The 288358-nt window shown below is 46.6% G+C and overlaps 2 protein-coding genes across 4 annotated transcripts; one reads left to right on the top strand and one right to left on the bottom strand.

Annotated features, from left to right (window-relative positions):
- Positions 1-60122: 60122 nt before the first annotated feature.
- ESYT2 (extended synaptotagmin 2) lies at positions 60123-155045 on the bottom strand. 2 transcript variants are annotated; one of them, XM_058660746.1, is made up of 23 exons: positions 154582-155045; positions 125413-125454; positions 124466-124600; positions 121309-121385; positions 116929-117001; positions 116624-116713; positions 102629-102684; positions 96227-96347; positions 93814-93990; positions 92660-92742; positions 90754-90802; positions 89441-89530; positions 88400-88495; positions 82414-82476; positions 79108-79182; positions 77694-77780; positions 71988-72137; positions 66972-67345; positions 65589-65687; positions 62842-62973; positions 61699-61804; positions 60562-60611; positions 60123-60450 (listed from the first exon to the last, which is right to left on the bottom strand). In XM_058660746.1, the coding sequence occupies exons 1-23, from the start codon at positions 154909-154911 to the stop codon at positions 60405-60407; spliced, it is 2601 nt and encodes an 866-aa protein (XP_058516729.1). In that variant the 5' UTR covers positions 154912-155045; the 3' UTR covers positions 60123-60404. The 2 variants fall into 2 exon arrangements, with proteins under 2 accessions (XP_058516729.1, XP_004598697.3); XM_004598640.3 differs by lacking the exon at positions 82414-82476 and having other exon boundaries at positions 154582-155044.
- An 8278-nt stretch (positions 155046-163323) lies between these two features.
- On the top strand, positions 163324-239938 carry DYNC2I1 (dynein 2 intermediate chain 1). Of its 2 annotated transcripts, XM_058660743.1 has the most exons (22): positions 163324-163622; positions 176162-176215; positions 176920-177352; positions 179794-179885; positions 181790-182095; positions 201073-201150; positions 201852-202068; positions 205526-205625; positions 211628-211757; positions 212973-213084; positions 213918-214006; positions 218281-218410; positions 219549-219721; positions 221605-221767; positions 225531-225644; positions 225744-225805; positions 226550-226601; positions 229735-229795; positions 231866-231965; positions 232155-232286; positions 235910-236133; positions 239667-239938. In XM_058660743.1, exons 1-22 carry the CDS (start codon positions 163608-163610, stop codon positions 239863-239865), a joined length of 3036 nt encoding a protein of 1011 aa, XP_058516726.1. In that variant the 5' UTR covers positions 163324-163607; the 3' UTR covers positions 239866-239938. The 2 variants fall into 2 exon arrangements, with proteins under 2 accessions (XP_058516726.1, XP_058516725.1); XM_058660742.1 differs by lacking the exons at positions 163324-163622; positions 176162-176215; positions 176920-177352; positions 179794-179885; positions 181790-182095 and adding an exon at positions 192978-193036.
- Positions 239939-288358: the final 48420 nt, after the last annotated feature.

Raw genomic sequence — 288358 nt, 5'->3', positions numbered from 1 at the left:
GCTTTGGGACCCTGCACCCTCGTGGGAGACCCAGAAGAAGTTCCAGGTTCCCGGCTTTGATTCGGCACGCACTGGCCGTTGTGGCTCCGTTGGGGAGTGAATCATCAGATGGAAGATCTTCCCCTCTGTCTCTTCTCCTCTCTGTATATCTGACTTTGAAATAAAAAAAAAAATCCATGAAGCCCTCTTGGCAGCCCATCGGGGAGCTGCTCCACTTGCCAAAGAACTCCCAGAGCCTGCATCTGAGGGTGCTCTTCGAGGAATGGGGGTGGCGGTAAGGTTTCCCGGGACCTGATCTGGCAAAGCACAACCCCAGTCGGCTTGTGTAACACCAGCTCCCAGAGGGCCTCTGGGAACGCAGGCGTGGGACTCCAACTCCGAGAGGGCCTCTGGGGATGTTGATGTAGGACTCCAACTCCCAGAGGGCCTCTGGGGACGCTGACGTAGGACTCCAACTCCCAGAGGGCCTCTGGGACACGCTGACATAGGAAGCCAGAGCCCAGAGGTCCTGTGGGTATGCTGACTTAGGACTCCAGCTCCCAGAGGGCCTGTGGGTAGGTTGACGTAGGACTCCAACTCCCAGAGGGCCTCTGGGGATGTTGACGTAGGACTCCAACTCCCAGAGGGCCTCTGGGGACGCTGACGTAGGACTCCAGCTCACGGGGGGCCTCTGGGGATGTTGATGTAGGACTCCAACTCCCAGAGGGCCTCTGGGGATGTTGACGTAGGACTCCAACTCCCAGAGGGCCTCTGGGTACGTTGACGTAGGACTCCAACTCCCAGAGGGCCTCTGGGGACCCTGACGTAGGACTCCAACTCCCAGAGGGCCTCTGGGACACGCTGAGGTAGGAAGCCAGAGCCCAGAGGGCCTGTGGGCACGCTGACTTAGGACTCCAGCTCCCAGAGGGCCTGTGGGCACGCTGACGTGGCATTCCACCTCCCAGGCTTCTTTAAGTACCCTGCTAGTAAAGGCACCCTGACACTTCCTATCTCACAGGCCCGCGCTGATGCTAGGCCCCAATCTACCTCCTCCCCTCCCAGGCCTTTGGATGTGGGCTGTTCAGCATTGGAGCCCTGATCTTCCAACAACACGTGCCCCGGAATACTGTCCGGGACCCCCACACGACGCTAGGATGGCTCGGGTTGGGCTGTCTAGAGCTCAGAGGGCCTGAGCCGACCAGGGGTAGAAAGGGCAGCTTGGGACCCGGCGCCGTAGCCTAGCGGCTAAAGTCCTCAACTTGAACGCACTGGGATCCCATATGGGCACCAGTTCTAATCCCGGCGGAGGCTCCACTTCCCATCCAGCTCCCTGCTTGTGGCCTGGGAAAGCAGTCGAGGACGGCCCAAAGCTTTGGGACCCTGCACCCTCGTGGGAGACCCAGAAGAAGTTCCCGGTTCCCGGCTTTGGATCGGCACGCACCGGCCGTTGTGGCTCCGTTGGGGAGTGAATCATCAGATGGAAGATCTTCCTCTCTGTCTCTTCTCCTCTCTGTATATCTGACTTTGTAATGAAATAAATAAATCTGCTAAAAAAAAAAAAAAAAAGGGCAGCTTTGCGCGCCCTCTCGTGGCCACCAGCACTCACTGCAGGACGCTCATCCCAGGCTCTCCTGCCAAATCAAGGGAAGCAGCCCAGCTCCAGCTCAGAGAGGCATTCGCTCTCAAGGACACTCTTTTTAGAGCTTGCACACAAGACCCATGACCGGAAGCCCTACGCACGCCCTGGCGGTCTGCATTGACAGACAAAAGCAGTCTAGAGCCACAGCACAGCACACAGCACACAGCATGCTCCCTCGCAGGAGGCCGGCAGCTTTCTGTCTTTTCCTTCCTCCCTCCTGCCTTCCTCTGCCCCCTTTTCTTGGAAGCACACAGGAACAGAGAGGGAGAGACAGCAAGCTTTCTGGCATCTGCTGGCTCACTTCCCCAAGGACCACCACCAGAGACAGCTGTGGCTGGGTCAGGACAAGCCCAGGAACCAGGAGCTTCCTCCAGATCTCCCACAGGGCCACAGGGCCACAGGGGCACAAGCCCTGGCAGCATCCTTCGCTGCTCTCCCAGGAGGATCGGCAGGGAGCTGGACTGCAGGGGAAGCACCCAGGATTTGAAGCAGTACCCATATAGGCCATCCGCCTGGCAGGCTGAGGCTTGACCCACCCGGACAATACCCCGCACCAACACACCACACAACACCACACCACACCACACCACACCACACCAACCCTCGCTGGACCCTTCAGCAGCTCCTTCACCAGGCTGCTGAAGGTGCCTCTCCCTGGCTTGCACAACTTATGCCGTTGCGTGCTGTGAGAACAGCCGCTACAGACGAGGGATCCAGGCATGTTGCTACTCTACCTGTCCTGGGGAGAAGGACCTCTGTGAAAAACAGACGTCAGCTGTTGGGATGTCTTGTGGAAGGTGGCACATCAGCGGCAGCCGACAGTCCACAGCTGACCAGCAGGAGAAAGAGTCTTGAATCCAGAAGGATCCCTGGAGGAGGGTGAAGTACTCCCTGGTGAACAAGAGGGCAGCAGCATCTGGCTGGAGGCTGTGAGGCCAAATTCCTGCCTCCAAAGCACATGACAGGGATGGCTGACCCCTCAAGTGCTAGCTGGAGGTAGAAAGGGCAGCTTTGTGCACCCTGTCGTGTGCAGGCAGCACAGGCCCTGAAAGCCCTCCCTTGTGTGGGCCTTGGTGGCTCGCCGGCCATCATCAGATGTGCTGGGCAGCAGGGCTGCATGGTGCAGGGTGCTCTCTGGAGCAGCAGCTAGGGCCTGAGACATCCTATTGCAGATGGCTGCTGACCTCTGGTGCCTACTTCTCCATCCACCTGCTCCTGGCTTAGGAGCCCACATGCCCAGACACCAACCAGCTAGGCCGAGGAAGGCCGAGTAGTGTATCACATCACCCTAACCGCCACCCAACACATGCAAAAATACATGAAGCCGGGGCCCATCAGCGTTGTCTAGCGGCTGTTCGGCCTTGGAGCCCTGATCTTCCAACAACACGTGCCCCGGAATACTGTCCGGGACCCCCACACGACGCTAGGATGGCTCGGGTTGGGCTGTCTAGAGCTCAGAAGGCCTGAGCCGACCAGGGGTAGAAAGGGCAGCTTGGGGACCGGCGCCGTAGCCTAGCGGCTAAAGTCCTCGCCTTGAACGCACTGGGATCCCATATGGGCACTGGTTCTAATCCCGGCGGCGGCTCCACTTGCCATCCAGCTCCCTGCTTGTGGCCTGGGAAAGCAGTCGAGGACGGCCCAAAGCTTTGGGACCCTGCACCCTCGTGGGAGACCCAGAAGAAGTTCCAGGTTCCCGGCTTTGATTCGGCACGCACTGGCCGTTGTGGCTCCGTTGGGGAGTGAATCATCAGATGGAAGATCTTCCTCTCTGTCTCTTCTCCTCTCTGTATATCTGACTTTGAAATAAAAAAAAAAAAATCCATGAAGCCCTCTTGGCAGCCCATCGGGGAGCTGCTCCACTTGCCAAAGAACTCCCGGAGCTTGCATCTCAGGGTGCTCTTCGAGGAATGGGGGTGGCGGTAAGGTTTCCCGGGACCTGATCTGGCAAAGTACAACCCCAGTCTGCTTGTGTAACACCAGCTCCCAGAGGGCCACTGGGGACGCAGGTGTGGGACTCCAACTCCCAGAGGGCCTCTGGGTACGTTGACGTAGGACTCCAACTCCCAGAGGGCCTCTGGGGACGCAGGCGAAGGACTCCAACTCCCAGAGGGCCACTGGGACACGCTGACGTAGGAAGCCATAGCCCAGAGGGCCTGTGGGCACGCTGACTTAGGACTCCAGCTCCCAGAGGGCCTGTGGGCACGCTGACGTGGTATTCCACCTCCCAGGCTTCTTTAAGTACCCTGCTAGTAAAGGCACCCTGACACTTCCTATCTCACAGACCCGCGCTGAGGCTAGGCCCCAATCTACCTCCTCCCCTCCCAGGCCTTGGTATGAGGTCTGTTCAGCCTTGGAGCCCTGATCTTCCAACAACACGTGCCCCGGAATACTGTCCGGGACCCCCACACGACGCTAGGATGGCTCGGGTTGGGCTGTCTAGAGCTCAGAGGGCCTGAGCCGACCAGGGGTAGAAAGGGCAGCTTGGTACCCGGCGCCGTAGCCTAGCGGCTAAAGTCCTCAACTTGAACGCACTGGGATCCCATATGGGCACCAGTTCTAATCCCGGCGGCGGCTCCACTTCCCATCCAGCTCCCTGCTTGTGGCCTGGGAAAGCAGTCGAGGACGGCCCAAAGCTTTGGGACCCTGCACCCTCGTGGGAGACCCAGAAGAGGTTCCAGGTTCCCGGCTTTGGATCGGCACGCCCCGGCCGTTGTGGCTCCGTTGGGGAGTGAATCATCAGATGGAAGATCTTCCTCTCTGTCTCTTCTCCTCTCTGTATATCTGACTTTGTAATGAAATAAATAAATCTGTTAAAAAAAAAAAGGGGGGCAGCTTTGCGCGCCCTCTCGTGGCCACCAGCACTCACTGCAGGACGCTCATCCCAGGCTCTCCTGCCAAATCAAGGGAAGCAGCCCAGCTCCAGCTCAGAGAGGCATTCGCTCTCAAGGACACTCTTTTTAGAGCTTGCACACAAGACCCATGACCGGAAGCCCTACGCACGCCCTGGCGGTCTGCATTGACAGAAAAAAGCAGCCTAGAGCCACAGCACAGCACACAGCACACAGCATGCTCCCTCGCAGGAGGCCGGCAGCTTTCTGTCTTTTCCTTCCTCCCTCCTGCCTCCCTCTGCCCCCTTTTCTTGGAAGCACACAGGAACAGAGAGGGAGAGACAGCAAGCTTTCTGGCATCTGCTGGCTCACTTCCCCAAGGACCACCACCAGAGACAGCTGTGGCTGGGTCAGGACAAGCCCAGGAACCAGGAGCTTCCTCCAGATCTCCCACAGGGCCACAGGGCCACAGGGGTACCGGTGGCAAAGGGGCACAAGCCCTGGCAGCATCCTTTGCTTCTCTCCCAGGAGGATCGGCAGGGAGCTTGACTGGAGGGGAAGCACCCAGGATTCGAAGCAGTACCCATACAGGCCATCCGCCTGGCAGGCTGAGGCTTGACCCACTCGGACAATACCCCGCACCAACACACCACACAACACCACACCACACCACACCACACCACACCACACCAACCCTCGCTGGACCCTTCAGCAGCTCCTTCACCAGGCTGCTGAAGGTGCCTGTCCCCCTGGCTTGCACAACTTATGCCGTTGCGTGCTGTGAGAACAGCCGCTACAGACGAGGGATCCAGGCATGTTGCTACTCTACCTGTCCTGGGGAGAAGGACCTCTGTGAAGAACAGATGTCAGCTGTTGGGATGTCTTGTGGAAGGTGGCACATCAGCGGCAGCTGACAGTCCACAGCTGACCAGCAGGAGAAAGAGTCTTGAATCCAGAAGGATCCCTGGAGGAGGGTGAAGTACTCCCTGGTGAACAAGAGGGCAGCAGCATCTGGCTGAGGGCTGTGAGGCCAAATTCCTGCCTCCAAAGCACATGACAGGGATGGCTGACCCCTCAAGTGCTAGCTGGAGGTAGAAAGGGCAGCTTTGTGCACCCTGTCGTGTGCAGGCAGCACAGGCCCTGAAAGCCCTCCCTTGTGCGGGCCTTGGTGGCTCGCCGGCCATCATCAGATGTGCTGGGCAGCAGGGCTGCATGGTGCAGGGTGCTCTCTGGAGCAGCAGCTAGGGCCTGGGACTTCCTATTGCAGATGGCTGCTGACCTCTGGTGCCTACTTCTCCATCCACCTGCTCCTGGCTTAGGAGCCCACATGCCCAGACACCACCCAGCTAGGCCGAGGAAGGCCGAGTAGTGTATCACATCACCCTAACCGCCACCCCACACATGCAAAAATACATGGAGCCGGGGCCCATCAGCGTGGCCTAGCGGCTGTTCGGCCTTGGAGCCCTGATCTTCCAACAACACGTGCCCCGGAATACTGTCCGGGACCCCCACACGACGCTAGGATGGCTCGGGTTGGGCTGTCTAGAGCTCAGAAGGCCTGAGCTGACCAGGGGTAGAAAGGGCAGCTTGGGACCCGGCGCCGTAGCCTAGCGGCTAAAGTCCTCAACTTGAACGCACTGGGATCCCATATGGGCACCAGTTCTAATCCCGGCGGCGGCTCCACTTCCCATCCAGCTCCCTGCTTGTGGCCTGGGAAAGCAGTCGAGGACGGCCCAAAGCTTTGGGACCCTGCACCCTCGTGGGAGACCCAGAAGAGGTTCCAGGTTCCCGGCTTTGGATCGGCACGCACCGGCCGTTGTGGCTCCGTTGGGGAGTGAATCATCAGATGGAAGATCTTCCTCTCTGTCTCTCCTCCTCTCTGTATATCTGACTTTGAAATAAAAAAAAAAATCCATGAAGCCCTCTTGGCAGCCCATCGGGGAGCTGCTTCACTTGCCAAAGAACTCCCGGAGCCTGCATCTCAGGGTGCTCTTCGAGGAATGGGGGTGGCAGTAAGGTTTCCCGGGACCTGATCTGGCAAAGTACAACCCCAGTCGGCTTGTGTAACACCAGCTCCCAGAGGGCCTCTGGGGACGCAGGCGTGGGACTCCAACTCCCAGAGGGCCTCTGGGGATGTTGACATAGGACTCCAACTCCCAGAGGGCCTCTGGGGATGTTGACGTAGTACTCCAACTCCCAGAGGGCCTCTGGGGACGCTGACGTAGGACTCCAACTCCCAGAGGGCCTCTGGGACACGCTGACGTAGGAAGCCAGAGCCCAGAGGGCCTGTGGGTATGCTGACTTAGGACTCCAGCTCCCAGAGGGCCTGTGGGTACGTTGACGTAGGACTCCAACTCCCAGAGGGCCTCTGGGGATGTTGACGTAGGACTCCAACTCCCAGAGGGCCTCTGGGGACGCTGACGTAGGACTCCAGCTCACGGGGGTCCTCTGGGGATGTTGATGTAGGACTCCAAATCTCAGAGGGCCTCTGGGGATGTTGACGTAGGACTCCAACTCCCAGAGGGCCTCTGGGTACGTTAACGTAGGACTCCAACTCCCAGAGGGCCTCTGGGGATGTTGACGTAGGACTCCAACTCCCAGAGGGCCTCTGGGGGACGCTGACGTAGGACTCCAACTCCCAGAGGGCCTCTGGGACACGCTGACGTAGGAAGCCAGAGCCCAGAGGGCCTGTGGGCACGCTGACGTAGGACTCCAGCTCCCAGAGGGCCTGTGGGCACACTGACGTGGTATTCCACCTCCCAGGCTTCTTTAAGTACCCTGCTAGTAAAGGCACCCTGACACTTCCTATCTCACAGGCCCGCGCTGATGCTAGGCCCCAATCTACCTCCTCCCCTCCCAGGCCTTGGGATGTGGGCTGTTCAGCCTTGGAGCCCTGATCTTCCAACAACACGTGCCCCGGAATACTGTTCGGGACGCCCACACGACGCTAGGATGGCTCGGGTTGGGCTGTCTAGAGCTCAGAAGGCCTGAGCCGACCAGGGGTAGAAAGGGCAGCTTGGGGCCCGGCGCCGTAGCCTAGCGGCTAAAGTCCTCAACTTGAACGCACTTGGATCCCATATGGGCACCGGTTCTAATCCCGGCGGCGGCTCCACTTCCCATCCAGCTCCCTGCTTGTGGCCTGGGAAAGCAGTCAAGGACGGCCCAAAGCTTTGGGATCCTGCACCCTCGTGGGAGACCCAGAAGAAGTTCCAGGTTCCCGGCTTTGGATCGGCACGCACCGGCCGTTGCGGCTCCGTTGTGGAGTGAATCATCAGATGGAAGATCTTCCTCTCTGTCTCTTCTCCTCTCTGTATATCTGACTTTGTAATGAAATAAATAACTCTGTTAAAAAAAAAAAAAAGGGCAGCTTTGTGCGCCCTCTCGTGGCCACCAGCACTCACTGCAGGACGCTCATCCCAGGCTCTCCTGCCAAATCAAGGGAAGCAGCCCAGCTCCAGCTCAGAGAGGCATTCGCTCTCAAGGACACTCTTTTTAGAGCTTGCACACAAGACCCATGATCGGAAGCCCTACGCACGCCCTGGCGGTCTGCATTGACAGACAAAAGCAGTCTAGAGCCACAGCACAGCACACAGCACACAGCATGCTCCCTCGCAGGAGGCCGGCAGCTTTCTGTCTTTTCCTTCCTCCCTCCTGCCTCCCTCTGCCCCCTTTTCTTGGAAGCACACAGGAACAGAGAGGGAGAGACAGCAAGTTTTCTGGCATCTGCTGGCTCACTTCCCCAAGGACCACCACCAGAGACAGCTGTGGCTGGGTCAGGACAAGCCCAGCAACCAGGAGCTTCCTCCAGATCTCCCACAGGGCCACAGGGCCACAGGGGTACTGGCGGCAAAGGGGCACAAGCCCTGGCAGCATCCTTCGCTGCTCTCCCAGGAGGATCGGCAGGGAGCTTGACTGGAGGGGAAGCACCCAGAATTCAAAGCAGTACCCATACAGGCCATCCGCCTGGCAGGCTGAAGCTTGACCCACTCGGACAATGCCCCGCACCAACACACCTCACAACACCACACCACACCACACCACACCACACCACACCAACCCTCGCTGGACCCTTCAGCAGCTCCTTCACCAGGCTGCTGAAGGTGCCTGTCCCCCTGGCTTGCACAACTTATGCCGTTGCGTGCTGTGAGAGCAGCCGCTACAGACGAGGGATCCAGGCATGTTGCTACTCTACCTGTCCTGGGGAGAAGGACCTCTGTGAAGAACAGATGTCAGCTGTTGGGATGTCTTGTGGAAGGTGGCACATCAGTGGCGGCTGACAGTCCACAGCTGACCAGCAGGAGAAAGAGTCTTGAATCCAGAAGGATCCCTGGAGGAGGGTGAAGTACTCCCTGGTGAACAAGAGGGCAGCAGCATCTGGCTGGAGGCTGTGAGGCCAAATTCCTGCCTCCAAAGCACATGACAGGGATGGCTGACCCCTCAAGTGCTAGCTGGAGGTAGAAAGGGCAGCTTTGTGCACCCTGTCGTGTGCAGGCAGCACAGGACCTGGAAGCCCTCCCTTGTGCGGGCCTTGGTGGCTCGCCGGCCATCATCAGATGTGCTGGGCAGCAGGGCTGCATGGTGCAGGGTGCTCTCTGGAGCAGCAGCTAGGGCCTGGGACATCCTATTGCAGATGGCTGCTGACCTCTGGTGCCTACTTCTCCATCCACCTGCTCCTGGCTTAGGAGCCCACATTCCCAGACACCAAACAGCTAGGCCGAGGAAGGCCGAGTAGTGTATCACATCACCCTAACCGTCACCCCACACATGCAAAAATACATGAAGCCGGGGACCATCAGCGTGGCCTAGCGGCTGTTCGGCCTTGGAGCCCTGATCTTCCAACAACACGTGCCCCGGAATACTGTCCGGGACCCCCACACGACGCTAGGATGGCTCGGGTTGGGCTGTCTAGAGCTCAGAGGGCCTGAGCCGAACAGGGGTAGAAAGGGCAGCTTGGGGCCCGGCGCCGTAGCCTAGCGGCTAAAGTCCTCACCTTGAACGCACTGGGATCCTACGTAGGACTCCAACTCCCACAGGGCCTCTAGGGATGTTGATGTAGGACTCCAACTCCCAGAGGGCCTCTGGGGACGCTGACGTAGGACTCCAACTCCCAGAGGGCCTCTGGGACACGCTGAAGTAGGAAGCCAGAGCCCAGAGGGCCTGTGGGCACGCTGACTTAGGACTCCAGCTCCCAGAGGGCCTGTGGGCACGCTGACTTGGTATTCCACCTCCCAGGCTTCTTTAAGTACCCTGCTAGTAAAGGCACCCTGACACTTCCTATCTCACAGGCCTGCACTGATGCTAGGCCCCAATCTACCTCCTCCCCTCCCAGGCCTTGGTATGTGGGCTGTTAAGCATTGGAGCCCTGATCTTCCAACAACACGTGCCCCGGAATACTGTTCGGGACCCCCACACGACGCTAGGATGGCTCGGGTTGGGCTATCTAGAGCTCAGAGGGCCTGAGCCGACCAGGGGTAGAAAGGGCAGCTTGGGGCCGGCGCCGTAGCCTAGCGGCTAAAGTCCTCACCTTGAACGCACTGGGATCCCATATGGGCACCAGTTCTAATCCCGGCGGCGGCTCAACTTCCCATCCAGCTCCCTGCTTGTGGCCTGGGAAAGCAGTCGAGGACGGCCCAAAGCTTTGGGACCCTGCACCCTCGTGGGAGACCCAGGAGAGTTTCCAGGTTCCCGGCTTTGATTCGGCAAACACCGGCCGTTGCGGCTCGGTTTGGGAGTGAATCATCAGATGGAAGATCTTCCTCTCTGTCTCTCCTCCTTTCTGTATATCTGACTTTGAATAAAAAAAAAAATCCATGAAGCCCTCTTGGCAGCCCATCGGGGAGCTGCTCCACTTGCCAAAGAACTCCCGGAGCCTGCATCTCAGGGTGCTCTTCAAGGAATGGGGGTGGCAGTAAGGTTTCCCGGGACCTGATCTGGCAAAGTACAACCCCAGTCGGCTTGTGTAACACCAGCTCCCAGAGGGCCTCTGGGGACGCAGGCGTGGGACTCCAACTCCCAGAGGGCCTCTGGGTACGTTGACGTAGGACTCCAACTCCCAGAGGGCCTCTGGGGATGTTGATGTAGGACTCCAACTCCCAGAGGGCCTCTGGGGCACGCTGACGTAGGACTCCAACTCCCAGAGGGCCTCAGGGACACGCTGACGTAGGATTCCAGCTCCCAGAGGGCCTGTGGGCACACTGACGTGGTATTCCACCTCCCAGGCTTCTTTAAGTACCCTGCTAGTCAAGGCACCCTGACACTTCCTATCTCACAGGCCCGCGCTGATGCTAGGCCCCAATCTACCTCCTCCCCTCCCAGGCCTTGGTATGTGGGCTGTTCAGCCTTGGAGCCCTGATCTTCCAACAACACGTGCCCCGGAATACTGTTCGGGACCCCCACACGACGCTAGGATGGCTCGGGTTGGGCTGTCTAGAGCTCAGAGGGCCTGAGCCGACCAGGGGTAGAAAGGGAAGCTTGGGGCCCGGTGCCGTAGCCTAGCGGCTAAAGTCCTCAACTTGAATGCACTTGGATCCCATATGGGCACCGGTTCTAATCCCGGCGGCTCCACTTAGCATCCAGCTCCCTGCTTGTGGCCTGGGAAAGCAGTCGAGGATGGCCCAAAGCTTTGGGATCCTGCACCCTCGTGGGAGACCCGGAAGAGGTTCCAGGTTCCCGGCTTTGATTCGGCAAACACCGGCCGTTGCGGCTCCGTTGGGGAGTGAATCATCAGATGGAAGATCTTCCTCTCTGTCTCTCCTCCTTTCTGTATATCTGACTTTGAAATAAAAAAAAAAATCCATGAAGCCCTCTTGCCAGCCCATTGGGGAGCTGCTCCACTTGCCAAAGAACTCCCGGAGACTGCATCTCAGGGTGCTCTTCAAGGAATGGGGTGGTGGTAAGGTTTCCCGGGACCTGATCTGGCAAAGTACAACCCAAGTCGGCTTGTGTAACACCAGCTCCCAGAGGGCCTCTGGGGACGCAGGCGTGGGACTCCAACTCCCAGAGGGCCTCTGGGTACGTTGACGTAGGACTCAAATTCGCAGAGGGCCTCTGGGGATGTTGATGTAGGACTCCAACTCCCAGAGGGCCTCTGGGGACGCTGACGTAGGACTCCAACTCCCAGAGGGCCTCTGGGACACGCTGACGTAGGAAGCCAGAGCCCAGAGGGCCTGTGGGTACGCTGAGTTAGGACTCCAGCTCCCAGAGGGCCTGTGGGCACACTGACGTGGTATTCCACCTCCCAGGCTTCTTTAAGTACCCTGCTAGTCAAGGCACCCTGACACTTCCTATCTCACAGGCCCGCGCTGATGCTAGGCCCCAATCTACCTCCTCCCCTCCCAGGCCTTGGGATGTGGGCTGTTCAGCCTTGGAGCCCTGATCTTCCAACAACACGTGCCCCGGAATACTGTTCGGGACCCCCACACGACGCTAGGATGGCTCGGGTTGGGCTGTCTAGAGCTCAGAAGGCCTGAGCCGACCAGGGGTAGAAAGGGCAGCTTGGGGCCCGGCGCCGTAGCCTAGCGGCTAAAGTCCTCAACTTGAACGCACTTGGATCCCATATGGGCACCGGTTCTAATCCCGGCGGCGGCTCCACTTCCCATCCAGCTCCCTGCTTGTGGCCTGGGAAAGCAGTCAAGGACGGCCCAAAGCTTTGGGATCCTGCACCCTCGTGGGAGACCCAGAAGAAGTTCCAGGTTCCCGGCTTTGGATCGGCACGCACCGGCCGTTGCGGCTCCGTTGGGGAGTGAATCATCAGATGGAAGATCTTCCTCTCTGTCTCTTCTCCTCTCTGTATATCTGACTTTGTAATGAAATAAATAAATCTGCAAAAAAAAAAAAAAAAAAAAAAAGGGCAGCTTTGCGCGCCCTCTCGTGGCCACCAGCACTCACTGCAGGACGCTCATCCCAGGCTCTCCTGCCAAATCAAGGGAAGCAGCCCAGCTCCAGCTCAGAGAGGCATTCGCTCTCAAGGACACTCTTTTTAGAGCTTGCACACAAGACCCATGACCGGAAGCCCTACGCACGCCCTGGCGGTCTGCATTGACAGACAAAAGCAGTCTAGAGCCACAGCACAGCACACAGCACACAGCATGCTCCCTCGCAGGAGGCCGGCAGCTTTCTGTCTTTTCCTTCCTCCCTCCTGCCTCCCTCTGTCCCCTTTTCTTGGAAGCACACAGGAACAGAGAGGGAGAGACAGCAAGCTTTCTGGCATCTGCTGGCTCACTTCCCCAAGGACCACCACCAGAGACAGCTGTGGCTGGGTCAGGACAAGCCCAGGAACCAGGAGCTTCCTCCAGATCTCCCACAGGGCCACAGGGCCACAGGGGCACAAGAACTGGCAGCATCCTCCGCTGCTCTCCCAGGAGGATCGGCAGGGAGCTTGACTGGAGGGGAAGCACCCAGGATTCAAAGCAGTACCCATACAGGCCATCCGCCTGGCAGGCTGAAGCTTGACCCACTTGGACAATGCCCCGCACCAACACACCACACAACACCACACCACACCACACCAACCCTCGCTGGACCCTTCAGCAGCTCCTTCACCAGGCTGCTGAAGGTGCCTGTCCCCTTGGCTTGCACAACTTATGCCGTTGCGTGCTGTGAGAGCAGCCGCTACAGACGAGGGATCCAGGCATGTTGCTACTCTACCTGTCCTGGGGAGAAGGACCTCTGTGAAGAACAGATGTCAGCTGTTGGGATGTCTTGTGGAAGGTGGCACATCAGTGGCGGCTGACAGTCCACAGCTGACCAGCAGGAGAAAGAGTCTTGAATCCAGAAGGATCCCTGGAGGAGGGTGAAGTACTCCCTGGTGAACAAGAGGGCAGCAGCATCTGGCTGGAGGCTGTGAGGCCAAATTCCTGCCTCCAAAGCACATGACAGGGATGGCTGACCCCTCAAGTGCTAGCTGGAGGTAGAAAGGGCAGCTTTGTGCACCCTGTCGTGTGCAGGCAGCACAGGCCCTGAAAGCCCTCCCTTGTGCGGGCCTTGGTGGCTCGCCGGCCATCATCAGATGTGCTGGGCAGCAGGGCTGCATGTTGCAGGGTGCTCTCTGGAGCAGCAGCTAGGGCCTGGGACATCCTATTGCAGATGGCTGCTGACCTCTGGTGCCTACTTCTCCATCCACCTGCTCCTGGCTTAGGAGCCCACATGCCCAGACACCACCCAGCTAGGCCGAGGAAGGCCGAGTAGTGTATCACATCACCCTAACCGCCACCCCACACAATCAAAAATACATGAAGCCGGGGCCCATCAGCGTTGTCTAGCGGCTGTTCGGCATTGGAGCCCTGATCTTCCAACAACACGTGCCCCAGAATACTGTCCGGGACCCCCACACGACGCTAGGATGGCTCGGGTTGGGCTGTCTAGAGCTCAGAAGGCCTGAGCCGACCAGGGGTAGAAAGGGCAGCTTGGGACCGGCGCCGTAGCCTAGCGGCTAAAGTCCTCGCCTTGAACGCACTGGGATCCCATATGAGCACTGGTTCTAATCCCGGCGGCGGCTCCACTTCCCATCCAGCTCCCTGCTTGTGGCCTGGGAAAGCAGTCGAGGACGGCCCAAAGCTTTGGGACCCTGCACCCTCGTGGGAGACCCAGAAGAAGTTCCAGGTTCCCGGCTTTGATTCGGCACGCACCGGCCGTTGTGGCTCCGTTGGGGAGTGAATCATCAGATGGAAGATCTTCCTCTCTGTCTCTTCTCCTCTCTGTATATCTGACTTTGAAATAAAAAAAAAAAAATCCATGAAGCCCTCTTGGCAGCCCATCGGGGAGCTGCTCCACTTGCCAAAGAACTCCAGGAGCCTGCATCTCAGGGTGCTCTTCGAGGAATGGGGGTGGCGGTAAGGTTTCCCGGGACCTGATCTGGCAAAGTACAACCCCAGTCGGCTTGTGTAACACCAGCTCGCAGAGGGCCTCTGGGGACGCAGGCGTGGGACTCGAACTCCCAGAGGGCCTCTGGGGATGTTGACGTAGGACTCCAACTCCCAGAGGGCCTCTGGGGACGCTGACGTAGGACTCCAACTCCCTGAGGGCCTCTGGGACACGCTGAGGTTGGAAGCCAGTGCCCAGAGGGCCTGTGGGCACGCTGACTTAGGACTCCAGCTCCCAGAGGGCCTGTGGGCACGCTGACGTGGTATTCCACCTCCCAGGCTTCTTTAAGTACCCTGCTAGTCAAGGCACCCTGACACTTCCTATCTCACAGACCCGCGCTGATGCTAGGCCCCAATCTACCTCCTCCCCTCCCAGGCCTTGGGATGTGGGCTGTTCAGCCTTGGAGCCCTGATCTTCCAACAACACGTGCCCCGGAATACTGTTCGGGACCCCCACACGACGCTAGGATGGCTCGGGTTGGGCTGTCTAGAGCTCAGAGGGCCTGAGCCGACCAGGGGTAGAAAGGGCAGCTTGGGGCCCGGCGCCATAGCCTAGCGGCTAAAGTCCTCACCTTGAACGCATTGGGATCCCATATGGGCACCGGTTCTAATCCCGGCGGCTCCACTTCCTATCCAGTTCCCTGCTTGTGGCCTGGGAAAGCAGTCAAGGACGGCCCAAAGCTTTGGGACCCTGCACCCTCGTGGGAGACCCAGAAGAGGTTCCAGGTTCCCAGCTTTGGATCGGCATGCCCCGGCCGTTGCGGCTCGGTTGGGGAGTGAATCATCAGATGGAAGATCTTCCTCTCTGTCTCTTCTCCTCTCTGTATATCTGACTTTGTAATGAAATAAATAAATCTGCTAAAAAAAAAAAAAAAAAGGGCAGCTTTGCGCGCCCTCTCGTGGCCACCAGCACTCACTGCAGGACGCTCATCCCAGGCTCTCCTGCCAAATCAAGGGAAGCAGCCCTGCTCCAGCTCAGAGAGGCATTCGCTCTCAAGGACACTCTTTTTAGAGCTTGCACACAAGACCCATGACCGGAAGCCCTACGCACGCCCTGGCGGTCTGCATTGACAGAAAAAAGCAGTCTAGAGCCACAGCACAGCACACAGCACACAGCATGCTCCCTCGCAGGAGGCCGGCAGCTTTCTGTCTTTTCCTTCCTCCCTCCTGCCTCCCTCTGCCCCCTTTTCTTGGAAGCACACAGGAACAGAGAGGGAGAGACAGCAAGCTTTCTGGCATCTGCTGGCTCACTTCCCCAAGGACCACCACCAGAGACAGCTGTGGCTGGGTCAGGACAAGCCCAGGAACCAGGAGCTTCCTCCAGATCTCCCACAGGGCCACAGGGCCACAGGGGTAGCGGTGGCAAAGGGGCACAAGCCCTGGCAGCATCCTTCGCTACTCTCCCAGGAGGATCTGCAGGGAGCTGGACTGGAGGGGAAGCACCCAGGATTCGAAGCAGTACCCATACAGGCCATCCGCCTGGCAGGCTGAAGCTTGACCCACTCGGACAATACCCCGCACCAACACACCACACAACACCACACCACACCACACCACACCACACCACACCAACCCTCGCTGGACCCTTCAGCAGCTCCTTCACCAGGCTGCTGAAGGTGCCTGTCCCCCTGGCTTGCACAACTTATGCCGTTGCGTGCTGTGAGAGCAGCCGCTACAGACGAGGGATCCAGGCATGTTGCAACTCTACCTGTCCTGGGGAGAAGGACCTCTGTGAAGAACAGATGTCAGCTGTTGGGATGTCTTGTGGAAGGTGGCACATCAGCGGCAGCCGACGGTCCACAGCTGACCAGCAGGAGAAAGAGTCTTGAATCCAGAAGGATCCCTGGAGGAGGGTGAAGTACTCCTTGGTGAACAAGAGGGCAGCAGCATCTGGCTGGAGGCTGTGAGGCCAAATTCCTGCCTCCAAAGCACATGACAGGGATGGCTGACCCCTCAAGTGCTAGCTGGAGGTAGAAAGGGCAGCTTTGTGCACCCTGTCGTGTGCAGGCAGCACAGGCCCTGAAAGCCCTCCCTTGTGCGGGCCTTGGTGGCTCGCCGGCCATCATCAGATGTGCTGGGCAGCAGGGCTGCATGGTGCAGGGTGCTCTCTGGAGCAGCAGCTAGGGCCTGGGACATCCTATTGCAGATGGCTGCTGACCTCTGGTGCCTACTTCTCCATCCACCTGCTCCTGGCTTAGGAGCCCACATGCCCAGACACCACCCAGCTAGGCCGAGGAAGGCCGAGTAGTGTATCACATCACCCTAACCGCCACCCCACACAATCAAAAATACATGAAGCCGGGGCCCATCAGCGTGGCCTAGCGGCTGTTCGGCCTTGGAGCCCTGATCTTCCAACAACACGTGCCCCGGAATACTGTCCGGGACCCCCACACGACGCTAGGATGACTCGGGTTGGGCTATCTAGAGCTCAGAAGGCCTGAGCCGACCAGGGGTAGAAAGGGCAGCTTGGGACCCGGCGCCGTAGCCTAGCGGCTAAAGTCCTCACCTTGAACGCACTGGGATCCCATATGGGCACTGGTTCTAATCCCGGCGGCGGCTCCACTTCCCATCCAGCTCCCTGCTTGTGGCCTGGGAAAGCAGTCGAGGACGGCCCAAAGCTTTGGGACCCTGCACCCTCATGGGAGACCCAGAAGAGGTTCCAGGTTCCCGGCTTTGATTCGGCACGCCCCGGCCGTTGTGGCTCGGTTGGGGAGTGAATCATCAGATGGAAGATCTTCCTCTCTGTCTCTTCTCCTCTCTGTATATCTGACTTTGAAATAAAAAAAAAAAATCCATGAAGCCCTCTTGGCAGCCCATCGGGGAGCTGCTCCATTTGCCAAAGAACTCCCGGAGCCTGCATCTCAGGGTGCTCTTCGAGGAATGGGGGTGGCGGTAAGGTTTCCCGGGACCTGATCTGGCAAAGTACAACCCCAGTCGGCTTGTGTAACACCAGCTCCCAGAGGGCCTCTGGGGACGCAGGCGTGGGACTCCAACTCCCAGAGGGCCTCTGGGTACGTTGTCGTAGGACTCCAACTCTCAGAGGGCCTCTGGGGATGTTGACGTAGGACTCCAACTCCCAGAGGGCCTGTGGGCACGCTGACGTAGGACTCCAACTCCCAGAGTGCCTGCGGGCACGCTGACGTAGGAAGCCAGAGCCCAGAGGGCCTGTGGGCACGCTGACTTAGGACTCCAGCTCCCAGAGGGCCTGTGGGCACGCTGACGTGGTATTCCACCTCCCAGGCTTCTTTAAGTACCCTGCTAGTAAAGGCACCCTGACACTTCCTATCTCACAGGCCCGCGCTGAGGCTAGGACCCAATCTACCTCCTCCCCTCCCAGGCCTTGGGATGTGGGCTGTTCAGCATTGGAGCCCTGATCTTCCAACAACACGTGCCCCGGAATACTGTCCGGGACCCCCACACGACGCTAGGATGGCTCGGGTTGGGCTGTCTAGAGCTCAGAGGGCCTGAGCCGACCAGGGGTAGAAAGGGCAGCTTGGGACCCGGCGCCATAGCCTAGCGGCTAAAGTCCTCGCCTTGAACGCACTTGGATCCCATATGGGCACCAGTTCTAATCCCGGCGGCGGCTCCACTTCCCATCCAGCTCCCTGCTTGTGGCCTGGGAAAGCAGTCGAGGACGGCCCAAAGCTTTGGGACCCTGCACCCTCGTGGGAGACCCAGAAGAGGTTCCAGGTTCCCGGCTTTGGATCGGCACGCACCGGCCGTTGCGGCTCCGTTGGGGAGTGAATCATCAGATGGAAGATCTTCCTCTCTGTCTCTTCTCCTCTCTGTATATCTGACTTTGTAATGAAATAAATAAATCTGTTAAAAAAAAAAAAAAAGGGCAGCTTTGTGCGCCCTCTCGTGGCCACCAGCACTCACTGCAGGACGCTCATCCCAGGCTCTCCTGCCAAATCAAGGGAAGCAGCCCTGCTCCAGCTCAGAGAGGCATTCGCTCTCAAGGACACTCTTTTTAGAGCTTGCACACAAGACCCATGACCGGAAGCCCTACGCACGCCCTGGCGGTCTGCATTGACAGACAAAAGCAGTCTAGAGCCACAGCACAGCACACAGCACACAGCATGCTCCCTCGCAGGAGGCCGGCAGCTTTCTGTCTTTTCCTTCCTCCCTCCTGCCTCCCTCTGCCCCCTTTTCTTGGAAGCACACAGGAACAGAGAGGGAGAGACAGCAAGCTTTCTGGCATCTGCTGGCTCACTTCCCCAAGGACCACCACCAGAGACAGCTGTGGCTGGGTCAGGACAAGCCCAGGAACCAGGAGCTTCCTCCAGATCTCCCACAGGGCCACAGGGCCACAGGGGTAGCGGTGGCAAAGGGGCACAAGCCCTGGCAGCATCCTTCGCTGCTCTCCCAGGAGGATCTGCAGGGAGCTGGACTGGAGGGGAAGCACCCAGGATTCGAAGCAGTACCCATACAGGCCATCCGCCTGGAAGGCTGAGGCTTGACCCACTCGGACAATACCCCGCACCAACACACCACACAACACCACACCACACCACACCACACCACACCACACCACACCACACCAACCCTCGCTGGACCCTTCAGCAGCTCCTTCACCAGGCTGCTGAAGGTGCCTGTCCCCCTGGCTTGCACAACTTATGCCGTTGCGTGCTGTGAGAGCAGCCGCTACAGACGAGGGATCCAGGCATGTTGCTACTCTACCTGTCCTGGGGAGAAGGACCTCTGTGAAGAACAGATGTCAGCTGTTGGGATGTCTTGTGGAAGGTGGCACATCAGCGGCAGCCGACGGTCCACAGCTGACCAGCAGGAGAAAGAGTCTTGAATCCAGAAGGATCCCTGGAGGAGGGTGAAGTACTCCTTGGTGAACAAGAGGGCAGCAGCATCTGGCTGGAGGCTGTGAGGCCAAATTCCTGCCTCCAAAGCACATGACAGGGATGGCTGACCCCTCAAGTGCTAGCTGGAGGTAGAAAGGGCAGCTTTGTGCACCCTGTCGTGTGCAGGCAGCACAGGCCCTGAAAGCCCTCCCTTGTGCGGGCCTTGGTGGCTCGCCGGCCATCATCAGATGTGCTGGGCAGCAGGGCTGCATGGTGCAGGGTGCTCTCTGGAGCAGCAGCTAGGGCCTGGGACATCCTATTGCAGATGGCTGCTGACCTCTGGTGCCTACTTCTCCATCCACCTGCTCCTGGCTTAGGAGCCCACATGCCCAGACACCACCCAGCTAGGCCGAGGAAGGCCGAGTAGTGTATCACATCACCCTAACCGCCACCCCACACAATCAAAAATACATGAAGCCGGGGCCCATCAGCGTGGCCTAGCGGCTGTTCGGCCTTGGAGCCCTGATCTTCCAACAACACGTGCCCCGGAATACTGTCCGGGACCCCCACACGACGCTAGGATGACTCGGGTTGGGCTATCTAGAGCTCAGAAGGCCTGAGCCGACCAGGGGTAGAAAGGGCAGCTTGGGACCCGGCGCCGTAGCCTAGCGGCTAAAGTCCTCACCTTGAACGCACTGGGATCCCATATGGGCACTGGTTCTAATCCCGGCGGCGGCTCCACTTCCCATCCAGCTCCCTGCTTGTGGCCTGGGAAAGCAGTCGAGGACGGCCCAAAGCTTTGGGACCCTGCACCCTCATGGGAGACCCAGAAGAGGTTCCAGGTTCCCGGCTTTGATTCGGCACGCCCCGGCCGTTGTGGCTCGGTTGGGGAGTGAATCATCAGATGGAAGATCTTCCTCTCTGTCTCTTCTCCTCTCTGTATATCTGACTTTGAAATAAAAAAAAAAAATCCATGAAGCCCTCTTGGCAGCCCATCGGGGAGCTGCTCCATTTGCCAAAGAACTCCCGGAGCCTGCATCTCAGGGTGCTCTTCGAGGAATGGGGGTGGCGGTAAGGTTTCCCGGGACCTGATCTGGCAAAGTACAACCCCAGTCGGCTTGTGTAACACCAGCTCCCAGAGGGCCTCTGGGGACGCAGGCGTGGGACTCCAACTCCCAGAGGGCCTCTGGGTACGTTGTCGTAGGACTCCAACTCTCAGAGGGCCTCTGGGGATGTTGACGTAGGACTCCAACTCCCAGAGGGCCTGTGGGCACGCTGACGTAGGACTCCAACTCCCAGAGTGCCTGCGGGCACGCTGACGTAGGAAGCCAGAGCCCAGAGGGCCTGTGGGCACGCTGACTTAGGACTCCAGCTCCCAGAGGGCCTGTGGGCACGCTGACGTGGTATTCCACCTCCCAGGCTTCTTTAAGTACCCTGCTAGTAAAGGCACCCTGACACTTCCTATCTCACAGGCCCGCGCTGAGGCTAGGCCCCAATCTACCTCCTCCCCTCCCAGGCCTTGGGATGTGGGCTGTTCAGCATTGGAGCCCTGATCTTCCAACAACACGTGCCCCGGAATACTGTCCGGGACCCCCACACGACGCTAGGATGGCTCGGGTTGGGCTGTCTAGAGCTCAGAAGGCCTGAGCCGACCAGGGGTAGAAAGGGCAGCTTGGGACCCGGCGCCATAGCCTAGCGGCTAAAGTCCTCGCCTTGAACGCACTTGGATCCCATATGGGCACCAGTTCTAATCCCCGCGGCGGCTCCACTTCCCATCCAGCTCCCTGCTTGTGGCCTGGGAAAGCAGTCGAGGACGGCCCAAAGCTTTGGGACCCTGCACCCTCGTGGGAGACCCAGAAGAGGTTCCAGGTTCCCGGCTTTGGATCGGCACGCACCGGCCGTTGCGGCTCCGTTGTGGAGTGAATCATCAGATGGAAGATCTTCCTCTCTGTCTCTTCTCCTCTCTGTATATCTGACTTTGTAATGAAATAAATAAATCTGTTAAAAAAAAAAAAAAGGGCAGCTTTGTGCGCCCTCTCGTGGCCACCAGCACTCACTGCAGGACGCTCATCCCAGGCTCTCCTGCCAAATCAAGGGAAGCAGCCCAGCTCCAGCTCAGAGAGGCATTCGCTCTCATGGACACTCTTTTTAGAGCTTGCACACAAGACCCATGACCGGAAGCCCTACGCACGCCCTGGCGGTCTGCATTGACAGACAAAAGCAGTCTAGAGCCACAGCACAGCACACAGCACACAGCATGCTCCCTCGCAGGAGGCCGGCAGCTTTCTGTCTTTTCCTTCCTCCCTCCTGCCTTCCTCTGCCCCCTTTTCTTGGAAGCACACAGGAACAGAGAGGGAGAGACAGCAAGCTTTCTGGCATCTGCTGGCTCACTTCCCCAAGGACCACCACCAGAGACAGCTGTGGCTGGGTCAGGACAAGCCCAGGAACCAGGAGCTTCCTCCAGATCTCCCACAGGGCCACAGGGCCACAGGGGCACAAGCCCTGGCAGCATCCTTCGCTGCTCTCCCAGGAGGATCGGCAGGGAGCTGGACTGCAGGGGAAGCACCCAGGATTTGAAGCAGTACCCATATAGGCCATCCGCCTCTCAGGCTGAGGCTTGACTCACCCGGACAATACCCCGCACCAACACACCACACAACACCACACCACACCACACCACACCACACCAACCCTCGCTGGACCCTTCAGCAGCTCCTTCACCAGGCTGCTGAAGGTGCCTCTCCCTGGCTTGCACAACTTATGCCGTTGCGTGCTGTGAGAACAGCCGCTACAGACGAGGGATCCAGGCATGTTGCTACTCTACCTGTCCTGGGGAGAAGGACCTCTGTGAAAAACAGACGTCAGCTGTTGGGATGTCTTGTGGAAGGTGGCACATCAGCGGCAGCCGACAGTCCACAGCTGACCAGCAGGAGAAAGAGTCTTGAATCCAGAAGGATCCCTGGAGGAGGGTGAAGTACTCCCTGGTGAACAAGAGGGCAGCAGCATCTGGCTGGAGGCTGTGAGGCCAAATTCCTGCCTCCAAAGCACATGACAGGGATGGCTGACCCCTCAAGTGCTAGCTGGAGGTAGAAAGGGCAGCTTTGTGCACCCTGTCGTGTGCAGGCAGCACAGGCCCTGAAAGCCCTCCCTTGTGTGGGCCTTGGTGGCTCGCCGGCCATCATCAGATGTGCTGGGCAGCAGGGCTGCATGTTGCAGGGTGCTCTCTGGAGCAGCAGCTAGGGACTGAGACATCCTATTGCAGATGGCTGCTGACCTCTGGTGCCTACTTCTCCATCCACCTGCTCCTGGCTTAGGAGCCCACATGCCCAGACACCAACCAGCTAGGCCGAGGAAGGCCGAGTAGTGTATCACATCACCCTAACCGCCACCCAACACATGCAAAAATACATGAAGCCGGGGCCCATCAGCGTTGTCTAGCGGCTGTTCGGCCTTGGAGCCCTGATCTTCCAACAACACGTGCCCCGGAATACTGTCCGGGACCCCCACACGACGCTAGGATGGCTCGGGTTGGGCTGTCTAGAGCTCAGAAGGCCTGAGCCGACCAGGGGTAGAAAGGGCAGCTTGGGGACCGGCGCCGTAGCCTAGCGGCTAAAGTCCTCGCCTTGAACGCACTGGGATCCCATATGGGCACTGGTTCTAATCCCGGCGGCGGCTCCACTTGCCATCCAGCTCCCTGCTTGTGGCCTGGGAAAGCAGTCGAGGACGGCCCAAAGCTTTGGGACCCTGCACCCTCGTGGGAGACCCAGAAGAAGTTCCAGGTTCCCGGCTTTGATTCGGCACGCACTGGCCGTTGTGGCTCCGTTGGGGAGTGAATCATCAGATGGAAGATCTTCCTCTCTGTCTCTTCTCCTCTCTGTATATCTGACTTTGAAATAAAAAAAAAAAAATCCATGAAGCCCTCTTGGCAGCCCATCGGGGAGCTGCTCCACTTGCCAAAGAACTCCCGGAGCTTGCATCTCAGGGTGCTCTTCGAGGAATGGGGGTGGCGGTAAGGTTTCCCGGGACCTGATCTGGCAAAGTACAACCCCAGTCTGCTTGTGTAACACCAGCTCCCAGAGGGCCACTGGGGACGCAGGTGTGGGACTCCAACTCCCAGAGGGCCTCTGGGTACGTTGACGTAGGACTCCAACTCCCAGAGGGCCTCTGGGGACGCAGGCGAAGGACTCCAACTCCCAGAGGGCCACTGGGACACGCTGACGTAGGAAGCCAGAGCCCAGAGGGCCTGTGGGCACGCTGACTTAGGACTCCAGCTCCCAGAGGGCCTGTGGGCACGCTGACGTGGTATTCCACCTCCCAGGCTTCTTTAAGTACCCTGCTAGTAAAGGCACCCTGACACTTCCTATCTCACAGACCCGCGCTGAGGCTAGGCCCCAATCTACCTCCTCCCCTCCCAGGCCTTGGTATGAGGTCTGTTCAGCCTTGGAGCCCTGATCTTCCAACAACACGTGCCCCGGAATACTGTCCGGGACCCCCACACGACGCTAGGATGGCTCGGGTTGGGCTGTCTAGAGCTCAGAGGGCCTGAGCTGACCAGGGGTAGAAAGGGCAGCTTGGGACCCGGCGCCGTAGCCTAGCGGCTAAAGTCCTCAACTTGAACGCACTGGGATCCCATATGGGCACCAGTTCTAATCCCGGCGGAGGCTCCACTTCCCATCCAGCTCCCTGCTTGTGGCCTGGGAAAGCAGTCGAGGACGGCCCAAAGCTTTGGGATCCTGCACCCTCGTGGGAGACCCAGAAGAGGTTCCAGGTTCCCGGCTTTGGATCGGCACGCACCGGCCGTTGCGGCTCCGTTGTGGAGTGAATCATCAGATGGAAGATCTTCCTCTCTGTCTCTTCTCCTCTCTGTATATCTGACTTTGTAATGAAATAAATAAATCTGTTAAAAAAAAAAAAGGGGGGCAGCTTTGCGCGCCCTCTCGTGGCCACCAGCACTCACTGCAGGACGCTCATCCCAGGCTCTCCTGCCAAATCAAGGGAAGCAGCCCAGCTCCAGCTCAGAGAGGCATTCGCTCTCAAGGACACTCTTTTTAGAGCTTGCACACAAGACCCATGACCGGAAGCCCTACGCACGCCCTGGCGGTCTGCATTGACAGACAAAAGCAGCCTAGAGCCACAGCACAGCACACAGCACACAGCATGCTCCCTCGCAGGAGGCCGGCAGCTTTCTGTCTTTTCCTTCCTCCCTCCTGCCTCCCTCTGCCCCCTTTTCTTGGAAGCACACAGGAACAGAGAGGGAGAGACAGCAAGCTTTCTGGCATCTGCTGGCTCACTTCCCCAAGGACCACCACCAGAGACAGCTGTGGCTGGGTCAGGACAAGCCCAGGAACCAGGAGCTTCCTCCAGATCTCCCACAGGGCCACAGGGCCACAGGGGTACCGGTGGCAAAGGGGCACAAGCCCTGGCAGCATCCTTTGCTTCTCTCCCAGGAGGATCGGCAGGGAGCTTGACTGGAGGGGAAGCACCCAGGATTCGAAGCAGTACCCATACAGGCCATCCGCCTGGCAGGCTGAAGCTTGACCCACTCGGACAATACCCCGCACCAACACACCACACAACACCACACCACACCACACCACACCACACCACACCACACCAACCCTCGCTGGACCCTTCAGCAGCTCCTTCACCAGGCTGCTGAAGGTGCCTGTCCCCCTGGCTTGCACAACTTATGCCGTTGCGTGCTGTGAGAGCAGCCGCTACAGACGAGGGATCCAGGCATGTTGCTACTCTACCTGTCCTGGGGAGAAGGACCTCTGTGAAGAACAGATGTCAGCTGTTGGGATGTCTTGTGGAAGGTGGCACATCAGCGGCAGCTGACAGTCCACAGCTGACCAGCAGGAGAAAGAGTCTTGAATCCAGAAGGATCCCTGGAGGAGGGTGAAGTACTCCCTGGTGAACAAGAGGGCAGCAGCATCTGGCTGAGGGCTGTGAGGCCAAATTCCTGCCTCCAAAGCACATGACAGGGATGGCTGACCCCTCAAGTGCTAGCTGGAGGTAGAAAGGGCAGCTTTGTGCACCCTGTCGTGTGCAGGCAGCACAGGCCCTGAAAGCCCTCCCTTGTGCGGGCCTTGGTGGCTCGCCGGCCATCATCAGATGTGCTGGGCAGCAGGGCTGCATGTTGCAGGGTGCTCTCTGGAGCAGCAGCTAGGGCCTGGGACTTCCTATTGCAGATGGCTGCTGACCTCTGGTGCCTACTTCTCCATCCACCTGCTCCTGGCTTAGGAGCCCACATGCCCAGACACCACCCAGCTAGGCCGAGGAAGGCCGAGTAGTGTATCACATCACCCTAACCGCCACCCCACACATGCAAAAATACATGGAGCCGGGGCCCATCAGCGTGGCCTAGCGGCTGTTCGGCCTTGGAGCCCTGATCTTCCAACAACACGTGCCCCGGAATACTGTCCGGGACCCCCACACGACGCTAGGATGGCTCGGGTTGGGCTGTCTAGAGCTCAGAAGGCCTGAGCTGACCAGGGGTAGAAAGGGCAGCTTGGGACCCGGCGCCGTAGCCTAGCGGCTAAAGTCCTCAACTTGAACGCACTGGGATCCCATATGGGCACCAGTTCTAATCCCGGCGGCGGCTCCACTTCCCATCCAGCTCCCTGCTTGTGGCCTGGGAAAGCAGTCGAGGACGGCCCAAAGCTTTGGGACCCTGCACCCTCGTGGGAGACCCAGAAGAGGTTCCAGGTTCCCGGCTTTGGATCGGCACGCCCCGGCCGTTGCGGCGCGGTTGGGGAGTGAATCATCAGATGGAAGATCTTCCTCTCTGTCTCTCCTCCTCTCTGTATATCTGACTTTGAAATAAAAAAAAAAATCCATGAAGCCCTCTTGGCAGCCCATCGGGGAGCTGCTTCACTTGCCAAAGAACTCCCGGAGCCTGCATCTCAGGGTGCTCTTCGAGGAATGGGGGTGGCAGTAAGGTTTCCCGGGACCTGATCTGGCAAAGTACAACCCCAGTCGGCTTGTGTAACACCAGCTCCCAGAGGGCCTCTGGGGACGCAGGCGTGGGACTCCAGCTCCCAGAGGGCCTCTGGGGATGTTGACATAGGACTCCAACTCTCAGAGGGCCTCTGGGGATGTTGACGTAGTACTCCAACTCCCAGAGGGCCTCTAGGGACGCTGACGTAGGACTCCAACTCCCAGAGGGCCTCTGGGACACGCTGACGTAGGAAGCCAGAGCCCAGAGGGCCTGTGGGTATGCTGACTTAGGACTCCAGCTCCCAGAGGGCCTGTGGGTACGTTGACGTAGGACTCCAACTCCCAGAGGGCCTCTGGGGATGTTGACGTAGGACTCCAACTCCCAGAGGGCCTCTGGGGACGCTGACGTAGGACTCCAGCTCACGGGGGTCCTCTGGGGATGTTGATGTAGGACTCCAAATCTCAGAGGGCCTCTGGGGATGTTGACGTAGGACTCCAACTCCCAGAGGGCCTCTGGGTACGTTAACGTAGGACTCCAACTCCCAGAGGGCCTCTGGGGATGTTGACGTAGGACTCCAACTCCCAGAGGGCCTCTGGGGGACGCTGACGTAGGTCTCCAACTCCCAGAGGGCCTCTGGGACACGCTGAGGTAGGAAGCCAGAGCCCAGAGGGCCTGTGGGCACGCTGACGTAGGACTCCTGCTCCCAGAGGGCCTGTGGGCACGCTGACGTGGTATTCCACCTCCCAGGCTTCTTTAAGTACCCTGCTAGTAAAGGCACCCTGACACTTCCTATCTCACAGGCCCGCGCTGATGCTAGGACCCAATCTACCTCCTCCCCTCCCAGGCCTTGGGATGTGGGCTGTTCAGCCTTGGAGCCCTGATCTTCCAACAACACGTGCCCCGGAATACTGTCCGGGACCCCCACACGACGCTAGGATGGCTCGGGTTGGGCTGTCTAGAGCTCAGAGGGCCTGAGCCGACCAGGGGTAGAAAGGGCAGCTTGGGACCCGGCGCCGTAGCCTAGCGGCTAAAGTCCTTGCCTTGAACGCACTGGGATCCCATATGGGCACCGGTTCTAATCCCGGCGGCGGCTCCACTTCCCATCCAGCTCCCTGCTTGTGGCCTGGGAAAGCAGTCGAGGACGGCCCAAAGCTTTGGGATCCTGCACCCTCGTGGGAGACCCAGAAGAGGTTCCAGGTTCCCGGCTTTGATTCGGCACGCACCTGCCGTTGCGGCTCGGTTGGGGAGTGAATCATCAGATGGAAGATCTTCCTCTCTGTCTCTTCTCCTCTCTGTATATCTGACTTTGTAATGAAATAAATAAATCTGCTAAAAAAAATAAAATAAAAAAAAATAAGGGCAGCTTTGCGCGCCCTCTCGTGGCCACCAGCACTCACTGCAGGACGCTCATCCCAGGCTCTCCTGCCAAATCAAGGGAAGCAGCCCAGCTCCAGCTCAGAGAGGCATTCGCTCTCAAGGACACTCTTTTTAGAGCTTGCACACAAGACCCATGACCGGAAGCCCTACGCACGCCCTGGCGGTCTGCATTGACAGACAAAAGCAGTCTAGAGCCACAGCACAGCACACAGCACACAGCATGCTCCCTCGCAGGAGGCCGGCAGCTTTCTGTCTTTTCCTTCCTCCCTCCTGCCTTCCTCTGCCCCCTTTTCTTGGAAGCACACAGGAACAGAGAGGGAGAGACAGCAAGTTTTCTGGCATCTGCTGGCTCACTTCCCCAAGGACCACCACCAGAGACAGCTGTGGCTGGGTCAGGACAAGCCCAGCAACCAGGAGCTTCCTCCAGATCTCCCACAGGGCCACAGGGCCACAGGGGTACTGGCGGCAAAGGGGCACAAGCCCTGGCAGCATCCTCCGCTGCTCTCCCAGGAGGATCGGCAAGCAGCTGGACTGGAGGGGAAGCACCCAGGATTCGAAGCAGTACCCATACAGGCCATCCGCCTGGCAGGCTGAGGCTTGACCCACTCGGACAATACCCCGCACCAACACACCACACAACACCACACCACACCACACCACACCACACCACACCAACCCTCGCTGGACCCTTCAGCAGCTCCTTCACCAGGCTGCTGAAGGTGCCTGTCCCCCTGGCTTGCACAACTTATGCCGTTGCGTGCTGTGAGAGCAGCCGCTACAGACGAGGGATCCAGGCATGTTGCTACTCTACCTGTCCTGGGGAGAAGGACCTCTGTGAAGAACAGATGTCAGCTGTTGGGATGTCTTGTGGAAGGTGGCACATCAGCGGCGGCTGACAGTCCACAGCTGACCAGCAGGAGAAAGAGTCTTGAATCCAGAAGGATCCCTGGAGGAGGGTGAAGTACTCCCTGGTGAACAAGAGGGCAGCAGCATCTGGCTGGAGGCTGTGAGGCCAAATTCCTGCCTCCAAAGCACATGACAGGGATGGCTGACCCCTCAAGTGCTAGCTGGAGGTAGAAAGGGCAGCTTTGTGCACCCTGTCGTGTGCAGGCAGCACAGGCCCTGAAAGCCCTCCCTTGTGCGGGCCTTGGTGGCTCGCCGGCCATCATCAGATGTGCTGGGCAGCAGGGCTGCATGGTGCAGGGTGCTCTCTGGAGCAGCTATGGCCTGGGACATCCTATTGCAGATGGCTGCTGACCTCTGGTGCCTACTTCTCCATCCACCTGCTCCTGGCTTAGGAGCCCACATGCCCAGACACCACCCAGCTAGGCCGAGGAAGGCCGAGTAGTGTATCACATCACCCTAACCGCCACCCCACACATGCAAAAATACATGGAGCCGGGGCCCATCAGCGTGGCCTAGTGGCTCTTCGGCCTTGGAGCCCTGATCTTCCAACAACACGTGCCCCGGAATACTGTCCGGGACCCCCACACGACGCTAGGATGGCTCGGGTTGGGCTGTCTAGAGCTCAGAGGGCCTGAGCCGACCAGGGGTAGAAAGGGCAGCTTGGGGCCCAGCGCCGTAGCCTAGCGGCTAAAGTCCTCACCTTGAACGCACTGGGATCCCATATGGGCACCAGTTCTAATCCCGGCTGCTCCACTTCCCATCCAGCTCCCTGCTTGTGGCCTGGGAAAGCAGTCGAGGACGGCCCAAAGCTTTGGGACCCTGCACCCTCGTGGGAGACCCAGAAGAGGTTCCAGGTTCCCGGCTTTGATTCGGCACGCACCGGCCGTTGCGGCTCTGTTGGGGAGTGAATCATCAGATGGAAGATCTTCCTCTCTGTCTCTCCTCCTTTCCGTATATCTGACTTTGAAATAAAAAAAAAAATCCATGAAGCCCTCTTGGCAGCCCATCGGGGAGCTGCTCCATTTGCCAAAGAACTCCCGGAGCCTGCATCTCAGGGTGATCTTCGAGGAATGGGGTGGCGGTAAGGTTTCCCGGGACCTGATCTGGCAAAGTACAACCCCAGTCGGCTTGTGTAACACCAGCTCCCAGAGGGCCTCTGGGGACGCAGGCGTGGGACTCCAACTCCCAGAGGGCCTCTGGGTACGTTGACGTAGGACTCCAACTCCCAGAGGGCCTCTGGGGATGTTGACGTAGGACTCCAACTCCCAGAGGGCCTCTGGGGACGCTGACGTAGGACTCCAACTCCCAGAGGGCCTCTGGGGCACGCTGAGGTAGGAAGCCAGAGCCCAGAGGGCCTGTGGGCACGCTGACTTAGGACTCCAGCTCCCAGAGGGCCTGTGGGCACGCTGACGTGGTATTCCACCTCCCAGGCTTCTTTAAGTACCCTGCTAGTAAAGGCACCCTGACACTTCCTATCTCACAGGCCTGCGCTGATGCTAGGCCCCAATCTACCTCCTCCCCTCCCAGGCCTTGGGATGTGGGCTGTTCAGCATTGGAGCCCTGATCTTCCAACAACACGTGCCCCGGAATACTGTTCGGGACCCCCACACGACGCTAGGATGGCTCGGGTTGGGCTGTCTAGAGCTCAGAAGGCCTGAGCCGACCAGGGGTAGAAAGGGCAGCTTGGGGCCCGGCGCCGTAGCCTAGCGGCTAAAGTCCTCAACTTGAACGCACTGGGATCCCATATGGGCACCGGTTCTAATCCCGGCGGCTCCACTTCCCATCCAGCTCCCTGCTTGTGGCCTGGGAAAGCAGTCGAGGACGGCCCAAAGCTTTGGGATCCTGCACCCTCGTGGGAGACCCAGAAGAGGTTCCAGGTTCCCGGCTTTGGATCGGCACGCACCGGCCGTTGCGGCTCCGTTGGGGAGTGAATCATCAGATGGAAGATCTTCCTGTCTCTTCTCCTCTCTGTATATCTGACTTTGTAATGAAATAAATAAATCTGCTAAAAAAAAAAAAAAAAAAAAAAAAAAAAGGGCAGCTTTGCGCGCCCTCTCGTGGCCACCAGCACTCACTGCAGGACGCTCATCCCAGGCTCTCCTGCCAAATCAAGGGAAGCAGCCCAGCTCCAGCTCAGAGAGGCATTCGCTCTCAAGGACACTCTTTTTAGAGCTTGCACACAAGACCCATGACCGGAAGCCCTACGCACGCCCTGGTGCTCTGCATTGACAGACAAAAGCAGTCTAGAGCCACAGCACAGCACACAACACAGCACACAGCATGCTCCCTCGCAGGAGGCCGGCAGCTTTCTGTCTTTTCCTTCCTCCCTCCTGCCTCCCTCTGCCCCCTTTTCTTGGAAGCACACAGGAACAGAGAGGGAGAGACAGCAAGCTTTCTGGCATCTGCTGGCTCACTTCCCCAAGGACCACCACCAGAGACAGCTGTGGCTGGGTCAGGACAAGCCCAGGAACCAGGAGCTTCCTCCAGATCTCCCACAGGGCCACAGGGCCACAGGGGTACTGGCGGCAAAGGGGCACAAGCCCTGGCAGCATCCTCCGCTGCTCTCCCAGGAGGATCAGCAGGGAGCTGGACTGCAGGGGAAGCACCCAGGATTCGAAGCAGTACCCATACAGGCCATCCGCCTGGCAGGCTGAGGCTTGACCCACTCGGACAATACCCCGCACCAACACACCACACAACACCACACCACACCACACCACACCACACCACACCAACCCTCGCTGGACCCTTCAGCAGCTCCTTCACCAGACTGCTGAAGGTGCCTGTCCCCCTGGCTTGCACAACTTATGCCGTTGCGTGCTGTGAGAGCAGCCGCTACAGACGAGGGATCCAGGCATGTTGCTACTCTACCTGTCCTGGGGAGAAGGACCTCTGTGAAGAACAGATGTCAGCTGTTGGGATGTCTTGTGGAAGGTGGCACATCAGCGGCGGCTGACAGTCCACAGCTGACCAGCAGGAGAAAGAGTCTTGAATCCAGAAGGATCCCTGGAGGAGGGTGAAGTACTCCCTGGTGAACAAGAGGGCAGCAGCATCTGGCTGGAGGCTGTGAGGCCAAATTCCTGCCTCCAAAGCACATGACAGGGATGGCTGACCCCTCAAGTGCTAGCTGGAGGTAGAAAGGGCAGCTTTGTGCACCCTGTCGTGTGCAGGCAGCACAGGCCCTGAAAGCCCTCCCTTGTGTGGGCCTTGGTGGCTCGCCGGCCATCATCAGATGTGCTGGGCAGCAGGGCTGCATGGTGCAGGGTGCTCTCCGCAGCAGCTATGGCCTGGGACATCCTATTGCAGATGGCTGCTGACCTCTGGTGCCTACTTCTCCATCCACCTGCTCCTGGCTTAGGAGCCCACATGCCCAGACACCACCCAGCTAGGCCGAGGAAGGCCGAGTACTGTATCACATCACCCTAACCGTCACCCCACACATGCAAAAATACATGGAGCCGGGGCCCATCAGCGTGGCCTAGCGGCTGTTCAGCCTTGGAGCCCTGATCTTCCAACAACACGTGCCCCGGAATACAGTCCAGGACCCCCACACGACGCTAGGATGGCTCAGGTTGGGCTATCTAGAGCTCAAAGGGCCTGAGCCGACCAGGGGTAGAAAGGGCAGCTTGGGGCCCAGCGCCGTAGCCTAGCGGCTAAAGTCCTCACCTTGAACGCACTGGGATCCCATATGGGCACCGGTTCTAATCCCGGCGGCGGCTCCACTTCCCATCCAGCTCCCTGCTTGTGGCCTGGGAAAGCAGTCGAGGACGGCCCAAAGCTTTGGGACCCTGCACCCTCGTGGGAGACCCAGAAGAGGTTCCAGGTTCCCGGCTTTGATTCGGCACGCACCGGCCGTTGCGGCGCGGTTGGGGAGTGAATCATCAGATGGAAGATCTTCCTCTCTGTCTCTCCTCCTTTCTGTATATATGACTTTGAAATAAAAAAAAAAATCCATGAAGCCCTCTTGGCAGCCCATCGGGGAGCTGCTCCATTTGCCAAAGAACTCCCGGAGCCTGCATCTCAGAGTGCTCTTCGAGGAATGGGGGTGGTGGTAAGGTTTCCCGGGACCTGATCTGGCAAAGTACAACCCCAGTCTGCTTGTGTAACACCAGCTCCCAGAGGGCCTCTGGGGACGCAGGCGTGGGACTCCAACTCCCAGAGGGCCTCTGGGTACGCTGACGTAGGACTCCAACTCCCAGAGGGCCTCTGGGACACGCTGACGTAGGAAGCCAGAGCCCAGAGTGCCTGTGGGCACGCTGACTTAGGACTCCAGCTCCCAGAGGGCCTGTGGGCACGCTGACGTGGTATTCCACCTCCCAGGCTTCTTTAAGTACCCTGCTAGTAAAGGCACCCTGACACTTCCTATCTCACAGACCCGCGCTGATGCTAGGCCCCAATCTACCTCCTCCCCTCCCAGGCCCTGGTATGTGGGCTGTTCAGCCTTGGAGCCCTGATCTTCCAACAACACGTGCCCCGGAATACTGCCCGGGACCCCCACACGACGCTAGGATGGCTCGGGTTGGGCTGTCTAGAGCTCAGAAGGCCTGAGCCGACCAGGGGTAGAAAGGGCAGCTTGGGGCCCAGCGCCGTAGCCTAGCGGCTAAAGTCCTCAACTTGAACGCACTTGGATCCCATATGGGCACCGGTTCTAATCCCGGCGGCGGCTCCACTTCCAATCCAGCTCCCTGCTTGTGGCCTGGGAAAGCAGTCAAGGACGGCCCAAAGCTTTGGGATCCTGCACCCTCGTGGGAGACCCAGAAGAAGTTCCAGGTTCCCGGCTTTGGATCGGCACGCACCGGCCGTTGCGGCTCCGTTGGGGAGTGAATCATCAGATGGAAGATCTTCCTCTCTGTCTCTTCTCCTCTCTGTATATCTGACTTTGTAATGAAATAAATAAATCTGCTAAAAAAAAAAAAAAAAGGGCAGCTTTGCGCGCCCTCTCGTGGCCACCAGCACTCACTGCAGGACGCTCATCCCAGGCTCTCCTGCCAAATCAAGGGAAGCAGCCCAGCTCCAGCTCAGAGAGGCATTCGCTCTCAAGGACACTCTTTTTAGAGCTTGCACACAAGACCCATGACCGGAAGCCCTACGCACGCCCTGGTGGTCTGCATTGACAGACAAAAGCAGTCTAGAGCCACAGCACAGCACAGCACACAGCACACAGCATGCTCCCTCGCAGGAGGCCGGCAGCTTTCTGTCTTTTCCTTCCTCCCTCCTGCCTCCCTCTGCCCCCTTTTCTTGGAAGCACACAGGAACAGAGAGGGAGAGACAGCAAGCTTTCTGGCATCTGCTGGCTCACTTCCCCAAGGACCACCACCAGAGACAGCTGTGGCTGGGTCAGGACAAGCCCAGCAACCAGGAGCTTCCTCCAGATCTCCCACAGGGCCACAGGGCCACAGGGGTACCGGTGGCAAAGGGGCACAAGCCCTGGCAGCATCCTTCGCTGCTCTCCCAGGAGGATCGGCAGGGAGCTTGACTGGAGGGGAAGCACCCAGGATTCAAAGCAGTACCCATACAGGCCATCCGCCTGGCAGGCTGAAGCTTGACCCACTCGGACAATGCCCCGCACCAACACACCACACAACACCACACCACACCACACCACACCACACCACACCACACCACACCAACCCTCGCTGGACCCTTCAGCAGCTCCTTCACCAGGCTGCTGAAGGTGCCTGTCCCCCTGGCTTGCACAACTTATGCCGTTGCGTGCTGTGAGAGCAGCCGCTACAGACGAGGGATCCAGGCATGTTGTTACTCTACCTGTCCTGGGGAGAAGGACCTCTGTGAAGAACAGATGTCAGCTGTTGGGATGTCTTGTGGAAGGTGGCACATCAGCGGCGGCTGACAGTCCACAGCTGACCAGCAGGAGAAAGAGTCTTGAATCCAGAAGGATCCCTGGAGGAGGGTGAAGTACTCCCTGGTGAACAAGAGGGCAGCAGCATCTGGCTGGAGGCTGTGAGGCCAAATTCCTGCCTCCAAAGCACATGACAGGGATGGCTGACCCCTCAAGTGCTAGCTGGAGGTAGAAAGGGCAGCTTTGTGCACCCTGTCGTGTGCAGGCAGCACAGGCCCTGAAAGCCCTCCCTTGTGCGGGCCTTGGTGGCTCGCCGGCCATCATCAGATGTGCTGGGCAGCAGGGCTGCATGGTGCAGGGTGCTCTCTGGAGCAGCAGCTAGGGCCTGGGACATCCTATTGCAGATGGCTGCTGACCTCTGGTGCCTACTTCTCCATCCACCTGCTCCTGGCTTAGGAGCCCACATTCCCAGACACCAAACAGCTAGGCCGAGGAAGGCCGAGTAGTGTATCACATCACCCTAACCGTCACCCCACACATGCAAAAATACATGGAGCCGGGGCCCATCAGCGTGGCCTAGCGGCTGTTCGGCCTTGGAGCCCTGATCTTCCAACAACACGTGCCCCGGAATACTGTCCGGGACCCCCACACGACGCTAGGATGGCTCGGGTTGGGCTGTCTAGAGCTCAGAGGGCCTGAGCCGACCAGGGGTAGAAAGGGCAGCTTGGGGCCCGGCGCCGTAGCCTAGAGGCTAAAGTCCTCACCTTGAACGCACTGGGATCCTACGTAGGACTCCAACTCCCACAGGGCCTCTGGGGATGTTGATGTAGGACTCCAACTCCCAGAGGGCCTCTGGGGACGCTGACGTAGGACTCCAACTCCCAGAGGGCCTCTGGGACACGCTGAAGTAGGAAGCCAGAGCCCAGAGGGCCTGTGGGCACGCTGACTTAGGACTCCAGCTCCCAGAGGGCCTGTGGGCACGCTGACGTGGTATTCCACCTCCCAGGCTTCTTTCAGTACCCTGCTAGTAAAGGCACCCTGACACTTCCTATCTCACAGGCCTGCACTGATGCTAGGCCCCAATCTACCTCCTCCCCTCCCAGGCCTTTGGATGTGGGCTGTTAAGCATTGGAGCCCTGATCTTCCAACAACACGTGCCCCGGAATACTGCCCGGGACCCCCACACGACGCTAGGATGGCTCGGGTTGGGCTATCTAGAGCTCAGAGGGCCTGAGCCGACCAGGGGTAGAAAGGGCAGCTTGGGGCCCAGCGCCGTAGCCTAGCGGCTAAAGTCCTCACCTTGAACGCACTGGGATCCCATATGGGCACCGGTTCTAATCCCGGCGGCGGCTCCACTTCCCATCCAGCTCCCTGCTTGTGGCCTGGGAAAGCAGTCGAGGACGGCCCAAAGCTTTGGGACCCTGCACCCTCGTGGGAGACCCAGAAGAGGTTCCAGGTTCCCGGCTTTGATTCGGCACACACCGGCCGTTGCGGCTCCGTTGGGGAGTGAATCATCAGATGGAAGATCTTCCTCTCTGTCTCTCCTCCTTTCTGTATATCTGACTTTGAAATAAAAAAAAAAATCCATGAAGCCCTCTTGGCAGCCCATCGGGGAGCTGCTCCACTTGCCAAAGAACTCCCGGAGCCTGCATCTCAGGGTGCTCTTCGAGGAATGGGGGTGGCAGTAAGGTTTCCCGGGACCTGATCTGGCAAAGTACAACCCCAGTCGGCTTGTGTAACACCAGCTCCCAGAGGGCCTCTGTGGACGCAGGCGTGGGACTCCAACTCCCAGAGGGCCTCTGGGTACGTTGACGTAGGACTCCAACTCCCAGAGGGCCTCTGGGGATGTTGATGTAGGACTCCAACTCCCAGAGGGCCTCAGGGGACGTTGACATAGGACTCCAACGCCCAGAGGGCCTCAGGGACACGCTGACGTAGGATTCCAGCTCCCAGAGGGCCTGTGGGCACACTGACGTGGTATTCCACCTCCCAGGCTTCTTTAAGTACCCTGCTAGTCAAGGCACCCTGACACTTCCTATCTCACAGGCCCGCGCTGATGCTAGGCCCCAATCTACCTCCTCCCCTCCCAGGCCTTGGTATGTGGGCTGTTCAGCCTTGGAGCCCTGATCTTCCAACAACACGTGCCCCGGAATACTGTTCGGGACCCCCACACGATGCTAGGATGGCTCGGGTTGGGCTGTCTAGAGCTCAGAAGGCCTGAGCCAACCAGGGGTAGAAAGGGCAGCTTGGGGCCCGGCGCCGTAGCCTAGCGGCTAAAGTCCTCAACTTGAACGCACTTGGATCCCATATGGGCACCAGTTCTAATCCCGGTGGCGGCTCCACTTCCCATCCAGCTCCCTGCTTGTGGCCTGGGAAAGCAGTCAAGGACGGCCCAAAGCTTTGGGATCCTGCACCCTCGTGGGAGACCCAGAAGAAGTTCCAGGTTCCCGGCTTTGGATCGGCACGCACCGGCCGTTGCGGCTCCGTTGTGGAGTGAATCATCAGATGGAAGATCTTCCTCTCTGTCTCTTCTCCTCTCTGTATATCTGACTTTGAAATGAAATAAATAAATCTGCAAAAAAAAAAAAAAAAAAAAAAAAAAAGGGCAGCTTTGCGCGCCCTCTCGTGGCCACCAGCACTCACTGCAGGACGCTCATCCCAGGCTCTCCTGCCAAATCAAGGGAAGCAGCCCAGCTCCAGCTCAGAGAGTCATTCGCTCTCAAGGACACTCTTTTTAGAGCTTGCACACAAGACCCATGACCGGAAGCCCTACGCACGCCCTGGCGGTCTGCATTGACAGACAAAAGCAGTCTAGAGCCACAGCACAGCACACAGCACACAGCATGCTCCCTCGCAGGAGGCCGGCAGCTTTCTGTCTTTTCCTTCCTCCCTCCTGCCTCCCTCTGCCCCCTTTTCTTGGAAGCACACAGGAACAGAGAGGGAGAGACAGCAAGCTTTCTGGCATCTGCTGGCTCACTTCCCCAAGGACCACCACCAGAGACAGCTGTGGCTGGGTCAGGACAAGCCCAGCAACCAGGAGCTTCCTCCAGATCTCCCACAGGGCCACAGGGCCACAGGGGCACAAGCCCTGGCAGCATCCTCCGCTGCTCTCCCAGGAGGATCAGCAGGGAGCTGGACTGCAGCGGAAGCACCCAGGATTCGAAGCAGCACCCATAAAGGCCATCCACCTGGCAGGCTGAGGCTTGAACCACTCGGACAATACCCCGCACCAACACACCACACCACACCACACCACACCAACCCTCGCTGGACCCTTCAGCAGCTCCTTCACCAGGCTGCTGAAGGTGCCTGTCCCCCTGGCTTGCACAACTTATGCCGTTGCGTGCTGTGAGAGCGGCCGGTACAGACGAGGGATCCAGGCATGTTGCTACTCTACCTGTCCTGGGGAGAAGGACTTCTGTGAAGAACAGATGTCAGCTGTTGGGATGTCTTGTGGAAGGTGGCACATCAGCGGCTGACAGTCCACAGCTGACCAGCAGGAGAAAGAGTCTTGAATCCAGAAGGATCCCTGGAGGAGGGTGAAGTACTCCCTGGTGAACAAGGGGGCAGCAGCATCTGGCTGGAGGCTGTGAGGCCAAATTCCTGCCTCCAAAGCACATGACAGGGATGGCTGACCCCTCAAGTGCTAGCTGGAGGTAGAAAGGGCAGCTTTGTGCACCCTGTCGTGTGCAGGCAGCACAGGCCCTGAAAGCCCTCCCTTGTGTGGGCCTTGGTGGCTCGCCGGCCATCATCAGATGTGCTGGGCAGCAGGGCTGCATGGTGCAGGGTGCTCTCCGCAGCAGCTAGGGCCTGGGACTTCCTATTGCAGATGGCTGCTGACCTCTGGTGCCTACTTCTCCATCCACCTGCTCCTGGCTTAGGAGCCCACATGCCCAGACACCACCAGCTAGGCCGAGGAAGGCCGAGTAGTGTATCACATCACCCTAACCGCCACCCCACACATGCAAAAATACATGAAGCCGGGGCCCATCAGCGTGGCCTAGCGGCTGTTCGGCCTTGGAGCCCTGATCTTCCAACAACACGTGCCCCAGAATACTGTCCGGGACCCCCACACGACGCTAGGATGGCTCGGGTTGGGCTGTCTAGAGCTCAGAAGGCCTGAGCCGACCAGGGGTAGAAAGGGCAGCTTGGGGCCCGGCGCTGTAGCCTAGCGGCTAAAGTCCTCACCTTGAACGCACTGGGATCCCATATGGGCACTGGTTCTAATCCCGGCGGCTCCACTTAGCATCCAGCTCCCTGCTTGTGGCCTGGGAAAGCAGTCGAGGACGGCCCAAAGCTTTGGGATCCTGCACCCTCGTGGGAGACCCAGAAGAGGTTCCAGGTTCCCGGATTTGATTCGGCACGCACCGGCCGTTGCGGCTCCGTTGGGGAGTGAATCATCAGATGGAAGATCTTCCTCTCTGTCTCTCCTCCTTTCTGTATATCTGACTTTGAATAAAAAAAAAAAATCCATGAAGCCCTCTTGGCAGCCCATCGGGGAGCTGCTCCACTTGCCAAAGAACTCCCGGAGCCTGCATCTCAGGGTGCTCTTCGAGGAATGGGGGTGGCGGTAAGGTTTCCCGGGAACTGATCTGGCAAAGTACAACCCCAGTCGGCTTGTGTAACACCAGCTCCCAGAGGGCCTCTGGGGACGCAGGCGTGGGACTCCAACTCCCAGAGGGCCTCTGGGTACGTTGACGTAGGACTCCAACTCCCAGAGGGCCTCTGGGGATGTTGATGTAGGACTCCAACTCCCAGAGGGCCTCTGGGGACGCTGACGTAGGACTCCAACTCCCAGAGGGCCTCTGGGGTATGCTGACGTAGGAAGCCATAGCCCAGAGGGCCTGTGGGTACGCTGACGTAGGACTCCAGAGCCCAGAGGGCCTGTGGGCACACTGACGTGGTATTCCACCTCCCAGGCTTCTTTAAGTACCCTGCTAGTCAAGGCACCCTGACACTTCCTATCTCACAGGCCCGCGCTGGTGCTAGGCCCCAATCTACCTCCTCCCCTCCCAGGCCTTGGTATGTGGGCTGTTCAGCCTTGGAGCCCTGATCTTCCAACAACACGTGCCCCGGAATACTGTTCGGGACCCCCACACGACGCTAGGATGGCTCGGGTTGGGCTGTCTAGAGCTCAGAAGGCCTGAGCCGACCAGGGGTAGAAAGGGGAGCTTGGGGCCCGGCGCCGTAGCCTAGCGGCTAAAGTCCTCAACTTGAACGCACTTGGATCCCATATGGGCACCGGTTCTAATCCCGGCGGCGGCTCCACTTCCCATCCAGCTCCCTGCTTGTGGCCTGGGAAAGCAGTCAAGGACGGCCCAAAGCTTTGGGATCCTGCACCCTCGTGGGAGACCCAGAAGAAGTTCCAGGTTCCCGGCTTTGGATCGGCACGCACCGGCCGTTGCGGCTCCGTTGTGGAGTGAATCATCAGATGGAAGATCTTCCTCTCTGTCTCTTCTCCTCTCTGTATATCTGACTTTGTAATGAAATAAATAAATCTGCTAAAAAAAAAAAAAAAAAAAAAAAAAGGGCAGCTTTGCGCGCCCTCTCGTGGCCACCAGCACTCACTGCAGGATGCTCATCCCAGGCTCTCCTGCCAAATCAAGGGAAGCAGCCCAGCTCCAGCTCAGAGAGGCATTCGCTCTCAAGGACACTCTTTTTAGAGCTTGCACACAAGACCCATGACCGGAAGCCCTACGCACGCCCTGGCGGTCTGCATTGACAGACAAAAGCAGTCTAGAGCCACAGCACAGCACACAGCACACAGCATGCTCCCTCGCAGGAGGCCGGCAGCTTTCTGTCTTTTCCTTCCTCCCTCCTGCCTCCCTCTGCCCCCTTTTCTTGGAAGCACACAGGAACAGAGAGGGAGAGACAGCAAGCTTTCTGGCATCTGCTGGCTCACTTCCCCAAGGACCACCACCAGAGACAGCTGTGGCTGGGTCAGGACAAGCCCAGGAACCAGGAGCTTCCTCCAGATCTCCCACAGGGCCACAGGGCCACAGGGCACAAGCCCTGGCAGCATCCTTCGCTGCTCTCCCAGGAGGATCGGCAGGGAGCTGGACTGGAGGGAAAGCACCCAGGATTCAAAGCAGTACCAATACAGGCCATCCGCCTGGCAGGCTGAGGCTTGACCCACTCGGATAATACCCCGCACCAACACACCACACCACACCACACCACACCACACCACACCAACCCTCGCTGGACCCTTCAGCAGCTCCTTCACCAGGCTGCTGAAGGTGCCTGTCCCCCTGGCTTGCACAACTTATGCCGTTGTGTGCTGTGAGAGCAGCCGCTACAGACGAGGGATCCAGGCATGTTGCTACTCTACCTGTCCTGGGGAGAAGGACTTCTGTGAAGAACAGATGTCAGCTGTTGGGATGTCTTGTGGAAGGTGGCACATCAGCGGCGGCTGACAGTCCACAACTGACCAGCAGGAGAAAGAGTCTTGAATCCAGAAGGATCCCTGGAGGAGGGTGAAGTACTCCCTGGTGAACAAGAGGGCAGCAGCATCTGGCTGGAGGCTGTGAGGCCAAATTCCTGCCTCCAAAGCACATGACAGGGATGCTGACCCCTCAAGTGCTAGCTGGAGGTAGAAAGGGCAGCTTTGTGCACCCTGTCGTGTGCAGGCAGCACAGGCCCTGAAAGCCCTCCCTCGTGTGGGCCTTGGTGGCTCGCCGGCCATCATCAGATGTGCTGGGCAGCAGGGCTGCATGGTGCAGGGTGCTCTCCGCAGCAGCTAGGGCCTGGGACTTCCTATTGCAGATGGCTGCTGACCTCTGGTGCCTACTTCTCCATCCACCTGCTCCTGGCTTAGGAGCCCACATGCCCAGACACCACCCAGCTAGGCCGAGGAAGGCCGAGTAGTGTATCACATCACCCTAACCGCCACCCCACACATGCAAAAATACATGAAGCCGGGGCCCATCAGCGTGGCCTAGCGGCTGTTCGGCCTTGGAGCCCTGATCTTCCAACAACACGTGCCCCGGAATACTGTCCGGGACCCCCACACAACACTAGGATGGCTCGGGTTGGGCTGTCTAGAGCTCAGAAGGCCTGAGCCGACCAGGGGTAGAAAGGGCAGCTTGGGACCCGGCGCTGTAGCCTAGCGGCTAAAGTCCTCACCTTGAACGCACTGGGATCCCATATGGGCACCGGTTCTAATCCCGGCGGCTCCACTTCCCATCCAGCTCCCTGCTTGTGGCCTGGGAAAGCAGTCGAGGACGGCCCAAAGCTTTGGGACCCTGCACCCTCGTGGGAGACCCAGAAGAGGTTCCAGGTTCCCGGCTTTGGATCGGCACGCACCTGCCGTTGCGGCTCCGTTGGGGAGTGAATCATCAGATGGAAGATCTTCCTCTCTGTCTCTCCTCCTCTCTGTATATCTGACTTTGAAATAAAAAAAAAAAAAATCCATGAAGCCCTCTTGCCAGCCCATCGGGGAGCTGCTCCACTTGCCAAAGAACTCCCGGAGCCTGCATTTCAGGGTGCTCTTCGAGGAATGGGGGTGGCGGTAAGGTTTCCCGGGAACTGATCTGGCAAAGTACAACCCCAGTCGGCTTGTGTAACACCAGCTCGCAGAGGGCCTCTGGGAACGCAGGCATGAGACTCCAGCTACAAGGGGGCTTGTGAGGACGCTGACGTAGGACTCCAGCTCCCAGAGGGCCTCTGGGGACGTTGATGTAGGACTCCAACTCCCAGAGGGCCTCAGGGGACGTTGACGTAGGACTCCAACTCCCAGAGGGCCTCTGGGGATGTTGACGTAGGACTCCAACTCCCAGAGGGCCTCTGAGGATGCTGACGTAGGACTCCAACTCCCAGAGGGCCTCTGGGGACGCTGACTTAGGACTCCAGCTCCCAGAAGGCCTCTGGGGCACGCTGACGTAGAACTCCAGAGCCCAGAGGGCCTCTGGGGACGCTGAGGTAGGACTCCAGAGCCCAGAGGGCCTGTGAGCTCGCTGACTTGATATCCCACCTCCCAGGCTTCTTTAAGTACTCTGCTAGTCAAGGCACCCTGACACTTCCTATCTCACAGGCCCGCGCTGATGCTAGGCCCCAATCTACCTCCTCCCCTCCCAGGCCTTGGTATGTGGGCTGTTCAGCCTTGGAGCCCTGATCTTCCAACAACACGTGCCCCGTAATACTGTCCGGGACCCCCACACGACGCTAGGATGGCTCGGGTTGGGCTGTCTAGAGCTCAGAAGGCCTGAGCCGACCAGGGGTAGAAAGGGCAGCTTGGGGCCCGGCGCCATAGCCTAGCGGCTAAAGTCCTCAACTTGAACGCACTTGGATCCCATATGGGCACCGGTTCTAATCCCGGCGGCTCCACTTCCCATCCAGCTCCCTGCTTGTGGTCTGGGAAAGCAGTCGAGGATGGCCCAAAGCTTTGGGATCCTGCACCCTCGTGGGAGACCCAGAAGAAGTTCCAGGTTCCTGGCTTTGGATCGGCACTCACCTGCCGTTGCGGCTCCGTTGTGGAGTGAATCATCAGATGGAAGATCTTCCTCTCTGTCTCTTCTCCTCTCTGTATATCTGACTTTGTAATGAAATAAATAAATCTGCTAAAAAAAAAAAAAAAAAAAAAAAAAAAAGGGGGCAGCTTTGCGCGCCCTCTCGTGGCCACCAGCACTCACTGCAGGACGCTCATCCCAGGCTCTCCTGCCAAATCAAGGGAAGCAGCCCAGCTCCAGCTCAGAGAGGCATTCGCTCTCAAGGACACTCTTTTTAGAGCTTGCACACAAGACCCATGACCGGAAGCCCTACGCACGCCCTGGCGGTCTGCATTGACAGACAAAAGCAGTCTAGAGCCACAGCACAGCACACAGCACACAGCACACAGCATGCTCCCTCGCAGGAGGCCGGCAGCTTTCTGTCTTTTCCTTCCTCCCTCCTGCCTCCCTCTGCCCCCTTTTCTTGGAAGCACACAGGAACAGAGAGGGAGAGACAGCAAGCTTTCTGGCATCTGCTGGCTCACTTCCCCAAGGACCACCACCAGAGACAGCTGTGGCTGGGTCAGGACAAGCCCAGCAACCAGGAGCTTCCTCCAGATCTCCCACAGGGCCACAGGGCCACAGGGGTACCGGTGGCAAAGGGGCACAAGCCCTGGCAGCATCCTCCGCTGCTCTCCCAGGAGGATCGGCAGGCAGCTGGACTGGAGGGGAAGCACCCAGGATTCGAAGCAGCACCCATACAGGCCATCCGCCTGGCAGGCTGAGGCTTGACCCACTCGGACAACACTCTGCACCAACACACCACACAACACCACACCACACCACACCACACCACACCACACCAACCCTCGCTGGACCCTTCAGCAGCTCCTTCACCAGGCTGCTGACGGTGCCTGTCCCCCTGGCTTGCACAACTTATGCCATTGCGTGCTGTGAGAGCAGCTGCTACAGACGAGGGATCCAGGCATGTTGCTACTCTACCTGTCCTGGGGAGAAGGACCTCTGTGGAGAGCAGATGTCAGCTGTTGGGATGTCTTGTGGAAGGTGGCACATCAGCGGCGGCCGACGGTCCACAGCTGACCAGCAGGAGAAAGAGTCTTGAATCCAGAAGGATCCCTGGAGGAGGGTGAAGCACTCCCTGGTGAACAAGAGGGCAACAGCATCTGGCTGGAGGCTGTGAGGCCAAATTCCTGCCTCCAAAGCACATGACAGGGATGGCTGACCCCTCAAGTGCTAGCTGGAGGTAGAAAGGGCAGCTTTGTGCACCCTGTCGTGTGCAGGCAGCACAGGCCCTGAAAGCCCTCCCTTGTGCAGGCCTTGGTGGCTCCCTGGCCATCATCAGATGTGCTGGGCAGCAGGGCTGCATGGTGCAGGGTGCTCTCCGCAGCAGCTAGGGCCTGGGACTTCCTATTGCAGATGGCTGCTGACCTCTGGTGCCTACTTCTCCATCCACCTGCTCCTGGCTTAGGAGCCCACATGCCCAGACACCACCCCGCTAGGCCGAGGAAGGCCGCATAGTGTATCACCCTAACCGCCACCCCACACATGCAAAAATACATGAAGCCGGGGCCCATCAGCGTGGCCTAGCGGCTGTTCGTCCTTGCCCTGAACACCCCGGGATCCCATATGGACACCAGTTCTAATCCCGGCTGCTCAACTTCCCATCCGGCTCCCTGCCTGTGGCCTGGGAAAGCAGTGGAGGAAGGCCCAAACATTTGGGACCCTGCACCCATGTTTGGGAGATCCAGAAGAGGTTCCAAGTTCCCAGCTTTGGATCGTCACAGCACTGGCCATTGCAGATACCTGGGGATTGAATCATTGGACGGAAGATCTTCCTCTCTGTCTCTTCTCCTCTCTGTATATCTGACTTTGTAATAAAAAAAAAAAGCCCATGAAGCCCTCTATTCAGCCCCTCGGGGAGCTGCTCCACTTGCCAAAGAACGGCGGAGCCTGCATCTCAGGGTACTCTGCGAGGAATGGGGGTGGCAGTAAGGTTTCCCGGGACCTCATCTGGCAAAGTACAATCCCAGTTGGCTGGTTTGTTACACCAGCTCTCAGAGGGCCTGTCGGATGCAGGCGTGGGACTCCAACTCCCAGAGGGCCTCTGGGGATGCTGACGTAGGACTCCATCTCCCAGGGGGCCTGTGGGCACACTGACGTAGGACTCCACCCTCCAGGGTTCTTTAAGTGCCCTGCTCTTAAAGGCACCGTGACACTTCCTATCACAGAGGCTGGGGTGATACTAGGTCCCAAGTGTCCTGCTCTCCTCCTGGGCCTTGGTATGTGGGCTGTTCAGCCTTGGAGCCCTGATCTTTCTTTTTTTTTAATATATATTATTTATTATGTTTTGGACACTCTTTACATAGTTAATTAGGGTAAAAAGGTTCAGTGTAATGGGGGATATTGAGGGATAAGCCCCACCCAGTTTCCCATCCACCCCAAGTCCCAGATGTGGGGCATACTCTGAGATTCTTGCTCAAGTGTTTTTGATAGTTCACCAGTTATGAATCGTTGCCAGTCTCGCCACTCCAAGCACGATGAGGCCGTTGAAGGATCCACTGATTGACACAGTCCATCCTAAAGTCTCCATTTGCCCAGTATTTCACTGCCGACATATAGCTGAGGTGGTTGATTGACTTGTTCTGTCTTCTGTCTCTTCTTGGTTAGGGTTCTGAGCCCGGCATTTTGATTGGGGAGATCCCCAAAGAAACTTTGTCTGAGGTGTTCCCAGGCCAGATTCTTGTATGTTTTAGCAAGCATAGGGCCCGGCACAGTCCATCACCACGATCATCTGGTGGTTGCAATTGCTGGGTTGGTTCTGTTTTCAGTCCCGACTTGCACTGGAACCAATGGGTGTTGCAGTCCAGTCTGGTTCTGCCCAGCACATACTCGGCCCTCACATCAACCAGTGGGAGCTGCAGCCTAGTCAGAGCGACCCACAATAACCCCCACCAGGCCTTCCCCCTACCCTGGTTTGCCCGTATGTGCAGTGGACTAGTCCCGTCTGTCCCACAACCCCTTCTGCTCTCATACAGCTCAACTGTCCAGCCCTCATGGATGTTGTTGGGTGCCTCTCTGTCTAGCGACCCCTGCCCCCATCCTAGTTTTTATGCTCTCTAGTGGGAATGGTAACCCAAGAGAAAGGAGCCCACTGTTTGCCTCCCAGGCCACTCCCATTCCCGGATTATGCACTCTCCAGGTAGTTCTGTGGTTTAATTTGAGAGAATGAGCCCCCAGTGCCAGCTTCTGCCAGCTGATGCTGTGGCTAAGACCAAACAACCCTCACCCACTCTAATTATAGTTTGCACCAGTAGGCACAATCAGCCCAGCCTGGCTTTTCCCTGATCTAGTCCACATAGGCGCACAGGTGTTGTAGCCCTGCTTAGTCCTGTCTGTCCCCATCCCAGCCCATGCTCTCCAGTGAGAGTAGCTGTGCGGTGAGGGGACCAGCCCCTTAATCTGCCTGCTAGCTCTGCCCCCTCCCTTTCTGGTTCTCACGTGTGCTGGTTGGGTGCTGCAGTCACCTCCAGTACAGGCAAACTCACCCTGGCATTCCACATTGTGCACTGGTTTTTGTCACGACCAGACCTGGCTCGACTCACACCATTCTGGCGTTCAGATTTGCCAGTGGATGACGCAAACTGATTCAGCCTGGTCTGCCCCAGACCCATGCCAAATGTATGCCAGTGGGAAACTTTCCATGGCCTATTCTGGGCTGTTTCTTACCATGTTTCTTGCGCTTACCTGCAGGGACTGTGTCCTGCCAGAGGAGTTGCCCAGGCTCCTCCATCAGAACCCCTCCCAATGCCAGATTTTGCGCATACCAGGGGGTCCGTGGGCCAGCCCAATTCAGTTCACCTCCTGTCCCAGCAGGAACAGTGTCTTTTCTTGGCTGGCTTTCAACCCAATCAGGTTCTTGCTGTTGAATGTTTCAGCCCGGCCATGAGCCCTGATCTTTCAACAACACGTGTACCAGAATACTGTCAGGGACCCCCACCTGACGCTAGGACGGCCGGGGGTGTACGGTGGGGGGCCCCGGCGAGGGGGGGCCGGGGGTGGACCCTTGTATCGCTGTGGTATCTTTTCTTTCCTTCTTCCGGTGGGCGCTGTCACTCTGACCATTTCACAATATGGCTGTTGATGAATGTCCCATCTCTTTCATAGCTGTTGTTGAGTTTGAGCCCAGGCTGGGAAGTCCCCAGAGCTAAAGTGAGTGTTTCCCGGATTCCAGCAGTTAGCGCAGCAGTCTGACAGTGACTTTGCGACTTCTATTTCCTAGAGCTGGAGCTGGAGTCCAGCTCTGCACCTTGCGCAGGACATCCACAGGCCAGCAAGTCCCTACCCGCCCAAGGCCGGGGAAGACTTTTTTTCTTATTTTATAGAATTTTATTTTTAAAAATACATTTATTCAATGAAAATGAACAAAAACATACCCTCCTGGAGTTTATTACAACAATCTCTGAAATCAAGAGTGTTTTTTAAAGCTAATACTTGAATGCAAGAACCATAATATAAAATTAGGAAATTAACTCTGGTGACTAGAATAAAAGCAGATAAATAATCTTCTTCAAGAAAAAATATAATTGAGGGGAAAAAAACCACAGCAGAATAACATACGTAAAGCAAGAAATTTAAACCTCAGTTTAGTTTCTCATTGCCAACATGGCATTTATATCCCAGATGAGATTTCGTAATTGATCCATAATTGGTGGCAGCTGTTGATTCTTCTTGTTTTTTGTTCATTGGTTTTTGTTCATATGGTTTTGTTTTTTGTTCATTTCTCTCTTCAGTAGCAAATCGAGGGGGGCCAGCCCTATCAACATTCTTTTCTTTTTTTGGGGGGGTTCAAGATCATTTTTATTTTCAGAGCCAACAGCAGTTGGTTTAACAAAGCTGGTATAATCTGGAGGTCAACCCAACCTCCTCCCTCTCCAGGCATGCAACCAACAGAACCCAATGGAGACTGAACGGTACTACGTCTCAGTAAGTGTTAAGATGAGGCTCCCTTCCCATCCCTTCTCCCCACATGCTTTGCCCAGCAAGACTGTTTTACAGCCAAATGCAGCTCAAACCCATCACATAGCAAGCAGTCATCTCCAGCATTGCTGCCTCGCTCCCCACCCCAGAACAAGAATCAGAGGTGAAGAGGGAAGGCTGACTCTGGATAGGAAAAGCCTGGCTGTCCCCCACAGCAGCAACAAGGGCAAGAGAGGTGTCAGGAAGAGGCCTGTGTTGAAGTCAAGGCAGCCCCACTCCCTGGGAGGGAATCCTGACACTCCTACTTCTGTGGAGTTAGATAAGGGGGCAACTGGCGATGATTCACCACTGTCCCTCAAATCAAAACATGGTAAACCCAGAAAGTTTTACCTTCAAAATCCATCACGTTATCTCCTGAGAAACAATCTATGCAAGACACCTCAATACCAGCTCCCTCCCTCCCTCCCTCCAAAGGCCCAGGGCTCTCAGCACCTCTCCCTATACTTGGGTGGCCCATTCAACACTGATTCATTACTCTTTTCACTCATGACTCCAAAAATTAAAAATAAATGCTATGTAAGAGTATCAGAGTAACAAGGAGAGAGTTGGTGGGGAAGCTCCTCCCTTTCCCCCGCAGCAGGACTCTGAGACCCGCCTCCTGGGAGCTCTGGTGGTGCCAGCTCCAGAAGCGCAACCCACAGGGTCTGCTTTAAACTCTGCAAAAATGAAAGCGTAGCAGGTGCCCTTCGGAAGCACACCGTTCGCCCCCGCAAGCATGGAGCAGTGAAGTTCCAATCCGGAGACCACCCACCTTGGTAGTTCTGGGACTCTAAAGGATACTAGAGCGGAGGACGGCCCAGAGCCTTAGGACCCTGCAAAGGCCTGGGAGACCCACAAGGAGCTCCTGGCTTCAGATCAGCTCAGCTCTGGCCATTGCAGCCACTTGGGGAGTGAACCAGCGGGTGGAAGATCTTTCTCTGTCTCTCCTCTCTCTGACTTTCCAATAAAACAACAACAAAAACAACAAATAAATCTTTAATAAAATAAAAAAAATATTCACAAGCAAGCTTGAAGGGCCTCCCATTTAACCAAATGTAGGGAAATCTGAAGAGTCATGGCTGCGCTTGACTATAATATGTTGAATTAATAAAGATCGATATCTCCAGTGTGCTACTCACTAAAAAAAATAATAATAAGGAACGGCAGAAAAGTGACCATTAATAAATTTATGAAGAAATTCTTCTCTCCAGGGGGAGGTATCATCCAAAAGAGCATGGCTTAGGAAAAATAAAACAACAACAAGAGAGTGGCTAGGGGTGATGAGGGAACTGGGGCAAGGGCCCCAACGCTCTATCTGGGATTCAGGAGAGAAGATGACTGAGGAGGAGGTGGAGACGGTTCTGGCAGGCCATGAGGACAGCAGCGGCTGCATCAACTATGAGGCCTTCCTGAAGCACATCCTCAGTGTCTGAGCTCAACAGGTAGGGCCGTGCGGCACCCCGCCCCACGCCTCAGCCACCTTCCTCCCCGGCCAGTCGCCAGGCCTTGAAACTTTCGTTGCCCCCACCACATGCACAGATCCAGTGGAGGCCAGTGATGCCCTCCCTACTACCCTCGCACCCCGGCAAGAGGAAGCCCGTTTCTGCCACATGGACCTGGTCAGGCCAGGGCAGGGTCCTAGCTCAGCCCTGCCTGCGAGTCCTTGCTGCCAGGGACTGTCTGCTCCCTAACTGCCCCCAGCATTGCACATCAGCTGGCTGAAGACGAGCGTGGCATCTGTGGGTTGCGGGCCCTGCTCTGAGGGCTTTGCTGGGACCCTTGGTGTTGCTGGCTTGTGGGCGGTCTCTCTGTGTGGTGTCCCTGATGCTTGTCTAGGGCTGGGCTGCCCAGCGATGCCTCCTGGCCCTTGGCCCTGGTGTGACAGCAGGTCACAGGGCCAGGCTGCCCCAGGACGTTTCTGTCAGGTGGGCAGCTATGGGAGCCTAAACCTGGCACGAATAAACAGGGAGGCCTGTTTAAAAAAAAAAAAAAAAAGAGGTGCTAGCTTCAGACAATGCAGCACTATAATCCTTTAACAATGCAATTTGTTTACTCACTTTTCCTCAGGGCTGAACTACAGGCTAGAAAGCAAATGTTCCCTAATTAAAAACTGGTATCATTTACAGGAAAAATTGTATAATTTTGCATTAGCATTTACAAGTGTATCCTAAAACTGAATTTGCCTAAATTTGCCTCCTCCCCCCAAACCCAGCCACAAAATGGACATGAAGTAAAATCTTTCAAAATGCCTTAATTTGGAACTTCATGCAAACTAAAGACCCCAGCAGAGAGGGTCCCCTCCTCTCTCCGGGCCCCAGCAGACAGGGTCCTCTCCTCTCTCCGGACCCCAGCAGACAGGGTCCTCTCCTCTCTCTGGATCCCAGCAGACAGGGTCCTCTCCTCTCTTCGGACCCCAGCAGAGAGGGTTCTCTCCTCTCTCTGGACCCCAGCAGAGAGGGTCCCGGGTCCTCTCTGGACCCTGGCGGGGAGGGTCCTCTCTCCTCTCTCTGGGCCCCGGCGGAGAGGGTCCCGGGAAACTCTCATTCACAGGTGGTGGGAATTCAAAATGATATAGACGCTTCTGGAAGGCAATTTGACAGTTTCCTACAAACTGAAATACTGTTATCATATACTGAGGCCGTCTGTCATACTCGTTGGTATTTGCCCAAAACAATTGAGAATAAATGCTCACACAAATGTTTGTAGCAGCTTTATCCATAACTGCCCAGACTAAGTGGCAAGACGGCCTTCCTGTGACAGTGGAAAAGCAAACTGGTTCAACGGGACGTCATTCAGCTCATGAGAAATGAGCTCTGAAGTCATGCAAAGGCACGGAAGAATCTTTGTTTTGAAGATTTACCTATGTTGATTGAAAGGCAGATATACAGATATACTAAAGAGAAGGAGAGAGAGAGAGGAAGATCTTCCGTCTGATGGTACACTCCCCAAATGACTGCCACAGTCAGAGCTGAGCCTATCTGAAGCCAGGAGCCAGGAGCCTCTGCTGGGCCTCCTATGTGGGTGCAGGGTCCCAAGGCTTTGAGCCATCCTTGACTGCTTTCCCAGGCCACAAGCAGGGAGCTGGATGGGAAGCGGGGCTGCCAGGATTAGAACCGACACCCATATGGGATCTTGGTGCGGGAAAGGCAAGGATCTTAACCAGTAGGCTATTGCACCAGGCCCGACATGAAAAATCTTAAATGCATATTAACAAGTGGAAGATTGATGTGAAAGACCACATGCCTTATGATTCTATGACATTCTGGAAAGGGTAAAACTAGACACACACACACACACGCACACACACACCAGTATCTTCCAGTGGTTTTGAAGGGCAGGGGAGTACGGGTGGAGTACAGAGGACTGGGGGACTGTTACACATTGCTCTGTGTGATACTGTAATGGATATTGCGTGTGTGGGTCTAGCTGTGCAAACGCACAGACGGTACAACAGCAAGTCAACAAGAAGACAAGCTGTGGAGTCTGGGGGACTGTACTCTATCAAAGTCAGCTCACCAACTCCCACAGACGGGAAGGCCGTGCGCACAAGGAAGCAGGGCGTACAGAGTAAAATGTCTGATGGCATCCTCTCCATTGTGCTGTGAACTTCACACTGCTCACAAAGGTTTCCGTCTGCACACATGTAGACTTTGCACCCAATCAGCAAGAGGGTGTGGGGAAATTACACAATTCAGGCAGATTCTAAAAATCCACCCTAACTCACATCACAGAGAAAGGCCCAGTCCGCTGCCCTCTCTGGCCCTGCTGTTATCTTGTAGACTAATTGTGAAAAATACAGGAAAAAAATGTTCTGAAACTTTAAATTGTTCTCCTGTGCAATGCATGGATTATAGAATCCCAATGGAAACGATGGCACATTTAGATCGAAATGAAAAATGCCATTTGGTACTTTCTAAATGACAGGACGTTCAAGATATGAATGATGACATCAGAGTGCTAGAGTAGGGTAAAGCCAGAGCCTTCAATAAGTCTAGTTTTTAAGATAAAGATTGAAAATAAACATGACATTAAAGTGAAGAAGTCAGGTAAGAAGAAAAACAATAAATTTATTAAAATAGCAAGGACAGACTGCAACTACAATAAAACAGAGACTCAATTGTGGCACAGCAACTAGAGCTGCCACCTGCAGAGTCAGCATCCTGCATGAGCACTGGTTCCTGCCCCAGCTGCTCCAGCTGCTCCTGCTCTCTGCCAATGGCGTGGGAGAAACAACCGAAGATGACCCATACTTGTGGCTCTCTGCCAGCCACTTAGGTCACCTGGGTGGAGTTCCAGGCCTGACCAAGTTCCAACTGCTGTGGCCAATGCGAGAGTGAGACAGCAAAAGGGAGAATTTCCTTTTATTTCCTTCTCTCTGTAAATCTGCTTCTCACATAAATAAGTATTTTTAAAAGTTTAAGAAGTAATATAGCTGGGCCTGGCGGCGTGGCCTAGCGGCTAAAAGTCCTCGCCTTGAACGCCCCGGATCCCATATGGGCACCGGTTCTAATCCCGGCAGCTCCACTTCCCATCCAGCTCCCTGCTTGTGGCCTGGGAAAGCAGTCGAAGCGGCCCAAAGCCTTGGGACCCTGCACCCTCGTGGGAGACCCGGAAGAGGTTCCTGGTTCCCAGCATCGGATTGGCGTGCACCGGCCCGTTGCGGCTCACCTGGGGAGTGAAACATTGGATGGAAGATCTTTCTCTTTCTGTCTCCTCCTCTCTGCATATCTGGCTTTCCAATAATAATAAAATCTTTAAAAAAAATAAAAAAAGAAGTAATATAGCTACAGATACAATAAGGATACTAAATAAGTACTTGCTGGGGTCCGTGCAGTAGGTGTGGATGACACGAAGGTGTGAAGAGAACAGCTCCCCCGTTTGGCAGGGCCTGGGGGAGCTTCCAGCTGTTTGGCAGGGCCCATGGGGGCTTCCAGCTGTTTGGCAGGGCCCAGGGGAGCTTCCAGCTGTTTGGCAGGGCCCAGGGGAGCTTCCAGCTGTTTGGCAGGGCCCACGGGAGCTTCCAGCTGCTTGGCAGGGCCCAGGGGTGCTTCCAGCTGTTTGGCAGGGCCCACGGGGGCTTCCAGCTGTTTGGCAGGGCCCACGGGGGCTTCCAGCTGTTTGGCAGGGCCCAGCAGATTTCTCTCTGATTACCTTGGCGCTGTTTCACCCTCTTTTTGCATGGACACTCAAGCACCCCAAAATAATTCTATAATCTATTGAGGCATTGTTGTTTGCCCCTGTGAGACGGTTTTTGCAACCGATGTGAGCTTGAGAGTTAATGTCACTGATAATGTCTTGGTGAGTGGGCCTTTGACAATTTACACACAGGAGCACAAATAAGCCCATGCCATTTCTGGACACCTTACTGTGTGCTAACCATTGCCTCAGAATCTGGCCCAGATCTGTAACACACCTTCTGGGAAAGGGCTTGATAAATATCCTAAATATTAATGCAAGTGATGGGAGTGAGAGCTGAAACTGTTATGACAATAAATATAGTTACTGTGATCTCAAAAGCTAGTCTGTCTTTGCAATTTTTTGCAGCATAGGAAATGCAACTGTTTTAGCCGCTATTATAATTTTTAGCTAGAGGAATTAAGGATGCTTTTATTAAGGAAACATGCTTTAATAACTGTTTTATTGTTTATGGGGTTGTAGAGCCTATCGTTTTAGGGGGATTTAATATTTGAAACTTTTGTCTTGGATTTTACGTTTTTTCCCTTGTAACCTATTTTCCCATTAAATAATGGGTAAGTTGTAGAAATAGAAATGTGGTAGGAATGTAATACTGCTTAGCAGGTAATTGCATGTGCCTTGGCCTTGGAGTCCTGGCTGTTGCTCCATGACTACTACTGAAGAATGAATAATGAGTGGCTTGCTTTGAAGAATAAGATACAGTATTTTGCAGAATTATTTTTAGGGACACCTGCTTAGCCCTGAAGTGCAGACGGAATGACCAAATGTCTGTACATGTGTGACATATTCCTTAAGTTCTTGTATGTGCTTCTCATTGTCGATAAGAGGCTTTATAACAAGTTTTTAAAGTTCTTTATTCCTCATTTCCTCAATGCATTCCTCAGTTAACCCTGATGCTGGCAAAGTTTTGCTCCTTTGTAGGAGAGTCTTCAGTAATATTCATTGTGCCTCTGTCTCTTCCTTTGCTCTTGGTCATTGTACTTCTAGTTAGCAGAGTCTTCTCCTTAGGGGAGGATTCCTAAGCTGTGTCACCCACAGGTCCACAGTCGATTTTACTGATTGTGTTTGGTACCCAGTTCCTCGTCTGCAATCACTTGGGCCATTCCTTCCAGTGCAATTCAAATCTGGGCTCTTGTGTTAGGCTTTCACAAGGGTCTCCACAGCCTCATCTCTGGGTTCATCACCTTCTGCCTCCTGTGATCCCATGCTGTGACTGCACCGTTTCCTTTACAATCTTTCTCCCACTCCCGGTTTGAGATGTTCCCAGGATTCGGGAAACATCAAGTGTCCTAAATATGAGTTGTTGGTGGTGCTGATCTTGCCAGAACCTGGTGCCTGTTAGGTCTGAGGGCCACTTTCAGGATGCCAGAGACAGCACTATTTTGCCTGTGAGACCTTGTGCACTGATCTGGAAGTGAGCTCACTCCCAGCGTAGTACATGCACAGCTCTCTATTGTCCCTCCAGTACCATGGCCTTTGCCACATTGTACAAATGGCACCTGACGTGGCACTGAAGGAGTTCTGGATCTGCTGGCCATCAGATCTGGGGGCTACCCAGACCCATTTTGGGTGCAACCTGCAGGGTGCCCCATCATACTGTTCTCCCTGTAGGGCCACTGCATTGCCAGAAATGATTTTGCTCCTGACTCAGCACATGTGCAGCTTGCTGCTGTCCTTCCACTCCCACAGCCTTTGCCTCACTACACAAAATGGCACCTGAGGTGGAACTGCTGGGCGTCTGGTCTGTGAAATCCACCCTGTTCTGCACCGTCTCCTAGGGTTTGTTGCTCTGCTGCTAGTGGTTGGGTCAAAAAATCAGCAGGATTTTCACCTGCTGAGCTCCTGGCAAACTTCCCTTACCACCTGGCTGCGGGCGGAGCTCTGGCCACAACTGGAGCTCAGATCACCGCTTGTTGACCACTGTTGGGGCATCTGGTCACTGCAATACCACTCAGTTGCCTCCAGTTTTCCCGTGTCTACGGGTCTGCAGATGCCCCCTCTGCTGTTGGAGTGTCCTCCCCTATCTCCTGTAACCTGCCATCTCTGCTTCACCCTGGCCAATGATTCTGTTTTAACATGTCCTCACCCTATTCTGCCACCTTGATTTTCTCTTTCCTTTCCTTCCTTCCTTCCTCTTTTTATTTCCTTTCTTCCTTCCTTCCTTATCTCTTTCCCTCCCTCCCTTTTCTTCTTTCCTTTTCTTCCTCTTTCTTCTCTTTCTTTCTTTTCTTTTCTTTCTCTCCTTCTCTTCCTCTCTCTTATTAGAGAAACACAGCTCCAATGTTTGTTGTACAAACTATAAAACTATAATTCAATTTTGCTAAGCCCTTTCTATCATATTCTTTTTTAAAAAAGATTTATTTATTTTTATTAGAAAGGCAGATACATATAGAGAGAAGAGACAGAGAGAAAAGATGTTCCGTCTGCTGATTCACTCCCCAAGTGACTGCAATGGCCAGAGCTGAGCCGATCAGAAGCTAGGAACCAGGAGCTCTTCAGGGTCTCCCACGCGGGTGCAGGGTTCCAAGGCTTTGGGCCGTCCTCAACAGTTCTCCCAGGCCACAAGTAGAGAGCTGGATGGGAAGTGGGGTGGCCGGGATTAGAACCGGCACCCATATGGGATCTTGGCACGTTCAAGGCGAGGACTTTAGCTGCTAGGCTACTGCCTCAGGCCCTATACCATATTCTTGTCAATCAAATACCTCTTTATTATTGTCAGATTACCTGAGGCAGTGAAATAATTCCAGACCTTAGAGCTGACCCACCGGTCTGCTCAAGTTAGATCTAGCTGCTTGGATACTGTTGCCTTGTGTGTTCTTGGTGTGTATTGTGTGATTATGTGTGTTACTCATACCATGTGCTGTGCTATTCCTTGTGAGTGCTCTGTGTATCTTCCACATGCGGAGTATACTGTGTGCACTGTGTATGCGTGCTCACAGTGTATGTTGTGCCAGCATGTGGTGTGTGTTATTGTCTATGGAAGCCTGGAAGCTGACAGCAGCTGGTTGCCTGATCCAGATGAGAAGAAGATGTTGACACCAATAGCAATGCACGCCAGAGGAGGGAAACCTGAGGTGACTCTCTGTAAGTGCTGCATAACCCGCCTAGTCCAGGGGTTCCTCCAAGGCAGCTGAATGTGGAATGAGCCTGGTATGGGAAAGTGTGCTCACCAGGACATGACTATAGAGCCTGAGCACATGTATGGGTTGTTGGTGGAGGCTTCCCCTCCCAGGAGAGCTAGTGTTTGACGTCCCTTCTGGGACAAAGGACATTCTCTCTTTTCCTGCCAGGAGTGTTTCCTTCCCGCAAGCCTGGGCTCTCAGGCAGCAGAGGCTGCATGCCTTTTGTGGTGCTAAGTGCGGACGGTCTAAGCCAGGAGCCTGGAGCTTCTTCTGGGTCTCCCACATCAGTTCAGGGTTCCAAGATCTTGGGCCATCTTCCACTGCTCTCCCAGGCACATTAACAGGGAGCTGGATCAGAAGTGGAGCAGCAGGGACTTACACTAGTGTTACATAGTGCCTATATGGGACACTGGTGCTGCAGGTGGAGGCTTAATCTATTATGCCATGGCAATGGCCCCATATTTTACTGTTTACTACTATTACAGTATTACTTGTCTCGTGAGTTTTCAGTTGCCTAGCCAGATGTTCGACTAGAGATAATTGTGCTTGCATCCCATTCATACTGGAGTGCCTGGGTTTGTTTTTTCCACCTCTGCCTCTTGATTCCAGCCTCTTTGTAACGCAGATCTTGGGAAGCAGTGGTGGTAGCTAAGCAGTGGGGTTACTGGCAGTGACACAGATCAGATTCAGTTCTCAGCTGCCAGCTTCAGTCTGGCCCAGCCCCACTTATCACCAGCATTTGGCAGAAGCAACTATGATTCCCAGCTCTGTCTCTGCCTCTCATAATCACAAAGTAAAGGTAACGTGGTATCTCTGTAAGTGAGATTCCCCCTTGTTCCGTCCGGGTTTAAGAAGAGTGCAACTAAGTGAAGTATGATGAACCCAAGTCACACAGCACGAAGAGGGCTTCTGATAGAAAAGCGAGATGTAGATGGCTGTGCTGGTAAAGACATCTTTAGTTGGGAAGTGAAAGGGAGTGTAAGTTAGCCGGGCTGTGATGGGAGGAGGAGTGTGGGGAGTTTGAGGAACGCAGGGGGAAACCTATGACTGAAGTGTAACAGGAGAAGCCCATGTGGCTGGGGAGCTCCCAGGGCCTTGTGCTCAGTGTCTTTATTCTAAGAGCAATGCAAAACAGTAGACTGATGAGTTCAGATCTGTGTAGAGAATGCAAGCGGGAGAGAGGCCAGCAGGGGCTACAGGCTGAAGCTAGGAGCCGCCTGCCGGAGAGGCGGCAGCTGAAGTGGAGGTACATCCTCAGGTCCCAGTTCCAGGGTCTGGGTGTGAGGCGGCAGGAGGCAGCAGCTGCTCTCCAGGGTTCCAGCACACAGACAGACAAAGGAGCAGCAAATAACGCGATGAACACTGAGGGGCTAGGAGAATGCCTACAAGTACCCCACTCCTGAGTCCTGAGACCGCCAGCGTTTCCCCTCCACTTCTGTTCAGCGCCTTGTCAGAGCTCTGGTAACGAGCATCTCCAACATCTGGTCCACCTGCTCAGCATCAGCCTTCAGAAGAGCTGTACCCACAACAAGTCAAAGGAGCAAGGCAGAGTCATCCTTATACGGGTCACACTGAGCTGGGAACAAAGGAATAGCATCAATGACCAAGGCACAAACACAGACATTACACTGTATATACTTCCCAAATTATAGATCCCACATTATGCACTTCACTTCATAAGGCAAAGGAGAAACAAAACACAAATGAGCTAACATAAAAGTTTTATTGAATAAATACATGCACTGTCATGTAAAATTAGTTGATCAAAAAAGACATTCTATGTTTTATATATATATATGTATATATTTTTAAAAACCAACCCTCTGCTGTTCTCCATATGCAGTGGGTGATCCAGCAAGAACTGGAATAATGTAGCAACCAGAGAACAAATGCACAGCTATACACAACACAGCATTTGGCTTAGGTTCTTGAAAAAGGCCTGACTGCTTGATAAAGAATATCTGTAAAAAGAATTATGGTACAGAATATAAATAGTGGCAAAACAGCTACAAGGCTTCCTCTTCGTCTGACAGCTGGAAGCAACATCTTTGTACTTTAAGGCACAGGATGAGCAACCTACATGGACAAACTAACGGATTCACACGTCACATCCTCTCAGTGAATTCTCCTCTATTGGTTTGGTTCAAAGTAATCAGGTAAAGTTCTCTTTTGCTAGACAAATGGATTATCAAATGAACACCCAGTGTTTGAGACCAACTCAACAGTATTTCCACCATCCAAGCATATGGCCTTGACCACTCTTAACCTTCCCCATATGACACAAACACAAAACAACATCTGGGAGGGGCTTCAGTGCCTGCAGGCTTCCCTTTGCTTCCTCTGGCTAAGGAGAATGGAGGCAGTGGCCAGCAGCCCCAGACCTGTTGGTGGAAACTTGCATAGCAACTGCCTGGAACAGCTCTTCCAAGCTTACCGCATCAGGGATCTGTGCACTGTGCTGCTAAACTGGCTCCCTGCGGGCTTTGTACCTTTAACTGTATCAATTTTGCCTAATTGCCTAAGGAAAGCATTCCAGTAAGTACAAGATACACCGAATAGATAAAGTACAGGAGTGTAAAGCCCAGCTGTTTAGGATGCTGATAAAATTACTGGCATGATAAAATTCTAGTGAGTGTTTGCATTTATAGATTATGACCGAAGCCCTTAAGAGACCTTTTAAAAAAAAAAAGAAACATAAAAATTCCAATACCATGGATACCCAGTCAGATCTGACAAGTTATTACTTGTCTTTCTCATGCTACTGAAATACTTATCAGTGTCTTGTGTGCATATAGGCTTAAATGTGTGTGAATGATATTCGTAAACTTCCTCCAAGAATGAATTCTCTACACTAATTGGTAATGGTTTAGAAAGAGGTTTTGGGGTAGACTGCCATTAACCAGGAGACTGAGATTATACTGGTCTTTATGATTCCTGAAATGTGTTGTGAAGCGAGTGGCTGCATTATAAATGAACCACTGGGGTTCAACGCGTAAGCTCCAAATGAAGAGAGAATCCCGTGGAAAGGAAGCAGCATTCCGCGTAGGCACTTTGGTATGTTTGGTCAGAGGGGTGTCCCTCGGTTATTCAGCTCCTCAAAATAACTTAAGGTAACATCTTCAATTTCAACTGCAAAGCTACGTGCCCCCCAACAGACGCGTACACCGCTCAGAGAGTTCTCATGGCCAAGGGGGGCAGTTTACATTCCACAGCTTACAGTATACACCTAACAATCTTTCCTAGCCTCACCTCACATCATACTATCACCTCGCGAGAGGCTTTGGGTATCAAGTGTAAAAACACATGCTGTTAATAGTCTAAAAAGAAGGAAAAAAAGGACTTCAAGATAAAAACTGTATAACCACACCCCAATAGTCAGGTCAGTCATGGCTTCATAGGAGGAGTTCCCGGCAGGGTTATTTCACACCAAGAGCTGCACTGCTGGCACCTGGGCATGTGCCAGCAGGGTGACCTGTCCTGTATAAGCTGTCCAATAGGTGCTTCTTACAGTAGCAGGGCAGTGAGTGAGCTCTTGGTGTGTAGGGGAACATTCTGTCCACTCACCATGTTGCACTTCACCTTTAGAGCAACGAGACACAGCTCTCGTTCTGGGCTGGGAAACAATGAACAGAGCTCCTGCCTGATGCTGACACCATAGCCTAACTGCTAACGCTGGAGGGCTGTCCCCCGTTTCTGGAAAAGGATAACATGTTTATCTGTGCACAACGTCACAAATAAGTTATAATAATCAAAAATAAACTTAAGACATTTTTATGTAAGAAATATCAATTAGTACATTAAGACTTATGAACCATGACAATTTTTTGAGTATTTTACATTACTCGGTTATTAAACATTTTCCGTAGAAGCCCCTTCAACTGATTTTTCAATAATACATCTATATACTTATGAAAATGTTACTGTTTTGAACACTGTATCATCTATAATGGGCAGAAATATACTGATATTTAATAATCTTGCAGTTTTTCTACTTAAAAACACTTTAAAATCAGACACTGAGAACTTTTCGTTGCAAAGATGAAAATGATTATTTGTCACAAGAATTTAATAAGGTTTAGAAGAAAATATATATTTCCTTGATCTATTTTTTTCTGAATTCAAACCAGTATGCAGATTATAAAAAATAGAGTCTATTTACATCACATAGTACATCTCAGTAATATACAAAACAAGGCAACAATAAGCATATCCATACATCTTTTTCTGGAATACAACTGACACAGCTTTACATAACACAATTAACTACTACCCTATGGTACAACGTCAAAACTGGTGAAATAATAAAGAAAATCTAACAGACAAAATTTAATGATAATATTGGCCAAATTCACCTAAAATGCCAACAGCTCTACAAAACTATTAAGGTATGTATAACCAAATACACGAAACTATAAAAATAATGTTGGTTTGTCTGTGAGAGGGTTATGGTCTCAGCAGAAGTGGGGGATATGCCAGGAAGAACGCCTCACGTCGGACGTGGCTACGTTACCACCTGTGGTCTCACCCCATCTTCTGTGAGGTCATACCTGTGGGAGCACAGGGAGAGGGTGACAGCACAGGGTTAGGTTTGCAGAGTGACAGGGGACAGGCACGGGGTTCTCTGATACTGGCACATCAGTCTGAGGTGGGAAACTCACCACTGGGTCCAGCCTTTGGCGAGCTCTTCGGATGCCAGAGCAACCAGTACCTGTGGGTTAAAAAGAAGAAAAAAGGTGGTTTGGGAAAGGAGGAAGAAAAAAATTCCACCTTTTACCACTCTTTCCAACTGCTATTTGTTCCGTGGCTAGCACGTTTTCAACCTTTTTATCCTATGATTCACCTATACATGATGTGGTAGTTCACATCAAAAAGATCCATGACCTCCAACCAGGGGCTGGGATACTGCGCTCCCCCTGGTGGCAGGGCAGCTTCGGTGGCTAGCTTCGTCCTGCTGTGGTGGAGCCTCACCCACAAGTCACAACTCCGCTGGCCTAGCTCCGTAAGAGATCATCCTACACAAAAGGGAAATCTGAACACGGGCTAGGTCTACAAGACATTCAGAGAAGCAAAGTCAGTGGTTCCTCAGAAACAGAACAGTGGGGCTGGCTGAGAGTGCAAATGTACAGAAATGGCTTCCTTTCTGCTTTCTTTCAATGTGATATTTGAATAAAGGTGTAAAAAACTTAGAAACCAACCCTTTATTCAACTAAAAATTTGCAGCGTTAGCATGATTAGTGAGACAATAACATGACTTTGTAAAACAATGAAAGCAACTTACAATGTCTTCAGACTACATACCCACGTCGTGGTTGGACCTCTTCTCTTAGAAACAAGCATTAAGCGTATTTAGTTTCCTGTTTCCCAGTTACATAGGTGTGACCTCAAAACCTGACATTTACTCAATGTCTGATTTTTACAAAGTATTGGATATAGTTAAGGATGTTTTAAAAACTTACTTTGCTGGGGACTACCATATCCAGGTGTGGGGATACAATGCAACATGCATGCCTGCTTCCAGACGGAAGATGGATTCCCAATGAAACTGTGGACATGTGTCGACAATGGGATGCTGGACTGTCTGACATTGTCTGTACCAACAATGTCGGGGTACACTTAAATAAGAGACTGACGGAATTATGATTCCTTATGAAGGACTACATTGTGGTAGTAAAATGGGAAAAATCTGTCGGGGGGTGAGGGTTTGTGGGGGGGAATCCCAGTCTATATAAAATTGTACCACATAATTCAAAAACTCAAAATGAAAATATATTAAAGAAAAACAACCAAAAACTTACTTTGCCAAGAAGCCCTTTGTCTTTGGACAAGAAACCACCGCTGTTTTTCACGGCCACGTCCAGGGTCCTCCTCTGCACTTCAGGTAATGAGACGCTGAAATCAAAGCTGAGGGGAAAACAGAACCCATTCATCTTCTGCCGAAAGTTTTCTGGACTTTCTTGGAACTAAAAATGACATTTCTGCTCAACAGACTATTCCAAACATTATGTTGATTTTTTGTTATAAAATTGAGCGCTTCTGACTTGATCTGGCATTTCATGAAGACTCAAATGCAACTTTTCCCTACTATTTCTCAAACAGAAGGAAGGACTGGCCTCCTACAACTGTCTGGACCTCCTTGTCCAGGGTTCACCTCTATGGGGAGCAGTTGCTTCTTGAGAGCGCACGCTTGACTCTCCGCAGGAGTCACACTGTGGACTAAGTTTTCCAATCCCGGCTTCAGCCCCTATTCCTACCATCTCCACCAAGTGACAGGAGCTTCACAGAAGGGAAAAGAACTCCAAGACACTTCGTGGTTTAGAAACTTTTTTGGAAGGCAAAGAGTTAGAGACAAGATCTTCAGCTGCTAGTTCACTCCCCAAATGCTTGCAGTGGTTAGAGCAGGAGGGGCTGGAGCCGCAGCCACGAGCCTGAACCTCAATGGAGCCTGGTGACGGGAAGCCAGGTACCTGAGTCATCACCTCCTGTTGCCTAGGGTACACAACAACAAGAAGGTGCAGGCCAAAGCAGAGCTGGGATTTAAACCCAGGCACTCAATGTGAGGTGCAGCTACCCCAAAGCTGTATCTTACCTGCTGCTGAAATACCTGCTGGAAATACATCTATCTTTAGAGTCCTAATTTTAATTTCTAGCACAGTAGGCACCGAGAGCCATAACTCCCTAAGATGAAAGTTCTTCAGGAGCATCAATGATCTGATCTTTATTTAACTGCCAGCCTTCCTGTGCACAGTTTACACTTGGATTTACTGTGTTTAGCCCTTCAACATGAAGTTCAGAATGCCGACTTACCTAATGAGGCTTTTCACCTACATTTCTCAACAGCACATTGGTTTACAGCGCTCAGTCACTCAAAGCTACTGCTAGGAGCTTTCTCACTTTATTTCACTCAGGCTGCCTCTTCCGAATGGAACGAGACTTCGTACCTTTGATCAAACACCGGGTTTAATGTCTTCTTGGACACGTGTGTTTTCCTCCTCCCCGACCTCCTTTTGTCTGGTAATAGATACAGGCGGACATACGGATCAGAGCCGTCTTCAGAAAAGGCAATGAGGTTTCTGATAACACAAACCAAGATGTCAGAATTAGGAAAACGAGAGTTAGCATCTCACTGAAACCGACTTTATCAACTAAGCACCGAGAAGCAGAGAGGAGTAAGGATGAACGGTCAATGCTACACCCTGGCTTGATGGCATCTCTGAGCTCTGTTGGCGGCAACGCTGGCCTCCATTTCTTGAGTTCAAGGAAACTCTAACACTTCTATTTCTTCTCAAAAAATAACATCTGGGGTCCACGAGCATGAGGGCTCTTCAAAAAGTTTATGAGAAATGCACATTATGAAAAAAAAAACTGCACATTTCAGCATTCTTTGCACCAAAAATAACTTCTAATTTTTTTCCCACAAGCTTTTGGAATTTACTCATATTTTATAGTTTATTTAAAAGGCAGAGTTACAGATAAAGAGGGTCAGACAGAGATTGTCCATCTGCTAGTTTATTAAAAAAATGGGCACAACAGGTAGGGCTGGGCTAGGCCCATGCCAGGGCAGGGAGCTCCACCTGTTTTCCTCACGTGGGCACAGAGTCCCAAACACTTAGGTCATCTTCCGGGCTTTCCCAGGTGCATTAGTAAAAGCTGGGTCAGAAATGGGATTTGAACCAATATACAGACGGGGTGCCAACACTGCAGATGATAGCCTAACTCACTGTGTCACAACAACTGCCTCATATACTCTTTTTAAGACAGGGTAGGGCTGGTTGAGTAACGTGCTGATCTTCTGCCCGCGGCAGCCTCCTGGATAGGCACTGGCTCATGTCCTGGCTGCTCAATGTCCGATGTGGGGGCCCGGAGCAGTAGCATAATGGTTAAGGTCCTTGCCTTGCACGCCCGGGATCCCACATGGGCGCTGGTTCTAATCCCGGCAGCTCCACTTCCCATGCAGCTCCCTGCTTGTGGCCTGGGAAAGCAGTCGAGGACAGCCCAAAGCCTGGGGACCCTGCACCCGCGTGGGGGGCCCGGAAAGAAGTTCCTGGCTCCTGGCTTTGGATCGGTGCAGTACCGGCCGTAGTGGTCACTTGGGGAGTGAATCATCGGATGGAAGATCTTCTTCTCTGTCTCTCCTTCTCTCTGTACATGTACATCTGCCTTTCCAATAAAATAAATAAATCTTAAAAAAAAAATCTACTTATTAAAAAAATTTCCGACGCAGCTCCCTGATTATGGCCTGGGGAAGCAGCGAAGGACGGCCCAAGGACCTTGGGCTCCTGCACCCGTGTAGGAGACCTGGAAGAAGCTCTTGGCTCCCAGCTTCAGACAGTCCAGCATGGATACTGCGGCCATTTTGGCAGTGAGCCAGTGGACCCGTCTCTGTTTCTCCTCTCTCAGTAATTCTAGCTTCCAAGTAAAATGAATAAATCTTAACAAAACAGAAACAAAAACAAAACTAGGGCAATGTCTATCATGAACCTATAAACTTTTTTCTATCTTATGAGCTGATAAACCTATTCCTGTAAATAATTCTAAAAACCACTTCAACGAAGAGAAATCTGTTACAAGTCACACAGTCTAGACATGCAACAGTGGAACGTTATATAAGTTATGAAACTTAGAGGAATGTTACAAAGGAAGTAAAACAGTTATGAATCCACTAGAAAATATTTATGAAATAGCATTAAGAACAAAAACTATATGCTAGGATCACAGTAATGGAAAATAGAGGCTAATAGAGAAAGACTGGGCCATAGTGCAGGTTATAAAAAAATGCATGTATATACACATACGTGTCTAGGTTATACATATGGGTATATGTTTGATTGTGGAGTGGTGGAATTACATATGCTCTTCTGAAAATGGTCTTCAATGTTACTGCATTTGTTTTTCATAATCTGAACAGTTCATCCTAGATTTTTAAGCTTCTCCATTACACTGAACCCTCACCAGTCTCTTGGGAAACTTGCAAACCTTACTGCTTTCAATACTTGGAGCTAAAACCCATTTCTCCCAAATACAGAGCTCATGACAACTCACAGATACCAATCACTTGGATTTCACCTTGGTATGCATCCTTCGTGGAAGGAGGGTGTTTTTATATTCCGTGTACTCTTGAGAGAACCAAACACTTTTCTTTTTTTAATTTTTTTTAAAATTTATTTATTTATTTATTTATTTATTTTTAAAGATTTATTCATTTTATTACAGCCAGATATACACAGAAGAGGAGAGACAGAGAGGAAGATCTTCTGTCTGATGATTCACTCCCCAAGTGAGCCGCAACGGGCCGGTGCGCGCCGATCCGAAGCCGGGACCTGGAACCTCCTCCGGGTCTCCCATGCGGGTGCAGTGTCCCAATGCATTGGGCCGCCCTCAACTGCTTTCCCAGGCCACAAGCAGGGAGCTGGATGGGAAGTGGAGCTGCCGGGATTAGAACCGGTGCCCATATGGGATCCCGGGGCTTTCAAGGTGAGGACTTTAGCCACTAGGCCACGCCGCCGGGCCCCAAACACTTTTTAAACATTAGTGTCGTTCACTAGTGCCGTTTGTAATGTGGCTCACTGCTTTATTCTTTAGAACGAAGCATAAGCAGTCTGTGGTGAGCTCAGAGGGAAGTGCTTTTGTGATCTTTAATGTTCACGCTCAGCAGCAACATAACAGGGTGGTAGCCATGCTTGCTCACCTGCACGAGTGGACGACCACGATGAGCTTGTTTCTCTGTGAGCTGTGCCGGATGGTCAGCTGGATCTGTCCCAGTGGAGACTGTCCCAGGGTCGTCCCGCTGTGTGAACAGAGCACAGAGTTGCCAGCTCAAAGGTGGGGTGTTTCACTGGCCTGACGCACAGAGTGAGGGCATTTCGAGTCATTTAGATGAAAAAGAATCAGATTACCCACAAACTTCCGTATGATTAGAAATTTCTGCAGGAGCCATCAGTTGGATTCAAATTTCCCTTCAGGATTTCACATACTTATTCAGACTGACAGTTTCCTCATGAGACAGAGATGTGTGCTTGCTGCGAGCATCGCTTCTGCAGCCTTTGCTGGGCAGTGCCACGCCTGTGACCACCTGCATCTGTGTGGCCTCAGCCTGCAGGGCTGCTCCACTTCCACTCGGTGAGATCGTATTATCCCTTCCACTGACTTCTCCGTGCTCAAGGCTGAAGTACAAGATCTTGCTCAGTGTGCTCTAGGAGCATGCCAGCAAATCTTAACTCCTAAGAAAAAGTGGCTCCTTGCTGCAATTCTATTTCCCTTGAGAAACAGAGAGGGAAGACATTGATTTTTCCCCCCCAAATAAAACCAACTGGAAAGTATGAAGGAAAGAAGTGAGTGTGGATCCAAGGGGGCCTGTCGGGTGTGGACCTGCAGGCCCTGGAGTTTTGCACTTTCGCAATCATCAAGGGACAAGCGGGTTTTCACCTTTGCCTTGCTGCTCTAAGTTTCATTACTCAATGCGCGTCTGTGACAGCAAACAGGAAGAACTGTTTCAAAGGTCAGGGTTTTTCTTTGGAGAGGAAAAAGTTCAACATGGAATGCTTGTGATGGACGCTGACATTTTTTTCCCCCTCTTTTTCTGAACATGTGTATGGGTCAGGAGTTTCTGTAAAAAGTTAGCACAAACAGCCACGGAAGACAAGAGCCCGGGTAGTAGCAAGGGGTGCTGACCGAGCCTGAAACAGCAGGAGCTGTGTGGCCACAACAGAGAAGCCACACCTGCCCAAGCTTCATGCTACACGGCAACAGGCAACAGGCCAACTCTTTGTGGAGTTCCTCTTCCTGGCAGGAGGAGGAGCCACATAGTGGGTCCACAGCTTTAAGCTTCTTATCTTTCTTGCTTATGAAATCTATCACTTCCATCTTTCTGTAATCTTTAAATAATTAGATCCATAAAAGCTTTTTATTTTGAAAGTCAAAGACACAGAGAACAAAACAGCGATACAAACCTAGGTTCCTATGGTTAAGAGAGAGGTAGTTCGCACCTGCTCCCCGCAGTACGCAGCACACATGCTCCGTGTGAAAACACCACCCCTGCAGTGGGACAGGTGTGCACACCAGGAACACTTACTTTTCCAGCTGTCGCAGCCTTTGCCGCAGCTCCTGGGTGGCGATGGGGAGTGATATGTCCGAGGCTATGCTAGGGGTGGGCTCCTTCACTGAGACGTGGCTCGGGGACACCAGCAGGCTGGAGGAGCTTCTGCCCAGGTCGTGGGGGGCCCTGGGGCTGGCTTCGGGGGGCTGGGCTTTATCTTCCACGCCAGCTTTATCTGCAGCCCCAATGACTGGAGTCGAAGGAGTCGTGTTGCTGCCACCAGTGCCCGAAGACACAGACCTCTGAGATTTGATAGGCATTTTCCTCCCTTCTTTGGAAACTGAGGGTCGTTTCACTTGAGCTGAATGTTGGTAGTCAGGAGGCCTTTCTTGCTTTTCATGATGGAGCACCTACAAGCAGAGATTTAAAAAAAAATGATGCATTTATCATATTTTCATAGTTCAACACATCTACATGTGTTCATCTGCAAACACTTTAATTTGTTGAGGGGCTGGTGCTGTGGGCACAGCCGGTGAAACTGCTCCCTGGGGTGTAAGCAACTCAGACACTGTCTGAATTCTGGCTGCTCTCTCTCCATTCCAGCTCTCCGCTAATGTGCCAGGGAAAACAGCGGAGAATGGCCCAAGCTCCTCGGGCCCCTGCACCCTAATGGGAGATCTGGGAGAAGCTCCTGGCTTTGAACCAGCCCAGTTCTAGTCATTCCGGCCATCTGGGGAATGAATCCATGCATGGGCAACATCTCTCTCCACGTCTTTCTCTCCACCTTTGTCTTTCAAATTAAAAGAAGTATTAAAAATAAAAAGGTTTAAAACTTAAAAAAACTGTAGTCGATTCAATTATCCAGTTATTATAAAAATATTCTATCACAGTTAGTTAAGATAAAGTTTAAATAATCAAAGTATCACTTCTGGCAATGCATGTACCATTGCCATGCCATCCAACAGGCTCCTCCATCTGAATGCACCTCTACAATCACGGCATCATGTTCTTACTGGAAGACAGCGTTAGTCACAGCTTCTTTAACAGAAGACTAAATGCCCATTCTACATAGATACAGTTCCTGGCAGGAACCCCAGAGAGAGAAGAAAGCCCAAAGCTCCTATTTCTCAGCAAGATCACCCCCAAAGAATGAGTGTCAGTACAGAGACAGCAGCAGCCAGAGGCCACATGGGCCTAAGCAGAGACGCAGACGAAGCAGCTGTGTGGCTGCCTCGGGCTCCCCCAAGTGCCTCTGAGCACTCTCCGCTCGGAGATGATCATGACAGCCGCAAGATTTTCTGCATTTATGAAATGAAGCTGGAGCAAACATGTTTACCTTCATGGTCTCCCATGCTTTGTATTTTTACTGAAAGTCAGATTTCTGGAGAAACAGCCGCTGCTCTAAATGGCTCCCTTAAGAGATGGAGGAATCTTCTTGGAAAGGCTTTGCTGATACCAACTGCTTTGGTCAGATGCAAGGAGACTATTTCTACATGCTTGATGGACTCAACGTTTAAATTACTTTTTCAGAGGGCCAGCATTGTGGCTTGGCACAGGAAGCTGCTACTCACAGCGTGCGTGTTCCACCTGAGTGCCAGCTTGAGTCCTGGCTGTTCTATTTCCAATCCAGCTCCCTGTGAATGCACCCGGGAAACTAGCAGAAGAAAGCCTAAGTGCTTGGGACCCTGGACCCACTTAAGGAACCCAGACGAAGCTTTGGACTCCTGGAGCTGGCCTGGTGCAACCCTGTTTGTTGTAGCCATTTGTGGAGTGAACCAGTGCATAGAAGTTTTCTCTTTCTCTCTATAACTTTGACTTTAAACAAACAAACAAACAAACCTTTAAAAGTCTAAACCAAGGTATTGCAGAGGGAAGCAATGTGACACAGTTTAACTAAAAGCACATTTTTAAAGTTAGCCCTTCATTTTGGCTTGCATTTTTTAACCAGGCCCTTCATTTTGGCTTGCATTTTTTAACCAGTAAATTTTAGCATTTTCCCATATATTTGTCAGCCTTATTTTCAATATTTCTGTAGGTATTTATTTTTTTTTTTTTTTTTTTTTTTTTTTTTTTTTTTAATTATTTATTATTTAACTTCAGTAATTACATTGTATTATGTGACACAGTTACATAGATACTTGGGTTCTCCCCACCCCTCCCCAAACCCTCCCACCATGGTGGATTCCTCCACCTTATTGCATAACCACAGCTCAAGTTCAGTTGAGATTTCCCCATTGCAAGCGTATACCAAACATAGAGTCCAGCATCTTATTGTCCCGTCAAGTTCAACGGCTTCTTAGGTATACCCTCTCTGGTCTGATGACAGAGCCAGCAGAGTATCATCCCAGTCAATTGAAAGCTCCAACATACCATCAGCAAAAATTTACATCATTATGGAATTAATTGACATAGTAATGAGTAACCAATATGTTAAAAGTAAATGCGGGTTCCCAGCCACCTTCTGTGACCACCTCACCTATACTTCAATTTTAGTTTATACACAACATATAACATTCAAAACATAACATGTTATACATAACATCATATCATCTTAAATTAAGGCAAACATGTGGTATTTAACCTTTTGGGATTGGCTCATTTCCCTTAGCATTATGGTTTCCAGTTTGGCCCATTTGGCCACAAAGAACTGCATTTTGTTTTTTTTAATAGCTGAGTAGTATTCCATGGAGTAGATGAACCATAGCTTTCTTATCCAATCCTCTGTTGATGGGCATTTTGGTTGTTTCCATGTTTTTGCAATTACTGATTGTGCTGCTATGAACATAGGAGTACATGTTGGTTTCTTATAGAACAAGTGTTCTGGATATATTCCTAGGAGTGCTATTGCTGGATCATATGGTATGTTGAATTTGAGTTGTTTGAATATTCTCCATACTGATTTCCATAGAGGCTGTACCAGCCTGCAGCCCCACCAGCAGTGGAGTAGGGTTCCCTTTTCCCCGCAACCTCGCCAACAAGTGTCGTTGGTGCTTTTATTCATGTGGGCCAGTCTTACTGGCGTTAGGTGGTACCTCATTGATGTTTTAATTTGGATTTCCCTTATTGCCAGGGAACTTGAGCATTTTTTCATATGTTTATTTGCCATTTGGGTTTGTTCCTTTGTGAAGTGTCTGCCCATTTCCCGTGCCCATTTCTTGAGTGGCTTGTTTGTTTTGACATTTTGGTTGTTTTGTAGCTCTTTGTATATTCTGGATATTAGCCCTCTATCACCTATGTCGTGTGCGAAGATCTTCTCCCATTCTGTGGGTTGCCTTTTTACTTTGTTGATTGTTTCTCTAGCTGTACAGAAGCTTCTTAGTTTGATGAGGTCCCAATTGTTTATTTTGGTCTTGATTTCTACTGCATCTGGAGTCTTTTTTAGGAAGTGAGGGCCTACCCCTAAGTGTTCCAGTGTGTTTCCAACATTTTCTTCCAACAGTTTGAAGGTTTCTGGATGTAGGTTTAGATCTGTTATCCATTTAGATCTGATCTTAGTGTATGGTGAGAGATGTGGATCTATTTTTTTGTTTCTGCAGGCTATCAACCAGTTGTCCCAGCAGCATTTATTGAACAGACCTTCCCATTTGCCTGGGTTGTCGTTTGTCTTTTTGTCAAAGATTATTTGGCTGTATCTGTGTGGGTTTCCTTCTGGCGTTTCTATTCTGCTCCATTGATCTTCCTCTCTATCTTTGTGCCAGTACCACGCTGTTTTGATAACCACTGCCCTATAGTATGTCCAGAGGTCCGGAACTGTGATTCCCCCTGCTAACTTCCTGTTCTTCAGGATAGTTCTAGCTATCCGTGGTTTTTTGTGCTTCCAGATGAACCTTTGGATCATTGTTTCCAGATCTGTGAAGAATGTTTTGGGCAATTTGATTGGGATTGCGTTGAATGTATATATTGCTTTTGGCAGTATAGACATTTTAATGATATTGATTTTACCTATCCAGGAGCATGGGATATTACTCCATCTTTTGAGGTCTTGTTCAATTTCTTTTTTAAGCAGATTGTAGTTTTCTTCAAATAAGTCTTCTACATTTTTGGTTATATTTATTCCCAGATATTTCATACTTTTCTCTGTTATTTTGAATGGTATCTTGCTGGTTAAGTCTTTTTCCATCTTGGGGCTGTTCGCATACACTATGGCTGTTGATTTTTGTTCATTAATTTTGTACCCTGCCACTCTACCAAACTCTCGTACAAGTTCTAGCAGTCTCTGTATTGAGTCTCTTGGCTCTTCTACATAAAGAATCATATCATCTGCGTATAGTGAGAGCTTGACTTCTTCGTTTCCCATTTGGATTCCTCTGATTTTTTTTTCTTGTCTTATGGCCTCAGCGAGTACCTCTAGGACTATGTTGAATAGTAGTGGAGAAAGTGGACATCCCTGTCTTGTTCCAGATCTCAGTGGGAAGGGTTCCAGCTTTTCTCCATTCAGTATGATGCTGGCGTTGGGTTTTTCATATATTGCTTTAATTATGTTGTGGATTTTTCCATCTATGCCTACCTTGGTTAGGGTTTTTAGTAGGAAGTGATGTTGGATTTTGTCGAAAGCTTTTTCCGCATCTATTGATACTATCATGTGATTCTTGTTTTTCAGTTCTGTAGGTATTTATAAACAAATCGCAATCAATTTTGGACAAATAAGTATTTGTAAGTTTCCACTTGTTTTACAGTTTTATCAAATTCGCTCTCCCAAACAATCTTTGAAAAATTCCACCTTGGGGAAAAACTTTGATAATTTTTGGATCAAAAGACAAAAACACAGTTGGGCAAAGAGTGGAAAGTTTGGGGCCTACTTTAGCAACCTGGAAATACGTTCCAGGAGTCCAGTCTTTATTATCTGTCCATGTATTTTGATAACATTTGGCCACAGTTCTTACGCTTCCAAACAGAACTATTCAATTGGTCTGTGGCCCCACAGCAGCAGTCACAGTAGGCACAGATGAGCCTGTCCTGAGGTAGTACCCACCACACTGGGCACCGGACCCACAAGCTTCCCTTTGCGCAACTCACTTTCTGCCTATTTGATTGCAAAAGACTATACACTACCCGGAGGGCCATCTTCATTTTTATGGTGCTGTTTGGACCTGAATTACTGAGCTGGAAGCGCTGGTTCATGGTCATGTCCTCACTGGCGAGCAGCTGGCTGAGCGGGATCTTGAGGTTCCCCAGAGAACACTGATGCTGTTCATCTTTGACCTGCAAGACACGCACAGGAAGAACATTCGTGCTGCAAACCGAGGTTCAGAGATTCCAGGAGATGCAGGAAGGGCCACAAAATGAACTATCAAAGCAACCTGTCAAATAAAAATGCCACCCACAGTTCAGCAGTATTTATTTAAGGAGGATTTGCACAAATGATACAGTAGCATGAAATTTCCTTAGGAAGAGAGGTAACATTACAACAAAGTGTCTCTGTCACATGTCATAACAAGGTTCTAACGAACAACACGAACAACACGTGGTGAAACCCCGGCAGTGGCAGTAATGTGTAAAGTTTCTGCTGGTGACATTTCCAAGAATCCTTTTAAGCCTCCTCTACCCAAAATCTGTACAGCTGTTTTTGAAGTTCACAATACCCATTTAACTGCCTGATAATTTATTTCTCCTGAATATTAACTTTCAGTATGATTTTTGTAATAAGAACTATTGTGTTAGACTGCTGCTCAGCACAGCTTAATAACATTGAGTAAGAACCTGGAGGTGGGTCTGACGCGGTGGCCTAGCAGCTAAAGTCCTCGCCTTGAACATGCCGGTTCTAATCCCAGCAGCCCCACTTCCCATCCAGCTCCCTGCTTGTGGCCTGGGAAAGCAGTCGAGGATGGTCCAAAGCCTTGGGACCCTGCACCTGTGTGGGAGACCTAGAAGAGCTCCTGGCTCCTGGCTTTGGATTGGTGCAACTCCAGCTGTTGTGGCCACTTGGGGAGTGAGCCATCAGACGGAAGATCTTCCTCTCTGTCTCTCCTCCTCTCTATATATACCTGACTTCGCAATAAAAATAAAATAAATCTTAAATAAAAAGACCTTGGAGGTTTCACAGGGTATGTGTAAGTTAAGATGGAACAGGAAGACCTCCAGCTAGATTGCTTACGTCTTTGAAGACCATAATCACACAAAAAATTTTTAAATGAAATAGCCACGACGACGTTTAAAGAACATTAAAAGTTATTTTTAAAATTCAATATCTGTCAAATATAGGTTATTTGAAGACTAGCACAATTTAGGAAGGCCAAATCGCATAAAACAGAATGCAAAAATACAAAGTGATAGAATTAGGCAATGGATCTGGGTGTGCCGGACAGTGGCCTGGGTTCCACAAAACCCACTCTTGTCCTAGCTGTTCACGAACCTGTGTATTCACAGTCACTGAAGATGCTTGAAGCAAAGGTGGACCAGGCAAGGGAGGAACAGCCATGATTACAGTCAGTGACTGAAAGGCCCTGCTCTCAGCTCCTGTTTGACAAGTAGACACGAAAACAGGGATACAGGGGACCTGAGCAATACTGTCCATTTCCTGACTTGCTTTACTTGAAAGACACACACACACACACACACACACACACACACACACAGAGTAAACTACTTGTTTACTCAGTGGCCAGAGCTGAGCAGATCCAAAGCTAGGAACCAGGAATTTCCTTTGGATCACCTTTGTGGGTGCAGGGTCCCCAGGCTTTGGGCCGTCCTCGACTGCTTTCCCAGGCCACAAGCAGGGAGCTGGATGGGAAGCAGAACAGCCAGGACCAGAACTGAGCCCAGATGGGATGCCACTGTCACAGAGCAAGGGTGAACTGGCCACCCACTGAGCCAGCTCAGAAAGATACAATCTTCAGGGGCATGAATGCTACATATGTACATACACGTGTATGCTGAGGGAAAGAAAATAGGCTGTAAAGTCAGTGTTTGATGTAAAAGGAATCAAATTATACAGAGTGTATGCTCTGACTACTATAGAACAAAATTACAATCAGTCATAGAAAGAGCTATAAAGATTCCCAAACACTTGGAAACAAACAAACAAAAATCTTCAAAAAAAAAACCAAACAGTGTATGAACCAGAGATGTAAGAAAATAATCACCAAAAAATAATTATTAAAAAGAACGAAAACAAATGTACAAAATCTGTAAATTAAAAAGTTACAAATTAGGGGCCAGTGTTTTGCCCAGAGATGAAGTCACTGCTTGGGCCACCTGCACCCACAGCGTGCCTGATCAGAATCCTACCAATAGCTGGATGCTGCTGTGTCCCTTGGGAGGCAGCAATGACAGCTCAGATCCTTGCCTCGCTGCCCTCTCTGAGGGAGACTCTGGTTGAATTCTCAGCTCTTTTTTTTTAAAAAAAGATTTATTTATTTTTATTGGAAAGTCAGATACACAGAGAGGAGAGACAGAGAGGAAGGTCTTCTGTCCAATGGTTCACTCCCCAAGTGACCGCAACGGCTGGAGCTGAGCCAAACTGAAGCCCTGAGTCAGGAGTTCTTTCAGGTCTACCCCGCGGGTGCAGGGTCCCAAAGCCTTGGGCTGTCCTCGACTGCTTTCCCAGGCCACAGACAGGGAGCTGGATGGGAAGTGGGGCTGCTGGGATTAGAACTGGCACCCATATGGGATCCTGGCATGTCCAAGGCAAGGACTTTAGCCACTATGCTATGGTGCCGGGCCTGAATTCTGGGCTGTTGACTTTGGCCTGGCGTAGCCCTGTCTGCCTTGGACATTTTGTGAATGAACTGATCAATGGAGAAATCTCTCCACATCTGTCTTTCACAAAAAAAAAAAAAAAAAAAAAAAAAAAAAATTAAGCTCTTTTCTCCAAAACACTAAAATCATTGCTGAGGGGATTTTAAAAATATTAAAATAAATGGATATGCTTTTTCCACAGACTAGAAGATCTAACATAGCTAAGATCTTAATTCTACTCACTTAAAACCGTAGTTTCCATGAAATTCTTACCAAATCCTAATAGTTTTGCTGTAGAAATGGGCAATCTGCTAATAAAATTCCTATGGAAATGGAGACTTAAGATAACTAAAATGATTTTTAAAAATAAAGTTTGAGGGCCCGGCGGCGTGGCCTAGCGGCTAAAGTCCTCGCCTTGAAAGCCCCGGGATCCCATATGGGCGCCGGTTCTAATCCCAGCAGCTCCACTTCCCATCCAGCTCCCTGCTTGTGGCCTGGGAAAGCAGTTGAGGACGGCCCAAAGCTTTGGGACACTGCACCCGCGTGGGAGACCCGGAAGAGGTTCCTGGTTCCCGGCTTCGGATCGGCGCGTACCGGCCCGTTGCGGCTCACTTGGGGAGTGAAACATCGGATGGAAGATCTTCCTCTCTGTCTCTCCTCCTCTCTGTATATCCGGCTTTCCAATAATAATAAAATCTTTAAAAAAAAAAAAAAATAAAGTTTGAAGGCTTATTAAATTTTAGGATTTATTTATAAAGCACCAGTAATAAAGACAATATGGCACTGGCATACAGACAGACATATAGAACAATGAAACAGAAGGCTCCCTTTAAATAGACCTTCACATACGGCCAACTGAATTTCTAAAGAGATGCCAACTCATTAAGTAGGACAAAGAATAATTTTTCTTTTTCTTGTTTTTCAAAGACTAATTTTTCAACAGAAACTGTTGAACAACTGTATAGCTAGCCATATTTTTAAAGGATGTACTATGACCCTCTCCTTATACTGCAAATAAATATTAACTCAACATGGATCACAGAGCTAAATGTAATACAGAATCAAAATTTCCAGAAAAAACAGATGAGAAAATCTTGGAAGCCGTAAGTTTTCTGAATATCACTGAAATGGAATGCAGAATAGGGACTACATAGCAAAAAAATGTTAAAGTGAACTTCACCAAATTTTAAAACTTCTGTTCATGAAAATACTACTAAGAAATGTAAAACCAAGCCACAGATTGGGAGAAAGTACCTGAAAAACATGGAAAAAAGGCATCTGCTTCAAGAAAATACTAAGTACTTATAGTTGAGTTTGGAAACAATCTCACTAAGAATTGGACAAAGAAACTGAACAGCTGTTTCACCACGGCAGACAGACGACAAACACAGGAAGACATCCAACGTCAGCAGTGATGTTAGCTGAGTTACTGTGAGGTGCTGACAGCAGCTTCTCCTTATCCATAGGAGATACACTCTTTTTTATAATACACACACATTCACTTATTTATTTGAAAGGCGGAGACAGAGAGAACAAGAGTAAGAGTGAGAGAGAAAGACAAAAAAAGAAAAGAAAAGAAAAAAGAACTTTTCATTGTCTAGTTTGCCACAGCAGGTACAATCCAAGAATGCCAGTGGATGTATGGACATATAGGCTAAAATTTAATGCATAAGTTAGGCATATTAAGCAATTAATAATAAGTAAAATAGAACTATAACAATATATTGCTTAATAATAGTTATCTGAGGATGGTGTCGTCTTTCTCCTTATAATACAGAGGCATTTAAACTGCAGATGTGAAACCTTGAACCATGACATCTGTGGAGCAGGGGGACTGCCACGCCATCTACCAGCAACAGTGTTGGGGAGATGTGGACAATGTGCAACTCTCATATACTGCCATGGAGTGCAGGCGGCACGGTCATGCTGGAAAACCATTTGGCAGTTTTCAAGAAGCTGATCATGCCGAATATGGGCCAGGTTCTATTCAGCAACCAAGAACTCCAACCTGTTTTCCCTGATGGGTGGCAGACACCCAAGTATTTTGGCCATCTTCCATGGTCTTCCTAGGCACATCAGCAGGGACCAGGATAGGAAGCGGAGTGCCAGTACTCAAACTGTCATGCCAATATGGGATGCTGCCATCTTAAGCGATGGCTTAACTTGTTGTGCCACAACACAGCCTCAAACATTCAATCTTTAGGGCCTGGTGTAATGGCTGAGTGGCTAAGGTCCTCGCCTTACATGTGCCATGATCCCATATGGGTGTTAGTTCATATCCTGGCTGCTCCGCTTCCCATCCAGCTCCCTGCTTGTGGCCTGGGAAAGCAGCTGAGAACAGCCCAAAGCCTGGGGACCCTGTGCCTATGTGGGAGACCTGGAAAAAGCTACTGGCTCCTGGCTTCGGATTGGCTCAGCTCTGGCCATTGCAGCCATTTGGGTAGCAGACCAGCACATACATATACAAAGAAATTAAGAACGGGTACCACTTGGGAAACTGTAACACAGCATGTGGGTTTCAGTCCTACTCCATTCCTAATTCCATTCTTGCTAATGTGCACTCTAGCTGGTAGCAAATGACGGCTCCAGTGTGGGAGCCTGTGGCACACGTAGAAGACCTGTGCTGAGCTCCTGGCTCCTGGTGCCAGCCTGGTCTGTCCCTGGCTGCTGTGGGCATTTGGGGAGTGAACCAGTGGAAGTGAGATTTCTGTCTTGTCTCTCTGCCTTTCAAATAAATAAAAGAAAATAAAGGATAAACTATGAATGTTTACAACGGAGGTGAACTTCAGCATAATTACTGTAAAAGTGTACAGACAAAAAAAGCATATAGATTGTGATTCTACCTACAGAAGGCAATGTGATTCTATTTATATAAATTCTAGAAAAGGGAACAATAGTGTACTGTGACATGGTGGAGAGCAGGGGAGGGGTGGGTTACAGAGAGGGCATACCTTCAGGGAAGGGGACAGCATAGCCATCATGTGGAGTGTGGTACTAGGGCAACCCAGCAGTGGGGTACACAGATCACAACCCAGCAAACTGTCTACTTGAAGTAATCATAAAGCATGCAAATAAAAATACCTCGACTTCAAGGTCCTGGCGCTTGGGATTGTGAATGAAGAAAGTGAAATTTTCCTCCCACACAGGTTCGTTGGTTTTGTATCGAATCTGGAAAGTACATACCAATGTCAGTTTTCTGGTATTTTCTGTGGATAAGGACACCTACAGTGTGCTCACTCCTAGAACGTGCCTGGAAGATCAGGACGAGCTTAATAAAATTCCAAGACACACAAGACCTATTTACCGAGCGTACACTATGATAAACGTCATGGGAAGAGTTCAAACTATGGAGAGAGTTTAAAGTGTTTAGGCAGTAGGAGGAGGAAGGGGCATCCCTGTGCCTATGGAACTGCATCAGGAAAGCAAGAAAAGGGGCCAGAATATCAGGAAATTGCTAGGAAATTCCATCCCGTGTGCCTACTCACAAAGACGTCATCTGAACTCAGTTCTCCTAGCATACAACGGTGCTGCATGCAGGTTCACGCTTCTTAAACGGTCAGTAATTGTCAGTGAATAATGGTTTATAATTCACTAACTTCTGAATTGTTTCATTTTTCTATCAGGAAACTGCATTTGATTACAGTAATATCAATGCTGTTACTTTTTTTCCTTTTAAATGGTAATCGCAATCAGGATAGTATAAATGATTAAATGATACATTTCATGTAAAAACTAAATGGGAATATAAGCCAATCACTGTTACATTTTTTGTTGTTTTACTCATTAGCCACTGTTTCCTGAATACTGGTAGTGCCTCCATACACTCTTTATTCTCGGAATAACCTGCAAGGGCCATCCATATTATTTTCATCTTACAGAGGAGAACATAAGTTGGGCAGCCTTGGGCTAATTTTTTTTCTTTTTCTTTTTTTCTTTATTTTTATTATTTTAAAAACTTTTTTATCTTTTCTGATATGGTTGCATAGGCTCAGGGATCTCCCGTTCCACACTCAAACTCCCCATTCCCCTACTATTTTCTGCTATAGCATTACAATAGTACAACAGTATAACAGTACATTATAATAGTATATAATAATAATGTAACAGTATAATAGTACATTTTATATATATATATATATATATAATCCTTCAGCAACAGTCACAAGTTGATTATTTGGTTCATTCTTGCATCTACTTGTATTTGTTGAAAATTTTTTTTTTCAAATTAAAATTTTTATACAGTACTCTAAAGAAATCTAAGAATTTATTCCTGGCATCTACTGATAAAATCATACAAAAGCATATTTATTTTATCTTCTGATTCATTATTAAGTTTAAACAGCTGGTTGTTTTCCAAATGGCTGATTTAAAGAGAATTTAAAAAGATACGGGAAGCAATGGTCTCAATGCCTGCTTCTTCACACAGCCACTCAGCATCCCTGCCCCAAGACTGGCAGTGGCACAGTCATCGGAAACACCTGCGCTGGGACCTTACCTTACTCTCTTGAGCCCTGTGTCCCACTGACATTTGGACAAGAGGATTTGGGTTGCTGTTTATTTTCTTCCCTGACTATCAAAAGAAAAAAAGTAAAGGCAGAATAAATAAACACATTTCGAAGTGAGTTTTCACTAAAACTGAAATTACTGGCTTAAATTAATAGTTTTTTTTTCTATTGATTTCTGATATTTCACATACAGAGGATATCTGAAAGCAATTTAAACATACAATAATTGCTAAGCACATCCCAAGCCATAATTTTCTCTGACACAAAGTAAACATCATTTGCACACAATTTTTAAATGTTAAAGTATTTTATTTTTAAAGCAAGCCACATTGGGAAAATCAACCCTTTAAATATCTTTAATATTAACTACAGTTCTTCAGGCTCATTTTATTGATTAGAATAACAAAAATATATAAAATGCAATGAATGGAAAACAAAAAAACATGAGAAAAGAATGAATAATTCAGAAGACTTCTCTGATTGGAATAATAAAAATAACACAAAGTACCCCATACATGGTTTTACTGTCCTTTGTACAAGCATGTGTAACTATCGTATTTCAAATCTTGCTTACCAACTGCTAAATAATTCTGACTGGAAGAATAAACATCAGTTTAGAAGTTCACTAAATTAAACAAATATAAATACAATGAAAAAGCTTCAGGAATCAGACAAAGTAAGAAGCATATCTTAGCACATAGCTGATAGAAAACACAGTAAACATAAGATATGTGACATGAGGTTTATTTATAACTTAGCCCCACAAGAAGATGCAGTTAAAATATCTGTTAGTGCACATCAATCAGAAGGTCACAATTTTTTTAAGTTAAGTCATTTTAGTCAGTTTTCAACACTGCAGCGATGACAGAAATAGGTATCCAAGTGGTATGAATATTTAAAAGGAAATATGACTAGCCCAAACCTACTGCGATAATCTAGTCTCTGGTTCATCTTTTGATGTGAATGAATTCTGCAAAATGAAATAGATACTGTTAAAGGAGATCCAAGGCTGTAGACTACTGCGGCAGAGAAAACTAATTTTCTCCCTAGATCAACTTTCTTCTTCCTTGCTACTGTAATCCCTAAATTCCAGCTCAGCTTAAGTCCTCTGTAAATGATCCAGTCTCCAAACTTGTCCTGCAGGGGATCACAGACAGGCACCTGTGCTCCAGCCTGGGAGCGGGGCGTGTCTCCCTCCTTGCTCCCCGTCCCTGAGATGGGCCATGTGCCATGAGCACAGCAGAGCAATGGGCCAGAATTCTGTTATATTAGAGCAAAGCAAACTTCTGTCGTGTTTAAGATGTTTTTACTTTTAAGTCTCTGATACAAAGGTTGAACTTACTTCTTAGAATAGATACTTCATCTGCAAAAGACACCATCCATCCCTAAGGAGTTCCTGCATCACTTTCGAAATACATTTTTTAGCTTCTAATATCAATGAAAACAGCACAAAAATTACATCTGTTTTAGGGCAGTCTTCTGCAGCAAGATAGCTGTTGCTGACTGAACCAATCTATTTTGCCTACTGTTCCTTTTGGGTATACATGTACCATGATAAAAATCTAAGTTTATTCAAATATAAAAATTCTTCTAGTAAGTATAAAATAAAAACTACCAAAAAAAAACCTACCAAAAACTTAATTTGGCATTTTATAATCTTTCTTAATGGTGCTTCTTAAAATGGATGATGTGTTAGATTCCATAAAACGAAGTTAAATCACTATGTTTTCTACGAGTAGACTGTCTTTAAAATGCATCAGCACAAGCTGAAGGCATAGACAATAAAAAAAAATAAAAGAAATATGAGAAATATGAGCTTTTCAGTCAGATCATCCTTAGTTTTAACCTCCCTTTTTTTTTGCCATGTGACTACGGAGACAACACAGTTCTATTTGTAAATCTGCTCCATAAAACAGGCATGGGAGCATTTCTAGAATCTTGTGGCCAGGCTTCAATGGCTAGCACTCACATAACAGACCAATCACAATACAGAAATTATCCTAACTACATCAAATACTCTTACATTCAGTATTTTATTTAGTATGGTGAATAATCCAATGAAGAAGGTAACGCTTCCATTATAAAAAAAAAAAGACTGCGAATTAAATATCTTGCTGTAAGTTGTGCTGCTGAACCCAATCTGAGCTTGAACTCTTCCTTCTTAACCAATGGGTTGTGTTGGCCAATGACCTTCACACAGCCAAGAACTGGGAGAGGAAAGGACGCACACACAATTCCTTTCAGTGCTCCAGCAGACACAGGCAAATAAAAACTAGGAGTTAGAAGTAGTGATTCCTGGAGCCGGCACTGCGGCACAGTCGCTTTAAGAGGCCACTTGCTCGAGTCCCTGCTGTACCACCAATGACGCTGCATCAGTGCTAATACACCCAGGAAAGCAATGGCTCAAGTGTTTGGGTCCCTGTCAAGGACCAACAGACCAAGATGGAATGTGATTCCTTACTAAATCACATCTTATTTTCCTTAGTATAGAATGTAGTAAAAATTTAATAAATATTATACTAAGAAGATTTTGCCAGTTTCCTTCACTTGAAAATTATTTTCCTAGCTGATACGTGTTAAAAATCATTCCTTTTTCTTTGGGATGGAATTCTTAAATAGTTTCATTTAAAATCCTATCCCCTTTTCCAAAATGCTTAAGCCTAAAATATTCAAAGAACTTAGAGAAAGAAAAGTAAAACTTTTACATCATTAAAAGAAAAAACTTTGAGCAATTTAGTCAGAGAATGCATGCTAATGTCATGTTTTAGGGAGTGGAGCTTAGTTTTCAATATACCTCATTGAATGAAATTATAAGCTTCTTGAACGATCTATCACCCAAACCCAGCAGCACCAAAAACCATGAGGCTGTTGACTCAGCGATGATCCTAATATAACATATTGGAAGAGGTGATTTTTAAATGCATATTTACAGTTCACAAAACACATCTTTCAATCAGAATTTTAAAATAACCTAGATTTTATATCAGTTTCTATGTTACCATTTTCATAATTTCAGACCCAATTAAATGCACATATTTAAGTCACCTTAAAGATTGCTGCCTAAGGGCAACAGGTAAAAAAAAAAGCTACCATATTGGCATTGTATCAAATTTACCTTCGAAGATGACTTAAATTCTCCTACTACTAATTCTTGGGTAATAGAAGTAGGATTTCTCCTACCAGACATCCAGTTAATAGAATAGGTAGTCTGGCAATAAACTTATGAGAGTTAAAATATCATCTCTTTCAATATGTTTTTTAAAATGTTGAGATCTTAACGGAAACTGTTAGTTTACCTTTAAGGCTTTCTGAACTGTAGACTTCTTCAAGACATCGGGATCTAATTCTAATGGGTTACTCTTTCAAAGTCAGAAGAAAATGAATATACCACGGGTTAATAAAACATGCCATGAGGAGGTTATGTAAGGTTAATGATATGAAAATTCATGGGAATAACAAAAAGTCTTAAACAAAAACCACCAAGAATTACACAAACAACCATAAAAGCCATCTATTAACTTCTTCTTCCCCATCATGTTTTTCTTAGAATGAACCTTTAATCTAAACATATCTCCTTAACTTGTATAATTCATGTCCTTCTACTCGGTCTACGCCCTTGTTCCTTGGAGTTTGAAAAAATATGAGTGCAAATTCTATTGTTTACTATCTTCTACCTGAATAAATTCCTTAAAATAACAAGCATATCTAACTGTCTTATCTAAATCACGAACTAGTGGGCCATAGTTTCCCAAATTGCTCTCAAGCCAAGTCATATCTTACTTGTTTTCCTAGTGTGATGCCACAGTAGACACAGGACTGACTTCTCTATTTTGTCCCCATCCTTTAACTGGCTAGGTCATCTCACATCTTTTCTGCCTTTAAACAAAGTATTATTATTATGGGTTTTACGTCCTATTTATATACATATATTGTTCCCAGTTCGTTACTTTCTTACTCTTAGTAGGGCAAGACTGAATTGTTTAACGAGCTTCTTCTAAGACTAACATTTAAGATGATATATTTTATTATTTTAGTTGCAGTTAACTTCATTTGACAATTTGAACCCGATTTTTAATTAAAAAAAAATTAACCAGCAGGTATTACCAGGAAGAAAGAGGGCTGGCCAGCTTCTCTGTCTTCCTTGACTGGCAGACCTGGCCAGATGAGCAGACAGAATATCTGCCAGGCAGGAATTCATCCAATACCAAAGCCTTCCTTGGCCTGACTGTCCATTCAGCTTACGGGCTCTCAATACACCTGTGTCCATAGCATCTGTGGCTGCACACAGCCTGGACATGGGTAGGTGATGTTAACACACAGAGATCCTGGAAACTGGTGCCCTAAAGCGTGAGGACACTCCTCAGAGATCATCAGAAGCTGTCCTGAAGTTCCCTTTTGGATCCATAATGGCCTGCACTAAATATAGTTATTATTCTAACATGCAGAAATGAAAGTAAAAATAAGGAGACAGGCTGTGGAGTGGGGTTAGAGGGTGTGAGAGGAGGTGTGTGAGGTTATGGAAGGGTATGTAGGCCTGTGAGTGAGACAGCCTCGATCATTCAGGTGCTCCTGGCAGGTACCCTGTTGTGAGGCCTTCAGACGTTGTGAACCATGCACCCTTGGGCTACGCACAGTAAACTAAAATAGTGATAGTCACCTGCATACTTTTGAGAACCAAAATAACTGGCACAAAGCTTCACCACTGCCTCTCAGGGTCTTCACGGTGGTAGTTATTATATAACTTAGCATTATTATACTTAAAGAAGGCACTATTGTAAACACCACTCACCTCAGATATAGATAGATAGGTAGATAGATCGATTGATAGGGGATGAGATAGATAGATACATGGATGAATGGATGGATGGGGGATGAGTGGTTCAGGAATATAACCTGTGGGTCACATGGCTGAGTCCCAAGCCCGGCTCTGTTATCTATGGCCTAGGGTCCGAATATCTGTCATTTATGTTCTCTGTGTTGCTTTGCCTTTCTTCTCTGCAAATGATAATTATGTTCTTTGGATTAGAGGATTAGATCAGATGTACATGAAGAGCCCTCAGAGCCCTCCTGTTTATTGCAAAGTGATGGACAAATGCGGGGCCTCGGGTGAGCTTACCACCCTGAAGCTGGTCAGCAGGGAACAGAGAACATCCTTCCTGTTCAAGCCTGAAATCCGAGCCCAGGATTTCATCAGAGGAAGGTCACAACTCTAAGAGTCAACGTTACAAAGAAGTCATTTTCAACAGAAAGGACATTTCCATAGGTTTATGTTTCCAGATGAGGATTATTGGTGGCAATGCACTCATAAAACTGAAAAACTAAAGTTGTTTTTTATAGGGCTATTTGATGGCAGCATCTGAGCCCTCTTTTAGTAATAGTGATGGACTCAGCCCATTGGGGAAGACTGGGAAAACACTTATACAGAAAACAAATGGGTGAGAAACACTTTAAATTTATTTTATGAAACTTTTCATGTGGTGTATATATTTTAATCAGTTACAGTATATGGTTTTTATAATGCACAGGCAAAGTTATTTTTGATAGCCTAGTAATGTTACAGGTTAAATATTACAAAGCAGTTTTTAAAACCCTTATAGGGGACTAGTGTTTAGCTTGGCCATTACAAGGTTGGTTAAGACACCTGCGTCCCACATTGGAGTACCTGGGTTTGATATTTAGCTGTGGCTCCAGACTCCAACTTTCTGCTACTGCAGACCCCACAAGGCAGTGTTGATGGTTCAAAGTAACGAGGCTTCAGCCTCCCCTCGTGAGAAACTTAAATTCAGCCTCAGTCTGGCTTAGTACTGCTGGCATTAAGGAAGTAAACCAGTGGACAGGAGCTCTACGTCTGTCAAATACAGCAGTAAGTAAAATTATAAAGTTCAGATAGAAGGTCAGAATGCTTGTTTTAGCAAAAGGAGGCAGTTGTAGAATGATAAAAAGCAACTCAGAAAGTTATTGGAGATACATGGGTAAAACTTATTATATTTTAATTATTGTAAAGAATGATTATTTACTTGAAAGGCAAGGTTGGAGAGAAGGGGAGAGAGAGAGATCCTACATGGGCAAAATTTACACAGTAGTGCAATCTTATCTTTTATATTTGTAATGCACTTCTCCACTAAGACATACCAGAAGCAGAAATCAATTTTCTTAAAAAGTGATAGAAAAAGTAGAATAATGGGCCACTGGGCTCCTTTTGACTTTAAAAAAAGACCTTAAACAGCTGTGAGCTGACACTGCTCCCCTAAGGCTTCACAATTCTGATTTTCTTCATGTACAAAAGGGGACAAAATACTTTTTCTTCAAGTACTGTCCCCAGCCCCTTCTAGCTCTCCCTTTTGAAAAAGAATAAACCAACAGTGTATGTAGAAACCTTTTGGAAACTCTACAGAAATGTAGAGCCCTGCCCTGTTAGCAGATTCAAAGCACAGAGTTTCAGAATCTCATTAATCATTGAATTAAATCTGATGAGTGATTTTTCTAGAATCATGACTAAACTACCAAGGGCTTTGTATGACCCCAAAGCAAGTTTAAAAAGTTATCTATTAACAGCATCAAGAAGAGTACCAGGAATGAAAACCCCAGATAGAAAGGCATGGGGAAAGAGATGGAAGGAAACCCAAACAAGCAAATGCTTAATTACCACACCAGGAAAATACTTAGAAGAAACTGAATCATAAATGCAATACAGCTTTCTTCCCCTTAGGAGCTCTCATTCAGCCATGTAGGAGAGGGCATATTTTCATGAAAAAGACAGGAATTTCTATCTTCATATGACCATGTCCCTGGGAAACTGACAGTAGACTGAAAAGAGTACATTTTTAAGAAAGCTGAGCCTCTAACACTTTTATGTTTGATCAGGAGGAGAAAGTAGATTGATGAAAAGTTTGTGAAAGAATAAGAAATATTTACATCTCACGTTGAGATGAACCACAAGAAAATACATTTTAATCATTATGGATGCATTTCTTCCACAAAAGATTTTGTAAAATATGTTTCATGGGCCAGTAGCAATTTAGGGATCGAAGGCAACTTGCTAGGTGTGTTCATCTCATTATCAGACGTACTTATTAAAATTACAGCAGCGATACATTTTACAAAACAAAACAAAACAAAAAATAAATACATGGTAACTGGAATCATGCAACAAATTAAAAACAGCATGCCACAGCATTCCACCACTGAGCAGGTTGCATTAGAAGTGCCACACTCTGGCAGTCTCCATTAGAAACAAAAGGAATAAGAACACTGGAAGACTCACAAATAGTGCTCTATAGACTGAGGTAGTATTTTCACAAAACACTAGTCCCGAAGCTCGCCTCTCCTTTAAGTAGCCACACCCAAAGCTTCCCTCGTAGACACTCTTAGGAAAGTGGAGACAGGAGGAGAAAGCAAAGAACGGTGGATTGTGGTCAATGCGCGCGCCAGCAGCACAAATCAACAGGATTGCAAAGACAGAGGCAAAGACTCTGGCCAAGCACCCCAGAACCACTCAGCAAACGCTCCCACGTCAACCCCAATGGGGCAGCGGCTTCGCAAAGATTCTTTGCCTCTGGTGGCCATAAGCATACTCCATGCACTATGCCCCCTTCAATTACACATTTGCTTTTTTTTTTTAAAAAAATTGTTTATATGACATTATTCAAATTTCAATACAACATGATAAAATACATAGCTCTAAAGAGAGGCCTAACTCTTTCTTGCCAATTCACTGACACTAGTCTCTTGTATTCGGAAATGTACAACAGATTCATTTTGATCAGGTAGTGTAAAAGACTTTATGAGAAACATTGTGGTTAAAAGCAAAAAGTTTTACCGTACGCTAAATTCTGTAGAAAGATTAAACAATAATGAAGTAACTTTTTCCAAACTGAAGCTGTAACAGATGCAATCACAGACTTTAGACTGGAAGACTGGTCAAAAGATTAACGGGAAATACTTTAAGAGAAATGCAAGACTTTATGAGGTTAAAATCAGTCATGACTCTGTCCCTGAAAGAAAGAATACACCTTATGCAATTTATACACAATAAAGAGTACAATTATATCCTGCCAGTATGAAAAAGATGGCATTTGATTTCATAGCTTTAAATAAACATATTAACAAGCAAAGCCCATTAACCTTGCTTTTGGTTAAAGCTTGAGTAAATGCACAATTTCCATACCTTGAAAGGTGCTAAATGAAACAGAATGTATGTTTCATGAATTCCAACATACAGTGAGAATATTCTGCACGAGATATTTATAGTTAAGCTGAGAATGCAGTACTGAAAATGGTGTGGCTAAACATTTCTTTACATCTTTTTGTCCAGCTCCACCAAGTAAATATTGACAGAGGCTCTTTATTTACAAATCCCCTGAAGTGAATAAGTGAGGAAGAATTATACAATAGACAATCCTGGGAGGGAAAACCAGGGTCTCTGGGGGATGGTATTCTTAGTATTCTTTCTTTCAACAAACTGGCCATGACACAATGACACAGAGAATGACCAACTGGTGAACAAGTAGACAGGTGCTCAAACGTTATCAAACATCATAACTCTGATAGTGATGACGACATTACCTGAAACAGCAGGTGTCAAGTGTCATGCTGGAAGACAGTCCCATACCTCTCCTGACTGAATTAATAGTATTCTCCCTGGTTATAATTACTACCCATAAAACTGAATCTTCTAAGAACAAAATAATTCTGACGTAGACAGATAGAATCATATGCCTTTAAGCTGCAGCCTATCAAATGACTGACAGAAGAAAATTTGGAGGTGTCACCTTTTCTTTCCACTGTCAGAAATATTCTGGGTATCTGAAGGCTCAGCTGCCCTGCCCAGTGGCACCATCCATCACCATGTGACCAGCAGCACACACTCTGCCAGGCTACAGACAGCATCGGTCTGGGGCTTGTAATCAAAGCTTTTCTAAGATTTTATTCCCATTCCAAGATGCGATTTCTATCTTCGGGTAGCAAAGTTTTAAGCACCAGGATTTTCTTCTAACTACTAGTCATCTTCTTTCTCTATGTGCTAGAGATTTCCTCATAAAATATGCCAGGATACAGGTAATCTTGAAAACCATGAATAAACCCAGTAAGACGCATGCATGTAAAATGCACACCTGAAGCCACTAACGTTCCGCTCCCCATTGCTGCTCTCTTGTGCTGGAAGTGAAACGAAAACACAGCCAGACAAGAGCAAGTGACATTGTGGTGAATAAAGCCGTGGCCCACAAGCAAAGTCTGCAACCCAGAAATAAGCTCCCAAGCTGTTACCACAGCACGACCTACCGGAAGATTCCTTGCTGAATCCAAATACAAGATCAGCAATGCCGAAGAAAGACCATCATTGGCCTGATCTTTATCAGCTCTGATGTCTGTTAGCACCTAAAGGAAAGGAGAAAACGCCTTACCAGGCATGTTTCCACATGACTATATGCTAACGACCTGAGAATATATGCTTGGCAAAGTAAGAGAGGGAAGAAATAAACCAGCCAATACATGCAATAAAAAGAGAATACTCTGCTAGCTCTGTCTTCAGACCAGAGAGGGTATACCTAAGAAGACGTTGAACTTGACTGGACAATAAGATGCTGGACTCTATGTTTGGTGTATGCTTGCAATGGGGGAATCTCAACTGAACTTGAGCTGTGGTTATGCAACAAGGTGGAGGAATCCACCATGGTGGGAGGGTTTGGGGAGGGGTGGGAGAACCCAAGTATCTATGTAACTGTGTCACATAATACAATGTAATTAATGAAGTTAAATAATAAAAAAAAAAAGAAAAAAAAAAGAGAATTAAAACATTAAATACCCTTTAAATGACTAGACTACTTTTCTCATACAAATGAATTCAACAAAGCACTTAGGTGATATGTGGCTTTCCAAATTCCTGCACTATAGGAAGTATGCAATATAGGTGTGACTATAAACTGTATTTTAAAAATTCATCTACTTGAAGAGCAGAATGACAGATCAAATGAGAGCGCAACTGGGGAGGGAAGGAGCGAGACAGAGAGCAAGAGAGTGGGAGAGAAGGACTGAGGGAGGCAGAATCTTCCATCTGCTAGTTCACTTGCCAAAAGCTTCAACAGTCAGAGCTGGGGATAAGCCAAACGGTGGCTTAAGTCACGACTCCAAAACGTTTGACCTTGTAACATTTTTCAAACATTCATCATCATTAATTTATCCCAGAGACTGCTATAGTGAGGTATAGCAACAGAAGAAAAATTTTCTGATGGTATTTTAAAATCAAGTAGCGCCATCCGTTTAAGTAGGGTAATCTTAGTTGTGAGAAGTGCCTGGAGAGCAAGAGGAAATACCTGACAGTACCTTATCAAGGTTTGAGGCATTGGGCATTAACGTCAGCCACTCCAGTTTTAAGTGCAGCTTTCCTTTGGGCACTTCATCCAGAGTGAACCACTGAAGAGAAAATGTTTTTAAGTTCAGAAAAAGTACTTTGAAATCCAAAAGTCAAAGTAAGCACCACCTCCACGAGGTTATCAATTATGTATTAATTGTGAAGCATCAACAGTCTGAATCTTTTTTTTTTCTGTTAAGTTTTTTTTAACAGTCTGAATCTTATCACATACAGCTTTATGCCCTCTGTCTGAAGACCCATGAGGATGATGACGATGACAGCAGGGCTAGTACTTACACGGTGCTGCCCACTACAGATCACAGTGAATGCTTTAGAAATATTAACCCATGTAATCCTAGCAAAATTCTCTGAAAATAAGTACTATCAAAACCTCTATTTTACATGCAGCTGACCAGTGCTGGAGAAATCTTCCAGGTATGGATATAAATGGAATTTATAGTTCAAGGGATAATATAACACTGATCCTCAAGGTTGAGTCTCAAGCAAGTATTGGTTTTTATTTATCACCAGATACCAACTAATAAGACAGTGTACAATTGTTGTAGGTTAATAACAAAGATGGTTCCTAAATGCTCACTGATAAAAAAAAAAGACCCCATGAAGCAGGATTTTTTTTTCTGTCTAATGCTATAAACCCAGTATCCAGCACACACCATATACACAATAAACACTTTTTGAATTAATGCTTTCCTTTAAAAGCAGCAAAAGCTCAACACTGATTAGGTTAATCATGCCTCATTTCAGCATTATCTGTCAGAAGCCACCACGACTTTCTGCACTTACATACTTTTTATTCTACTACAAATATCCCTGTTCAAAGTACTGTCTTCTTGCTGCCGGTTTCTGTAGTATTTATTGACATCATTCATGTGACAAGCCTTGGTGATGGCACTGCGCTATCTGTTCTGTAACTCCACGACATCATGGAAATCTGCACGACACTGGGCCTCTTCAGCACCTCTGCCCCAACCCCTTTAGGAATCACAGCTGTCTGTGACAAAATCATTTTCATGTTTTGCATTTGTAAAAATGTCTAGCATATACAGGTACTCAGTACTTACTATCTGATATTATGACTCAATTTCTTTTCACTTTGCTATTACAAGGTCTAAAATCTTTATGCTGGTGGATCAGATTTGCTCATATGATGTTAATTAGGATTCCTCTGCTGTGTGGATGGGTGACCGTGGTGGTTCATAACTTCTCTGGCACACAGCAGGTACTCAATGCTCATGAAATAAACCAACAGTCAAAGAAAACTTACTTCATCTAAAAGGCGCTCCTTTTCAACTTCAATAAGATCAATCATAAGACTATAGAAACAACAATACAACAGCTTTAGAACATAGAAACACATTTCTTACTATTGAAATAACCTTAAGTATTTGTCTATGACCAAGTACTCCAGAAATGCAATAAACTGCGATGTAATTTAGCAACAGACGGACTGTTCTTCCAAAAGCGCCCTCCAGCTTGTAATGGAGTGTTGAGAGAAAGAAAAAGAGCAGTGTTTGTGAGGTCCAAATGTTGAGTCTGGCCCATTCAGGCTAGAGATATAAAACAAGCACAAAAATGGCCACGGCACGGTATGTAACAGGAATATTTAATTGGTCCCCAGCTCTGTCCTCAACACTATGCACTCAGCAGTTACATGAGTAGTTGAGTCTTGAGTTGTAACTCTTATAGCTTTTCTATTCCTGCTCCTGAGCTCTAGACCCGCATTAGATAAGCTCCCCAGAAGCCTCTTGCTCAGCACACTCAAGAGCAAGCAAATTCCACTTCCCTTTGAACAATCCTTCTGTATTTCTAAGAACATTAACACCCCCCAACAGAAGCCAGAAGCAACCTTCACTGACCATACTCTTACCTTTTCTTGCAGTCTCCCAACTCTACCCCTACAATCCATGTTTCAGTGTGGCCTCCCCAACTCTGTCCCTACAATCCATGTTTCAGTGGAATCTCCCCACTCTGCCCCTACAATCCATGTTTCAGTGTAGTCTCTGACTCTGCCCCTACAATCTGTGTTTCAGTGCAGTGTCCCCACTCTGCCCCTACAATCCATGTTTCAGTGTAGTCTCTGACTCTGGCCCTACAATCCATGTTTCAGTGCAGTGTCCCCACTCTGCCCCTACAATCCATGTTTCAGTGTAGTCTCTGACTCTGCCCCTACAATCCATGTTTCAGTGCAGTGTCCCCACTCTGCCCCTACAATCCATGTTTCAGCGGAGTCTCTGACTCTGCCCCTACAATCTGTGTTTCAGTGCAGTCTCCCAGACTCTGCCCCTACAATCTGTGTTTCAGTGCAGTCTCCCAGACTCTGGCCCTACAATCCATGTTTCAGTGGAGTCTCTCAATTTTGGACTATGACAACAGTACCCTAATTGGCTTGCTGGTCTTCAATCATCTCCAATAATCTAATCCACACCCTGGTTTTACTGGAATACACAGAAATCTGATCACTGTCCTGCTCTCACTTGCTCCCTGTTGTCTATTTCAGCTTTACGAACTCTGAAGTCAGGGTGCAACATCAAAACTATTTCTTGATGAGACAGACAGTACTCTCTTGGGTCATCTAACCATGCATTTTGCTTTTGCCATAATAAATTCAGTTAAATGATAACTAGGTTAAATAATACATTTTTTTAGGTAGAGCATATTATTTAAAGTTTCATCCTTTCAACTCATGTAGTCCAACTGAAGTAAGCAAATCAAAACTTCATTTTCTTGGTATGTAGGCCTAGTGTAAGCTATTGTATTCCAACAAACTGAAAATGTTAAGAACACAAGCTTTCATCATCTACAGCAAAGCTGTTCACAAGAAATCTCCACTCAGAGAGCAGATTTTACATGTAAATATTCAGCATTTTAAATAAAATGCCAAATATGAAAATAAATAAATTTTAATTTGATGAATTTTAATTAACTGAAGTAGCTATATGTGGCCAGTGGCTAATGTAATGGACAACACAGATGTAGGAATTTTTCTTCTCTTTAACATGACATTTTTGAAAAACAAAAATAGTTTAGGAAATCTGAGGCAAAACAAATGTTACATATTGAAAATACACTAAAATACACATTATATAAATATATCTAAAATTTTAAAGAATGATTATTAAAATGTAAAAAAAAGCCTATGTTTCCAAACAGCCAGGAAGAGTTCTACTTACCTTCCCAGAAAGTCATCCTTGTCTGGATCTTCATCAAAGAGCTCAATCTCTAACTCCTGTCCAGGATGTTCGTAGACTAAAGCCTGGAAAATGAATGGTTAATAGTTACTGCATTTTTACGAACAGTCACGTCCTGAGCATCACGGCAAGTGTAAATACCACATGGGCTCCTTCTCACAGTGAATCATTTTAACACAGGTAAGTTTTCCTACTGTCATACCACACATACTTTTGGTAGCCTGATTACTCTGAAATACTCTCCTCTCACACAGCAACAGTGTATTCTGTCCATTTATCTGGGATTACATCTCCAATGGGTCAAGTTCAGTCACCCTAAGATAGTGTTACAGGACGTCAACTTACAAGCCAGATTTAAGATTTGAGACAGACTAAAGTTTGTGCAATCTGTAACTCTTGTCCTGAAGTGGCCCTAATCAGGTGCCAGATTTGAAATAATCCTAAATTATTACTTACTACCATTCAGTGTAAGAAACTGAGAAGGGACAAGATTGAAAGGAACACAGAATGGGAAGCTGGTGGAGTACAAAGCGCATTCTATTCTGAAGAGTAATTCTATGAAAACATTTCAAACTTTAAAACTCGTAACTTTGATTCAGCAACTACATGTTGAAGAGCTTTACCTGGGGAAAATTTGGGTCAAGTGTAGGGAAAACGCATTCACACTGCACTTGAACAGCACTGGTTATAAAGCTGAACTGAATGGCCTAGGCCTCTCTAGATAGGTAAATGTCTCTGAGAGAAACAGTTACTAAAAGTCATGTAGAACTCTCGTCGTTGACATGAAATGCTTGCAAGGAACGACATAATTCACCTCATTTTTGTATGTGTTTATGTGTGTTAACAACCACATCCAACGTTTTATAATTAGTAAAGGCTATCCATATTATAAAATGTTTTGCCAATTATTCACTATGATAGAAATGTGCAATTAAAGTTCAAAATCCTAGGAGGTGGCATTACAAGAATATTGTAGGATAGAAAAGAAGGAATAATATTCTCTCAAAGGTGGGCAATTACACCAGAAATATTTAAATGATATCCTAAACATGCTGATGTGAACAGACTGGAATCAGACTTGAGATGCTTTGCTCCGCGCTCACTCACCATGCCAAGGACGACAAGGAACAGCTTACCTCGTATACTTCATTCCACTTTGGGCTAAGGTTCTCTTTTATGACCTTGCTTTGGAAGATTTGGTTGCCAACTCGGATAATCCCATAGGGATCTGACTTCCCCTTGACGAGTCCCTTAAGATAAGTATCTTTGCCCTGAAGATCCTGAGCTTCAATAAAATGTATCCTTAGAACTCCCTGAAAGGAGAAACAAGCATTCAGAGGATTCATCAGCACACTTCCCAAAAATGGAAGACTGTTTTGTGGGTGATCCCAGTCTATGACCTGGGGCACAGCAATAACAAAGCAGAAACCTTCTTCTCTTGTAGTGTATTCTGGCAATTCAGCAGATGAGCCAAAGCCAGGCAACAGACACTGAGAATTCACAAAAGTAGCGAAAGAAGACAGTGCCATGTTTCTGCTTCAGATGGCAGAAGTTCAGTTCTTTACAGTTATAAAGACCCCTCGGCAGAGACGCGGTAGGGCGACCACACAGACAGCTGGCCGGGGTTTCCTGGGTGGGGAGAGGTCCTGCTGCCACCCTGCGCTTGGCCCAAGGGGTCACTAGGCACAGAATCTGGCACCATCATAACAACCAACACAAAAGACGTGCAGTCACTACACCATTTCAGTTTTAGAACAATAATGCAAAATGCCAGTAATCCTGCTTGCCAGAAGAAACTGACAACACTGAAGTATTTCATAAATGCTGTTTTATCGATAAAAGAAAAACATACCCATTCAGATTACTTTCAAAGCAAACGAGGATGGTGAAATTTATCTTTTAGTATGGTAGCATTCTGACCTCACTCACTTTTTAAAGAGCTTTACAGAGATATACCTTAATCAATCAGCAAGCAAGTCATGCCCCCTGCAGATGCATACATCATAAAAAGTCGTTGCCTTTATATGTATCAAGCTTAATGAAGCAATGTCTTTCTTTGTTTTACAGATTAATTTATTTATCTGAAAGGCAGAGTTAGAAAAATGTGCACACACACACAGAGAGATTCCTCTTTCGTGTGTTGGTTCCTCCCCACACAGCTGCGATAGGCAATGTTTGGCCAAAGCCAGGAACTAAGAGCTGCACCTGTCTCTCGTGTGAGTGGCAGGGCTCAAGCACTTGTGATGCCAGCTTCCTCTGCAGGCACATGAGCAAGGGGTCTGACTGGGAGTGGAGCAGCTGGGACTGGAACCCCAGTACCCAGTGCCTTCCAAGATCCACATTAGCAGGGAATTAAACTGAAAGTGGAGGGAGCCAGTACTGTGGTGCAGTGGGTTATGTTGCTGCCTACAGGGTTGACATCCTATGGGCACTGGCTCGAGTTCCAGGTTCTCCACTTGTGATCCAGATCTCTGCAAATGGCCAGGGAAAAGCAGCAGAAGATAGCCCAGGTGCTTGGGCCCCTGAACTCATGAGACAAATCAGGATAAATCTTTTGGCATTTGGCTTCCACTTGGCTCAGCCATGGATGTTTTAGTCTTTTGGGGAGTGAAACCAGCCGATGGAAGATGTCTTTCTTTGCTGTAATTCTGCCTTTCAAATAACTAAGAAATCTTAACAATAATATATAAGAATGACTAATTGGATTTTGGTGCAGTGGTTGGGGCACCATGTGGGAAGCTCACATTCCTGGGTTTGCGTCTTGGCTACATTTCTGATTCTAGCTTCCTGCAGGCAGCAATACCATGACGGTACTATTGATTTGACTTTGGGAGTACAAAGTCCAGATCCATTATACAGATTAGGAGTCGACACTCAGGTGGCTGAGGTAACCCACTACGATCACTGCTTCCTGATCAAGAAGGAATTTCATGCTCCTGACCAGGAAATCTTCACAACCTTTGGTTAGATCAAGTGACTTGTGTGCTAGGTAGCATCTGCAATACACAGAGGAAGACACTGGGATCCAGCCATGCCAAGAGACCCATTGACAAACGTGAAGCTGCCACTACCCGTTTGGTGCTTTCCATGTGACCTAACCAACTGCTAAACAGTATTTCTTCTGCTATGTTACTCATATGAGTGACTCTCCAGTTGTATGCAAATATACAAGAGAAAATCTATACAAATCATTATTCAAGGTTCTTTTCATAATCAACTGGCACTCATTTCCGAGAGCTGTTAAATTTTAATAAAGACGAATGTAAAATGTGCTGAGATAACAAAGGCATCTGTGCTGTTCACAGCTGTCACGTGTGACTTGCAGTAACATTTGCAGAATTTACTCCCCATAAGCACCTGTCAAGAACATGACCGAGGTAGAAGAACCACCCTCAAGTTTCCGAGGCAGGCTTCAGGATCTAAGCAGGGTGGTTCAGATCGCTACATCAAGGGAACGCAGCAAGTTTAGCTGTTAGGAGAGATCCAACAGCCATTTGAAATGCCTTCAATATCTGTTCTTAATGTTAGTGGATTCTAACACAGGCTTACCTTTGGTATAGGGAACCGTAACTGAGCTATTTGAATTTCGCTGACAAGAGGAACAGTGATTCGATTGGGAAGCACCAGATAGTTTGATATGATATCCAAAATGATAGTATCTGATAAACCACTGTCAGTCGGGAAGGAAAAAGAACAAACAATCAGGCATACCAACACTTGCGGCCCCATTTCAAACAAATGCAACGTGATACAATAACCCATCCACAGGGCAGGAGTTGTCTAAATGTAATTTCTCCAATATGATAGTTAAAGCCAGCATTTCAATACTGAAGTTGATACTACTACAGTCACTACAACATAGCATTTAATTTCAGAACACAAAGTAGAATTTTAGCAACATTCCATAATTTCCTAAATAGTTTATTCTATGTAATTATCATAGATTAATACTACATAAGAAACCTTTCACTGAATTAATATTCAAACATATAAAAATAGAGAGAATATGGTAGCATTACTTAACCCAGCCCATGTTAATCTACATGTAAAAATTTTCCCTGTTGCTATACATTGGTTCCCAGTGAAATAGGATTTAGTTTGCTCTCTCTCCACACATTATCAAAGGCTTTCTTTCGGTACTAATTGTTGAACGTCTACATACTACCACATAGTAGCACAGATAAAGCTGCACAGACTAAAGGAACAAACACATTGTTCCCATATTTTCTGCCTCTTCCTGAGGTGTGAGAATGAAATAATGCCCATTTGGTAGCGCTTTGCAAAGCATGCATCAACCCAAATTTCACTGCTACAGAACACCTTTACCTGAAATGTGAATTTTAAAAGAATCTTACTTTTGCCAATATTTTTTAGCTGTTAAAATGATTCACACAGAGAATAGTACCATTGTCATCACTCAGTGACAAAGCCACATGGCAAGACAAGGTTCATATACAAGGATAGGTGATGCTTTACGTTAAGGATCTTTTAGGTTAACACGGGACAAAAATCAAAAATATAGACATCACTGCTAAGTGCCTCCAAGGAGAGTCCAGCCGGCAGGCAGGAACACTCTGTCATTAAGGAAGGCATCAGCCCGTCCTTGATAGTTCTTAATGCCAAAACTTTCCTGATTCTGTTGTTCTCCCCTGGTCATGTTTACAGAGAAAAACCTTTTGAAGCTGTGAGCCTGTCTACTTGACTGAATGTTTGGAACAATCTCCTTGCCGTTGCCATGACACAGTACTGGCCATTGCGGGAACACTCGTCTTCCTTTCCCGCTGCGTGCATCAGAACCACGGCTGTTCTTCGCCTTCACTTCCGCTTCTGTCATGGTTCTCATCCTTTCTTACGTCACCAATGATCAATCCAGAGCTCGTCACTGAAAATGATTTCATCATAAGGATGGCCACAATCTGTGTAACTCGTGTACTTCTCCTAACGTCATCCATGGCTCTCTTTTCTTTTTAATTCTTGGTAATCTTTACATAGTTGATTAGGACACAAAGGGTCAAGGGCTACAAAGTGGGTAAGACCATTGTTTCCACATTAATATATATTTTTTTCTGTATCCAGGGCAAGGTACAAGATAAAGGGAAAAGCCCCACTCAGCCACCCATCTATCCCAGGTCTTGAATGGCGCATGCTCTGAGGGCACTGCTCATGCAGTTTTGATAGTTCAACAGTTGTGAATTGCTGCCAATCTTGCTGCTCCAAGCGCGATGAAATCTCTTCAGAATCCACTGGCTGACCTAGTCTCTTCATGGTTGGGATTCTGAGATGAGCAGTTCAGTTTGAGGGATCCCCAGGGAAACTTCATCTGAGGTGATCCCAGACCTGATTCTTGTGTGTGCTTGCTAGTACAGGACCCAGCACCGTCCGCTGCCCCGATCAGCTCATGCATATGCTGGTTGTTGCAATTGCTGGGTCAGTTCTGTTTCCAGACCTGTCTTCCATGCGAACCAATGGGTGTGGCAGTGCAGCCTGATTTTGCCCAGCACACACTAGGCCTTTATGCAAATCAGTGGGAGCTATAGTCTGGTCAGGGTGACTCCAGATAACCCCCACCAGGCTTGCCCCCTACCCTGGTTTCCATGCTTGCCACTATGTACCACAGACTTGTTCAGTCTGCCCCACATCCCATCTAGCTCTCGCACATGTCAATGGGCATTGAAGCCTAGTTCAACCCAACCAACCTACTATCCAGCCCACACACATACTGACGGGTGCCTTTCTGTCTAGCCTTGACCTGCCCAGACTGTTGTTCCTTTACTCGTAAGTGATGGCAGGTTCCATGGTCACACCTAGCTCAGCCCATCACCAACCCAACTAACAAGCTAACCAGTGGGACTTGTATTTCCACAGGGTTGGGCCCACACTTCCCCCAGAGAATCTACCCCCAGATCTGGTTCTGTCACGTGTTGGTTAGTGTCCTGATCCTGCCAAGTGTGACCCATCCCCTATTCTGCTACTTAGTCAGGTACTGGTACCTAGCCTTGTCAGACAGGCCCCCAGACTTAGCTTTTGTGGACTGGTGTGTGGCAGTCAGTGATGCTTTATGCTAATAGCCTATCTCAGGATTCCCATGTGGGTTGGTGAATCAGTCTGGCCTAAATAGAACTTGTGGAATCTCCCCTCCAACCCCTAAGATTTCAGTCCCCAGGCTTGCAAGCAAGTTCCATGACCCCATCGCTAGGAATCACCCAGAATTCATCCCTCACCTACTCACACTGGCCTTATCCCTGGATGTCCCCAGGCAGCAATTACACACCCTAAAAACCCTAGAGCTTGCTACCAGGCGGCCAGCAGGTAGGACTTGGTCACCATGTGGCAGCGGTGCCCACGGGTCGAGTCCGGGGCATTGGCACTGACCGGCCCAGGAACTCTCCACAAGCAGGTTGCCACCACTGTGGATGCCTGCTGTCACCTGAACTGCCCAGGCTGACCTCTGGCTCTCTTTTCTGATCAGTGACCACAGAATGTCATTTAATAAAGCCTGGGCAAGATTTCATTATGTCAGATTCATGGTGATTATTTTTTTTCTTTTAGCATAAAGCTTTTTGTAGCTAATTGATCTGACTGATAATCTGAGAACTAGTTATCCCAATTTTAAGTATGTATAGTTTACCATGTAAAAATTGCATAAAAATGATATATAAAATTTACATAACTATATGTGAGGACACTTCAAAAGGTTCATGGAGCAGTGGGACATAAACCAGCATCCATATGGGATACCAGTGCTGCAGCAGGTGGCTTTGCCTGCTCCTCCACAACCCAGACTTTAAACTGTTTCTTTTCCTCACTTAACTGTGTACAGTTTTGCTTCAACTGGCTAAATAGCATCCATTCACAAGTGCCATTAGAATATCTATAATGTCATTCATAGGTCAATACAAAATTATCACATTCAAAACTGGCCTGCTGGGGCTGAAGCTGTGGCCCTACAGGAGTAATTCTCTACCTCCAAGAACCAGCATCCCATAGAGGTGCCCGTTTGTGTCCTGGCTGCTCCACTTTCCATCCAACTCCCTGCTTATAGCCTGGGAAGCAGTGGAGGTTGGTACAGGTTCTTGGGACCCTGTACCCACATGGGAGATCCAGAAGAAGCTTTTGGCTCCTGGCTTCAGATCAGCTCAGCTCTGGCCATTGTGGCTATTTGGCGAGTGAATCAGCAGATGGAAGATCCTTTCCTCTCTCTGTTTCTTTCTCTCTGTAAATCTGCCTTTCAAATAAGAAAATAAATCTTATTAAAAAAATTTAGCCTGCTTGACAACAGGAATCTGGACTGTCTGAAATTGTCCATACCTGCAGTGTCAGGATATACTTGGATAGCAGAATGATGGACTTATGATTGCTTATGAAGGACTATACTATTGTTAAAACTTGGGGGAAATCCATGGGGGAGAAAGAGGTTGGGGAGGGCGCAAGGGGAAATTCCACAGCCTATAGAATTGTATCATAAAATTAAAAAAATTTAAAAATTTAGCTTGCTATAAATTTATTGAGTTTCAAGTCCTGGCTCATGCTGTTGCCTTGGCTTGGACATTCCCCAGGCCTGCTCTAGGAGTACACAAGACCCAAAGGTGATCAGCAGAACTATGACTCTGTTTAGGTTGGCATACATTAGTTCACCCTGGGGAAAAAGGTTCTTGCTCAACCACAAGGGGATGCAAAGCCAAGTGGACACTCACAGGCTGCTGGAGAGGAGAGCTGGACAGAGCGCCACTGCCACACCAACACCCAACTGAAATCCCTCAGAGAACCCTCAGAGAACATTCCAGCTCAGGAGTTGACATGACTGTCCCTTTCGGACACTGGCCCAGAGTAAGCACTCAATGCCTATCGGCTGGATAAGTGACAAAACTGCCTCTGAAAAATATCACTTATTACTGTTTGAACATCATCTGAGATTGTTGGCTATGACCAAGAATCCTAGAGAATACTTAAACAAATCCTTTAAAGTTACATTTTCCCCCAAAACATCTTTTTTAAAGACAGCACTAATTTTCTATATTCAGTAAACAACAGTACCTTAAAAAGCCTTTTATTATGATTAAGCTTCAGATTATTCAAGTTCTAACTTTTCCCTTCTAATGTAACAAAATTTCCAATGGCCATTTCAGAGGCATAAACAAATACTCAGGTAATCAGCAGGAAAAAAAAAATAGTTTTAAACCAAGCTGTCATAATTTAACTCTTAGCTATTTTAGGGAAGAAAAATTCACTGAACCATATGTGACTTTAACCAATAAGTAATGCATTCCTGCAAAACTAAATTTAGGTTATAAAATTTCAAAATTTTCCATTTGGTGGTAACTAACAGGTCTGCCCAAAGCAGTTACCATCCACACCCTTTTCTTTCCTTTCCTTCCTTTTTTGGGGGGTGTTGAGTGCATGCTGTTTCCCTGTCACGGGCCTGCTTGGGTTCTTATTTACCTGCACCTCCTCTGCTCTCTGGATCTCTCACTCTGTGTAGGACGCGAGATGAGCACACGGAATTACTGCTGCATTCTTCCAAGGGCTCAGGCCTCATTCAGGACAGAATCAGTGCTGGCCTATATGCATCAGAGGGTTTTGACTATTTAGACATAGAAACTACTGCCAGCCATTTGGCCTTAATACCGGCACAATATGAGAAAGTGCTAAAGGGAATTTTAGACAATGTAATTTGGAGACTTTTCCATTTCATGATTTCAATACAATCTAGATGAAGACCTAGTTCGTTATTTGCTAACATCAGCTGATTGAGAATATGAACATGCCACAATCATGCACCTAGAGTTATTTGTGCATTATTGTTTTTTCAGGAGTGGCTGTCCATTCCTCTCTTTCTGCTTAACTGGAGGACACGGGGTGATAATTTTCTACTGGCAGGAAGTGAGACGTGGAGGGGGTACCTCCTGGAAGCCTCGCAGCAAATAGTGAGGATCAGTGTCTTCGAAGACAGGGAGGAGGGCCCTAGAGTCCAGTTACTTTGCATGCTCTTTCCTCTCGTCATGTCTCTTATTATTTTCCTGGGGGCAGGGGTTGTTGTTCTGGTTTGACACAACTGGGCCTACTTGAAGCCAACATTTCTTCTGATCTGCTGTACAGTCTAAAGTTGCCAGGGATAAGGGTCATTAGTCTTGGAAGATAAGCACAGAGACACAGTGTCCCTTCTGATGGGAAGTGGCGGGGGAGGGAGAAGACATTTCCTCCAGGCTGTACTCAGCAGAGTGAGGAATGCATTGGGTCCACCATTTGTGATATGGATGTCACTCACCTAGAACAGCTCCACCTTCCGCATAGGAGGTATGCGTCCCTCTTGGTTTCAGATGTTTATTTTAGGATATTTGTATTGCTTTGTAGACACTAAATGAAAGAAGTCCGCACAGACTTGTGGGGACAAGTTCCTCATCTCTCACACCTAGTTACTAGAGCAGTTCTACAAGCCACCAGGTCCACAATGACCTGACCCCTACTCCTTCAAGGAAGAAAGGCGAGGGTGAGCAATGGCCTGGGAAGAATATCGTAAGAATACATCTTGGAGAACATATTTACTTTCAAAGTTTTCTTTATTGTTTATGGGAAAATAATAAAAACCAAATTCAAAAATTAATTTATTGAATATTAAGAGGTCAAGAGGCCTCTACTTTTCTAATATACCAAGACTGCAAAGATGCCTTATAATTAACAAAAAGCTAATAAAGGGTTAGCAATTTAGTCTAAAGCACTCATAAACCAGTTCACTTTAGCTTAACTGGACTCAAGTAGTGTTTTAATATGTAGTTCTAAGAACAAAGTCCAAATATACTCTCTCTACTCATTTTTCATGAGAATTTATTGAGAAGGCTTAATTCTACTTGGCAAGTCACGGGTCTAAAAGGTTATCATGTTCCTTTATGGCACTAAAAACACAGATTACATCACCAACAAGCTAACTGTAAAAGGACCCCAGAAAACACTTACTTTAATCCAGGGATATCCAGAAGATTAGTCAGTCCTGTCCAGTTAATTTCTAAAAGCTGTTTTTAAGAAAAGGGCAAAATATTAAACACCCAAATTGTTTCCAGGCATCAAATCAAATGCACGCAGGTTTATTTCTAAACAAAATGAGTTCATACACAAGAGTGTTCTAATATTTTTTGCTCTACTTTGTAATATGTTGAGCACATCTTTCCTTGTTGCCACATGGAGACCTGTTCCTGCTTTTGTTTTTCTCTAGTAAAAATCATAAAATAACTTATTAACTCATGCTTATGCAGATGTAAGCTCAGAATATTTATAATTTCTCCTTTATTACAAGGACTTGTCTTTGCAAGCACACTTTTACACAAATGCAGACTAGTGACGAAAGAGCAGGGTATGTGGTTAAAGAGCTGTGTCCAGTTCTAATGCTGTTACATGGTACCCAACTACTCTTCTAACACATCATCCGATTTACCTTCCACCAAAAGTATACCCTTTCCCATATATTCACCAAAAACAGATACTGAAAACCAGTCCATCCAGCCATAAAAGAATGACACTTAATAACTGCTTTAATTTGCACTTTGTAACTACTGGAATGTGTTCTGCCCATCATTTGACATTTATATCTAGTTATCTTGAAATCATCACTGTACAGTTAGCTACAAATCTACCAACTGGAAATATGAGTACTGCTTTTCCTATTAAAACGGGCATCACAAATCATAAAATTCCTTGTGTTTTTTATTCATGTAAGAGCTGATACGTTAAATTGATCTCAATTACCAACAAAGAGCAACAAAACTGTTCAAATCCCTTTCAGAAGTACCGGCTTAAGAATAAACACACACTGTAAGCATCGGGATCCTTCAGGACATGGACACTGAGGTGGACTTAGTCAACCAACCAACAGACCCTGGAAAGATTTTCTCAGTCTTGGAGTAACGAAACCAACAACTTCTCAGAATTATCAAAATCACTCAAGTAACACTCTTAGAATACTCTTCCTCACATCAGGGTCTCTAAGGTGCAATCCAATGACCACCCCCCATCCCTGGGTGCTGATGCGGTTTGATGGCAAGCAGCCCTGTTCCCTTCCTCCCCTGTGGACACAGGAGGAGAAAAAGGGAGAATTCAGGCACGTGTCCTACTCATCTTCCTCCGTTTGGAGGCCCTCATGGGCTTGCCTCCCTCTCAACTGTGTAAACAATGTTGAAGATTAAATTTAAGCAAAATTAAAAAAGGAAAAAAAAAATCTTTAGGACGGAACCTAAAAACAGCAAAAAAATTTCAAAATCCTGAAAAAGACTAGATCTTTTAAATAACATATCATTAAATAACATATAACATAAAATAATAAGAGAAATAACATACAAATATAGAAACCAGTAAGAAAAAAAACCCAGATAATCTTAAGCTTATGTTGTAAATAACAATATGAACTATGTTTTTCTCTCCTTCCTAAAAAAAAGATGTTCTATGTTTGCTGACTAATTTTTTTTCTCACTTGTTTTTAAAGATGTATTTCAAAGACAGGGTTACAGAGAGGGGGAAGAGTGTGTGCACGCACACACACACACACACACACACACACACACACACACACACAAGAAAGCAAGAGCATATGCAACAGAGAAAGAGAGCTGGGGAGACACATGGGGCAGCCGGGAGAGAGAAAAAAATTCTTTATCCATAGTTCACTTCTTGAATGACCGCAATGGTAGGGGCTGGGCCAGGCTGAAGCCTGGAGACCGGAACTCGGTCTGGGTCTCTCGTGTGAGTGGCCAGGGACCAAGCCCTTGGGTATCTTCTACTGCTTTCCCAGGTGTATTATCAGGGAGTTGGATCAGAAGTGGAACAGCCAGGATTCGAGCCAGTGCCCATATGGGATCCTGGCACTACAGACGACAGCTTAACTTAATGTGCCACAATGCCAGTCCCGACAGTAAAATTATAGAGAAAAACACTGAGTGAAAAACTGGATATTCTGAAGTATCTGGCTGAACATGCATTTTACATCATATGGATAAAGTGACAAACATTGAATTTTCAAGGCCCACTGTCCTTTCTCTTTCCTCTTACATCACTAGGCCTTAAAAAGGATCAGATACTCCTAGCCCAATAAACTACTCTGACCTTATAAATATACCTGTATATCAGGAATCTTTCATAACTAAGGAAGCACTGTAACAGAATTTGATAACTTAGTACTGAAGAGTCTTCTTTTTTTCCCCTTATAAACATTCACTTTTTTATCAGAGAGAGACGCTACCATTCACAGGTTCACTCCCCAGATGCCCACAGTGCCTGGGACTGGGCTAGGAGGAAGGCGGGAGCCGGGAATTGAACCCAGGTCTCCCTAATGATCTGAGTCGCCGCAGCTGCCTCTGAAGGTTTACACTGCAGAAAGCTGGGAGCAGGAGCTGGTGCTGGAGGTGGGGCCAAGGTGCTCCAGGGTCGACTGCAGTGCTTCACTTGCTAGGCTGACCCCTGAAGCGTCTTTCTCTCGACCACAAATGTACTTCAGGAGCTAAGAATGTGTTGGAGACACAGCATGGAAGTTCTGAGTGTCACATGATTTAAAATGCAAGCACCCTGTGTGGTATTATTATCAACAGGCCCCTAAGTTCCGCCATCTGCAGGTGTGTGAGATGGAAGAGCCATACAAACTCCAATAGAGGGATACTCTGCTAAGGAAGGAAACAGGGATGCTTCCCAGCAAAGTTATGTGAAGCCACCATAGCTAAGAGAATAAAAAGGGGAGAGAAATGTAAAGACACGACTCAATGAAGTATATAAATATATACTTTCAGTCTAGGTACACTACTTTTCACTTGTTGAATATTTTAGTTAGTAGCATATTAGGTCTGAGATTACAGATTATAGGTCTGTGAGATTATGTTTCTGCAAAAATTTAAAAAAAGAAGTAAGGCAGGGGATTTGAGGGCACAGGTAGGGAGGGAACTATGGCTATCTTTTTAAAACTGTATGTATAAAATACATACAATTTATTCTTTTATGTTATTAATAAAAGGGTTTCGCTAAAAAGATTTATCTATTTTATTGAAAAGGCAGATCAGATTTACAGAGAGAAGGAGAGACAGAGAGAAAGATCTCCCATTCGCTGGTTCACTCCCCAAATGGCTGCAACAGCCAGAACCAAGCAATTCTGAAACCAGGAGCCAGGAGCCTCTCCTGGGTCTCTCATGTGGGTGCAAGGTCCCAAGGCTTTGGGCCATCCTCTAGTGCTTGCACAGGCCACAGCAGGGAGCTGGATGGTAAGTGAAACACCCTGGACACAAATTAGAGCCCACAAGGGATCCCAGCACTTGTAAAGTGAGGATTGAGCTATTGAATCGTTGCACCGGGCCCAATAAAAATGTCTTTAAAGCATCTTATTCATATTGTATGTCACTGTCTTGCTACCTTAAACATCCTTAAGGTAGTCTTAATTTAACAAACAGCAACAACTATTTATTTGGAAGCAGATCATCTGAAGGAGAGGGAATCAGAGGGGGAGAGAAAGGAAGCCAGAGATGGAGCCAGGAACTCCATCTGGGTCTCTCACGGGATGGCAGGTGCCTAGGGACTTGGGCCACCGCTGGCTTATTCCCAAGTCCATCAGCAAGCAGCTGCATCAGAAGCGAAGCAGGCGGGACTCAAACTGGCCAGCATCCCAAGCAGAGGCTGAACCCAATGAACTACACACCAGCAGCTCATCTTTATACCTTGAAGGCAGAACTAACTGTTTCATCGTGGAAGTCCTTAGAAATAGAACTAGCAATTCTTTTAATAGCATTTGTAAATGCAGCCATCTTTCAGAGACAGCATAATGCAGAAGATTTGAAACTTGTGATAGAATGAGATTTTACTATGGTTCCAAGCAGCTAGGAGGTATTTTTGGACTTGTTAAAATACTTGGTGAGACAAGGGCTGACTTTAGAAAAGTCAGTGCAAAGCTAATTATAGTTTGTGTTTTTGGATCTCTTAAAATACTATATGAAACAGGGACTGGCTTTAGTTGAGGAGCTTTAACTGCCCAATGAACTGAACCACAAATAAAAATTCAAAAAACCTTTGAGGAGTCACAGGTTATCAAACAAAAACATGTATGAAGGGAAAGAAGAAAAACCAAAGCATCTTTTCTCAGTGCTAGTTTCTAAAACTCAACAGCTCCATCTATTTTTCCATACAGTAATCTGAAAGTCATTCCCATGACCAGTGCTGACATCCTGCTTGTTCGACCAAAATTATAACTCCGCATGAGAGGAAGGTCTCTAACGACACAGACTAACAGCTCTTTCTCCGGATGCAACACTGTTTCTCATTTAGTCAGGGATCGGCAGGGAGTATCAGACACAACCACAGCTCAGGGAAGAGAATGATCTTTTCAACTGATCTTTTTCAACAATAATTATTCATTTATTTTCACTTTGTTTAAAAGGCAGAGAGATGGAAGGAGAGAGTGCAGGGACAGGAACATCTTCCATTATCTGGTTCACTTTCCAAACACCTGCTGTGGCAGGGGCCACGTTAGGCTGAAACCAAGACTCCAAAAACTACTGGCGTCTCCCATTTGGGAGAAACCCAAGCATTTGAGCCATGATTTCCTGTCTCCCAGGGCGCTCTTTAGTGTAGGAAGTTGAATTGGAAACTGAGCTGGGACTGGAACCAATGCACTTGGATGTGCCATGTGGCTACCACAAGCAGTGTCTTATCCGCTGTGCACAAAGTCTGCCTCAGAAACCTATTTCCTCATATTGTATGCAAAAGCACTCCATGTGAGATAGCACTATGGTGTGGTGGGTAACGCTGCTGCCTGTGGCACCAGCATCCCACATGGGTGCCACATCAAGTGCTTGCTGTTTCACTTGCAAGCCAGTTTCCTGCTAACGTGCCTGAAAAAGCTGCAGAAGATGGTCACTACACACCTACATGAGAGCCTGGGAAGAAGTGCCTGGCTCTTGACTTCAGATGGCCCAGCCTCAGCTGTTGCAGCCTTTTGGAAAGCAAACCAGCGATGGGAGACCCTACCCTTACCCTGAGCCACCCTCCCCTGACCTGTACCTCTGCTTTTTAAATGAATGAATGAATGTGAAAAAAATCTTTTTAAAGAAGAAGTTGGCTCTTTCTTGATCCAGTGCCTTGTCATGCCTGCTTCCGTTGCTCTGGCCACCCCAGGACAGGGATCCCCTGAGCATGGTCCCTGTGTGTCTGTACTCCTCACCCTCTGTCTACTGCTAAGGTAGGACAATGAAGATAGCAACGCTATTTCTGGTTTGTGTGCTGTCGGGAGTTCCAGGGAAGGCGAGGCCTAGCAGTCATGGAATGTGGGCAGAGAAGCCGGGAAAGGTGAATGTCTGCAGCTTTGTAAGTGTGTCCTGGCTATTCATTGCATGTCTCTTAGGATAACTTCTATTGTTGGGAAAGCTGGGATATAGGTCTTCAGCCTAATGCATGAACTTGAGGGAAATGACCATTTATTCGTCTTTGGGTTACGACTGATTGGACTGCCATATGGACTTGTGATTTGCTATTGTCTAGTGGGCTCTGTTATCACCAAGCTTGGTTAATAAAGACTCCTTAATTTAAAAAAAAAGAAGTTAAAACTATTTTTTAAAGTGCTACACAGAGGTCATATCATAAAGCGTCAAGTGGCTGGCCTGAAGAATTTAAACACCTGATATGATACTGACATCGAATACTTTTTCTAGAACTTTAAACATGAGAAAAACTACTCAAAGCTGCCAAGTAGAATCTCCACAAATGGGCAGTAACAGTGCTGCTTGCTTTCTCTCCTCCCTCCTTCCTTCCCCTTGTCTTCCTCTTCCTCCTGTCCTTCTTTCCTTCCCTCTTCCCTTTCTCCCTCCCTTCCTCCATTGCTCCTCCTTTTTTGTATTGCAGAGGTAGAGATCAAGTGGAGAGGGGCTCCTGAGAGAGAGTAGGGTTGGCACTGAAACCTCTGTTTTATCCTTCAAGTGCCCCGAAGAGCAGGGGTTGGGTCAGGAAGCTGGGAACTCACTCTTGGTCTCTCACACAGACGACAGGGATCCAACTATGGAGCCATTATCACCACTGCACACTCATTATCCCAGCATGTGCAATAGCAGGGCGGTGGAATCAAGAGAAAGCCAGGATGTGAACCCAGGCAGTCCAGTACAGGACACAGGTGTCTCAAGCAACATGTCAATCACCAGGTCAAATGCCTGTTCCTTAAAGTCTACAGAAATGGTAGCAAACAACTGGCTTAAGAAGCAGGTATTCAAATTGAGGGCAAGTCAAAGATTGAGAACCTAACAGAAGTGATCTTATATACAACTTCTTGAATTTCACAGCTAGATAACAGGACAGAAGGAAGTTCTCACCTTCCCACTCCAACCCACAAGGGAAGAAACTGCAGTCTTTCAAAGGTGGCTTTGCTTTGAGCCATTCACCCTCTCCGCTGTCTCTGCCTCATCCCCTCCCTGACTTCTCCCTCACTATTAGGTCTTGCTCGGTGGAGGGAGCAGCAGACGGCTCACCCACATTTGCTTCTAAGCCTTCGGATGATACCTGTTTACAGGTACACAGGACAGGGACTTCAGGGTCTCCAGCAGGGCAACCCTCTGCTCTAGGAGATCTACACAGAAGCACTGAATGCTAAGCTCACTGGTTTCTACCACAAAATGGCAATAGGGAACTTAGCCCCTATTATCACGATGATCTAAATACCCACTTCCTTAATACCCATTTCTTTTTATTTTAAATACTTTTTAAAAATTCATAAGTCAGAGCTATACAGAGAGAAAGAGAGAGAGAGAGAATCTTCCAGATAATGGCTCACTTCCCAAACGGCCACACTGGCCAGGGCTGAGACAGGCCGAAGTCAGGAGTCAGGAACTTCATCTAAGTCTCCCATGTGGGTATAGGGTTTCAAACACTTGTATTATCTTCCACTGCTTTACCAAGCCACTGGCAGAGAGCAGGATCAGAAATGGAATAGCCAGGACCTGAACTAGCACCTACATGGGATGCCAGCCTGAAGGTAGCAGCTTTACTTACTATGCCACAACGCAGGCCCCATAAACAATTATTTCCAATTGCTAGAGAAATCCATTAAAATATAAATTAAAATGTTTCTAAGTTGTAAAAATACAAATTGAGATTTTAAAAAATTATTTAATAATTATATTTATTTGAAAGGTAGAGAGACAGAAATGGGGAGACAGGGTTGGGGAAAAGAAAAAGTGGAAAGAGAAGGGACAGGCACAATGGCTAATTTTCTACCTCTAAGTGCAGCATCCCATACAGGTGCACGTTCGAGTCCCGGATGCTCCACTTGACATCCAGCTCCTTGCCTGTAGCCTGGGAAAGCAGTGGAGGATGGCTCAAGTTCTTGGGACCATGCATCTATGTGGAAGATCTGAAAGAAGCTCGTGGCTCCTGACTTCAGATGGGCTAAGTTTTAGCTGTTGCAGCCACTTGGGGAGTGAGTCAGCAGATGTAGGATCTTTGCCACTCCTTATCTCTGTAAATCTTTTTATCTGATGAAAATCAATCAATCTTTTTTAAAAGGGGAAGCAGGGGATGGAAGGAGAGCGAACTAGTGACTGATTTTCCATCCAGGGGTTCACGCTGCAGAGGCCCACAGCAACTAGGGCTGGGCTAGGCTGAAAGCAGAACAAGCAGCTCATGTTACCCATGTGAGCAGGACAGACCTAAGCACTTGAGACAACACCTGTTGCTTCTTAGTGTATGTATTAGCAGGAAGCCGCATTAGAAGCACTACCAAAACTTTAACCCAGGGGCTCAGCTAGACAGCGTCTTAAAAATTGAGTCAAATGACCAATTCCATCTATGAGCTTTTTAAAGAATGAATTTCAGTACTAGAAATATTCCTACCAATGGTCCCATTTTAAAAACACTATTTCTGAGCCTTGTTGTCCTCACTAGTAACACAGGACAGCAGGACTGCCAGGATTAAGTGAGAGAAAATGTGTGAAGATAGGGTCTGGCTCCAAGATAGGTTGTCACTTGGGGTGTGAGGAAACCAGTAAGGTTGCAACCATCGTCTTGGGCTCGTCTCCTTGGAAATGCCTAAGAGCAATCAAGACCTTCCCAAGCATCACAAAGAAACGTATTTATCCTTTTATTTTTGAAGCAGCTTTATGTCCATATTAATCTCCAGTAAAGAACTTTCTAGAATGAAAGAACAACTGACCAACAGCAGATATTACTTCTGAAAACAACGTGAGAACCATTTCAGAAAAACAGCTTCACCAGTTTGCCTCATTAAAAATTACAAAAAGAGTGTTAACCATCAGCTATGGAATATCGGAAGTCTAAAGCAGGGCAGTTTTAGTCCAGTGAATTATAATGCCATCAGGTGACAGAAGGCACACCCACACAAGCCTTGCTGGAAATGCTGCTGGAAGACATCACCGGGACATCACCAGCACATCACCAGCACATCACTGGGACATCACCAGGACATCACCAGCACATCACCAGGACATCACCAGCACATCACCGGGACATCCCCGGGACATCACCAGGACATCACCAGCACATCACCAGCACATCACCGGGACATCCCCGGGACATCACCAGCACGTCACCAGCACATCACCAGCACATCACCAGGACATCACCAGGACATCACCAGGACATCCCCGGGACATCACCAGGACATCACCAGCACATCACCAGCACATCACCGGGACATCCCCGGGACATCACCAGCACATCACCAGCACGTCACCAGCACATCACCAGCACATCACCAGGACATCCCCGGGACATCCCCGGGACATTACTGGGACATCACCAGCACATCACCAGCACATCACCAGCACATCACCAGGACATCACCGGGACATCACCGGGACATCACCAGCACATAACCAGCACATAACCAGCACATCACCAGGACATCACCGGGACATCCCCGGGACATCACCGGCACATCACCAGCACATCACCAGGACACCACCAGCACATCACCAGCACATCACCAGGACATCACCAGCACATCACCAGCACATCACCAGGAGGTAGGGGCAGGGAGTGTGAGAGGACAAGGCTCAGAGGGGTTGGAAACGGAGAGACTGAGTATCAGGAGGAAGGTCCTGAGTGAGGGCATCGTGCTGCAGGTGCTGAAGGGGTACAGGGCATTCTCCTGGCACAGACTGAGGAGGGCTGGGCAGCAGAAAGAGGCCAAATGCAGACAGATGCAGGGAGAAAGAACAGGCATGTGACAGAACCACTGTGAGAGAGAACGAGTGGGAGAAAAGGAACATGTGAGTGAGTGAGTGTGGGAGAATGCAAGGGCAAGTATACGTCAGAGTGAGAGGTTTCAAAGTTCAGCCCCAAATGCAAAAAAAGTTAAAAGCCTAATGTAAATCAATAGTCTCATTTTGATGAAAAGCTGGTTAAATAAAATACAGAGCTATAACCCCCCAAACTCCCGCCCCCCAAAAAAGGCTCAGTCTCCAAAGTCTGCACACAGACCTCAGAGAAGCCACCAGGAGGGCCCTAATAAAGGCAGTGCCCAAGGAAGCCCCTTAGGAAAAGCAACTAAAATTAGTATGCTCCCTTGTGCCCTAGGATAATGGGAACCACAATCTCTGGATGACTAACATCTCTATTTCAGGATACTGAAGAGTAAGAGGAACACGTATTTCCAAAGCACAGGAAGTCATCTCTGAGCTGCTGTGACTCTCCCATAAGAAACAGAATGTGTAACATGGCCCGTGATTGCATTCGTGAAATGCATGGAGACATCTTTCTTCTCCCTACAGATCCATAGCACATCATTTGACAGATGTAGTTAAAACATGGAACAGTTCAATTAGAGCAATTTGGTACTTGAGTACTTACTATATGCCAGCCATTACAAGTGTGCTAAGTGTTGTAATTCAGGATAACAATCCCTATTCAGAAGTATGCTCAAAATACAAACCCTGGATCTCACTCTTCGCTGGGACCCTTTATTTAGATTTGGGTTGCTATTAAGGGTCAAGGTTATAAAATCCCAGGGCATGGAAAACTGGAAGGAGCGTCCCTCTAGATCACATGGGACGGCTAAGACCCAAGGGCAGCCTGAATTCCTTCCCATGAGGCAGCCTGCAGGAGGGAGGGGAAGGCACATTGAGCTCTTAGAGGAGTCTCCCACAGAGGGCAGCGAGACGACTCCAGGAGACACACCTCTAAGGTTGCACGTCTAAGGCACAGGCGACAATCACCATGATGAGGCAATTTCCCGGGAACATCCAATGGCAAATACCAATTAACTCTTCGTTCGTATCACACTTATCCCAGCTTTTCTCCTTTATTCATCTTTAGTGTAAGGCTCATACTACAATGCTAACTCGCAGGAAAAAAATCTCAATTTCTTAAAAACCTGAAAACTTGGGGGGGGTCAGCATTTTGGCATCAAGGATGAAACTGCCATCTATGAAGCCATTAACCCTACATAGATATTGGTTCAATTCCTGGCTGCTACACTTCCAATTCACCTCCCTGCAAATGGCCTGAGAAATGCAATGGAAAGATGGTTCAAGTGCTTAAGTTCTTGCCACCTATGTGGGAGACCTGACGGGGTCCCTGACTCCTGGTTTGGGCTTGGCACTGCCCTGGGCATTGTGGCCACTTGGGGAGCAAATCAGCAGATGGGAAGATCCTTATCTTTCTGTACGTCTCTCTGTAACACTGACTTTCAGATAAGTAAACATATCTTCTCAAAAAAGGATCTTGGGACTTAAGGCCCAGCACAATGGCTCGGTGGCTGAGTCCTCGCCTTGCAGGCACCAGAATCCCATTGGGTGCTGGTCTGTGTCCTGGCTCTTCCACTTCCCATCCAGCTCCCTGCTTGAGGCCTGGGAAAGCAGTGCAGGACAGCTCAAAGTCTTGGGACCCTACCCACACATTGGAGACTTAGAGGAGACTCTTGACTTCTGGTTTTGGATCAGTTCAGCTCTGGCCGTTGTGGCTACATGGGGAGTGAATCAGCAGACTGGGGATCTTTTTGTCTCTCCTCTCTGTAACTCAGATTTCCATTTAAGTAAATATAACTAAAACAAAATGAAACCAACAAACAAAAAAACGACTCAAGATTTAACAACGATGTACCAGGTATTATACTGTTCATCCTCACTGACATTTAACTGTATGCGGTGCTACTCATTCTCATGTTAGAAGAGAAAAACTGTACTTTGAGAACTAAGTTACTCAAAACTTACAGTAAGAAGAGAAAAAATCAAGGGTAGAAAGGCAGGATACACCTAAAGTATCACTCAGCCATCCCACATACTGTCCCTTCTACACTCAATCACAGCAGGAATTTTTAGTATTTTTCCCCCAAAAAGTATCACATTATGGAAACTAAACAAAGAACAGGTCTAAAAATGGGGCAAGAGCTTCACACATGTGTCCAGCATGTTTCATAAGCATCTAGTTCTGCTAAAATCAAACACAAAAGCAAAATCTTTCTACATTTTATTTTTCACCAGAAAAATTACTTGGCAACTAGCAGTCACATTCTCATATTTTCCCATTGAAAGTAACTAAAAAAAAAATTTCCTCTCTCTGAAGTATATGGCTTAGTGACTTGACTTACCATATTAGGAAATCAAGGATTCTGAATTTCTTAGCTTTATTCTTTTCTGAGTACTGAACTTTCCCATGGGCATTAATATTATAACGTTATTCTAAAGGTAATTTATCTGGGAAGAGCTTAAATTAAATAAGAGTATTAATGCTGGGCAGCATCGGTCCCAGGAAGAAAATGAATGAAAAAATAATTAGAGTCTTACTAAGTCCTGAGGAATATTTGCTTACTTACTCATTTTTTATTATGACTACTTTTCATGATATGGTTCCACAGGCTCAGGGATTCCCCGCTCCACCGCCTGTCTTCCCCCATCACTGTTTGCCCCCATACTATTACAGCAGCATGGTCCTTCAGCAACAGTCACAAGTCCAACGTTCTGTTGTCCAGTGCAACATGGCACTGTAGGTATAGATGACAGCAGATAGCCTGGCATCCTACTGTCAAGTTATATTTAACAGCTCATTTGGGAATAGAGATACATACTGCAACGTATCTGCTCTTCCCAGTATGCTAGTTTGAGAAATATTTAAAGATCTGGCTTGCTACATTCTTAAATGGGAAAAAAAAAGAAAGAACTTTATTATTGATTTATTCACTTGAGAGGCAGCGAGTGAGGGAGACCAAGAGAGCTTCCATCTGCTGGTTTTATTCCCCATTTGTCCACAATGGCTGGGGCTGGGTTGAGGCCATAGCTAAACTCTGGGGATGTAATCCAGGTCTCCCACACGGGGAGCAGGGACTCAAACGCTTGAGTCATCACCTGCTGCTTCTCAGGTCTGCACTGGCAAGGAGTCAGGCCTGGGCACTGGACCCAATCACTCCAATACAGAATGTAAACATCTTACTCAGTGTCTCCACCACGAGGTAAAATCCTGTCCCAAGAGTGTTCACTAAAATATCACTTATCTCTGGAGGGTGACAGAGGAAGGCTTACTGATGAGTCATGACAACAGAGAGCTCAGGGACATGAACTAAGATCAGACTGACATGAGTCTATGTGCAGGCCTGACACTTCTTAGCTGTGTGATCTGGACAACAAGACTTTCAAAATCTCAGTTCTTGATAGGTCAAAGGAAACAGCATTTAGAGCTATGGGGATTAAGTGAGCAAATTCTGTAAATTATACTCACTGACCGTATTCTAGGCAGGTTAACCACATGGGGAAAAAACAGAAAAATGCTAGCTACAAGCTACACTTAAAAAACTGGGGAGCAGTCAAGTGGCATGGTGGTTACGACACGACTTGGAATGGCCCGTGTCCCCTACCAAGTGCCTGGGACATGTTCCTGCCTCAATGCTGCATCTGATCCCGCTTCCTGATAATACATCTAGGACGCAGCTCAAGTACTGGATGCCTGACCCCCACAGCGGAGACCCAGGGTGAATTCTCAGCTCCCTGTTTTAGCCTGTACAACACTGCCTACTGCAGACATCTAGGGAATGAACTAACGGATGGAAATGGGTTTGATCTCTTTTTTAAAAAAAAATGCAAATAAATAAACTTTAAAAATTATTGTCCAAACTTGGGCCAGGCAGCGTGGCCTAGCGGCTAAAGTCCTCGCCTTGAAAGCCCCGGGATCCCGTATGGGCGCCGGTTCTAATCCCGGCAGCTCCACTTCCCATTCAGCTCCCTGCTTGTGGCCTGGGAAAGCAGTCGAGGACGGCCCAAAGCTTTGGGACCCTGCACCTGCGTGGGAGACCTGGAGGAGGTTCCTGGTTCCCAGCATTGGATCGGTGCGCACCTGCCCGTTGTGGCTCACTTGGGGAGTGAAACAATGGATGGAAGATCTTCCTCTCTGTCTCTCCTCCTCTCTGTATATTCGGCTTTCCAATGATAATAAAATCTTAAAAAAAAAAAAATTACTGTCCAAACTTTTAAAAGGATGTGTTTATGTGTTCGAAAGGTGGAGTTAGAGAGAAAGAGGTCTTTTATTTTCTGGCTTAGTCTGCAGAAGGCTCCAACAGTCAGGGCTGAGCCAGGCTGAAATCCAGGTCCCCATGTAGGTGGCAGAGGCCCAAGCATTTGGCCCATCCTTGGCTGCCTTCCTCAGGCCAGAAGCAGAGAACTGGACTCAAGGCGGAGAAACTAGGACATGAGCTGGTGCCGGTAAGCTGAAATCACAGGTCACCGCTTTACTACAAAGCTGGCTCCCATGGCTTTTACAAATTGGGAATGAACCACCTTTCTAAGGAGATGAAGCCCTTTGTTAAGGCAGAAAGAGACATGAAAAATCCACAGGATTTATGTACCAGGAAGGTATAAGAGCTAACATTTTTCTCATTTGGCATATTCTTATACATATCTATGTAAAAAATATATAAATACACACATTTTGTATATATATTATATATACATACTTTTGACAGTGAATGGAACAGTAAACTTGAAATAAGTGTTGACTCACTGGTTTCCTAAGGAAGAAGATAGACAAAGCTCCAACCAAAGGCATGTCTCCAATCAATGGCTCCAAGATCACTCGCATGGTACCATGAATCTAAACTCCAACAGGAAACCAGACAGGTAACAGCAAACAGGGTTCAGGGAGATCACAAGGGAATCTTAGTGACTTTTACACATTTAACTTTTTTTTTTCAACTGCGATCTACAAACATAAACTTCAAAAAACTTACGAGCTAATAAGAACTATATTTTTATTTTTGAACATAGCTTAGAAGACTTTAGAAGATGGTAAAAAATTTTAAATCTTACCTGTATGCTTTTCACACCAGCTCTACAAAAATATCGTTTAATCTCCAGATCAATCTCACAATTTCCTACAAAACTAACAGAGAAAAAAATCCGCATTACAAGAAGCTGAGTTCTGCAATCAACTGCAATTAATTGTTCCCTTAATGACCACAGGCTTCAAAGGCACATAACTTAAGTAAAGCGATAGAAAAACAATCAAACTCAGATAGCAGTTTAAAACTGTAAATGCGGCTCACGCCATAGCATCTTACCACTCCTGGTCTCAGGCACATGATGTTACTAGATTCAACTCCCTTAATCATAACACCTGTGAGGAATCATGTGCGAGTGTGTATGTGTGCCCTCTGGCGGATTTATATCAAAATATAAATGTTTACTTGCAAAGGAAAATGGAATTGAAGAGTTACTTCTGGAGCAGTCTTTTGATGAAACATAGTTTCCACTTGCATTAACAAATCTTATTTCTTTAAAACATAAAAGAGTACATTTTATTTCGCTGAAAGCAAATTTCAGATCACTGGCTCTTTACTCACACACGGAAAAACTAATGATGTGTCAGGGTTCCCTGATGTCAAGGATTAGAAATAGCAGGTCTGTCGGGGCCTTGGTGCTTAAGTCATTTTCAATATTAATGTGGTGTTGCATATTTGTAAATATGACTCGTACATACATATTTTATATAATCTGGTCGCTTTCCTTCACTCCTGGAAGCAGGACATTAACTCCTGCTTGGGAATATTGTGAAGTTTGATCAACACGGACAGGAGGTATCCAAGCAGATGAGCAAAATGCTAAGAGCTGGGATGAAGCCCTTCCAGTATTTACCATCCTGGCACACACTCTTCTCATTCTGAAAAATCACTGAAACCCTATTAGAAAACCACTATAAAACTTTTTTCTTCACCCCCCAGACTTGACCATTTGATTCCTGAATATTTTTCAACTTCTCCTTTTCTATTTCTATTACCAATTTAGTTAATGTGCATTTGTGGAATACACACACACACACACACACACACACACACACACAGCAGAATGCATATTATTATAGACATAAATATTTGTGTAAGATATTTTGCATATGTTGGTATGAATTGCAAAGACCCCCGATGTTGGGCTGGGGAGTCCAGCCAGGTCTCTCACATGGATGGGAAGGTCAACTAGCTGGCCCTCACTTTCTGCGTCCCAGCACGGACAGTAGTAAGAACCCGGAACTGGCCATTCCAGTGTGGGATTGGGGCTCCCCAAGAGTGTTTTACCTGGCAAGCCCAATGCCTGCTCCAAGATGTATTTAGTAAACACATAGAATATTCAGTTTTGGAGACACTGGATGGCAGAACAAGGTTTCTACTTTGATGTAGCTGTCACCAGCCTAGTGGAGAACTCTTGGACAAAGCCTAACTAACCTAAGACTTCAACAGACTTCTACTTCTCTGGTGACAAGCAGAGTTGCACTAATGGCAACTATTTTAAAAGATACACCTTTTTCATATTAATGATATCCACAAGTACTCTGGCCCTTGCAAAGAAAACAAAAAGAAAAACATCCTAAACTTTTTTCTAAAATAAAGGTAATTGATACTAGCTCCATATTTTAACACATCAATGTACTCTGAAGACTAAAAACAGAGATGCAAAATAATCCTTAGTCAAGGAACGACAACAAAGAAATGCCATTCTAAATTGCCAAAAACAAACAATTGCTCTGCATACAGCAGCCACCACACACACACACTGCATCCTTAGGCCTCATGCAGAACGTGGGAAGTCATAGCAAGTTCATGTATGAGTGAGGACAACCAACCAACAAATACTGATTATATCAGGCATGGCGCCTGGCAGACTCTCGATCTCTCTCTTCCAATTGTTTTACTGTATTAAAATGTAATATAATCTTCGCCATCTGAATATGCAGTTCGGTGACATCGATAACATTTTGTCATCATGAACTGTCAGCCATCATTCTCTCCATTAAGGACTTACTCCTCATTCTCTCTTCCCCCAGGCCTCAGAACTGCCCTCACCGCCACACCCCTACCTCTCATTCTCTCTTCCCCCAGGCCTCAGAACTGCCCTCACCGCCACACCCCTACCTCTCATTCTCTCTTCCCCCAGGCCTCAGAACTGCCCTTACCACCACACCCTTACTCATTCTTCCCCCAGGCCTCAGAACTGCCCTCACCACCACACCCCTACCTCTCATTCTCTCTTCCCCCAGGCCTCAGAACTGCCCTCACCACCACACCCTTACTCATTCTTCCCCCAGGCCTCAGAACTGCCCTCACCACCACACCCCTACCTCTCATTCTCTCTTCCCCCAGGCCTCAGAACTGCCCTCACCACCACACCCCTACTCATTCTTCCTCCAGGCCTCAGAACTGCCCTCACTGCCACACCATGTTGTAGCACATCATGTTGTAGCACGTGTCAGGATTTTCTTCTTTTTAGGATTTAATGATACATGTATCTAATACATTTTGCTTAACTATTAATACACTCATGGACAAGTGGGTTACTTCCATACATCATTTATTATTAAAAATACCCTGATCACATAACAGCATAGATATTTTCTGAGAAAAGCATTTTTAAGCAATTTTAGTTGTGCCAACATTGTAGGGTGTATTTACATGAACCAAGGCAACTGCGATGTCATTAAGTAATGTAATTTTATGGGACCATGTAGTTTATAGTTATTCAAAATGTTATATGGCACGTTTGTAATGATGCTATGAATATGCAAATATCAGTTTTCATTCCCTCCTTCTAATGCTATGGTTTGATTGTCTTTCAGATGTTCGTGTGCTGGAGCCTTAACTTATCAATGCAGGAGTGTTGAGACATGGAGCCTAGCAGGAGCTTGTTTGGGTCATGGGGCTGGATTAGTGCCTTTCTGGCATGAATCACCACTCTTGCGGAACTGGTTTAGTAACTGTGCGAGCAGGCTATTATAAGCAATTCTATCTCCCATAATCTCAAACATGGCCATGTGCCTTTCCACTCCCCATCTGACTGAAGGAGCAGGAGGACTCACCTTCTGTAGCCACTTCCAGAACAATGGGCCAAATAAACCTCCACCCTTTGGAAACCATCCTGTCTAAAGTATTGTGGAATTGCTGGGTCATATGGTAATTTTATTTAAGTGTTGAGAAACAGTTAATACTTCACATTAGCGAACCTTGTTCCAGTTTCTCCATGTCTTCACTAACACCTGTTCCTTTTGTTTTGATAGTAGCTATCCCCATGACTATGAAGTGGCTTCTCACTGTAGTTTTGATACGCATTTGCCTAACAACTGGTAATATCGAACACTTTTTCAAATGCTTACTAGCCATTTATGTATCTTCCTTTGACAGTATCAATTCTTTCACTGCTGAATTTCAAGAGTCCTCTATATATTCTGGGCACTAATCATTTCTGATTACAGGGATTGCTACAATTTGGGTAGAACTGGCATCTTTACAATATTAAGTTTTCCAATGAATGAATATGGAGTAGCTACTTATTTTTATATTCTTCAGTTTCTTTCACTAATGTTTTATACTTTTCAATATGTAACCTTTCACCTCCTTGATAAAATTTATTCTTACATATTTTAAGTTTTTTGGCTCTATTACAAATGGAATAGTTTTCTTAATTAGCTGCTGGATTGCTCGTTGTTAGCACATCAACACACAACTGATTTCTGTGTGCTGCCTCTGTGTTACTGCTACTTCAGTGGATGTATTAGTTCTAATTTTTTGGGGGGGAATATTTGGGATTTTCTACCTGTAATTCTGTGGAGATACGATTTTTATCTTCTGCTTTCTAATCCGAATGCCTTTATTTATTTTAATTACTCTGGCTAACACTTCCAATATTATGCTGAGTAGTGGAAATCTGTCTTATATGTGATTTTTCTCCAGGAAAACAACTTTCAGTCTTTTCCCATTAAGAATGAAGTTTTATGTGGGTCTTTAACTTACAGTTTTTATTATGTTGAATAAGTTTTCCCCTATTACAAGCCTTCTGTTAACGTGGCGTTATGATACAAACTGGTTTTCCCATGTTAAGCCATCCATTCATTGTGGGAATACATCATTTGGTTATGGTACATAATAGTTTTAATATTTAATATGCTACTAGATTTAGTTTATTAGTTTTTCTTGGGGATTCCCAAATCAATACTCACGAGGACACTGATTTGCAACTTTCTTATGGGGGCCTCAATTTTCTTTAATCTTAAATGCTTCTTTAATTGAAAACTATAAATACCCAGAAGATAAATAATACCAGGCTTTCAAAGCAGCAGGTAAGAAACACGCTCCCTATCTACTGATGCAAATAGGTAAGGCACATTATACTGTATCAATTACAGCACAGTTATAACACAAAACTTACCTAATCTGAAGGTCCAGAATAATTTGCCTTTTGTCCACATTTTCAGTGTATACCTTAACACCATTGATCCTAAGGGGCTGAAAATTGAAGTGGCATATTAAAAAAAAATAATAAAACAAAACTAAACCTGTAATGTGACACAGAGGTGAAGAGAGTAATCTTGGACATCAGACTAAGGGATTTAAAAGTCTACTTTAATGGCTGCTTGACTTCCGGAGCTTTATTTAACCTTATTTTTTTCACCTATAAAATGACAATAATAATCGCATGTGTTCCATGAGTTTGCTAAGAAGAATATGGCACCATGAATGAAAAGAACTTGGTATTCTTCCTGGTACGTGGTCAGTACTCAATGACCACTAGGCATTGTTGCCAGTATGTGCAGGGATTTTTTTTCTGCTATTTTCTTTAAGTTCTTAAACCCCTTAGTATCTTCCAATTTAATTTGATCTTTTCCCTCTACTCCATCCTTACTAAGCTATTTGAAGCAAAAAGTTTATTTCTTATAATTCTTCCTTTCGGAAGACATTCACAAAACTGAGGCTTGTGAGTAAATAAATACTATAAGCTGTTGATATAATGCCAACATCTAACATATGATGAATTACCATGTAAACTGAAAAAGGTAATAGATTTTATGCTTCAAGGATCCAACTAGAATATGATTTTAGTGTCTGGCACTGTGTTGTTGCAGGTAAAACTGCCAGCTATGGTGCCAGCATCCCATATGGGCACTGGCTTAAGTCCTGGCTACTCCACTTCCAACCTAGCTCCCTGCTTATGTGCCTTGGAAAGCAGTGGAAGATGGACCAAGTATTTGGACTACTACATTCATGTGGAAGACTCAGAAGCAGTTTCTGGCTCAGTTTCAGATCAACCTATCTCTGGCTACTTGGAGAGCGAACCAACAGACAGAAAATCTCTCTCTGCAAACTCTGTCATTCAAATGAATAAATAAATCTTTTAAAAAAACAAACATCATTTCAAACCCTTTCCCTGAATATCAATATTGGATTTCCTTAAAAATCTGAGCATTATATTTGGGCCTAAGAAACCCTTACTTTCTAGGGTTTTGTTGCTTACTTTGACAGGAATGAGAATCTGAAAATCTTACCTCTCCATGAGCTACAGAACGAAACTAAGCCTTCACAATGTCCTGCTATCCCAGGCTCTAATATTTTCCCTTATCGTGCCAGCTAAGACATGCACAGACAACTAAAAACCTAATCAACTCACTGCAGATGAATGACATGGAGCGCACCTGACTTGGTGTCTTTAATTTAAACATCTATATTAGATAATATACTCCTCTTTCTCCACTTCAATGACATCTTGGATGAAAGAGAAATAGCAAGACCAATCCCACTCCAGATGCCCGAACATTACCGAACAGAGCAAAAATATGTGAAGGCAACAGAATTTATTTGTCTAAGGGCCTTACCAGCACAGTTCAGACAAAGCATTTTTAAAAAAGATTTATTTTTATTGGAAAAGCAGATATACAGAGAAGAGGAGAGACAGAAAGGAAGATCTTCCATCCACTGATTTCACTCCCCTAGTGGCCACAATGGCTAGAACTGAGCCAATCTGAAGCCAGGAGCCTCTTCCAGGTCTCCCATGTGGGTGCAGGGTCCCAAGGCTTTGGACCATCCTTTACTGCTTTCCCAGGCCACAAGCAGGGAGCAGGATGAGAGGCAGGGCTGCCATGATTAGAACCAGTACCCATATGAAATCCCAGTGCATGCAAGGTGAGGAATCCAGCCACTAGTCTACTGCGCTGGGTCCCAGGCAAAGCATTTTTCATAGAACTGAATAGCATGCAGAGAAAGATGGAGATTGTTATATACATAGAGATTGATTTGCTCATTTTCCACCCACTGCTTCACTCTCCAAATGTCCTCAACAGTCAGACTGAAGTCAGTAGCCAGGACCTTCTTATGGGTCTCCTGCTTGATGGCAGGGGCCCTGGTCCCACGTGTGATATCAGTGCTGCAAGTGGTAGCTTAACTGGCTGTGCCACAATGTTGGCGTCCTGCTTTGGGGCATTTTAACTTGCATTTATATAGTATTCTAAATGGGAATTGTGCGGTCTTTTCTCCCTAATCTGCTGTTATCATTTTAGGCTACAGAAGGTACATATTATTTATATATATCACACAGATGTCCTGTGTAGGTTTTTGGCCACCTGAACAAGATGGCTATGCTTCAGGCATGCCAAGTATTTGGAGATCTCAAAGCCAAGAGGAGAAAGAGGCAGCACACACATGGAAGTGCCACACATGAGCCTGCATTTGAGCCACTGGATCCGGAATAACCGCAGAGGACACAGCACTGTCCGTACGGAGGATGTCAGCTGAGGCGAAAAGCCGCCTGACCAGTGTGGAACAGACATACTGTACATTCTGAGCAGCACTGAACTGTGATCTCTGCTTGTGGAGCTTCTTGGCTCTATGTGTATAAACTGCATAGGTTTAAACCTATTATTATTTCTGAAGTTTTTATCAGGCATATAAAATGTAACCTTGACCTGTTGCTAATCATGAAAACTGACTTTTCAAAATAAAGCAGAAAAAGAAGTCTGCCATGATAACTAATTTAAATGTTCAAGGCTTTCATTAGAAGCACAGTTAGGAACTAGCCTGACCTTTTTATACGATCCTAACAAAATCCCTCTCATCTATATAATCATGCCCTATAATCCCAGCATAAAACCCTTAGCTGATGCTTTTAACATCTTCAGAGGGGTGAATCCATTCAGTCTGTTGTCAATGACTGGATATATGAACTCATAACAGGGCAGACTGCTTATAATCATTCCTGAGAAATTCAGTTCTCACAGAAGAACATGGGTGTTGCAGAAAGACAGGCTCTATAACTACTACATAAAATGGGTAAAGTGAATTCTAATTGGAAATCCTGTCATGGAAACTGCACTGGCCAATAGGTCAGTGGGCAACGTGAGGGCCCTCCCAACAGGGACAGCAGAGCCAGCCCAGTGAGGGCAAGGCCCTGAACCAGAGCTGCAGAGCTGCAGATACATCTTAGGCCTCCTGCTAAACACACTGTCCAGAACATACCTTGAGGTAGTTTAACATGCTTTAACGTTTTCACAGCAGTCCTTCTTCACGCACAGTAGGGATCCACAGAAGAAACTCACCTGTTCACCCACATCAACCTTCGTAAAACTGAAGGTGCTCAGGTGGGTGTTTGCTCCCCGCACAGCTGGCTCTATCGTTTCTCGAAACAACTTCTCTACAAACTGGCAAATAAAAGGCCACATGTGTTTTACAGTCTGGAAAGAAGAAAGGACTCAATGTTAAGATCTTGGAATACTTAATATACCGGAGTAATCACAGGAAATGATAATCTTGTAGTTTACTAGAATCTGGTTTTAAAAAATAAGAGGGGAGATACTTAAAGTACAAACCCAACACAATCAAAAAAATTTTTTTTAACTCATTACAATAATAAACTACTGCCTTACCCATGTGTTACAGTGATTAGCTACTTTCATTAAATACTCTGCTGAAGCACATCAACACCTTTAGTAATTGCTAAAAGTCCTGAAGGAACAATTCTCTGCTGAAAATCTTGTAACTGTACAGACCTTAATAAGCACCCAGGAAGTTTTTAAATAAAACACTAACTTCCAGTGGTATAAGATGATCATTACCTATACCATGTTGACTACAAAACTGCATAAAATATGAATAAAAGAGATCTAGTTCAAAGTATACTGATAGAAAAAATGGTTATCATCAACCACTAGGCTTCTTCAGCTTCATTTCCCACTTCACAATGTTTCCAAATTATCCCTCATGAGTCTCACGGGTGAGTGCTGGCCATTCAGGAGAAAAGACACATGGCCACAGACACGCAGGAATCTGAGCGCGGGATGCTTTTTGCAGGTGGAAGACTCAGTGCTCACTCCTCGGAGAGGAATGCAACACGCTCGCCGTAACCGAGCTCTCTGGGGAGCAGACGGCCTCCTACAGTCTAACGGAGCTCACATGCTGCCAATGTTCACGTTCCCAAATATGGACAGCTGGGCTCTCCCTCTCCGATTCCCGCTATTATCTGGTATTTTGTATATTCTAATCTTACCTTATTTAGCCACTCTGCTCTTTCAGTGTCTGGAAAATGAACCTAGAAGAGAAACATACACATGCATGACTTAACTGACTCCTGATTACTGTAAATAAAGTGTCAGGCAGCCTATGTCGCATTCTTATTGTACTCCCAATGTTTACCCAATGCTTCTTTTACACAGTACTCTAACACTTGGGAAAATGGTTGTCGGGGGGGAAATGCACTGTGTGGTACCAATACCATCACCTTCTCAGCACGCTGGGGCTGACTACCACAAATGCCACCACAGCCTCCTTTTCCTCCCACCATCCGAAAGCACAGTCGCTGCACTAGGCATTGTGGAGTGCACGGAGTTGATCAGTTCCTCTTTAGAAGAATCACGTTTCCAAATCCTTCAAAAGTCCACCTCTCCCTCCTGTTTCCTTCCTTCAGGACAAATCAGACTCTGCGCCTTGCTGTATTTGTCTGCTCTGCACAGTTTCTCCCACCCTTTCCTAAATGAAGGTGATAATTCTAGCTCTCCATGGACAGGGCCTGATTATTGAAGCTACTGCAGAAGCAAATAAAAGCCTATTTAGAAAAAATAGTGGAAAAATATTTTCTCTGTTGTTGGAGCCAAAATAAAACATCTTACAAAGGAAGGCAAGGCTGTTTTTTGGCCATGGATCGGGAATTTTTAAAGCGTACACAGGCTACATTAATGCTCTGATCACCACATTTTTGGCTCAGACGTACAGTAGATCACAGGCAATTTTATACTTGTGGCTGAGATATACTCAGAAATGTTTTGATGTCCAAAATTGCTGCAATTTACTTTCCTAAATCACAAGAGTCCTTGAGTTTGGCAGTCCCTTCCCCACACTCAAGCTGGGGACTGGGGCCAGTGGTAAGAGGACCACCACCAAATGGCTGAGGAAGGCTGGACAGGGAGGACTACCGTACGGATGAGACCTCCCAGAAGGCGACTTCTTCAAGATCCACCCTTCCCCCTCATGAGTTAACAAAAGAGCAAACAACTGAAAACAGGGCGCATTCACAGCCAATGCCAGTCAAGTCTTCCAACATAGCCACCTGCAGCCCGTGGAAGGGCTGGAGTGGGTCTGTTCACCTTGAGACTTCAGGAGCAGTACAGCAAGCAGCAGCTGCTTGTCTTAACACTTGTTCCCTTCTACCCACACTGTCAAGCATGCCTAAATCTATTTTACCACATCACATGAAGTATTTTCTTTGCTTGAATCATGAGGTGAGCTAGAGTGGATTGAAACAAATGTTTTCAAACTAAGCTGAATGACTCCAGGGGGGGAAAAAAAAAAAGAAATAGTATCTTTATAAATTAAGAAAATGGCTTTAAAGTTGAGAAATGTAATATTTAAGAAAGAAAAATGAAAGAGAATTGATAAAGATGTCTGCTTAAATTACAGAATATATCTCCATCACCAACGAGTGGCCAATTTTGACTCCCCTGGCAACAAGGGTGGCATCACTTTCCCCAAAGGAACAGGAAGATATTTGGAGCTTAGAGGAAGGAGAGTTGGAGAGTCTGTCAGACTTGCCAAATAAGGCTACAAACTCATCTGTAATTAGCTGGCTGCCATTTCTCTGTGAGAGAGTGAACGGGTCCAATACTTGAATAAAAGTTAAAGTAGCAATGGAATAGGTGGTCTCCACTGAGAGGTACACTAAACATCAGATATGAAGCTATGGCTCTTTCCAACTCACAGTGAGGCTCTCTCTGCTTCTGCCCTCTCCTTCTCTATCCAACCAATCCCTGGCATCGGAAAGGACAAAAGGCAACTAGGCAGCACCTTCTAGGTGGGGACTGCCAGAACTACATTATACGTGCACTCCTTCCTTTAAAACCTCAGAGTAAACACAAGCACCCAGACGAACATCTCTGCAGGGTTAAGGTGCTGTGGACTTGCGGGGAGGACTGGCTTTGGACTGTGCGGTTTGCATGGAGACCTATCCAGACATCCGAAGGCACTTGCCCTTTCTGTTGATGTTATGACTGTTGACACCTGCTGCTCTTGGAAGGCCTCTCCTTTCCTGGCTTCCCAACTACACTAAATTTAGCTACCAGAACAATTACTCTAGAAAACAGGAATCTTGTTTCAATGTACCCTACTCAACATCATGAGCTCCCACTTTGTAAACAGATCAGGATTCTCAGGTTGGCCTTCAAAGACATAGCATGAACCACATCTCAAATTCACAGCTCAACAATATTACTTTTATCACACTCTTGATGGATTGGAACCATCACGGCTTCTTACATAGAAAGGCACTTCCCTCATCTACTCTTTTCTTTTTTTACATCCTCTTTTCTTATCTTAAGTGTATTATTATAACAGTATACATCCTCTTTTCTTAGGTGTATTATCAAGTCAGGTCAGTTCTAGACAACTTCCAACATGGGGCAATGTCCAAATCTAATCACCCCTTCATCCCTCCACAGTGTGTGAACTTAAACACTCTCTTAAATCTGAGTTGTCCAATCCTACTCCGTGAATGCAACTCAAAGTATTCATGTTAGACCTCTCAGTTTCACCTCCCAATTCATCTCTTAAAATCACAGGGCCTTTTGAGTGGTCTCTCTTGCAATATTCTCAACATCACAAAATTACAGAATCTGTAATTTAATTCACCAACTGGACCAGTAGGTATTGCAGCCTATATTTTTCAGTCAACACACAGTACCAAATCCATATTTGTAAATATTATCAAAAGAACTACTTCTTACTAAAGTTTTCCTAAATTATGAGAAATTATTATGCTTGGTAAGATAATATATAACCAGATTTTTCAAAATTTACTAGATGTTGCTTGTCTTTAAAATACATATACATAAATACATATTTTATGTAACACCTATATATAAATGTACAGGATGAAGGTTTACAAAAATACATGCCAACTAACAAGGAAGATGAAGGTTTTATCTTTTCCTGTATATATTTCTTTTTTTAAAAAAAAATTTAGTTAGTTTTATTGGAAAGGCAGATATACAGAGAACCAGGAGCCTGGGGTTTCTTCTGGCTCTCCTACATGAGTACAGGGTCCCACAGCTCTGGGCCGTCCTCGACTACTTTCCCAGGCCACAAGCAGGGAGCTGGATGGAAAGCAGAGCCTCAGGGACACAAGTCAGTGCCCATGTAAGATCCTGGCATGTGCAAGGCGAGGACCTTAGCCACTAGGCTACCGAGCTGGGAAAACCCACTCCCCCACACCTGAAACATATTTTGTTCTATACTTTTGAATTTCTTCTGAGAAGAGTGAACCATTTTGCTGACTGCTATTATAATTTAAGATGAAAATTAACGCAAAAGTACTCTTTTTATACAACAAAAGGCCAAGGTGATATGAAAATTAAATTTTCAAAAATACAACTACATTTTCATTATATTAGAAGAGAATGATAACTTGGAAACAGGATTCTCTTACTACATAAGTAATTTGCTTCAAATTTGATTTGGAAAAACAAAATTGGTACATCAAGTTCTAACGACAAAACGCAACACTGTGGAGCCCAACACTTTAATGATTCCATATGGCAAAAATGTTCCAATGGAAAAAAGCACTCTTCTCAAACATTATTAGATTTCTTTAAACACATTGATTATTTTTCAGATTGGACTAGCTGGGCCTGGCGTCGTGGCCTACCGGCTGAAGTCCTCGCCTTGAGCGCTCCGGGATCCCATATGGGCGCCAGTTCTAGTCCCGGCAGCTGTACTTCCCATCCAGCTCCCTGCTTGTGGCCCTGGGAGGGCAGCTGAGGACAGCCCGAAGCTTTGGGACCCTGCACCTGCATGGGAGACCCGGAGGAGGTTCCTGGTTACTAGCTTCGGACTGGCACAGTGCCGGCCGTTGTGGTCACTTGGGGAGTGAATCGTCGGACGGAGGATCTTCCTCTCTGTCTCTCCTCCTGTCTGTATGTCTGACTTTGTAATAAAAATAAATAAATCTTAAAAAAAATTAGACCTGCTAGTGTGCTAGTCAATTCCTACTCTTCTTGTCGTCTTTAATGTCACCATAAAGTAAAACAGATACCAGGCTCAGGTATCACTGAAGGAATTACACATGAAATAATAAAGTTTATCTACTGGCCCAACCAATTCAAAGTTATGAGGTCTCATGTTAGTTACTATATTTTAGTTACTGGGTCAAAAAGTCTTGAAGTACTGCAGAGGCATTGTTCGTTCTCCCTGCAGCACCCATCCACTGAACACTCGCAAGACTTGCTGTTGTACTTGGGAACACGGCTGGATGGGGGGCTGGCGTGGAGACGTGATCCCCTCACCCTTGCTGCACGTCAAGGAAGGACGTCAGGAACACACTTGGTGTTGCCTGGAAGGGTCCACTAAACACTCAGGGAGCAGACCACACACAGGCTGGCTGTGAAGGGACTCACTGTGCTAAGACAGGTTTGATATAATATAAAATGTTTCTCTTTCTGGTTCCTCATGTAGAGCTCCTAAGATCTGATAGCATCCTGTTCTTGATGCTAGGCCAAGTTCCACCTGCTCCACTTCCAATCCACTTTCCAATGTACCTGAAAGACAGCAGAAGCTGGCCCACCGACTTGGGAGACCCAGGAAATATTTCTGGCTCCTGTCTTCTGGCCCGGCTTTGTCTTGGCCCACCCCGGACGTTACAGACACTGGAGAGTGAACTAGCCAATGGACGCTCGCTCCTGTAACTCTTTCAAATGAATGTATGAATGAATGAATAAATAAATCCTTTTTTTAAAAAAGTTTTGTAGACCTTTCCCCATTCCTGGCCCTCGGTATCATATCACCTGATTACTCCTCTGTATTCTCAGCAATGTTCCTCACGATGAACCTGTAAGGCTAGGTGTTTCCCTCAGTTTCTATGAGCTAATCTAGCAAATGAACTGAACTTCTGGTAAGGACCATGGGAACCTGGACTTATAACCATTTAGTCAGAAGAATGGTATAACCTATTGCCTTCCATTGGCATTTGAAGTGGGCCTGAACTTTCTCCAGGTAGTGTCAGAATCAAGCTGAGCAAGAAGACAGCCTGTTTACTGTCATTATGCCCACTGGCGTGCGCATGGTGTCTCTGCAGAAACACACATACATTCTGGTGACCAGAAGTGAAATGTAGTATAGAATGCGAGAGTAGGAAAAGCAGTTTGATTCTATCATTTATGTCAAACAAAGAGAAGAGTTTCTAAGCAAAAATAAAGGCATATAGTTTCCTGTGGCTGGCTAGGAGGTGACAAGGACAACAGGTGATAAAGTTAGGGAATGAGGCTGAGAGCCGCCTGGAAGAACGTTCTGGGAAGCACAAGCGGGTGCTGATTTCATTCTACAGGCAGTGGACCAACGCTCACATTCCTAGGAGTAATGCTGTCAGGCTGATACTTGAAGTGCTTTGTTTTAGTTCCTCATCTGTTCTGGAACTAACAGAGAACCCACCTGCACAAATGAGCTTCCAAAGCAAGTGAACTGGCTTACACTGTTAGAATTTACACGAGGTGATTTTAAAAATCAAGCCATCTCTTGACATCAGTATTCCAGGGCATTCAATAGTTCTGAGGTTTATAATTTTTAAGTAATCATTTGAAAGTGCTAAAGAAAATGAAAATTAATATTTCGAATTTGAAGTAAATCTGTTCCCCAATTTTAAATTCTGTTCACTCAGTCAAAAATATGCCTCCTACTAATACATATTCATAAACATTTGCTTATGTTACACAAAACAGAATTTTAAAGTAGCAAAAACATCAGAGATTGGGCCGTACTGCAATAATATAAAACATGTTCCCAAATCGCACAGGAATGTATCACTTGGTTTTGAATTTATCACTCAACTGAACAAAACCTCTTAAATCTCCTTTGTCTTTATTAATTTTATTATCTCATCAATGAATCACTGTATTATTCAAGTTTGTATCACATCCAAAAGTGGACACTACCCCCAAATTGTTATGTTTTAATGTTATCTTTAAAAAGAACAAAGGCATATTTTAAATTCAAATATGCTATTGATATTGCCAAAGTCATTTTGCTTTAAAAATTAAACCAAAATATACAAAGGAAGAATATTTAATTGTATGACAGAATTCTACATAACAATACTTTCTTTAATCCTCAAAAGACCCTTTGAACAATTAATGGTTCTTTCAAACAGATAATGGACTTGGGTAAGTAAGTATAATAAAGACCTCCAGCCCCAGAGAACTAGTCCCACAGTCCTTTCCATTGTATTCTGCCGAAGCATAACGGATGAAATACATTTATAAAAAACTGTCAGAATTTCCTAATTAAACATTTCCTGTTTTTTCTAAACATTCAAAAACCAATACCTAAAACTGAAGTTAAATAAAAGGAACACTTTTCTTCAAATAACCCCTTCTTGAAGGCATTTTGCTCAATATGCATAGTTCTCTCGGCACTCTCTCAAAGAAAAACAAAGCCAAAAAACCCCTAGAAATTCTACTACCTGGAACCACAAGTAAAGATAGGAGGAAGGAAGGCTCTCAGCCATCTGATACATTTGAGTGTGTCCTGGAGCCCAGAGACACCAACCAGTACAGGGATCTGTTAGCAGGGCCCAGGCACTCTAAGCTCATCACCCCACGGCATCAGTCCAAACACACGTATGAGTGTGTCCCCCACTTATGAGCCATCTGAAAAGATCAACACTCTTACACCACTCAGTGAGTTCTATGTACCAAAGCAGGTTATTTTTGTCTCCTTGTCTACAGTCAATACAATGTCAAGAACTGCGATGTAGGTAAGGCAGAACAAGGACAACACAAGTTCAGGTTCCAAGGAACTATGACGTGCATTTTCTTTAACAGTTGTTCTGTAAAAGAAACTCTTTTCAGGAAAACTTTGAGCAATGAATACACACTTTTGCTTGGCAGTGCATAGTTAGTTTACTTAGACATGGCCTGCATTCAAACAATTCAGGTTGGGGAGTTACCAAATAAAGATCTTTAAATATTTAGAATGTTTAATACTGTTTTGTCTGCATATGAATTTAATACTAAAATCTGTGCAAATGGGAGGAAAAAAAAAGACATATGCAGTTAAAGTTGCCTCCCAAAACTTTAGGTTTACACATAAAGGAAGAGAGTATAAGATTCCAACATACAAAGAATGCCTTCCCTGAAAGCCCAAGGCTTGTAACCACTGTTCAAGAAGGCAAAAGCTAGGGACAGCTGGGCAAGAGACATGAGGCACGAGACAGAAGAAATAAGAAACTTCTCAAATGCCCTTCACTCCCTTGTACCAATCCTCACAGCAGTCCAACATCTGCAATTCCCTGCTCAGCACTGTCCAACGGTGATACGCAAAGACAATACAGGTATGTTCGGCTCCTGGGGTAACTGAAGGAAAGAGGAAGCAGCCATGTGGGGCTTAGTGAAAACTACTCAGTGCAATCTCTTCATATTATGGAATGATGATGAGAAAAAAAAAGTTCTTGGGACATACTAAAACGTGCAAATAGACAAAACGTGCAAATAGAAGGTTTTTAAAGTTTCCAAGCTTTAAGCTGTATCTGGCACCTGCTCATTTCTACAGCTTAGGTGATGAGCTTTGAAGAGGCACCAACACAAATTCGCTGCTTCTGATCTGTCTATCTGCAAATGCCTACTCATTTCCCAAACTATCCATCTCACCTCAAGATCCCCACTTCTAATGTGTCCCTGCCCATCTTTTTCAAAGACTTGGGAGAGTATTCACAGAAACAGAAGAAAACGGGATCTTATACAGTTTTTCTAAGACAGATAGCTACAGCTATTCAACGTCAAAAAGGCAAGGAGAAGAACATCTCTTGGAAGATATCTACCAGTCATGTGAAAAAATCATCACAGTATGGCCAAGTTACTACTTCGGGTAGTAAAGAGAAACTAAACCAAGAAATACTTTTTATCTATTTCTAGTTAACATAAAAAACAGACAATTCACACAGTAAAAAGAAAACCAACGGATCTTTTCAAAACCCATATGGTTCTAACACTCTCAATGGCGGAGTAAGCTTTACGTAGAGTGTGATTACTCAACACTGTCATTTGATACTCCAAAAAGGAACACTACAGAACAGTGATGCTGCTGAAAACTCAATCTCTTTAAGTCTAGTTCCTGATAGGAAACATTTTAAAAACTCCTTCCTAGGTGCTGTTTGTATCAATGACACACTGCACTAGGGAGAATACGCTTTACAGTTTTTATCTTATATAGGCTATTCATTCATCTGTTCATTTTTAAAGGGGTCTTAAGTTTCAGTGTGTGCAAGTAGTGACAGGTGGGTTCAGTAAGAGCATGAAGGCTGCCAGACTAATCCTCCAGAGACCAGCAAGCTATCCCTTCACCAAAACACTGACGGCAAGAGGTTTACTCAATGCCCCACATATAAACAAATGTCTATGGGAGGCATCTTTCAAATATTTGAAGCATATTCTCATAAATTACTGAAGTCCTTTAGGCATTTTTCTGTTGCTTCTAACAGAAAGAAAAACCGTACAAGTAAATTACTCAGTAATCTTGATTTAAATTCAGATTTGGGCCTAAGTCACATTAATCTCCAAAATTAAAATGAGTCTCAGAGTAGAAAACTCTCTTCTCATCTTCCTTACTAAAACACACAGAACAATCTGGTTGCTTTTTATTTTAAATTCCAATAAAATGCCACTATTCAAATTTAATGCTATGTGTTCACTGGAACAGATTAAAAAATATGCAATTACGGCACTGAATTAATCGCCCATGTCCTGTATGCTATCCAGAAATCACAGCTTTGCTCTATATTTATATTTCTTTTTCAAAAAAGAAAACTATATGAGATTGTGAAGAGAGGGTTAAAATCTCTTAGAATTACAGAAGCAATAGAATACTACACATCAACTTGAATTCAAAAGTACACCAGGTTTAATATATAAAGCAGAGTTGCCTACTTCCTAAAAGTTTAACTTCACTCTGTCATTTTCATTTGTGATATTAATATAACTCATGCCGAAATCTCAAGAGCTAGCAGACTGAAATTAACTGCTCGGGTGTTCATTGCAGTAGCGCACGATACACCGCTGTTTGCAGTGCAGGCCCTGGGGAGACTGCACACTGCTTATCCCCAGTGCCAGTGACGTCCCTGATCATGCCTATGTACTAAGGCCCCCATAAAAACCTTAAATGATGTGTTCTGAAGCTGCCAGGGCAGCAAACACTGTAGGGAGCCCAGAGAGGACAAGGAACTCCACACCAGACCCTCCATTACTGTCCCTAGGTCTTTGGCCATTCCTGGACTATATTCCTTAAATAAATACTAAATACAGTATATAAATACTAAATAAACACTACATACAGTATTTTCTTGAGTCCCGTGGGCCATTCCAGCAAATCACATAACCTGAATCAGGGCAGAAGAGGTATTGTGGAAACCCACAAATGGGTAGTTTTGGCTGGGCAGAAATATGGTCCCCTGGGACTAGCAACTGATACCTGAGGTGGGACTGAGCATCTTAACCAAGACACTGACGCCGACTCCAGGGAGCACCAGCGCTGAAATACACTGCAGGGCAGCAGGCAGTGTCCACGGAGTTAGAGGACTGGTTGTCAGATAGAGAAAAACATCATACATTTGCTTTCAGAAGTGCTGTGAGTAAAGCAGTTCAGAATCCCACTCAAGGCTTTTTCCTTGTTCTGCTGATCTAATTATAGAAGCTGTAAAAACGCAGAGAGGCCCTTTGCACTCGTCCCAGACCCTCTGATCCAGTTAGATCTTTTACAACCACAGCGTGATGCCGAAGCCAGGAGGCAGCTATGCCTCTCTGTTGATCTATCTGGTGTGCAGACTCGGGTGACCCCCACCACAGCCAAGCTTCAGAATCAACCCATCACCTCCTCGTTGCCCGACCACCCCCAATCCCTGGCAACCACACCTGTTCTCCTCCCTCCAACGATGTCATGTGAGCACTGTTTATACATGGGTCTATACACTGTGTAAACTTTGAGACTGGCTTTTTCACTCAGCACAGTGTTCTGAGATTCATCTGACTTGTTCTACATGCCAACAGTCAGTCTCTTTAAAATCAAGACATGTTCCAACGTGTGGATATTTACCAGGTTTACCAGTTCAACCATCAAGAACTAAAGGACATTTTGGACTTTCTGCTTCTATGACTAATTAAGTCACTACAAACATCTATGTAAAGGAAGTTTTCATTTCTCCAGAACAGATGTCTACAAGTGCAACTTGTACATCATAAGCTAAGGACTTGTTTAATCAAGCAAAAATTCTCCTGGGAGTCTGTAGCATTTCTTATTCCTCCCAACAGTGTGTGAAAGTCTCTTATCAGTATATCTCATTTTAACTTTTCTCATATGAATTGGCAATATTTCACATTAAAATAAAATAAACAGAGAGGACGAGAGACAGAGAGGAAGATCTTCCATCCATTGATTCACTCCCCAAGTGGTGGCAATAGCTGGAGCTGAGCTAATCTGAAGCCAAGAGCCAGGAGTCTCCACTGGGTCTCCCATGCGGTGTAGGGTCCTAAAGCTTTGGGCCATCCTTCACTGCTTTCCCAGGCCACAAGCAGGGAGCTGGATGAGGAGCAGGGCTGCTGGGACTAGAACTGGTGCCCACATGGGATCCCGGCGCATGCAAGATGAGGATTCCAGCCACTAGGCTACTGTGCTGGGTCCCACAATGAGTTTTTAAACAATATTTTTTTGTACTGTGGCAAAAGAAAAATGTCTTACTGTTTTACATATTTTAAATATACCATAACAGCACTGAGCACATGGCACACTGCTGTACAACTACCACCACCACACTCTATCTCTAAAATTTTTTTCAGCTTCCTAAAGTGATAGCAGTAAATTAATAACCTAATTTAGAGTTCTTTGGTAGTGGACTATGAATGAACAAACACGACTCAGTGACCTATCTGGTCTTCAGGAGCATTTGATCCAACTTAACTGATGAATGAGGGACAGAACCCTCCAAATTATTTGCTAAGTTAAAAAACACCTAGATTTACATCAGAACTGAGCTACTTGTGGAGACAGGCACACACACATGCACAAACGCTCATCCAGGCCTGCTCTTGCACCTGATGATGAGCACTTACACCTGAAAACACCGGCAAAGCTGCCATGTCATCAAGGAGTGGAGGCACTCAATGTCAGGGGAGAAGGTGAGCTGCAGCCCTGACGCCTTCTCGTGTAGAGGCCAGAGACAACAGGCGGAGAAATCCAGAAGAACGTGGCGCAGACAACAAAGTGAGCCTAACTTAAAGAAATCGAAGAAGAACTAAAATCTGGGAGGGCCGAGCAATTGGAGAGGCAGATTTACAGAGAGAAGGAGAGACAGAGATCTTCCGTCTGCTGGTTCATTCCCCAAACGGCTGCAATGGCTAGAGCTGAGCCAATCCAAAGCCAGGAGCTTCTTCCGGGTCTCCCATGCATCAGAAGGTCCCAGGCTTTGGGCCGTCCTCTATTGCTTTCTCAGGCCACAAGCAAGGGAACTGGATGGGCATTAGAACAGCCAGGACATGAAACAGCATCCATATGGGACTCTGGCACTTGCAAGGTGAGATTAAGCTACTGAGCCATAATGGCAGGCCTTAGATGATTATTATTGTTATTATTTTTTCAATGGATTGGTGTGGCCAGGGCCATGACATACCAGGCTAAGCATCCCTTATGGAATTCTCGTGGTTCCACTTTCTCAAGCAATCTGCTTATCGCCTTGGAAAACAGTAGGAATTCCTTGGGCCCCTGCACCTATCTGAGAGACCCACAAGAAGCTCCTGGGTGCTGTTGGCCCACCTTGGCCATTCACTGCAACAACTGGGGAGTGAATCAGCAGATGGAAGATCTCTTGCTCCATATCTCTCCTTCTCTTTCTGTAACTCTGCCTTTCAAATACAAATATTTGTTTTTAAATGAGAGTTTGGCAAGCTGGTCCTTCATACCATGCTATTAAGAATAAAAAAATGGGGGCCCGGCGCAGCGTGGCCTAGCCGCAAAAGTCCTCGCCTTGAACGTGCCGGGATCCCATGTGTGCACTGGTTCTAGTCCTGGTGGCTCTGCTTCCCATCCAGCTCCCTGCCTGTGGCCTGGAAAAGCAGTCAGGAATGGCCCGAGGCCTTGGGACCCTACATCCCCACAGGAGTCCTGGAGGAAGCTCCTGGCTCCTGGCTTCGGATCAACCCAGCTTGGGCCATTGCAGTCACTTGGGGAGTGAATCATTGGAGGGAAGATCTTCCTCTCTGTCTCTCCTCCTCTGTGTATATCTGACTTTGCAATAAAAATAAAATAAATCTTTAAAAAAAGAATTAAAAATGGTTAAATACATTGTGAAAACCAGCTTCACATTCCTCAAAAAGTCAAATACAGACCCAACCATAGACTGTTTGGCACACATCTAAAAAATTCGAAATGAATATACAGACAAAACTTACACACATGTGTTCACAGCAAAACTATTCATAAGAGTCTAAATGTAGAAACAACACAAATAGTCACCAATGGAGGAATGGAGAAACAAGTCACGTCATACAACTACACAACGGAAGATTCAGCTTTAAAAAAGTGAAGTACAGATGTACAGTACAGCAGGAACGAACCTTGAACACCACGCGAGGGGCAGGTGTTGTGGTGCAGTGGGTTAAGCCGCCTCATGGGATGCCTGTATCCCCTACTTAAGAGCCAGTTTGTGTCCTGGCTACTGCACTGCTGGCCCAGCTTCCTGTTAATGCGCCTGGGAGGTGGCAGAAGAGGGGACCATGGGGGACATCCTGCTGGAGCTCCAGGCTCCTGGCTTTGGTGTGGCCAAACTCCAGTGCTTGCGAGCGTTTGGGTAGTGAAATGTGCTTGGAGGATCTTTCTTTTCCTCTCTGTCACTCTGCCTTTTGGGTAATAAATAAAGATATCTTTAAAAATATGCTAACTGAAAAGAGCCATATCCAGAAGTCACATATTGTGTAATCTCACAATATGAACTACTCAGAATAGAACAACCCAGAGGTAGAAAGCAGATAATGGTTGCCATGGGCTAGGGGGAAAGGCGAAAGAGATTACCAGGTGGTGGGAGGTTTTTGGGGGGTGTGTTACAATTTTTTGTACTAGATGTAACAGTTGTGCTGGGAAGGTAGTAATAGGAGAATTATACACTTTAAAAATTGTTAATTGTGTTACTGCAATAGAAATATAAGAATGAATGAAATGAGGTTATTGTAAATTCTGAAAATAAACTGGAGGAGTCGTTAAAATGCATTACTAAGCGAAAGGAAACCCACCAGAAAAAACTATATACTTTATGAGTCTAACTACATAACACTCTCAGAGGCCACCCTGGGGAAGGAAGACCAGGCAGAGCTCAGAACTTTTAGGACTGTGAAACTGCTTTGCGTGACACTGAAATGGCAGATGCATCATGACATTACACAATTGTCAAAACCCACAGAGTGGTGCAACGCCAAGATGGAGCCCAAATCTAGACTGTGGACTTCTGTTCACAATGTACGTGTGGACACTGTCCAGTAGACGTAACACACGTACTGCAGTAATTTACACTACTACCAATACAGGAAACTGCATGAATGAAAAATCTACATGATCTGCTCGATTTTTCCACAAGTGCAGACCTATTCTAAAACATCTTCAAAGCAGCGAAGGATGTGAAGGAAAAACCTTTGTAGACAAATAAAACTTGAGACAATACATCACCATTGGACCTATATTGAAGCAAATGTTAAAATAAGTTATTTAGGCAGGAAGAAAATTATCCCAGAGGGAAAAAAAAAGTTGAAGGAAACAAGAGAACAGTACCACGGCAGACTGGTTTGTGCCTTCGCCTGCAATGCCCCCATCTGTGTGCCAGTTCAAGCATCAGTTGCTCCACTTCCAATCCAGCTCCCTGCTAAAGGCCTGGGACAGCAGCGGAGGCTGGCCCATGTCCTTGAGCCCCTGCACCCATGTGGAGAACTGGAAGTCGTTCCTGGCTTCGTATCTGCCAAGCCCTGGTTGTTGCAGCCATTTGGGAAGTAAACCAGCGAATGCGTGATCTCTCTCTGTAAATCTTCCTTTCAAATAAAATAAATATCTGAAAAGCCCAGCTTCCTACGGCTGTGATTTGCCTGTAAGAGGGAAACAAAGATTAAGAAAGAGCATTTCCGTTACATGTCCTGATCATTCACAGAAATCATGTTAAAACCATATTGCTGTGTACTTGCTACTCTCTAACACTGAGGAACAGTGGTGCTGGCTATCAAGGTGGGCCATCAGCTTGCATTGATAATGCTCTCCAGGAAACGGCAAGCTGCCCACACCCTGGCACCTGCAGCGTCCTCACTAAGCAAGGTGTGACTGAAGTCAGCTCTCAGGACATGTCAAGCAGGGACTTCGGGGTGACTCTGGAGCCTCTGAAAAGAGAAAATAGATCAGTCTAGAAGGGTTACTAGGTGACAGGGATTTCCAATTTCTTCTTCATTGCCATCGAGAATAGAGACGTCCAAGTTCAAGTTCTGCCTCTGCTAACTTCTGTTTCCTCACCTGTGAAGTGAGGGTTTAAATGGCTTTGCTATGTAAAAGGCTGTGAGGAAACCCTGAGCTGAGTGCTGAACATTCTAAGGCAATTCTTCGTGTGCTCTTTTTCCCGTAGCCACCCTATTTCCAATTTCTCAACTGTTCTTTATTCCCTGTGGCTTCGCTTCTTCCCTCTTCCGAAGGCCACATATGATTCTAAGGCATCTGCCCTACACCAGAAAATGGGTGTAAGCACATAAGCTGCACCACCACTTTATGTACCATTATTGCAAGAGTTCTGCTGATTGCATGCCAACGTACTTCTGTGAGATGAGTCTGGTGTCAGAGACGTTAAAGCACTGAGGCAAAATGGATCTCAGAAGTGATGAAATCTGGTTAGGCCACAATACTGTTGGTGAGTCATACTGGCTCGAGATTATTCTAAAATATATAGCTGTATGACAGGGTAAATAAAAAACCACCTCCCTCCAACTTTATCTGCAAAGGTAACTATGTCCTAGTCTCTGGAACCTGCAAATATCACCTTCTATGGCAACAATTATGATTTCATAGACGCGATGAAATTCGAAGTCTGAAGAGAGTATCCTGGATTACCTGTGAGACCCCTAAATGCCAACACATGTGTCCTAAGAGGCTCTGACCACTGACTCCAGCTTCCTGCCAGTGTAGACCCTGGCCTACAGTGGTGGTAGTTCATGGGAGAGCGTTCCTGCCGCGTGGGAGACCTGGCCTGGTGTCCACTGCTTGGCTATTGGCCCTGCTCAGCCACGGCTACTGTGCAATGTGGGCAGTGAACCACTGAGGATGGTGCCCATGAATTCCGACTCTGCCTCTTTAATCACAACTTTTTAATAAAAGGGAGAACAGGGTCAGCACTGCGGCAAAGCTGGCAAAGCCATTGGCAGTGGTGCCAGCATCCCATACAGTCAGCGGTTTGAGTCCCAGCTGCCCTACTTCCAATCAAACTCCCTGCTAAGTGCACCTGAGAAAAGCAGGAGAAGCTTGGACAGCTGTACCCATGTGGGAGACTCAGAAGAAGCAACTTGCTCCTGTCTCTGGACCAGCCCAGCTCTGGCCATCACAGCCACTTGGGGCGTAAATTAGCAGATGGAAGATCTCTCTTTTTCTGTCTTTCAAATATATAAATAAATAAATACGTCTTTTTTAAAAGATGGAGGAGGGTGAGATTTGCTCCAAGGCCACAGGCTGATGGAAGCAGCTATGGCTGTGAACGTGGAACAAGGGTCATGAGCCACAGCATCCAGCACCAGAAGCCCCCAGAGCCTGCAGAGGAAATGTGGCCCTGCTCACTCTTTAGTTTCAGGCCAGTGAAACACATTCTGGGGTCCCGGCGGCATGGCCTGATGGCTAAGGTCCTCGCCTTGAACACGCTGGGATTCCATATAGGCGCCGGTTCTAATCCCGGAAGCTCTACTTCCCATCCAGCTCCCTGCTTGTGGCCTGGGAAGGCAGTGGAGGATGGCCCAAAACCTTGGGACTCTGCACCCGTGTGGGAGACCTGGGGGCGGTTCCTGGCTCCTTGCTCCGGATCTGCGCACACCAGCCGTTGCGGCTCACTTGGGGAGTGAATCACTGGACGGAGGATCTTCCTCTCTGTCTCTCCTTCTCTCTGTATATCTGACTTTCCAATAAAAATTAAAAAAAAAAAAAAAGAAACAGATTCTGAACTTTCCTGTTTGCTTCTAAGATTCATTTGGAAGGCAGAACAGCACAGAGAAATGGAGAGAGGGAGAGAGGGAGACGGAGAGCGAGACAGAGAGAGATCTTTCATCTGCTGTTTCATTAGTCAAGGACTTCAACAGTTAGAATTGAATTGGGACAAGTCAGCAATCTGGAATTCCATCAAGGTCTCCCAGGGGGTGGCATGCTCCTGAGTTCCTGGACCTCTTTTACTGCTTTCCCAGGTATATTAGCAGGAACCTGGATTAGAAGCAGAGTAGTCCAGACTTGTATCAGTGCTCAGATCAGGATGGCAGCATCCAATATGCAGCTTAACCCTCTGTGCCACAATGCCAGCCCCTAATTTGGGCTGCTTGTATCCAGGATTGTAAGGGCTAAATCTCAACTGTCTTAAGCTACTTAGGTTGTGGCAGTTATGTCACAGTGGCCTAACGTAGGCAGCAAGAACGAATCTTTACTCAGCCCTGCAGCACTTCATACAAAGAGCACATTCCCTTATTTCCGCCAACACAAAATCACATCTGGATTCAAACCACTGAATAAAATCAACACTTTCCTTCAGACACTGGATAAATGCTAAGATCCTTATGTATCTGGAAATACAATTAGAAATTGCATCACCACTTTTTTTTATCAGACTAAATTTGAATTGTTGGTTTGAAACCCCAGGGCTCAGATACTAATGCGGAAAGTGGTAACACCTTGCACCCACTAAGTTTGGTTGCTCGGTGCGGCAGGTAAGTGCGACCTACACTGGCGAGTCAGGGTGCGAGTCCTGGCTTCCCTCCCTGCCCTGGCTCCCTGACAGCAGGTGCTGGCACTCAAGCAGATCGGCTCCTACGCACATGGGAGCCTGGACCGAGTTCCTAGTTGTTGCACACATTTGAGAACCGTGGATGGTCCTCTGCCTTTCTGATAATTACAAAATTAAAAAAAAAAAACTTTGAGTACAAACAATTTGCAAATGCATGATATTAGATACTATAGTGAATACAACTGTTAAAGACCAAACAAAATTCTTTCATTCATAAGAAATAAAATGCTGTCCCTGTGCTGTGGCTCAGTATGTCAAGCCACTGCCCGGCACACCAACATGCCAGGGAGCACTAGTTGAGAGTGCCGACAAGCCACTGCCCGGCACACCAACATGCCATGTTGGAGCTCCAGTTGAGAGTGCCGACAAGCCACGGCCCGGCACACCAACATGCCATGTTGGAGCTCCAGTTGAGAGTGCCGACTACTTTGCTGCTGATCCAACTTCCTACCAATGCAGCCAGGAAAGCAACAGAATATGGGTCCCTGTCCCCTATACGGGAGTCCAGGAAAGAGTTCCTGGCTCCTGGCTTTAGCCTGGTCCAGCCTTTACTGTTGCAGGCATTTGGAAAGTGAACCAGCAGACAGAAGATCTCCCTATTCTCTTCCTTATTTGTTGCTCTGCCTTTCAAAGACCTTTTTTTTAATCCAAAGGGAAACAACAATAATAACAAAAACCACCAGAAAGAGAACCACTCATATGAATAACTAATAATTTAATACTGGCATCTCAGAATGCAAGCAGAACAAGAAAGAACTAGTATAATGTATTCTGCAATGTGATATGTCTGGAGTTGGATAACGTTCTCCAATATCATTGCATTGACTTTCTACACCTCTAAGTCACAGCAATCCTTCAGAGCTAAACAATGAAAGGCCACGTCACATAAAACTACAACCATCACTACTGAACCCGAGAGAGGATGAGCACTCTTATATCTTTATTTCCGTCCTGGGCTAATACTTATTCACATAAAGAAGAAAATAAAGACCTGAAGAAAGTTGGTAATATGGTTTTACCTGGCAGTATCTACTTTATCAGGGTGGAGACTGAAAGTGGAACCAGCAATGGAAAATCACAGGCTTGGGACGGTGCTTGGTGCAGGGACACAGAGCACACTTACAAATCAACCCAAGGGCAGGATGAGATTCCTTGGATGATACTGTTCAGAAATATGAAGGGAAAACAGAAGCTGAAGCTATATGGCATACTTTCGGGTATTAGTAATAACAGAGTATCATGTAGATACATTCTTAGCAACGACAACAAACAGGCAGTGAAACTGAAACAGAAAAACTTCAGAGCTGAGGTGCGGCAGGAAGTGGCAAAGGCCACTCTTTGGCTACGAGAGGTGACTCATGCAAGGCCACCTGCAAGGTGAGCATCTGTCACAGCTGTGGGTCTCTTGGAGGGCTGACCTAGGGTATGCCTGCTTGCCTGCCACCTGCTCAGGTCCAGCATCCCTCTGGGCGCATCCTCACTGCAGCCTCAGAGACAGCACACAGGCAAAGCAAAGCAGCTTCTAAGCGGTGTGACTGACTCACCTGGGGCAGCTGGGAAGGGGTGGGACTCAGACCAGGGGCACAGCTGCCAGATACGGAGCCTGAGGGCTGTTGGCTTGCCTGCTTCTAACGCCAGGCAGCCACTCCACTCGGGGCCCGGCAGCAAAGGCCTGCCAGCTGACACTGGCCCATCACCTTCAGAGTTGGACAAGATAATTCAGAGTTTTCTTGGAACTCTCAAGGTAGCCATGACTCCATTGTGCTACACAAACTACTACAGGGAAAAACACCGCAGTGAGGGATCCTGGATATCCTCACACACACACAGGAAGAAAAGCAAAAGTTGTGACTCACGGCGCACGGAATGCTCTTCTTCTAAAGGCTGTTTACATAAGAGACTGGATAAACCTACTGTGTCTTCTAATACAGCATTCCGAACAAACACTGCCTTCTGTGGCTAGACTCTTCTTTACACGATTATCCTACAACTCTGACGAACTCAATTCAGAAATAGTTTATATAGCGTAAGAACTAAGAAATAGCAAAATGTGCAACTTAAAAAAGACCAGAAAATTAAATATACTAATTCTACTTTTTATCTTCTCTCACTGTATAACAATCTTTCAAACCACTTACATAAAAATGTGACTTCCCTAAAGACATGATGATGATTTGAGTCATGGTTTTGAAGAATGGACATAATACCCACAGAATAACAGCTAACGAGGAACTAAACACATGTACATGTACATGAACCTGACCCAGTCAAAAATCAGCCTACAGGTGGGGACACGTGGCACAGCGGATAAAGATTCAATGCTAGAATGCTAAATGGGAGCCTGGGTTCCAGTTCCCATCACAGCTCCTGCTAATGGGCACTGTGGAGGGCAAGGGGCACTGTGGAGGGCGATGGGCACTGTGGAGGGCGATGGGCACTGTGGAGGGCGAGGGGCACTGTGGAGGGCGAGGGGCACTGTGGAGGGCGATGGGCACTGTGGAGGGCAAGTCCCTTCCACACACGCTGGAGCTCTGGATCAAGGTTCTGGCTCCCAGCTGCAGCCCTGGTCCAATCCTAGCTATTCACTGGGAGAGTGAAGCAAGGATGGAAGATCTCCGTTCATCTCCGTTCATCTCCGTTCATCTCCGTTCATCTCAGCTCCCATGACTTCAAAATAACAACAACAATGATGATGACGGTAATGATAAATATGTAACTTTTGACTGCTTGAAACAGTACTAGCAGGTACCTATAAAATTATTATACTTGGCCCGGCACAGTAGCCTAGTGCCTAAACTCATTGCCTTTCATGCGTGAGGATCCTATATGGGCACCAGTTCGTGTCCCGGCTGCTCCACTTCCCATCCAGCTCCCTGCTTGTGGCCTGAGAAAGCAGTCAAAAACGGCCCAAAGCCTTGGGAGCCTGCACCCACATGGAAGACCCAGAGGAGGCTCCTGGCTCCTGGCTTTGGATCGGCTCAGCTCCAGCTGTTGCGGTCACTTGGAAAATGAACCAGCAGATGGAAGATCTTTCTCTCAGTCTCTCCTTCTCCCTGTAAATCTGGCGTTCCAACAAAAATTAATAAATCTTTTAAAAAAACTATTTTACTAATATAGTATGCACTACAGCTAGTTTTAGGAAGTTGTGCTTTAAAACTGAATTTTAATGTCTGTTTGTATTACTCTTAACAATCAGTTCAATAAATTTTAACTTTTAAAAAATAACTTATTGTATTTATTTGAAAGACAGAGCTATAATGAGAAAGGGAGAGCTAGAGAGAAAGACATCTTCCCTTTGCAGGTTCGCTCTAAGGGCTAGGCCAGGCTGACGCCAGAAGCCAGGAGCTTGCTCAGAACCTCCCGTGTGGGTGCAGGGACCTAAGGCAGCGCTTGGGCCCCCTCTGCTGCTTTCCCGGCTGTGCTGGCAAGGAGCCGTACCAGATGTGCAGCGGCAGAACTAGAATCAGTGCCAATACGCGAAACTGGCCATGCAGGAGGCAGTTCCACCCATTATCACACAGTGCTAGACCCAAATTTTAACTTTTTATAATAGATTTGGGTATATTTTATGGCAGAAACTGATTAATCATTTTTCTAAAAGTTTTTTTTTTAATTGAAAGGGAAGATGAACGGAAAGGAGGAGAGACAGGGAAAGATGTCCCATCCACTGGTTCACCCCCAAGTGGCTGCAATGGCCAGAGCTCAGCCGAACCGAAGCCAGGAGCCAGGAGCCTCCTCTGGGTCTCCCGCACAGGTGCAGGGTCCCAAAGCTTTGGGCCATCCTCTGCTGCTTTCCCAGGCCACAGCAGGGAGCCAGATGGGAAGTGGAGCAGCTGGGATGCAAATCGGTGCCCGCATGGGATCCTGGTGCGTGCAAGGCAAGGACTTAGCTACTGAGCCATCATGCTGAGCCCCTAACCAACAGAGACAGATCTTTTACTTCTTTTGTTTTCTTTCTTTCTTCTTCTTCTTTTCTCTCTCTCTCTCTCTTTTTTTTGTTTTGTTTTTTTGGTATTTCTACACTATGTGGTCTACATCTCACTTTTTTTCCCAATTTTCACAAATCTAAAAAGTTCTTGTAAAAGTGGACCTACAGGGCCCGGCGGCGTGGCCTAGTGGCTAAAGTCCTCACCTAGTGCCCGGGCCCCCGTCCACCTGGTGGGAGACCCACATGCATTTCCTGGCTCCTGGCTTCAGCCTGCTCTACCTCGGCAGTCACGCCTATTGGGAGAATGAACCAGTGGACACAAGAGTCCCCTCATGTCTCCATCCCTCTCCCTCCTTCCCTCCTATCCTTCCCCTCTCCGAGGCTCTACCTTTCAAATAAATAGAGATGTGCTTGCTGTCTTGCATTGATGCTTTCACTTGGATACCCTGCTGCAACCCATTAAAAAGATACCTGGATGGAATGTGACAGATCTCAAGGGCTTCCTATATGGGAGTAACCACAAAATTGCCTCTCAAAGCACAAGATGACGTGGCATATAACCAGACCTTTATGCATAGCTAGGTCAACAAATTCTAAAAATAAAAAATTCCGTAACTGTCATCAAAAAACAAAAAATCTGTGTTTTAAAATAGAATGATTTGGGCCCGGTGCGGTAGCCTAGTCGCTAAAGTCCTTGCCTTGCATGAGCCAGGATCCCATACGTGCTCATGTCCCGGCGGACCTGCTTCCCATCTGGCTCCCTGCTTGTGGCCTGGGAAGGTAGTCAAAGACGGCCCAAAACCTTGGGACCCTGTACCCCTGTGGGAGACCTGGAAGAGGCTCCTGGCTCCTGGCTTCAGCTCAGCTCATCTCTGACCATGGCGGCAGTGAGTCAGCGGACGGAAGATCTTCCACTCTCTCCTCCTCTCTGTATATCTGCCTTTCCAATAAAAATAAATAAATCTTTAAAAAAGTTAAAAAATTTAAAAAAATTATTTGAGTGTAGGATCACCTCAGAAGAGATCTCTTTGGGGATCCCTCCAATCAAACTGCTGGACCCATGGGTGCGACAGACCTAAGGTGTGTGTGTGTCAGAACTGGGCCTCCTCAGTAGCTAAGACAGAGCCGTGGACAGCAGGCCCAGAGGCACATGCAGGATACGGCAGTGCATTCGGGCCCACAGAGGACATCTGGTACCACAGCAGAGGAAGGAGGGCAGAACAAACTGGACAACTACCCAGTCAAACGCCGACAGCAAATACCTGAATGAAGGGAGACCCTAAGGTGCACCATGTCAGCCATGGACCTTGGAACACTGCCTCACACTTGGAGCAGTGAGAGCAACAGCATTTCAAAACTATTGAAACCACTTAGGAGACCCCTTGGAGCTTCCTGCACATCCGGGTGCCATTTCCCATCCCCAGTACTGAGCTGGCTGGGAGGCTGGGTGCAGCTGCTCCTCTAACCTCCCCCAGGAAGAAGAAAAAGGAAATTTGACAACAATGGTCTCACCCACTTTCCCCTAATCCTTGACCCTCCCCGCCTTCACCAACTAAGTAAACATCATCCTCTTCCCCCAAAATAAAGAAAGTGGAATGATCTGGGGTTGGGAATTTGGTGCTGTGGGGAAGCTGCTGCCGGCAGCACCAGCACCAGCACCCCTTCATTGTGTCTGAGTGCTGGAGAGCTGGACCCTCCCTTCTGACTCAGCACAATGTGCTGTGCACCCTGGAAGGCTCTGGACCACGGCTCAAACAATGGGACCCCTGCCACCCGTGGAGGAAACCAAGCAAGACTTCTAGGATACTGCCTTGGGGCGGGAGCAGCCTGGCACACTGGTGCAGGCTGTCTCTAGCTTTCAAATAAAATGAGATTTTTCAAAAAAATTTAAAAATAATTAGAAATGGATTTTAAGAGTTGGTCCATTATCTGAATAAATGTATAAAATGCCCTAACTTTTAAAAAATGAACATAACTACGTCATCAACTCCCAAATCTAATAAAATTAAGTCCTAAATCACATTTTCCTAAACAAAAGATTTTTAATATAGTTAGCCACTACAAAAAAAACCAAAGATTCACATTAATAATCCCGTTCAGTTTACAATGCTTCATTAATTACCATCTGGGTAGACAGTATAAGGGATAATGTTATAATGCTAATATATTTTTCCCAGAAACAAAACACATATTATTTTACTAAAAATTGTGTGTGTGTGTGTGTGTGTGTGTGTGCATATGTGTATGTATGTCTTGGGGAGAGGGTTGAGGAGACGCTAGTCAAAGAATACAAAATTTAGTTAGAAGGAGTAAGTTTACGAGATCAGCTATAGTTAATAGCACTGCAATGCACTCTTGAAAATGGAGAGAACAGATACATTTCAAGTGACAGGCACGTGAGCTAATCCACACGTTAACTAGATCAGTGCAGTTAGCTAACAATGTGTAGGTATTTTAAATATATTTGACATGATGAACACATACTTTTCATTCCTTGAAAAATAACTTAAAAACTACCAGCGCCTACAATGACCAATTCTAGGATTCTATCAATATCCGTGTCACTGCCAGATGGCAAACTCTCGAGCTGAATGCTTTGTCTTACTCAAGGTATAAAGTGTGGCTAGTACTTTATACCTTGAATATACATCTAATAACGTGGGTGATTAAGTCATTTTGAAAGTGTCTCCCATGAAAGAGTCATATTTAATTCTTACACACGAACTGGCTAGTTCCTTAAAGTGTGATGCACCCTAGGAAAAATTCCCTGAAATGTATGCTTTGAACTGAAAACAGTGCCAACAAGTAAATGAAGAAAAATCAATGACAGGGAGAAAAGCCTCGGCAAATAAAACGTTTAAAAGGAACAGGATTCCACGCAAGACACCTACAGATATTCACTGCGTAAGAACTAAAGCCCACCCGATTCTAAAGCAACACAAGGAGACTCAGTGTGGAAGGCAGAGGAAGGCCACTGGCAGTCAGAGAAATGTCTGCTCGCAGAAGGCTTGCGACGTGGGACTGAGCACACACTACGGTGAGAAGTCTGCCTGGAATTTCAGCTCACTCAGACACGAACAGAACGAAACAGCACTAGTAACTTTTCCTTTTCTGATTTTCCAGGCTCTGATCTGCACATCTCCCCCTCCTGTCACACCCAAACCCCTATGTCTCAAGGGTACCATAGACCCTGCTCCCTCAAGAGCGGGGGTGTCCAGGCTGTGACCCGTGCAAGGCCCACAGGATCACACGGTCTGGCCCTGCCAAGGTATGCACAGAGATGCGGAACTTGAAATTCCGTAAATGTACAGTTGGCGAATTTTTAAGTTGATAATTGTGTCTGAAACGGCCCTTGGCAGAATCAGTGTTTCCCAGCACTGTCTGTAAATGATGGTGACTGCCCTGGAAGTCCACTCTGGAGTCGCAGGCGAGCACAGCATCTCTGCCCCTCACCGCCCCACGCTCAGTAAGTCATAAGCTCAATCCAACCTTCTTCCATGTGAAGAAATTACAACCACCATAGAGCTTCCAGAGAATTCTCCCTAGATATGACAGCTGAGAAACGTGCCATTTCAACTGTCCTCCACAGAGCTGCTTTCCTGAGCTCTCACTGCTTCTATGCCATGAGTTATGCCTGTCTTCTCTCATTCACATGTCTTGAATGTGCTGCTGCCACTGAATTCAACGCCATGCCCTTCTGTTCAACGTCCACACGGCTGCAGATAAGTCCTCTCACATCCGTTCTCCTGGACCACATGGCATCCAGAGCACCTGACACATCCATGCTAAGGAGGAGACAATGACTGTTTTCATACTGTTAGTATTTTTAAAGAACGATTTCGGGGGCCACTTTTGTAGCTTAGCAGGTGAAGCCGTTCCCCGGTTGGTTGTAAATGGCAGGGGCTGGGCCAGGCTAAAGCCACCAGCCAGGAGCTTTGTCTGCGTCTCCCACACGGGTGCAGGGACTTGAGCACCGGGGCCGTCCTCTGCAGCTTTTCCACACATGTCAGGAGGGAGCCAGCTCGGAAGTGGACTGCCCACAGGCGATGCTGCTATTACCATGCTACACAATGCCAGTCCGGAGTTATGTCTCATTTTGTACAATGACTGCTCAACAATTTCATTTTATTTTTAAAAGAAATTCTATCGATGCTATTGATGTACCATTCATTTAAAATCGATTAAGACATTCATTTAAAGTGAACGATTCAATGTTTTCAGTATATTCCATAGCACCTATTTCTAAGGTTAAGTGCTATGTCCAATGTAGGAAACATGAAAACTTGCAGAAAAGCTTAGAGGTTCACTGCACTTAATGACAACACTAAATTACTAGTCACTTTTCCATAACTGGTTTTTCACAGGATTGAGATTTGTATTAACAAGTGTATATTTTAAGACATATTCTGATGCATGTATTTATATAAGCTATTTATATTTCAGTTCTACTTTTATATTCTCCTCTCCTTAGGCAGACAATTAAAATGACACTCATCTGAAATAGAACCATTGCTAAAAGCAGAGTATACAGGCTGGGTGGTTGCATCACGGCAAATTTAAATCCATTTTCCAGTTTAATCTAAAAGTCAGATATTTGTTGCTCTATTTTAAACACCATGGGGCATTATGTTCTAATGGAATGCAGAACTCAGACCATATAATAAAGCCACACAGCCGTCACCGCCCTCTGCCCTTCGTTAAAGCTGCAGTGTGCAAGTAAAGAAGACATCTATGAGCCTACAGGTGACCGGGTGGGTGATGATGAGGACTTTTAGCATTTCCTCAGACCATAGAATCGCTGTGGGATTTAGGTGCTAAAGTCACACTCTGTTAAAATGTTAAATTGCGGCTCCTCACACAGCTATGTCAGCCATTTTCTGTTGTAAGTCTTCACAGAATTTCATTTATGTATCAAATCAATGATTAACCGTGAGAAAATAAACACAGCAAATATTGACTCTTTCTCTGCATGAGACCACAATGCATTCTTTTCTTTTGTTCACTGGATTCTTAAAACCATACCAACGGGATTGTGGCTACAGTGAGATAGGCTCTCTGCATTTTTTTCTCAGAATAATGAGAAGAAAACTCCCTTCAATGGGAAAAGGAGAATTGCTAGACAATAGTACAGAAAAACTTCACCAAGAAAGTGAAATTGGCTTTAATTCTCTAGAATCCAAACATCAGAGTGATGACGGACCAACTGTCACAACAGTTCCATGACACTGTCCACCACAGACCTGGCCCTCCACCGACCCGCAGCCATAAAGGCAGCCTGGACTCGCCATGGCAGAAGCAAGACAGCGTCAGACTTCACTTCACCAAGTTCTAACTTTCAAACACATAAAAAGTAAAAAATCAGTGGAAAACTAGCCTTCCTTATCCCTGTAAGAACTTTTCCAGAATATTCTCCACCCAACGTGGTTTTCCAGGGCCTCATTCATACAGGGCAGCCACTCATACAAGAAAAAGCCCCTTCCTCAATCCATCATATTTTTTCTCTGTTTACTGGGAAACAAGGTGAAGAAGTAACAATTATACTGTTTACAGTAGAGCTGTTGGGCCAGACTCGTCTAACAGAACTACCAGTTGATGGGAGCGAGCCATTTGTCACATCCTACTAGCCTCCACTTAGGAACAACTCAGATTTTCTTTCCCCTCAAAGTATCACTATTTTTTAATTCTCTCAGTTCTGTATTGGCATACCTTTTTACTATACAAAGAAAGGCTGTCCGTGAATACACACAAAGGTGGAGTTAGGAAGCTGGTAGCACACTCCTGCATGTTTTCCCATGGTTCCATAATGAGTCAGTCAACAGTGACATGCTACGAAAACCTGTCCATGAATCAGTTACACAAACAGGTCTCTTCAGAGCAAAATGCCAGCCCAAGGTGCAGACACTCGAAGAAGGTGTAGCAACAAAATCAAAATATGAGTAATACTGAAATCTTAACTTTTCTCATGTGTGACTTCTCTTGTTGATTTGCCTTGCTAATTCCTCAGACAGAATTTTAGGCCCACTAACAGACTGCACAACCTACTGTTATTATTTAAAAATCATGAAATCTAAAGAAAAAAAAAAACAACTTCATAAAACCTTGGGAACAGTTACTGTGAAGCTGAAAGTGAACCCTTCCAGAAGTGTTCTAAGCAATACAGCATGTTTAAGTATAGATGCGTGTGATACAAGCTCAAACACAAGTCCATAATAAAAATTTTTAAAAATCTGAGAAAATACAAATTCTTTGTGAGTTAAGCATCATGGTTCATCAGCTTAAGTCACACAGATAAAAAAGTAAGAAAAAGACCTCTGACTAATCACCTTTTTAGTCTGTCAAATAATTTAAGTTCTTGAAAATGGCAAAAAAAAATTGTATTAATTCATGACAGGATAGTCTCTTTCACAAAGAATTTTGCCAGCACATCTGCCTTGAGACATTCGCTCGGTAACCAAGTGTCCAGGAAAGGTAGCACACGGCCTCTTGCAAAGTTTAGCTCCAAGGGCACTGCTGCTTTGAAAGGATACATATCTGCTGCTTTTAGCTACTTTCTAGCATCATTTCACTTAGTGGAATACAAACAGATGCTAATGTTACATTTCAAACACACCTCTGGGTCTCACCCCCATGGTACTCTAACTTACTGTTTTCCTATCCCTTGATTTTTTTCCGTTATCGGAAAACTTTAGCAAACCAGTTATTTTGACTATCCAAATAACCACTGCCTACAAACTCGGCAGAATTTTGATGTCCCTTCCCATTATTATATGTACACTGCAAAAGAGCATTGAACATGTTCCTCTAGGTCTTGGACACTCCTGCTTTCTAAGTGCCGCTTGTTTCCCATCTGTGTCATATGTTCCACGTCTTACTTCATGAGTGTCTCATGACTGGAAACAGGGGCCACACTCCACGTCCTTCTCTCCACCAAGAGAGAATGACCCTTCCGAAGCTCGCTGCCGGCCCCTTCGACCCATAAGTTTACATGGAGCCCAGGGTAAGCTGGGCCCAGCTCAGGGCTGCCCAGGAATCAGGGAGGCAGAAGGATGAGGAAGACGACTGCGCTAGCTGGATACTCCAGCCATACATCCTGCAGAGGACCGCCTGAGGCGAAAACACGCCAATGGACGCTATGACAGTTGGAACCAGCCCCACACTTCCTGGGATATCTTTCCACTAACTTTTTGTAGTATACACACACACACACACGCACACACACATCACATTCAAGCTGACCCCATACAAAATTATTCTGTCTCACAACAGTGCATTGCAGAAAAAAAATCAATTGTCCTACCATTAGCAAACCTTTTGGGGGAGGGGCACTTACTACTCAATTGTGTCAGAAACAACCCAGGATAGAAGAAAAGATCAACTTTCCCCCAAACAGCTGTCACCACTTTTGTTTTTTGAACCGGAGAACGGGCACATCGGATTTTCCCCAGGTATGCAGCGGAGCCGGCAAAGGACACGCAGCCACGCCAGTGGATCCGAGCTGCAGAAACAGCCATGCCCATGATACATACCAGAAGGCACTAGTCACTTCCACCAGCAAAGAGGAAAAGCCCTATCTTCTGGCAACGACGAGGCCAAATTAGGAAGCACCCTACGCACACTACCTGATGCCTTCAGCTGCATCTGCAGGAACAGCAGCTTCCCGGGGAGGCCAGGGCAGGGTCAGCAAGAGAGGAGAGGGCTTCCCCTTAGCCACAGAGCCACCGGGAAACCTCACCCTGAGCTACAGGGGTCGGGGGGCCTGAGGAAGACAGCGGACTTGGGGAGCTGGTCAGAGCAGGGTGTCCGACCATCAGGACTCCCACACTGGCACTTAGCCACGCAGGTGGGGGCGGCCGGGCACACCAGGACCAGAGCGGGTGGGTGGAGGTCGGAGGAAGGTTTGACAGCCATGCAGACACCAGGAATCTCAGGGAAAGAGCTGGTGACCATAAGGATAGCTGACTTAGACCGGGTACGCGGTGGCTATGTACAGACTGTGCAGACCCCTGACCTGGAGTCGAGGAACCGGGAGGTGTGGACTCAAACGAGCAGCGCCAGGGACCAGGCAGTGCAAAACCCGCAACTCGGATCGAGTTTGGAGGGCCAAGGATCTGGGTTGGGGTTGGGGTCCGGGCTGGGCTTGGGACGGTGTCTGGGGTTCCGGGTCCAGACCGGTGACTCTGACCGGGGCTGGGCTGGGGCGGGGCCCGCGCGGCACTCACCCAGGCCGGCAGGTCGCAGGCGCGCACCCCCAGGCGCACAGCACGCTCCTCGTCCTCCAGCAGCGCCAGCGCGCGGCACAGGCGGCTCGCCTTGAGGCCGCGGCTCCGGCGGCACCACGCCAGCAGCCCCAGCGCCAGCAGCACCCAGCTGAAGCTCAGCCCCAGGTAGCCCAGCGCGTACACCGGCAGCAGCAGCGCGAAACTGCGCGCCAGCTGCGCCAGCAGCCCCGGCACGTCCACGCTCAGGGCGCCTCCGGGAGGCTCGGCCGCCGGCCGCTCCCCGGCCCGGCCCGCGCCGGCCTCCGGGCTCTCGTCCTGGGCGCCGCTCATCGCCGAGCCGAGCCGAGCCGCGCTGCCCTCCCCGGGCCGAGGCGCACGGGTCGCCAGCCAGCTCCGCCTCGCGTGCCAGCAGCGCCCCTGTGCAGGGGGACGGCCCGGCGCCGTGGCTCCACGCCGCCCAGCCCGCCCGGCGCTGGTGGGCGGGACGCGGCGTCATCACGCCGGACGGGCGGGCCAGGCGTGGGCACGGCGCGGGGCCTCACACGAGCGGGCGGGCCGGCGTGTGCCGTCATGGCGCGGAAGGAAAAGGGCGGGCTCCGCGAGTGGGGCAGTGCCCTTCCTGCCGCAGCGTCGGCGGGTGCGGCGCCTGTGGGCCTGGGAGCGCATGGGCGTGACAGCCCCGTGAGGGCGGGATTCCTGTGGTGTGTGCAGGGAGCCCCTGGGTGTGCGGGCCCAGCCAAGGCCTAGGCTGCCCTGTTGACTATCCTTTGCAGAGGATGAAAAACACTAGAAAACCTTCCCAGGGGATTCTGCTGGTGCCAAGAAGTTAATCATTTCAGTTCCAGCAGTCAAGTGTCTTCTGTTTTGTAAATCCCTCAAGGTGGTTTAGAGAGGCGAAAACCACAGCTGGATAGGGTCCCTGCTGGGTGTAATAAATAAGTTATTTTATGAAATACAAGAATCCAGTTTGCGGGGCAGCTGAGGGTCCAGCTGGCGATGCGTGACCCGCTTTGCCCTGCTGTGTTTCGGAACGTGGGACTAAACTCTAAGTTTTTAGACTGTGCCTGTGATCTCTGAGACCGTTTGCACATTAACTCCCAAGAACACATTTCTTGATCATTTTATTTTTCCAGTCAATCCAGCCAGGGCAGTTGTGTGACCAGCCTCTTTCTTTGAGCGTATTTCGTAAATTCTAAGGACGTTTGGGGTCAACTCGGAACAAGACAGACCAGGGGAGTTACTGAATAAAACAAACGCAGGCAGGCGTCTCTCTCCTGCCCCTCATGTGCCTTCATCATTGTATTTGCATGGGTGTGTGTGTAGATTATAGCACATGTAGTACTTCAAATCTTACTATAGCGTCTACAACGCTCCAAACAAGCACAGGAAACCTCAAGGAAGAGGAGGAAGTGGTTTTTCTTTTGGTTTGCCACAGTAACTAGTCATGCAAATTCTTTGTATGTAAAATGGAATCAGCTCCTTTCCCTATGCAACAGGTTCATTTGAGATCGAGTTTTTCAAATGCTAAAGCCAGTAATGGCTCTCCTGCAGGAAGCAGCACGGGATTTCTGTTTCCTGCCGTGCAGCAGCCATTGCTTTGCAGTAGAATCCTATCCTAGGATGCCACATTCAAAATCCCGTATTGTCTACTATCGTGTACTTGACCCAGGGATCCAGAATGGATTGAAGTAAAAATGTACATTGTGTGCTGGTCAGCCCGTGCCTTGCAGCTCCCCATGCGGCTCGTGTAGCCCTCTGTGTCCGGCCTGACTCAGGTTTTCTGCTAAGTCTCCTTGTTCGTCTTCCCTGTGCCCTTTCCCTGTGTGCAGGCACTGCTCCACAGAAGGACACTGCTTTCCTGGAGGAGGCAGTGCTGTGAGCATTGTTGTGTGGGACTGTGAACTCTCCATCTTTCTAGTTTCTGAGAAAAGTGCCTCTTTTCGTCTCAACTGAAGTCCTTTTCGCTTTGTTTGAGATCCTCTTTCCCTGACATGTCTGCACCATGCTGCGTGGTAGGCACATCTACACCATGCTGCGCGGTAGGCACACACTGCATCTCTTCCCCGCTTGAGACCAACCAAGACTGTTGGTCCCAGGTGGGAGCTCAGAAGAAGGTATCCCTGAGCAAAGGCCTCAGGAGCAAGGTTTGTGCCTGACTTTGTCTTCCTTTTCTCTCCCTCAAGGCAATCAAGAAGCAGGTCACAGAAAGAAAAATCCCCTTTCTCCCAAGCAAGCCATAAAACCTAACTAGGTTTATCTTCTCCTGCCTTTCTGCCTTTCAGCGGGCCATAAACAAACTTCTCTGACACACCTTGTCTGTGACAGTACATCATAAAACCCAGGTATCCAGAGTCCTGCCCCTCGGCTGGGAGAAAGGAATGCTGCAAACAGAGAGGTGAAGAATCTGGACAGACAGGCCTTCCTGGGTTTCCCCACTCCATTAGCTTCGGATCGTGCCCTTTTTGTTTAGTTGTGTTTCTGTAGAGCTGTCTGTGCTTCTTTAAACCCAAGCATGAAGAGATAGTTCATGCTGGGTCTTTCTTTATTCTGTCATGTAACACTATGATCAAATACACTTGCTATGCTTTTCTCTTGTTAACCTGTCTTTTGGCATATGGGGTTGGCCATGACTCTTTGTGATGGTCAGGAAAGAGATCACCCCTTTTCCCACCCATGCACCCCTAACCAGCAAGACTCCTCTTTCTGCACTTCTATGACTTTGCCTTTTGTGATACAAACATTTCTATAGTAAACACTGTTTGCCTGAACTCTCCTGAATGGGTCCTTGCCCTGCAACCAGAAAGAAAAAAAGAGATTTGGGGTTCCCCCCCACGGATTGTTTGAAAGTTAGTGACAGAGAGAGAGAGAGACACACACAGAGAGAAACAGAGATCTTCCCTTTGGTGGTTCACACACCAAATGGCTGCAATAGTCAGGCCTGGGCCAGGCCAAAGGAAAGCCCGTGAATTCCATCCTAATTTCCCACATAGATGACAGGAGTGGTGTTCACTTCCCTGGTGACTTACCTGGGGATTGGGTTAGAAGCAGTCAAGACTTCTGTGGAATGTCTGCATGACAAGTAGTCTCTTCTGCTTAAGCCACACTACCCACTCCCTTGGACCTTTCTTTCTTGCCCAGATTAATATAAACATCCTTATTTGTTTATATAAAAGTTGTAGTACCAGAGGGGGAGACAGAGAGAGAGAGAGATCCCCCATCTGCTGGTTCACTCCTTAAGTGGCACCAAAGGTCAGGGCTGAGCTGGGCCACAGCCAGGAGCCAGAGCCAGGGCCAGGAGCCAGGAGCCAGGAGCTTCATTGGGTTTCCTGTGTAGTGGTAGAGGCCCAAACTGTTGCAGCCATGTGGCAATGAACCAGCAGATGAAAGATCTCTCTCCATTTCTTCTTCTCTCTGTAATTCTGCCTTTCAAAGAATACGTGTGTGTGTGTGTGTGTGTGTGTGCGCACATTTTCTGAAGTGTGAAGTCGAGATTCCATCCAGGTACTCTGATATTTGGGTGTGCCACATGGGGTCTTAAGCACTGTGGCAAGTGCTTGCTCCTTGCACATATTTTCATCATCCCCATGCACCTTTCATTCAGGTAATGTCCTATAATAACAATCATAAAATTGATAACTAACAGTTACTCTGTGCTTAGTTTGTGCTAGGTACTTTACATGGTGACTCATTGAATTCTCACAGTTCCTCCCCAGGGGGATTCTCCTTTTTTACAGAAGAAATTGAAGCATCTGATATTGAGGTTCCCAGAGCTCCAGAGAAGTGAGCAGGGAGAGCCTGCTCAAGCTCTCCAGTTGATAATTCAGTTAGATATAACTGTAAACATTATATGAAATAGGATATGGGAGAATAACAAGTAGATGTGGTATGGACCGTGAATAAGGGAAAGATTTAGTAATGGAAATAGTGCTGGACCAACCATCAAAAACTGAGTGTGAATTAGCAAGGAAAGTGTACTGGGAAGAGGGAATGCTTATTCCAGGCAGGCAGTCGGCCTGCATGAACACTGCATGGCTCAGTACCACCTGGTACTTCTTCAGGAACCATAGACAGATCCACCAACTAGGGCAGAGGAAATGTCCCACAGGGATTGTGCGGGTTGCAGCCTCCAAATTCTCTTCTTCTATTCCTCCTCTGCCAGCTCATTTGGCAACATAAAACTATAGCACCTGTTCCCCCTTTGCCTTCTTAAAGTTTTATTTAAGTATGTATTTAAAAGAAAGGGAGAGAGAGATTGAGAGACAGAGAGAGAGAGATCTTCCATCTGTTGGTTCACTCCCCAAATGATAGCAACAACTAAATCCAGTCTGAAGCCTGGAGCCCAGTAATTCCATTCAGGTCTTCCAAGTGGATGGCAGGGACCCATCTTAGCCCCCACCCCCTTTTTTAAAGTGGTTTCCCCAGGTTCATTAGCAGGGAGCTGGACCAAAAGTGAAGCAGCTTGGACTTCCATCAGTTCTCCAAAATGGGATGTGGGCATGCTGAGCAGTGACTTCACCTGGTTCTTGGCAGTCTTTGTCATGTGACTATTGCAGCAGAGCCAACTGTTTGGCAAAGCAGTTAAGATGCTGGCTGAAATATTTATGTCTCATATTGGAGTGCCTGGATTTGAATGCCTTGCTCAGGTTCTTGATTACAGCTTTCTACCAGTATGGAATCTGGGAGATGGCAGGTAATGGTTCAAGTAGCTGGGTCCCTGTCAAATGTGGGAGACCCAGATTTCAGCTTTTGGTTCCTAGTAGTTGACCGTTGGCCCAGCCATAGCTTTTGTGGGAATTTAGGGGATGAATCAGTGGATAGGAGCTCTTGGTGTCTGTATTGTGGTCTGATGCTTTAAAAGCCACGGATAAATTGATCCTATACTTGACTTTTCTTGGTGTGTATATTTGAATTTTTCCATAAAATTGACTGTTTCCTGTGCTGTTAGTATTTCCAAGTCCTGAATCTTCCTGTTCAAGGTACTGATTTTCTTGTTTTGCATTCTACTGTGACATGGCATTCACTGATAGCCTCAAATGACTATTCATTAGCCTCAAATGACTATTCATTAGGTTTGACTTCAGCTTCTCTAAACAGGTGTCCCATAAGACGAAGTCATACTCCAATAAATTTTCCTTTATCTTTTGGTAATTAGCCCAGAAAAGAAACAATTTATGTTTTGTCAAGATAATTTCTTGTCAAATACCCCTGGAAAAAATATGTATGATATGTAAGAGACCTCAAGGAGGTTTTTTTAAACATCTATTTGCTTTGCTTTTAAAATATTTTAATCACTTGACAACGATTTTTAAATGACTCTTGCTAAGTGAATGGCTCACTTCACAGTGACCAATGACCATATTTTAATCAAGCATTTTGAACATCTGATTGCCGGAGTCCAGCTCCAGCCGAGAGTTCGGAGCTCGGGAAGGGTGCGTGGCGTCGGCCATAAAGAAAGACGCAGACACTGACACTTGGTGCGTTCTTGCTATATGCCTTATTCTCCAAAAGAAGCTGTCCTTTTTATTTACTTAGACACATCACTAGCCTCTGCACAAACGTTTGATTTTTTATCTTTAACTTTAGAACTAAGACAGCATACACAGATGTTCAATTAATTTTTACTTCATGGTCAACCAGGTGCTCTTAAAGATAATTCTGTAAGTTACTATAATCAGTTTCTTTAAAGTAAACCATTATTCATTCTTCAGAAGTAGCCATTAGGTGACAGCCAGAACTCCAAGCCCGAGGCACAGATGGTTACCTACTAATCAGTAAAACATTCCTACCTACTACATTTTATTTTCACAACTTATCTATCACATAATGGGAAAAATACATCAAAAGAAAAAGAACATAAGGATCTAAGGCAAAAAGTTTCAAACATTAAATCCCCCTACAACTGCAAACCCTACAACCCCATAAACAATTAAACAATAATCAAAAGTATATCTCTGTGATGTTAGTAAAATTGCCCTAAATTTCCTCTAGTTAAAAAAATTATAAAAACGGCTAAAACAGCTGCATTTTTTATGCTCTAAAAGTTGCAAGGACAGGCTAACCTTTAAGGTCACAGTAACTATATTTTTTTGCCATAGCAGTTTCCACTCATACTCCTATCAATTCTGTTAGTCTGTAAAATTCTATTAAGCCATTTCCCAGAAGGCATGCTATATGTCTGGGCCAGATTTCAGGACAATGGGTAGGCACACAACAAGGTGTCCAGAAATGGCATGGGTTTAATTGTACTCCTGTGCGCAGTTAAAGGCCCACTCACCAAGACATTATCAGTAACATTAATTCTCAAGCTCATATTACTTGCCAAAGCCATCTCACAGGGGCAAACAATGCCTCAATAGATTACAGGATTCTTAGTGGGGTGCTTGAGTGTCCATGCAAAAGGGTGGTGAGACTGCATCAAGGTGGTCAGAGAGAAATCCGCCGAGCCCTGCCAAACAGCTGGAAGCTCCCCCGGGCCCTGCCAAGCAGGGCAGCTGTTCTCTTCACACCTTCGTGCCATCCACACCTACTGCACGGTCCCCTGCATCTGATAGCTGGTAAACTTCACAAAATGAAACTCAAAGGCCTTTTGATTATGAACAACTTGGGACATCCTACAGAGCTTTTGAAAATGCAAGGTGATGTTAGCCTAGGAGTATTTGATATAATAACTTGTGAGAGAAATGGTCAGTTAAGAAATGATGATAGGGCCCAGCATTGTGGTGCAGCATGGTAAGCTGTTATAACATTGGCAGCATCTTGTACTGGAGTGCTGTTCAAGTCCCAGCTGCTCCTTCCTGATGTGCCTGGGGAGACACTGGATGACAGCCCAAGCGTTGGGTCCTCTACATCGTATGGGAAACCAAGGTGAGGTTCAGCCTGGCCTAGCTCTGGCTATTATGGTCATGTGGGGAGTGACTGAGCAGTTGGAAGATCTCTGTGTTTCTTTCTCTTTGTTGCTCTCTCAAGTAAATACATGTTCTTTCTAAAAGGAAAATAAAGGATGTTTATCCTTTTAGATTGTATCTTTTTGTATATATTATGAATATGGATTCCAAATAACAAAACAATGAATATGGATTCCAAGACTGTAATGAAATCGCTAGGAATCTGGTATGTCTTGGTTTATGTTCTCTTTTAAAATTGTTGAGATCGTGTGCTGAAAAATAATAAGATTTCCTTGTCAATGATTATGAATTCTTATCACACTTTTAATTATGCCTATTATAAGCTTTTGGCAACCACAGGCAATTAATGTCTTGCTTTGATTTCTCTCTACAAACAATTGCGGTTGGCTAGCATCCAAGATTGTTTCTTCACAGAAGATTTTGACATATGCTCAAGTTTCTGGCAACTCCAACACCCCATCCTTGAAGTAGGTAAAAATCTCCAAACTCTAGTAGAAAATTAGACTCAAAACAGACAGCTTCGTCAGGCAGAACAAAAAAGCATAATACAAGATTGAAATGATAAAGAATTGTGATTGATCATTTTGCTTAAAGCATGGCTTATTGTTTTAGTTTCCCACATTTAAGAGCACTTTTCAGCTTCCTAAATTTTGGTGAAGTATGCCTCTTTGGAATAGAAAGAAAACATTTATGTTTCTTCCAATCTGCTTTCCTGATTCAGAAGTCTCACATTGGTGAGTTTTCTTGGTTTTCTGTCAGCACTGTGATTGCATGAGCTCAGTAAGAATCTGTTCTAACAGGGCACGATGGAAAACACTAGTTAAGCTGCAAGGCTTTGCTTAAAAGGCTATTAGCTTCAGGTATGACTAGACTGTTCCAAAGAGCTGAATTATTTACACAGTGAAGTCAGCGGGAACATTCTGGCAAATGTGACTTATTTTGTCCACAGCTTCCTGGCCTTGCAGAGATGAGAATGCAAGATGTCCCTAAGCTCTGTTAGGTTCCTGCTTGAGTCCTGTTTCTTGCTCAGTCGGACTGGCCGTTAGCTCCAACATAATCATCTTAGCTCTTAGTGTCCAGGGATCCCGATGACTAAGCTTTGATCAGGAAAGCTTTCAATGCCAGATCCTGCTCGCTACAGGGACATGTGTGTTGAGGTTACACAATGGCTGTCTTTTTGGCTTGCAGCGCCCTTGGAGCCAGGAACTACAGAAGGAGAAGGGCCAAGGCACATCCGTAATTGCGCATTTTGAACTGGTCACTGCAGGAACCACAATAGCCGGGACCGTCGCTTAATCTTGCTGCATCTGTAACTGCTGAACAGATAACTGGTAGACGTTGTGTCCATCAACTGACCATGCACTTCCACCATGCATGTCTGTGCAGAACAATGGGGCATTCGTGCTTTTCGCCTTTTGAAACGCTATGGTTCTGCTCTGGAACACGTTAGTTGCTTCTGGACCTTGGCTCTGCCAATATCACAATTCCTTGGTGTGTTGTTGTTGTTTGTTTGTTTACATTTTCGTGTTTGAAGCTCTGAGATGCACAAGAATTGTCTTGTCGCTTCAGTAAAACCTTTCCAAATATTTTGATTCCTTATAGGACTCTTTGCATCAAAAGAGAATATATGGGAATAAAGTTGGTAAAGTGTTTTGATTCCTTATGGGACTGTTTGCATCAAAAGAGAATATATGGGGATAAGGTTTGTAAAGTGCAAAAAGTCTCCCTTCGAAAGGAAAGCTCGGCTCTCTTTTTCTTTCTCCCCTGAGCGCAGCGCCTGGCCTCGGCGAGAGGCTTGAGGCTGACGTGGGCGATTTGGGACATTGCAAAGACGCGACCTAAGCACCACTTGCTTCTGCAGCGGCGGCCGACGCCCGCGGGTTGGAGCGACTCGGCTCCGCGCAGGCGCCCTGGGAGGAGCCGCCGGGACCGCGGTCGCTCGGCTCTCTGCTTCTCCTGTCTGCGCGTGGGCGCTGGAGCGCCGGCAGCGGCCGCGGGGCATGCCGGGCAGCAGGCGCTAGGCTCGCGGCTGCTGCTGCCTGCCGGTTGCTAGGAAGCGCGGACGCAGGCCCCGGGGAGGCCGGGCGCTCTTGCAGAAGGTCCCGGGGCCTGCGAGGAGCCATGGAGCCTGCAAAGGTCAGTGCGAGGCAGGATCCTGGCGCCGTGGGGTCGGCGGTGGCCCTCAGCCGGCCAGCGGGGCCCCCAGCCCGGGTCGCCGGCCCCCAGTGGCCCCGAGCAGAACCCCGCGTGTCCCTCCGAGTGGACCTGCATCCTGGCTCCCCTTCCTTCCCCACCTTCTTCCCAGGCCGTGAAGTGAGACGGAGGCAGGGCTGGGCAGGCACCGTATAGTAAAGTGCCCGAAGCTCAGGGTTGATGTATAGTCTTAAGAAATCCTAATTACGTCGAGCCTTTCGAAATTAAAAAAAAAAGTCTCATTAGCTCCTTTAAACTTTTTCTGATGGTTGCAATGTAAATATTATGCTGCCAACTTGAGTTCTCCCCTTACCGCTTTTACAACGTTTGTGTGGCAGAGCGTAAGAGCGGGTACTGTAGCCAAAGGCCTTGTCCAGCAGAGCCTTCGAGAAAGGGTCCGTATCTGCTTTGTCCATTATGGGGCGGACTGGCCACAAGCACTTGATGTGCGTTAGAGATGCGACTGGTTGTGACTGACCCGCCACGTTGCACATGGTGCTCAGCTTTCCCTGGTTCGCTGGTTCGAGTCTCGGTGCTTACCTGTCGCAGCGCCAGAAGTTGACATGGCAGTCCGGTCCCTGGAATGTGGATCCCGGCTTCACTGTGGAGTCCCCGCTAAAAGATGGGGAACTGGCTCTTCATCTATCGCACGCCCATCCTCCTCTCCATTACCTCTGTGGTTGTGTATCTTTACAGCATTTAGTTTGGATTTGGGTAATGTTAAGTAATACTCTCTTCTGGACTCGTTTTGTGTTTTATCTTTTATCGACTTCCTCGAAGGTGGAATTCGAAAATTACTGATGTTAACCCTCCTCTCCGTCTTCTCTTTAATCCCCATCACTTTCCTGATTTCTCTCATCATCTTTTTTGTTTTTATTTTAAAGATTTATTTTATTTTTGTTGGAAAGTCAGATATACAGAGGAGGAGAGATGGAGAGGAAGATCTTCCGTGCAATGATTCACTCCTCAAGTGACTGCAACGACCTGTGCTGTGCCGATCCAAAGCCAGGAGGCAGGGACCTCTTCCGGATCTCCCACACGATTGCAGGGTCCCAAGTCCTTGGGCGGTCCTCTACTGCTTTCCTAGGCCACAAGCAGGGAGCTGGATGGGAAGTGGGGCTGCCAGGATTAGAACCGGCGTCTATATGGGATCCTAGCACGTGCAAGGCAAGGACTTCAGCCACTGGGCTACTGCACCGAGCCCTCCCCGCATCTTCTGTCTCACTGGCTTTATGCTTCTATAGATTAATTCTGTAACTTCAGCTGTGTGTGAGTTGTTTGTAGGAGGAGCCATCAGTATCATGTAAGTAGTTTATCGTGCAGAACCAGTGTGATTGTCCTGGTAGGAATTCCTGAACTCACTCTTCCCAAAGAACAGCATTCCCGGTAGCAGGAACAAACAGATCATCTGCTTTTATGTTCAGTTAGCGTGCTGCTGCTGTGTAGTTTACTGCTCTCTGTCTTTCTGAAAGACTCTTGGATTTTCTGTTTCTGTTTGTCTTCTTTGGACAAAAACCAATATGTACTCTCTCTCTTGTTTAGCCTTATTCTGTCATCTAGTTCGTTAATCAGCCAGTCTTCTCAGAGCCTGCTTTCAGTTCTTCTCAGAACTATTTGTTTTGTAGATCTGAGCAGAACCATAATCTGGAAATTTGTTCACATTGTCTTTCTGGCTTCGGCCGACTGTGTATAGGTTTTTTTTTCTTTAAATCTTCCTACTCTTGCCAGGATATATCCTTTTGTCTATCTGCCTGTGTCTCTCTCTCTCTCTTTTGAAGATTTGATTTATTTACTTATTTGAAAGGCAGAGTTAGAGAGAAAGAGACTTTCTTTCCACTGGTTTACTCCCTACATAGCTACAGTGGCCAGAGCCAGGCCAAAGACAAGAGCCTGGAGCTTCCTCCAGGTCCCCCACGTGGGTGCAGGGCCAAGAACGTGGGCCGTCTTCTGCCGCTTCCCAGGGACGTTAACGCGGAGCTAAATTGGAAGGGGAGCTGCTGGGTCTTGAAGTGGCTCTCATGGTGTTCTGGCACTGCAGGCTGTGGCTTAACGTGCTGTGCCCCAGCACCATCCCTTTAGCATACACACATATAACACATGCATAGACATGTGTATATCTACATACACGTGTATATTTGTATGCATGCATATGCCATATATTTAATTTGCAAGGCAAAGAGACAGAGGATCTCCCATCTGTGGCTTTATTCCCCAAATGACCCAATGGGCCCAACTGGGGCTGAAGGCAGAACCTGGAAACCCAGGTACTTGAGCCAACACCAGGTGCCTCCCAGGGTGTGCCCACTGGCTGGGAGCAGAGTTGGCACTAGAACCCAGGCCCTCAGGTTTGGCATGCAGGTGTTCTGAGCAGTATCAACCAGCAGACCGAAGGCCTGTTGCATTCTTGGGGCCTGCATCTTGGCCGTCCTATATGGCCGTTGGTCTGTTGGGGGATCTTTTTGGTTCATTGTTTGATATGACATGAGATTGCTCCTTGGAGTTTTGTTTCTGGTGAATTGAGTATTTGATAAATAAACATTTGTAAAGTATCGAAAGCAATGGATTTTAGGCTTAGCTGTTTCCTGGTAGCTAATGCACACCCATGTGAAGGTTCCATTTGCAACTTGTGCATTAAATATTAGGAAGTTAGATTACTGATCATTAGATACTGATGATGTAATTATAATGTTACATATAACTATTCAGTGTAGTTTATTTCATAAGGTAAGGGAAAAGAAAGTTTTCATAAGGTTATTAGAATAAAATTATACTTTTTGGGGAAGTGTAGTTTTTTAAAACTTTCATTATACATCAGTAGTTTTCTTCAGTTTTAGTACGTTTATTCCGTCATGGAATTGCTATCATTAAAACAAGCAGTTTTGTATTCTCTGTGTTAAGAAGTTACCTGATTTCAGTATGTTGTAACTGTTAGGAAACAGCCTAATTGTCTGTTTGCAGGTTTTATACCTATTTTATTAAAATGAAGATAGTTTTAAAATAGTATATCTTTAAATGTTTATGCTCAAAATTTTAAGAGCTGCCTACCTTTTTAAAAAGAATTATTATTGTTATTAATTGAAAGAGTTATAGAGAGAGTGGGAGAGACACAGAGAAGGGCCAGAACTGAGCCGGTCTCAAGCTGGAGCCAGGAGCTTCTTCTGGGTCTCCCACGTGGGCGCAGGGTTCCAAGGCTTTGCAGTCCCTTGCTTTCCCAGGTCGTTAGCAGGAAACTGAAAGTGGAAGTGGAACAGCTGGGATTAGAACCTGTTCTTATATGGGCAGCTGGTGCTACAGGCAGAGGATGAGTGTGCTGTTGTACCATTCTGCCCCCCGAAATGGCTACTTTTTTTTTTCATTGTTTTTTATGTACTAAGCCACTGGTAAGGTGTGAGTTTGTTATTATGGTGGTAGTTATTATGCATAGCTAGAAAAACATGAAATCGTGTGTGTATATTTAGGTTGTCATTAGATTTTGAAAAATTTCTAAATGTTAAATTTTGTTCCGTTGTATGTATAGTATTCACTAGGCCTGGTACACTGCTATTTCATTGTATTTTCAGAAAGACTGGTTGGTTTCTCTATGGGTGGCTCCCCACTCATCCACCTGTTGGGACTCAGCATGAATGTGGGTTCCAAGCCCAGTAGCACAGACCTGAGGGTGATTCCCAGCAGCCGGCTCCGGGACGCCACAGCCCCTCTTTGCCTTCCTTGCTTGGAAATGATCAGAGCTGTCCAAGGGATTTCCTTTTTGGTGTGGATAGCAGCCGAGGCTGGGCCTCTGCCTTCCCTTTCTTGTAACATTCCCTAAGAAGGCTGCCTTTGTGACTCCGGTGGCTGAGACATCTGTGTGTCTCCCACAACTCAGGAGTGTTTCTCAAGGACCCGTGCGGGCTGGAGCTCGGGCAGGGTAGGCCCTCTGCCGCCCGGTCTAGGGGAGGCTGGATTCCAGTTCCAGGAACGTTAGCTGGAGGAAGGCACAGCCAGTGCAAGCCCATTTAGACTTCATCCTTTGTAGTTGGCCAGTTGTGTTCTCTGTCACTCCCCATCCTTGCCCGCCCAGTTCTCTCTCTTCAAATACTGGTCAAGTCTGCAAATCGAAATGGGGCTCAGCCCTCTCCCCTATGCCACTAGTCACTGAAGAAATCCGTCTTTGACCACTTCATGCCCAACTTCGTTCATCGCTGACATCCTCCCTGTATTTCTCTCGGCCAAGTTGGAAAGGCAATCAGTTGGTCAGCTTTTCCCCACAGACTGAGCTCAGGGATATCAGAATTTTAGGCATCCATATGCTTTGACATAGCAATGCCACAGACAGAACTTTTATCTACAAATACATGTATTCCAAAAACAAGGATACTCACTCTAGAAGCCAGGTAATTTTTCAGAGAATATTAGGACCAACTTGTCATTTTGACAGCTACATAAATGAAGAAATCATGAAGTATTATTAGTGATTATACAATCTGGGATTCTGTGCCCATTTTCTTCCCAGCAGTTGTACCACCAGGGATCCATTTGTTAATAATAGCGGAGATGAAGAGCAGCTAAGAACCTGAATAAGTCAAATTGAATAATTTGGTGCTAAGCAGAATTATTTGAAGATTTATTTATTTTCATTGGAAAGGCAGATATATAGAGGGAAGGAGATACAGAGAGAAAGATCCTCCATCTGCTTGTTCACTCCCCTAGCGGCCACAATGGCCAGAGCTGAGCTGATCTGAAGCCAGGAGCCAGGAGCTCTTCCAGGTTTCCCATGTGGGTTCAGGGTCCCAAGGCTTTGGGCTGTCCTCGACTGCCTTCCCAGGCCACAAGCAGGGAGCTCGACGAGAAGCAGGGCCAGTGGGATTAGAACTGACACTCATATGGGATCCCAGCATGTGCAAGGCGAGTACTTTAGCCATTAGGCTACTGTGCTGGGCCCCTAAGTAAATTTTTAAGCAGTTCTTCTTTTAAGAAACATTTTTTTTTTTAATTGGAAGTCAGAGAAACAGAGGCTGCTGTCACGTGCTGGGTGTTTGGCATAGCTGTGCAGAATGTAGCTGGGCTGAAAGGGGATGGTGTACAGCTGATGGACTGAGAGTGGGCGCCCAGCACGGCCTGTCTGCACGGCAACATTTGTTCCTGCAAGGGATGAGGCGTCTTAGGGCCTGCTGGAGAAGGTCTGTATGGCCAGCCCCGAGACAGAGAGGCAGGGGAGATGAGAATATGCTTTTAGTCTCTAGAGACTGCCTTGGGGGAGGGAAGTTCTAGCCTTCGTGTCCCGCTTTGGGGAGGTAAAGGAGCAGGTGAAAAGGGGGAGGTGTGGGGGCAGGGAGCAGGGAAGTGTTACTCTTTGAGGTCTGCTGCTGGAGTGTAATGCCTCAGCTTTCTTCGTGTTTTTAATTTTTTGATTTGAAAGGCAGATTTACAGAGAAAATTGCAGCTGGGAGGGGAGCCGGGGATGGGGGTGGGGAGAGGGATCAGAAAGAGATCTTCTATCTGCTGGTTGATCTTCTGAATGGCTGCGTTGGCCAGAGCTGGGCCAAGGGGAAGCCAGGAGTCAGGGGCTTTCGCTAGGTCTCCAGCATGAGTACAGGTGCCCAAGGACTTGGGCCATCCTCTGCTGCTTCCCTAGGCCATAAACTGGGAGCTGGATGGGAAGTGGAGTAGCTGGAACGTGAACCTGGCGCTGTAGGCCAAGGATTAGTGTGCTATGATACTACAGCAGCCTCATGCCTCCGCATTCTAACAGGACTGTGACACTTGTTGCTCGGAACCTATTCTGAGGTCAAATAATTTAACAAAAGAAGTGCTTGTTGTCCTAGTCATCTAGGAAATAACAAAGGTGGTGGGGACTTAAGAACCATTCATCATGGACATAAGACAAAAAATGTTTATCATGCTATCATGGCAGTAGAGAGTGTGACTGGGGGCCAGCATTGTAGTATGGCAGGTAAAGCTGCTGCCTGTGATGCTAGCATCCCACGTGGGCACAGGCTCCTGTCCTGGCTGCTCCACTGCTCATCCAGCTCCCTGCTGCTGATGGGCCTGGGAATGCAGGGGATGACTCAATCACTTGGACCCCTGTTACCCACATGGGAGACCTAGATGGTGCTACTGGCATGCCTGGCACTCCTGGCTTTGATCTGGTCCATCCCTGGCAGATGGGGCCATCTGTGGGTGAGCCAGCACATCAAAGATCTTGATCTCTCCCTTTCTCTCTGTAACTCTTTCATATAAATAAATCTTAAAAAACAAAACAAAACATAGAAAACCAGAAAGCAACTAATGTATATTGTCTACATTCTTCTCTATAATGATGTTAGCCTTAAGATTAAAGAACTGGTTTAGGAAGAAATCAGGCCTCCTTGTTTCCTGCTGCTCTGCAGGCCCTGCCCCCTGAGCATTGAGGCCACATGGGGGAGAGGCCCAGAGGCTCTTGCTCTTGCTGCTACCCTCCATCCCATAGACCCTGTGCCCTTTGCCAAACACACTGGCCAAAATGAACCGTATCAGCTGCAGCCCTAGTCTCTCATTCAATCTGTAGTCATCTGAAGTGGCCTACTGGAGGCGTTGGGGTTTCAGCCTCCTTTGTCCTCAAGACTTACCTCCTTCTAGGAGATTCTAGCCCGGATTGACTTCTGCTTGGCTTGTGGGCTGAGACTAAGCTCTCTGCATGGGTGAGGAGAATACCTAAGTCGTTTAATCCATTTTAGTCTGGTGACAGATGGAAGGATTTAAAAATTGTTTAAAGTTCTTACTGTACAGTTGTATGAGGAATTTTGTTATAAAACAGTTCTAGATAATTTAGTTGATTTATGAAACCAGCTTGTGTGTATGTGTGTAGAGAGAGACCAGTTATGTTGGCCAGTTTTTCTGGGGTGGGGTGTGGGTCCTTCACAAAGTTCCCGAGACAAGGACATTAAGAGTGTGAGTTTGGGGACAGGAATCTAGGGCTGTACTTGCTGATCTGGGCATCGGCATCCCATGTCTGAGTGTGGGATTGGAGTCTGGTCCAGCTTACTGGAGTCCAGGAGGCAGGGAGTAACGGCTTCACCACTGGATTCCCTGGAAGGCACAGAGAATTCCTGGCTCCTGGCTTTGGACTGTTCCATTGCTGGCTGTTGTAGGAATTTGGGGAGTGGATACGTGTTCTCTCTATTTCTCTCTTTTTCTCCCTTCCTCCCTTTGAAATAAAATGGAGATGAAAAATTTAAAGTTTAAAAATAAAGCACGAGTCTGTTTTGGTGCAAAAATTTTTTTCATGGTACATGGAAAATGATTACTATAAGTGACCATGCAGAGATTAAAAAAAAAATAAGCTCACACTTTCAATTTTTTTGTACTTTTTGAAGCGCATATGTGTATGACAAATGGGGAATGAGAGCTACTAGGGTAAAAGGGGAACCTTCTATCATTTTCTAGCTTAAAAAATTGAGAGAGAAAACCTTCAAGTCTAAAATGAACTGTTTGCCTGAATTTTAAATACTGCAAAGCTAGTAGGTGTTCTGTGCAGTCTATAAAAAGTTGATATTTTTGTTGGTGAATAATGAACAGGCAAAAGGAAAACCCAGTGGTCTTTATGGGTGGTCTCTTGTCATCAGGCTTTTTTTGAACTTGTTCACTATCATCACTATTGTAACTATTAAGACCTATTGTCAAGAGTTTCTAGCACTTTTACTTTTTCTGTAATGAGCGGTGGTTACGTGCCCGGCATGTGCGTCCCCCGTCTGGCCGTCACCTCTGTGGCAGTGTGTGGTTTCCCTGGTTCAGTCGGTTGACTGGTTAGGGCAGATCGTGTACTACTGTAGCCAAGTGGTTCACCAGCAAGACAGAGCATTCAGATTCCGTGCTGATAAGTTAGAGTTGCCCTGCTCCCAGCAGCTCTTAGGTCTTACGTTACTGTGGACTTATTTATGGACCAATTGCTAAAAAATACATGTTTTAGTGATAGATTATTATAAATTTCGTGGCTATCATATATTTTGGCTGGGTTCTTGTATATTGCTTTTTATTTCTTTGTATATGTGCTATTAGTTTTTTCTCTTCACCCTAATTTTCAATAACCAGAAAGATTTTTGTATTATATCTACTTTTTGTTTAGGACATGCTTAACCAAACTCTTTTATTATTATTATTATTATTGTTATTATTATTATTATTTCATTTTATGTCACAGTTTCTCAGGCTCTGGGATTCCCCCAACCTCTCCCTAAGTCCTCCCCCCATATTGAATTCCTTCATATTATTACAGTAGTACAGATCTTAAACAGACATGATTCCTTCATTGTGGGCATGGACCATGCAGAGAGTCCAGCATCTTATTGTCCAGATAAATTTAACAGTTTCATTGGGAGACCATCCTTGGTCTGAAAGTAGAGCTGGCAGAATATCATCCCCTTCAATGAGATGCCACTATACAACTTCAACAACAGTTTACAACATCATGAAGTTAATTTACATGATATTGAGTGATCAATATGTTAGAAAATGCAGGTTCTTAACCACATCCTATAACTACTTGGTTGACATCTCAATTTTAATATATACACAACTGACTGTTATAAACATTAAAATGGTTATAGGGTACTATTTTCATTTTTATATTTAGCAGCTTGTAGTATTCAAGTGTGATTTTTACTGAACTTCGTGAATTTTAGGATAGTCTGTACAGGCTTATAACTCTAACAAGCCATATGTTAACAATTGAAGAGCAGAACAATTTTAGGAGGGGTGTGCAGAGAAATCTTCAGTACCTTAGTGAGGAGTAACTAATCTTTGTGTCCTACCTAGTGAGGTATATGGTAGTCCAAGCTGACTCTTTCCTGTCTGTTCTAAGTTTTCCTTGTTAGTCTCTGATCTAATTTTGGGGGCTCCGGAGCGACCCTGACGGTCTTTGCAAGAGAGGGTGGGGAGCAAAAGTTGGAACTAAGTAAGGACCAGAGAAGACTCCTCTCCCAAGTCGCGAATGAAGTTTATTGTTCTTCTTTTTCCGAGGATCGCTCAGGGCTCCGTGCTGTTGTTCCGATGACATTAGATCCTGTGAGGAAGCATCTGGGCTTCTTCCATCCCATGTGGCAGATCCGATAGGGAATGGTTGACCTCAGAGTTCTTGGCCTACGAGGGTACTCCAATTCCCTGTGATCTCCTTGGGGTACTGGTATTCTCTGAAGTTAGGATACAAGCCTCCTCCTGTCCTCCTGCTCCACTCTGGGGTCCCCTCCTGCTCTGTGCCTATGACCTCCTGTTAAGAGGCTGTCAGGGTCGCTCTTGGATCCCACTGTATGTCTTTGTAGTTTTTGCTAATGTCTAATGCAGATTTGAGTCTGCTGTCTGTAAGTTACCTGTTATAATCTTGATATATTTAACATCTTCACACACTCTAAGAAGGTGGAAGATTTCTCTGCTCTCTGCTTCTTGCAATGGGTCGGGAGAGCAGAGAAATCAACCAAACTCTTTGTTTGTACTTTAGAAAAAAAGATTTATTAATTTGAAAGGCAGAACATCAGAGGGGGAGAGAAAGATGTCTTGCAATACTGTGGTTTACTCCCCAAATCAATGTTAAGAACCAGGGCTGGGCCAGGCTAGAGCCAGGAGCCAAGAATTCCATCCTGATCTCCCACCAGCACCTGGGTCATCCTCCACTCTCTGGCACTTTAACAGAGAGCTGGATCAGAACCAGGCTGGTGAAACTCAAATGAAATGCCAGTGTTGCAAGCTGGGCCTTAACATGCCGGGCCATACCAGTCCCTTTGTAGTTTCAACCCTAGGCCCACGTGGAAAGTCTCAGGGTGTGGCTTCCACTCTGTCCACTGCACTGAATCCATCCCACATTCATGGGAAGGGGAATTAGGCTTGACTTGCAAAGCTAGGATGCTTCAAGAATTAGTGAAAATACTTTAAGGCCACTGAATCTCCTTATTTTAAAACCCTTAGAACACTCTGAGTAACTGATGTATTATTACTACCTGGATGCTCTGTTTTCCCAGAGAGCCCTTGTTTGTGCTTTGTTCCTGCCTGAGAAGTGTGAAGTGCCTCCCTGTACCAAGTGATGTTGGGTGGCTGAGAGAGAGGATTCAAATAGATTTCTTATCCGTAAGGGTGAGGGTTACTTGCAGAGATGTGGAAAGGTAGATGGGGAGATGTGATCACACCGGAAGGATAGCTGCAAAGATGTGGCTGCAGTTTCCTCCTTTGTGAAATGAAATCGATGAACTTGTTAAGGCCATGGGATTTGAAGAATGTGTTTGAAATTAACATAATGTGGCACACATTTGGATGCTAAACATACTCCTATCCGTCTTTACTTTCCACTTACTATTTCTGCATAAAACACTATCCTAAATTCAATTGTGTAAAGCAGCCTTTTTATTTTCTGAAAGATTTACTTAATTTTATTTGAAATGCAGATTTAAAAGAGAGGGAGAGAAAGAGCTCTTCCATCCAAATTGGTTCACTCCCCAAACTGGCCACTGTGGCTGGAGCTGAGCTGATCTGAAGCCAGGAGCAAGGAGCCTCCTCCAGCCCAAGGACTTGAGCTATCCTCTGCTGCTTTTCCATATCAGAGGCAGGGAGCTGGATCGGAAGTGGAGAAGCCAGAGCACATGTGGGATGCTGAGGCTGCAGGCAGCGGATCGGCCAACTGAGCCTTGGCGCTGGCTCCAGCCTTCTTCTTTCACTCACACATCCTGTGGGTCAGGACTCAGAACTCACGGCAGGGCTGGCTTAGTACTGTTTCCTGACATCTGAGCCCTCAGCTGGGAAGGCTGTGTGTCTGCGGAAGTGTAGCTCATCAGGTAGAGACGGAGCTATTTGAAACCATGTTTTTCACATGTATAGCCACTGATGCTGACTTGGTGGTGGTGGGGTCTTGCTTAATCTTTGGCTGGTACATTTACACATGTAACTTGTTCTCGCCTTTGACTCGGGGATGGTGCCCTGTGGCTAGTACCTGTGAGTGGGATAGGGCCAGGGTCACGCGCACTGTGTGCCCTCTTTGTCACTTCAGTGTGATATCCCCACCAGCTCTGTGTGGCTCTCTGTCACCGGGCATGTGTGGGGGGGTGGTGACAAGGCAGAAGAGACCTACCTCATTGGAGATCAAGGTCAGTTCCTTAACTTGGGAGAGTTTTGTAATGAGGGTCTCTGGCCTTTATATAGGATCTAGGTGGATGCTATCTTAGCAACCCTAAAGACACGCTATCTCTTTTGTTGTTGTTGTTGTTTCTAACCAGTGTTGTATTTTAGATTTGTTCTGCCCTGTTGCTGACTGTTCCTCTTGACAGCACTCCTGGAGCTGGCAGGCCAGGAACCATGTGGAAGCCACATTGCAATGTGCCTCTGTGCCTGGATGAGCCCACAGTAGCAGAAGGATCATGGCCACTCTGGCCTCCCCCCACTCCTTTGGTAGCAGCACTTGAGATGAGAGAAATCATTGTGATACTTTTATAAAGTACAGTCTAATACTTCATCCATCTCTTCACCTTACCTGCTGACCTTACCTATGTGTCAGAGAGACACAGAAAGATATTCCTGTCCTCAGCAGCTGGGGTTGGGGTAGGGGCTGGGCTGGGAGCCAGGAACCGATTCCAGGTCTCCTGTGTGAGTGATAAGGACCCAACTACTTGAGCCGCCCCCACTTGCCTCCTGGGGTCTGTGTGGGCAGGAGGCTGAAGTCAGGGGCCGGAGCAGAGGCTTGATGGGGGCTGCCCGAACCAGCATCAACCACCAGGCCACACGCCTGCTCTTGAAAGATGATCTTACACTTCGGAATCATTACCTTTGATCTTTTGTTTAGCTGCTGTTACAACTTGTTTTCTTTCTGATTTTGTAATATTTAATAGTTCTTAAAGTAGCCAAAGGGATGTATCCTATAAATAATTACAGTGATTTTAGACAGTAATTTTAAAAAAGCTTACCATTAAGTTTTGTTGTTGTTGTTGTTGTTTTGGGTTTAGTTTATTTCATTAAGCAGTGTATTCTATGGGAGCATCGATTTTGTTTCAAAAGACAAGTCTTCATTCTTTTTTGTGGTTGAATATTATTCTATCATGTATATATAGTGCATTTTCACTTCTCCAGTTTGTACTTTTCTTATCTACATTTTGTAGTCAAATCACTTAATAGTTCCTCCTCACTTTCTTGAGTTTCAGTCGAGTTTTTAAAATTAATTAGTTAATTTTATCATGCAGTTCCATAGCATCTGAGAGTCCTCCCTCCCCAAATTCCTCCCCACATTGATTTCCCCTATTAATATACAATAGTATATTACACTAGTATTGTCCTTCAAAAACCGTCCTAAGGCCGTCATTCTGCCCTTCAAGTGTATCCTGACATTGTAGGTATGGACAATTTCATTCCAGTGGGTAGACAGTTATTTTAGCACATATCAAGAAGTAATTACCATTGGTTTAAGTAGGGTATTAGGAAAGCAACTTACCAGAGCATACAGAATTATTTGTTTTAAACTCTTAAAAGTTTTTACCATATACTTTTCTTTTTAGAGAAGAACCAAAGATGATACTTGGAAAGCAGATGACCTCAGAAGACAACTTTGGGTAATACTTCATAGATTTAACTTGGATTATCTGTTTGGAGCCTCTGTGGTTCCCGTGGACAGATGCCTGACTCACAGCACTGACATCTTTCCTTGTGGCTCACCTGAGATGCGCCTTTGACTCGGGGATGGTGCCCTGTGGCTAGTACCTGTGAGTGGGATAGGGCCAGGGTCACGCGCACTGTGTGCCCTCTTTGTCACTTCAGTGTGACATCCCCACCAGCTCTGTGTGGCTCTCTGTCACCGGGCATGTGTGGGGGGGTGGTGACAAGGCAGAAGAGACCTACCTCATTGGAGATCAAGGTCAGTTCCTTAACTTGGGAGAGTTTTGTAATGAGGGTCTCTGGCCTTTATATAGGATCTAGGTGGATGCTATCTTAGCAACCCTAAAGACACGCTATCTCTTTTGTTGTTGTTGTTGTTTCTAACCAGTGTTGTATTTTAGATTTGATTTGCCAGGAAATGTGCATGTCTGTGATGACCTGTAGGCAGTTATAGAAATGGTATTTTAAGATTTTAGTCAGTTTAATATTCTAAAAATACTCGCCTGGGTCCCATCCATCTTACTGGGATTGGAAAGCAGTTGAATGCAGTAATTTTGAAGGTCCTTAAAATGAGTGAGATTCAGGTGTCAAACGTGTAAAGGAAATATGCCTTTCTGGTGAAGGATGACCCTCCCCCCTCTTTTCTTCCCTGTTGTTTTAGGCAATACAGTTAGGTGGTTCCAAGGAAGAAAAGAAACACAAGGAAAAGAAGCCGCACCGAGAGTCGGAAACGGACCTCCCTGAGCACAAGGAGCCCAAGTACAGGGACCCTGAGCGAGACGCCAAGTACAGAGAAAGGATGGCAGAGAGCGACGCTCACGCCTCGAAGGAGAATCCTCGCGGGGAGAGGGACAGGGAGAGACCGAGGGAGAAGAAGAGGGACACCAGAGAGCGGGACAAAGAGAGGCCCAAGGAGAAGTACCGAGAACAGGAGGCAGAGAAGTCTCACAGCCGAGCAAAGGACCGAGAGAAGGAGAAGGACAGGAGGCCGAGGAAGGAGGAGCTCCGGCACACAGCTGCACACCACAACCTCCTGGGCCGGGAGGCACGCGAGCGCCCGCTCCCGGAGAGAGCCGAGAAGAAGGTCCGCTCAGGTGCGCCATCCTCCTCTTGGGCTGGAACTTGTTGGCCTAGACTGGTTAGGTGTGTCCCGTGTTTCCTCCTGACTTGTTTGTTGTGTGCCCATTTGTTACAACCTTTTGTTAGCTGTACTTCCTTTTCTTGTTTGAAGGTCAGTTAATTAACTTATCTGAAATGGAGAGTTAGAAACTGGAGAGGTTTTCGCTTCATTGTTTCACCCTTGAGGTGGCCACAATGGCCAGGGTGGAGCAGCTGGAAGCCAGGAGTCAGGAGCTCTATCCGGATCTCCCATGTGGATGCAGGAATCCAAGCCCTTGTTCCTTCTGCACTGCTTTCCAAGGCACACAGGCAGAGAGCTGGACTGGAAGTGGAGTAGCTGGGACTCAAACTAGCACACTTCTGGGATGCTGGCATTGTCGGTGAGAGCTTAATCCACTGTGTCACGATGCTGGTCCCTTCATTGTCACTTCCACATCTCTTTCAGTTCGTTTTCCTCAGGCCTCTCCCCGCCTGTGAAATGTGACCTTGTTCCAGGCCCTGGTCCTTGGCCTGCTCACCAGCTAGCTCTCTCGCTCGCTGGCTGGGTCCAGTCTTAGAGATAAAATACCATCTACCTAGCCCTGATTTCCAAAGTTGCTGTCCAGCAACTTGGAGCCCTGTGCCTGTGTCTGCACCTGAACTTTGCTGCTGAATAGATGATGTGCGTTTAACATCCCCCTGCCTCCAGAAGTAGCTTCCCTGCTGCCTCTCCTGTTCCCGCGGAAGCAATTGATCTTTCTGTTCCTGAGGTCAGGAAACCCAGGAAGTGTCCAGACTTCCCAAGTGCTTTTCCAGTCTCCTTGGAGGAGATGTGGGTTCTCCCTTAAGCTGCCCTCTCTCCTTGTGTTCCAGGTTCGTAGAATGGTGGATCACGAAGACATTTTGCAACTATTGACTTTGTCTCAGTCATCTCTGAAGGTTTTTTTTTTTTTAAAGGTTTGTTTATTTTTATTGGAAAGGCAGATTTACAGAAAGGAGAGACAGAGAGAAAGATCTTTCATCCAGTGGTTCACTCCCCAAGTGGCCACAACAGCCAGAGCTGAGCCAATTTGAAGCTAGGAGCTTCTTCTGGGTCTCCCATGCAGGTATAGGATCTCAAGGCTTTGGGCCAACCTCTGTTGCTTTCCTAGGCCACAGGTAGGGAACTGGATGGGAAGTGGAGCAGCCAGGACACAAATATTGGATCCTGACACTTGAAGGTAGAGGATTAACCTATTGAACTATGGCACTGGCCCTCCTTATCTGTCTTTAAAAAAATATTTATTTTAATTATTTGAAAGGCAGAGTTAGAGGGATACACACATACACACATACACACATACACACACACACACGAGACCTTCCCATCTGCTGGTTCATTCCCCAAATAGACAGTGTCCCACACTCACTGTGCTGAAGTCAGAAACTTGCAACTCCACTCAGGTATCCCATTGGGTGGCAGGGATGTAAGCCCCTAGGCCGTCTTCCCCTGCCTTCGTAGGTGTATTAGTAGGAGCCAGATGCGAAGGGGAGCATCCTGGCATCTAACTGGGCTCCTTGGGGATGTTGGTGTCACAGGCAGCAGCATTAGTGTTGTACTGCAATGACAGCCTCCTGTCCTTATCTCTCAAATAAGTACCTTTCAGACTACTTTTTTTTTTCTTTCTGCAGCTTGGGAGTTGAAGATTCAGGTTCCCTGTTGGAAGGTGCTTGGGTCAGGTGTTATCAGTAGCTGTGTGACTACCTGGCCCACTCCTTCCCTCCCTGGGCCTCTCTGCTGGGTTCTGCTGGGTACTGGTACTTGATGCTAATGTGTGTGGGCTTTGCCTGACTTCCTTTTAATCCGGGACCTCTTGCCCCTTTCATCCTCCAAGCTTTCAGGGAACCAAGAGGCTGTGGGTGCTAGGCTACTTTCTTGGCACATCCATGAGGGCAAGCATTTCCTTGGGGCTTCGAGGCTGGCTGACATTGTTTTGCAACCTGGACCAAGATCTTGCCTTATACTGGTTTTAGCTTTCCTCTTGCATTGTTGCACAGAAACCCAGAAGTCAGCTTGTGTTGGGACTGGGACTCCTCCTGAATTTCCAGGGATGATCAGAGTTTTGTGTGGTACCTCAGTAGCAAATGGATACAAGGGAAGATTTATTCCTGTACCTTGGATTGCCATATGATCTCCCTCTTGGTTCCATTGTAAGTTTAGAGTGTTTTAATTCAAGTATATATTTTTTGTAAGTGAAGCAAGATTTTATAAAGTCATAAGTCTCCTGCTAGAGGAACAGGAGGAGGCTGCAAGAGAGGAAACACTCCAATTCAAGACTATTTAAAAATTACATGTTATTAAGTGTAATATATATGAGAAAGTCTGCATCAAGGTGTGGAACAATCTATTTTGTGAGCTAACATTTGAGGGTGTTAAGAATATGTTTCATTTTTATAGTGAGTAAAGCAAGAATTGAAGAGAAAGAGAGGAGAGAGGAAGACTACGAAGGAGGAGATGACGATAGAGAGCGAAGATACCGAGAAAGAAAGGTACGTGAGGCACGGAAGGCCAGGGTCTGAGAAGGGCTTTCAGCTGCGGCCAGGCACAGGTGGCCGAGGAACTGGGACCAGGAGCTTTTTTGGAAAATTGCATAAATTGGGATTCAAGGTCTGGGAGACATCTTAAGCACCAGGTCAATGCCTTTGCTCATTCTGATCCAATGAGTTTCTCTGATTTTAAGGGCGCTACCTCATTATTTTAGAAAATTCGTAAGATACAAATGAATAACAGGAAGACGGATTGTCTCGTCTCCATCCAGGGAGAATTAATTATTGATAATATATTGTAGGGAATTTTTTTTATAGACACACAGACATCCACATATGTATCTCCACACATTTGTTTTTTTTTTTTTTTAATTTATTTTATTTTTATTACAAAGTCAGATATACTGAGAGGAGGAGAGATAGAGAGGAAGTGGAGCTGCCGGAATTAGAACCAGCAGCCATATGGGATCAAGGCGAGGACCTTAGCCACTAAGCCAAGCTGCCGATCCCTCTCCACACATTTGTAAATATGTATATATATATATATGTATATGTATATGTGAGTATGTGTATGAAAGGACTTTGAAAAGTTTATAGAAAATAGGATTTAAAAGATGAATTTACTTTGGTGCAGAACAATTTTGAAGTGTATGAATAGTTTCCCCCACCCCCAAAATGTTTCTGCAAACCCCTCATTGGTGTGTGGTTCCTCCGTGCCCGAAGCAGCTACTGGACCTTGTTGTGATTTTCAGTCATTGCTGCTGAAGGCGATGGTGGCATTTCTGCATATAAAAAGGGTGTACCTGTGTACATGTGCTCTGACTCCCAGCCAGTCACTTATGGTGCTGCTTTGTTCTGAGTTTCTCTTGTGGGGACCTTTAGTTTCATGAGTCTGTTTAAAATGTTGAAGCAGTTAGGTTGTTGTTGATGAAACACTTGGGGGTCCCTGTCCCCACAGCAATTATCTCTCACTCTCTCTGTCTCCTTTTTTTTTTTTTAAAGCACTTACTTATTTGGAAGGCAGAGTGACACACACAACACACACAGAAAAGGCTTGGTCAGGCTTTTGTGGAAGATTGTGTTGAGTGTTTGGGGATGGGAGGTGAGGGCTAGCCAGCAAATGGAAGGAGGAGTGAAGGAACCGCAGAGCATTGAATTTTGGAGGGAATTGTGGGCTGAGGGTCTGGTCACTGTTAGTTGAGGACGGGCCAAGGAGGCCCTCCATGAAAGGAGAAGGTCAGGTACACTTTGGGGTCTGTTGAGCACATTGACGGTCTGAGCCAAGAAAATTACATGGTGGTATGTGTGGAATTCTTGGCGGCCGTCACCAGTTTAAGGAGTATCTGCGGTGATTTAGGGGGATGCAAAAGGGGCTTTCTCAGTGGTGGTCCTGTGTTCAGGAATCTCCATCTGGCTGGGAGTGGGAAGGAGTGGTGTGATACATCTTTAACGGAAACATGGCAGCAGCATCCTGTGGGTGCTCAGTGAACGGACTTTCTGGAGAAGTCACAAGATCTCCCAGGAAGGCTCTTTAGGGCCGGTGGCCCTGAAGATGAGGATGACAAGAGTGAGCCCAGCGAGGTAAAAGGGGCTGGACTGTTTGCTTTGCTGAAGAATTAAGACATTGTTTTCCATGCCAGAGCAAGGTCAGTTGGGCTGTGGTATCTCTTCTATACTTTGTCTAGTTGAGTTATCTGAATCATCTAGCATTAGAGCAGTGGTATGCATAGCTCTTTTTTTTCTTCCCAGAAGGTCAACAGATTAGGTTGTTAGGACAATCCCTAATGACAGGAGAGAGTGGAAAAGGCAGTGTTGTGCAATTCTCTCTGTTTGTCAAAAGATATTGAAAAGGTAGATGACGCACATGTTACTTGTTCATGCATTTGTCAACATTTTGCATCTCACAGCTGCAGTATGGTGACGGCAAAGACAACCCTCTGCAGTACTGGCTCTACAGAGAAGAAGGTGAAAGAAGGCACAAAAGGTCAAGAGATCCGGACAGAGAAAAGAAGCACCGGGAGAAGAGCAGCGTGCGGGACAGAAGGGACAAGTATTCAAAGGAAAAAAGTAACTCCTACCCCGAGAAGGAGGAAGAAAGACACAAAGAACGGAGACACAGAGACAGCTCTCACGTGGATGACGAGCGGCACCGAGCTCATGCAGAGAAGAAGGAGAGGTCGTTGAAGGACGGGCACACGAGGAGGGACCCTAAGGTAGCACTTTGCGGGGAAAGATCAGCACTGTGGGGGAAAATGACAGCTACTTGTGGCCAGATGCTGCCAGCATTGGTGGCTTAATGCCTGTAATCTTGGTAACAGCGCAGTTCAAGACTCTCCTCTGACCTTTTTGGAGACATATTACCAATCTTCTAAGGATCATGAAGTTAAGTGTTGATCATATTGTGAACGTACTTTTGATACATATTTGATAATCTGCCATCAAATGTTGAAATTTCGCATTACACAGGGAGCTGATATTATGTAAAAATTGTTTTTAAGGATGTACACCGACATGCACACACAAAGGGAGGGGACAAAGCTGACTAGTTCCTTTCTGAAGTGCCTGCAGTGACAGGCCTGGGCTGGTCCGTGCTGGCGCTGGCGGCTCTTTCTGAATCATCCACATGGCGCTGAGCTGCTTGGGAACTTGAGTTGTCCTGGGAGTTCCCCGGGTCTGCACTAGCTGGAAGTTAATCAGCAGCTGGGGCCGGATCTTAAACAGAGGCACTTGACAATAGGATGTGGGTGTCTTCACCAATGTCTTCACAAAGACTAGATGCCTGCCCCTGATATTTTTGAGGTAGAAATTAACGGAGTAACAATGTAATTAGTGTTCAACCAGAACTGTTAGGGTAAGTTTGTAACAATCCAAACCACACAGGACAAAAATATAAAGCTATGGGTTGCAAAGGATCTAATCTTTCCACATAAATTAGTGTAATTACTGTATGTGCTTAATATATTCTTAGGTTTATTTAAGTGCCTTGTTCTGATGTGTGTACTTTCTGCTCTGCTCTTTATGGAATCTGTTGCTAATGTGATTTCATTCCCTGTTTCTTGATGGGATTTCTATTAAAATGGAAAAAAAAGTTTTCTTGGGAGTGATCACGTGGCAGCTGAGGCTGATGGAGATTATACCTTCAAAGGCAGGGCTCCGGGTTTCAGCCAAAGCCTGGGACTTGAAGCTGCTGATGCTGGGGTTCTTAGCTGATGGACCTGCACTTGGTGTCTGCTGAATGTTCCTGTGTTCATTGTAGGAGCAAAGAGATCACTTAAGCTGAGGAACAGCTGAACTATAAATAGGTTACTGGAGCGGGTTTTGGGGTGCAGCGAGACAAGCCGCTTCTTAGGGTGCATGTTCCATGTGGAGTGTTCATTCGAGTTCCTCTTCTGCTTCCCGTCCAGCTCAGGTTGTTGGGCTGCTACCACACATGTGGCAGAGTCAGCTGTTGTGGGCTCTGGCTTCAGCCTGGCTAAGCCTTGGCTGTTGTGAGTGCTGGGGAGAGAACAGAAGATGAGGTCTCTTTCTCTCGCTCTGCTTTTGAAATAATAAGAAGAAACAAATAATTATGTGCGAGAATAGGTTGCTGCCTGGTCTCTTGACCACCTCACTTTTGCTGTCATGTGGCATGAATCAGAGGCCTTTGTCTCCGCTTATCTTCCCCTGGTGCCTTGACTTGCAGCTGTGCCCAAGCCCACACTGTGGCCCTGCGTAGCTCTCTGCCCTCCTTTTTGGAGCTAAATGTTGCTCATGTTTCTTCACAGTTTAAACAGTATCACTTTTGTCATCTTGGTGTGCTATTTAAAGCCCGGACTTGCCGCCTGCTTGGTCATGTGCAATGTGTACATTCCTCACTGTGTGCTGGTCAGAAAACTGAGTTACATGATAATAGACAGGGATCCTCAAAGACGGGCACGCGTTTTTTGTGTTTTTTGAATCTCTTTCCCTAGACAACAGCTGTTTATTTTCTTAAACATTTTAATTTAAAGATTTTGGAGCATAAAGCAAAGGTTACAGACTTCACAGCGAGCACTTTCATGCCCACCACTTGGAGTCTTCCACTGACATTGTACGGAACTTGCTTCTGTCCAATCCCCAGGCCAGATTCAAGATTCAAATGTCATGTTTAGCTTGTGTTTGTTTTGTCCTTGTCACTGAAACATCTTTCCGGGTATGTCTTGATGCATATGTTTGACTTTTATTATGGGTATATGATCCATGATTCATGAGGAACAGTATATTCTGCATCTATATAAAAATCATGGTCTTCAAAATTAGTCCCAGAAGAAAGATTTCTTGTGATGACTCATGGACTTCCTGTTGTAGACGTTTGTTCACAATGGAGTGGCTATGAATAAACCAGAGTTTCTGTTCTATAGCGCCTGTTTGCTCTTTGAGAAGCCATATGATAAACAAAGAAGCAGTGTGCTGTTAACATCAAGAATGGTTATTGACCATTACATAATTGAGGTTTTTCTTTAGGAAGTCTGTCAGGTACTTGCAAGGTACCTTTCGCCTGAGTTTCTGTGTCAGGTGTCATTATTCTAAGGTGACTAAATTCAGTGGTTCCTCTTCCCTCTTCTTCCCTTACCTTCCAACTACCCTGCCTTTATTTGTGGATGGAAGGAGGGAATGTGGGAGTGAGTTGCAGGAAAGATGAGTTTCATCTACTGGCTTACTCCCCAAGTGGCTACAGTGGTCTGGGCCGGGCCAGGTCAAGTCCAGGAGCCTCCATGCTGATGTTGCAAGTAGGAGCTTAGCTCACTGTGCCGCAGCGCTAACCTAATTAATAATTGTGCCGGGACAATAGCTATAACCTGAGAATTTTCCCAGGAATGTGAGGTTTCCTTGATGATTTCTCATCTTATAATTTGTAAGTTATTATTTTAAGAATGATTGTGGAGCAGCCTCCTCTGGTTATCAGTGAGACATGGATAGGCCGTGAAGAGTTACTGGGAGGTTAGTGACAAAACGGCCAGGCCTTTCCTCAGACTCTTTAAAACAGTCCTGTCTTGAGAGCTGCCTTCGGAAAACATCCTCCCAAAGAGTGAGGGCCACCCACCACATCCACTTCCTAAACACCATGTGCCAAGTAAGGTCTACCTTCTTAATGCCACTAACTGTGGCTTTGGGACAGTCACTTAAAAAGAAAAAGATTTATTTATTTTGATTGGAAAGGCAGATATGCAGAGAGAAGGAGAGACAGAAAGATCTTCCATCCATTGGAAGATCATTGGCCGCAACGGCTGGAGCTGAGCCAATCTGAAGCCAGGAGCCAGGAGCTTATTCTGGGTCTCCCACATGGATGCAGTGTCCCAAGGATGTCCTCGACAGCAGAGCCGCTGGGATTAGAACTGGCACCCATATGGGATCCTGGTGCATGCAAGGTGAGGACTGCAGCCCCTAGGCTATCGCATTGGGCCCAGTCATTTCTTTAGGAGAATTCAGTGATCTTTGTAGCCTGTAATACTTTTGCATGTCAGATCATGACCCTTTTTAACTGCTGAATTTAGTGACGTCAAGTATCTCTCGTAATTATTTTCCCAAAACACTCCTACCCAGAGCGTTCATCCTGAGGCAAGAACATAAAATGTGTCAACAGAGCCCAGTGCTTTTGTTCTAGACTTCGCTTAGGCAGGCCGCAGGGGTCAGCTGTACTGCTAGTCTTCCTGAGAGCCGGAGGAACTGGGGTGACGGTGGTGAAAGCGCTGGGTATCCCCTGGCCAACACCAGTGTGACCCAGGCATCCCATAGCGCCAGGAAGACCACAGGGTCCTCCAGTGCTGTTTGCTGGTCCTTCACCACCCAGCTTTAATTCTTAGGATTGACGTGGTACTTCTCTGTTTTTCCTTATTTATACCTAGTTATTAAATTAGAGTTTTTTTCCTATCTTGCACTTTTGATTCTGTCTCTTTTCCATTCCAGTCTCATGTTGAATATGTAATTATACTTATTTTGTTAAAGATTTTATAGCTTTTAATAGAGGGAAGTAATAATTACAAATTATGCATGATATCAGAACAATTTATTTTACATTGTATGTATATATCCTTGCAGTGCCTTTTCTTCTTGGTAAATGAACTTTGTGAAAAAATACTCCTGGAATCATACTGGTCTTTTCTAATTATTCTGGGGAATACTTTTTTTAAATTTTAAAAAAGGTTTTATTTATTTTAACTTGAAGGTCAGGGTTACAGAGAAAGAGGGAGAGATCTTCCGTTCACTGGTTCATTCCCTCCGTGGCCAAAAATGGTCAGAGCTGAGCTGATCTGAAGCCAGGAGCCTCTTCAGGTGTTCCACATGGGTGCGGGCTCTGCGCCACCCTCTGTCGCTTTACTAGGCTCTAAGTAGGGAACGGGAGCGGAAGTGGAGCAGCCAGGACACGAACCGGCCTGTACGGGTGCTGGTGCCGCATGTGGACGGATGCCTGGCTGAGCATGCTGTGGTGTCCCAAGATTATAACTTCATGTCAGGTTATTCACATTTTTAGTATTCCTTAGTATTATTTCTTTTTTTAAAAAAGATGTATTCATTTTTATTAGAAATGTGGATCTACAGAAAGAAGGAGACGTAGAAAGATTTTTCATCCGCTTGTTCACTCCCCCAAATGGCCAGAGCGGAGCCGATCCAAGGGCAGGAGAAGCCAGGAACATCTTCTGGGTCTCCCATGTGGGTGCAGGGTCCCAAGGCTCTGGGCTGTCCTCTGCTGTTTTCCCAGGTCACAAGCAGGGAGCTGGTTGGGGAGCAGGGCTGCTGGGATTTGAACTGGCACCCATATTAGATCCCTGCGCGTTTAAAGCGAAGACTTTAGCCACAAGGCCACCACACTGGGCAGTATTATTTCTTAGAAATAGACCTTGCAGGTCAAAGGAAACTTTGGAATATTTTTAACTCTTTTTAAGGCTTGTAATACTAATTGTGTATTGTCCTCTCTGCTGGTTTTTGTTTTTGGACGTAGTTTGAGAAGCAGTGAGAGAAAGTGAGCTGGAGAGAGCATGGGTGGGAGTGCACGTGTGCCTGGACGTGCTCCCATCTGCTGGTTCCCTTGCCAGAGGTGTCCGTATTGGGCCAGTGTTGGAGCTTGAAACTGAAACCAGGAAGCGGGACTCGGGAATCCTCACCACTATGCCAAAACACTCTAGACTGGTTGACAGCCTTCTTAGCGGATGACTCAGTCCTCTTGTTTTGTGATATGCTGCTGCTGCTTCTTTTTAAAAAAAGATTTATTTATTTATTTATTTATTTATTTAGGAAAGTCAGCTTTTTATAGAGAGAGATCTCCTGCCAGCTGGTTCACTTCCCAAGTGGTTGCACTGGCAGGAGCTGAGCCGATCCAAAGCCAGGAGCTTCCTCCAGGTCTTTCATGCAGGTGCAGGGTCCTAAGGCTTTGGGCCATCCTCTACCACCTTCTCAGGCTGCAAGCAGGGAGCTGGATGGAAAGTGGAGCAGCTGGGACATGAACCTGCTCCCGTATGGGATCCCGGCATGTCCAAGGCGAGGATTTAGCCACTGGGCTCACACCTGGACCTGGTGCTGTGCTTCTTAGGGGCTGTTCCAGGTCTGTGGTTTCTCCACTGCTTCCCTTTTGTGTCTGTCACGGAAGGGCCTGGGGCCGGTCTCCCTTCATTGCTGCTCCCGCCTCGCCTAGCCCAGTGCCCCTCTTTCCCAACAGTCTGCTTGTACTGAGTCACCATCTAACAGTTTGATTTTTAATTGTATAGGTTCAGTCAGTTCGTGAGAAGATTCCTTGAAGTTTTTTTTTTTTCTGTAGGCTCATGCATTTTGTGAAAAATGAAACTTTTGATTTTGAGCAGTTTAGTAGTAACCAGTCATATTTATCCACAAATACTATGTTAGTTATGTGAGATGGGTGAGTAATTGATTTATTACTGATGTAATACATAGCCACCCTTACATTTGTGTTTTCCTTGCATTATCTAATTTATTAAAAAGGACTCGTAAATAGTTATTTTAATACATGCTTGTAGATGCTGTTGCTGAAGTGTATATCCATGCTTCTTTTACAGAGTTTACTTCTTGTCCTTAATTCATTGTGATTTAATACTTAAGGGTTATGAAATTTTGTTCTCTTTTCTAGAACGGCGAACACAAGAATCGAGGTACAAGTTCAAGGAGAGATGGAACTGGCAGCCAGTAAGGAATCTGCACGATTTATTGATTGCATAATTCTCATCGAGTGCTTTAAAAGTGGACTTTTCTTAACGGACCTAATCATGACCAGTGTCTAGGAGTAGATTATTGAAATAACTTCGTTTTCTTCAGCTCTGAACCCTCCAAGTTGTATAGAGAGGAAATTGTTACAGAAGTCTTTTTGCTCATGCAATGAGTTCTCACTGAGGAAAAGAATTCATTTAGGAGTTCCTTAGTGTGTGACAGGTGATCTTTCCTCTGGCTGAAGATGTGTCCGCAAGGTGATGGTTCGCCTGCTTAACAGACACTGGAGTGAACCATCACAGGTTATGTTCATGGGTGCCGCATTCCAGCCACTGCTGGCTTCATGGGAGCTCTGAATGGTGAGGACCAAGAAGTTCCAGCCCCGAGGCCGCGCCGGGCCCGCTGTGAGAGCAGCAGCTAGTCCAGCTCGAGTTGGAGTTTTATGCCTTTCTGTAAAATTATGGTGGTTTATACCTTTTACAGATCAGTATAGGCTAGAGTTTATCTGTAGTCTCATTTTAAATATAAATCCTAGCTTTAGTTTTTTTAGGATGATTATGCTTCTTTCGTATAGATCAGGAAAACTCAGGTTAGATGCATTGCATTTTTTCTTTTTTAATTTTTATTATTATTATCATTTTATGATAATTCTCAATTGGCCCTGGGATTTCATTGCCTGTATTTTTACACATTTGAGCAAAAATATCACTAAACCTGGAAATGAGAGTGTCAACTTCCTAGATTTCATATTGTAAACCTGTTGGAATATAAAGGAGGATTTTACTCAGATTGTATATTAAGCCCCATTTTATAGTGAGTTAGTATAACTGAAAATTGGGAATCAAGTCGAAATTTTGAAAACCTTATCTTAGGTCTCAAATAATATAAAATGACTGAAAGAATATACTTCAAGATTAATTGTTTTAGAATTATGAATTTTATATGATGCATAAAATAGTATTTGGGGTTAATAAGATTGTAGACAATTTCTAGAGTCCTTAAAGGATATAGATTCATACATATACATAAAAAAGATTTCGTGAATTCCTCTTTCTGCTGGGGATGTCTTCTGTGTTGAATTAATGCCATAATACAGAAACTCTTGGAAAGACTTCAACATTCATAATTCTAATAAAACGTGCTTTGCCAATCTATAGCAGTTCTTAATCAGAGCAAAATATTGGCAAGATCCTTCACTGAGATGAAGCACATTTATTTTTTTAAGTCATAATTTAAAAGTAAATTTTAACATTGGCCATGTTTACTTTCTAGCCATGCAGAGAATTTGATCAGGAATAATGGAAAAGATAAAGAATCAAGAAAGAAGGTAAGACAATCTATCTTACTTTATATATAGTAGACTTAGTCATGTGTCTTAGTTTGAAATATCTCTTAAAAGTAGAACCAAGGGGTCTAGCGTGGTGTCTTAGTGGCTGGAGTCCTTGCCTTGTGTGTGCTAGGATCCCATGTGGGTGCCAGTTTGTGTCCCAGCTGCTCCACTTCCTGTCTGGCTCCCTGCTTATGGCCTGGCAAGGTAGCCGAGGACGGCCCAGGGTCTTGGGACCCTGCACCTGCGTGGGAGAGCCGGAGAAGGCTGTGGCTCTTGGCTTCAGATTGGCTCAGTTCCGGCCATTGTGGCCATTTGGGGAGTGAACCAGTGGATGGAATATTTTTCTCTCTGTCTCTCCTTCTCTATGTAAATATGAGTTTGCAGTATAAATGAATGGATCTTAAAAAAAAAAAGGACAGTAGAACCAAGGCAGAATTTGTTTTTATGTTATTTGAATGATTATACCAGAATGTTTACTGTAGACTCACTTTAGGTTAGAAGAATCAGACTGAAAGTTAAAAGACGGACAAGAGTAAACTATTGAGCAGCAGGTGTCAGAGTTGGAGTAGCTATGCTAACAAAGTCGATTTTGAGACAGGAAGTTTTACTAGAGAAAGACATTGCATTATGATCAGATAATTAGGTCAGTAGGAAGATGTGACAATTGTGAGTGAAAATGTCCCTTAGTGAGAGCCCCCAGGTATAATACAAGCATTAAAAGCTGTTGAAATTGAAAGGAGAAGCAGACGGTTACAATAGAGACTTTCAGTGATGACTATAACAACATGTTATGTTAATGTACTAGACAAGCTAAATGGAAGAAATTCCCATAAGCATAAATTGCCAAACCTGCTTCCAGAACCAGCAGTCTAAATAGACGTATAATAAGTGAAGACCTGTCTTCAGAATCAAGAAGGCCAGGTTCAAATGACTTCGTGTCAAATTCTATCAGTACTTAGTATTTTTAAATATTAAAAAAATATTTTTAAAAACTTATTTGAGAGGCAGGGTGAGAGATGGGCAGATATACAGAGCAAGAACTCTCATCTCCTGGGTCATTCCCCAAACACCTGCAGTGGTGGGAGCTGGAGCTTGGCAGGCCAAAGCCAGGGGCCACAAACTCATTCCTGGTCACCCATGAGGGCAGCTCCGTGACCTGAACCATTGCCTGGGCTCCCAGGGTTTGCATTAGGAGGAAGCTGAAATCTGTAATGATGGCCGGCTGTCTACCCAGGCACTCGAGTGTGACGTGCGGTGTCTTTGCAGTTAGACTAAATGATAGCTCCCCAAATACTGCTTGTTAATATTGAGGTACACTCATCCTCCTCGCATGGTTTTATGTTTTTTAATCACCTTGCCTATATGTATTTATGCATGGTGAAAGTTGTAATGTGTGCTGCTATTTTTGCTAATTGTCATACGAATAGACTTCATAGTGATTATTTAGTAACTGTAAGATATTACTTTGTGGAGCTGTCATCAGTCCATAATTTTAATTTCTTTTTTGGTCACTCAAGATAATGTGGCCAGTGCATGTTGGCTTCTGTTGAATTATTTTTGAAGGATAATTTTTTCTTTCTTTGTAGAAAGAAACCCATGACCTTCAGATAATAGTATGTAACAATTAGATACCATGTTTTATGCATCTCTTTTCCATATATATATAAACACATAACGTTATATAAATTAGTTGTTATGTCATCTGCTGTTTTGATGTGGCTATGGTTGTTGAATTTTGGGGGTGCTGATTGATCACTTAACATCCAGTTATGTCTATACCCTTGATCATAGAAAAAATTAGCCTTACAATTATTTCTTATATTATCTTTCATAATCATATATTAAATTGTATATATATATACATTAATTTACTTATTTGAAAGTCAGAGCAACTGAAAGCAGAAACAGAGCAAGAAACCCCTTCCAGCATCTCCCAAATGTGTGCAGTAACCAGAGGAGGGGCCAGGCGCAAGCCGGCAGTCAGGAGCTTCACGCAGTTCCCGCACGTGAGGGATGGGGCCCACACACTTGGGTCATCCTGTACTGCTTTCACAGACAGCTTAGCAGGAAGCTGGATCTGAACCAGACAGCAATGTGGGGTTCCAGAAAGTGCAGCTTAAATTGCTGCACCACACTCCTGACCCCAACAGGTGTGTTTTGGATTTCTTTTTTTACGTATATGTACACAAACTCCACAGAAGCACAAATGCTGTGAGGCTCACTCTTTTTCCCAGTTGGTTGTGGAAATGTTAGCCTACCCTCTTTTTTTTTTGATTCTGATTTTGATTTGAAGGCAAACAGCAGAGACCTTCAGTCTGCTGGTTCACTCTTCTGCAGCGTCAAGGAGCCCAGAATTGAGTCCAGGTCTCCCAGGCAGGTGCTGCTGACTCAGGTCGGGAAGCTGTCCGCTGCCGCCATCCAGGGCGCACGTTAGCAGGGACCTGCGTCAGGCACAACGGCCAGAGCTCCGGACAGGCACTTCGGTGTGTGTCCCAGACAGTGACTGTGGCAGTGTGCCAAACGGCCACCCCGCATTCTGCCTGGGGGTAGTTTTCTTGAACTGGAATTGTAGAATTGTTAGATTAAAATATATATTACTCTGGTGTTTTTCTCCCAATATTTTTTTCTCTAAAAATCAGATTACCATTGTTTGCTAGAATTGTTACTTGAGCCACATCTCTTAATTTTAAGTTTTCTTGTAGTCACATTAGGAAAGTAAAAAAAAAAAAAGCTTTGACATATAAACCAACACATCTAAAGTGGTATCATTTCAACATTAGTAATAAAAAAATCACTAGTGAGGTGTTTTGCGCTTTTTTTATTGTGCCACAAGAGTGAAGTATGATTTTTTTTCTCCCAGAAACATTTCAGAAGTGGTCTTGAAAAACATCTAGTTTTAGCTTATGACTGATTTCCTATACAAATTAAATTGATTGATTAATTAGAGTGAGTGAGAGCACGTGTGCCCACCTGCTGGTTCATTCCCCGGGTGTCCACGGTGGCCAGGGCGGCCTGGCTGAAGCCAGGAGCCTGGGACTAAGGCCGGGTCTCCCACGTGACTGGCAGGGACTCTGGAGACATCGGGCCATGTATTTTAGAGCATCACATTGAGTTTATCTTGAACCAGTTTTTCAGTATGTGGCTAATCTACTATATGCCAGAAAGATTTTTTTGGGGGGTTCAAAAAGTGAATTCTTTTTATTTTCTTCATGAAAAATAAAAGCGTACCGTCACTAGTTTTCTCTGGTGAACAGTTTCGGTGACTGTCTCTGAGTGTCTCAGCTTCCCCGTACCAGTATCAGCAGCAGGTAAGGTCCCAGGACTTCGCCGTGTCAAGCACAAGGATCACACTTTGTACGCATCATCTGCCCAGCCCTTTCACCGTGTTATCTGGGTTCTCAGACGACTGTAGCACAGAATGGTTAGCCACCCAAGTCACTTGCTTCAGGAGCCACAAAGCCAAGACCCGGACGCCAGAGTGTTAGTTTTGTCCTTTGTGTATCTCAAAGCACGGGGTGGCATGTGTGTGGAGGAGCTGGGACAGTGTGCTGTTATGTTCTGATCGTAGCTGTCCTCTCTCCTCCAGCATAGCCACGAAGAAGCCTCTACGTGGAAGCTGTCTCACAGGCGAGAGAGTACAGAAGCTCTGGTAAGAAGTCGTCTTTGTATGTTTTGGCAGTTCTGTCTGGACACATGCACTTTGTGCTTGATTCCTCACTGTCGTGTTCACATGGTATTGGTGCAGCTGTTACTCCTTTCAGACAATATAACATCGCCATACTGGAGGTTTTAATGGGAAACTTGTGTTTGCTCTTGTTTGAGAATTCTTGGTCCTGTTGAAGACAGTCCTGGCCCTGGGGCAGCAGGGATGTGGACTGCTGTGTGCAGCTTCAGGCACCAGAGCCTTGCTCTTAGGGAAAGGTTTTTGTGGAGAACTTTGCAGGGAAGCATATTCAATTGCACAAATAGCCAGCCTTCTCGTGGTTGTTCCGCCTTTAAACTGAAAATGAGGAAGATCTGAAGAAAGAGAAGCCACAAAAAGACATGATTCAGACCATTGTTGGTGAGAAATAGCCTAACCTCATTGTTGAGGAGAAGTAGGGTAACCTGGTTTTCAGAAACACGTGGAATCAGGAAGATGCAGGAATTGGCAGTGTCCTTGTGTGTGAGGGAGAATTGCTGACTGGTGACCCTGGGCCTCTTGTCCTGAGCAGTGCTGGGAACAGTGGCTGCGGGGCAGCGGGGCCCCAGGTGCTGGGGTCCTCACCGTGTGTCCCTCCCGTGTGGCTCTGTCTCTGCCCCCTACCCTCTCGTCCTCTCCCCTGGCCGAGTGCCTGGCACATGCAGGATGTGCTGTGTGTGTTTTTTGAGTGGATGAATTGGACGTTGAAAATGTTGGCTAGACATGGGATGTGCTAAAGGGTCATGGGTCATCCTGCGTTTGAACATGAATACAAAGGGTGATACCTACTAAGTTTTGTTTTAAGATTCCTGTGGTAGCTAAGATATGGAAGGTGACTGTAGTTCCAAGCAGTTATTACATGGTTTATAAAGATGCGATTTTTGAATGTCCCTAGCACAAGAAATGACACATGTTCAAGGAAGCAGAAATGCTAACTATTTTAATTTGTTCACACTACACATACTAAATTATAGTATATCACAAAATATGGATAATTCCATGTGTCAATAAAATAGATTTTGTTTATTTGTACAGTAAATATATCTATCATTCAATACAATGTACCATGACTCAATAAAATAGGATGCCAAAAGGGTTTTATTAATATTTAATAGCATTCTTTTTTTAAAGATTTTTTTTTATTTGAGAGGCAGAGTTATACAGAGAGGATAGACAGATCAGTCTTCCACCCACTGATTCACACCCCAAATGGCCTCAGTGACTGGAGTTGGGCCAGTAGAATGTCAGGAATCAAGACGCTTTTCCTTGTCGTCCACTTGGGTGCAAAGGCCCAAGCTTGGGCCCTTCTCTACTGCCTTCCAGGCATATCAGCAGGGAGCTGGCTGGGAAGTAGAACCGGTAAGGCTTGACTTGGTGCCCCGTGGGAAGCTGGTACATAAGGTGCTATGCCCTGGTGCTTGCCCCTATTTAACGACATTTTTAGAGCAGTTACAAGTTTACAGCAAGATTGATTGGCAGGTACATTTCTCCTGCGCCTCCTTGCCTCCACTCAGAAATAGCTTCTCCCATTACCAGTATCTCTCACCAAACTGGTATCCTCTGCAGTTGGTGAATATAAATTGACATGTCATAATTCAAAATCCATAGTTTACATTAGGAGTTACTTTTGGTGTCAGATTCCTTAGTTTTTGACAAATCTATAATGACATGAATTATTAGGAAAAGAATGTGGCTTTAGCACAAAGGAAGCAAAAGCAGCCTGTCTTGAGGCAATGATGATAATAGAATCATACCTGCAAGTTTGGGTCTCCCAGAAGGCAGTGTTCATGTTCTTTGAGATGGACTTGGGGATGCCTGTCCTAATGTGCTCCATCCATAGCTTTCAGTGTGGTTCCGGTATTGCGGAGTTGGTTAAGCTAGGATTGTAGGAGCAGAGAATCATGAGGCAGGTTCCCGTTTTCTTCACTTACTCTACAGCATGTCGGAAAGCAGCGTAAGACTCCAGAGGTATAGCAGAGGTGACTCAAAAAGCCACGTTCTTCTGCGGGTCACCTCTTTTTCTTTACCTCTGTCTCCTAGTTCATTTTTTCTTTGAGATTTTTATATTTGCTTGAAAGTGGACAGAGAGGTGGAAAGATCCATGTATTTTACTCTCTGTTTCACTGCCCAGTGACTGCAAAGGCTGGGGCTGAGCGGGGTGGAAGCCAGTTGCCAGGAACTCCATCCAGCTCTCCTTCGTGGGTGGCAGGGGCCCAGGGGCTTTGGCCACATTAGTGGGGAGCCGGATTGCAAGCAGAGCGGCTGGAGTTTATGCTCTGAAATGGGATTAAGGGTGCTGGTGTTGAAGGTGGTGGCTTAATCCACGGCACCACAGTGCTGGCCCCACGATTAAAACAAAACAGAACTTTTATTTGAGAGAATGCTCCTGTCTAGTGGTTCACGCTTGACGTACTTGCAGCATCCTGGACTGGAGCCAGAGCCAGGAGCCAGGAATGTAACACAGCTCCTCCACGGGTCTCCACTGGCAGGAAGCTGGCACCAGCAGTGAGTTCCAGGACTCCAGGGTTGGGGTGAAGGCATCTTCACCACTGGTCTGATGGCCTGTTCCCATAGGTCTCAGTTTCGCATCTGTATGAATTTCTTTTTCTCTGAAGAACCTGTTTTTTTTTTTTTTTACAGTTTTTAAAAATATATTGTGTACCATGACACAGTTTTTAGGTATCCGGGGCTCCCCCCATTATTTCCTGAATGTTACAGTAGTATTTAGTCCCTTAGTAACAGTTACCAGATTAACTCTCTGCTATTTAAATGTCAGTATACAGTTTTATAGGTACAAATATTTCTCCCTTTCCCTGTATTTTTTCTCTCCCCATCTCTCCCAAACTAATACAGTAGCATAGTCCCTTCGTAGCAGTTAAAAGTTTACTGTTGTGCTGTATAAGTACATCATGGCACTGTAGGCATGGGTGAAAGTGGAAAAGCCCTACCAAATCATCGAGGAAAGTTTAACAGTTTCTTCCTTTCACTTAAGAGCAGAGATGCACGCTGCAACAGAGCTTTACTTCCTGGTGTGCTGGTCTCCATAGCATGGTTCATCTACGACAATATGTATGTGAATACTTGATCACACACATCTGTTTACTTTGCATGAAGACTGTGTTATATCGGAGAGAACATGTGGTATTTGTGCTTTTGGGACTACCTTATTTCACTAAGCGTAAGCAAAATGGCTACCTTATTTCACTTTTTTCTGGCATGACAGAATAAGCATAATGGTCTCCAGTTGGGAGCTGTCTCTTTTTAAAAGTCCTGAGTATTGTTGAGAAGAGAGTTTTGTGGTCTCTTCTGCCCTCTAAGGAACCAGGAAGCCCTCTGGCTGTGCAGTTGTAAGGCTGACAGTGTTGCTCTGAGTTAGACCTGAATAAAATCCTAATTTTTTGAGCCGGCACAGTGGTTTAGTAGGTTAATCCTCTGCCTGCAGTGTTAGCTTCCCGTGTGAGTGCTGCTTTGAGTCCTGGCTGCTCCACTTCCCAATCCAGCTATCTGCTTGTGGCCTAGGAATGCAGCAGCAGATGGCCCCAATCCTTGTGACTGGGTAGACTCAGAAGTTCCTGGCCTGCAGCTTCAGAACAGCTCAGCTCTGGCCGTTGCGGTCATTTGGGGAGTGAACCAGCAAATGGAAGACCTCTTTCTATGTCTCTCCTTCTTTCTCTCTGTAAAGAAAATAAATTGCCTTTGAAATTAAAAAAATATGCTTCAAAAATTCTAGTTTTTTACAATGTTTCCATGGAAATCTAAGTGACACCAATGCAGATATTTAGGTCAAAACAATCAAACAAAAGAAAGTAAAGAATACTGTGTAGGAGTGAAGGAGAGCTTTTTCAAACGGTCTGTTGTTTATTAGTATTTTGATTCAAGCCCGGGACAGTCAGTTGTACTGTGGGCGTCTTGGCATTCCATACTGTCTATGCTGCTGCAGGCTGCAAACTCTTGCCTTGTTGTATGGGGCCAGGCTGGCCCAGGAGGTAAACTTAGAACTTCACCAGCAGAGGTACTGAGGGAGGAGGAATCCTGTTCTTCCTGAGGGCCTCTGAGAGATGCTCAGAGAGACGAGAAGGAAGATCTGGGTATCTCATCCTTATCAGGAAAACTCAACAACTTTACAAGCTGGGCTATGTCACAGGCATTGAGGACAAGGTGAGCTGACGTCAGCCGCCTCTCCAGGGGGAGGGAAGCACCTGTGGGATGCTCTGGGAAGATGGAATCCCACTGATAACAGGAAGGGTTAAGAGCTGAGGCAGAAGAGTGCAATAGAAACCTGAAGTTTTGGGAATGAAGAGCAAGGATCCCGACATTCCAGGGTCGGTGCCTGGATTCCTCTCAGCTGGAAGGACTTGGAGTGACAGCTCTAGCGGCCACTGCTGCTGTCGGCTGCTGCCTCCCTTCGCCTGTTTGGGAACCAAACCTTTGCTTTTCACTGTGGCAGGTTGACTTGCAAAGCTAGTTCCTGGCGTTGGTTTCTATCTGGAAACATGGTCTGTGTCGAGCCTCCGGCTGTTTATGCCGTTGATGGGTGGATTTGTTACGTCCTGAGGCTTCTTCGGCATTCCGGGGCAAGCTGTAGCCGCTGGGATTTGCATCATGCTGGAGTCATAGGTGTTGATACTATGGTCTGAATCTGGATTTTTTGAGGTCATTGTGTTCACTAGGGTTTCAGCAATCTTGCGTTTACCACGATCCCCTATGGGCACTAGTTCATATCCTGGCTGCTCCACTTCCCTTCTAGCTGCCTTTGAATCAGCTCAGGTCTGGCCATTGTAGCCACTTGAGGAGTGAACCAGTGGATGCAAGATCTTCTGTTGTTCTTCCATAAATCCTGCAAGCACCAGGATCCCATATGGACACCATATCGGATTCGTGTCCCAGCTGTTCCACTTCCCATCCAGCTCCCTGCTTGTGGCTGTCAGGATTCTGCTTGGAGTGATCACTTCCAATCCTGCTGAATGTCTGTTCATCTCTGTCTGGAAAGAGAGTTCCTTAGTGGGTGAAGAACTTCCTTTTAAAAATCATGTATGTATATACACGTATGTATTTTGGCAGGCCAGGTCTACTAGCAATAAGTTCCTTTGATTTTTGACTTGTTTGAATCTGCTTGTCATCACCTGGGAAGGCTGATTTTCTACTATACTTAATCTTAGGCTGGTAAATTTTTACTTTCTGAACTTTAAATATTTCGCTGCATTCGCTTTATTTTGTGGTATTTGAGAAATTGGATTTAATTATTGTTGCTCCTCAGAAGGTAGGATACTTCCCTCCTCCCCATACACACTTCACTGAGGAGTTTTCTTACTGGATTTCCTGTGGTTTGTTTATCGTTTACCCAGATGTAGTGTTCTGGGCATTTCTATTGTCCTGTGTTCTCTGAGCTTCCTGGTTCTTGGTTTAGATTCTGACATTAATTTGGGGGAAATTGTTATGTAAGCTTTCTTTCCTATTCCTTTCTGATATCCCAATTACACACATGTTGTACCTTTTAGGAATTGTAGTTTTGGTATATTTTTGTTTTTTTTAAGTTTTTATTTTATTTTTTATTTATTTATTTTTTTAGTTCTGAACATTTCTGCTGAGGTAGCCTCAAGCTCTCAGATTTTTCCTTTCTGTGCTGTGTCCAGTCTGCTAGCTGAGCCAGAGGTGTTTTGTCGTGTGGGTTGCAGTGTTTCTGCTCTCTGGCTTTGTGTTTGTTTTCCAGTGTCTCCTGTTGCTGTGTGCTGTCAACATTAGTGTACTACAGTTCTCTCCCATTCGCGGTCTGATGATTCCACTCTCTTTGCTATGTCAGGCACTTGAGGAACTCGTGCTGTGTGCTTTGCCTGTTAGAGTGCCTTGTGCGGTCTGCCCGGTGGCTGGGTGTGATGTAGTGGCTAACAGGAACTGCAGTACCTGGGCCTTCAGTACCAGGGTGGGGAGGTGTCCGGGAGAGGAAGCCCTCGGTACTGCTGACTGTGCCTCCGAGTGCTTTTCCCTCCCCTGTGGGAGGAGCAGGGTGCGAGAGTGAACAAGACGTGGTGTTCCTGTCCTAGACTGCTCAGGCTCCGGGTCACTAGTGTCTCCTGCGGACAGGAAGCTCTGGCCCCGTCAGATGCTCCTCCCTCCCTCTCAGAAGCCGAGGGGGTTCCCCCAGTGTGCACAGGAGGATTACGCTGGCCTGCCGCCCTCAGCACTACGTGGGCGAGCCTCCAGCAGATGGTTTTCCGTTGAGGTTTTTCTACATTGTCCCTGGCTCCTGAGTCGGCTCCAGCTCCCTCTACTGTCCCTGGCTGTCCACGCCTCAGAGCAGCCCTGGGCATGCTCCTCTCTCACAGATCCTACGTATGTTTCGTTGTTCATTTTATTTCTGTTTGGGAGATTGCCCAAGCCGCTTGCCTATGAAACTAGAAGCTGGAGGCCTCAGGAAAGCACCCTGCTGTAGGCCAGCTTTTCTTTTAAAGTATTTGCTTGCAATAATAGCTTCCCGTTCCATCCTCAAGCAGCGAGGTGTCCTTCACCCATTCTCGTAGTCCCCTGGCTGGCATAGGCGTAGAGGACCGTGTTCATACCGGAAAGTCAGAGCTGAACATTCACGGGAGAGCAGCGCCTCCGCTTCTTTGTGCTGCAGTTACCAGTGTGAGGGCGTGGTTTCATCACCCATCATTTTCCGAGGTGCTGGAGTGCACGATTAGACTTCTGCATGGTGAGTGGCATGACCAAGCACGTACCCAGCCTTTTCCCGAGCTCCAGGTCTGTGCCTCTGCCTTCTGACAATTCCCCTTGTCTCACCCCGCACTGAGTTATCCTCTTCCCACCCTCTCCTCCTGAGCCTGCTCTGCCTGTGGGGTCCACATGGTGGAGGATGATACCAACATATTGTTTAAATCCAGAAACCTAGGGCCGCGGGGGTGGGGGACATTGTCCTTCTTACCCTTAAGTCCTGGTCACCATCGTTCTGGATTCTTGTGTTGGCCGCTCTCCTACCCTCGTGGTTGCTGGTCTTTCTTGCTCCTAATCCGCTATCTGTCTTGGCTTCAGGCAGCAGAATAGAAGCTGCAGGCTCTGGCAGAGGTGTTCTGATGGTCCGCTGGAGGGGACAAGTAGGTCTGGTCTCTTTCTTAAGATACCTCTGAGGTTCCTGTGACCTCAGGGAACACCTGCAGGGAAGGCAGTAGGGCTGATGAGTGCTGTTCTGAGGATGACAGCCCAGAGGGCAGGGCTCAGGAAAGCTGTAGATTGTCAGAGGGGGAGGGGCAGGAAGCAGCCTGGAGGATTCCTGGGATATGTGCCAGGTGAAGTGCTGTGTTCTCAGTAACTACGAAGTACGAGAACACATCTAAGCAAATGGAGGAACAACTGTTAAGGAAAAACCTGCGCTTCTAGATTATTCATTGCATTTCTACGGTCCTCTTTGCCTGGAAACCTGGACTGTGAGCGAGTGTGCCTTCATTCAGGAAGGCCTCAGTGCGTCCCTCCATCGCGTGTGTCCCCCGATTGGTGGCAAGATGAGGCCCGCGCTCTCAGACTCTGAGCAGCCTGTCATGTCCTCCATGGAAAGGACGGGGCCACGTGCCACAGAACTTCTCAGCCGATGCTCTGGTCATTTGGAGTATGGAACAGTTTAGGCAGGACCTGGGCTAACGCTTGTTTTCAAGCACACTTTTCAGTGTACCTGTTCTTAGCCACGTGAATAAAAACATTCAGAAAGATATGTGTTCATGGGAAAGAAGTGGATTGTCGGACACTTAGGATTTATTTGTGTAATGCACATTTTGACCACCAAAATTATAGTTTTCCTAGGAGGCTGTTTGTTAACTATCCTCTTGTTTTGATCGTGTCTGTAACCTAGCAAAGGTATTTCTTACAAGTATTCAGTTAAGTTTTATTAGTTCAATAAATACATTTTAAAATTTACAACATGAAAAGAGTCTTAGAAAACATTTAGTTTCCCAGTCTGCTTATAATATTCAAGTTTGTGATTGATTTTTGTTTCATGTTTTATTTTTTACCTCTAGGAAGTTGAAAAGGAAGACATTGATTTAGAACATCCTGAAGCTGAGGAGTATACACCCAGTTTTGAAGGTGATTTTGAAGTATGTATAAACGTTAAAATTTTTCTCAGTTTAGAAATAATTAATTCTTTTTTTTTTTTTTTTTTTTTTTTTTTTTTAGTTTTAAAGTAAGATTTATTAGAAAAGCTAAGAAAGGAGACTCCCGTCCTAGTGACGAGAGGGGGTTCTGAGATAGAAAAGGACCCTTATCCCCTGCCATAGTGGCAGGAGGAAAAGTAAAAAGACCCTAGTCCCCTGCCATAGTGGCAGGAGGCTAGAAATAATTAATTCTTAAAAGCCAATATTTTAATAGCTTTTCTCTCACTCTCTCTTTTTTGTTATTTTTCATACCTGGTATATGATTAGATTTGCTAGCAAGTTTATAGTTTTGACTGTAACTTTTAAAAGCTTATTGTACTCCTATCTGTGCTTACTAATGTGATGGAAGTGATTTTATAATCACTTCTCGTGTGCACAGCATTCGAACACATCTGTGTGTGAAACTATACACAAATACACACTTTTAGATTCTCAGTGTAAATGTTGGCGCATTGTTTCTATATTGTGTAGTTTGTTTTTAGAGAAAATTATGCAGCTGTATAATTCAATAATATTAAAATCATCGAACTACAAAAATCTTTTAAGGACTTTTTCTATTTTAAATTAGAAATTGTGATGCTCTGTTCAGAATAAGTGCTACTTCGAGTTAGACTTAAAGTGTTCCCCAAACATTGTTATTGTAGGATTACGAAGATGACTTTGAAGTTTGTGATGGAGACGATGACAGTAACAATGAGGCAGAATCAAAAGAAAATATGGAAGAACTTCCTCCAGCCCAAAAAAAGGAAATCCAAGAAATTCAAAAAGCCATCCATGCAGAAAATGAAAGGATTGGAGAATTATCTTTGAAACTGTCTCAGAAGCAAGGGCAGATGGATTCTAACAGGGAGTCCCGGGCAGGTAATTGATGGGGTCCATGCTCATGTGCGCATGTGTACACACCTGTTGAAGACGGACTCCCAGTGCTCCAGTGGGCAGAGAAGTAAGCCTTTTGCCTATCAGGATGATGCCATGCCTTTTACATCTGACACTTACTGACAGGCAAGAGACTTGAATCGCATGGATGTGAGGATTGTCCCGTGGACAATTTTGCAGACCACTTTCTGTGTGATACCTGCAGCCTGAGAGTGGCTGTGAGCGGGTGTCAGGCACCTGTGCCCAGTGGGCAGTGGCACTCATTTTCCCAGAGCTGTCAGCTTCTTGCTCCGTGTGTGAGTACAAGGTGTCGTTTTTCCTGATTGCGCTGACTTTCTGCTGAGGGAAGAGTCGTGATTATATAAGTAGGAAACTTAATAATCTCAGCAGATGAGAGTCATTGTGAGACAGGCAGCCCACTGAGAGGTTCCCGTGGCCTCGAAGGCTGAACAACATGACAGCCAGTGGCAAGGAGCATTCTTGAGTGAGCCTTCCCCTCTCCCCCCAAGGAATTCCTTCAGCAAGTTAGAAATATATTTTAGCTCCAGTTCTCGGCATCTGGATATGATATTTACAAGAATAGGACAGTCGTGTCATGTGCGACAACATGTTGGCCAGTGACAATTGCATGCATGACAGTGGCGCTGTAACTGTATCATATTGTAGTTATGGCTGTCTTACTTTGTGTCAGTGCACGCTGTGCTGTTTGCTCAAAGATGAGATTGCCTGAAAAGGTAGCTTTGAAGTCTTCATCACTGAGCAGTGTGGTGGTGAGACTATCTTAAAATGATTTAAAGGAGAAATGATCATTAAACGTAAAATAGTCATATTATAAGGATATCTTAATTTATGTGGTGAAGCAGTGATGAATATAATGAGATTCTGTTGATAATTAGTGTAATGTGATATGCAGAGGCAGTTCCAGTAGTGCGATCATTACTCTGAGTTTGTGTCTGCTGCAGAGCTGGCGGAACTCTGCTGCCAAATGCTGGTCTAGAGTATTCTGTAAATGTGCAGCCAGGGGTACCTGTCCTGACAGAGCTAAGGATTGCCCTCAGTTTGGCTGTGTTGTGTGGCAAAAGTTCCTGGGTTGGTTGCCTGATTTTGCTATGGAGTAGCAGTGTGCACAGACAAGTTTTATGTGCCGAGCAACAGGATTTCATGACCACGTTCAGAACTTCCCGGGATTCAGAAGTTGCTGAGAGGCCAGGATCCTGGGATAGCAAGTTAGGCTGCCACCTGCAACGCTGGCATCCCATATTGGAGTGCCAGTTTGAGGCCCAGACGTTCCATTTTGTATCCAGCAGCTGCAGATGCCCTAGGTAAAGCAGTGGAAGATGACCCAAGTGCCTGAGCCCTTGCGACCGTGGGCAGACCCAAATGTAGATCCTAGTTCCTGCTTGTGGCTGGCCCCAACCTGGGCTATTGCAAACATTTGGGGAGTGAGACAGTGGGCGGAAGATCTCTTTATCTTTCTTTCTGCTCCAATCTCCATATCCTTTCAAATTCTTCCATACATAAATCTTGTTTTTCTAAAGTTCCTAAGAAGCAAAAATTTTTTTAAAGTTCTCAGTTTTCTTAGGAGATCTTTTTAATTGAGCAAAGTGTTGCTGAAGATATAACAATCATATGAGTGACTTTACTAGTGTGTTTCTTAATTGGATTGCGATTCATAATTTTTTCTTTTTAATGACTTGGCAATTCTAATCACTTTGGCCGATTTTAGTAATACCCAGATTGCTAGTTCTACTTCAGCTTGTTTTTTTTTTTTTAAGATTTATTTATTTTTATTGGAAAGACAGATTTACAGAGAGAAGAAGAGACAGAGATAGATATCTTTCATCCACTGGTTCTCTCCCCAGATGGCTGTGATGGCTGGAGCTGAGCTGATTTGAATCTGGGAGCCAGGAGCTTCATTCGGACCACCTGTGTCGGTACAGGGTCCCAGGGCTTTGAGCTGTCCTCTTCTACTTTCCCAGGCCATAAGCAAAGATATGGATTGGAAGAGGGATAGCAGTGACATGAACCAGTACCCATGTGGATGCTGGTGCTTGGAGGCAGAGGATTAGCCTATGAGCCACCACACTGGCGCCTCTCCTGTGCTTTTGTGGATGTAGGCTCCGTGGAGTGGGGCGTCTTTGTCCATGATGGTTGGAGACTGACTTTGGATGTCGTCCTTTCTCCTTAATCAACCTTTTCAGTCTGTTAGAGCAGCTTCAGAATTGGCTGATGACAGCCTTTCCAGTAGTTTCTCTATTTTTCAGTCTGTCCTGAAGTTTTCGTGTAGACTCAGTTGCTTCTGCCGTATGCTGTTCGTGTTGCCCACCAACAAATGTAATGCCTGTGAATGGTGCTTATCACTCAGGGCAGCCCAAAATGCAAAACGAATACATTGCAGCCAGTGTTTTGGTGTAGTGTGTTAAGCTATCACCTGCCGTTCTGGCTTCCCGTATGGATGCTAGCGCAAGTCCCAGCTGCTCCATTTCTGACCCCGCTCCCTGCTAATGCACCTGGGAAGGCAGCGGACTGTGGCCCAGGGGCTTGGCCTCTGCACCCATGTGGGGGACACAGAGCATGCCTGCCTTTGACCTGGCTCAGTTTTGGCTGGTGAGGCCGTTTGGGGAGTGAACCAACAGACTGAAGACCTTTCTGGCTTTCCTTCTTTCTTCTATAACTCTCCCTGTATGATAGGTTAAAAAAAAAACCTAAAAAAATAAAACCTAATTGGGCCCGGCGGCATAGCCTAGCAGCTAAAGTCCTCGCCTTGAACGCTCCGGGATCCCATGTGGGCGCCGGTTCGTATCCCGGCAGCTCCACTTCCCATCCAGCTCCCTGCTTGTGGCCTGAGAAGGCAGTCGAGGACGACCCAAGGTTTTGGGACCCTGCACCCGCGTGGGAGACCCGGAAGAGGTTCCAGGTTCCCGGCTTTGGATCGGCACGCACCGGCCGTTGCGGCTCCGTTGTGGAGTGAATCATCAGATGGAAGGTCTTCCTCTCTGTCTCTCCTCCTCTCTGTATATCCAGCTTTCCAATAATAATAAAATCTTTAAAAAATAAAAATAAAAAAATAAAACCTAATGAATTGCTTATTTTCATGGGGGCCTACCATATCATCTTTTATTTTGGGGAACAGTGCAGGGACATTAGCCTGAGTTGTATCTGTCTTCTTAACTGTTTTTAAACTTACGGTAATTTGATTGCACACAGAGCAGATGATCAGTAAAATTTGCTTTGTTGCCTGAGAGTTATAGAAGAAATACGCAGGGGCAGACCTTAAATGTGCTTGCAAAATGTTTAGTTTTATTTATTGTTATTAGTTTTAAGAGCTTATCAAATGTGTTTGTTATGTATTTTGCTTTATTTTTGTCTGTTTTTTTTCTTTGAAATAAATAGTTCCATACCAACTGATTAGCTTTTGTCCCTTGGTACAATTCTCTTCCAGGGAATAATTCTCCTTCCAAAGCCGCTGTTTGTGGAATTTTTGTGGATTTTGCGACAGCCTCACACCGTCAGAAAAGTAGGACTCAGGCCCTGAAGCAAAAGTAGGTATACCTGAAAGTCCGTCAAAGGATTGTGCCATCCCAGTGTAGTTTTCATCAATGTTCTTAACAAAAAAAGCTTTTTCTTTTTGTTGCTTTACTAATTGTTCAGGTATATTCTTTAATTTGTTCTACATTTTTCTTTGTGTCCAGATGTTGTGTTGATAGTGCAGGTATGTGTAGTGCTGTCTTGATGTTTGATGTGTAATGCTTATTGTTGAATTTGTTAAAACTGTTGGGGCATTACTCTGGGAGTCCAGGGCCTATTCTGGCTGAAGCCAAATCACAACCACACTCAGTAAGTGTAGGGGCCAGAAACCACCAAGAGGAGGGCAAGCATGGCTCCCATAACACGGCCGGAGGTGTGGCATTGCTTGCCTTAAAGATCACTTAGTCCCAGAGTAGCCTTTTGAGTTGGGCATCACTTCATTTATTTTTCAGTTGTGGAAGCTAAGGAAATTAGTAATGATTAAGAAACTAGGGCCCAGCGGCGTGGCCTAACGGCTAAAATCCTTGCCTTGAAAGCCCCAGTATCCCATATAGGCACCGGTTCTAATCCCAGCAGCTCCACTTCCCATCCAGCTCCCTGCTTGTAGCCTGGGAAAGCAGTCGAGGACGGCCCAGAGCACTGGGACCTTGCACCCACGTGGGAGACCCAGAAGAGGTTTCAGGTTCCCGGCTTCAGATCGGCGCGCACCTGCCGTTGTGGTAACTTGGGAAGTGACTCATTAGATGGAAGATCTTCCTCTCTGTCTCTCCTCTGTATATATCTGACTTTGTAATAAAAATAAATAAATCTTTAAAAAAAAAAAAAGAAAGAAATTATGCATCTGGCGCAGTAGCCTAGTGGCCAGAGTCCTCACCTTACCCATGCTGGGATCCCATATGGGCGCCAGTTCTAATCCCGGTATCTCCGTTTCCCATCCAGCTCCCTGCTTGTGGCCTGGGAAAGCAGGTGAGGATGGCCCAAAACCTTGGGACCCTGCATCCGTGTGGGAGACCTTGAAGAAGCTCCTGGCTTTGGATCGGCTCAACTCCAGCCATTGCGGTCTCTTGGGGAGTGGACCAGCAGATAGATGATCTTGCTCTCTGTCTCTCCTCCTCTGTGTAAATCTGACTTTCCAATAAAAAAATAAATAAATCTTTTTCAAAAGTGCTAATACTAGGTAATGCATGTGATGAGTGCTTGTATGTGTTAGTATGCGCCACTTGATGCTATATTCAACATGTATTACCTCAACATTCTTGGCAGCCCTATTTTATAGATAAGAGACAAAGACTACTTTTTTAAAGATCAAAATCTAGTGACTAATGGGGTAAAGTTTTTTTTTTCCAAGATTTATTTATTAATTTGAAAGGCAGAGAGAGACAGTCTTTGGTTGTCTGCTTCACTCCCCAAATGACCTCAAAGTCAGGAGCCAGGAGTTTCTTAGGAATCCAAGCACTTGAGCCATCTTCCACTTCTTTCCTCAGGCTGTTGGCAGGGAGCCGGTTTGGTAGTGGAGCAACCGGGACATAAATTGGCGTCCATGTGGGATGCCAGCGTTTCAGGTTGGTAGCTTTACTTTCTATGCCGAAACACTGGCCTATAGAGCTGTTTTGTTTTGTTTTGTTTTGTTTTTTTTTAATAATTATTTCATTGGAAAGGCAGATCTACAGAGACAAGACGCAGGAAGATTTTCCATCTGCTGGTTCACTCCCCAATTGGTCACAATGGCTGGAGCTGAGCTGATCCGAAGGCAGGAGCCTCTTCCGGGTCTCCCATGCAGGTGCAGGATCCCAAGGCTTTGGGCCGTCCTCGACTGCTTTCCCAGGCCACAAGCAGGGAGCTGGATGGGAAGTGGAGCAGCCATGACATGAACCAGTGCCCATATGGGATTCCAGTGCATGTAAGGCAAGGACGTTAGCCACTAGGCTATCGCATTAGGCTCTTAAGGTAGATTTTGGTAAGGCAAGAATACATGCTGATATATTTAGCTTACTCATTAAAAAGCAACCAGACCATAGAAGGATAAATTCCATAATTAAACATACATGATTAATCCAAAGTTAGACAAGAAAGACAGGCAGAGTAGTACAGAATGTCTAGAAAAGTAGAAAAAAAAACCAGGAAGATAAAAGATTAAACCAAAAAATTTCAGTAATTACAACATATGTTACAGGATTAAAAACTAAAATATAAGACAAAGATTGCAACAATTGAGAAAATATTTGCAGTGTATATTCCTTTTAAAGAATAAACTTTACATGTCAGGACACAGAAAGTTCCAAGTAAATGAGTTGAAATATAGTTGTCAAACATTAATCAGAGTAATAATTATCACTAATATCAGAGCAGGGAATTTGAAAGCAAGGAAGTTACTAGATATAAAGAGAATAGCTTCATCATGAGAAAAGTGTGAATTCAGTAACTCAGTTAACACTCCTGCATTTTCTCAATAGTAGTATTACAGAAAACATGTAAAGTGAAACTGGATAGAACCAGGTGAACTAGACATAGTCACAGCTGGGGAATTTAATACGTTTCTCTTTGTAGTGATAGAAATTCAGTAGAAATAGGAAACTTAGTGGATAGATTGAAACTGCCTGGCTAACAAATTTTGCTTAACATACTCTGCAGATGAACCCTGGAATTTGCATTATGGCATAGCACGGTAAGCCACTCCCTGCACTGGCAGCATCCCAGGTGTGAGTCCCAGCGACTTTAGGTTTAACTTCCTGCCTATGCTCCTGTCCCAGATGCTTGGACCCCTGCACTCACGTGGGAGACCCAGATAGAGTGCCTGCCTCCTTTCTTTTCCTGTTCCAGCCCTGTCTGTTTCAGCCATTTGGGGAGTGAATACAAGTGAGTGGAAGATCCGTCTCTCTTGTCTTTCAAATAAATAGATAAATCTTTTAAAAGGATTTAAAAATATATAGAAAACAATATTGTAAAGGTATTATGTGAAATAAAGACAGGAAGAGGGGATGAGAGAGAGAAGGAGATTCTTCCTCCACTCATGATACTTCCCAGCCACCCATCACCGCCAGAGCTGGGCCAGGCTGAGGCCAGCAGCTTACTGTAACATCCTGGCCTTTCACACGGGTGCTAGCAACCTGAAGCTTTGGGTTATCTGCTGCGTTCCCAGGCCCATTAACAGGAAATGAAATTGAAAGCGAAATAGCCAAGTCTTGAACTGGCACACTCATACAGAATGCTGGGGCTGCAAGCAGCAGCTTATCCTGCAGCCTAGCAACGGCTTTACCACAGAGCTGGCCCCGCCCATATTTCCAATCTAGCATGAAATGTTTTCTGACAATAGTAGAATTGTGCTGAGAAATAGTAAATAATTAAAAATTCCCCAAAGTTTGAAAGTTAAGTTTTCTAGTTTTTAATAAAAATTTATTTATTTATTTATTATTGGGAGTCAGATTTACAGAGAGAAGGAGAGACAGGGAAAGATCTTCTGTTTGCTGGTTCACTCCCCAAGTGACCTCAGTGCTCTTGAGCTGAGCTGATCCAAAGCTAGGAGCCTGGAGTTTCTTCTGGGTCTCCCACGTGAGTGCAGGGTCCCAAGACTTTGGGCCGTCCTCAACTGCTTTCTCAGATCACAAGCAATGGAACAGCTGGGATACCAATAGGTGCCCATATGGGATCCCAGTGCATTCAGAGAGAGGACTTTAGCCGCTACGCTATCTCGCCAGGCCTGGCCCTTCTAGTTATAACAAACCATGTGTCAAAGAAGAAAACAGAAGGAGAATTACAAACTATTTTTAACAATAATGCAAATCATCGTGTTCATTGCCGTGTGTGGGATACAGCAAGGCTACACCAAGAGACGCAGGGACAGAAGAGGTTGTGTGTTAGCAATGCAAGCCTTTATCTCCAGAAACTGATCAAAATAAGCAATAAAGAAAGGGTTAGCTAACAAAAGCAGAACTCTATAAAATTGAAAGCAGTTATAATAAATCCAGCCAACCCAAAGTTGATGCTTTGAAAGGATTTATAAAATTTTCTCTCTTATCTGGAATGATATGAAATGGAGTGAGAGATGATGTGCCATTGCTGCTATTTAACATTGGGCAAGATTCTGACTAGGCAAGAAATGGAGGTTAAAGATCAAAAATGAGCACTATCACTCGCCTGAAGCGGAATTATTTCTACAAAAATTTCCAGTCTAGAGTTATGAATTACGGGAATTTATGAGTTAGTGTGAATAAATGAATTTAGCAAGGATGCTGAATAAAAGGGTAACATACAACATTCGGATATTTTTCTTTGCATTGACAAAAAAATGCTAGATTGTCACCATTTAGAAATGGATTAAAATATCCATAGTAGAATGTATGCAAGACCTCAATGGAGAAGATTTAGCAGATATTACTGAAATTCAGGGAATCCAAAATAAGGGGGAGAATATCATGTTCATGAGTTGAAAGTCTTTTACAAAATATGGTAAGGATGTTAATTTCTTCGAAGGTAAATGTGGATTGAAACCATTCCAACCAAAATCTCAGCAGTTCAAACATTTCAGAATGAAGCTTCTGAAATTCACTTGGGAATACAAAGGATGAAGACTAGTGATAACAGAACTGAAGAAGAAGTTAGAGGCTTGAACTCAACAGTCATGATTTATTGTAAAGTCATCACAGTAATTCAGCTCAGTTACTGGCACAGGAACAGAAAGAAGAGCAGTGTGGAGCGTGGGGAGGGGAGGAGCAGACGTATGTATGTCATCACCTGATTGGTGCATTGGGGAAAGGGTGTTCTTCTCCGTGAGTGACTCTGGAGCCACTGGATGTATGTGTGGAAACAAAGGGACGCGAGCCGCGGGTTGCACTGTGCAGTCACAGAGGTGATGGGGGATTGTGGCAAGCAGCAGGCTTCTGTTGGTGGTGCTAAGTGCCTGAAAGGGTCTTGGAGAGGACAGACTGGGCAACACATTGGAAAGACAGGAGATGGTGGCAGGAGAATAAGATGATGGAAATATGACAATGCAAAGGAAGGTGGGAAAGGAGGAAGTGAAGGAAGGAGCCCATCTAGTCGCTGAGGTATTGGAAGGATTGTCTCACTCATTCTTTGTGTATTTATGGAGCGGCAGTAGTGTGGAATTAGAGGAAATGAAAGAAAAATCTCTCCATGTACAACTGGTTCTGCTGTGGGGTGATGTTAACTGCGCAGGAGGGGCCAGCCCCAGGCACGCACAGGTGAGGGTGTCTGGAGGAGCAGCATCAGGCAGTGGACAAGAGCCGTCTGTGCGGTGACAGGAAGCTGAGCGTGAGAGCATGTGGCATTTCAGAGGACTTGAGAGGTGCAAAGTGACAGGTCCTGTCAGATGCTGCTGTGTTTTGGGGTTTTATGGGAAACACAGACATCTGTTGTGAGGTCAAGAACGAGGATGTCAGCCCGGCTGGGTCGTCTGGTCACAGCTTCACGAGTGTCACATAAAGATAATCCTTCTATCCCAGACGGAGCAGCTTGTGAAGTGAGTTGTCATTCATGCAACTTCCAGGGGAAGAGCAACAGCTGGGGGCATACTGGGTCCCACCTGGTCATTTTAACAGTTATTTTTAAAAAGTGCTTCTTTTCATCAAAAAGAAGAGAGGGAGGAAGAGGTGGTGAGAGAGATTGATCAGTCCTCATTGATTGGTTCTCTCTCCAAATGTCCATCGACAGCCAGGGCTGGTCCAGGTCAAAGCCAGGGTTGTGGAGTTGTATCCAGATCTCCCATGCACTTGCCAGGGTCCCAAACCCTTGACTGTCACCTCCATGCGTCCATTAGCATGAGGCTGGACCAGAAGTGGAAGAGCTGGTACTCCAACTGGCACTCCAGTATAGGATGCCATCTACCTGAGTGGTGACATAACCCACTGCACCACAATACTCACCCCTATTTTAAGCTCGCATTAGAACAAAAATTGAGTTCTTGCCAGAAGCTAACATCTAACCATAACACTTTGACCATTATTGCTATGTGTATTACTCAATTTCATTTTATTTTTATTATTTCCATTTTGTTTTAAAGAACACGGAGTACAAAGCTGCTTCGGCTTATTGACTTAGATTTTTCCTTCACTTTCTCTCTCTTGGATCTACCACCAGTAAATGAATATGACATGTATATCAGAAACTTTGGGAAAAAAAATACCAAGCAGGTTAGTATGAGATGTATTCACTAAATGACTGAATGCAAGTTATGATGTAAGTGTATGCTTTTCTGTTTCTTTTTCTGGAATGTTAGAATGTAGGAATGGTCATTGGAGGATCTAGGCGCTCAGTAACTGGAGAGACTGTGTATATGCAGGGCTCTAAAGGGAAGGTCTGAAGCCTTAAGGAGCGTGGATGAGTGAGCTATGCATAATGGGTTGCAGGCGGTGGTTTGAACCTTTGAATACAACTTAGCTAGAACAAATGTTTTATTTAAAGTCATGCAGAGCATCAGATTTGGACTTGTGAGAATGTAACTGTCATTCTTGCAAATATAAAATCCTTACAATTCGATGATCTCCAAATACTTCTGAATTCTCCATAACCTGGGCCCTTTCATCCCCAAGCTTATGTGTGTATTCTCCATCTGCCGTGTCTTCTCCTTCCTCTTCCATAAGGAAGAGCTCTCTGTTATTTCTCAACATCCAAGGCCCTTTCTCTCAGTGGATCTCTTCCTGGTGACTTCCACTGAATTCTCCCTCTCCCTTCGTAGTCACTGCAGCACATCCCACATCATTTTGTATTTCTCCATAGTGGTCTAGTATTTGTCTTAATTATGTGATAGTTTCACTTCACAGCAGGGGCATAACATTTTTGAAACCAGGCGACATATCTTACATTTTCTTATGCCTCTGATAGTCGTGCCATTTAAAAGTTAACAATATGTGTTTGGTATGCTACGTAAATAATACACTTTTAGTGAAAGGCAAGTCACAGCCCGAAACTGAAGAAACACCGCTTTAATCCTCATTTTGCAGTAAATTCATTCTGATTGTATAATTACTCAGTTTCTTGGTGCTTGTTTTCTTCATTGCACAGCCATTGGTAGCAAAATGACTTTTTCTGAAGCATGTACCTTTTTGAAATAAAAAACAATTGCATTTGGATTTGCAAAGCCAGTCCGTTGAACAGACTAGGATGTGCGTAGGCTAAATATTGTTGTGAAGCTAAGGTTGAATTGTTTGATGTGGCCCTTTAAAAATCAGGCCTATATATTTCAAATGTGTAAGACAGTTTTTGCATGGTTGTTGTATAATGCCATTATACCTGTTTTGGGCATTAGCAAGGACAGTCATCGTTAACTTTCAAAAAGTCAGATTGTATTCATTTTTAGCTCTGAAACTGAGTCTCAGTGTTAATTCCTGCATACCATTATTTTTAAGGCGTATGTTCAGTATAATGAAGATAATATTGACAGAGATATTCAAACTGAAGAAATAGAGACCAAGGATGTATGGACCCAGCATCCAGGGGAGAGCGCTGTTGTGTCTGGAGGTAATACCATTGTTTGGCTCTTGAGAGTTGAATATTACTGTTAGTACCTTATATTCTTTTGCTAAAGAGACCAGCAACATACATGAGAGCAGTTGAACTACATCTTGGATTAAATCTGCTCCTGGAGCCCTGTCTGGGCGTTGATCAAAATTTGTAATTTTTATTCCTAAACGCAGAGTGAGAGATTTCACATTCCAAACAACCACTTTGCAATTGAATTTTTAGGATGCCTCCTGCTGTTAGGTTGACAACAATCTGTTCTCATCAATGTAAAATGTTCATGTTCCATGTTTAGTTTGCAAGAATATCCTAAAAACAGACCAACGGTTCCCAGGGCACATGGTTTTCTCTAGCTACACTGTAGCTGTTTGCATGGGAAGCATCTCACTGGCTGATTTTTGTTTTTTTGTGAGGCACTCCATACCTCAGGAAGTTATGTTACTCCCTTTCCTAAGATAAGCCTCACTTTAAGAAATCAGCATACCTCTGTATATCCGGCTTTCCAATAATAATAAAATCTTCGAAAAAAAAAAAAAAAAAGAAATCAGCATACCTACACTTAATATATAATAATGGAATCAGACGTTTTAACTGTTTTTCTTCATATGTTTCCATAGAATCTGTTTACAGGCCTTCTATAAAACAAAATGTAGTTGTTTTGGAAAAAACCCGCTGGTAGAGCAGAAGATAAGATGCCCAGTTTCTTGACTTTTCCTTCTAGGAGTGGTGACACTTATCTGCAGCCGCTCTGAATTCTGAGGTGTGTGATGCATGATTATTGTAGAATCAGTGTGGTAGATTTTATGTAATTTTATTTTGTTGTTGTTGGTTAGGTAGTGAAGAAAGAGACACTGCTGATGCTACAGTCATACCAAAGGTCGATACTCCCAGGCTATCCCGTTTCCTGCGGTCAGCTTGCCAGGTATAGTCCACACTGTGTGTGCTAGTCCAGGTGTGAGTGCTGAAGGTTTCAGTATACCTAGAAGCGTAGGAGCTGCTGAAATCTTGGCGCCTTCGTAGCTTAGATAAAGATCAGCTATTCATTTAAGGTATTATTTTCCCCCAGAAATGACAGTGGTATTTTCTTTAAGTGCAAAGGACATGGAGTTGTTTATCACTAAAATACCAAGTATGTGTATGCATTTTATACTTTAGTATTTGTTTCTTGTATTTTTAAGTAACTATAGAATAAAATCCAGATGTATCAGTTGGTAAGACAAACATAAATATTGGGTACTTGAATAGCAAATGCATGATTTCTTTTTGAATTTTTGTTTTAAAGATTTATTTATCTATTTCAAAGTCAGAGTTAAGAGATAGAGTGAGTGAGTGAGCAAGCGAGAAAGATCACAGATTTGTTGATTGACTCCCCAAGTAGCTGCAATAATCAGGCGCGAGCAAGGCCAACGCCAAGAACTTCATCTAGGGCTCCCACCTCCCACCTAGGGTGGCTGAGGTATTGGTGCTTGGGCCATCTTCTAATGCTTTCCCAGGCCGTTGTTAGCAGGGAGCTGCGTTGGACGTGCAGTCAGAGTAGCTGGAACACAAATTAGTAACTGTGGGATGCTGGCGCTGCATCCAGCTGCTTTAGTAGCTATGCCATTGTTCTGACCCCTAGATTTTTATTTTAATTATTTAACTTTATTTGAAAGACAGTTATACCCCCTATACACACACACACACACACACACACATACACACACATACACACATGGAGATATAGAGAGATCAGTCTTCCATCTTGTGATTCATTCCCCAAATGGTTGCAGAGGATATGGGTAGGCCAACCTGAAGCCAAGAGCCTAGAACTCTGTATCTCCCACATGTGCACTTGTAGCCAGTGCTTGGCTGCCTGTCACTGCTTTCCCAGGTCCATTAGCAAGGAGCTGGATCAGAAGTAACGCAGCTGGTATTTGAACTAACACTCATAGTGGATGCCAGTAATGGCTTAACCCACTATACCACAACCCTGTCTCCAACTCATCATTTCTTAACCTGATTATGGAAATTTTTCAATATCCATTTCAAAATAAGGGGAGGGTATTGGGAAGCCTCATGAATTTTCCCTAGATGTTGCTTCATAGCAAATTCGTCTCATCTGATACTGTCCCTTAATACCCCATCACCTCCACCTTCTATTTGGTTGAAATAAGTACTAGTCCTCATAACTTTGTTTCTAAAAATAGTTTAGTGTGACTCTCTAAAAGAAAACTATTTTGAAAAGATTTTTCAGCGATCATTTCTAATTATCAGCAGATCTGAAGTCATCCCTTATCTGTCATCCCTCCTTGACCTTCCGCACCATCTTTTTTCTTTTTTTTTTTAAATCTTCATTGTCTTTTCTTTTTTCTCTTTATTTTTATTTTGTTTATGATCTTTACGTAGTTGATTAGGGCACCAAGGGTGAAGGGCTAGAGGAAAGTGGGTGATACCATTGTTATCACATTCTCTTTTTCCCTTCTTGTATCTGAGGGAGGGGAAAGATAAAAGGAGAAGCCACATCGAGACTCCCACCCATCTCAGGGTCCCTGATTTGGGACATGCTCCAAGGGCACTGCTGAAGTGGTTTTGATAGTTCAACAGTTCTGAATTGCTGCTAGTCTCACCATTCCAAGCAGGATGAAGTCTCTCCAGCATCCACTGACTTCACTGGCTGACATAGTCCACCTTAGAGTCTCCAATTGCCTAGATTTTCACTGTCCATGTGGCTGGGGTAGTTGATCGATTTGTTCTGTCCTCGTTGTCTGTTCTGGTACCAGGTGTGCTCTGCAGACTCCGGTGTACTGCATGTCTTCATGTGCAACTGGCCATGCTGTCCACTGTTTTGTCTGAGCCACTGAGAAGGCCCAGCTCTGATACAAGCATTCCCCAGTTAGACCATGGACCCTGCAATTTTCTCCATCGTTGAAGTTCTGAGTTCAGTGATTCAGTTGAGAGATCCCCAAAGAAATCTCATCGCAGGTGATCCCAGACCTGATTCTTGTGTGTGCTTGCCAACACAGGGCCTGGCACAGTCTGTTGCCCCAGTCAGCTTACATGCACACTAACAGTTGCGGTTGCTGGGTCAGTTCTGTCTCCAGCCCTGTCCTGTACACAAAGTAATGGGAGTTGCAGCCCAGCGCGATCCTGCCTACCACACACTTGGCCACATGAAACAGTGGTAGCTGAAGCCTAGTTGGGGCAACTCCCAATAACCCCCACCAGGCCTGCCCTCTGCCCTGATTCCCATGCTTGCCACTCTGTACAGCAGATTGGTCCAGTCTGTCCCACATCCCAGTCAGCTCCCATACATGTCAATGGGCACTGAAGCCTAGTTCATCCCAACCAGCTCCACTATCCAGCCCATACACCTGCCAGCGGATGCCACTCTCTGTCTAGCCATGCCTGCCCAGTCCTGGTTCTCATGCTCACTAGACAGAATAGCAAGCCAAGAGGGAGGTGCTCACAATTTCTCTTCCTAGCTCACTCCCACTCCTGGATCTTGTACTCTCCAGGTGGTTCTGGAGTTTAACTTGGTAGAATTAGCTCCCTGTGCCAGCTTGTGCAGCTGATGCTGCGGCAAAGCCCAACTAATCCAAACCCACTCTGCTTATGCATGCATAGGTAGGAAGAGTCAACGCAGTTTGACTTTCGCCTGATTCAGCTCACGTGAGGCCAGCAGGTATTGTAGCCCTGCCCAACCTGGTCTGCCCCCAGTCCCAGCTCTCATGCTCATCAGTGGGGATAGTGGTCCAGCAGGGGAATCCCATGCAGCCCCCCCTACTGTGTTCATTCCTAACTCCCCAGTCTCACATGTGCTGGTTGAGTGCTATGACCCATTCTGGCATGACCCACCTCACCTTAGCATTTGCCAGTGGGTGCTGTAGCCTGGGTTAGGCCTACATAGCCCCTACAGTATCCACCCCAGGACTTGGTTCTCTTGTATGCTGGTTGGTGTCATAGCCCAGCATAATGTGATCCGTCCACCCTCACCTGTGTGATCCCCCAATTTCCCTGCAAATCCTGAAGTACAAGTTCATGGCGCATGCTGCCAGCTGGTCGGGAGCTAAACGACCCCATAGGCCCTCAAAGTCGCCCGCCGCTCCTGTAGAAGATGAGGGCTTGAGGTGACTTCAGGCAGGCCCAGCCTGGAGCCACCTCTGCTGGTGCCACCAGCTGTGCGGGCCACCCCATCTTTCTTAAACATGACCCTAGCAGTTCTCACCAAATGTTCCCTGCCTTCGATTTATCTCGTCATTATCATGAAAAATCCCTTGCTTTCCTCACACCCATCATGTCCATTTCTTACTGGACAATTTCTGATTTCTTCACACATAACCTTTTTTTGGTAAGAGTTATTGATTTATTTGAAAGGCAGGGTTACACACAGATTTTCTGTCTAGTTCAGCTGGCACTGAATCAGGCTGAGGCTGGGAGCTTCTTTTGGGTCTCCTACCTGGGTCTGCTACACAGGATTAGAGACCCAAGCATTTGGGCCAATCTACTGCTTTCCCAGGCCATTGGCAGTGAGCTGGATTGGAAGTGGAACAGTTGAGCCACAAGCCAGCACCCAGATGGGGTGCCAGAGTTGCAAGTGGCGATCCTAACCCATTTTGCTCAGTATTTCCTAACTTCCTCGCTTTCATCCTAACACTGTCACCACACAGCCCCTGACTTCTTGACCTTGATCCTGTCAGTTATCATGAGCTCATCTTCGCCTTCTCCATACTCAGTCTTGTCGTTTCTTCAGTCTTCAAATCCTAAGGCTAGCCTCGTAGCGCAAAAGCGCGACTTGTTATTGGTCATGACCAAAACCCACTGAGAGAGGTGGTGTGCACGGTGTTTCTTGATACTCCCTTGCATATTCAGGGTGTTGAATAATTAGCCTTTTTCCTTTCTCTGTGATTTTTGACAGTTCATTTATTGAATACATATAGTGAGTGTATGTGTGTGTGTCTGTCTGTCTGTGTATCTACCTACCTACCTAGCTATCTATCTAGTGAAATCATATGGAAGATCAAGTAATGGCCCTCCTGTGGAGTTTATTTGATCTTTTCCTGTTAGTTTCTATTGTTGGTGTGAAATGACTATAAAATCTTTTGTTTTTTTGTGATATCATGGGACCAAGCATTTGTGGAAACAGATACAGTGAAAAGATACTTCAAAAGAATGTAAAACATAATTTTTTATTAAAGATTACTGATGTTTCTTTCCAAGGTGATTGCTATTTTGCTGGAAGAGGATCATTTGGCAGCTGCACCTAGCCAGAATCTCAGGGCTCAGGAGCACACCCTGCATTTCAGTGACAGCTCCTCTCAGCTGAATACTCACCTGCCATTCCTTCAGTGTAAGAGGCATCCTTGAATGTGGCTTTTAGTGTAACTGTTAACTGTATGTTGCAATGATGATCTTTAATATGACATTCTATTTTCATGCATTGGGGTTTGTAGTATATAAAAAAATGGACTGAATTTCTGTTGAATACAAGAGTGGTTAGATTTTTTTCCCCCTTACTCATTTATGTTAAATTTGTGGTTAATAACTTTCACAAAATTAAAGGAATGACGCAGTATTTTAAATAAGGGAATCTTTATCTGTATGGTAAGTAAGATTTTCTGCATTATTTTTAATGCTAATGAAAACGAATTTATTATCTGAGAGGCAGAGGTAAATAGAAAGAAATTTCTCATCTTCTGATAAGCTACCCAAATGTTTCCAGCAGCTAGGGCTGGAGCAGATTGAAACTGAGAGCCAGGCATTCAACCTGGGCCCCCCTGTGGGTGCAGGAATCCAGACACTCCATCCATGCATCCATCCGCTGCTGCCTCTCAGGCGTGTTGGCAGGATGCTGGGATCAGGAGAGGAGCCAGGCCTCAAACCCAGGGACCCTCACACAGGATGCAGCCTTTTCCTAACTGCTGGGTTTGTTTAAATCTTAATTTCTTGTTCTTTACTTGAAATACGGTAGAGTTGGAGCAGCATGAGAAGAGTTTGTACGTCAGAGTTGCAGTAGTTCAAACACATCGTGGGATGACTAGTTTTACATTGATGTTTGTGATGGAACAGAAAATGCTCAGTGAATAGAGTACATAGTATCAAACGTAAGATATAATTACATGTGGACATTTAAATAAGTGAACAAATTGCATTTGCAAGACCTAAGTTAATTTTTTAAGCTGTTAACATCTTTGCCTTGAACAAAATGCCAGTGAGGTAGCTGAAGGCCAGCATTGGTCTGTCTTCCTCAGGTCTGTCCTATTCCACATCTGATGGATTTCTTTTTTAGTGGAAGATTAGCTTGGGCAGAGTTTTTAAGTACAGGATGTGGCCGTTTACCAAAACCCACATTTCATGCAGTGTACAGCTTTCCAAGAACTATGTTTTTTTTTGTTAAATTGAAACTTACCTGGGTGTTCTGAAGTGGGTTAATTTAACATGGATTCTGGCAACTCACAGAAACACAACAATATTCTTTTTATCCCCAGATCGAAAAGTATCCTGCCTGCTTGCCTCTCGAGTTCAGAGGCAGACCGTAGTCTCTGTCCATGATTTACCTGACAAGGCAGTCGTGCAGCCACTGGATGGAAGATATGTCCTCTGCGTGTGGGATATTTGGCAGCCTTCAGGGCCCCAGAAGGTTCTGATATGTGAGTCCAAGGTACAGCTGAGAGTCTCACGTTTGATGATGCGAAGCTCACCAAGGAGGGAAGGGAGTGAGGGACAGTGCAGTAGAATGGGCACTTAGGGTCAGTTTTCTTGTCCCACTGTCACCCCCAACTCTTTTGCATGGTGACAAGTCACGTGTTGGAATTCTTAGGTGTGGGGATGGACTCAACCTGAGAGGCCCAGAATTGTTGTAGGTCAGCCTCTAAGGTCCATTGAAAATTAGGTTATGAGTGTAGTTTAGGTTCAGTGTAAACATTGGCCAGCCTGGACATGGCTCTGGGATCCTGGCACTATTTGAGACCCAGACATTTTAGAGATTTCATCATATTGTGTTGAGGTTTCTCAATGTAGTTTGCAGTGTTCTGCTGTTGTGACCCCTTCCTAAGTTTTGTTCGTTGTTTCGGCCCCTGATTGCTGAGACGTTGGGTCAAGGACTGTGCAGGTCCAGCAGGAGAGCTCCTCTTTTGTGATTGCTTTCCTTTTAACAAGGGAAATACATACAGGCATCACTCAGATGTCCTTGGGACACTGGTTCCAGAACTCACGTGGATGCTAATATCTGAGGATGTGCAAATCCCTCGGATAGATTGTATAGTATTTGCAAATACCTTACATGGTGCTCCTATGTGCTTTAACATCATCTCTGTATCAGTTATAACACCTTACATGGTGCTCCTGTGTGCTTTAAAATCATCTCTGTATCAGTTATAACACCTTACATGGTGCTCCTGTGTGCTTTAAAATCATCTCTGTATCAGTTATAACACCTTACATGGTGCTCCTGTGTGCTTTAAAATCATCTCTGTATCAGTTATAACACCTTGGTGCTCCTATGTGCTTTAAAATCATCTCTACGTCAGTTATAACACCTTACATGGTGCTCCTGTGTGCTTTAAATTCATCTCTGTATCAGTTATAACACCTTACATGGTGCTCCTGTGTGCTTTAAAATCATCTCTGTATCAGTTATAACACCTTACATGGTGCTCCTGTGTGCTTTAAAATCATCTCTGTATCAGTTATAACACCTTACATGGTGCTCCTGTGTGCTTTAAAATCATCTCTATATCAGTTATAACACCTTGGTGCTCCTATGTGCTTTAAAATCATCTCTGTATCAGTTATAACACCTTACATGGTGCTCCTGTGTGCTTTAAAATCATCTCTATATCAGTTATAACACCTTACATGGTGTTCCTATGTGCTTTAAAATCATCTCTGTATCAGTTAGAATACCTCATACAAAAGAAATATCGTGTTAGCAATAATCCTTTAGTATTTATGGACTAACCTAACAAGAAAAGTGTCCGTGCATGTTTAGTACAATATTCTTTGGCATATTGTCCATCCATAACTGGCTGAGTCATGGATGTGTGGAATCCGTGGCTGTTAATGACTGCCCGTAAATTCCTCGCCCTCTAAACCTTTGATTTCCAACAAAGTTGTGGAAAAGAATACTTTTTGTTGGTACCAGTATAGGGGGACTTGAAAAAAAAAGTCAGAGCTTTCTGCAGGACTATGTAAACAAAATTACAGAGAGTGTAATTGCCATTTTGAGGTTTGACTGACGGAGTTGAACGGAAGGGATCGTTGCACAGCATTCCGTGGGTGCTGTGCGTCTTATGTGTGTGACTGTAATGATCTTACACCATAGGCTTGTTCCTCCTGTTTTCTGTTTGAAGGAATCGATCCTCAGACAAGTGAACAGCAAAGAGGTACGCAGGTCACTTCCTTTGAGTCACAGCTTCTTGCTGTGAAAGTTTCTGTAAGGACATGTATGTGAAATAGAAAAGTGACAGATAACCATAGTCAGTTGACCTAACTTCTATGAACAGTTAATATATTGTTCATCGTCTCTGTGTGTGTCTGTTTCAGGTCACGTGCTGCTGCTTCAGCCCTGTGAAGGCGTTCTTGCTGTTTGCCGGCACGGCGCACGGCTCCGTTGTGGTATGGGATTTAAGAGAAGACTCCAGGCTACATCATTATGTGAAGCTGAGTGACTGCTTTTGGACATTCAGGACACCAACATTCTCCACGGGTCAGTGTCAATGGTGTGCTGGTAATTTTGTTTACATAGTCCTGCAGAAAGCTCTTCTAGAAAAGTGATGCAGATCTCAGGTGTGAAATTTTGGATTTATTTGCATTTATTCACTCAGGTAACCTCTGGGAATGGGATCTGCCTCATGAGCAAAAGAAACATATCCCTCTCCCCCAAAAAAGATACTAGTAGGAAAACAAATCCTTTCAGGTAATGCTTATCTGGTGGCCAGTAATGAATAATTGGAATTTTCTTCCTTATTAAATTCATTGTGCCTTGAAAATTCTCCATGAAATAATTTGAGTTGGAACTGGCACAGTGCAAGCTAATCTTCTGCCAGTGGTGCCAGCATCCCATACGGATACCAGTTCGAGTCTTGGCTGCACCACTTCCTACCCATTTCCCTGCTAATGGCCTGAGAAATCAGTGGAAGATGGCCCAAACCTTGGGCCCTGGTATGCCCATGGGAGACCTGGCTCCTGATTTCAGAGCAGCTCAGCTCTGGGCCATGTGGGGAGTTACCCTGAGAATGGAAGATCTCTGTCTGTCCTCCTCTTTCTCTGTAACTCTGACTTTCAAGCAAAAATAAATAAATTTCTCTCTATATGTAAATTCTCTCTGTATGTAAGAACTAATAAAGTCAATTAGTTGTGTGTGCTCCCAGGACAGGGCTCACTCGCCCCGAAGTGGTCAAGTGCAGTTAGTCAGGTGCGATGCGGCCTCTTGCGGTCCACAGTCGGCCGGTGAGCAGTTTGTCCACTACAACAGATAGTATTTCCTCTGCTTTGTGCACATTGCCTCATTTCAGTTCCTCATCATATTCTTGTATTCCAGCTTCTGAGAGAGATGATGTGTGTGTCCAGGGTCGCGCTGAGTCCACGGGCCAGGCCCGCGCACACACCCAGTGTTATGACCTAATGCCCTGCTCTGGCGCTCGTGCAGGAGGTGTAAGTCCTGTTGGCCACATGCACACGCTCCCTCTCTTCTTTTTTGCTGTCTCCTTTTCCATGGCTGCTCATCTGTTTTGTGACCTCACGGTCCACCTGTTTCAGGTAGGAAATAAAAGAAATCTTACAGGAGGGACTGCGCCTGTGTATGCAGAAGTTTATTCCTGCTTTGCCAAGTCGTGCTGTTCCAGGGTTGTTCGCCCGTTCCCCAGTTGGTGGATGTGTAGTCAGTTCCAGGTCTTTGCCTGTGTCCGGTACCTGTGTTAAGTCAGTGTTTCAACTGGTGTGCTCAGTGAAGTGTTCCAGTTACTTTCTATCCTCACCAGTACTTTTTATTTCCAGTTTTTTTTTTATTAATTACATTGCATTACGTGACACAGTTTCATAGGTTTTTTTTTTTTTTTTTAAGATTTATTTATTTGAAAGTAAGAGAGAAATCTTTCATCCACTAGTTCACTCTCAAATGGCAACAGTAGCTAGGGCTGGGCCGGGCTGAAGCCAGGAGCCAGGAGCTTCTCTTGTATCGTCTTCACGGCTTTCGGAGGCCATTAGCAGGGACCTGGGTCAGAAGTGGGACGGTGGGACTCCAGTCGGTGTCCAGGGCACACCCGCCAGGCCCCAGGACGTAGCACCATTTCTAGTGCTCCGGTTGGTAAGAATGTTTTAGCTGTCCCAATGAGCGGGTGAAGTAGCTCATTGTGATTGTTCATTTTTGTTCCTTTGTGAGTAATGATGCTGAGCATATTTTTGAGTGTTTTTTGCCATTTGTTCATCTTCATTGGTGACGTCTGTTAAAAGTCTTTAACCGATTTTTACAACATTGGGTTATTTATAGCACATTCTGAAAATCCACTGTGCATTGTAATTGTATATCATATATCTGATGTGTTTTGTAAATACTCTGTGGTCTTTTCCTCTTATTGTTTACAAATAGAGGACTTTGACTTCAACAAAATTGAATTTATCCTTTTTCTTCCTTTATGACCATGCACTTGGTGTGACAAATAAGCAGGCTTTGTTGATCGAGACGTGTAGAGCTTTTCTCCTGCGAGCTTTCTGCTTTAGCATTCCCGTTTGCTTTATGCATAGTTAGATTTGTTGGATGAGATTCACTCTTTTTGTATATGGATATCCCGTTATTTAACACTACTGTGTGAAGAGAAACCTTTCCTTCTTGAAAGATAATCTGGAGTTTATTGTTCATTTTCGTTTCTGATTTTCTCTTCTTCTTCATCCGATCTGCACTGTTGTTACTGAGAAGTCGGATGTTAGCTGTTTCTCCCTCACTGCTGCTGTGTGCATCCGGCCTCCCAATGGATCATGGTGTGTCTCTGTGTGCTTTCTCCTTTACGTCCTTTTCTCTCTCTTGACTCCTGCCACCCACTTATTATTTTTTTAAGATTTATTTATTTTTATTGAAAAGGCAGGTTTACAGAGAGGAGAGAGAGAGAAAGATCTCCCATCCACTGGTTCACTCCCCAAGTGGCTGCGATGGCTAGAGCTGTGTCAATCTGAAAGCAGGAGCCAGGAATTTCTTCTGGGTCTCCCACATGGGTGTGCAGGATCCTAAGGCTTTGGGCTGTCCTCCACTGCTTTCCAAGGCCACAGGCAGGGAGCTGGATGGGAAGTGGAGCATCTGAGATATGAACCAGTGCCCATATGGAATCCTGGTGCGTGCAAGGCAAAGACTATCCACTAGGCTACTGCACTGGGTCCACACCACTTATTTTTAATGGTTGCTCTGTTTTTCACTTTCCCTGAGTGCCATCCAGTTGGAATCATAGATTATGCAGCATTTTCATTACTTCTTTGGCTTAGTAATAGGCATGTAAGGTTCCTTCATGTCTTCTCATGGCTTGGTATCTTATTTTTAAAATTATCTTGTAAGCTTTAACTTTTGAAATTTTGCTCACTGGATAATACCCCGCTGTTCATGGGCCTGTGTTTGCTCATTCATTCACCTGTTAAGGGGTAACTGTTGCTCTCAGCTGTGGTGCTTGTGTGTGTGTTGAAGACACAGTGGTAGGGAAAAGGGCAGAGGGGGATTGCTCTCCGTCTCGTGGTTCAAAGCTGGCCTGAGCCGGGCTGAAGCCAGGAACTAGGAACTTTGTCCTGTGTGTGGCAAGAATCAAAGAACTTAAACCACCCTCTTCTCCCCCCTCCCCCGGCTCATTAGCGGGAAGCTGGATTGGAAGTGGAGGCAGGCAACCTGACTGGGATGCCAGCAGCTCCAGAGGAGGCTTAACCCCTGGGCCACAACACCTCTCCTCTCTAATTGTTCCTGAAGATTGGACTCAGTTTGCAGTGTCGAGTTGGCCAGTTTTCTGCTCTGTGCTTATCTTTTGAGGGGAGATGAGACTTTCCATATTCCTACTCTGGGACATCCTCTAGGTGAGGTGTCTCTTCAGTGGAAAGTGTTGCTCCTGGAGGTGAAGGTGGTGGGCTTGGGGTGTCTTTCAGCTTTGGTGTGCTCTCTCCAGGAGGCACCTTCCATTTCTGGTGACCCCCTCTTTCTTCATGAGCTGCATGACCGCCTCGAGGTCGCCGTCACTTCCCTACAGCTGTTTGGCCTCAACATTAGATTCTATCCTGTGTTAGAACTGGAGCTTGCTTCTCTTCTTCCAAGCTCACTGAGGTCTGCGGGGTGTTTCCCAGGAATGCTAGAGTGGCAGCCACACGTCGTTTTATAACTAGTCCATGTTGGTTTTCTGGTTCTCTGGGAGGATCTTTCAGACCCAGAAGCACCTCCTGTTTGTCCATTGCGTCCCTCTGAGATGCTGCTTAACTGTGCGTCCTGTGGGTTTTTAACACTCTAGACGGAATCCTCACGTTAGTCAACCACCAAAGCCCTGTTCAAGCAGTGGAAGCCATCTCCGCATCTGCCTGCAAGAAAGCCAGCTCTGTGCTCTCGTCCTTCTCTGCTCAGGAAGGTAACTGACCCCTTTCTTTCTTACTACCCGTGAGTCAGGAGACTGTGAAATGTGGTGTTCTTGTTTAAAGCATTTTCTTCTTCTTTTTGTTTCTGTTAGAAATATTAGGTTTGTCCTTCCACATTGCGTCCTTGGATGAGAGCGGGGTGCTCAATGTGTGGGTGAGTATGTGCCCAGGGCCCTCGGCAGAAGCAGGAATGAGGTCATCTGAGTGGATTCAGGGGAGAGGCCGGGGTTTGTGTGTCCTGTGACAAGGGGATATGATATATTATACACAGCAGGCTTGGGGCCCAGTATGAGAGCTCAGTACAAGTATTTGAAATGAAAATTGGGATAATATGTCCAGGGCAAGGAAATGACATTAAAACTCATCCTAGACCATGAATGAAAACCTGAGTATTAATGAAGTTGCTGAGTAAAGGGAATATGGAAAATGTACCATTTAGAATTTCACCCCTAAAGTTCATGTTTGTGGGTACAGCAGTTAAGAGGTATTTGGGACTCCCGACTGTGTCAGGGTGCCTGGGTTCGTGTCCTCCCTCCTGATTGTAGGCTTCTGTTAACATACATGGTGGCAGCAAAAGGTAATGACTGAAGTAATAGGGCCCCTGCTGCCCCTGGGCTCCTGGTTTCTGCCTGGTGCAGCCCATTTGGGGACCACGGAGGCAGCGACCCAGTGTGTGGGAGCTCTCTGTCTCTCTCCCTCTGTCGATCTGTGTGTGTCCGCTATCCAGATAATAATAAGTAAAACTTAAAAAAAAAATCCAATGATCCATATTTTTTCTAGAGCAATTATATTTTTAAGACCTAATATAGTGTATTGCCTTAATTATAATTATGCTTTGCTTAGATTGTTTCACAGTTACAAAATATATCAATGTTCATTTTCAATATTTTGCTTTTAGGTTGTGGTTGAATTACCAAAGGCAGACATCGCAGGTTCAATAAGCGACTTAGGTAATTCAAATGAAAGCATTGATTTTAGTTTCTGTTTTCTAAAATTAATAGAGATTAGAGATACCGATAACACTGCCTTGAAAAACCTGTAATTAACTGTCTGAAAACCAAATGCTACAGTTGTGTGCTATGCAGTCTTATCCACTGTTGAGCAATCACTTTAGTGATTATTTAAAGGCTAGTCGGCTTTATATTAGCAAGTTCTGTTTGTAGCTGTGTACGGTTGGCTTTTCCAGCCCATCAGGTGCCCAGGTCTTTGATTGCGTCCTCGTTTGGGGTTTTCCTCTTTTTGGTTTAAGTATACCTGTGGGCGAGCTTCCTGAGACCACTCAGGTGGCCTGCGGGCAAAGCCCACTCTTGTCCAGGTGCGACAGAAGTGACTTGGAGGAAGGATGATACGGTCTCCCGGAGTTTTCTGGTTTTGATGTTGTGTGCTATGGTTTTCAGTTCCAGTTCCAAAAAGGACTCTGGATCATGGGATGGTTCTGTTTGGTCACACTTGAGAGTCCAGCCAAACGTGTGTGTTTTAAATTCGGCTTTCTTACAGCCTTAAAACCCTCCGGACACTCATTCTCTAACGACAAGCCCCATTCCCCCCACTCTTTCACCTCATTTTTATCACGGATGTGTCCTCATAGTGATATTGACTTTAATTTCCAATTTCTTGAAATAAGGGAAAGGAGGGACACTTTGTGATCTGTGAAGCAAATGCTGGGTGCTTCATTTGAAAATGCCGTGATAAAGTTTCCTATAGAGAAACAGGACTGAATGAAGCACTGATTTCACTGGTAATTACGTTTGAGGTGGAGCAGCTGTGTGTCTCAGTGTCTTCGCCAAGTAGCATCCTTTCTGCTTGTTTCGCAAGCATTCTGCCCTGTGTTGACTTAACAGATTGCTTGTAAAATCCTTGGAGCTAGAAGCCTTTGAGGTTCCCTGGTCTCTCTCTGTGTGTGCAGAGGCCACCGATGCTGCTTAACAATGGGGGCAGGCCTGAAACTGCCCCTGCCCTCTTCCCCGAGCTTGTTCTCTGAAAGCCCAGAGTTTGTGATCGTGAGAGCTCATCTCAAGGCCGATCATGCTGCTTACTTGTTGCATTTTCCAAGCAATTGTGGAATTACTAAGGAGCTAAAGAGTCTGCCCACAATGAGTGATGAATCTGCTGGAGAAGGGATGTATTTCATTGGTAAATGTTGCTGTGTAAGCATACCTTTGTTGGGTAAGCCACCACATGGTGTGAGCACATCCCCTGTCAGTTCCTTGGATTGAGTCCCCAGTTCCATTGTCCTTTCTGGCTTCCTGCCAGTCATGTGCACCCTGGGAGGCAGCTCCCTACCTCCCTCTGTGCTTATCACATAAAATGAAAAACAACAGAAAAGTTAAAAACCAAGAACATTGTGTGCTGGCTGAGACTTTGGTCATGTTCCAGCACTGTCTTTAGGCAAGCAGGGGACAACATTCACAGCAGCAAGCATTTGAAGGGGTTTTCAGGCTGTATGGTACATGAGCTAGATTCAGTGCCAGGTGCCTGGGAGGTACAGGTGAGAAGACGCTGGCTCAGGAGATGTAGCTGTTGGGACACGGGAGGCCGGGTCAGGCAAGTAGACATGAGCTGAGATTCTAAGCTGGCTGTGCAAAGGATGGGGCCACTTAAAGCTTATGAATAGCTAGCTGCTAGAACATTCTTGCATTTGGAGTTAAACCTGTGATGATAATATACAGCATAATCAAAGTAACTCATTCCAACTGCAAGTTGAATTTATTTCTGTGTACTTTGTTATTTGGCTGTTTGTGAAATTTATTTGGAAGACAGAGTTGGGTAGTGGGCTCCGATAAGCTGGTTTGTTTCCTAGATGTCCACTGTAGCCTGTAACCGGGCCAAGCCACGAACCAGGAAACCAGCCCTGTTCTTCCACATGTGTGAGGAAGCCAGTCACTTGAGACATCAGTCCTGCCTCTCAGAGCCCACACTAGCAGGAGATTGGAGTCAGTAGCGCAATTGGGAATTGAACCCATGTACTCTGATTTGGGCTGTTGATGTATAGCAGGTTAAATCGTCACGTGTGATGCCAGCATCTCATGTGGGTTCTAGTAGGGTGTCCATACTTGTGCCTTAACCTCTAGTTTAAATGCCTGCTGCTCTTTATGTATACCTAAAAAATTATGTATTGTTATTTGTTTGAAAGGCAGAGAAGCAGAGACATTTTCCACCCGTTGCATCACTCCCCAGCGCTGGGCCAGGCTGAAACCAGGAGCCTAGAACGCAGTCTGCAGTCTGGGTCTCCCATGTGGGTGGCAGGGACCTGAGCTCAAAGGCAGCACCTGCTGCTTTCTGGGGGTTTTCATTAGCAGGATCTGGTATCCAGAGCAGAACCAGAGCTCAAAGCCAGGCACTCGATGGCAGGCGGCACAAGCTGCGTCCAGTGCCTGCCCACAGCGGAGATTGGATCTGTGCCCCCAGTGCTCTAGACAGTGCCTTGCCTCCAAACTTGGGTCCCGGTGTATGTGCATTTCTTATTTCTGCCTCTGCAATACTTTTTAAAAAATGGAATTGATACTGGAAAGAGACGAAAGAGGTACAGATGGTCAGTGACCGAAGTTATCATGGTGGCCATGGTGTTTTAGAAAGTTAAGTAAAAGGAAGGAGAAATAAAGTTAGGCCTTAGAATTGTATCATTTGTTGTTTGAGAAAAGCTGTTAGAGGAGCTCACAGGGCCACTGGAGCTGGCAGAGCCAGGAGCCGCCTGTGTGTGTTCTGTGGCACAGCCTGCAGCTTTCAGAGGGCAAGGAGGGAGGACCCGAATGTGGCTGAGGACGCCCACAGCACACGTGGGTGAGTCATTCATGTGTGCATATATGTGTAAGTGCACGTAAGCATTCTGTACATGTATGTACAGCAGCAGAGATCAAGGTTCACTGCCCTTTTTTAACCACATGAGAAATGGAAAAGTTTTCAGATCTTGAGGCACTAGTAAGTTCTTACCCTGATGTGTGAGTGCTCCTCAGCATCAGGAAGAATGCTGTTCATCGATTTGTGTTCTGATACTATTTCCTAACACAGATACTGAGAAATAAGACATGATTCCAGGCAGCTTTCATTAATGCTTGTGAAGAAGTGTCTCTGCTTGGTTTTTAGGTCTGCTCCCTGGAGGGAGGATAAAGCTGGTGCACAGTGCCGCCATCCAGCTGGGCGCCAGGTGAGACTGACACGTGACTGGACACTGGGCACAGAGGACCAGTGCAAGGGGTTCTTCATGTGCGGTGACTGTGCCGCCCAGGCAGTCCATTATTCATGAGTCAGTGTGGTAAACAGAACTTCCGAATACAGAGCTCACATTCCTTCTTTGGTAAGGTCTTACTCATCTTATAGATTGATACTCTTTGGGCGATTGTAAAGAAAGGTGTGTTTATTATAAAGACAAACTTTATGGAGAGAGAAAGAGAGAAAGAAAGGAAGAAAAAGGAAGGAAGGAAGAAAGAAAGAAAGTGAAGGTTTTCTCTCCCCTGGTTCACTTTTTAATGGCTGCAATGGCCAGGGCTAAGCTGACTCACAGATGGGGCCAGAGCTGCTTCTGGGTTTCCCATGTGGGTGCAGAGTCCCAAAGACTTGGGCAATCCTCTGCTGCTTCCCCAGGCTGTACGTAGAGAACTGGATAGAAAATAAAGCAGCTGGGACATGAACTGGCACCCATATGGGGTGCCGGCACTGCAAGGTGGAGGATTAGCCCATTGAGCCATTGCACTGACTTCCATCTTTGGGTAATTTTTAGTTCACTTTAAATGCTGGGTACGTCTTCAGGAGGTTGGAAAATTGAATTGATACAGTTTTTCTCCCAATAAATTTTGATTTCAATCATTTGGAGGAGTGAACTAGTGAAAGGGAGTTTCCTATTTGTCCCTCTATCTTTTTCACCTTTCAAATAAGTTACATCAATAAAACTTTGAAAATCTAGAGTTTTACTTTTATGCATATTGCTTAATGACATTTAGTATTAATAAATGCATGATCTTATTTGTGCTATTCATATGTTCCTTGTTAATTTATTTCCTAAGGTTATCTTTTCTTGTCATTTATTGCACTCAGGCTATAGTTTTTGAAAAGTTTTTGAGCCTGATTCCTGCATCACCCAAAATGCCCCTGTGGGATATGTCAACGAATTCATAGCTAGTAAGGTAGATTGAAAGAAAATTATAAAAGTAAACCTGTATTTTTAAAAAAGTAATATAATATATGAGAGGTCTTCAGAAAGTTCACAAAACATGCGATGAATATGAGAAATACTTTGTGTCAAAGAATACTTCCCTTTCGCTTCTGTCTGTAACCTTTTTGAGGTCCTCTTTCATTACAGGGCCGGACACTCATGATTTCAGAGTGGGTCAGTGCGGTTCCCTCAATGAATGTCTTTGAAGACTTTTGTTTTGCTTAGTAACTGTTCTCCCTTTTTCCAAAGATTTATTTATTTTTATTGCAAACTCAGATATACAGAGAGGAAGTTCTTCCGCCTGTTGAATCACTCCCCAAGTGACCACAACGGTCAGAGCTGAGCCAATTCAAAGCCAGGAGCCTTTTCTGGGTCTCCCATGCGACTACAGGGTCCCAAAGATTTAGGCCGTCCTCCACCGCTTTTTCCATGGAGCTGGATGGGAAGCAGGGGCTCTGGAATGTGTACTGGTGCCCATGTGGGATCCCAGCACGTGCAAGGCAAGGCCTTTAGCCACTAGGCTACTGCAGTGAGCCCAGTACCTTTTCTCACTTTACACTGTGTGTCATAGGTATTTATTTTTATTATAGATTTCTCTTCTACTTAACTGCATACTGTTTAAAGGAACATCTTTAGTGTGTCTGATGTCGTGTTTTTCCCCCAGAAACCTCCTTGAGATTCATGCATGATCATTATACTTTATCCAGCCTCGTTAAGTATGTTCTGCTTGTCAGGCTTTGCAGCACAAAGGGACAGATAGCACCTTCCCTCAAGCTCTGATAAGGAGGTAGACAAGGAAACCCAACATTCCCCAAAATGAAACTATCTCTGAAATTTTAAATTTAATAAATGTTTAAATAGTAAATTAGATACAGCTGAAGAAAGAATTAGAGAATAGGAAATAGTTGAAAAATGAATAAGATGCAGTAATAGAACAGGGAAGAGTGGTTAAAATCACAGAAGAAAGTGTGACCTGGCCTGTTGTACATATTATTAAGTAAGTATTAACATCATCATTATCCCTAAGGTCCTGAAACAATTCACTTTTGCTTTTGTTTATTTCAGTCTTTCCCATAGAGGCAGTGACTTCTGGGGAACCACACAAACTTTGAATATTAAATTCTTGCCTTCTGATCCAAATCACTTTATTGTTGGCACAGACTTGGTGAGTGACACTTTAAATTTCATTCTATTACTCATTCTTTTTTTCTAGAATTATCTGATAAATATCTTTATTTACCATTATCTTACTGCTTGTTTTTATTGTAATTAAATGATTTAGTAATAATAGCTTTATTTAACCTTATGTTTAATATTTATTTTTATTCACTCTTGGTCATTTTCTTATTACTAGGGTCTTGTAAGCCATGGAACAAGACAAGATTTGAAAGTATCTCCCAAGTTGTTCAAATCTCAGCAAAATGGAATAAGACCAGTAAAAGTTAATGTGATTGACTTTTCACCATTTGGAGAACCAATATTCCTGGTAAGAAAGTCTATGCTTATTTTTTTAAATTGGAAAGGTAGAAATAAAGAAAGAAAGAGGTATAGAGAGAAAGCTCTTCCACCCACTGGTTCACTCCCCAAGTGGCTGCAATGACAGGAACTGAGCCAATCCAAAGCCGGGAGCCAGGAACTGCTTCAGGGTCTCCCATGTAGGTGCAGGGTCCCAAGGCTTTGGGTCATCTTCCACTACTTTCCCAGGCCACAGGTAGGGAGCTGGTGGGAAGTGGAGCAGCAGGGATACAAACTGGTGCTCATATGGAATCCCAGTGGATGCAGGTCGAGGATGTAACCACTAGGCTATTGTGCTCGTCCCAAAAAAGTCTGTTTTGTAAATCAAACAATTTAGCAATATTATTTACTTAGCAGACATTTTAGTTGGTAAAATATAAAGTTGTTGATTTATTAGGCCTTGGTGATCTACAAAGAAGAAATACAACATTAATAATAGGAATTTTTTTAAATGTAGTGTGCCTAGAAATTTAACTTTCCTAAGAAGTACTTTGTTTAATTGCAAACTGTTTAGAATTTAGCAAATTATGAAATTTCAAAACATCGCAACCAAAAAATTTGAAGAAATTCTTAGTGTAAAAAATTTTGTATGTTCTTTTATTATTTAACCACACACAGCCCCACTCAAGGTTTAATGTGTGTAATCCACAGGGAAGTTGTAGAGGGGTCTGTTAAGTAGAATGCCAGTCTACACCCTGCACACATGTACTGCAAGACGTGTGTGGTGGCGTGCAGTCTTTAACCCCCTTTTCTCCAAGGCCTGTGTCAACACAACTCACTTCATCTTAGCCACAAGGCCGAGAAGTGATAGTCAACACAACTCATCCCAATCCTTTTTTTTTTTTAATTTATGTATTTTTACTGGAAAGGCAGATTTACAGAGAAAAGGAGAGACAGAGAAATCTTCTGTCTACTGGTTCACTCCCTGAGGGGCTGCCACAGCTTGACCTGAGCTGTTCCAAAGCCAGGAACCAGAAACAGATCCTCCAGGCCTCCCACGCAGGTGCAGGGTCCCAAGGCTTTGGGCCGTCCTCAACTGCTTTCCCAGGCCACAAGCAGGGAGCTGGAAGGGAAGCAGAGCCGCCGGGACATGAACTGGTGCCCGTATGTGATTGTGGCATGTGCAAGGCAAAGATTTAGCCACTGAGCCATCACACTGGGCCTGTTTAACTAACTAACTTGAAGGTCAGTCAGTGTAAGGGTTAGGTGGGAAGACAAAATCATCTTAAAACTGATTGAAATGATTAAATCTCACAGTTAATGAATAAGTGTTCTGCCAAGATGGAGGCATTAATTTATCCTGCTTATCCTTTTTTTATTTCATCTTTACAAACTTATCCATACTTGAGGTTGAGGGTAAAGATTGTTCTCATTTGTCCGACATTATAGCAATTAAAGCATATTATAGACTGTGTCAGCATCTGTACCAACTTTAAGATTATTAAAGGCAGAGTTGGTGTTTTATTCATCTTTATATGTCACAAGATTAGACTTGAGCTGTTTGGTACTTAGGCCTCATGTGGCTACATGTGGCTGGCTATTAGGCACTTGGAAAGCGGCTATCTAGAGAGAGAAAATGCTTGCCAAATTCTGAAGAATTGATACAGACAAAAGAATGCGACATGTCTTATTCAAACTTCTGTTAATTATATGCTGAAATTATATCATTGAGACATACTTGGATTAAATAAATTTGTCAGGGGCTGGCACTGTGTCATGGTAGGTAACACTGCTGCCTGAGGCGCTGGCATCCCACGTGGGCACCAGCTCTGGTTCTAGCTTCCCCAATTTTCACCCCACTCTCTGCTGGTGTGCCTGGAAGACAGCAGAAGATAGCCGCTCGGATTGGGATAAGCCAGGTTACGTAATGTAATGGGGAGAGCGCACCAAACGAGCCAGTGGGTGTCTCAGAAAGCGCTGAGAGTTGCACACACAGGCAGTGTGTGTTCCTACTGGGGCTCGTGGGCAATGGGGTCCAGGTCTTCCTGCTGTTTCTCCTTTCCCCCCAATCCCTCTGATGGATGAAAGGTTTGCTGGGTGTGAAATAGGCAGAATTCCTCTCAAAGTTTCCAAGCTGGCTGGGTGATGCACCTGGCATTACCAGGGGTGATTCCGCTGGGGTTCCCTTCCTGAGGGAAGACTGGCACCAGCGTGGGCGGGACCTTGTAGTGACTTCCAAGGCTACTCTGTTGCCTGACTCAGAAACCTGTTTTCGCTGGGCCCGTCACGTGCTCACAGGCTGGATGTCTAACTGCACGCAATATTCTCCTTTCAAGGGAAGTTACTCCTAACCTTCCGTGGGTGAATCAAGCGCTGTCTTGCCTGTTTTCTTCAGAGCTGACGTGTGGCCGTTGAGGTGACTATGGACATTCATCTCTTGTCGTCTCTGCTGTGGTATCTGAGAGTGGGCTTGGAGAAGGTTGTCCTGTCGAGTCCACGTGAGCAATTATGTTGTCCGGTGGCGTAGGCTGGAAGCCCTGTCCCAGGGCTGTGTGCACAGCTGCTGCTCACTGGTTCTCTGCCAAATGCATTGGTGAGGATGAGTGGACTAGGTTCTGGTCTTTGCGTGAAAGCACTCAGGTGAGGCAGAGAGGCAGAAGGGTAAGCCAGGCAGAAAGCCTCCTGTGGTTGGGCAACTGTCTGAACAGATGGGCACTTCTCCATACGGAATGGGAGCGCCCAGCCACTCAGACTGGGCCAAGCAAAATGACATGGTTTAATGGAAAGAGTGCACCGCCAGGCTAGGTGGGCGGCTCAGGAGAGCTGGGAGTAGTCCTGCCCTTTATCAGCTATGATATAGTTTTTGTTACTAAACCAGCTAAGTTTTGTTTTATGCAGATTTTAGCTCCAGGGGCATATATGCCCATATCATAGATGCAGGTGTGAATTTCAGCTGGTGAGTTATTTACTTCCATAGAACCAATCTTAATGGCCTCGCCTGAATCAGTGACAATTTAACTTAAAAAAAAGAAAATGGGGCCTGGCACAGTAGCCTAGTAATTAAGGTCCTCGCCTTGCACGCGACAGGATCGATCCCATATGGGCGTTGGTTCTAATCCTGGCGGCCCCACTTCCCATCCAGCTCCCTGCTTGTGGCCTGGGAAAGCAGTCGAGGACGGCCCAAAGCCTTGGGACCCTGCACCCGCGTGGGAGACCTGGAGGAAGCTTCTGTCTCCTGCTTTTGGATCAGCTCAGCTCTGACTGCGGCAGCCGCTTGGGGAGTGAACCATCGGACGAAAGATCTTCCTCTCTGTCTCTCCTCCTCTCTGTATATCTGCCTTTCCAATAAAAATAAATAAATCTTAAAAAATGCTTATTTAAATATTCACCAAATCTATCTCCACATAATATTTTTAAAGCCATTTTAAAATGTGATTATTTTATACTTAGCCCAAAGTAGTATGTTGAATAAAGAGTTGATGACGTACCATCTCTCCATTCTGATCATTTGAAGTAAAATGAGAAAGGTTCTGTGAACTCCTTAGGTCTAGTTTGCAGGTGTAGGAATTCACTGTGTGTCTGGGTGACATGCAGATAACACATGTTGGATTTGACATTTGGTTTGTTTTTGCTGTATCGTCTCCCTGGTCCCAGGCTGGCTGCTCCGATGGCAGCATCAGGCTCCACCAGCTGACCTCCGAGCACCCCCTGGCGCAGTGGGACGGCAGCACCGAGGGCCGTGCTGTCACTGGCCTGCAGTGGTCCCCAACCAGGCCTGCCGTGTTCTTGGTCCAGGATGAAGCGTCCAGGGTTTACATCTGGGACCTCCTCGAGAGTGATCTGGGTCCCGTGGCCAGGCAGTCCATCTCCCCTGACAGGTAAGTGGCCAAGCTTGCGACACCCCACCCACCGCAGCAGGCGGACAGAGGCATCACCAACGGGTTTCCTTGTCTTTGATTACAGTTATATTTTTAACTTAAAAATGTAATTGGTGCATGATATGTGTACATATTAATGGGGTACTTATCTAATGCATAAAGTCATTGCACTTTTAAATGTGGCTATATTTAATATAGAGCTAACTTGAACGAGTTCATGGAAAATGGAATTTAGAAGATCAGTTTATTTGGGTATAGAAAAAGTTTTCAATCTATGTAGAATTTTTCACAGGAAAGTTAATGGCAAATATGTATTATGAAAATACAGTTGTTGAAGTTACATCAAGACGTAGTCATCACCCAGAATCCAGCTTGCGTTAGTGCTCACTCGTGGCATCGTACATTTGCGTAATGTTCTTAAACATTTTTAAAATTTTCAGTTTTTCTCTCATGAGTAGAGGAAGACACAGAGAGAGCTGCTCTCCATTGGCTCACCTTCAGATGCACCTGACAGCTGGGCCCGGGCTGGGCTGGACCAGGAGGTGGGCAGGACAGGTCTTCTGCATAGGCAGCAGTGACCCCAGAATGAGAGCCGTCCCCTCGTCCCCTCTGCCTCCTGGGCAGCACACAGGCAGGACGGTGGAATCAGAGCAGGGCTGGAGCTCGAACCTGGTTACCCCAGTGCAGGCTGTGGGTTCACCCCTGCCCCAAGTGCCCACTGCCAGGGCATACTGTAAAAACCGCTCTAAAATGTGGTCATTTTCTATTAGGCCAGGATAGTCTATCGAACTAAAAATGCATGGTGTGCTGTTTCCCCATTGTCGTGATTCTGTCAGTACAAAAGGAAAGTGTTGGTAAGCTTGTTGGTTCTACTCACTTGTTAGTTTTATGCATCCGGCAGGTGTTGGATACAGAAGGAATAGAGTGACAATAAATAATTCATGTATTTTCACACTAATGTTCAACCATCTCACAGTCAGATCATTTCAGTGCTCCTGCCATGGCCTCTACATGAATTCAAATGAAATTCACTGATGGGACTTTAAGACATGAAGATTATCACTTGCATAACGTTTTTCTTTTTTATGGTACAGTTCCATAGGCTCTGGATTTTCCCTGCCCCTCAAGTCTCCTCCCCTACTGACTTCCCCTCTGTTACAATGCGTAGTACTTCATGAACAATTCTAAGTCCACCATGCCACCACTGAAGTGAATGCTGACACTGTAGGTATGGACAGTGCAGAGTCCAGCATCCTATTGTCAAGATATATGTAACAGTTTCATTGGGAGTCCATCTTTGATTTGGACGGAAGTAGAAATGCATACTGCACTATATCTTTACATCTCGCTGGGATAGTCTCAATTACACAGCTAGTATACATCCCTTTAGATGAAAAAATCGTAAAATAAAGTTGAAAGGAGAATGGAGGAGAAAAGTTACGGCAACAGTAAGTTAAATAACATGCTACTGTATGACCTGTGTGTCCCTGAAGAAATTAGTAACAAAGAAAAACTTTTTTGAAGAAATGAAAATAAAAACAAAAATATCAAAACCCATGAGAAGTAAGAAAAACAGTATTCAGATGGACATTTACAATATCAGGTGCTTGCAAACAATCAAGATGTCTCCAATAAATGTTCTCGTAATGAATGCATCTCAAGGACCTATTAAAAAAGAAAAGTCATTGGGAGGGGAGAAATGATACAATTCACAGCAAAAAAAAAAGGCACTGACACGAAATAACCACGGGTTGCAACAAGAAACAGGCAGTTTTTAAGAAGATGAGCGAAATGCATTAGTTTTAATATTTTTTTATTTTTAATTTTTACTGGAAAGGCAGATTTGCAGAGTATATTAGTTTTAATAACCCTATTTTTGAATTTTAAGTTTTTATTGGAAAGGCAGAATTGCAGAAAGGAGAGACAGAAAGATTTTCCATACACTCGTTTATGTTTTATGTTTAATGATTCTCTATCTTTGTTTTTTTTATTTCAAAGTAGAAATTTTATATAGAATTTCACTATGAGTTCTCGCTAGCTATGTGTTTATTCACATGTATTTTGTTCTTGAGATTTTACGTTTCTTCCTAAAAATTCTCGGCCAGAACAACTCCCAAATGTAACCCAAATTCCTTTTGTAAAGGGTAAGAAGACGGAGCACCAGATCATGGTTTGATAGAATGTTAATACACTTATATGCTGAGAGTTGCATTTATTTTATTCAAGTGGTGGCATATTGACATTTTCCTAATTATGAAACTACTCCAGAAGCTCATCCCATGAATACGTGTGAACACAGAATGCATTTCTCATTTGTTGTTCCAGAAAGTCTGCCTCGCCATCATTCAGTCAGTGAGCACTAAGCTAGTCAGGATTGCTGTTTCCTTGGTTGGGCCAGATGGGTGATGGACGAGACAACATGGAAGGTTTCAGAAGCATTAGAGTAGTGAGGAGCCGGCAGGGTGGACAGTAGGGTGTTGGGAAGGATGGTCCTGATGAGAACGGGACGCTGGGGCCAAGACGTCAGCGTAGTGTCAGCGTAGCACACCAGGGCCTGCCTGGGCAGCAAGCAAGCCAGCTCCAGCGTGTGCTGGTGTGGGCAGGCTGCAGTTGCCAGCGGTTCAGGGACACTGGCTGAATGGGAGGAGCTGTGGGAGGTGGGCAGAAGAGGTACTTTAGAACAGTGGGCTGGGAGGAATCTTGGTGAGGTACAGGGAGAGGAAGCCGGCCCTGGAGCTGCAGGTGCCTGAAGCGGGGAAGAAGGCTGTGGTGCTGGCGAGATGTGGATTTGGAGAGGCGCTGGGGTCCACAGGACGTTTACTGAGGTCATTTGGAAGACTAGATACTCTCCTACTGGTAGGATAGGATTTAAGTGGGCGTAAGAAAAACGTTGGCTGTATGTTTTGAGTCTATCAGCTATGGGGAGGGGACGATCTCCCCGTGGGATGGCCTCTGGGAAACAGTGGTGTTTCTTGCTTGGGCACTTGCAGGGTGGATGGGGTTACCTTTTACCCAGAGGAGAATGTTGAAGGAGGTGTCACAGGCCAGGAGATCGATCTAGACTGTCTATGCCCATTTCTGAGCAGTGACATTTAACTGTTGGCCATCTGCTGGGGGGAGGGGGGATGAGGACAGGGCACCAAAAAACCTCCTTCTTGGAGCCTGCTTCAGAGGCTCCAGGGAGGGCCTGTCTAGATTCACTTGAAAGCTTTTTGGGAGAAGTGTTCACTCTTGAGCTGAGCAGAGGGGAAGCTGTGTGACTGGCCAGAGTTCTCAGCCTCTCTGGGTCGCACATCTTCACTGATCACCTCCGTGAAGGGTTTGGTCCTGCAGACCTCTGTGATGCAGAAATACAGTTTTTGGGTAGATTTTCATATATTTATTTCTGGTCTGATGATTTATTTTGGCTGTTGACATTTGTAATCTCTCTTCCATTTTGCCCTTCCCTTGCAAGACAAATTTTGGGGAGGAGGTGTGACTGGAAGTCTCGTAGTAGTACATCATGCGCTTTGCTTGCCGCTTCTCGCCTGCAGGCTCGTGGCCATGACCCTCGTGGGGGAGCCAGAGAAGAGCAGCAGCAGCTTCTTGGCCCTGGTGCTGGCCAGGGCCTCCGGCACCATCGATATTCAGTACCTGAAGAGGCAGTGGACAAGCCCAGAGGAGGACGAGCCGGGCAGGCTGCGTCTGCTCCTGCAGGAAACCCTGTGGAAACGGGGAACGTTACAGACATGACAGGCGTTTGACAGGACATGCTGATGTGATGACCTGAATCTGAAGAGACGGAATTATAAGGCGGATAATCTTACATCTGCGTGCGCTTGTGTTTCTGTACATAGAACATGTATGTTCTGTACATGGTTTGCAAGAATATGATATTCCTGGTAAATAAATCACTATTTTTGAACAGAAATAAATGAACATCATAGTATACACTAAGCTTCAAAGAAAATACTGAGTCATGTCCAGTATGTTCTTTTCTGATATTACCTCTGGTAAATGTTATAATACATTGAAAATCCTGGCACATTCATTATTGGATTTTGATCAGCCCACCATGATGAAAATGTATTTTAATGAACTATTTTCTTAATCGTATGTGGAATGATGTTACCGCCCTACAGCGACTCTAAATGACGAGGAATATTCTTGGAGGGCCGGTAAAAACTGGCAAAAGCGGCTGCGTTTTAAAACCTTTCTGCGCTGCTCCTGTCCCCGTCTGTCTAAGCTTTCCTACCCGCTTCTTCGTCACCCTTCCTCCCATTTTCCACCACCCTTCTTCCCAATTCTTCCCGTTTCTGTATTCCCCCCATTCCCCGCGTAAGAGCCACCAGAATGTCACGAACCAAAGAGACTTTGCTGAACCAAAAAGCTTTATTGCCGAAAACGAGCTGCTTAAATATAGTTCTTCCACCAATCCTGCACGTGGTCCACGGGGCGCTATCTGATAGGCCAGCAATCGGGAGAATTAGCCTATCCTTGTGACTTCCTGCGTGCCTCCTGGCGGGAACAAGTCCCTCCTCCTGGCACTCGGCCAGCCGCCATCTTGAAGCCCCTCATCCACGTGGGGTCGGCCGCTCCCCACAGAATGATATATATGCATATGTCTAAATTAAAAGGAGTGACTTCGCTGAAGCGACCTCTGGCAGCCGTGTTTTCTTAACCCCCTTTCTGGGCATCTTCAGCATTGTCCAACTGTCACGACGAGTTGAGTCAGACACGTTTGCTGTTATACATTAGTATTGAAAATTGTGTTCCTGTAGAAGCAATACGAGTAAGTAAAGCCTCTTGAATGTTGTAGCTTAAATATAGGAATAGACGGTGCTTTTACGACAAAGTGCCTTGGGCTGGGTAATGTACAAAGAGCAGAAATGCTTCTCAGGGCTGGAGAAGCTGGGTGTCTGGGTGCAGAGCGCAGCAAGTTCCGTGCCAGCCTGTGCGAGCCTACGTTGTTGCTGTGGCTTCACGAGGCGAGGCGGGGGAGCAGCGATGCAGCAAAGCACTCCTCCTGCTTCTGCCAGAACATGAACACCGTTGGTGGGAGCTCTGCTTCTCGAAAGATCTCACTCCTGCTTCTCTCACCTCGCAGGCCTGGGAGGGGATTTCAGTTCCAATCCAGGAACTTCAGAGGGACACATGCATTAGGGGAGATGCTAGGGGTCTCCTCACTGGGTCTCAAGGTCACCTCCACTTACCTGGCTGCATCTAGAGTGTCCTGGAGCCAGGGCACGAGGGAGGCCACTGCCCATGTGTCCCCTGAGGCTGTGCAGCCCACACTTCCTGCGGTGGTAAATCCATCCTTTCACTCATTGCTGTTTCTCACTGGGAACCTGTTTAATGTCCCTAGAACACTTTATTAGTAGGTTTTCAGGTTTCAGAGTACAGTTACTTAAAATTAGAATGAATATTTGCTTCTCTTTTTCTTTGGACTCCCTCTGTGTTTTATTATCTGTGAATACTCAAATATCCAAAGTCTTATTTCTTCTTTCTTTCCTACGTTCCTTGTTGCCCTGGGAGAAAATTAGGTCTTAGATATTTGGAAGTGTTCAGTACATCAGCTCAAGAGAATCAAAGGTGTTTGGATTTATTCCAGAGGCAGTAATGCCCCAATCATGGTGATACATCATTAAGAATTCCTTCAGCGTGGTAGCACGGTAAATTAAGCCTCCACCTACAATGTTAACATCCCGTATGGATGCTGGTTTGAGCCCAGGCTGTTCTACTTCTGATCCAGCTCTCTGCTAATGCATCTCGGAAAGCAGCAGAGAATGGCTCCTGTACTCATTCCGGAGATCTGGAGGAAGATCCAGGCTCCGGGCTTTGCACAGGCCTTGCTCTGGCTTTGGCTGCCTTCTGGGGAGTGATCCAGTGTTTAGAAGATTCTCTTTTCTCATTCTCATCTCTGTAATTCTACCTTTCAAACAATATTTAAAAACAAATAATTCCTTCTAGTGAAGCATCATCTGACAACTCCACTTTTACTTCGGGCTTTGTATGAAAGTCAAGATTGGAAATCTAAGTTGCAAATGAGTTCCTTGCAGCATTTCTAAGTCCCCACTTTTCCCTGTTAGATGCTCAGGTCGATTTTACATCATGGGAAGGTGAGGTGGGTGCGAGGAGGCTGCAGGTTGATTTCTTGATCACTCCCAGGATTCACTGCCCCCATAAGGCCTCCGAGACCTATGGCGAACATGGGCACACCTAAGTGGGGGACTCACCAAGGAGAAGCCCTGAAGTAAACATGGAACCAGCCTTCTATGCCTTCTTTTCTGGTTGGCTTATCTGCCATGAAATGTGGTCTTCATTTAAACTGAAGGCTGAAGTTACCCAGTCCTGTTTGCAGTTTTGTTTTCTTCCTAAGGAAGCCATGGAGCTGTAACCAACACTAAGGATGAGATTATTATCATCGGGCACCAGTAGGCCAAGGGCTCATTCTGAAAGCAGAGACCACATGCAAGGGTGCAGGAATGAGGGCCTGTCTTTCCTGGGACGAGACTGTGGGGACACGTGGATTTTTCTCTGTGATGATCACAGTTCTGTTTGGCTCACCAAACACCTGACTGTAGGACTGTGAGAAGGGAAGAATCATTTGATGACCTTGTGGAGTGGAGGCTGCACAGGCCAACAGGTGGCAGGGAGAGCTGCACACTGAACAGCCAGGAATTCACTGGGATACACACTCACAACTCCAGCTCCATCCCAGCCTCTGGCCATTGGTCACAGGAGGAATGTCACATTTCAGAAATAGCGTTTGAGATAACAAGCATGTCACCCCATGTATCTCTGGCATTGTCTATCTGTTTTGAGATGTGGGCCCCATTGGTCCCTGCACCTGATGGGGTCCAGATGCATGTGTCCCCAGGACCCCAGTATGCTCATCCTGAGAGCTTGTGATTGCCCTACCCAACAGCTCCTTCCATAATATAAGCTCTCATAGAGCTGTGAATACGCTCCTCGTGTTGTGTTCCTTAAGAAACCAGTGACAATCCTCGACTTCCATTGCTTCTATGGTGAAAGCACTTGGGAGGCCTCTGGGAGTCTCTGGGACTAGGATACAGACCTCCTCTTATCCTCCTGCTCCGCCCTGAGATCCCCTCTGCTCTGTACACACAGCCTCCTTTTAACAAGGTGTCAGGGTTGTTCTTGGATCCCACCACAAATTTCTATGGTTTTTCTAATGTCTAAGGCCATTAAGAATTTGTTATCTATAAATAATAAGTTACACTCAGAGTCTTCCTCAAACATTCTAAGAAGGTGGAGAATTTCTCTGCACTCCTGACCTGTAGCGAAATATTAAACAAATTTAGTTTTTTAGTTCTTAGAGGCAGTTCCGCTGGGGTTCCATCTTCTCCAAGGGCGGCGTTGTATTCAAGGGAGTTGCTGCACTTCCGAGGTCAGATGAGCCATAGAGAAACCCACAGATTTGAGGATCCATCAGGAAATTCTAGGGGCAAGAGCATAACCTTTCCCACAGATTATTAGTGTTCCAGAATATCATTCAGTTGTGTAGCATTTTGTCAGCCACAGGGGGGCAGCAGTGTCCAGGGCCTGCCTAGAACCAAGTCCTGTGGGCCCTGGCTTCATTTGAGTTCACAACCTGTGGGAACATCAGGAAATCAAACATATTTGCAAGAAGCAATGAGATTGGGCCCGGCGGCGTGGCCTAGCGGCTAAAAGTCCTCACCTTGAACGCCCCGGGATCCCATATGGGCGCCGGTTCTAATCCCGGCAGCTCCACTTCCCATCCAGCTCCCTGCTTGTGGCCTGGGAAAGCAGTCAAGGACGGCCCAAAGCTTTGGGACCCTGCACCTGCGTGGGAGACCCGGAAGAGGTTCCTGGTTCCCGGCATCAGATCGGCGCGCACCGGCCCGTTGCGGCTCATTTGGGGAGTGAATCATCGGACGGAAGATCTTCCTCTCTGTCTCTCCTCCTCTCTGTATATCCGGCTTTCCAATAATAATAATAAATCTTAAAAAAATAAAAGAAGCAATGAGATTGTAAAACACTGTGTTTTAAAAACACCTGCACAACGGCCTAATCCTTTCCCTGTTCACAGGGAGGAAATCTCTGCATTTAATCAAAGGAACAAAGTCACTTTTATTTTTTTAAAGGTCATCTCTTGATAATCATTGAAGTGAATGAATTAAAAACCCAGTATTTAGGTGAAATGTTTACAGTTGCACCGTTTCCAAGCAAGCCTTAGGCATTCACCGCGCACTGCATGATGAATATCCACTTAATAATGACAAGCGTTGCAAGCGGTCACCTGGGTGATGTAGAAGTGATGGGACTTTAGGACAAGTTTGTCAGTTTACTGAAGGAGTGACTGTGCCTTGGATGCTTTTTCTAACATGAGGAAGAGTTATGTGGAGTCTGAATTCATATTTTATAGGACTTCATTCACACGGCATAATATAGAAACAGCTTAGTTAAGATAGAGAGGAATTCACTGGCAGATCTGAGAACCAGGGTTGGCTGCAACACCAGCCAGCTCACATTAGGGCTGGGACTGGGGGCTTGCTGGGCTGGGCTAGGCTGTAGCACCCACCAGCCTGAGCTGGCATTGGGGCAAACCAGGCCAGGCCAGACCACAGCACCTGTCAGCAAATGCCAGGGTGAGATGGGCCATGCCAGACTGGGCTGTTTCACCCACCAACATACTTGAGACTGGCCAGGAGTGGAGGGTACAAGCCTAATCAGGGGTGGGCTCTCGTGCTGCTGGGCCACTACTGGTGAGCATAACTGGAACCAGGGGCAGACCAGGCCGGGCAGGGCTACAATACCTGTTGGCCTGCATGTGAACTGGTTTGGGGGAGAGCCAGGCTGGGCTAACTGACTATAGCCACCAGTGCATGCATGAGCCAGAGTAAGTGCAGATTGTAGGACTTTGCTGCAGCATCAGCTGGCAAGTGCTGGGACAAGGGGCAAGCCCTGTCAAGCTAGACTGCAGAACCACCTGGAAAGTGCAAGATCTGGGACTTGGAGTGGGCCCAGTAGGGAGACTGTGGGCACCTCTCTGATGGACTGCAACTTCCACTGGTGAGCATGAGAACCAGGGCTGGGAGTGGGCCTAGCTAGATAGGTGGTGGCACCTGTTGGCATGAGTATGGCCTGGATAGTGGGGTTACATGGGTTGAGCTAGGGTCCAATGCCAATGGACATGTACGAGAATAGAATGTGAAGTGGGAAAGACTGGACCAGTGTGCTGCACATACTGGCAAGCACAGGAACCAGGGCTGCAGGCAGGCCTATTGAGATTATTGGGGGTCACTCTGACTAGGCTGTATATCCTGCTGATATATGTGAATTGAGTGTGGTGGACAGGATTGGGCTGGGCCACCCTGTAAGAGATGACGCTAGAGACAGAACTGACCCAGCAACTGCAACTACCAATGTATACACAGGCTTGATGTGGGTGATAGACTGAGTTGGATCCTCTATTAGCAAGCACACACAAGAGTCAGGTCTGGGACCACTTCAGAAGAGGTTTCTTTGTGGATTCCCCAACTGAGCTGATGGACTCAGAACTCCAACTAGGGAGAGAACCACAGATCTGTGGTCTGGTTGTGAAGTGCATGTGTCAGAACTGGGCCTCCTCATTGGCTAAGACGGAGCAGTGGACAGCATGCCCAGATGCACATGGAGGATATGGCAACCCATTGGGGCCTGCAGAGACCATCTGGTACCATACCAGAGGAGGGAGGGCAGAATGAATTAGACCACTATCTCAGCCAAGCATTAACAGCAAATATCTGGGCAAATGGGGACTCTAAGGTGGATGAGGTGGACTATGTCAGCCAATGGACCTTGGAAGGATTTCCTCATCCTTGGAGCAGTGAGATCGACAGCATTTCAGAACTATTGAAACCACTTAAGCAGAACCGTTAGAGCATGCTCCACACTGGGGACCCTGTGATGACATTGGGTGGCTGTTCTCCATCCCAGCGTACTGAGACATTTGGGAGGCTGGGTGTGGCTTCTCACCTTACTTGCCTCCTTCTCCCAGGTACAGGACGAAGAAAAAGAAAATGTGGAAACAATGGTCTCACCCATGTTCTCCTAGTCCTCTGCCCTTCCCACCCGAATCAACTATGTAAGCATCAAAAATAAAATTTAAAAAGAGAGGTATTGATGTCTAGAAGTGGTTGGCCCTACAGTGCTGAAGCCTGGAGAGTGTAGCTGTGATGTGGGAAGTACAAGCTTGAGCACACAGCTGTCCTGTCCTGTGTGGAGAACCTGTGGCCCACAGAGTGGTCTCTGCAGAAGCAAGCCAGTGAACTGGGGAAACAGGTACATAGATCCACTAAGTCCAAGGGGAGAACCCTGTGAGGAACAGGTGTTCAGGGCAGGTGAGGACTCTGCCGGGGACACCTGCTTCCCACGCAGAAGTGCTTGGTTTGAATTCTGGCTTTGCTGTCCTACCCTGGGAGACTGACCGTTGCGGCCGTTGGGTCCTTGCCACTCACACTGGGAACCTACATAGTGTTTTTGGTTCCTGGTTTTGACACAGCCCAGCTCTGGCTGTTGCAGACATTTGGGGGAGAACACTAGTAAGTGGAAGAGCTCGGCATCTCTCTTTCCAGCAAAACAAATCTTCAACCAAGAAATAATTTTGAAATTTTGTAATTTCAACTTTCAGGCTATGATTACTACTTTTACAAATCTGTTCTCCATAAAACCAAACCTACCTGTGGTTTTTTTTTTTTTTTAAAAAAGATATCTAAAAGGCAGAATGGAAGAGAGGAGAGGAGAGGACAAGAGAGAGAGAGAGAGAGAAATAGTCATCTTCCATCCACTGGTTCACTCTCCGCATGGCCGGGATAGCCACGGCTGAGCAGCCAGTCCCTGTGGGTGTGCAGAGCCCAGGTATGTGGGAAACCTGCGCTGCATTAGCAGGAAGCTGGATATATAAAGAATGCTGACTTTGCAAGGAGCAGCTTAACTCCATTATGCCACAATGTTACCTTTTATTTAGAAGACAGTTGCTGGGCCTGACACAATAGCCTAGTGTCTAAAGTCCTTGCCTTGCATGTGCCGGGATCCCATAAGGGTGCCAGTTCATGTCCCAGCTGCTCTACTTCCCATCCAACTCCCTGCTTGTGGCCTTGGAATGCAGTAGAGGATGGTCCAAAGCCTTGGGGCCCTGCACTCGCACGGGCGATCTGGAAGAAGCTCCTGCCTCCTGGCTTTGGATCAGCTCAGCTCTTGTGGTTGTGGCAACTTGGGAGTGAACCAGAGGATGGGAGGATCTTTTTCTGTCTCTCCTTCTCTCTGTAAGTCTAAATTTCCAATAAAAATAAATAAATCTTAGAAAAAATGACAGTTGTTATGGTCTGGGTGTTTGACCCAGATGTTTTACCTCCAAGGTGATGCAACAGAAGCTAGAGCTTTGGGCAGGGCTCACGAATGGGATTAGACTTGGCAAAATGGGTCGAGAGTGGTCACTTTCAGCTTTCCAACATGTGAAGTCACAGACATGTACCAAGTGTGAGGAAAGGACCTTTTCCGGCCACTGTATTTGCTGCTAGAGTCTGGAACTGTGAGAAATCAGCTTCTGTTGTTGCCAAGGTACCCACAATGGCATTTGCCTGTGGCAGTTGAAACAGACTGAAGCAGGTTCTTCTCTAACCCTATTTTTAATCTTTGATGCTCAAATTCCCAAGGTCAAACCCATGTCCACAACAGCAATGCAGCTACTGTGTACTCTGTGTAACAAGGACCAGGAGGAAGTTGCCTTCCCTGAAGCTTGGATGCCTTCCTTTCCCCATCTGCTGCAGAGCACAATGCTTGAAGCCACCTGCTCTGCCACAGGCCCTGCTAGCAGGACGGAGCAGCAGGAGGAGAAGACAGATGGTCTTCCTGTCAACAGGAGGAAGTGCACCGCTGTCTTTCTCAGCATGCAGAATCCCTCCCACTCTGTGCTGTTGTCATCAAGGAGCGAGGTCCTGGCTCTTGTCCCCAACACAAGAAGGAATTTGAGGATGAGACTTAGGCAAAAGCCATCAGAGAAAGATTTATATTTGCATACAAAATGAAAGTACTGGGGCTGGCATTGTGGAATAATGGACACTCTGTAACACTAGCATTCTATATAGGCACTGGTTGGAGTCCTGCCTGCTCCACTTCCCATCCAGCTCCCTGCTTGTGGCCTGGGAAACAGTGGAGGACGTCCCAAAGCCATGGGACCCTGTACCTGGACGGGAAGAAGCTCCTGGCTCCTGGCTTTGGATTGTGTCCAATTGGGGAGTGAGCTAAGGAATGGAAGATAGCTGTTTCTTTCTATAACTCTGCCCTTAAGCAAACAAACAAGCAAATAAATAAATAAATCTGTTAAAAATGAAAGTATACACACAAGAAGGAGCTGCAGCTTCTTTTTTTTGAATTTTATTTTTTAATAATGGTTGATCAGGGTGGGAAGGATTGAGGCTTAAGAAAAATTGTGTGAAATCATTGCTTCCAAATTTGCTATTTCTTCTTGTTGCTCCTGGGGGGGAAGGGGAGAGACAAAGACAAAGGGGGAACCACTCTTGACTTTCCACACGTCCCACCTCATATCAACCTAGAATCTCAATGTGTACATATTCCGACAATGTGTACGTATTCCGAGGGTTCTGTCCAAGTGGGAGTTGCAGTTTCACGGAAACCAGTGTTTCCATTGAGTTAGCAGGAAGAGTTCTGAATGGTGCAGGTTGGGTTGGCGACTTGAAAGCCCCTTCTATCAGCCTCCCTTTCTCTGGAAGTTTCTTGCCTTCTTTGTGCTAACAGTTTCCTTACAAAAATATGGAGTAAACTTAGGGAAAACTTTTTTTTTGGTTATCGTTTTGGGAGTAGGAAATCTGAACAGTTGTCTGTTTGGGCTCTGTGCATTGCTCAGAGCCTATGAGTTCCTCTCACTCCAGAAACGGAGCAGATGGGATGGGGCAAGTACTCTGTCTGCTGGGAGGTTGGGCACTGCTGCAGACCTAAACAGCTAACTGCCAATGGTGACTCCCACCAGGAACACACACAACTACCCAGCACGGGGCAGGTAGCCAGCATCAGGTGGTAGAATGCTCAGAAACTAAATAAATAAGTCTTAAAAAATTTATTAAATCCATTTGTCAGTTCTGACAATTTTGTGTGGAGTCTATATGTTTTCATACACATGGGATCATGTTATGTATCTATAGGGATAATGTAATTTCTTCTTTCAATGTGGATGCCCTTGCTAAGACTCCTCAAAGCGGAGCCCTTATCTTGTTATAGATCTCAGAGGAAGCATGATTAGCTTTTCTCCATTCAAGTTGACCTGGTTTGGGGTATGTCATTTATAATCTTTACTGTGGTGTAGAATGTGCATTCTGTTCTTAATTTGTTGAGAAGGTTTTTAACAATTTTGTTATCATAAAGTGACATTGAATCTTGTTACATGCTTTTTCTATGTCTGTTGATATCATCATGTGATTCTGTTCATACTGTTGACATGATGTATGGTCTAGCATTCATGGATTTAGAGGTATTGGTACGTTTTTAGTTTCTTGGGGAGAAATCTCATTTGATCATGGTGTATCTTCCTGATGTGTTCAATTTCCAAGTCTTCCGTTGAGCTTTTTTTTTTTTCATTTTTTAAAGATTCATTTATATTTTTGTTTGAAAGACCAACTTACAGAAAGGAGAGACAGAGGAAAATCTTCTGTGCTCCCGTTCACTCCCCGAATACTTGCAGTGGCTGGGGCTGGGCTGCTCCAAAGTCAGGAGCAGGAGGAATTTCTGGTTCTCCCGTGTGGGTGCAGGGTCTTAACGTTTGGGCCATCCTCTACTGCTTTCCCAGGCCACAAGCAGGGAGCTGGATGGGAAGTGGAGCAGCCGGGATACGAACCGGCGCCCATTTGGGATGCTGGAAGGTGGAGGATTAACCTCTCTAGCCATGGCTGAGCATTTTTTCATTTGGTTTTAAAGACTATTGAAAAAAATATTTTAAGGGATGCTGTAGTGTTCTCGTTTTTCTGTCTTTCTGTGATTTTGGTTGCGTCATGTGACGTTTTACCAGGGTAATGCTGGCTTTACAGAAATGAGTCTGGAAGAGTTTTCAGTGTGTTGAGAAACTGTGAGAAGAATTAATCCTTCTTTAAGCGTCTTGTGGCATTCAGCTATAGAATCATGCAATTCTGCACTTTTCTTTCATGGGAGGCTCTTAACCATTGCTTCCGATGCCTTACATGTGTTCGCTACATCTCTACATTCTATTTCTTCTAGATCCAACTTTGCCTAGAAATTTATCTATTCCTAAATAAACACTTATATTTTCTGATTTATTGGAATGTAAATGTTTGTAGTGGTTCCTTCTAGTCCTTTGTGTTTCTGTAGTATCAGTTATAATGTCTCTTTCTCATTGCTCATCACAAACCTTATTTGACTTCTCTCTCTCTCTCTCTCCCGTCGCTCGTGTTTCTTGCTCTTTTTTTTTTTTTTTTTTTTTTTTGGTTAGTCTAGCTAAAACTTTGTCAGCTTAGTTTATTTTTTCAAAAACAAATTTCTGTCCCTTGGGTCTCAACTTCAGTTATTTCTGATTGGATTCTAGCTACTTCTTTCCTTCTGCTAATTTTGTGTGGTGGCAGCAGCTGTGACGCTGGGTGCATGGTTGTTGTGGTGCATGCCAAGGGCCCTGTGATGTGTCAATGGTGCCAGGGCTGCTGCTTGTTGGCAGCCATGATCCTGATGCTGCTCACCATCGAGAAATGTTTTCAGGCAGCTTTCCCTGTCAGATGGGTGTTGCATCTTCCGACATCAGCAGCAGTGACCAAGCTGAAGCCAGAAGTTCAGAACTCCACCTGAGTATCCCAGTTGGATGGCAGGGGCCTGAGTGCTTGGGCCATCATCTGTTGCTTTCCCAGCCACATTAGCAGGAAGCTAGATTGGAAGTGGAGCTGCACTCCAACAATGGGATGCCAGCGTCACAAGAAGGGGTGTAATCTGTTCTCTCACAATGCCAGCCTTTCCTTGCATGCTCATTCAGAGAGTGGTACATATAGCATCAGGACACGTGGGGCAGACCTTTGACCTTATGGTTAACATTGAATGGGACACATACACACCCTACATTGCAAAGCCTATGTTCAAAACCCAACTCTGCCGCCAATCCCACAGTTCTGCTAAAGTGCATTCTGAGAGGCAGTAGCGATGACTCAAGGAGTTGGGTTCCCTGCCACCTGTTGGGGAGACTTGAACTAAGGTCCCAGCTCCCAATTTTGGCTGGTCCAGCCCTAAGTAACCATTGTAGGCATTTGAAGGCTGAGCTAGTAGATGGAAGTTCAGTCTATCAGATTAAAAAGAAGAAGAAATGTGTGTGTGTGTGTGTGTGTGTGTGTGTGTGTGTGTATTTATCAGGACATGTACAGTCAATATGTTTATGGTGTGAAAATTCAACTCCCTGCTTCTTTTATTTGTTGTTTGTAGGCATGTATTTTGGCCTATACTTGGCCAAAGGTAGCCACTCACAGAAAACAGCCCTGTCTGAGTCTCTTCTTCAAGTCTTGGAATAAATCCGCATACACCTTCTACGTTTTAGAGAGTCTTCTTTTTCTTTCTTTGTAAGATTTATTATTTTTTTTCTTGAAAGTCATATTTACAGAGGGAAAGAGAGACAGAGAGAGAATTCTTCTGTCTGCTCGTCACTCCCCAAGTGGCCGCAACAGTCAATGCTGAGCCAATCCGAAGCCAGAAGCCAGGAGCTTCATCTGGGTCTCCCATGAGCATGCAGGATCCCAAAGCTTTGGACCGTCCTTGACTGCTTTCCCAGGCTACAGGCAGGGAGCTGGATGGGAAGTGGAGCAACTGGGATACAAACTGGTGCCCATAGGGGATCCCGGCAGATGCAAGGTGAGGATGTAGCCACTTGGCTGACGCACCGAAGCCTGATGGTCTTCTCTTTCTTAAGAGACAACATTCCCCCAATTCTATTGGGAGATTAAATTCTTGTACATTGCTGTTTTAGGCTGTTCTTGGAAAATGGGTTGATTAAGAAGAGACTGGTCATTCAATGTATTGATACACTGAAGAGGTACATAAAAATGACACTTCATTTATTTTGCCAGGATGGAGGCCATCATATCACAAGAGCAATATTAGTTAGTTATTGCTGAAAATTTTTTCCTAAAATAAAATCTGTTGACATATGGCGTACCTGATTTTACACTGCATTCCCATAATGCTGAATCTCTGGCTAATGATGGATGACTGAGTCTGCAGCCACTTTGATCTGCCTTCCCAGAAGTGTTGATGGATTTGCTAGTTCTGCTTGCTCCTACTTAGGCTGTGCAAATGCCGCCCACACGGAGACTCCAGTCTGAGCCAGAGGACCAGAACCACCTACAATTGAACTAATTGGCCCTGGACACGGGAATATCTCTTCTCCATTCTTATGGGAACTGTACTACCTCACAACCATAGCATAGTAACCTGTATTTCATTTGTATTCAGCTCAGCAAAGACTTTCTCAGCATTTATGGATGAGCAAACACCAAAAGACAAATAGGAAGTAGCTTTGGGCTCATGGTGGAGGTGGGTGGATCAACCCAAGTCTACCACGAAATATTTTGTTTGACTTCTGTAATGATTTGGAAGTGTTTGAACTTGGAATAGAGTCCTTAAGTTTCTATTTTATTTTTTTTAAGATTTATTTTATTTTTATTACAAAGTCAGATGTACTGAGAGGAGGAGAGATAGAGAGGAAGTAGAGCTGCCGGGATTAGAACAAGCAGCCATATGGGATCAAGGCGAGGACCTTAGCCACTAGGCCACGCTGCCGAGCCCAGAGTCCTTAAGTTTCCCACTAGTCTCCCCACAAGCTAATGTTTTCTATCTTGCCAGATCCTGTAAACTCCTTGAGTTTGTGACTTCTGGAATGTGCCATGGTAGCAGCATAAATGCAGTCCTTTGGGATGTCCCTGACCTTGCAGAAGCAGGATGGAAATCGAAAGACTGAAGGCACGGAGACATGGAAATAAGCATGTGTGGTCTTCAGTCTGATCCTGCTGTGGGTGCTTTGGATGCCTTAGTAAGAAGGCCAACTGTCATCTGTAAACCATTCTTGTAAACATTTCGCCAATGTGGAATAGATCATGGTTGAGCTTGTCAAATTTGCGTGTGTCACAGGATTTGTGAAATGATCCTAAGTCAACGGCTTCAACAACAATAAAGGCATGTTTTTCTGTTTCACAACAGTCAACAACAACAGCCAGCCAATGATGTCCCCTGGGCCCCCAGATGGCCATAGCCCGTAGCCACTTCCGCAAATGAAGTTTTCCCAGCCCCAGCCCCACTCCTTTGTGTGTGGCTGTGGCTGCTTTTGTGCCACAATGGTAGAGTTGTGATATAGACTGTGTGGCCCACAAGGGTAGACGTGTCCATAGCTGCCTTGGACAGAAAAAGTGTCTTCAGCCCCGCTCAATGAGGGGCTCCAGGATGGTAGGAGCTTGTTAGTGTCACAGGCTCAGACCTTTTTCTTGTGTGGCACTGCACTGTTCCCTGGAGGACAATTTGTGGACTATTGCTTATAACTATGACCACATTTAAGGCAGTAAAAAGGCGAAGGAAGGAATGTGGAGGGCAATGGTTCAGTTTTCCCTCAAGAACAGAATTTTGGAAGCTTTGTCTTCCTAGCTGCAAGGGAGGCTGGGGAATGAGTGTCTGGAATCCCGAGACCTGTTGCCAGGAATCTTTGGGACAGCCAGATGGAATCTAGCACATTTGGAGAGAATCGCATACTGCCTGTTTTTGCTTAGAATTTTGTACCACAAACAAAATAAAGAGGTGGGAAGGTGAGAGGTTTTAGAGCCAGGAAACTGATGCTTGACTCACAGCTCCTCACATAGCATCCTCCTGCCTTTGGGCAGGTCAGTTGCCTTCTTTAGATCTCATTATCTCACTTTCCAAATGGGGGCAGTGCTTGCCTTGCAGGTTGTTGTGAGTGTAAATGAGATTAAACAAGTGAAAAACGCAACTATAAAGTGTCAGTAAAATACAAAGGGTGGTTATTAGGCTCACGGGAATCAACTCAGCTTCTCATCCTACATCAGATGAAGAACAAATGCATCTCTCTCAGCTTGAGATCATGTTCAGTTGCGATCAGGAGGGGACAGCTTTGCTTCTCGAGTTTGACATCTTGACTGCCACAAATTTCTTTGTGCATTTCCTTGCTACTGTCACAACCTTGGCCTGGGACCTCATCCTACTGAGCCTGTATGTTTCATTGCACACTCAAACCTTCCTTGAGTTACTATTCTGAGTGTGTGCTGTTGGATATGTTCCTGAAGAATCAAGAGAGGAGGGCCCGGCACGATAGCGTAGTGGTTAATGCCCTCACCTTGCATGCACCAGGATCCCATATGGGTGCCAGTTCTAATCCCGGCAGCCCTGCTTCCCATCTAGCTCCCTGCCTGTGGCCTGGGAAAGCAGTCAAGGATGGCCCAAAGCCTTGGGACCCTGCACCTGCATGGGAGACCCGGAAGAGGCTCTGGATTCCTGACCCAGCTCTGCTTCCAACTTTTTGTTTCTTTCCTCCTGGTGACAGGAAACATCTTCCAATTCTGAGATTCTTTCTTCTGCTTCATTCATTCCTTTTTGGAGACCCTCCACTGTACTTTTAATTTGCTCCACTGTATTCTTGATTTGTAATATATCAGCTTTCATTTGATTCATTTCCTGTGTGACATATTCCTTAAATTCCTTGAAATTCCTGCTTTACATGCTTCTCATGGTTGATAAGAAATTTTATAACAAGTGTTTGGAATTCTGTATCCCCCATTTTCTTGATGTCTTCCTCCGTGAACTCTGATGTTGGCACAGGGTTTTGCTCCTTTGCAGGGGAGTCTTCAGTAATATTCATTTTGCCTATGTGTCTTCTTTTGCTCTTGGTCATTGTACTTCTGGTTAGCAGTGTCTTCTCCTTGGGGCAGGTTTCTAAGCTCTTTGTCATCCACAGGTCTACAGTTCGATTTTACATATTGCAGTTGGTACATGGCTCTTTGTTGGCAGTCACTCGTGCCACTCCCTCCAGCGAGTTCCAGGTCTGGGTTTTTATGTTAGATTTCCACTATGATCTCCGTAGTCCAAGCTCCTGGCTCACCAGTCTCCACTTCATGTTTTACAATGCTGAGGGTGCACCGTTGTCTGTACAACTTTCTCCCAATCCCGGTTGGAGCAGGTCCCAGGATGAGGGAGATACCAGGTGTCCTATATAGCTAGGCTGTTGTTGGAACCTGTTGGCTGTTAGGTCTGAGGGCCACACAGAACTTTTTGACCAGTATGATGCCATAGTCATTAATACATTTCTTGTGAGACCAGTGCAATGCGCTGAGATCAGTGAGTTCTTGCGAGCTCAGAGCATGTGCAGTTCACGGTTGTCCCTGCAGTCTTAGTTTTTCCACACTGTACAGAGTGGCACCTGATGTGTCACTACTAGAGTTCTTGGCCTGCCGTGATGAGTTGTGGAGGTTCAGGAACCTCTCACAGATCTAACTGGCAAACCTTGGGCTCTGTTCTTGTGCTCAGGAATACTGCTGTGATGCTCGCTCTGGAAAAAGCAGATTTTCTTTGTGGGCAGCTACTCTCCAGTGCTGGGTGGCTTCTGAAAACCTTTAAGTGACCACGTGGTTCACTTTGATCCTCCTGGGTGCAGAGAGAGAGAGAGCCATCCACGTCCTGAACCCCACAGAAGACAGAACAGCCAGCCACGTTGCAATCCCGCCCCCAGGGTCTGGCATGTACCTCTGGGTGCTTCTGTCTGTCTGCTGCTTGATGCCCTTGTGGGGTTTTCCATTTCTCTCTCTGTCTCCTCCACAAATCTTGTTACTGTATTACTCCCAGCCACCGCAGCTCCCCAAGGTTGTCATTTGCAGCCTCACCCACCCTCAGCCTCTCCTGCTGTCTCCCCACCGGGGAATCCAGGCGGAATGTCTTTCCATTAAATCCTTTCAAATTTGCTCTTCCCTCCCCTCCCCCAAAGCAGTCAAGGGCTTGGTCATTGGTGGTGTATTCAGGGATTGTGCCAGGGATGGTAGCAGATGGGCAGAGCAGGAATGTTGGCACTGGGAAGTGGGGACTCCTCTGTTCTTTCACGTACCTGAGAGATGGTATCGATGGTCCACCCACTCATGTCCTAGACCAAGAGAAAACTGGAGAATTTACTCTCCACTTCCTCTGCTTGGACAGCCTGGGACTGCCCACCTGGGGTGTCTGGGATCTGCACAGAGCTCGGTGGGCAGATACTTTGGCGCCTGTCCACTGTTGATGCCTTCCAACCTTATCCCTAGGCCCCAGCATTGAGTTCCTCACCAGGAAAATATCTGGCAAATACTTAGTTATACCTGGTTATATAGGTGCATTGTGTTTATCTTATTACAAGACATAGGAGTTGCTGTGATGACACAGCATACTATGTTTCTGATCCATGATGAGCCATGTTAGTAGATTAGCACTTGATCACCACATGTGGTTAGTAATCTCCTGTGGTCAGCCTCCTGCTTGGTGATTGCCATGGTGCCGGGCAGTGAGGGATGAGTTGCCAGGTTGCAGTCTGTTGAAGTTGGGACTCTGTTTAGAAATTCAAGGGTATAGAACCTGGAGGTCACATATAAACTTGATCTTCATTCCAAGAGCTACTTGGCTTCCTGAGAGGCAGGCAACATGAACTCTTCCAGATCTTTGCACAGGTGGTTAATTCCATGAACCAACTTGACTGAAGGAAAGGATCCCCAGATGACTAGTAAAAAATTATTTTTAGGTGTGTATAAGAGGGTGATTCTGCAAGAACTCAGCCTGGAGACTAGTCCAGAAACAGACCAAGGAAAGTGTATCTTCCTCAGACAGTGAAGCAGGCAACCCCCTGAGAGCTGGGACAGAATAAACAGACGGAGGGAGGGTGAATGCGTTCTCTTTTTATGGGCTGAGACAGCCATATCCCCTACCTTCAAGCATTGGGATTCCTGACACTTGCTGACAGACAGCAAATCATAGAACTGCTCCATTGTTGTGTGAGTCAGTTTCCAGGAAACTGTGCATGTATTACTGGTTTGTTTCTCTGAGATCTCTGACTAATACAATTGCTGCTGCCACAGCATGATGAGCGCTTTGGGGCTGCAAAACTCTCAAATTGTGTCTGGAACCAAGAGCTGACAATTGGAAAATGTAAGAAATGATTCTGAGGGATGTTGAGCAACCACTGGCTTGTAATTACTGGGTGCGTAGGACGTCTTTATGGGTGACTGACTTTGTCTCTGAGTGACTGAGTCAAGGCTGGGGTGTTGTAGAGTCACAGCCTCGCTCCTTCTGTCATGGAGAAACTGCTCATCCCTGCTACTGCATGTGTCCCAGAGGGCTGAGAGGCTGTGACCAGTTTAGAGCTTTATTTCTGATTTTCTGTTCAGAAGATACCAGCAGTTCTGTCCCCAAATACTAATTGTCCACAATTATTTTGAGGAATATATTTTATAACAGGCAGAGAAGTTGGTATATGTATGTAGATATGTGTGTGTGCATATGGATGTGGGCGCATTTGTACACCCATGCAGCCATGCGCGTGTGTGTACATATGGATGTCTGTCCCTTTCTGCATTCAGTGAAGTTGCTTGTTCCCCTAAGAGTTTGATGGTTCATGTGTTCAAATGTGCTGATACCTGCATTTCTGTTAATTTTTTTGTGTGTGAATGAAATTCTCAACTAGATATTATGGCCTATTTTTTTTTGTAGATTCTCCTTCCAGGCTTTTTTTTTTTTTTCTGGAAAGTGACCTCCAAATACTGGGTTCTTTCATATTTGAACCCTACTTTGACTATTCCAATGATTCTTATAATATTTCCTTTTTTATGAATTTTTATTTGTAGGTGTGTGTGTCTGTGTGTGTGAGTGTGCGTGTTATTCCTGGCTGGGTGTTTGGAAAAGACCAGAGTTTTAAGTTCATAGTGAATTGTCTGACAAATTGCCTCCTAATGAGGACCTACAGCCATAGGGGCTGATTTTTTAAAATTTATTTTTGACTGCTATTTTTTTATGAATAGAAAAAGCAGACTTCTTGCATTCCATAGATACAATTTCAAGGAGACGATCATACTTCCCTCATTTACTCTCTCCCTCAATCTTCCTTCCTCCTCTTCATCAGGTTTTTACAAACATTCAACTTTATTCCACTGTATATTTACAAGCTTAATTCACCACAAACAGTAATGTTAAATATGTAAAAAACAGAAAGACAACAAAAATGGCACAATAGCCTAGTGGCTAAAAACCTTGCCTTGCACGTGCCAGGATCCCATGTGTGCGCCGGTTCTAATCCCAGCAGCTCCACTTCCCATCCAGCTCTCTGCCTGTGGCGTGGGAAGGCAGTCGAGCACGGCCCAAAACCTTGGGACACTGCACCAGCGTGGGAGACCTGGAGGAAGCTCCTGGCTCCTGGCTTCAGGCCTCCTCAGCTCCGGCTGTTGTGGCCACTTGGGGAGTGAACCTGCGGACAGAGATCTTTCTCTCTGTGTCTCGTCCTCTGTGTAAATCTGCTTTTCCTATTAAAAAAAATAGTAAGTCTTTTTAAAAATGATAATCATGCCACTAAATGTCTGTTTCATTCATGTACCTTTTTAATTCCCATGCATCAGAGAAAACATACAATATTTATATTTTTGAAATCGGCTATTTCGCTAGTGTATTCATCTGCTGTGTTCATTTTGTTGTATAAACAGAATTTCATTCCTTTTTTATGGGTGAATAGTATTCCATGGTCTATGTATACCACATTTCAGTTAATGAGAATCTTGCATGATTCCATATCTCAGCTATTATGAATTGAACTGCAGTAAATATTGGACTACAAATAGCTTTCATAGACTTTTTTATTTTTATAATTTTTTTATTAATTGCATTGCATTATGTTACACAGTTTCATAGGCTCTGGAATTCCCCCAACCACTCCCCCCAGGGTGGATTCCTCCACCTTGTTGCAGTATTATAGTTCAAATTCAGTTGAGATTCTTTCATTGCAAGCATAAACCAAGCATAGAGTCCAACATCCAACTGTCTGGATAAATTAAACAGTTTCTTGGGGAAACCATCTCTGGTCTGAAGGTAGAGCTGGCAGAATATCACCCCGATCAATTAAAGGCCCCAACATAACATCAACAACAATTTACAACATTATGGAATTAATTGTCATGGTATTGAGTAACCAATATGTTACAAGATGCAAGTTTTTAACCACATCCTGTGACTACTTCATTGACATTTTGATTTTAGTTTATATACTACTGGCTTCTATACACCTTAAAATGGCTCTAGGGTACCATTCAGCTGTCTCGTGTCTATCCTCATTTTAGTATTTAGCATTCTATAGCGTTGAAGCATGATTCTACTGAACTTGGCAGATTTTAGGATAGTCTAAACTGGCTTATAACTCTAGCAAGGCATATGTCAACAGTTGAGGTGCAGAACAATTTTAGGAGGGGTGTAAAGAGAAATCTTCCAGACCCTAGTGGGGAGTAACTAGTCTCTGTGTCCTACCTAGTAAAGTATATGTGAAAAAAAAAAAGAAACTTTTTGACTATGATTTTGGCTAAAACTTGCAGAACTCCGCTGAGTACGAATGATGAAGGTAGACATTCTTGTCTGGCTTTAGATCTTTGTGGAAATGTTTCCAACTTTGCCATATTCAATATGATACTGGCTGTGATTTTGTCATTTATTGTCTTGTCTGGGTTGAGGAATGTTACTTCTATACCTAATTTATTTAAGATTTTTATCATAAAAAGATGTTGTAGTTTATCAGGTGCTTTGGGCATCTATTGAAATAATCATACAGTTTTTATGCTTTGATTTTATTAATTGGTAAACTTTTGGTTTAAAACTTTTATTTCTTTTCCTTTTCAGAATTATTTCTTCATGATGCGGTTCCATACGCACAGGGATTCTCCCCACCTCCCACCCGTCTCCCACCACTGATTGCCCCCTATTGTTACAATAATGTGATCCTTCAGCAATAATCAAACGTCCATTATTCTGCTGTTTAAGTGTATCATGACATTGTAGATGTAGACAACAGTAGAAAGTCCAGCATCCTGTTGTCAGATATATTCAACAGTTTCATTATAGATCCTGTTTTTATTTAGGAGTAAAGATGCATTCTGGAATGTATCTTCTCTTCTTGGTATGGTACTCTCCATTACACAGTTCCTGTAGGTACACACACACACACACACGTTTACCAAATACCTACTTGTTTTGTATTTTGCATGCAGGTTGCCTATGGAATCAGAGAGTACATATGATATTTGCCCACTTGGGATTGGCTTATTTTTCTGGGCATAATGTCTCTAGTTGATACAATTTTGTTGCAAATGGAAGATTTTCATTCTTTTTAATGTCTGAGTAGTATTCCATGGCGTAAATGTGACACTATTTTTTTTTATCCATTTCTCTTTCAATGGGCATCTGGATTGTTCCCATATCTCCACTCTTGTGCATTGTGTTGCTATAAATATAGGATTGCAGATCACTTTCTTATATGCAAATTTCACTATCCAGGAGTGGGACAGCTCGGTCACATGGGAGATTGGTTTTCACGTCTTACCACTCTTTATACTGAAATTCATAGTTGTTGCACTAGCCTGCATTCCCAACAAAAGTGGAGTAGGGTGCTTTTCTCCCCACACCCAAGACAGCTGGTGTTTTTAGTAGATTTCCGTATGTAGGCCAATCTCATTGGAGTTAGGTGTAATCTCAATGTGGTTTCTATTTGTGTTTCCCTATTATCTAGGGAGCCTGATATGCTTCAGTTTGTTAATGTGATATATCACATTTATTGATTTGTGTATATTGAATTATCCCTGTGAACCAGGAATAAATCCCAGCTGGTGTGAATGATTAATCCAATGTGCTATTAGATTCAATTACCTAGTATTTTTTTGAAGATTTTTTCATTTATGTTCATTAGGGATATTGGTCTATAACTCTTTTTTTTGGTTGTCTTTTTATGGTTTTGAAATTTAGATGATGTTGGCCTCAGCAGGAGTCTGGGAAAAGCTCCCTCCCTTTTAGTTGTTTTGAATAGAATTTTGAGGTTTTTTTTAATGCTTTGGTAAAATTTCACAATGAAGCCATCTGGTTCAGGGCTTTTTTCTTGGGAGAGGGTCTTTATAGCTAAAGCTCTCACCTCTCCATTCTGTCGTTTGGATGTCAGTGGACCGAGAAACCTTTGTTTCTATGCATCCCCAAAATACAGCAGATATTTATTTCTACTGGAATTCTTTAGGGAAAGTGGCAGTTACAGAATTTATTGAATACATGGTTTTGGACTGCTTTCTTTCTTGGTTCATCACTTTGTTGCTCTAAAAATGATGAGTTTAAAAGGAGTTTGGAAAGTTCGGCGGTTAATGTAGGACATAGCCTTAGGTACCTTTCCACCCCAACTCTTCCTTAGTCTCTCTAGAGTGCTGAGCACTGTGTTCAGTTTTTCTCATTTGCACTTGAGATTCCTTACAAAATTGAGATAATGCACCTCTCTCACAGAGTTGATATTCATGTCGAAATAATCCACAGAAACATTTCAACACAATTCCTAGCATGTGGTAAGAATGAAACTATGTAAGCCGCAATCTGTGTCCATTCTGAAGGATGGTTAAGTAGATGGTTAAATTGTAGGTAAACATGGTTATTTAACTTGAGCAAATAAAAGATGAAATTCTTGAGCATGTTTTGGCTCATGATCATCCATAAGAAATTGTCATAGTCGCCAAAGGCATGCAGAGTTTTGGTGTTTCCTCAGAGACAGAGCAACAAACACTGACCCAGAAAGGGGGGAAAGTCTGAAATAAAATTGTCCTTTAAATGCATCTTTGATTGCCTTCTCTAGGGAGTAACAAAGCAAATGCCATCTTCCCACAGCCTGCCAGGACTGTTCTAGTGAAGTACAACCTGCATCCCTAAATCTTCCTGCCTTTCCTTGCTCCATTTTTGTTTGCTATGGCACTATCACTTTGCACATACCATAGAACTTCTTTGTATTCCTGCTTGATTTTGATTTGTTTTTGGTTTATTTTCTGCACACCCCTGTCCGCTCACCTGCCACTGTAATGCCAGACAGTGTCTGGTGTTCAGAAAGGGAACGAAGGGTTGTCTGGCCATTGGCCTGTGACTGTCGGCTCTTCAAAGGCCCAGTTGACAAGCTCAGATTTCTGTGTAGATACCAGCGTCATCAAACATTAGAATAAATTGGAATGACAAAAATTAGAAGTAAAATTCCATCTTTACAATGTGATATGTTTGGGGAAGGCTTATAGTAAATTATTTGCATTGTGGAAATGTCTTCAATATTTAAAGTATGGATTGAATGTTAGAAATAATCAAGTTTTTCTCTGAAAGTAAAATAAAATTGCAGTTAAAAAAATTTCATTTGAAAGGCATAGTTACCAAGAGAGAAGAATGGAAAGAGAGAGAGAGAGAGAAAATCTTCCATCTACTGGTTCACTTCTCAAATGACCATAGTAGCCAGAGCTGGGCCAGCATGAAGCCAGGAGGCAGGAGCTTTCTCAAGGTCTCCCACATGGGCTCAAAGGCCTAAAGACTTGGAGCACCCTTCACTGCTTTCGCAGGCACATTAGCAGGGAGCTGGCTTGAACGTAGAGTAGCTGGGACACCAATCAGCAATAGATGGGATGCTGGTGCCACAGGTGGAGGCTTGGTCTACTATGTCATGGTGCTGAACCCCCCCCCACCAAATAGCAAAATGTTTGGATTAAAAAATAAGTCTTATATCTTAGAGAAAGGATTCAACTTCTAGATACCAACCTCCACACACCAGAAAAGATGTCATCCATTCCTTTGAGACCATTCACACAAAGCTTGAGAAAGCCCCAGTTGTCTAAAAAGTCACCTGTGAGAGCGCGTAGTCCTGCTTGCTTGCTTGCTTGCTTTTTCCTCTGCTTTTAGTTCCTTAAGACTGTTTTTTTCTTTGCATTTGTTATTGGAAATGGAATATTCTCTAAGGTGTGGGGATGGCTAGTTGTGCACACTGATTCAGGGGTGGCACTGACTAGCTGGTGGCATGTGAGGGTGGCCTTACTGTATTCAACTTGGAGGTGGAGGGTGGAAGCTGTTTCAAATTATTTTTATATTGGAATTTATTTTTGGAAGGTATCATCCTCTAAATACTGAATTGACCTTTAAAAGTTTCAGCTCTTCTGGGGTCGGTGCCTTGGCATAATAGCAAGCTAATCCAACAGCATCCCATATGGGTGCTGATTCAAGTCCTGACTGCTCCACTTTCAATTCAGCTCCCTGCTAATGTGCCTGGAAAAGCAGTGGAGGGCGCCCCAAGTGCGTAGATCCCTGCATACAGGAGGGATACCCAAAAGAATCTCCTGGCTTCTGGCTTTGGACCAGCCTAGCTTTGGCTGTTGCAGTCACTTGGCTTGTGAGTCAGCAGATGGAAGCTCTCTCTCTTTCTCTGCAACCTTGACTCTAGAATAAAATAAATCTTTAAAAGAGACAAACTAATTTCAGCACTTTAAAGGTATCATTAGATGATCTATCTTCTATTGTACTTTTGATAAAAAGGAAACTTGTAACTGTTGCTTCTCTTTGTGTAATGTGTCTTTTTCCCTTTGTCTAATTTTAGGTCTTGCTATTTTCCATTTTCAACAGTTTGGCGTGATCTGGTGAGCTGCTTTACGTTTTACTGTCCTTGCTTGGGACTTGTCAACTTTGCTGAATCTGTAGGATGCTATAATGGACAAAATTTGGAAATTTCTTGGACCTTATTTCATCCAGTCTATTATGTCTCCCCTCTTTTAGAACTCTTTTTGTGCCCCCAAATTCATCTCTAGAATTTTTAAAAAAGTTTCTAAATGTCTTCTGAAATTCCCTGTTTTATCTTTATTTTCTTGTGGAATCTTCAGCCATTTCGAAGTCCCTTTCTGTTAATTAAAACATCTCGTTTATTGGTAGGTTTCTTTCTGTTGACTTCTTTTTTCCCCTCTTAACTCTATGTTGTGTTTCCTGTTTTATCAGCAATGCTTTTATTGCATACTGGATCTTGAACTCTGTCTGTCATGGAGATTCTTAGTTTCCACCGTAGAGTGCTGAACTGCTTTGGGAGACAGTGAACTATTGGTGGATTTCTTGAATTTATGGGAACTTGGTTGTATAGTTTGCTAGGACAATTCTGTTATGGTTTTGTCCTTAGTTCTAGCACAAACCCTTTAACACTGGCTTGTAATCTTAACTTCTTTATTTTTAAAAAAGATGCATTTGTTTAGTTGCAAATTGTCATTTGATGGAGAGGGAGAGAGAGAGAAGCGGAGGGCTTGATGAGCAATGAAGCAGCCAGGGCACCAACTGGGACCTATTGGGACGCTAGCCTCACACGTTGCAGGCTTTATCCACCTTGCCACAACACTAGTCTCTTGTAATCTTGACTTCTAAGGCATGGCTGTTCTGGAATTTCAATGCGAAGCCCTTATCAAACTCTCAGATTTGGGTTCAATTTGAGCTTCAGACTCTTTTCAGCAGCTTCAGCGTCCCTGCTCTTGTACCTCCCCTCCCCAAGCTCTGTGCAATCATATGTATGTGTGCACTTCAGGTCTGGGGGATCTTCATGATTCTCTGCCTTCCAAAATTTTCTCTACCTTGAAAGACCTCACAGAGATGGCCACTTCTATTCTTCTTCAGGGGAAAGGCAGGATAGACAGGCGTCCTACCTAGGGCAGTTCTTCTGTCAAAGCTCAAATCTTCAAATACTTCCTAGGTCTGACCATGTTGCAGATTGTTTGAGCAGCTGCCTTTGCATTTCATTCAGAGGGAGGCTGGTCAGGTATAACCCGGCTACCTCTGTCGGAACTGGAACTCTGGGATACAAACTGTGGGTCCTGATTCAAGTCAAAGGATGACGGGGCATCACTCAGGTGGCCTGGCTCACGGATCTCTCCGGCAGCTCTCTCTATTCTGAGCACATTGGTCAGAAACCCCTCCTACGTTCTGCTCTTTGACCAGTTTACACGCTTCTTTCACTCTCTAGTGGTTTAATCTGACTAGGACCTTTGTTTCTGAAAGGACAAACTGCTTTCCTGCACAGGCCCACACTCAGGCCAGTTTGCCGTCCGGAGTAGACACTGCACTGGGTCGTCACGGCCATCTCTGGCACCTGCTGTCCGATCTGTGAACCCAGCAGACACATCTGTCCTTCATCACTGTCGTTGGCCACAGGCACCGATCCTCTAAAATCTGTCTTTACCAACATATTTTGTGTGGCTTGGGGATCCTTTCCTTTTTCCTGGCCTGCCTTGCCAATTCTTACACAGCACTGAAAGCCCTCTCCAGGAATTAAACCTATTTTTATAAAGATATTTTCTTGCTAAAGCAAACAAGAAATTCTTATTTCCAAGATTGGACCTCATCTTGAGTACTCTCACTTCGCTCTGTTCTGATCCTCACCACACATCTTATCCAGAGGTAAGGTTTGATATCTATTTTACATCTTAGAGCTTAAGTGACATATATTTATATATTTGTAAATGGAGCTTAATTGTGAACTATTTAATGGTTTGTGTTAGGTTGTTCCAGCATGTTCCTGGAATCAAAAATGCTGCATCAGAATACAAAGTACCCATCAAAGTAAGTGTTCTCTTGATTCCAAATATGATTTTAAACAGAAAAGCGATTCATGATGAGGATTTGGGCAAGTTACCAAATCAGTGGGAATACCAAAGAAGATACAAGCAACTAGACAGGAGCCAAGCTGACCTTGCGGCAGGGACAGTTTGACCAGGGCATCACTAATAGGTTGTATTTTTAAACATCTATTGAATTTTTTTTCTAAAAATTTGCTTATTTATTTTTGAAGACAGCATCTCTCCCTGTCCCCCATTCTTTTCCACAGAGATTTCCATCAGCTGATTCACTACCCAAATGGCCACAACTGCTTGAGCTGAGCAGGGCTGAAGCCAGGAGCCGGGAGTTTCCTCTGCATCTCCCACATGGGTGCAGGGGCCCAGTGACTTGGGCCATTCTCCTTTGCTTTTCCAGGCACATTAGCAGGGAGTTGGATTGGAAGTGGAGCAGCTGGGACTGGAAGTAGTGCCCACATGCAGTGCAGTCATTACAGGCAGCAGTTTTACGTACAAGACCACAATACTGGCCCCCTGGACATCTGTTTCTACCTGTGGGCATTGAATCGTGCCACTCCACTGGATTCTGGACATTCAAGTATGTGTGAAAGTTTATCACCTCTCTTCTGTTTCATGAGCAATTCCAACTGTTCTCCACAGAAGTACACAAATGTTTAACCCCAAGTCATACGACAGCTACCTGGCTACCACAAGACAGGGCGGGGAACCACTTGCGCTCACTCCATTTCTCCTTTCCCTGAGGTATGAGAGAAAGACTTACATGCACAGTCTTTCTAACTGTGTAAGTGAGCTGCTCTGTCCTGAGCATATTTTAGGTTTCTGGTGGGTTTGATGAGGATTCAAGTTTCTGACTGGTTTATTCCCAGCACGTTCTTTCAGGTGATGTTTGCAAGGGACAACATATCCCTTGGGGCAGAGAATGGGTCGTCAACTGCTCACTGTGAAAGTGGTAGCTTCCCCACGTGCACCACTGTGTCTCTGTTACGATGCAATCCCTCGTGTGTGCATCGGCCTCCTGGGCCATTCTGTGACCTGCCTGCAGGACTTGGGGACCCGGAGTCACCCAGTGTCATGTGGTGCTCATGTTACGTGCTTTGCCGTGAGTAACAAAGCTTTTTGTCTCTGACCCTGGAGCCTCTGTCTTTTGCAGTCCCAATAAAACAGTAGCAGGTTAAATTATTGCTTTGTAAATTAGGGTGAGACTGAAATCTATAATAGCCTCTTGGTAGACTGTCTCATGTATAAACAGCCTCTCCAAATATATATTTGTCTTATCTATTTCTCAGTCCTATAGGCTCAGCTGTTCTGGGGGTTTTCTAAACTAGAATGTATGCCATGTTAAGAGATGATCTTATGAAAAAACCCCCACAAGGTTCCTATGTAGAGGGTGAATGCAGTTCTCCCATGTCTGCAAGCTTGTCCCTTTACAATATAACTGTGCCACCTTTCTCATCAAGAGGTAGAGTTTGGTGTTTTTTCACTCGCCGAGTATGGTGAGAACAAGAATTTGCTTCAGCAGACATGATGCTGGCAGATCTAACCCAAGCAAAGCAAAGGCTTGAACGATGGTGGCACGTGGAGGCCTTCCCTTTCTCGGCTACATCCTGTGATGTGAGAACTGCAGCCTCGTCTGCTGGAGGGGCCACCCTCCCAGCACCCCACCAGGCTCACTGACAGCTCAGGTGAGGGGCACTGGCTTTGACCCTTGTCTCTAGCTGAGCTCGGTCTCTCTGCAGTTATGAGAATGGCTTAGGCTGCAGTGCAAATGCACTGGTTTCTTGAGTTGGCTTAAAATGTCAGACAACATACTCTAGCAAGAATAGTGCAGGAGAAAAGAAAGTAAGATTTGAACTGGAGTTATAGAGTAATAAATAATATGAACCTTGTATATTACATATACTTTACACATTCAGTGCCCTACAATTAGGAAATTAAAATGTCTCAAATAACATGTCCACCCCATCCCTTTTCAGTGCATTACCTACTGATGGGGCAGAAGAATCTCTCTCTGATGTGCTGATGGTGTTCCGTGTGTAACTGTGTGCTCTTGTTGGTTTCACCCTCGACATGCTGGTCTGCATGTGTCCTGGTTATCACCAGCTCTCTGCCCCTTGTCTGCACCAGCTCCACACGTTGCATGAGTTCCTAACGGGCCTGAAGGCTTGCAGCTTCAGCCAATGCATGTGTTGCATGCCCTTGGAACTGGGGCACATTGACTTGTTGCTTATTTAAGAGTGCTGGCAGCCATTCTCATCCCAGCATCCAACAGACTCTGGAGCTCTGTGTGAAGTCAGAGTGACCAGGAAGAGCTGAAGCTAACATTTGCTGAGCCCTTGCCACACATAGACCGGGCACTAAGCCACTCTTGTTAAATCTCCTCGTCATCCCTCTCAAGTGTGGATGAGCCAGTTTGCTGTGAGGAGAAGGTGACTTGTGGAAGCTACTCAGTTGTGCCGAGGGAAGTCACTTCTGGGGGGAAGCCCAGCTCTTTGGGCAGAGAAAGCCAGAATGGATGAGCCAGGGAAGGGCCCAACTCTTGCTCCCTACAGCACAAGATGCACGTGTGTGCCACCTTTATGTGTGATGAGAGCAAATGCTACTGCACAATCTCGGCAGCTATTTTACTTGGAACACCTGGATTTGGGGTGGTGGTGTCTTGTAGTTTCCACTCAACTGCAAACATGCCAGACAGCTGGCTGATTTCTTTAACTATGAACAGTGGTTGGTTTTGGTTCTGACCTTGCATTCACTGCCCTGGGCTTATCTTGAACAGGGCTGGAGGTGGGGGTGGCATGGGGTTGGGGCAGGGGGTACACGATGCTTTTCAAAGGATCCACAGCGTACCTCTTCCTGATTGCTATTTTATACTAATAGAGTGACAATGAGAGATGAAATCGCTGTAAATGGGCTTTGATGAAAAGACCTCATTTTGAGAGCTACAGGGTATGTGATTAATGATGAATACTGGAAGGGGACAAGCTGTGCCCTTAGAAGGCATCAATCACTTGTTTCCCTTTTGAGACATTTTGAAAATGCCAGTCTCAGGGCGCGCACACTCACTCCTCAGTCCTGGCCAGCAGTGGCTGCTGCGGCTGAGGTCCATGGAGCCAGGGGCTTGGGCTTCCTGTAGAGTTGGCGACTAGGTCACACCACAGGGGTGCATGGTGGGCTGTCCAGTGCCAGCACTGCCTCTCCTCAGTGTCGCTGCATCCTGTATTACCTGGCAAGGCTCAGCCCTGCCTGGGGCCCCTGGCGGTTGCTGCCACAGGTTATGCAGGACACAATATCCTTTACTGTTATCATGTGATGCTGTGGTTATATGAGAAGGCAAGGCAACAAAATGATGAAAATTCCTGTCTTGCCCACTGCTGTTTGTTCTCTCTTGGCTGCTGTTTTCCACCGTGTGTATAATCCCCTGCACCCCTTTCCAGCTGCAGTTTCTGGACTGATTTATTAACCTTTTCAGTCACATGTGCTCCTCATCTGGGGCTGCTACAGGAAGCAGGACATCTCTGCAGAGGGAGCCCTTGGAGGCAGTTGCCTGGATCTCTGCCAACTGTGTACCAGAGCTTTTTGAGTCTCCAGACACAGGGATGCTATTCTCCTTGCTTCCTGGGATCGTTGTGAGCATCAAAGGAGGGGCTGTTTGAGGATTCCCAGCTCATAGCAAAGACAGGATGAATGACAGCCTCAAGCCACTTGGCCCAAGTCTCCATGGGGATTTCATGGTATCCACACCAAATGTATTCACAGATTTGGATTTGGTGAAGGCCAGGAGCCGCTAATATTTTCCACCTGGCTCCCAGTTCATCCAGTGTCATGTTCCCCTTACTGAGTTGTCAACTCATTGGTATAGGAGAACCACAAGACCCCCACATGGCACTGGCTGTGATGGAGGCAGGATGGTTACTTCCTTCAATGAAGACACTGGGTTGAAAGTGGTGTCCCTCGCCCCAGCGTCACTTTTACCAACAGGTGGCAGAGTCAGGCTGCTCCTCCTCATATACTCACTCACCCAGGTTGGGGCCTGCTGCCAAAGTAAACACCGGGTACAAAGTCAGTGCCCTTGGAAGGTGGGGCCCTTCACTGGTGTGTGGGTCAGGCCAGGAGTGTAGCATTGGCAAAATAAGGGCCCGGCCAAGGTAGCACTTGGAGTAGAAACCAGCTTTCCTGTTAAGGCCCCCTTCCTTTTGTCATGTCTGGGTTTCACTTCTGCCTCCAGCTACCAGGGAGCTGCACTCCAGCGGTCTTTGGGTTGGCCTGTCCTAGGAACACTCCCAGCACTTCTCCCGCTCTATAAAAACCCCCTTGCTTGGCACTCCTTTCTGACCATGCTGCTCTGAGAAACAAAGAGGCTGTTGATGAACTGATGTGTGAGGCATTCAATGATGTACAGTTTTAAAAATTTCAGATGTGATCTTGTCACTTCTTAGCCCTCACTAGCCTCCTGCTGTCTGTAGAAAAAAAATTCCACTTATTAATCAACTGGAATTCTTCCTAGGCCTTTCACGAATCAGGCCCACACTCTGATCCTTCTGTCTGGAGTTCCTCTCAACATGCATACACGTAGCTATGCACATGCACACCTGTGTATACATGAATATGCAAATACACATGCTCACATTGACATGTGCACTTACCCACACAGGTGTATACATGCACAGAATGTAATGAGCATACACATTGCTCGTTACAATGTATATGTACATACAATATGCACATGTATATATATATGCAGAGACACACATAGGCACACACCCATGCACAAATACACACTTGCAGGACATGCAAGGCACATATGCACATATACATGCACATCATGCAAGCAATGCATACACACTAGACACACATGCACACACAAGCAAATGTGTGCACAAGGGCATATATGCACACAGATAAGAACAGGTATGTATGCACTCACACACACAAAGAATCCGTGCACATGAGACATATATGCTCATGTATAAACATGCGCACAAGGCACACAAGCAGCCACATGCAATAAGACATAACTGTGCACATGCACACACACAAAATAAAATCCATGTGGTTACAGGCACATGCAGCAGCTGCATGCCTGCACACACATGTACAGCACACATCTTGTTTGCAAGACTGCCTCCTTGGCCTCAATCAGCTCTCAGTTCACCACCTTACCTGAATATCATTCCCCAGTCACTTTGTCCTGTTCATTTTTCTGCCCATTTTTTGTACCTTAAAACACATGTAGTGTAGCATTGTACTGTTGCGTTTCCTTGGTGCAGTAAGCTCTGAAGGCAGGGCCAAGTGTGGGTTTCTGTTGTTGCCCCCTGACATAGAGTCTCAGACAGTATTTATTGCATGCCAGTTTAGTCTGCAGAAGGCACATAACTGAGCCAACGGCACTAAAAAGCATGCTACATCAAGCAGTTAGGCTTTCTGTATCCATAAGCAATGGGTCCCAGAAACAGCTAAAAATGCAATTTCAGTTTTCAGGAGCCATTATCTGCAGAATGAGAACTGGCCTCTGAGAGTGCAGGCAGAAGTCTTCACTGACTGCCTCTTTTCTGCTATTATTACTGGCTGTTCAGTGGAGATTTGGACCAGCTGCACCCATTTCCAAGGCATCTTGTCTTAGTGTCCATGTTTTTTCATGTCTGTGTCTTTTAACACTTGAGATGAATTGTAAATTAAAATCTTGGCTGAGGATAAGTCTGAAGAGCTCTAGGAAATGACAGTATGGAATTCTGCACCCAAGGGATTCAACACTTTATAAGGATTTTGTGATGTAAACACACATTGTCTTTGAAAATGAGCTGAAAGTGACCACAAGGCTCTTTGCACTTGGCTGGTGGTATCGAACCCAGTAACAGCACAGCCGACACGTTTTGTGGCTATTAGAAGGCATTTGCACATTCGATTCTTTGCAGGGAAACAAAGATGTGTATCTGGAAGACAAGACTGCTTCTGCCTCCCTGGGTTTCTGCTTTCTTCTGCCTTATAATTTATTGTCAAAGCTGCTACAAACATTGGTCTGCAAGTGTGGGTGTCTTTGCTTGAATTGCTGAATTGTAGGCACTTTTATTTTTAAGGAATTGCCGTATTTCTCAAGGGGCTGTGCTGTTTTCCTTTTTTTTTTTAAAGATTTACTTATTTTTTATTGGAAAGGGAGATTTTACAGAGAGTAGAACACACACACACACACACGCACGCACACACACACAGATCTTCTATCTGCTGGTTCACTGTGTAAATGGCTATGAATGGCCAGAGCTGAGCTGAAGCCAGGTGCCTCTTCTGCATCTCCATCATGGCTTTGGGCCGTCCTTCCTTGCTTTCCCACACCACAATCAGGGAGCTGGATGGAATGTGGAGCAGCCAGGACATGAACCTGTGCCCATATGGATGCAATAAAGCCATCGCATGGGCCCCTATTTTCCAATATTTCCAGCAATGCACAAGGTCTTTTAGTTTCTTCAGATCCTTGCCAACACTTACAATTTTTACTTATTTATTTATTTTCAAGTTGGCGGGGGATAAACAGAGAGATCTTCCACCCGCTGCTTCACTCTGCAGATGACTGTAAAGGTTGAAGTGAGGAGCCAGGAGCTTCATCCAGGTCCCCCATGTGGGTACAGGGGCCCGTGTGCTTGGACTGTGTTCTGCTGATTTCCCTGGGCCATCAGTAGTGAGCTGGTGCAAGTCTTGCAGAGATGAGGTGCCACAGCATGTGGGCCTGGTCTTCGGTGCAGACTTGCGGGACAGGGGCTGGGTCTGCTTAAGAACCGGCTCAATTAGCCTGTTGTGCCAACATATTCTGGTTTGATTCCATGTTCCACAGTTGGTAGAAACCATCCTTCCTGTTTTTGTGGGAAGAGAGAGAATGCCTCTCTTTGTTGCGAGGCTTGTTGTGAGCCTGGAATGGAGAGTGGTTACCTGATACCACCCCAGATCCTAGACAAGGGGAAGTACATCTTGGAGAAGGCGTCATTTGATTGACAGGCAGGCAGATGGGATTACATAAGGTGGATGTGTATGGCTTTCAACTCATGACCCAAACCTAGCTACTCATCTAACCCATTTTATTCTCTGCAAACAGCTCCCCATCCCCACCCCCATAGATTTTCAACACTTAATTTTAAGGTCTATTGATCACATCTTCTGTACCTTCTTCCTGCTGATACGGACATAGGTCTTGTCCAGATCCAGAAACCTTTCCCTGTCTCATCTAATGGGTCCATCTTATGAGCCAGAGAACTTCCAGTCCATGCCAATGGCTGTGGGTCTTGCATGGTCCTCATTGCTCTGAGAATTTGTTGGGCTCTTTTGCCTTTTAAAGAGGTCTTTACCTTGTTTACTGGAGTAAGCAGGCTTAGTTTTTATGTGCAACTGGATATGTTGACAAGACTGTGCAAAGGTAGTGTTCCCGCATGCAGCTGTGTGTGCCGAGGTCAGAGACCTTGAGGTTAGAGAGCCTTAGCTGTACAAAGCCAACCAGATGTAAAAGCATGGGCTGTCCTTCAATGCCAAAGGTCATTGGTAGGATTAAGAGCATTTCTGACACAGACAGGGGGTCCTGGTCTCTGAGACGTGGAGGGGACACAGGCAAGAACACTCTTGGGTGAGCTCAAGTCCCTAGGCTCCAGGCACTCTCCTTTCCCAGCAGGGAGACTGCCACAGCAGGGCTGCGGCAATTCCTGTCCACATGGCTCAGGCCATCTCCCACCCTTGCCCAAGACAAGAAGGGAAGAAAAGAACACAGGAAGTTTGCTGTTTTCTAATGTGGAGATACTTCTCATGCTGACGAATGTGAGGCGGTACGTCCTGGTAGTTTTGTTTGGCACTTGTTTAACAGAGTTTCATATGTCTTTGCTGGAGAAATATTTATTCAGGTCCTTTGTCTGTTTTTTATTTGCTCTTTTTTTTTTTTTTTTACTGTTGTTGTAGTTCTTCATCTGCTCTCGAAAGCTTGTTATGGTCTGACACTTCTTTCCGATACTAGGTACTGAATCCGATGCTATGATCATTTATGGGCACTGCCATTGGCAAGGGTGAAGCATGTTCTCATTTGACGGCTTGAGAGATGCTTCTTGATTCACTAGCCTGGATTCATCTTCTAAAATGACAGATTTGCTTTACCGTTCATATGGAAGATTCTAATACTTCCGTCAAATCTCCAGCTTTAGTGCTCCAGAGCTAAATACTCTCCTCCAGTAAAATGCTAAAGCTTAGTGAGAAATCCCAGGGTTATTCTGCAGTGGCTGGACCTCCTGTGATGGCAGAATGACCATGTCTTATGTGGTAACATCATAATAGACAGTTGATAAATCCAGTAAATATTTGCTAAAGGAAAGCCCCTCAGCAGCAGGACAAATGATGTTCATCAAAAGGCAGCTGTTTTCTGGAGAATTAAGCAGCATTGGCAAAGGGGTCGATACTTGGGCGTGCTCTTGAGACAAGGGCCTGGCAAAGACAGGCAGTGCAGACAAGATCTGAGGAGGTCAGCCTGCCTTGAAATTGATAGGAAACTCGAGCTGGCAGGTGCTGATAGCCCTAAACTACCACATGTGGGGCCTCCAAGGAATGGAAGTCTGTGAAAGATGCTCGGGGCACGTGGGCCAGATCTTTTTCTTTCTGCTGCGGTGAAAGTCAGCACGGAGAGTTTTCTGTGAGATTCTCCAAGAGTCAGCTTGGAACAGTCCCTAGACCTAGCTGATGTGCGCGGAAGCTATTCTCCCTTCTGCCACCAGGGGCTCCACCGCTCAGCGCTTTGGTGCCTCTTCAGTAACAGTCCTCACTTGCTTGCTTTCCACCCAGGATGCTTATACCCAGTCTGTCTGATCTTGGTTTTTAATCCCCTGTCAAAGCCTTGTCTCTTTTCACAGCTTATCAAAGCCACCCCAGAAGCTGTGCAGAAGAAAGGATTCCTTGCACGGTGATTCAGACACCCGGGTGCAGCCTCTCTTGGTTCTTAAAGATTTTGAAAGGCTCGCTACTCAATTGAGGGATGCTATGGTGTTTTTTTTCTGCTCCTTACGAAATGACTCAGGACTCTTTCTTTCATTCTCTCTCCCTGTTGTTGACTCTGGCCTTCTTTCATCCAAAGAAAACAAAAACGGAGCCGATGCGCCCAGTGGCACTTGCAGGTCTGTGTGGGTGAGTCTTTACTGTCTCTTGCTGATTGGACATGGTGAGTTCAGGTTGGCGCTTTAGTCGGCCTGAGCCCTTGGGATGAATGCTGTCGCTCTCCCAGACCAAACTTTGCATCCTTTTTCTGAAAAGGACTGCTGATTGCCAACCAACAGAAAGAACATATGTAATCAGCCCAATGATCTTGATGCTTTTATTGGAAAATTCAAGTGAGAGCCACAAGTGAGTGTTCTTCCACAAGCCTCAACCCAGTCCCAGTGGGGTTGAGAATGAAGACACCAGAGAGGGAAAATTAAGGAGCTCGAAGAGGTCAGCTTACGAAGGTCACAGGTAGACCTTGTCCTTTTGTGTGCTTGGAACACAGACCAGATCAGGCACAGAGCCACAGTCCCTGCATTCTTCCTCTTGAGCAGGCTTGCTGCTGAGGATGCAGGACCACTTGGTGACTGGTACCTCTGATTCCCCAGATAAAAGACTATCAATCATTTAGATCCTCTCAGAACAGTACGCTTTGCCTGAAGGTCCCAGGTATTGACCTTGTTACAGTCATTCAGTGCATTTAATCATACCTAAACAAATACTTACTGATGGCTCTCAGGGTACCAGGCACTTTGCTGGGCTCCACAAATACAAGATGAGACATGCTGAGATACAACCAGGCTTCTCTAGTAGGTGACTCTGGGGATTGTCTGGGTTGCCTGGCAATGGGCAACATGGGCTTTTGTCCATCCAGGGGCATTAATCTAATTTTCTGTAAGGTAACCAGGGATTCACTTGAATTGCTGCATCAGGCCTCAGTCTATGTTGCTTAAACCTTCTCCTATGAGGATGTGTCCATGCTGCCCCCCTTCAGGATGTAGCCCTTTACCTCTCTCAGGCACAGGGGAACATGATCAGAATGGGCAGACACTCAGGTTTTCTGGAGTTGGGGCCTGGGAGAAAGCAGGGGAGGGTAAGGGGCATACCCAGGCAGGCTTGCAGCCTTGGTGTTATCCTGTTGGGTAAAGAGAGCCACAGAAGATGCTACAACAGGATGATGTTGTGTCCTGATTTGAATTTTCAGAGCAGCAGGAAGGAGGGGCCACACCATCAACTCAGGGGAAATCGATGGAGCAGTCGTGTGCTGCATAATGATATGCCAGACATCCAGGGCCAGCATGTTTCTTGGCCATGATTGTGGTCCCATGTCTGAGCTCAGTGTCGTGGAAGCCTTGTAGCACAACAAATGTCCAACATTTCTATGAAAATACTAGTGTAGACAAAGCTGCTTTGGTTAGTCATATGAAATATAGCACAGACAGTTGTGTGCAGTACAAAATACCCAGTAATGAAAATAAATGTACTAATTTATGCAGGTTAGAGTGTGCCCCTACTTACAAAGCACTTTGCTGTAAGACCGTGTGTCGCATTGTGACACGGCAGCCTTGTGACCTTGAAAAACTCAATGTTCACCTCTTGGCTGCATTGTGAAGTGACTCCCTGTTTGTGTCCAGGCTTGTACGAGGGTGCGCTGGGATGTTCTGGCAGCCTTGCCCAATGGTGATTCCTCAGAACATATCCCTGTGGTGAAGCATCGTGTAGTAGGATTCCTTGGGGAGCACCTGTGGATAGAGTGACACCTGTCTCTCCCCACGATGATCCTCTGGCAGTATTAAAGGAGGTTGTGGGCACAGGTGGCGTGACTCCAGTGGCTATGGCTTGGGAGGGCTCTGGAGGCTACCGCACTTCTCCGTGCTGGGTATCAGGGACGTAGGGGTCCAGGGAAAGGGTCTTAGTTCATTGTATTCAGAGAAGAGGCCATTTCTGTCTTTGGACAGACAGTGTGCCCTGCTAATGGTGTCTGAATATCAGCCCCACAGGGACATTCAGGGCAGCTCAGCGTGGCGCAGGGCAGGTCGTCCGTCCATGCAAGCCTGTGAGGGAGTGCTCTTGGCCGACAGATGGATGGTCTCAGGGTATCTGTGGGGTAAGTCTCTGGAGGATGTGGCAGAAGCAAGGCTTAGCACAGTCTGTCCAGCAGAGTGCTTTCCAAGGTCAAGTTCTGTGGGTTCTGTGAGGGGCTTGGCTGTACACTGCCAGTAGGGAGGGGAGTTTTGTGCTGGGCTCCAAGTTCCTGATTTTCCCAGTGAGGAAAACAAAGCCAGATCTGTGGCTAGTTCGTCCACCCATACAGGCCAGGGCCGCCTGGAGACTGCCTCATTGCTCTCAAGCTGCTCTACATAAACTCTAAGTCCCTTTAGAAGACATTGATAACTGCTTTGATAGTACCAATGAAGCATTAGGAAGACTCCCGAGTCCCGTGCTGAGGGATAAGTAAAGCTGCCTTGCTGTGTGAGCTGTGCCACAGGCCCTGAAGGCAATGCAAGCTCTCCAAAAGCAACAGGTCCTGTCTGTTGGTAGATGTGCCCCAAGTGCCAACACAGACTGCCTTTCCAGGAGACTGCTCAGTGTTCACTCAGATGATGTTGGGAGAAACTTCGGGTGGAGCACCAGACCCCTCCCTCACGCCCCTCTTTCCACCCTCCCTTTCTTTTATTATTTCCTTCCTTAGTTTTTCCAGGTTTGTTTTATTTAAGAGAGAGAGAGAGAGAAGGAGAGAGGGAAAGAGAGAGAGAGAGAGAGAGAGAGATCTTCCATCTGCTGGTTCACTCCCCAGTGGCCACTATGGCCAAGACTTGGTCATGTGGAAACCAGGAACATCATCCACGTCTCTGATATGGGTGTCCCTGCACTCCCAAACCCTTGGGCCATCTCTTGTTATTTTCCCCAGGCACATCTGAAGGGAGCTGTATCAGAAGTGCAGCCATCAGGACACAAACCAGAGCCCACAGGGGATTCTGGCACCACAGGAGGCAACTTAACCCCTGTTCTATAATGTAGATTTCTCAGTGGGAATTGTAATGATTCTGTCAAGGAGATCATGTTGGCAATGCAAGGCAGGAATTGCCCTGGGCCTCAGAAATAGTGGTCATGCCCAGGTGGCAGGTGGGTTTGCTCAGGGGGCTGAGAGCTCAACCCCAACTGGGCACTGCCTGAGAAGTGTCCCGTGAGAACCCTCTTCTTGGCGGGCACAGAAAGGTTCTAGGTTTCCTGTATGTCGTGGTTCTGTCAGGGTTCTCCGGTCTCATCCAGACTGCAATGCATCTTTGCAAATGAGGGCCAGACTTTAATTACTCAAGCTATGTTCACCCGAATGCCCAAGCATCACAAGCTTAATGGGCTCCTCTAATTAAAGATTAATACTATAAGCTGAATGGCAGGTTCACAATGAATACGCAATGAGGGGAGTTCTTGCCACAGTTGAGGAGCCCTGGCTCAGTCACATGTTCCGCTGTCTCCCTTGTTCTCTCTGAGCCATGCAGGCCTCCTGGGCATCTTCCATTTGCCACAAAATTGCTCCAGTGGTTTCATAAATGGCCTTCTGCCATTTATTCAGCAAATGCAGCGTCATTTTACACGAAAAGACATAATTATCCTGGAGTGATCATCTTCGCTAAATGGCTTAAGTGGGTTTAAATGAAGTTGATGAGAGTTTGAAATTGTTTGACGGTCATGTCCTCAGGGATTATTTGGATTCTGGTTTGGGAATGAGGTTTTGTCTTTGGTATAAAAGGCAGCTTAGAAGCATACGTAGTCGGCTTGCATAGAGGAGAGTAACAAGAGGGTTATTTCATCTGTCCATCTATCCATCTGTCCTTCCAGCTGTAGTGCAAGAGAACAGAATCGTGCCATCACAAACATGTATTCTAGTAGCTGGTGTTAGATGATTAAGAGAAGTAACTGAAATACGGAACCTAGCAGTGGGTGATGGAATGGAAACTAAGGCAGGGTAGGGTGGGCTCAGAGGGGGCACTCCATTGTCTGTCTTTGGAGAAATGGGTGAAAATCCATGGAGGGGCTGGCAGAGGCTGGGCACAACACCTTCTCTTCGCCCCAGGACAGGCTGTCAGCTTGTGCTGAGCAGGGAAGGTTCCAGCTGCCTCCAGCTCCACAGGAGTGAGGACATGTGTGCCATCTCCCTGCTCTGACTCAGCAGCCATTCTTGCTGTGTGTACCACAGCTCTATACCTGGAAGCACACCTCTAAGTGCAGTGCCAGGCTGGATACACGGGGTCCTCAGGGAGTGTGGCCTGCCAGGTCAGGACTCATGGTGATGAGGTTTTGAAATCGGACTATAAAGGACTGCATGAGATGGGAAGTGGATCAAGACATGCTACTGAGCATGTGAGCCCAGGACAGTCATACACAGAGTGGGAAATATGAGTGTATTTAAGGTAGCCCTCGAATTGGCACTGTGGGTAGCTTCTTTTACATTTTTTAAAAAATTATTATTTTAGATGATGTTTACATAGTCAATCAGGGTGGGAAGAATATAGGATTAGGGAGAAGTGGGTGTGATCATTGTTTCCAAACTTTCTATTTCTTCTCATTTCTGGGGGAAGAGTGGAGATAAGAGGATTGGCCCTGTGCAGACTCCCAACCATCCCAGTTTCCCAGGAAAGGCCACCCGATATCAACCTAGGGTCACAATGTGGCACATGCTCTGAAGGTTCTGCTCAGGTGGATGCAATAGTTTTGAAATGCTGTCAATCCCACCGATCTATGGATGTGGAATCCCTTCCAATGTCCATTGGCTGGCACAGTCAACTTTATAGTCTCCATTTGCACAGATATTTGCTGTCATCATTTGGTTGAGGGTAGTTGTCCATATGTTCTGTTCTCCATTCTCTACTATGGCACCAGATGTCCTCTGTAGGCCCGAATGGGCTACAATGTCCTCTGTGTTGCACCATGGTCTGCCATCCAGCACTACATCCTTTACACCACTTCTAGAGGTTCATGGACCTGAGCCAGGGGACCTGGGCCAAAATGGACCCCAACGCCCCTGGAGCTCATGGACCCGGAACCCAATGTGCAGACAAGCCCAAGGTCCCAGGGCCTTGCGACCTGGGGCCCACTTGTCCTTCCATCCCTGGGGCTCATATAGACCCAGTGCCCATCATGCACGTAGGTCCAGTGGCCTGGACCAGGAGACCCAGGCCCCTCCATACCCTCTACCCCTGGGGCTAACAGACCCAACACCTACCATGTAGGTGGGCCCTAAGACCTGTACCAGGAGACCCAGGCCCCTCTGGATCCTCCGTCCCTGGGGCTCACAGATCCAGCATCCACAACACAGGTGGGACCAAAGACTTGGGCCAGGAGACCCAGGCCCCGCTAGACCCCCTCTTCCCTGGGGTTCACGGATATGACACACACCATGCAAGTGGGCCCTAGGACCTGGACCAGGAGACCCAGGGCTCTCTGGACTCCCCATTGCTGGGGCTAATGGATCCAGCACTATGGATAGCTTCTTACAGGATTTGGCACTCCTTCTATCAGCCAAGCGGAGCCCAGGCTGTGGAAAGACCCACCACTTGGAGCCATTTGAGAGAGACATTGTCTTATGTGATGGCGGAGAGAGAAATGATGAGAATGACTTTGGAAATAATATCTCTATTGAGATAAAGAATACAGGTATTTTTGGGAGTGAGTTTTAAAGCCATGGCCAAGGCAATAGTTTGGGTGCCAGCATTCCACATTAGAATGCCCGATTTGAGTCCTGGCTCCACTCTCAGTTCCAGCTTCTTGCTAATGTGGACCTTGGGACAAAGCACACGAGTCCCTGCTACCAATGTGGGAAACCTGGACTGCGTTCAGGGCTATTGGATTTGACCTGGACCAACCCTGGCTGTTCCAGGCAGGCATTTGAGGGGTGGACCAGTAGATGAAAGATTCTCTCTCCATTTAAAATAAAATGGAAACAAAATGCACACACTTTTGACCTATCAGCCCCATTGCTGGAAATTTGTGCCAAGAATACAGAAAATATCAGTGCACAAAATGTAAAGTCTAGGAAAAAACCCTACCATGCATAATATAATATGATTTACACAAAATTATGTGTTTCCTGGGACGCCATTTTCTATCACAGGAGAAAGAATTGCTAACAGATCACATTAGGCATCATACCCATACAACTGCCTGGATTCTTAAATTGTACAGAACACCAAGCTGAGTACTTTTCAGGAATCTTACTCCTGCAGGTCTGAATTCTACATTCTGGAAGACACCATGACCTGCATAGAGATGGAAGTTAAGCTACATCCTGTAGGGGAGCTGTTGGCTTATTGGACCTGAGTTTTCCCCTTTGAATGCAAGTTGTGGAGTGAACATGAGCTGTAAGAGGCCAACCTATGAGGCGCAGCCCCAGGAGAATCCTGCATGGAGTTCACCGTGAGCTCCCATCACAGCGGATGAAGCGCACATGGATGGGAGCGCAGAGGCAGCAACCCGAGAGGCTGCCAGAGCTCACAGTGCACTGGCAGCCACACCAGGGCCAGTTCCTTCCCCAAACCTGGGCTTTGTCAGCTGACACTACGAGTTGCCAAGAGACTGACCCAGCCCTCCTCCGTTTCCTGCTGGTCAGTGACGAGGCTGTTGTCAGGAACAGTGTGGATAGCATCCCAGGTCGCTCCTCTCCTGTTTTCTGGCTAAGCTGGCGTATCAAGAACTCACAAGACTGTCAAAGACATCCTCAGTGTTACTGCTCTCCTTGCGCCAGCCATAGCTTCCCTTGTCTAAAATCCACGCCAGCCCCTGCAGTCCACATTGCTCACCAAGGAGGAGTTCTTTTCTGTTCCCATCGGAGAATTTTTAAAAAACTTTTATGACTATAAACTGTCTCACTCAAAATCCCTTCGAACCCCTTTGGATCTGTTCCAGTGTCTTATGTGGATGAGATGAATACTTGAAGGCTTTGCTCTTTTGATCCAAACGAGGTGCCTGCATCATTTATTTACTGCATGAAAACTGCATTGCTAGAGCCAACTGATCTTCACAGCTCTGCCTTCATTCTGTGAGGTTCACTGCCCTCCCCTTGCAGATGCTTTCTCAGCAATGGAGAAGCCTCTTGGTTCCCAGGTGGAGGATGGGGTGCTGTCAGACACCCCTTGTTCCCTCATGAATTCTGCTGTTGCTACCTTTCAACCTTCCCAAACCTCCAGATTGTTGTACCCTGAACCACAGAGAGCCTTCAGATTCATCTTATGAAGCAGTGGTGGTCACTCTTCCCTTATCACATTGCCCATCAGTTACCAAAAAAAAAAAATATTTGGGCACATATCCCCTCTCCCCAATTTATTTATAAGTTATTAACTGAGACTGCTATGCAAATGTGCTGTTTAGATATAGTCTACACAGTAGAAGAAAAATATAGAAACTCAAAAGACATAAGATTTTTTAAAGTTTAAGATTTGTTATTGTTGGTGGGGAGATTTGTTAGGGTGTCTATGTTCTGAAAGTTTTGGGTAGGGGAAGAAATGTCAAGTTCTGTAAGACCAGGGTTCCCTCCTGCCTGAGTGTGGGTGTCAACACCACACAGGCAGGAGCAGGTGGAGGAGTTGGCTGGTCTGTGGGAGTGCAGGAATGTAGAACTGGGGCCATGCTTGGGAGAGTGGGACTAAGACATGGACCAAAGCACAGGGCTGCTATTTTCCCTACTTCATTGAGACAACATGAAGATAAATTGCTGGAGAACAGCCACCTTCTGTTGGAGAACAGGCTCCAGCGAGGCAGGAAAGAGGAGAAAAATCAAGGAGCGGCCAGGGTGGCCTAGAGCTGGTTCCTCCACAAACCAAAGTTTTTAGGGGAAGAGTGTTGATGGCGATGCCTGCAGAAAGCACTGCCACAAGGAGGCACAGAGGAGTCCACATTCCAACCCAGCATGCTGCTTTGCGCCTGTTCACAGATCCCTGCCTCTCCTCTCTGCCCCCAACTCCTCGCCCCTTGTGGACAAGAATGCGATGAACAGATCCCAGTGTGTCCAACTGGTCTTTTCCTTCATCAAATCCCAGCCTCTTGACTGCGCATGGCCAATGGATGGCTCCCAGGATTGCATTGCCTCACAAGAACAATCTCTTGCTAGCAATCATTTTCCACGGTCTTCTTGTTCCTTTGTCAATTTTGAAGTTGCAACCCTAACATTTGTTCTATACCTTCAAGGAGATGAATTCTGCCAGAACCTGCATGAGCTTGGTTGCAAGACTGCTTCCTCAGTCCAGCCTACAGATAAGGATGTTGCATTCTTGCTGGCTGTCTTTAGGCTTGGAGGACCAACCCAGAGAGCCATGCCTTTACTCCTGACCCACAGAACATATGGAATAATAAATTGGTGCTATTTTGAGCAACTAAACCTGTGACTTTTTTTATGTAGCAATGGACAACACATGCACACACTGAACGGGTTCTGTGTTTGTACTACATTGTCTTCCCCTTCTCTGACATTAGGCACTCCCTCTCGCCCAACCCTGCCAGGAATCTGTTCTTGGTGCTGAGTGTGGCTTGGCTGGGGTACTCCCACCTCTTTGTACCTCCTGAATCACCTGCTTGATGCTCTCTCATAAAAACCCAACCAACAGCTCTTGTTCAGCAAGGATCTGACCCTCATCCAGTTGTCGGCTTGCAGAGTTTCTTCAAAATGTGTTTAGATGAAGACATTGACAGGTAATGAGGTATAATTTGCTGCACATGCCAAGGATGTTTGCATTTTGAGGGCTATTCTACTTCTAAATGGAAAGTCCATGCTCCATGACAATAATTAACTTAGAACGGTTGCTTTTCTTGGAAGCTCAGGCACTAGAAGTGGAAAATCAACTGCCTGTTTCTGGGCAGAACAATCTGGAGTCTGTTTCCACCAGGGCCTGGCATCCTTGGATCTGCCCTGCCTTCCTCTCTCCTGGGCTTCTTTTCCCTTCAGCCTCTGTTGCCTCCCAGGGGAGAAGAAAAGGGCAGAAGAGGGTATAAATAACTGCACCTGCTAGGAAATGCCAAGGAGGGGGAGAATGGCCTGGGCAGCCACTGGGTCTGATTAGGAACAGTGTTTTACTGGATCAAGTATCTGGCTGGAATTGCTGGGATAATAGAATAGAAGCCAGGAAACCAGAGTTTTATAGTTTCTCAGGGATAATTTTTACAATAAGGAGATTTATTAGGAGGCAGTGGATGGCAGACATCAGCAACTATTTAATCAGGGAAATCGTTTGTTCAAAAAGACAGCCAAACACTTCAGCCAACTTAATCGTTGAGGTTAAGTCATGGTTTACCAGGCTGGATCAAATGCCTTCTTGTGAGACCAGGAAGTGAGTGTATAAACTCCCATCCCAGACTTCACGTAGAATAAAGCAACTATTCTCATTTTTCCTAATTTTTTTAGAGATTAATGAGATGGGGCACGTGAGTGTGCCCAGGCAGGATTTTGCTGCCCAGCTGGTTTCTGTAGCCGTGTCTTCAGATCACTGGATGTCTCTCTGGGTGTTTGTCCACTTTGATTTCCCGTGACTGAGCAGGATTTGGGGGTCCCGTTCTAGACTGAGCTATCCAGAACACAACAGTTGGTGTTCATAGATCCAACTCCAGGAGCACTGGGTGTGGAGAGCGCAGTGTGCAGCCTCAGGACCTCCACTGGCTTCTAGCTTTCTGGATGGGCTGATTGTCATGTTACCGTACCCCCACCAGGATAAGAACTGTAGCCACATTTTCAGAATGGGGATAATGCTAGGTAAGAACCATCACCTTACATTGCATGTAACTTCATTATCTAAGGGGTTAGCTTCATAGTCATAGCTGGCACTGGCTTTTGGGGGATCACCACTTCTTCACTTAATACACGCTTTTCTCCTCTCATCTCCCCTCTTCCTCTTCTAAAGTACAACCTAATGAGGAGACTTTAAGAGGTTTATAGAAAATGCACAAGATGAAAAAAACTACGTGTGGATTTCAATTTTTTTTTGTACCAGAATAAACATCTTTTAATTTCCATGAGATTTTTTTGAAGTACCATTGTATATTTTCCATTGCTTGCTGTAAAATTTCATTACTTGTTCCATGGCTCCCCAAACTCAGCTTACACAAGAAGAACCAATTATCGTCTCCAGTATTGCACTCTTGCTTCAAGATTCCCAGGCTTGATGGATGACACCCATCAGTCCAATTCAAAGGCAAGGAGCCATCCGAGATGATTTCTTTCTTCCCACTGAAGTCAAGCCTTTCTGATTCTGTCTGTTCACCTTCCAAATGTACCTTTACCACAGAGATGCCTAAGCCCAAGGCCCCATTGATCTCATAGGTCTTGAGGCAGTTCTCAATTATGTTACTTACCTTGATTAAAATCCCCAAGGGTCACCACCTAACACCCGACTTCCTGGCCTCGGAGTCGGTCACTTCATGCACTTGTCTCCCTGTGCACTGATGCACCGATAGCTTCATTTATCACCATCTACACACACATCCAACCATCCATTCATTTGACTTTGAACAAATGTCCTTTGAGTCTCTGCTATGGTTCAGAAGCGCCCCATGGCGAACAAGATGATCTCTTCCTGCAGAGAAGTCACTGTCCAAGTGTTGAGGTGTTTGTGTTTCCCAAACAGTCCTTGGGGTTTTCTGCAATGTGGCCCACCTGGAACATGCTCCTGGGAACCCTCCTGCTTGTCATTTAAGACTCAGTTTCACATTCCCTCTTGGGGCGTGTGACCTGCAGTTCTTGTTGCTCCTGCAACATTGTGCACATTTAATTCTCACAGCACATAGATTCCAAATATTGACCTTCTGAATATATGTTTATTAGATCATATCAGAACAAGGATTCCCTTGTGAAGTGAGCTGTCAGTCCACCAAGATTTTACTGGAAACCCATCTTAGTGTGATTCAGAACAAAGGTATGCCAAATGACTTTAGAGACACAATGTCCCCAGTGAAGATTTGACTTGATTACAAGTGGATATAATCAAATAAAGAGCTTGCCTGTGAGAAAAGGGAAGGAGAGGGCTCTTTAGCAGCTGGAGTGAAGAGTAAGGAGAGGTGTTCCTGGTGCTTTGCACTGATCTTGGGAGAGAAAGGCTGTGTCTGTCACCCTAGTCCCTGGTTCTTGGATCTAGTTTGTCCTGTGGAGAGTTGGGGACTGCAGGCTGCTGTAGCCCATGCCATCTGTGATCAGTTAGCTGACTCTCTCAGGCTTAACATCCTTGTCCACCATCCTCAACCTCCGTCCCAAAGCGTCTTCCCTAGGGAGGGAACGTGCTGACCAGAAACACAGAGTTCTCATCCCCTGGCATTTCAGTTAAGACGTTGATGGCCTGGTTTGTGTCTCTGTCTCCTGTGAGTTTGATTTGGCAGCCTCACTAGAAGGGCAAAAAGCCAGTGAGTGAATTCTCTGGAGTTGCCAATTCAAACTACAAGTTCCTAGTTTGGGAACTTCCCCCTTGCAGTACTCTCCACATGCCTCGCTAACCGTGTTCCACTTAGGTCTGGTTTTACTCTCAGCTCCTCCTAAGACTCACTCAAGTTCGTAGCACTTTTTCTTTGGCTCTTAGTTATAGCGCCAAGCAAGTCCCCACTCCTGCTCATCTATAATATATACAGAATCACTTTTGCCTTCAGGAGTCCATTAGGGGCCTGCCATGACTCGTTGGTGTGAGTTCCTCTCACAGGGAAGAGTGTTCAGTGTTTCCCAGACCAGCAAAGACAATTGTTTCTTAAGTCTTCATGAAAAATTTAAGCCTTAAACTTGGTTTTCTGCTAGTAACAGAACAAATTCCTGGGATATTAAAGATACAGTCAAAATTGTAGGCTTCCCTACTAGTTTGAAAAATCTTTCCAAACACATACTCATGAAAAGAAAATTCTTTTCTGTTCTGGAATCACAGAGCAATTAAATTAGCAGACATTTTGTGTAGACAGTCAGGTGTCAAAATTTGTCCTCCGATCTGACAGTGGTCCCTACTCTCTCATTTGTTTGGATCTTTATTTGGATAGTGGGTCATCCATTGTGTGTTTTCTACAACTCTATGTGCTACGAATGGCTTGAGGTATAGATTTGTGAGGCCTGACTTTGAAGAGCTTGTAGTCTGTTTCCACGCATGCCCAGAAGAACAAGTTCAAGACTCTAGGGCCACACTGTTTGGACTCACGCTCCCCCAGGCAGCTTCTCCTGGTTGTTCCTGGTTTCCCCATTCTTAAGCATTTGGAGATCAGCCCCTCCCCATATTATTATCAGAAGTCCCTGAGATAACACTCTTACCTTCTTTCTGATCAAATAACAAGACTCATCTCTGTGGGCTTTTTAAAGATGATTCCACAAAAACAAGAGCTGACAGATTCCATTCTGTTGAACGCTTCCTTCTCAGCCACAGCAATCTTTCGCCGTTCGAAATCCATCTCCAGGTAGGCTGGTTGCCATAGAAGACCAGTTGTTTCATGTTTTCAGATGGCATTTAAGAGACACTCCTCTCCCTATATGACAATCTCAAGAATCACATTTTTCAAATAGACTCTTGGGAGAACATAACTCCTGGGAAAATTTCTTTCTGAGCTCAAATGTCTCTGTTGAATTTTTGTTCGTTTCAGTTTGGGGAGCTAGCATCTTCTGCTTTTTCATTCCAACAACTTGATCCTTCATCTTACAAATACATGTTGACCAGGTATAAAGTGACCACTGTGGACAGACACTATTAAGAAAGACAGAAACAAGATAGACTTTGAACTGTCTAGAGGGTTCCGAGCATTAGAGACAGAGTTGGTGATCATGATGCTGTCTGTGGTTTGGTTGATTTAGAAAATGTGCAAGACTTGTGGAGCTTGGCAGAATACCACGGTAGACAGGGCACTGAGAGGCACAAACCTTCAGGTGACAGGAGATGCAGGGTTGAAATGCCTCTATTCACATGACACTGGACACCAGGCGCGCTAAACCAGAACCTGTGATGGTTAAGAGTGTATTTTTTCCTTCTTTTTCTGTCTGTAATGGGTTGAGGCTCTGGAGGGTTTCTGGATGTGTCACAGAGGGGAGGAGATGAGGAAGCAGCTCCGCCCAGCAGCATCAGCCCCCACCCTTACAACTCCCTCCTGGTTGTGGGGGTCAGAATAGGGCTGGGTTCAGAAAACACAGCAAGAAGGTTGCTGAGAGACGTTTGCCTGTTTTTCAAGTGTTCCCAGGTAATGTGGTACAGAAAGTGGGAGGCCAGAGTGAGCTCACAGACTGTGAATATGTTTCCTCAATTCCGCTCAGTGTAGTGGAGGAGAAACACAGTGATGTCTTTCTAGAACTTGTAGAGACATCAAAATGTCCACTGAAATTCCCCACATTACTTAGTCTTTTATCTAGAGAAACAAGATGAAAACTTTAGGGTCCCTTCAGGGTCCTGTGCTTCACATCCAGTCCCCTCTGATCTTCTGGAAACAGTGCTGGTTACTTTGGAACCCAGCCCCAGCCCTCATTAGCCACAGGCCTGGAGCAAGTCTCTGAAGCTCACAGAGGGTTCCTCCGGCAGGGCCTGTACTGAGAAGTTAAGTAGCAGGATGTCCTCTGACAAAGCTCAGCTACGCAAATGTGACTTGCTTCACGGTGCAGACGGTCCACT

Source organism: Ochotona princeps, chromosome 2 (assembly GCF_030435755.1).
Source record: "Ochotona princeps isolate mOchPri1 chromosome 2, mOchPri1.hap1, whole genome shotgun sequence".
Classification (NCBI taxonomy): domain Eukaryota; kingdom Metazoa; phylum Chordata; class Mammalia; order Lagomorpha; family Ochotonidae; genus Ochotona; species Ochotona princeps.
This window is presented reverse-complemented; position numbering and strand designations above follow the sequence as displayed.

Bases quoted from the DNA above. Each gene is read 5' to 3' on its own strand.
- ESYT2 (XM_058660746.1), bottom strand. From the start codon at position 154,911: ATGAGCGGCGCCCAGGACGAGAGCCCGGAGGCCGGCGCGGGCCGGGCC. The intron at 77,781-79,107 runs GTAAGGTCCCAG...TGTACTTTCCAG, and splicing joins ACAGGGCTCAAGAGAGTAAG to ATTCGATACAAAACCAACGA. The intron at 60,451-60,561 runs GTGAGTTTCCCA...GTGCTCCCACAG, and splicing joins GCCAAAGGCTGGACCCAGTG to GTATGACCTCACAGAAGATG.
- DYNC2I1 (XM_058660743.1), top strand. The intron at 214,007-218,280 runs GTATAGTCCACA...TTTCTTTCCAAG, and splicing joins TCCTGCGGTCAGCTTGCCAG to GTGATTGCTATTTTGCTGGA. The intron at 219,722-221,604 runs GTACAGCTGAGA...TGTCTGTTTCAG, and splicing joins TTCTGATATGTGAGTCCAAG to GTCACGTGCTGCTGCTTCAG.